The following is a 286119-nucleotide window of genomic DNA, read 5'->3' as shown; positions in this document are numbered from 1 at the left end:
GGCTGGATATTTGGGACTGGTGTGTTCTCTGCCCAGTTGGGTTCATTTTAAATTCTCAATAATAAGAAGTAACAATTAAACATTCCCTCGGATTATCATATTGAGGCTCCACACTCCCTCAGATGCGGCAGACCTAGCAGATCCTAAAGCGAGCCATGATATTTAACAACTAGTACCCAAATTCCAGAAACGTTGCTTCTCCTGCCTCTCGTTTTACCTCCCTTCCCCTACAGTTACTGCATTAGGACAGTATCGCCCCTTAGTTCCTGCACCAAATACAACAGGCACACAGCTGGGAACACAGCTGCTAGGCCCTATCCCACCCTGCAAGGGCCCATTTTCGAGAACTAGTGAAGAAATTCCTGACTTCAGAGCAGTAGCCTCAAAGGATATGGAAGGAACCCTCGATCCTCTGAACAATCCAAGAACACCAGATGTTCTCCACCACTGTGGTGAGAACCTCGGCCACCTGCCTGCTCCTCGCCTGCGCCTGTGCTGGCGTGACTTGCAGCGTGCTCTGGAGCCTGGGCTCTGGCAGGTGCTGTGGCTTTGGCTGAAGGTGCAGCACCGACTGTCCACTGATGGGCACAGCCAGTGAGACTGCCCTGAGGAGCACCGGCTCATCCTCCACTCCGGCGCCTGCCTACCTTCCCCCCTCTCATGCTGCTGTCCCCTCCTCACATCCACAGCCCCAGTCATGAAGCCTCTCTGCTCTCTCTGAACCTGGGACTTGGCACAAATATACTCCCTCTTCTTAGAAGCCCTTCCCTCCTTCCTGGACTGGCTGATTCCCTTTAACCCTCTAAGGTTCAGCTCAGTTATCAAATCTTCTGGGAAGATTGTCCTGAACTTCTCTTCACCTCTCACAGGTGGATGAAGTGCTCCCCTGTCCGTATTCCTGCAGTGTCCTGTACTTACCTGTACTATAGCCCACTGACCATCTGGTTACTAAGTGGATCCCCCACTGTTAACTACTCCAGGGTTTGACTGTGCGTTTCTTGGGAAAATAGAATAATTTAATCAGGCCCTCTCACCTTAGGTTCAGTTGGGGGTGGTGCTGTGCATTCTTTGTAAATAAGTTGTGCGTGGGTGGAGTTAGTGCACATGCAGGGCACCACCATTTTGGCTGGCGTCTGCTGCCTCAGGCGTCCACCTGCGTGCAGCCATTCCCTCCAACCTATGGCTACCAAGGACCTGTTTGCCAGTTACCTAGCTCATAGACCTGTGTGTAGGGGTCTGGTGACCCAGCCTGGCGTATGAGGGGTCTAGGGACCCAGCCTGGAATGTGAGGGGTCTGGGGACCCAGCCTGGCATGTGAAGCGTTTGTGACCCAGTCTGGAATGGGCTTGAGGGGGTCTGTGAGCTCCAAACCCAGCCCTAGCTCGACAACTGGCATAGTCGTGTAGCTTTACAATTGGCCCAGTCAACAGGATTCCGACATTAGCCCGAGCACTACAGCGTTTTATTTCTGCATTTCCAACTCCTAATCCAGTGAGGCAATCCATGAATATTTGTTGAATGAATGAATAATTGGGTTCCTTGGCCTAATGAGTAATCAGGTGTCCACCAGTGAGGTAAAATAAAGAATCTCAATTTTCCAGGCAACCTCCTGTCTTACTAAACACACCCACTTCCTGGAAAATTGACTTCTCTACCCACACTCTAACCCCCCCCTACCTCCCCCCCAGCCCCACCCAGTGCTCACCCCATCCCAGGCTCCCCTTGGGTACTTGTTTGGCTGAGAAAACACTAGTGTCTCTCTGGGTTACCAGAAAGAGAGCACATTGTGTCCTTGGGTACAGCCTTCCTTTTCCTCCTCTTCCTAAATCAGGACTGTTGGATCAGTGTCTGCCCCCACCCCCCCAGCCCCCACCTGAATTGAGGAGGAAATACAAACCTCTGAGAGGGTCTAGAGGTGAGAAGCAAATTCAGTTTGAAAAACAGGATTTGTGCAAAGAAAACAGAGAAGTTGAGAATATCAGTCTTTAGGTGGGAAAGCCAAAGGGAGACCTGACTGGACTCCACCGTCCTAGAGGTTCTTCCAGGCAGGTTGGGGAAATAAGGCTAGAAGAAAAATGAAGTTAGATATCAGCAGAAACCTCCTTGATTTACTCAGTGTTTTAATAGATTTCCACTACAGGGTTTCTGCTTGGAGTTAGAGTTGAGAGTGAGTGAGAGAGCCCTGGAAGCCCTTCCTGCCCTAGAATTCTGTGCTTGAGGCCAGCTGTGGCCTTCCTGAGACCCAAGTTCCACTGGAGCTATTTTGATCTGCAGTAAATTAGCTAGTCCGAGGAGAATGGGAAAGTACCACTGCTAAAGGAGGTGATTCACTAGGTCAGGATGCCCTGAGGCAATACTGTGAGCCCCTTTGCCTCCCAGAACAATGGTCTCCAGTGTTCAAGAAGCCTCAGATTAAGTGGGTAATCTCAGCAGAGCCTGACCCATCAGCGGAGAACTGCAGGCTGCCGAAATCCCTGGTGCTAACAGCTGCTTCCGCCATTTCTAATGCCAGCTGCTATTCACTGAAAGAGGACTATGGGCCAGGCTTAATCTTAACAACAATCCTCTTAGGTATTTATTACTACAGCCATTTGACTCAAGCTCAGAAAGGTTAAGAAATTTGCCTGAGGTTACCAGCCAGTAAATGGGCAGAGCCTCAATTTTAACCCAGAAATGCGACACCAATTCTGCTACACCATATTACTCCATTTCCCAGGGCCCTTCCCAGAGCAACTGATTCAATGAGTTAGCTGGAGGAGGCTGGGGGAATCTAGGCGAGGCTCCATTCTTCCCTCCCCAGAAGTGGAATATAAGGAAGGACTGATTTTCTCAGTGCCCATCAGACACATGTGCATGGCATACAGCACCGCCTCTGAGGTCCAACATGTGTGAGGCCTAAGCTGTCCTTTTTCCTTGCTGGGGCAGTTCCTCCTAGCAGGCAAGACTCAAAAGACTGTGCAGAAGAAGCAGGGTTGGAGGGGAGAGTCTGGACCTGAAGAGGTGTCCTGGAGTAGTGGAGAGGGCCCCAGGCAGGCCTGAGTCAGAACACCCAGGTTCTTTTCCTAATTAGTGCAGAACAAGTTACTTACCCCCCAATCATTCATCAGGGAAAAGGGGTGGGGGGAGGGGGTGTTGAACAGAGTTATTAGGATAAGTAAATGCTCACTCTACTGACCTCACAGGTTATAGAGATAAAATATAATCATTGATATGATCAAACACTGAATAATATAAAGTGCCATACATAGTAATATTTTATCAAAATCCTTAAGTATTTGTGTAGGTGAATCTCCAGCTCAAAATGTTTTATGTGTATTCTCAAGGTATACTTTTTGGTGCTTATATTAGTCCATTTCTGTTGCTTATAACAAAATACCTGAAACTGGGTGATTTATAAAGAAAATGAAATTTACTGCTTACAGTTTTGGAAGCTGGGAAATCCAAAGTCCAGGAAATATATTTGGTGAAGGCTTTGGTGGTGGCAACAGTGACCCAAGGGTCTCACATGGCAGAAAATGGTGGGGCAGAGAGAGACTAACCTCTCATGTGCTCTTCTGTTAAAGCCCTCAGAACCACACCCCTGACCACCATTATTAATCCATTCACTACTGCATGGTCCTACAATCCCCACGGCTCCACCTTTCCATTGCCATAATAGGATTTCCCACCCTCCCAACAGTCACAGTGGGAGCCAAGTTTCTAATACATGAAACTTGAGGAGCACAATTCAAGCTTCAGTGAGTTGGGTGGGGACGTTCTATCCACTACAGTGCTCCAATGGCTCAGCCTGAGCTTCAGGGCAGCCTAGGGTTCTTAGTGATTCTCATTGGCCAAAACACCCAACCTCCTCAAAATCTTGACAAGATCACTTCCAACCTCGCTGCTCACTCTAGAATGCTGGACTCCTAATATGAACAATGTCAGTTCCTCTTTTCTGAACAAGTCAAGTTCTTTCTTGTCACTGGACCTTTGAATTCTGGGTCTGGTCATTCCTACCCCACAACTTAGGTCAACGTTCAAAAATCAGAGATGGTGCTGATTTGCAATGCAGAGGCGATGCTCAGGAAATGTTTGATGAATATCTTTCCTTCTGATTTTCCTTCCTACTCTTGCTTATTTTCTCATTGCTATTGAGATGTTGATTATTCTGAGCTCATCCTGTGGGGATGCCACAGAGATTAGATAGTTAGTCATGGTGAAGTTCTCCTGACACTTGGTGTTAATGTTTAACAGAAATAGCTGGGGGGTGTTATGACCCAGCGAGACAATGGAGAAACCCTTTGGCCTTCTTAGGCCATCTCAATGACCAGTTGCCCCATTTCTCCCCCCATTGAACACTCAGTGGGAGGCCTGACCTTGATCTTCTTTGCTGGACCTGCTCTCTTCTCTTGGCAAGGCACCCTGATCCATCCTGGAAGCCAAACCCCATCCCACCCCACCCCACCATCTCCCTGGCATTGCTTCTCCCCTGAGGGATTCTTCCTGCAGCTGTGAGATGGCTGGAGCCACTGGAGGCTCTACAGGGTGGAGGCCACCATCACCTGCCGCTGAGGTGCCCATCTCCCTCCGCTTTCCCAGATGGGATTGCGGGAGCCTGGGACTAATGAGGAAGGGCAATTTACTCGCTCTTCCACGTGATAGGAAAATGGAGTGGAATGAACACTGGCAGTGAACAAATCAAAGCAAGAGACCATGCCAGCTGGAGACCCACTGGGAAAAATCAGCAAATCCGTGAATTAGCCTGTTTACATTAGAAATAAGCTGATAGTTTGGACCTTTACTTAATAGATCATGCTGAAAGTACAGGCCATTCATGAAAACAAATGCGCGGAGCTATGTTTCTGGCCCTTGTTGTTCACTGAAGACTTGTCTCCCCTCCACACCAAGTCTTGTTGTCATCCTGGTAACTTCAATGTCCAAACAGACAACTGTGTACAAAATAGGGATCATGCCCCCTCCCATTCATCCTCTAAATTGCATTAGGAGTGACATTTCTAAAACTTCAATCTGATCTTAACCCTCTCTATTTAAAACCCCTCAGAGGCTCTCTACTGTCCTCAAGATATTAAGCCTGAACTCCTCAACAGGACAGATGAGGACTGTGGCGCGGCTCTGGTCAGCATGCCCCTCCTCCCTGGCTCCTGTGCAGTCAGTGCGACCTTCACCTTCACTTGATTTCACTGGGCCTCTGAGCCTTCCTGCCCACAGCTCCTCTGGCCTAGAGTCCTCCCCATCTCATTCCTTCTTCACTTGGTGAACTCACACCACTCAAGACTGGCTGGCTATCATTTCCTCTAGGAAGTTTTCCTCTTCCCTCAGAAGGCTGGATTTGGAGTCCTCGAGCAAGGTCTATTGGCACCTTATGCCTGGTCAACATTGCTCACACTGCACTATAATTGCCTGTCTACTTCTCCACCTGCCCTGACTAGACTGTCACCTGCCATCTTGAAGCCAGACACTGCATCTGACTCATCGCTGCATCCCTGGGCCAATTACAATGCTTACCATGTAGTAGACACTCTGAGTGATGGGTGTGTGGGTGGACAAGAGGATGTTCAAATAGATGGATTTCAGGTTTTGAAATTCAAACCTGGGAATCATTTTCAGCTGGAAAAACCTTTGATCAAGGCCTAAAGGATGGTTTATCCAAATTAATAGTAGTTCTGGGGCTGTCCGGTTGGCTCACTTGGTTAGAGCCTGGTGCTGGTAACACCAAGGTCCAGGGTTCAGATCCTCACACTAGCCAGAAAAAAAAAAAAATTAATAGTAGTTCCTATATTTATATAGCACTCAACAGTTTATAGACCATTGTCATATTTGTTATTTTATTTGACACACTTAATGATCCATGAAGTAAGAAAGAAATCCATTGTCATCACTACATTATAAATGAGGAAACTCTGGTTCGTCCAAGGTCAGAAAGTTAGTCAGTGTGGAGCCCGGACAAGTGCTCACATCTTCCTTTCACTCACTCTTCCATGCTGCATTTAACCTGTAGAAATTAAAAGAATCAGAATCATTAATCTTAGAATCAGAACCTTTCAGAAAATAGGGAGTATATGTTTTCAGACTTCCACAGGGTCCTACCAAGGTGCTAGTTTATAGTATCAAAGGACAACATTACAACAAATTTAGTTAAAGATCCCGGTTGGCTTTATTGCCACTCTAGAATCAAGCAACATGTCATTCTACAAAATAGAATGTGTTCCAGTGAGCACAGCAGATGTTGGTTTAATAGAAAAGGCCGACGAAAGCAGAAACAAAGAACAGAAGGTAGATTGGTCATTTCAAAGTTACTTTCCTTGTAAGGTGGGGACAGGGAGACAGAAAAATAGAAAAATAACTGATTAGTTAACATCAGGCTACTTCAGGCCATCTCTTTTTGTGTAAATATTAAAGCAGAGGAAACTTCATTATCATGCCTATTAAAGACTTAAACTGTCCTGTTTAGGAAATTGGCTGTTATCTCTCTCTTCTGATTTCTTGGAAGGTCAGACAACAGCCCAAGTGATGTGGAGCTTAGCAGGAGTGACTCCATTTTGATTTTTAGTCTCATCTTTTGAGGTCTAGTGTTGTGAACTTAGTCCAAAACTAGAGCCTCCTATTATTTTAATTTAATAATTGGTACTTAGTAAATATTAATTAGCTCCAGTGCAGCAAAACCACCCTTGATGTGCCTTGCTTATTTACATTTTCTAGAAAAAGAAACAAAACCAAGTACCTCAAAGGACCAATGCTTAACGACATACTGGGATATCTCCTTTAATATTCACCCTACATCTCTAGGTCTATTTTTCAAGCATTCAGTCATTTTATTTGTATGAACCGTATCCCATTGTTCCCGGTCTCTCTTTTACCTTTGAAGCCAAAGCTAGATACAAGTCACCAGAAAGATTCTGGTTAAAACCAAGAACAGTGGGAGGATGGACCTCAAACCTTGCCCTTGATACTCACTCTCATGCATGTCATACACACGCAAGGCCACAGGCGTATCTCAGAGCAAGTCGTCACGGCTGCTGCTTTTGTACAAGCGAAAGTATGGAAAGAGCACCTGGACAGGAAAAAGCTTTCCCTCTTCTTGCACAGACGTACCCCTCAGTCACTTAGGTCTCTGTCTGGATCAGTTACGTATTGATGACTGCCTTTGGCAAAAGCGAAGCTGGCCAGAGCTTGAAGCTCTGATTTCAGGGGTATGAGAAGGCTCCCTGTCTATGGAATCACAAGTCCTGGATTTTCCAGAACTGTCCTAACTTCAAAAACTCTATTCTGGTTTGCCAAAACCCATCAAACTATCCTAGAAGTTTCAACATTTCCATTTCTAAATCACATCCAAGGGGAAGCCTCTTACATCTAAAATCGATTTTAAAAAGATCTTTTGGCAGACATGTGTCCATATCTTTTATGTAAAACGATACAGTCAATGAATTCAAGTTTTTCAAAAAGCAACATCCCCTTTTGCTTGCTCTAACCTACAATTCCACAGCTAGAACTTCATTCCTTTTTATCTCAAGGTATTGTCAGGCCTATTAGTGGGCAAATATCCCTATGAGAGATGTCAGACATTCATTACTTAGTGGGAATGTGTTTTAGATTCTTTGCTGAAAGCAAAGTTTTTGTCAGGAGAGAGAAAAACAAGAGAACGAGATGGCCATCTAAGGAAGGACGAGGAGGGTGTTTCTCAACCTTTTCGTTGTCATCACCCCCTTAAAGAGCACTTTTAAACATCTTTTTCCTGATTATTGCTCCCCCAGTGAGTGTTTTTTGTTCTGTTTTGTTTTGTTTCCGGCAGCTGGCTGGTACACGGATCTGAACCCATGACCTTGGGGTTATAAGGCTGTGTGCTAACCAACTGAGCTAACCAGCCAGCTCCCATGATATTTTAATACTACAGATACACTGTATATCTGTTTGTATACTATACGTACATAAGTGCTACACACATAAGAAGAGTATGATTTTTTCAGTCCGCCAAGAATGAATCCCCCTGCCTTGGGGCAATATCCCTCTTTGAGAATGCCTAGTTGAGAAGGCACGATCCAGAGGGAGAACACATCATAACTAGGAAGTTGAGGGGCACCAAAGACTCACTGCTGCCCTGCCTGGCTGGCCATGCCACCTCTTTCTGCACCTTGTCACCCCTTCTCAGAATGCAGGAGCAGGATTTAGTAACATGCAGCCTCCTCAGCTTGCTGGGTCCCATTCTCCTGGCCCAACCGTAGCTAGGATAATGGGCCCCAAGGAAGAGATAAGGTTGCTGGGCAAGCAGATTCCTAACCAAGCTATATACCAGGGCCCTTCAATAAGTTCATGGAAAAATACAGTTGAAAGATAATACAAATCTTTCCATAAACTTTTTGAAGTGCGCTTGAATTTTAGTCTCACTCGTGATTCACTGTGGGACAGTAGGCAGGGTCAGATGCCCCAGCTATTAGTCCAGAGGTTTGTGGGGATGGTCTGCTCTTCTCACCCTGAGAAGACTGAGGGAGGGCCTGGCATAAGGAGCATGTGACTGAAAGCAAAAAGGGGAAAGGGATGGCAAGCCCCATTCACCCCTGGGAGGCCCTGAGACACTGCTAAGAAAAATCACCACAAAGTGCTTGGCCGGGGCCAATGTTGTCTATCTTCTTATGATACTAGTTACTGCCTTGGTAACAGGAAATTACGAACTGCTTGATTTTAAAAGAGCCCCACAGATGAAAGCCAAGGGAAGAAAAACAGAGAAATTGGAAATCCAGCATGGCTAAGAGCAACAGATAAAAATCTGCCCCCCACAAATGTGAATCTAGATGAAGAGAAGGTAAACAAGATAATGCCAGTGAAGGTTGTTCAAGGAAACAAGAAAGAGTTCTATAAATATAACCAGAAAAAAATATTTGTCTTAGCTGATGAGATCATCACATGGCTTATGATAGGAATCTTTTGTAGCTCCCTTAATTGAAGCTTGGAAGAGAGCAGAAATGAGAGCAGCAATCAGAGCACCGGCCCTCAAGGTTTCAGTCAGCCACTCTGTGCTTAATTATATGTAGCTGAGGTCACGAAGCCATCGATCTGGACCGTGGCCTGTGCTTTCATTGGCATGCTGGCCCCTGCCCTCCCACCACCCCCACCCGAGCACCAAACTGCTGGCGGCTTACCCACAGCAACAAAGGAGGGTCAAAGCAGGAAGCGGCAGATGGCCGTGGGCTGGCACAGGCCGAGGGCAGGGGAAAGGCTCAGCACATCCCCAGCCCCAGCTTCCCAGGGGCTTCCTTTCTCTCTGAAGGAGGAGAGCTGGAGAACCCCACAAATACTCAGTGCTTGCCACGTGCCAGGACAGCTCCAGGTACTGGGAACATGGCCACGAACAAGGCAAGCCCCTGCCTCAGGAGCTTACATGTGGAGTGAGAGGTGGGAGGCTGGGGGAGACAGGCAACATGAGTAATGACCATACAAGATAATTTTGTGTAGTAAGTGCTACTCAGACCATGAGATGGAGATAGAGAGTGATTTGAGGGTCCTGTAGCTCAGAAGGTCAGGGCAGAACCGTCTGAGCAGATGTGGTTAAAGTCTCAACCTGAGAGGTGAAGAGGCAACCATGCAATAGGGAGAGTGTTCCAGAAGAGGGCACACTGAGGAGAGAGACGTTGAGTCAGAGAAGAGTTCGCCATGTCCAGGCCAGCAGGACAGCACCTCAGTGGACTGGAGGAGAAGGGAGAGGGGCTGCAGAAGCTGGTAGGACCAGTTATGTAGGGCCTTATAGGCCATGGGAAGAGTTCTGGATTCTGCTGGATTTTCTAAGGGGAATAGCACTGTGATGCAGTATCTACTTTAGAGAAATCACTCGGGCTGCTTTGCAGATGGTGGGCCAGGAACGGAGCTAGGAAGACTAGGGAGGGAGCCTTGGTCTGAGGAAGAGAGTTCAGTGCCTAGATCTGGTGGAGGGAGTAGAGGTGGTGAATAGAGGCCTGTTATGAAAGGCATTCTGAGGGTAAAATGAAGAGAACACACAAATTCGCTGTGAGATAGAAGAGAAAGCAAAGAGTTAAGGACGAGCTTTTTGTCCTGAACAACAGAGTGAGCAGTGGTTTCACTTAATAAGATGGAAAGGGCTAGGAAATAAATGGGCTTGGAGTGGGAAGGAACCAAGTGTTCTGCTTTAGACACGTTAGGCCTGAGATGCCTGCGGACAGCGAGAGAACATAGACTGGGACCAGGATGCGGGTCTGAAGCTCACCTGAGAGGTCAGCAGGATAGGAGATGCGAAGCCATTCGCGTATCTGTGACACACAAAGCCACCTGCAGGAGTGGGCAAGACCACTGAGGGGAATGCAGACAGTGGGGAAGGTGGGAAGACTGAGGACCAGCAGGGGACAGGACGAGGAGGAGTCCAGAGAGGAGGTGAGAGGGTGTAGCTGGGGCGGTAGGAGGAAGATGGGAGGGGCTGCGGCCCAGGAGCCTAGAGAAGAACGTGCTTCAAGAGAGAGGTATGATGGGCTGCATCAAGTCCTGCTGAAAGGCCAGGTGAGGTGGCATGGGACAATTAGCCACCAGCTTGGGTAGGATGTAGGTCCATGGTGACCTCACTGGGAGCCATTGGAGGGGACGTGAGAAAGGAGGGGACACAGCCAAGTGGAACCAGGTGAGGAGAGAATGTCAGGTGAAGAACTGGAGGCAGAGTGAACATAGATTTTGAGGAGCTTTGCTGTGAAAAGAAGTAAAAGGGGGTGGTGGCAGACTTGGGTGGCAAGGGGCTCTGACTGCCCCCACCCAGGTCTGCCACTTGTTAGCCATGTGACCCTGGGCAAGTTACTTAAACTCCACACCTCAGTTTCCTCATCTTTAAAATACAATAGCACCCAGTACCACATAGGGTTGATAGGAAGATTGAGTTAATATGTGTAAAGCAGTTAGAACTGTTCCTGGCACAGACTAAACAGCATGATGTAAGTGTTTGGTATTATTAATATTAAGGCAATTTTTTCTTTTTAATTGCAAATGATAACAGAGACAGAAAAGAAGCTAAAAATTTGGGAGAAAAAGGAGTGAAGCTAAGTGAAGACCTTGGAGAGAGAAGGGACGGTTCACACAGTCCAAGTGGAAGACTGACCTCTGATAGGAGTAGGGACACCTCTGCTGCTGCAACACGGAGGCCCATCCATGTGGCACAGATACAGTGGGACTGGGGGCAACGCATGGTGGGAAGAGGAGGTGGTGCTCTTCAGACCACACCAATTTTCTCTACAAAGTATAAAGCAAGGTCATTATCTGGTGTGAAGGGCAGGGAATGGGTGCTAGAGATGTAAAATGAGCATGTGGAGTATGAAATTGACTTCTCCAAAGGGGATGCTGAATTTCCTAGGGAGGTGGCGTCTGGCAGGGGGGGAAACATTGGTGTCTGCAACTGCCTCACTCAATACAAAGCTGGTTGTGCCGCTCACTCCAGTTCTTTAATTTCAGTTGAGCAAGTGCTCAGTGAGGAGCTGCGGTGTGTCTAGCCCTGGGCTGTGTGCTTAGTGTGTAAAGATGGGGAAAGGTGTACGCAGTCTGGTTGAAGAGAAACGTTTTATAGTAAATGAAATAATTTGAAGTAAATGAATAATTTAATTACAAATATAATTCAATTTGGAGCTGAAAGACCATACTGTAGAAAAACATGATTTCCTTGTATGCTGGAACCATGAAGGACGGTCTCCCAGTGGAGGTGAGTCTGAGCTGGGGCTGGATCCGCACTTTGAAAGGTAGTTTATAGGAATCCAGCCATACCCAAACCAGGGCCACTGTTACCAGACCTTCATACCCATCTTTCTCACAAATCTGCCCCAAGACTGCTCTAGCAGTAATGTAGAGCTGCTTCTCCTGCTTTATCTAATGAGGGGCCAGCCCGTGTCATCAGGAGAAACAGCAGCAGAAGCCTCCAATCCACTTCTGTTGTTCTGGGGGTACTGTCTTCTGAACCAAGAGAAGCCTTCCTTCCCTCTTAACTGGCTTCCTTCTTTCTAACATCACCATCTGCAGCGCACACAGGGAACAGCCGACTGCAAAAGACCCCGGCAGCAAGGTAAGCAGAATGGTCACACTGAAATCCATCCACATCTTTCTGTCTGACAATGGGGCCCATGTTCTTCTCGTTCCTTGCACAATATAATAGTCTATTTTGTTAATAATTATCAGCCCTATCCAACTCTGAGGCCAGACTTCTTCCTCTGAGGCCTTTGGGACCTACCCCAGCAAAAGGGTCCTAAGTGTCTCCACTGCCTTCCGTAAGTGGCAGGCGAAGGAGTGACCCAGGACTCAGGGTTGAACTCCAAAGATGTGCTCTTCATTGTGTCCCAGATAGAAGACAGCCAAGACTTGATCTGTGCTGGCAAAGTTATTTTTTAGACTGGAATTGCTGGTAAGGCTATTTCCCTAAAAGGCAACTCAAATCCTGTCTTCTGCCTGCCTTTCCCTGGAGCTGTGGCTCCCTGCCATCATGCTGCTACTGAGACTTCTCCAGACTCTGCAGGCACAGCGTTCTTCTTGTCCATTCTCCCCTATCTCCATCTCTTAATTCCCCACTCAACTACCCTTAGCCCGTTTAGGATAATATTTAACATTTGTAAAACTTCTCTAATAATGCTTTAGAAAAGTAAAATGCCCTTAGTTGTATATGGTGCAACCCAGGGCCCATACCTTTAGACTCTGGGATGTCACAAGGGTCTCGTGCAATCACTTCCCAAGAGGCGAAGTCCAGCCCAGAACACTTCGGAACCTACACTTCTGTGCATGATCTTGTCTTGGGTTGTCCTGGTTGTCCCTGGTCTATCAGGTCATTTGGAAGTCAGATGATTTGGTTATCTCTTCCCTGCCTCCTTCAGATGGTTGTGATCCACTCAGACTAGGGTGCTTATCACAGCCTAAAAGAAAGAGGGGTTCCTAGAGGACCGCGGGTCTTTTTTTTTTCTGCCCTCTGAAAAGTAGATTTATGAAACAGAAGGATAGGAAGGGAAATACTGCCATCCCCAAGGCCTCCAGAGGCCTCTTCGGGTTTGGTACACTAGGCATAAGGACTGTGATGCAGGCGTCGTGTGTGAAAACTGTGTCTTGCCATCTACCTCTGCTCTGGTGCTGCCCTTCTTGCCTCCTTTGCCTGAGTCCTTGAGGTGAATTCTTTCTACGGGTCTTTCTGACTTTCCTGGCCAAGGGGTGTGAGCAAGAAACAGGCAAGGTTTTATAAATCCCCATGAAAATGAAGCAACAAAGCACTTGGAACACGAGGCGGACAGGAAGGGAAATCTGTGACAGGCAACAGAAGACAGACACAAATTGGAGGGCTGAGGAAGGGGATAAGCAAGAGAGTCAGGGTGAGGTAATGGGGTGCAGAAGCCGAATGCAGCAGCAGCAGCAGTGGGCTGCACTTGGTGTTTGATGAACTCTGAAAGGGTTTCCGTCCGCCTTTGGATGGAAGGAACTGATCCCCTTGGAAAAAGAATGGGTTCTAAAGCTCAAAAGAACTGCTCCAGGCACCACATGATGCTGAAGAGCGGAGGGACCGTGGCCAGTGGTGAGAGCAGCCACCGCGGCTCTGTGCCAGCTCTGCTTCTGCTTTCCTGTGTGGTCTTGGGTCTAGCATTTGCTTCCTGGATTCTTATGTATTAACACATGGCAGAGATTTGAGAACTACACTTACTAAGTACTCTCAGGCCCTAGAGAAAAAGATTATTTTTGTTATTTGTTCTCATTAGCTTATTTACATTTCATAACACCCACAACTTCTCCTTAACAAATCGATGTGAGATGTGACTCTCTAGATAGAGCATGCACCGGGAACCAGCACTGAGGTTTCAGGAGCATGTAAGATTTTCTATTCGTGCTGTTGGTACCATTTTTAAGTCAATGTTCTTTGTTGGGAAGTATTGTAAGTTCTGATAAGGACATGTCATCCCCCTCAGAGGGTCCTAGGGTTTCCTGAGTGTCACTGTTGCTTGTGGGCAGCAGAAAAACTAACCTTCTGAAGAAAGTTTTCTGTTTTAACTCAGTCATCTGGCCCTTCGTGTTGGTCTGTCTGTTTCTTTTACTTCTACAAATGATTGTCTAATTTTGACCCAATCGTAAGTGCTCCCAAACGCCACCTAGAGACCTCTTAAGTTCCACATGTTCGAGTTACCACCGTGAAGCAGAATGGCAGTCAGTGCGGGTTTCCAATGGCATGAGTCTGTGTTCATCCTGAGAAAGACCAAATCACTCGTGTACAGATTCACACACCGTCAGTGCCATGAGGGTGCTAAACATCACGCAACAGATGAGGACACCATGTCACTCATTCAACGTCACACCACAAGGTGCAAGGCGACAGCAGGATTTTTATTTCCACTCAGTCCTGTAGCATTTCATGTTTATTTGTAAACTCCATGATAACATTTAAAAGAGTTGAGTGATTGTGACCAAATTTGACACAGAGAAAAAGCGCATAAAAATAATTGTAATGTTGGCTCAGTTTATCATCTTGAAAGATAATTTGACAGCCAAAAAGTTTGTCAATGAAAGCCAGACTTCTCATTGAGTGTCAGTGGTATTTGACTAGTAGACGCTAGAAAATGGGTGTCTTATAAGACAAAAGCTCAATCTGCCACCTCAGAAATAACCCACTGAATGTATTACTGCCAACATTTTAATAGTTAACAACTGTCCTCTTCACATACAGCAGCAGCTTGTAAAAATAGTACTTTTATAGTGTTTTTTGGTTTTGTTTTGCTTTTTTAGTATTTTTCATTACTTTTTAATCCCATTTTACTCTTAAGAAAAAGGGTAGGTAGAACAGAGTTTTGTTTTGTTTTGTTTTGTTTTGTTTTGTTTTTTAAAAAGATGACCAGTAAAGGGATCTTAACCCTTGACTTGGTGTTGTCAGCACCACGCTCTCCCAAGTGAGCTAACCGGCCGTCCCTATATAGGGATCTGAACCCGTAGCCTTGGTGTTATCAGCACCGCACTCTCCCAAGTGAGCCACGGGCCGACCCTAGAACAGTTTTTTGTTGTTTGGTTTTTGTTTCCCTTTGGCAGCTGGTCGGTACAGGGATCCGCACCCTTGACCTTGTTGTTATAACACCGAGCTCTGACCAACCGAGAGAAGTATTGAAACAATCAAGCCCCAGGGAAGTAAAATGCTGGTGTAAAATTGTACAGGAACTGCAGTGTGGGTCTGCTGATGGTCTAACCAGAGTGTGCAGGTCTAAGGCCTGTGGTAGAACTAAGACTTCAGAAAGAAGGAGGGACAGATGGGGTGCGATGAGTCTAGAGAAGTAAAGAAACAGAGACAAAGTTAATGAGGACAAGAGATTGGTTCTGCTTTCTCCTGAAGGCCTCCTAGCAGAAGCCATCAGCCAAGAGCAGAAGCATTGTGCAGAGAAACAGGACCACGACTGGGAGGAGATGTTTTAGGTCTGAGCACATCCTGAGTTCTAGAGTAGAACCAAGCTGGTCCCGGTGTTCGAGTCACTCAGGCCTCATGGAACTTTCAGAGTTCATCTTCAAGAGGGCCTCCTTCGCTCCTCTGTACCCCCAAATCCCGAGCTCTCCAGGAATTCCACCTGGCTTGCAGGGATACCCCTCACTCTCTCCAGAGAAAGAGAACCTCTTGATTCCTGCACTCTTGTGCCTAACTTCTAGAAGCAGGGAGGACAGAAGGGTGGGAGAGGCATGAAGAGAAGGGGGCTGGGTTTCATCTCCGAGTCAGGGTGTTGGCCCTAATGAGGAGAGTGATGGTCAGTGGAAGCCTGCTATTATTTTTCTGTATCAGTGCTGGGGATGGGGCTCCTGGCAGCTGGCGCAGGCCCTGGCTTTGGCCTTTGTTTCCCTACAATCTTGGCACAGTCAGAGGCTTTCAGTGTTATGCTTTCAGGGTCACATGGTTAAGTCTTTGCACAGCTGCCTGGGGAAAAAGAGAATGAGGGAGAGCCTGAGCCAGAGAGAGCACCCGCTCTGTTATCCCCATATATGAGGCTAAACAATTATTATTGGCATGATTAAAAGTTCCTCTCACCTACTTCTTGACTTTTCACACCCAAGTCATCCTCTGCCCTCCACACACAAGCTTCTGTTGATATCCCCATCCACCCTTCCCTGAGTACACACACATTCTCACATACACAACACAAAGGATGTGTGTATGTGCTGTCACACCTACTGGAAGAAAATTCAACATTTTAATCAACCCATTAACTTGTGCACATGATGTTGGATAAATAGTTTGATTTTTTTTCTGGAAAGTGTCAATGGCTCTGACAATTTACACACACACACACACACACACACACACGTGCGCACGTGCCACAGGCTTTTTTCATACTGCTTTAAAGTTTTGCAATCTGTGTCCTTAATCTCTCTCTCCAATATAAACTCTTGAGCTCCATCCATCTGTTTTTCCACCAACACTGCATCTTTCCCATCAGAAAATTTACCTGCTATGATCAGACTTCGCACAACCATGGTTTTTTTTAAACCAACTTGCACATCTCTCCAGCCCCCCAATAGTAAGTTTCCCCTCATCCTTTCCCACAACACCTTGAGCACTGCTCTGTTTCCACGTGTTTCTACCACAATTAACAGCCTCTGCCAGCCACTGCAAGGACAACAGCTCATGTGGGTGAGGTCCGTGGTCTGCACCACGCTGCTCCAGGCCACCTCTGACTGGCCTTCACTAGCTTAACATCATGAGTGGTCAACAATAATGTGGTCTTATAAAGTATGGTTACGAAGTAAAATGATTGATTCTTTCAAACAAACAGGCCAAGTCTTAAATATTCAAATAAAGTCTTGCGTAATATTATGATAGCACCACTGGGATTGGTCTCTTACATCCTAAGGTCATCCGTGGAAGGCAGCATTCAGATATGAGATTTTTGACATGTTGTTTAGAAACTAGTTTCATCATTTCATAGGCCCAGTTCTGCTACATCCAAGAAGGTTTGGAAACATACAGAAGCATAAAGATAATTAACAAATATGTAATAAAGGCTGCATTGCTTACACCTCAATTTACTTGTAGGAATTGTATCCTGTACAGTAGGGAGGTGGCAAGCTGTAGCCTGGGGCCAAATCCTGTTTTTGTGAGACCAGCAAGCTAAGGATGGCTTTATGTTTTTAGATGGTTGAAAAAAATCAAAAGCAGAAAAATATTTCATGATGCACAAAAATTATATGAAATTCAAATTTCAGTATCTATAAATAAAAGCTTATAGGAGCACAGTGATGCTTATTTGTTTACATATAACCTGTGGCTGCTTATGCACAACAACAGAACCAGGTACAACAGTTGCAACAGAGACCATATGGCTCACAAAGCCTAAAATATTTACTACCTGGTCTTTTAGCAGAAAGGTTTGCTGACCCCACTCTTGGATATTTTGTTTTTTGATCCTTAAACATCTTTGTGAGAGGATATGTATCATTCAGGAAAAAGTTTGATTTACTAGAAACAGAAGCCTCAAATAACAGTGCCTTAACCAAGGTAGGGTGTACTGTTCTCTTACATAAAAGAAGTCTGGAGTTAGGCAGACTGAACTGATAACAGTGTCCCTGTGGTCACCAGAAACTGAGACACCTTTTATCTTTCTCCTCTGCCAAGTGTATTGCATGGCTTCCATCTTTCAGAGTGCCTCATGATCACACATTGATTACTGGCACCTCAGCTGTCACATCTTGTTCTCAGTAGTAGGAAGTAGAAGGGGTCAGGATGAAAGAGTCGGCCTCCCAGCCGAGTCAGTGCCCATGAAACAGCTTCCCTCGAAGTTCTACCCAAATCTTTCTTCTTACATCTAATTTGACACCTCCATTTGCAAAGGAGGCTGAGAAATACAGTTTTATAGCTGAAAACATTGCCACCTAAATAAAACCAGGGTTCTGTCAGTGAGGCAGAAGGAGAGAATAGATAAGCGTTGAGCCCCAGGAACCAGTGGCCTCTCCATGTTCTTTTCAGTATATGCAGCATGATAGTTTCTCATGAGTTCTTTTTCAAGTACCTTTTGTCTTTTTAAGCATACATCCTCACTCAGCCTCCTCAGGTTTAGCTCTTTACAAAGTATATTTTACACATATTGAGTCATTTAGTCCTTACAACAACCCTATGAAGTCCAATCACTACTGGAAGAATGAGGAAATTAAAACTCAGAGAATTTAAGTAGCATGCCAATGATCACTCAGAGTAGAAGCAGCAGCAGTCAAACTCAAATCCAGGTCTCCTAACCCAAATTCAGCTGGTTTTTTTCTTCTTTTTGTTCCCTACCATACCAAAAACTTACCCATCTGGATGTCACAGACGCAGACTATTCCTACCAATAATACCCACTATCTTGCTCTCTCTTTAAGAGATTTCCTTCTTTACTGTCCTCTTCTCCTCCCTAAGTATTCCTTGCTTGGATAGTCCAGCAACCTATTTTCTGGCTGTCCTGTTTCTTTTTTCTTTTTTTTTTTTTTTATTGAATCATAATTGATTATATATATTTTGGGGGTTCAACATTGACATATGTTGATCAAATCAATATTACTAGCATATATATTGTTACAAATCGTACTTATTCTTTATGCCCCTTTTCCAAACTGACCCCACCTCCTCCCCCTCCCCCCTCTAATTACCCTAGATTTCTTCTCTTCCTCTGAAAGAAAAATGGTTACTCTGTTGATTTGTTGACTAGATGATCTGTCCAATGCTGAGAGGTGTGTTCAGGTCCCCAAATATTATCATAGAGCAGCTGCTTCTTCTGTCACTCTGGAATGGGCTTTGTGAGAGAGACATTATCTTCTCTTTGGTCTCTGCTGGTGACTCTCCTTATGTCAATGAACTCCAGTGGCTGGTGGACCATCTGCGTGGTGGTTGTGCCGTCTAGCAGCAGCAGACGCTGTTTCATGGCAGCCATGGTTATTGTGGTGGCTGTGGTGGGCCACCCATATGGAGGTGATGTTTTTGGCATGCTCCTTGGCGCTGATGGTGTGCCTGATTGTGGGAGGGCAGTTCAGTCCCAAGCTCCATACCTCAGGTCCCTGGGTGGGCCCCAAGGCACTGGCTGTGTGCCTAGGCTGGAACTAAGTTTTTGTCCTTTGCTTACTTCTAGAATGGAGGATCTTCCTGTGGGGACCAGTACTTGAGCTGTGTGGTTTAGCTAAATTGCTACTTTGCTGCTGATTCCCTAGGGAAGGCTTTTTGTGCAGCTCAGGTTTTAATGGTTGACTTTATAGGTACTTCTGGCTCTCCAGAGACGTACACCTAGCTTGTGTGGAAACTCTGATCTGGGCCTGAGTCTTTTCATCAAACAGCACCCCATGCAATTCTATATTCCTGACTAGTCTCCTCTGAGTGGTCCTTTGCTGATTGGGGTGCTGGTCAGCTTTCCTTGCTGTGCCTGTGTTCCCCCAGTGGGCCTGTCTCTTGCACCACCCATCCTGCAAATACTCCCCATGGGACAGGCCATGCACCGGTCCCTTGCGATGACTCACCAGCCTCTGAGTGGTTCCTTTTTTCAGTTGTTGTGGATCCTTGCTCCTATGTGGGTCCCTGGGAACCCTATTAGTGGTCTTGCTGGCCTGGGGGCCACCAAGACCCTATTCTCCCCTGCCGCCTCCAAGTAACTCCATCCGAAGGGCACAGCTGTGGCTTTTGCCAGCTCCTGCTCCGTGTGCTCAGCATCTCCAGCCTGGAAGCAGTCAGGATTTGAAACGGTCAGAGCAATTTTCTCTTTCTCTCATCGTGGCTTCTCCCATCTTCCTTCATGTACAGTGTAGTTCTCTCCTCCTCTTCCCCTGAGTTCTAGTGGCCTCAGCTTGGCTGTTGCTGCTTTTTATAGTTGTCAATTGGTTGATTTGTGGGAGAGAGTGACGTTGGGGACTGTCTATTCTGCCATCTTGACCAGAAGCCTCTGGTTGTCCTGTTTCTAATCTTGTGCTCTTTCTGTTTTATTGAGTTTTGTGCCCAGGCCATTTTTTTCTTCAGTATCTTTGTGCCAATCATTATATTTAATAACACGAACAGTGACATAACTCTATTCAATGGTATATATTAATGTTCCAGGGACAAGGTACCAAAAAAAACTAAAGTACTAAAAAAAACCCATCTGTTAACTAAGATGTCAGCTGAATATGAGGCATGGCCTTCACTCTGTGCCACTTTCCTTAACACTTGCTAAGTTGACATTTGCTTAAAAGAACCAAGCCTTTTATTAAAGATTCACCAAGCTTTTTATTTGACCATGGTAGTATAATTATAAATTCATCCTTAATAAGTAATAAAATGTGCAAAAGTATATTCGGTGAAAAAGGTCTCTTTTTCATTTCTGTCCCCAGCCATCCAGCTCTCCTACCCAAGACAACCACTGCTTGAATATCCTTACAGACACCAATATATATACATGCATATGTCTGTATGATGTTTTAGTAGCAGAAATAGTAGTTTATTATACACACTGTTCTGCATCTCACTTTTCTCACTTAACAGTGTATCTTAAGGATCATTCCACCTATAGTCAGATGTATCAAAAACTCAGATCTGACCATGTCACCATGTTGCTCAAATCTGACCATGCCACAGTGTTGCTTTAAATGTGGTTTTCCCTTCTCTGCAGAATGAAGTTCACGTTCCTTCACTTAACTGCCAGGTCCTCTCTAACCGGGCTCCCTCCAGTTCTCCCGTCTTCTCTGCCCCATTCACTGACTCCTCGTGTTCTAGCAGTAGCAACTGTAGCTTGCCCTCAACTCACTGTGCTTTTCACAACCCAGAGCCTCTGTCATGCCCTTCCCACCTTCCTCACCTTGACTGCATTAGCCTTCAAGATAGCTCAGGTGTTTCTCCCCCAGCAGACTTTTCCCTAAACCCTCAGCATACCTATACCATAGCCCTTATCAAATTGGCTTGAAATTATTTGTTCATGTGTGCAGAACTGCCTCAAAGCAAAGACTACCACATCTTCTTCATTTTTGTCCTGCCAGAGCCTAGCTCTGTGTCTAGCATATAGAAGCTAAATAAACATTTATTGACAAGGACTGATTTGAACTTCCTCTGGGCTAAGGTTAGAATCTGTTTTTACGGCTGAGAGAGAAATAAAACAGTACACCTTTCCAGAAATAATGAGTTATGACTCATAGTTTGGGATGGGTTATAAAGAAACTTTCTTGAAAGTTGATTTGAGGTGATAGCGTTGGAAACTGCTAGAGGGCAGCAACTAAAGAAACCTAAGGACCATCAGTGAAAGGAGAGGAGCAGGTGAGGAGGGGAGCAGCCAAAGGAGGAATTAGGCCCTAAATTGGACATGCTGGGGACAGGTAGCAAGATGAAATTCCATCATTGGCTGTAGTGCAGGAGCTTTGTTTGCTGATAGGCAGTCTAAGTATCCATTAAGAAGAACCCTGCACGCTGCAACCTCTAAGGTTCCAAACTGCCTTTTCTCCATCTTCACTCCTTGATGAGTGAGCAATAACTTTGTCAGTGGTCTGAAAAACATAAAAAGCTGAATTCTAACAATGGTAAAGTGGGATTGAACTAATTAACTACAACTGCAGTCAGAGCACTGCCTGACGGATGCAGACTGCAGACGCCCCAGCACCTACAGGAGGGGACGACATTTTCTAAGAGGTCAGGAAGGGCTTCCCTGAAGAGAAAAGTTGCAGCTGAGAGCCAAAGGCTGAGCAGGAGCTAACTAGGCAGAGGTGGGGTGGTTGGAGGGGAGGAAATGGTTTCCCGCAGAGGGAATGCAGCACGTGTGGGGGTCTGCAGCTGAGTGGAGGCCGGTGCTGGGGGCGGCAGGGGTCCCAGCAGGCAAGGCCACAAGGATGTACATTATCCCAAGAGCAGTGGGAAGCATCTTAAGGTACAGGGGAATGATGTGATCTGTGTTTAGAAAATACCGCTCTAGTCCATCAGGAAGTGAGTACACAAGATGAGGTGTACACAAACAATGGAATATTACTCAGCCTTCAAAAGGAAGGAAATTCTGACACAAGCTACAACATGGGTGAACCTTAAAAACACTATGCTGGGCCAAGAGGTGGCGGTGGCTGGGCCCCTGCCCTCTGGGGGAAGCCCCTGCCGGGACACACGAGCCGCCCGGTGCCTGCAGCCTCCGCGAGGTCCCGGACACGCCACTTCCTGCGCTGTCCACGTGAGGCTGGTGCCGCCGGGTCTTCGCGCCAACCGGCCCTTCCGCCCCGAGCGTCATCCGTGGTCCCCCTGGCTCCGGCCTTCTCTATCAGAGGTGGCCTTATGGGTGCTGGGGGCGGGGGGTGGGGAGGTGCTGTGGGGCTGGTGGTGGGAAGACCCTCTGGATAACAGCTGGGACAGCAGGTGAGACCGAGGCTGCCCACAGGCAGGATGTAGGGCCCCGGTGCTGGGGATAACAAGTAAGCCAACACTCACTTGATCCCAAACTGTTGTTCCCACACCCCAGGTCATGGATGGTGGCCCATGGCAGGCCAGTGGCCAGGGAGCTGTCATGACAGTTGTGTGCCACTGGGAGATAAACTTAGAAAAAGCCAGATCAGGTAGAGAAAGCAAAAAATACATGGCTGTAAACCACGCTCTTTAATTTGTAGCCGGCTTCTGTTCGAAGATCTTCTGGGCTGAGGCCAGTGGGGGATCCGAGAGGACGTCTGTCTGATTACCTGTCGGGCAGGTGAGGACCTTACCCAAGTGGACCCCACTTCACGGAAAATCTTTTGCACTAAATCATGCTGTTCGTCAAAGAAGCTTTGTTATATGTTAATTAACTCATGTTACTCAGAACCACTGAAGACTCCCTGGCAGAGGGTGCAGGTGGGTGCGTGTCCATGAGGGCGGGCTGGGGGTGCCGCCTTGAACGTAACCACGCAGCGCAGGGAGTGGACAGTCCCTTGCTACATGCTGAACACCTCCCTGCTGGGTGCCTTGAGTGCCTGTTAAATTCTTTATGAGATGAACCACCTGCATTAAACCTATTTTTTTTATGTGAAAAAAAATTTTCACCAAGTGAAATAAGCAAGACACAAAAAGACAAATATTGTACAATTCCACTTATATGGGTATGAGATATCTAGAGCAGGCAAATTCATAGAGACGGAAAGAGTAGTGGTTACCGGGGCTGAGGGTGGGGTAGGGATGGAGAGTTATTGTTTAATGGGTACAGAATTTCAGTTTGAGATGATGAAAAAGTTTTCAAAATGGACAGTGGTGATGTTTGCACAGCATGGTAAATGTACCACTGAATTGTACACTTAAAAATGGTTAAAATTATCTCAAAGGGCCCTAAATAGACAAAATAATCTTGAGAATAAAAAAATAAAGTTGGAGGCCTCCCTCTTCCTGATTTCAAAGCTTATTATAAAGATACAATAATCCAAATAGTATGGTACCCGCATAAAGACAGGTATGCAAAAAATGGAACAAGATAGACCAGAAATAAACCATTGAGTATATGGTCAAATGATCTTCAACAAGGGTGCCAAGACTACACATGGGGAAAGGGCAGTCTCTTCAACAAACGGTATAAGGAAAACTGGATATCCACATGGAAATGGATGAAGTTGACCCCTACCTTACACTGGATACAAAAGTTAACTCAAAATGGATTAAAATTTTGAACACAAGACCTGAAACTATAAAGCTCCTAGAAGAAAACATAGGAGAAAATTTTCGTGACATTGGATTTGGCAATGGTTTCTTGTATATAACTCTAAAAGCACAGGCATCAAAAGCAAAAACAGACAAAAGGCACTACATCAGACTTAATAACTTAAGCACAGCAAAAGAAACAATCAATGAGTGAAAAGGCACCTACATAACGGGAGAGAATATTTGCCGACCACAATATTTGAAAAGGGATTAATATCCAAAATATATAAAGATGCCTACAACCAACAACAAACAAACAAATAACCAGTTTTAAAAATGGGCAAAGGGGGCTGGCCGGTTAACTCAGTTGGTTAGATCACGGTATTATAAGACCAAGGTCAAGGATTTGGCTCCCCGTACTGGCCAGCTGCCAAAAAATAAATAAAATTTTAAATGGGCAAAGGACTTGCCCATTTTTCCAAAGAGTATATACAAATGGCCAACAGGCATATGAAAACTGTTCAATATCACTAATCATCAGAGAAATGCAAATCAAAACCACAATGAGAACCTTATAACTGTTGGGATGTCCACTATCCAAAAAACAGAAAATAACAAGTGTCCGTGAGGACGTGGAGAAATTGGAACCCCTGTGCACTGTTGGTGGGAATGAAAAATGGAGCAGCTCTTATGGAAAACAGTATGGAGATTCCTTGAAAAAATTAAAGTAGAATTACCATATGACCCACCAATCTCACTTCTTGATATATATACCAAAAAAATTGAAAACAGGCTCTCAAGGAGATATTTGCACACCCATGTTTATTGCAACATTATTAACAATAGCCAAGAGGTTGGAAGCAACCTAAATGTCCATTGACAGATGAATGAATAACGAAAATGTGGTATATACATATAATGGAATATTAGCCATAAAAAATAATGGAATTCTGTCACATGCTGCAACACAGATGAGCCTTGAGGACATAATGCTAAGTTAAATAGGCCAAGCACAAAAAGACATTGCATGATTCTACTTACATGAGGTATCTAAAGTGGTCAAACTCTTAGAGACAGAAAGTGTAATGCTGGTTGCCAGGTGCTGGAAGTAGGGGGCAAAAGGGAATTGTTTAATTGTTATGGAGTTGCAGTTTTTCAGGATGAAAAAGTTTTGAAGGTCTTTTGTACAATGATGTGTTACCACTACTGTACTGAACACTTAAAAATAGTTAAGATGGTAAGTTTTATGACTTTTTTTACCACAATTTTTAAAATGGTCAAAACAATAAGTTGTAAGTTATGTATATTTTACTACAATATATAAAAAAATCACTCTTCACACCCTTCCTGCAGGGTGAATTCAGGGAGTAAAAACATTGATTAGGTGTCTTGGTAGGTCCCAGCAAAGAGATGATGATGGCTTGTACCAAAACGGTGGTGGCAGAGTTAAAGAGAAGTGGGCAAATTAGAGATATATTTTGGAGGTAAAATAGACAGGTGATTGAATGGATGGAGGTTGTGGCATAATCCTGCCAACGACGCCAATTGTAGAGCTAGGGCTGGGTCTGGAGCTCACAGACCCCTTGAGCCCATTCACAAACCCTTCACAGGCACTTTATGAGCTAGGTAACCAGCAAAAAGGTCCTTGGAGCCTTGGTTCAAGTAGGAATAGTCTTTATTTGGCACACATACATCGAAGAGCTAAGCAGTCCACACAGAGAAACTCAGAAACTCAACTGCTAGGGCAAGGTCCAAAGTAAAACTGAAACTGAGCAGCTGCCAGCAGAGTAAACATGCTCTATTTTTAGAGGCAGCTCTGCCTGCCAGCCTGCTTCAAACTGCAGAACACACAATAGCAATTAACTAGAAAGATACATGGGTCCACATGCCACCAACTCCACTCCCACATAACTTGTTTACAAGAAATGTTGAGGGAGCCTGGCTAAGTTATCCTATTTTCCCCACAGAGGTTGACACAGAGATACAATGCTGTCCCACGTGTCCTGCATTTACAATCAGGTGGTTGTTCCCTGGAGGGAGGAAAAACTGGGTTCCTGGGACTTGGGAGTCAGGATCCTGGGGTTTAGTCCCAGCTCTGTCTCTGTTTCTGCGATGCCTGAAAAGACTCAGTTCCTTTCTATAGGTTACAGTCTTCTCATCTGTAAGATGAGGGGGTTGAACAAAATCATTTCTGAAGTCCTTTTCAATAAAAGGCTCTACAATCAAAGTACCAGACACTTAACATCTTAGTATAAATTCATATCTAAGATTAGTTTCTTCCATGGCAGTAGCCAAGATGTGATGTGGGCTTTGAAAGGGAAAGAGAGATGCAGAGGATACCTCTGATTTTCAGTATGCTGAAAAAAAAAAAAAAATCCAAGCAAATATACAAAGGATCTTCAAAAAGTTCATGGAAAGTACATCTGCATATGTACACGATGTGACTGATGCATGCACACGCACATGCACACAGGGAAACGTGCATCTGTGGAGGTTTAATGTATCTGTGTGTATCTGGGGCAGCGAGGCGAGCAGAGGGCAGGGCTTGGGCTGAGCTTTGTCCCAAGTGCTCCTTGCCTGTGTTTCTGGGCAAGGAGAGAGATGAGCAGAATGAACACACGCTTGCTGTCAGGCTTTGTTTGCCTCAGGACGTCAGCTACAGCCTGTCAGCCTGCTGGTGAAGGACCAGTGTCTAATGGACGAGGCTGAGAAGGTCTCTGCCTCCTGAGGAGGGCACAGGGGAGGGGCGGCGCTGCGTGTGGCTCAGCAGTAGAGGAGACCCAGGGCTTCCAGGGCAGCTAAGCCACGGGCAGCCTGGGTGCTGCTACCTGCTACTGGCATGTTTAACTCTGGCCCCCAAAGCCTCCTTTCAGCCAGGAAACGTTTGGTTCAATAGGTTTTAGACTCAGGGATGGGATTCCTGCTCATCTTCATTCAACTCCACATTCTTTGTTCACTCCCAATTCCCTCGAACTCAGAGCCTCTGTTTCAGCCCAGTTAGCCAACCCATCGTCTCCTGAACACAGCTAGAGAGGTCGCCCCAAGTCTTTGCTCTTTGCTGGCTCCTTCCCCTGCATTCCCCTAGAATGCACCTCTCCACCACCACCCCATTTCCAAGCACAGTGGTCCCTTTCTTCCAAGAAGCCATCCCTGAGCCCTGCTGAGTGCAAGCTCTCCCCCCTCAGAACCTTCCTGAATCCCACCTGCGCTGCGCAGCCCCTCTGGCCACCTCCCGCCCACACTGAGGGTCTGCACCTCACCCCCCAGAGGGACGGTGAACCACTGTCTCATCAGATCCTGCTCCAGCTTGTCTTCTCAGTGCTGTCAGGTGTCCACAGAGCCCACTTCAACCAGTCACCCCAGCTTCTGTGACATCACCTTACAACACTGCGCAGGCACAGCTAAACGAGCAAAGGAACACCTGGGCTGATCAGCATGGCTGTGGTCGGTTTGTACTCCTGACTTAAACCAAAAAGTGATCTTCAAGTTTACTTTCTTATTTCTCAGGAAGACCACAAGTCTTTATTTCTTGAGTTCTTTACTCAAAGCACTAAGCCCTCCTGATAATCCTCTCTGGAAAATCACTTACAGGGCTCATTTTCATTGTCTTGTTTGGTTTTTTTCCTTTTTTTTTTTTTTTTTTTGTCTACGAAATCACCTCTGGAAATGGGTCCTTTGTCAGCCGTTATGCTCAACTCCGAGGATGGAGTGGGAGTGATGTGTACTGTCTGCACTGTTCTTTGTTGAGCTTCCTGCTTGTTTGTTTCTTAAACATCTCTCAGAGGCCAGCTTGGGTAAGGACAGCATGCTTACTGCTAGAACTCTTGTCCCAGACATGGAAAGCTGCTAGCATTCACTAAAGATGAAGTTTGTGATACCAAAAATGTAGGTATTCCCCTCAGGGAGCCAAAACTGCCTGCCTGGGAATGTGAACCAGAAACTCTTGGGGGATGTGGAGATGCGAGCAGATTCCAAGTCTGCTATGGGGCTTGGTTTCCATTTGGACAGTGACACTGAAGGCTATTGGGTGGACAGGCAGGAGCCCTCCCTGTGGGAACTGCTGAAGGAAGTGCTTTTTACAAGGGTATAGGGAAAATACAGCCAAAAAGTCAAGTTAAGAAACAAGGGGAACAGAGTCAAACAGGATATCTGTGGTTATGCACCTGGGCCCCGGCCCGAGGCAAAGGGCGGATAGTTCCCAGAAATAGACAAGTCAGTTAAAGTTTCAAGAGTGCCCCTCAGCTGTTTCAAGGACTCCCACTTGACCGAAGTTCACCCCTGGCTTGATTTAAACTAACCAATTACCTTGCTTCTCGCTTCTGTACCCGCGCTTTTTGCTATAAAATGAGCCCAGAAATTCCACTCGGCGCGCCAGTCTTTCGAAAGACTGAGTCGCCCGGGTACCTGTGTGTTCAATAAACCTCTTGTTTTTGCATCCGAAGCCGTGGTCTCGCTGTTCCTTGGGAGGGTCTCCCTGAACTGACTGACTACCCACTGCGGGAGTCTTTCATTTGGGGGCTCGTCCGGGATCGGAGACCCCCACCCAGGGACCACCGACCCACCAACGGGAGGTAAGCTGGCCAGCAGTCGTTCTGTGTCTCGTTTCTGTGTCTCGTCTCTGTGTCTGACTCAGTGATTTCGACTGTCTTTTCTGAGCGCGCGCATTTTGGTTTCAGTTTGTTCCGGGTTAGTCGCTCTGGGAGCGAAGTGCGGGTAGCGAACAGACGTGTTCGGGGGCTCGCCACCCGGCAATCCTGGGAGACGTCCCAGGATCAGGGGAGGACCAGGGACGCCTGGTGGACCCCTTGGCAGAGGATTATTGTGTTTTGGTCTCACCGCGTCTCGGGAGGCGCGCTCTGCCATCGGACTCTTTCTTCTATTTCTACGGCACTCGGTCTCGTCGCCGTTTCTGGTTTCTTTTTGTCTTAGTTGTGATAGGTCTTTGCGTCGTCGTTCCCCTATTGGAAATTTTCGAGATGGGGCAAAGTGCCCTTACGCCCCTCTCCCTTACTCTAGATCATTGGAAAGATGTCAAAGCCAGGGCTCACAATCTGTCCATGGAGATCAAAAAAGGAAAATGGCAGACTTTCTGTTCGTCTGAGTGGCCCACATTCGGCGTAGGTTGGCCGCCAGAGGGAACCTTTGATCTTACTGTCATTTTTGCAGTTAAAAAGATTGTTTTTCAGGAGACCGGAGGACACCCGGACCAGGTTGCCTATGTCGTGGTATGGCAAGACCTCGCCCAGAATCCCCCTCCCTGGGTGCCACCCTCCAGCAAAGTCGCTGTTGTTTCGGGATCAGAAAATACTCAAAGGCCACCTACAAGGAAGCCTTCCGCCCCTCCCCAACCCCCCGTCCTCCCGACACCAGACGACTCGCTCCTTCTCTCTGAGCCCCCGCCCTACCCGGCGGCCCTGCCGCCTCCTCTGGCCCCTCAGGCGATCGGACCGGTGCCGGGCCAGGCGCCCGATAGTTCCGATCCTGAGGGACCAGCCGCTAGGACCAGGAGTCGCCGTGCCCGCAGTCCGGCAGACGACTCAGGTCCTGACTCCACTGTGATTTTACCCCTCCGAGCCATAGGACCCCCAGCCGAGCCCAACGGCCTAGTTCCTCTACAATATTGGCCTTTTTCCTCAGCAGATCTTTATAATTGGAAATCTAACCATCCTTCTTTTTCTGAAAAACCAGCAGGACTCACGGGACTTTTTGAGTCCCTTATGTTCTCTCACCAGCCCACTTGGGACGATTGCCAACAGCTACTCCAGATCCTCTTCACCACTGAAGAGCGAGAAAGGATTCTTCTGGAGGCCCGCAAGAACGTTCTCGGGGACAACGGGGCCCCTACACAACTCGAGAACCTCATTAATGAGGCCTTCCCCCTCAATCGACCTCAATGGGATTACAACACGGCCGAAGGTAGGGAGCGTCTTCTGGTCTACCGCCGGACTCTAGTGGCAGGTCTCAAAGGGGCAGCCCGGCGCCCCACCAATTTGGCTAAGGTAAGAGAGGTCTTGCAGGGACCGGTAGAACCCCCCTCGGTTTTCTTGGAACGCCTGATGGAGGCATATAGGAGATACACTCCGTTTGACCCCTCTTCTGAGGGACAGCAGGCGGCAGTTGCCATGGCCTTTATCGGCCAGTCAGCCCCAGATATCAAGAAAAAGTTACAAAGACTAGAGGGGCTCCAAGACTTTTCCTTACAAGACTTAGTAAAGGAGGCAGAAAAGGTGTACCACAAGAGAGAAACAGAAGAAGAAAGACAGGAAAGAGAAAAAAAAGAGACAGAAGAGAGAGAGAGACGGCGTGATAAACGCCAAGAAAAAAATTTAACTAGGATTTTGGCCACAGTAGTAAGTGATAAAGGGTTTACAGATAAGCAGAAAGGGACCCTGAGCAACCGGGCAAGACCGACACCTAGGGACAAAAGGCCTCCTCTCGACAGGGACCAGTGCGCCTACTGCAAAGAGAAAGGCCACTGGGCAAGGGAATGCCCCCGAAAAAAGAAAAACGACAAAAAAGCTAGGGTTCTATCCCTAGACGACTAGGGGAGTCAAGGTTCGGACCCCCTCCCCGAACCTAGGGTAACATTGACAGTGGAGGGGACCCCCATCGAGTTTCTGGTCGATACCGGGGCTGAACATTCGGTACTGACCCAACCCACGGGGAAGGTAGGGTCCAGGCGGACAGTCGTAGTAGGAGCGACCGGCAGCAAAGTCTACCCCTGGACCACACAGAGACTTTTAAGGGTCGGACATAAGCAAGTGACCCATTCCTTTTTGGTCATACCTGAGTGCCCTACTCCTCTGTTGGGCCGGGACATCCTGACCAAACTAAAAGCTCAAATCCAGTTTTCTACAGAGGGCCCACAAGTAACATGGGGAGATCACTCTACCATGTGCCTGGTCCTAAACCTAGAAGAAGAATACCGGCTGTATGAAAAGCCGGCCTCTCCCTCCATCGACCCATCCTGGCTCCAACTTTTTCCCACCGTATGGGCAGAAAAGACAGGTATGGGACTGGCCAATAACGTCCCACCAGTAGTAGTAGAGCTGAAATCGGGTGCCTCACCGGTGGCCGTCCGACAGTATCCAATGACTAAAGAAGCCCGGGAAGGCATCAGACCCCACATCCAAAGGTTCTTAGACCTAGGGGTCTTAGTGCCCTGCCAGTCGCCCTGGAACACCCCTCTGCTACCAGTAAAAAAGCCAGGGACCAATGACTATCGGCCAGTCCAAGACTTGAGAGAAATTAACAAAAGGGTGCAAGACATTCATCCCTCAGTCCCAAACCCATACAGCCTCCTGAGTTCCCTTCCGCCTAGTCACACTTGGTACTCAGTCTTGGATCTCAAGGATGCCTTTTTTTGCCTCAAACTACACCCCAACAGCCAGCCACTGTTCGCGTTCGAGTGGAGAGACCCAGAAAAAGGTAACGCTGGTCAGCTGACCTGGACACGGCTGCCACAGGGGTTCAAGAACTCACCCACTCTCTTCGACGAGGCCCTCCACCGGGATTTAACTCCTTTTAGGGCTCTCAACCCCCAGGTCATATTACTCCAATATGTGGACGACCTCCTAGTGGCAGCTCCCACATATGAAGGCTGCAAAAGAGGGACACAAAAGCTCTTGCAGGAACTGAGTAAGTTGGGGTACCGGGTATCAGCTAAAAAGGCCCAGTTATGCCAGAAAGAGGTCACCTATTTGGGGTACCTGCTCAAGGAGGGAAAAAGATGGCTGACCCCGGCCCGGAAAGCTACAGTTATGAAGATCCCTACTCCCACAACCCCCAGGCAGGTCCGCGAATTTCTGGGTACTGCCGGATTCTGCAGGCTCTGGATTCCTGGGTTTGCTTCCCTGGCTGCACCCTTGTACCCCCTGACAAGGGAAAACATTCCTTTTACCTGGACTGAGGAGCATCAAAAGGCTTTTGACCACATAAAAAAAGCCTTGCTGTCTGCCCCCGCCTTGGCTCTCCCAGACCTCACCAAACCATTTACTCTATACGTAGATGAAAGAGCCGGTGTAGCCCGAGGAGTGCTTACTCAGACCCTAGGACCATGGCGACGGCCAGTAGCTTATCTATCAAAAAAACTGGATCCAGTGGCCAGTGGGTGGCCAACCTGCCTAAAAGCGGTTGCTGCAGTGGCACTCCTCCTCAAAGACGCTGATAAGTTAACCTTGGGGCAAAATGTGACTGTGATTGCTTCCCACAGCCTCGAAAGTATTGTGCGGCAGCCCCCCAATCGGTGGATGACCAATGCCAGAATGACTCATTACCAGAGTTTGCTGCTAAACGAAAGGATATCTTTCGCGCCCCCTGCTGTCCTGAACCCAGCTACCCTACTACCAGTCGAGTCAGAATCCACCCCAGTACACCAATGCTCAGAAATCCTTGCTGAAGAAGCTGGGACTCGACGGGACCTGAAGGACCAGCCATTGCCCGGAGGGCCTGCCTGGTATACAGACGGTAGCAGCTTCATTGTGGAAGGTAAGCGGAGAGCAGGGGCCGCCATCGTAGATGGCAAACGGACGGTATGGGCAAGCAGCCTGCCAGAAGGGACATCAGCCCAGAAGGCCGAGCTAATCGCCTTGACGCAGGCATTACGCCTAGCCGAAGGAAAAAACATCAACATCTACACGGACAGCAGGTCGCCATTATCCACTGCCCGGGCCACCAGAGAGGAAATAACCCTGTGGCGGCCGGGAACCGGAGGGCCGACGAGGCTGCAAAACAAGCCGCCCTGTCGGTCAGGGTGCTAGCAGAAACTATAAAGCTTCAAGAGCCAATCGAGCCTGCTCAAGCTAGGACCAAGCCAAGAGAGCTCACTCCTGACCAGGGAAAAGAATTCATTCAGCGGTTACATCAGCTAACACACTTAGGACCAGAAAAGCTCCTTCAACTAACGAGCCGCACCAGCCTCTCCATCCCGAATCTCCGGTCCACCGTTCAAGAAGTCGCCAATCGGTGTCCGGCTTGTGCCATGACTAATGCGACTACCACCTACCGAGAGACCGGAAAAAGACAACGGGGAGATCGACCCGGCGTATACTGGGAAGTAGACTTTACAGAGGTAAAGCCTGGCCGGTATGGGAACAGGTATCTGCTAGTATTTGTAGATACTTTCTCTGGATGGGTAGAAGCTTTTCCTACCAAAACGGAAACGGCCCTGACTGTATGTAAAAAGATACTAGAAGAAATCCTGCCCCGTTTCGGGATCCCCAAGGTGATCGGGTCAGATAATGGCCCAGCCTTTGTTGCTCAGGTAAGCCAGGGACTGGCCACACAACTGGGGATAAATTGGAAGTTACATTGTGCGTATAGGCCCCAGAGCTCAGGTCAAGTAGAGAGAATGAATAGAACCATCAAAGAGACCTTAACTAAATTGGCCTTAGAGACCGGTGGAAAAGACTGGGTGGCCCTCCTTCCCTTAGCGCTGTTCAGAGCCAGGAATACCCCTGGCCAGTACGGTCTAACTCCCTATGAAATCCTCTACGGGGGACCCCCCCCCATACTTGAGTTGGGAGAAACACTGGGTCCCGATGATAATTTTCTCCCTGTCTTATTTACCCATTTAAAGGCTCTAGAAGTTGTGAAGACCCAGATTTGGGACCAGATCAAAGAGGCATATCAGCCCGGTACCATAGCTGTCCCCCACCCGTTCCAGGTCGGAGACCGAGTGCTGGTCAGACGCCATCGACCCAGCAACCTTGAGCCTCGGTGGAAAGGCCCGTATCTGGTATTGCTGACCACCCCGACCGCAGTAAAAGTTGATGGCATCGCTGCCTGGGTCCATGCTTCCCATCTCAAGCCTGCACCACCCCCGGCACCAAACGAGACCTGGGAGCTGGAGAGGACTGATAATCCTCTTAAGTTGCGCATTCGGCGGCGGCGGAGCAAGCCTACCAAGTAATAACCCTAACCAGCCCAACACCCTCACCTGGCAGGTACTGTCCCAAACTGGAAAGGTTGTCTGGTTCAAGACAGAAGTCCACCCCCTTTGGACTTGGTGGCCCTCCCTTACCCCTGATATATGTGCCCTGGCGGCGGGTCTCGAGGCTTGGGATATTCCAGAAATTGATGCACCGGCCTCTAAAAGAGTCAGGCCTCCTGACTCAAACTATGAAAATGCTTATAACCAGATCAAATAACTCCCCTTGGTTGACCACCCTACTGTCAACCATCGCCGGGCCCCTATTACTCCTCCTTCTGTTGTTCACCCTTGGGCCCTACGTCATCAATAGACTAGTCCAATTCATCAATGATAGGGTAAGTGCAGTTAAGATTCTGGTCCTTAGGCAAAAATACCAAACCTTAAATGGCGAAGATAACTTTTAATTCCGCTCTAAGATTAGAGCGATCCACAAGAGAAATGGGGGAATGAAGGAAGTGCTTTTTACAAGGGTATAGGGAAAATACAGCCAAAAAGTCAAGTTAAGAAACAAGGGGAACAGAGTCAAACAGGATATCTGTGGTTATGCACCTGGGCCCCGGCCCGAGGCAAAGGGCGGATAGTTCCCAGAAATAGACAAGTCAGTTAAAGTTTCAAGAGTGCCCCTCAGCTGTTTCAAGGACTCCCACTTGACCGAAGTTCACCCCTGGCTTGATTTAAACTAACCAATTACCTTGCTTCTCGCTTCTGTACCCGCGCTTTTTGCTATAAAATGAGCCCAGAAATTCCACTCGGCGCGCCAGTCTTTCGAAAGACTGAGTCGCCCGGGTACCTGTGTGTTCAATAAACCTCTTGTTTTTGCATCCGAAGCCGTGGTCTCGCTGTTCCTTGGGAGGGTCTCCCTGAACTGACTGACTACCCACTGCGGGAGTCTTTCACTGCCACTTACTGCAGCAAGTCACGGGCCAGGTGGGAGGTAACTGGGGGTTTCTGAGGTCCAGGCAGGAAACCCCACTCTGCAGGGAGACCTTGTCGAAAGGTCCACGTCTGTTGTATCTGTCTTGGCTTCAAACTTTGCCTGAGATCACCTTTTGCCTCACACTAACTCGGTCTCCTGATGGTCAGTTCTGCCTGGGGGGGGGTCCCACTATTGTGACCCAGATTGACCTCCTCCAGCCACCCCGAATCCTTCTGGTTCCATCCCCTTCCTGTGAGGAGTGCCTCTTCCACACCTCGTGTTACCTGCAAGTGTGCCCTGCACCTCCCAATCACAGCCCCTGCCTGCCAACCTGCCTGCCCAGGGCAGAACATGGCACAGACGGTGAGGAAAAAATCAAAAGTTCTCCATTGACCTATTTAAAACCATTCTGGTCAAAAATAGAGTAGAGGTGGGCCGAGCCCGTGGCGCACTTGGTAGAGTGCTGCGCTGGGAGCGCGGCGACGCTCCCGCCGCGGGTTCGGATCCTATATAGGACTGACCGGTGCACTCACGGGCTGAGTGCCGGTCACGAATAAACGACAAAAAAAAAAAAAAAAAAAAAACAGAGTAGAGGAACAAACTGATGAAAATGTTATATATAATTTAACTAAAATAGAAATTTCTAATAATCATTTACATACTCATGGCATTATTATAGTTTACAAAGTATTTTCGTATATGCATTGTCCTTTGACCCTCACATAGTCCTGTGAATGGGGAAACTGATATTTCTACTCGCATCTGACAGATAAAGAAATATGTGCTTTAGAGAAGTCCATTCATCTGCTCAAGGTCATGCAGTTAATAAATGATACTGCTGGAATGCAAACTCAAGCCTTCTTATTCTATGTCTAAGGACATTTTTGAAGTATCTTTGGTGTTGATTTATGCTTGCTTTTCCTGCCACCCTGCAACAAGGCTGAATCAGGAATAGAAGATCTGAATGCCCTCTGCATGACCCCTTAAGTTCATGCTCATCTGGCTTTTGTCTAGGCAAATTTCACTGAGTCCACGGCAAAGCACTGGCTGTTCCCAGGCATATGGCTCACTATGTCCTGCTGGAGAAGAGTATTGACTTGCTCATGTATTGCTTCAAGCTGAGGAGCCTCTCCCAACCCTTCAGCTCTGAGGGCCTCCTACAATAGGGAACATGCACTGCTATGGGGGTTTATACAACTTCAGACAGTGTGTTCAGTGCCAGTGACTGGGCTAATTAGCGTGAAGGAAAGGAGCTGACTCCTGGCTGTGTGGGAAACTGCATAAAGGAGGCTGACGTTCCCATGGCACACCCTCTGCTTCTTCCTAACCTTGGGCTTAGCTGTGTCTAACAGAAGCAAGAGATGCCAGGCACAGACCTGCCGCCTTTCCACCCTGGCCTGGACAACGCCATAGTCAGGGCTTGGTCCTAGCCCTGTCTCCACCTGACATGAGATGTCATCATCAGAAAGTTCCTATTAAGTGTCTACCCGTAGGTCACAGGCAAAGAGTAATTTCTGCAACACCATGCTCTCTAGCAGCAACCCAAGCCTCCTGGTTTTGCAATGCCACCTGGTAGTTTAATTATCCTGGAGGTGGGAAAGCGGTGGGTGGGGTGAAGGGATAGGAAAGTGCTGACACATTCTCAAAGCTAAATGTATTGAAATTCATATTGATTTAAAAATAAATATATACCATCTGGCATTTTTAGGAAAATGAAGACGGGGAGGGTTTGAGGCGGAAGAATTGCTAAATGGCACAAAAACAGCCTGTAACACTCCAAACAGACGTGAGTCACTCTAAGGAGCATAGTCTTGTGTCTTTCATTCCAAAGCCCTGAGCCAAGCAAACCTGGTAGTGGAGTTGGAGAGTAGCCAAGCCTAGGAAACTGGGCTGGGGAAGGGAGATATGCAGGATGATTTCTCAGCTGGCGTCCAGGGAACAGAAGGAGCAATGGAAAGAGGAAGGGCAAGGGAAACTTGTTACCACCTGACGTGTTGCTACTGAGAAGACAGAACTCACTTCAGACTTTGCTCCGTTGGTGACTTGATTAAATATGCATTAAAGGTAGACAACTGGCTGAGAGACAGAAGGGTATAGTGGTTAGGAGCACAAAATGTGGAGTTAGTAGGATGAAATGTGTAAATATACATAAATAACCCAGAACAGTGTTTGTGTTCTAAGTGGAATATAAATGTTGGTTATTGTCACTAGTGGGTACAGTGGGTAACTGCAGAGAAAAGAAAGCCAGTGTCCTAGAGCAGCAATAATCTGCAACACAAACACATTTAAGACAAAAACCTGTTCTGAAAATATGAACAGGTACAAGTAGATGCAGTTTATCGCAGTCTGGGGCTAAGTATACACAAAGTTTAGGCTACCTCATTGGAGCAATATAGTTTCAGAACTGTGACTTACAGCCTGACCAAGACACTCCTTTTAAAAGAGCCCAAGGAAAAAAAGGAAAAAAATTTCTTATTGCACGTTTAAGATAGTCAATTTGGACTTCCAGTCAAGATGGCATAACAGACAGTCCCCAACATCACTCTCTCCCACAATCAACTGATTTACAACTATTAAAAAGCAACGACAGCCAAGCTGGGACCACTAGAGCTCAGGGGAAGAGGAGGAGAGACCTACGGAGTGCATGAAGGTGGGAGAAGCCACGATGAGAGAAAGAAAGGACCACTCCCACCATTTCGAATCCTGGCTGCTTTAAGGCTCGAGCTGGTGAGAGCATGGAGCAAGAGCTGGCAAAAGCCACTGCTGTGCCCTTCATATGAAGTTACTTGGAGGATGCAGGGGAGAAGAGGGCCTTGGTGGCCTCTGGGTCGGGTAGAACACTGACAGGGTTCTCATGGACCCACATAGGAGAAGGGGCCACAACAACTGAAAAAAGGAGCCACTCAGAGGTGGGTGAGTCATCACAAGGGACTGGCAGATGGACCATCTTATGGGAAGTGTTTAGAGTGTGGGCAGTGGGGAGATGGGCCACTGGGGGAACACTGGGGCACAGCATGGACAGCTGATGTGCCCTCCAATCAGCACAGGACCACTCAGTGGAGACTGGTCAGGAATATAGAACTGTAGGGGGAGTAGTTTGCTGAAAAGATGCAGGCCGAGACCAGAGTTTCTATGCAACCCAGGTGTACTAGACCTCACAAGACCGGGAAGTGCTTACAAGGTCAACAGTTAAACCTGAGCTGCACAAAAAGCCTTCCCCAGGGAATCAGCGGCAATGAAGCAATTTAGCTCAACCACAGGGCTTGAGTACTCATCCCCCCAGGAAGTTCCTGCATTTTAGAAGTAAGCAAAGGACAACAAATTAGTTCCAGTGCAGAGTTTAAGTGCTGGGGGTAGCAAATAATCCAACATAGAACTGAAAAAAAAATCAAAAAACCCACAGATCAGAGACAAAATTTTGATATTAACCAGTAAAGGTCTAACTCCACCAAAGAACACCTGTAAAACCTAGAAGGACCAGATGTCCCCTGGGCTCCCCAGCAGGGGACGGGTGCAGGCCAAGGGCCTTAACCACACCCCTGACATCTGCATCCATCTCAGCAATGACCACTAGACCACCGCTGGAAGTGGCCCAAGTTCCCGAACTGGGGTTGTGGGTGCTCAAGGGCCTCAGCCACACCCTCCCAACGTCTGCATCCAGCCCAGCCAGGACTGAGCCACTGCTGGAAGCCCCCTGCACCCCTCTGCTGGAATAAGGGGGTGTCAAAGGCCTTGACCATCCCCCCATCCCCCTGCCTCAACCTCACACCCTATCCCCTCCACCATCCTCTGTCCCCCTCCAACTGCTCTGCAACAACATGTTAGAATATATATACATAAAAAAAGATAAATAAATTTTTGTAAAAAGTCAAATTGTTCAAAATGCGCTGAGCTCCTACTCTGTATAAAATAGTCTGATATTTGTTATTGGAGTTAAAATGAAGTAAAGAATTTGTTCCCTGTCATTAAGGATCTTATAATCCCATTGGGAAGCCAAGGTCAATACTAATACAGACAAAAGTGCAGTCTTCCTCTTCTTGAACAATAAGAATCTATAATATCACACATTTCTCTCTTTGCCTAGACTTTAACAAACTTGATTTAAATTTAGTGCCCAAACTCTGTAGCAAATGAAACTTTTCTAGGGGGTCCTTCTGGATTCAATTTTTCATTAAAAGTTTTGTTACTTAATAATATATATTCTAATATTACAAACCATTCTGAATTGTTTCTGGAATCAGAAGGTCAAAAGCAGTAAAATATCTACTGGAGTGACATAGTGGTACAAGAAGAATAACCTGTGAAGACTCACAGACTCTTTGAGGTAAAGGGAAACTTCGAAGTCATAGAGTCAACTTCTTACCCAGGGTGGGTGTCCTCCTCTAAGCTCTCTGATGTGTGGGCCCCAGCATTTCCCTGAACACATTTCCAGACCATTCTATTGTGAGTCAGCAATGCTGGAAAATCCTAGACTGAACAGAAATCCACCTCCCATTAACCTCATCCCTAATGATCCTACTTCTGCTGTATAGAGTGACGTACAACAAGCCACATATGTATTCATTCAACAGCCCTTCAGATATTTGAGTCAATAATCATGTCCTTTAGAAGTCTCCACACTAAACATAACCAGCAGCTATGGCCCTTCGTCCTGCTGTGCAGTCCTGCTGCATAGCAGCAGCTATGGCCCTCACCATTCTCGGGTGGATGGACTTTAGTTTACAAGGTCCTTCTTGGAACCTTGCGCCCTGTACCATGTATAGTGGTACAAGTGTAACCTGGCCAGCACCAAGTACCCTGGGCCAGTCACTCCCTGCAGCATCAGGTCACTCTCTATTAATGTAGCCTCTGAAGTCACATTAGCTGTTTTAGCAGCTGCCTCCCACACAGGTGGCTCTTACTAAACCTGTGGCTGACTTGACTCCCCTATCTTCTGTTTGACATGAATGTTAGCTAAGTCAGGACTATACTGTGCAATAGATTTTTCAACCAAAAGTGCAGGCCATTGTATTTATTCATGCTAAATCTCAACTTATTGGTTTTAGCCTATCATTCTAGTTAGACCATGTTTAATGTTTATACTGTCAACTATAGATTAGAAACAAATTTTAATCTATTTCTATTATCTGTCTTTCCTAGCTTTCTGTCATCTGCAAATTTAATCAGCCTGCCTTCAGACTTCAAAATTACTAATGACCTTGAACTAGTCATTTGACCTCTATTGGCCTCAGTTTCCTCATCTGTAAAACAAGGCGTCAGGGAATGACCTCCAAGGAATTTCAATATATCTTATACAAATTCAAATGGCCTGTTGGTGAAAGACTAGAAAAGGAAAAAAAAGAATGGACTGGTGATCCCTTTTGGTTATGGTCGAGTAAATGTTCTGGGTTCAAATACATGAATTTCAAATTTAAACCTCAGGCATTCTCTTAAGAAATTTAAACTCTGAAAACAACATGGTAGATACCTTCATTCATAACTAGACATTCAACTTTTGCATAGCTCGAGTCTGCGGAAGAAAAAAGCTACAGAAATTTATAGGTGCTTTGTCAATTTAATTGCAATAAATTCAGTGCCTAAATTCAGTATGTTTTCTAAAACTACTTGATAAAATAGTAGTTTTTGTAGTGGATTGAATTATGTCCCCCCCAAACTCACTGGAGCTCAAATTGTGTCCCCCAAGTTTTATGTATTAGAAGCTTAGCCCCCATTGTGACTGTTAAGAGGGTGGGAAATGCTATTATGCTAATTGAAAGGTGAAGGCTTGAAGAAGTGATTGGACCATGCTGTAGTGACTGGATTAAAAACAGTGGTCAGGGGCATGGTTCTGAGGGCTTTAAAAGAAGAGGAAAGTCTGTCTTTTTCTCTCTCTGCTCCAAGCATCTTGCAATGTTAGAGACTCTTGGGTCACTGTCACCACCACCTGATGGACTTTGGACTTCCCGGCCTCAGAAACTGTAAGCAATAAATTTCATTTTCTTTATAAATCACCCAGTTTCAGATATTCTGTTATAAGCAACACAAAACAGACTAATACAGTCTTATACTCCCTTTAATTAAATCGGTACAAAATATTATTTTTAATATTCAGAAATTCACTGAATAAGATAATTTAAGAAAAATCTATTACCACTTTTATTCGCTCCTATCAATTTTGCAACAGCCTTTTGTCCTTTAGTCAAGAGGAAAAACCTTTGGCCTGATCTGAAGCTACATTTTAAAATAGTCCAAGTGAATAGATCCCCTTTCCTCCTGTCATGCTTAACTTTTTCAGTAGGGGAATAACACATGATTAAAAGGCCTGGAGATGTTACAGGGTCAGTGCTGCTCCCACCTGCACGCTCCCCTGTGTGTCCCCTTTCACATCTCCTCCCAAGGCTTCACTCTACCTTGCCAGACTATCAGTGCCTTGTCTGTAAACTTTGAGGGGACCATTACTCCAGTTGCTTTTCCCAAGAATTCCCCCCACCACCCATCCAAGCCCAACCTCTATGACAACATTTTAAGTTTTACCTAATCATCTGATCAGTGGTAAACACTGAAACAGAAATGTGAGGATCAGAGGGAAATCAAGGGCAGCTTTTCTGTAACAGAGTCAATATCAAATAAGCTCCAAGTTCCAACATCCCTGGAACCTGGGATCATGGAATGCTTGCCACTTGTGTTTCAAATTTTTCCTGCCTAAAGCCTAGAGTTCTATTTCTTGACTATAGAGGATTTTAAAATAATAAAGGAGATACTGAGTTTTTCTGAATTAATAAAAAACTACAAAGAACTAACCCTAACCCTAATTTTCCAAAAGGTCTGTGAGATCAACAATTTAAATGCCAAATGCCAGGTGAGGGCACACCAGATGTGGAGGGAAGTGTGAGTGGAGTGAGACTGGGGGGGCAGTCAGTGCACTGGAAATCCCCACTGGAGGGAGGATAGAAGATCATAAAAATGTTTGTACCCGTTGACCCAATATTCCACTTCTAGGACTCAACTGCAAGGAAATATTCACGAACATGGGCAAGATTTATGGAGAAAAAATATTATTGCTGTTATTTTCAATCAATGAAAGTTGGAAATAGCTCAAATATTCAGTAAGAGAAATTATGATACATTCATATGATAACATATTATATAGCGTGGAAAATAGTGTTTTAAAAGAATCTTCAAAGGAGAGGAAATTTTCCACAAAGTTGTTTTAAACAAAAAGCAGGATGCAATTATATGTATATACACACACATATATATAGCCGTATCTCAACTTAGTTTAAAGATAGAAAGCTCGAAAAAAGACTGGAAGGAAAAATGAATATTAAGCGTGGCTTTCTTTGGATGGTAGGATTACAGATGATTTTTATGTTTCTATATTTTAATTTTTTTTCTAAAACATTTCTTCTAAAATATTAGTGGAAATAGATAAAATTAATAAATGAGAGGTGGGAGAAATTATCAGAGATTTCGGACCCCAGGACATTTTTCCCTAATGTCCACTTGGATGTTATCCACTGGATGGCCTCACACCCTCAGCTGTGGCATCAAACAAGACAGGGTGGGAATTCCAGCTTCACCAGTTGTCTAGCTGGATAACCTTTCACAAGCAAGTCACTTATTCTTTGTGATCTTAGGTTCTTAATTTGTAAAACAGTGATGCAAAATCCTACAGGTGGACAGGAGGATTAAATAAAATAACCCATGAAAAGCCCAGATGCATTGTCAGAGCTCAGTTAAAATGTGTTCCCTTGGGTCGGCCCCGTGGCTCACTCGGGAGAGTGCGGCGCTGGGAGCGGCCGAGGCCGCGGGTTTGGATCCTATATAGGGATGGCCGGTGCGCTCACTGGCTGAGCGTGGTGCAGACCACACCGTGCCGAGGGTTGCGATCCCCTTACGGGTCAGGAAAAAAAAAAAAAAAAAGTGTTCCCTTGCCTTATTCTAGGACTGGAGCGAAGCACCTGCAGATTTGTAGGTGGAACAGAGTGGTGTGACAATGGGGGCTCCAGAGGGTGAGCGGGGACCACCTCTGAGCCATACTAATTAATGAGGTAGATGATGACATGGTTAAGGAAACTCCGATTGTGGCAAGCAAGAGCCCCTTCTCACTGAGTCACCAGCCAAGGGTCAGCCCTCTTCTGATAGTGCATGCTGGAGTCCATCCGCTTTCAGCCACCAGCTTCAGATGGATACAGTACTGAAGCTAATGATCCTTGAAGAGAAGATAATCTCTAAGGCTTCTTTCCGCTCTGATTATAATGCCATGATTATAATAAGCAGATCCTGATAGGAATTTGTTCAAATCTACCCTGTCTTCCATCTAACTTATTTTAGTGCTTGCTGGATGTCTTTCAAGTTCCATGGGCGTGACAATGCAGGGGTGTTTGTCTGGAGTGTGAAAGAGGAGTGGGGCTCCAGCAGTGGGGTGTGTGTGTGTGTGTGTGTGTGTGTGTGTGTCTGTGTGTGTGTGTGTCTGTGTGTGTGTGTGTCTGTGTGTGTGTGTGTCTGTGTGTGTGTGTCTGTGTGTGTGTGTCTGTGTGTGTCTGTGCACTAACCTACAAGGTCATCGTCACCATCATAGGAATATTTTACTATTCGGAACTTAATTTTATAACGTTTTTCATTTTTCAAGACAACTTTGTATTCTTTATACGGTTGACAGTTCAGTGCAAGTCAGAGAGGTTAAGTGACTCGCTCGGCGTCCAAAGCTTGGTTCCTTCTCCAGCTCCCCAGAGATCTGCCCTACTGCTGCCACTGCTGGGAGCTGTGTTTTCAAGGAAGAGCCTAGCGAACACTGAGCTTTGTATGTAGCAGGATTCTCCGGGGCAAGGAGCCTCAGGATACTGCTGGAATTTCCAGCCCTTGAGGTGTGTGTTGAGGTTGGGATTGGGGAGGGGAGAAAGGGAACAGGACCGGGAGGAGGAGGGATGGTTTGGTTTGGGTTTGGGACTCTCCGGGTGGTACCATCCAGGAACTCCCCTTCTCTAGGTCCCTTGTGACCCAGCAGTGGCCCAGGAGAGAGCCCAGCACGTCATCGCTGACCTGCTACCTTTCCTTCGCTGCCGTCCCCAGCCGCCGCGGGAGTCGCCCGCTCCTGGTTACCACGGCAACCGCGCGGGTCCCGCAGCCCGCTCGGCGGCGCTGACTCCCGCAGCCAGAGAGGCGGGCGGCGGGATCTCAGTGCTGCGTCGACCGTGAGCCTCGGAGCCTGCGAGAGAACCGCGGGGAGAGGACGCGGGCAGGAGGACGCGCCTCGGGGCCTCCCGGTGCCGGGCCCCGGCGGGAGTCGGGCTGGAAGGCGGAGCGCGCGCCCAGGGTGGCACCTGCGGGCCGAGCGCAGACCGAGCCCGCGGCGGAGGTGCAGGGGTGGAGCCCTCCCGGTGAGTCCCTCGGCTCTTCCTTTGGGTGGGCAAATCCCCTGAATGACGAGGTCGCGTGTCTTGATGGAGGCCTTCAAAGAAAATCGCATCTTTAAATTGCGTATGGCTGGGAAGCATTTTCCTTTCTGACACCTTTGGGTTTCTGGGAATTGTTTCGTCTCCCTTTAAACGCGCTCTTTTTTTATTTGTTTTTATTTATTTATTTATTTCGGTTTCCATTTTTATTTTTTCTTTTCTATTCTTTTTCCTAAACGCACTACCCTCTTAACCAGTGGGAACTACAAAACAGTGTCGGTGTCTCGATGACCGCACACCCCGTTCCCCGCAGTGCGCGTGCCAGCGTCACAAACACACACCGCAGCCTGTCAGAGAAGCGGCAGACCTCAGTTTCCCGGCCACTGTCATCCAATTATCTTTATGTTCCTATCCCGCAACCAAAGAAATAACGTCCCCAGGCAAACCAGTGGAATGCCAGACATCAGAGGAACGCCAGGAGGTTCCTAGCGAAGCTGTGTCCTTTCTGGTGAGCTCAAGGAAGTGAATCCATGAGCTCATCCAGAAGAAACAATTGTCACACAGGGAGGGACATCTATTCCGCTCCAGCAGGGGGCGCCGGCGCCCGCCTCCACCGCGCAGGAAGCGGGCGCGCGCCTGTACTGCGGGCTGCTCCCGGACCTTGCACAAAGGCTGGTGGAGCTCACGCCCTCCTGGAAGCGGAGGGAGGGCCGGATGAATGCCGGAGGGCTGCGTTTGTCTTAGAACCAAATGATCCTGATTCCATGGCAGAATACTTTCTGTGTATCAAGTCTTCTTCTAGCCTGCCAACCCCCCCCCCCCACTCCTCACCACTCCCACAAAAAAAGGAAAAAAAAAAGCTTTCTTATTGGCCTGGCACTCTGACCAACTATTTAGAATTTTCGCTGTTGTAAAGATTGAAGGGAAGGGTGAAATCTTGTTAAAATGAAGAATAAACTGAAGGTTGAGCTGCTGGGCCTCTGCAGTACTGTTCACTGATTCCCAGCCCCGGCTGCATGTTGGAACACCTGGGGAGCTTTAAAAAATCCTGAGGCCTGAGTCCCATCCCCAGAGATTCTGACTTCATTGGTTTGGGATGCAGCTTAATGCTGGGAGTTTTTAAAAGTTCTCAGATGATTCTAATGAGCTAAGTTTTCAACCCACCATTCTAATCAATCGGGATGATATTTTTCCAGGTGAACTTGGTAATAGTTTAGCTTCTCAAATAGGCTGCTGTTGTAGGGCAGGGTACATAACTAACGTAAGTGTCTGGAAGCTGCAGGCAAAGAGAGCTGGCAGGGACTTGGGCTGGTCAAAGAAGCTCAGGATGGAGGTGATTTTCAGAGGAGAGAGGGAGCATCTCTATCAGAATAGGTCCCCTCAAAACATGAAGCGTTCTGACCTATATTCCAGAGCAAGGGAAAAGGAGACGCATACCTTTGCAAGTCTGTAGAGAGAAAGCTGTGGCCCCCTGTAGATTAATGGACTTCGTATCTATGTATTAACCACAGTCACATGTAAATCCCCTGCCCACTAGAAGGAGGAAGAGGAGGGGTTAGGAAGGAAGAAGCAACAATAAAATCACCTAGAAATTATAAAGTGTTATCCTCCTCAGGCCTCAAACCCTTCAAAAATGGCCTGAACCCCTCCTCAGCCTAAAGGAATTCCTGGAAATTTCCTTTTCCTGAAAATTGGAGCACCAAGGTTAGATCCTCTCCACAAGTACTGTTACAGAGTAGAGGGCAAGAATGTTCTTCTGACCCTTGTGTCGTGAAGCTATCTCATGAATATTCATAAACATAATCGCTGTGAAGCAAGTAGGAAGCAGAAACCACACAGCAATATTGCAGTGCTCACATGCTCAAGGAGGTTAGGTACGGCCTGAGAACTCAGGTCCTGAGAAGGTAGAGTTTTAAATACACTAGAAAGTGTGATCTGCATTAAAGTCTTTTGGGGTGATAGGTATAAATGATAAGACTATGTCTTCTGAAACTCTTGGCAAAGTTCAGTCATTCACTTAATAAACAGGCAAGAGAATTAAACTGCTATTTAAAGAGCATCCAGCCACCAAGGTGGGTCACAAAGCCTCATCAGCCAGGGCCACTGAGGTAGCAGCAGGAGGTGCCCCCTGGCCGGAGATGGGCCCCAGCACTCCCACGCTGCTGTGCGGGATCGCTGTCTCTGTGTTCCCAAGGACTGACCTAGACATGCCCTCTCCTTATGCCTACTTGCTCTCTCCAAGCAACCCGAAACAGTTATAACGACCTCCATCCTTCCCTTTATTCATTGTTTTTCCAGTCTGTGCACAGCCACACACGCAGCATTATCTTGTCCCCTGTTCCAGTCCACCTGACCTCCTGAGACAACACCTTCACTGACCCCCTGGGCCTCCTGCAGGCTTCCCACATTCACTTGGCAAGCTGGTAAGGGCATGCCTCACCTCGCCAGCTCTAGGCCTCTCTCAGCTGACCTGGAGCTGCTTCTGACTAGTTCCGCACAAGGGATGGTTCACTGTGGCTTCTGCTATCTGCCCAAATGCCCTTTCCTGACTGGTCACCACAGAGCTGGTCCACCTCCCAAGGTAGGCCAGGCACACCCTGCCTAGGCTGCCAGCTCCCTGGACTGCTAACCCAGGAACAGCAGCACCATGCTCACCTCTCATTACCCTCCCCACCACCTCCAATACCTGTTCTCTGAAAGGGAAACTTATTTCACAGGCCACTGGGAGGAAATGCCCAGTTGATCTAATCTATGTATATCAGTTTATCTTTAGGCACTACCTAAACTCGGGTATGCTGAATGGGAATGCTACAGAGATTGTGATGCCTTCATAAAACCCTGTTTTATACTTTTTCAAACTGTGGATTGTGAGTCATCAGTGGATTATAAAATCAGTTTGGTGGCTCATTAAATATATATAGAGAGAGAATAGAAAATATCAGAGTACATCATATGTAGTAAGGGGAAGTTTTTTTTCCTAAAATTTGTTTTTCAGTTTTATGTATATGTATGTATGTTTGTGTGTATTAAGTCTTCATGTAAAGTACATTTCTTATTGCAGATCACAGTCAAGAAACTTTTAAAGTTATTACCTTACAGCAAACACTAGCAGAAACCAGAGTTGAATAAAAGTGAAATATTAAAAGGTAAAATTCTAGAGGAGCTAGCAAAAAATAGAATTCAATAGATTTTAGATCTATGGATCATTTTGAAGCAATAGAAGAACCCATGAAAGGGAAGCTGTTAATTCAAATTTAAAATTTATGTCAAATGAAAAATGAACACTGTGAGAAATATTTGCATTTTATATTATAGATTAAAAGTTAATATCTGTTAAACGAAGAATCCCTTTCAGAAAAGAAGGGCGGCTGGCTGGTTAGCTCAGCTGGTTAGAGTGCAATGTTATAACACCAAGATTGAGGGTTTGTACTGCCAGCTGCCACCCTCCTGCAAAAAAAAAAAAAGAGAAGTGGGGTGGAAGAGGGAGAAGCAGAGAGATTTAAGTACTGACTTGGGCCTTTTGAAGGCCTAGTTCTATAAGGTTTTTTCCTGGTTATGGTGATTCAAGAAAGTTAGTTAGTTGCATGTTGGAGTTACAGCTTCTGTTTTCTCATAAACCTGTACTACTCTTTTGATACTGAACCAAACCTTTAATAAAGCATTTTGAATACGGCAGAAAGAAAAAAAAATTAATTTTTAAAAAAGCATTGCAATTTTACACACCACTACCTACTGTATGATTCCATTTACATCCCATTCTAGAAAAGACAAAACTGTAGGAAAAATAAACAGATTAGCGATTGCCAAGGCTGGAGGTGTAGGATTTGATTACACCTCCAGCCTTGGCAATCGCTAATCTGTTTACTTTTCCTACAGTTTTGAAACTTTAATCTGTGCACAGGTGGAAGACATCATGCACACGTGCAAGTAGCTACAGTGATGGTTCATAGATGAGATTTAAGTTTTCAAAATTCATTTCCCGTTTTTATAGTCTTTTCAATAACAAAGAACCCTCAAATAAAACCTGCAAGACTGGAAGAAATGAATGTAAAGGAGGAGAGGACAAATCCATAAAATTATCATATTACCATATAGAATGTTGTTTTCTTGGCCCTAGAAATCAAGAAAAATCCTGAGAGTCACAATTATGTTGAATCGATCCATGCTATGTGGATTTTCTCTCACTCTTGCTGAAAGCTAATGTTCACTTTGGTACGGTCCTTGCTGTGGCAGGTAGTCTGTGAATATCTACTGACTGACTGACTCCCAGGCCTATTGTTTATTCTTTTCACCATCACAGTCCTGGAAAAAGCTGAATTTATCTCTGAAGAACCATCAGAAATCTTAGTAGAAATAACGTTTTCTCTTTAACTGTATATTGTAAGGGGACTTTAATTTTTCCAGTGTAGGAAACACATCTTTGGGGCCTTTTCTCCCCCATTATAAGAACATTTTAAGTAGGTCACAACTCTTAGGGGAAAGACAAGGTATGTAATGAACAGAGCTCTAGGGAAACTTTCTTAGAAATCTGCTTAATATGTATTTTTAAATGATGGAGCTTTTTCCTTTGAAGTAGGAAAGAGAGGAGGGGAGGGGCAGGAACAAAACCAACAACTTGGAAAACCTGTTCTCTTTCTTCCAGGCTCTGGTATTTTCAGGTCAAATGGCCTAGTGTATAGTTCTCAACCTTTGGTCTGCTATATCCTTGAGATGAATATTTAGTGTCCCTGGGCCTCATTTTCATCATCCTTAAGAGGAATGAAAACTCTTATTCTGTTTCTTCTCTGAAGGCGTGTTGGTAGGAGACTTAGATTGTACACATATTTATGCACACCCTACGCTCTTTTTCCTAAGGGCATCTGAATTTTCTGGTAGGCCTACCACAGGCAGGACACAGGAAATGTCTGAGTTTTAAAAAACGAATGAGGGTGGGGGGACAGAGGTATGAAAGAAACCCCCATAAACAAAACTCTGTGTGTGAGAGAGAGAGCAAGCAAGAGCGAGTGAGATCGGGCTTGGATTAACTCAGAAGCTGTTCTCTTTGGACTAAACAAAGCATCAATTCGTTTAATTTACTATGCAGATATAATTTTCATTTTTAGGGCTGGACATTAATATTTACTAAGCACATGCTCTAGGCCAGGTGCTTTCATCTAAGTCGTCTCATCAACCCTCAATGGGTCTGTTAAAAGAGCATTATTATTCCCATTTTTCTGATTTAGAGAGAATCACTGCAACTCGGAGACATTAATGCCACCAGGGTTTTTATGTAGGAAGTGGGGAAGTGGGGGTTTGAACTCTTCTTGCTCCTACAACAAAACCCATGCTCTTGTCATGCCCAGACTTCGGTGCAAATTCTGACTATGGCACTTATCAGCTAAGCGACCTTGGACAAACTTTTTAACTTCTCTGAAGCTCAATTACCTTATATTGAAATGGGGATAATAAAGACATAAAACGAGGTTCTTAAGAGGATTAGAGGTTACACCTGTGGGGTTTTTTTTTTGTCACAAACAGAAATAGACTCTAGGGCTAACTCTGGGGAAGGGTGGAAGAAATTTAATGCAAAGATATGAATTAGCTCATATGACAATGAAAAGTAAACTCCAGTCTTGGGAGGAATGAGAACCAGGGCCCCTAAGGGGATCTAGGGAATAGAGAGAGCTGGTTTCCTTCTTCAGGGTGTTCTTGACTGGATGGATCAGCTCTGGTTATTTTCAGTTCTTGTGCCTCTCTGCCTAACACTCAAATTCCAGAAAGAGAGGTCAGACTGGTCTAGGCTGAGCCGTGTATGTGCTGCCCACCTATGGGTGGAGAGCAAGGTGCCTCGATCCTCATGCCCACCAGGCCTGCATGCAGTGGGGAAAGACAGTTCTCACAGAAGAAGGTGTAGGTACCATTACCAAGCAAGAGAGCCTGGATGCTGGGCAGGCGAAAGCCACAGGTGTCCATCATGGAGATAATGAAGTCAGACATCCCAGCCCAGGACCTGGCCTGAAGGAGCAACTCTATAAATGCTTGCTTTTTTTTTGGTGGTGTTCTCACTCCACCTCCTGCAAGGCAGCATTTTCAGACCAGTAAATTGCAGTGCAACCATGCATCTTGAGATCCTGTCTCGATGCTCTCAGCACGTGTCATTTTATAAACAGCACCTTGGGGTGAACTGACAAGGTGTTCAGGAGGAGGCCGTCTAGAAGGCTCTGGCCACCCTGGCCCTACCTGGTAGCCCTGGCAGCTGGGGGCATTATACATGGCCCCCATTAATGACACACCAGTGGGGGAGCTCAAGCTTATATGATGGAACTTCAGGCTACCTGCCATTGCCTAGTCTCAGCCCAACATGCCCCTACCAACCCCTCCAAGGTTTTTGATGGAGGCTTCCCAGCAGGCGGGGATGTAGTCAGCAGTGGTGTCCCTCCTTTGCTCTACCCCGATTGCCAGCTATCTTCTGTTCACTCTCTCCTCAGGGCTTTCATTGTCAGGAATTCAAGATTTTCAGGAAATAAAAGCAACTTCTTGGTAAGGTTGGGGACATCTGGCCCACGGGGCCTAGATTATCTTAGAGATTTTATCTCTGTTCCTGCTTTTCAATTATGGTATTGATGATTAAAGTCAATGACTCTGTTGCAATATACTTCCTGCGGGCACAGAGCAATTCTTGCTGATGCGTGTAGGATGGGTTTCAAGGCAGAGGCAAAGGCAACACTGAAGACCTGTGACCATGGAGCTGGCCAGAGGACCTCAACAGACACTAAATCTGGAAGAGATGGGATGTTCTCAATCCCTTTTCTTTTCTTTCTTTTGGGGGAGAAGTGGGGCTGCTGTTTTTAAACTGTATTTTTTTCTCACTACAAAAGTATGTTCCATACTCCATCCTCTCCCCAAATGAAAAAGCACAAACGAGCAAAAAGAAATTAATTTCACAACTTCCAAATACCCACCCATCCCTCTCTTCATCTAGATGTTAACATGTTAGTAGTTATCCTTTTTTTTTTTTTTTTTTAAATTTATTTTATTATTATTAGTGACCGGTAAGGGGATCGCAACCCTTGGCTTGGTGTTGCCTGCACTGCGCTCAGCCAGTGAGTGCACCAGCCATCCCTACATAGGATCCCGCGGCCTCGGCGCTCCTAGCACCGCTGTGCTCCCAGCGCCGCACTCTCCCGAGTGAGCCACAGGGCCCACCCAGTAGTTATCCTTTCAAGGTTTCTTTCTAACCCTACAATCCACCTCCCGTTGGAGCAGTATAATGCTTCTGAAAAGCCCTGGTTAACAGGAGGTAGGACCGTTGCTAGTTCTCTGCAAGTGCCAAGTAGGACAAGAAGAGAGGAGGCTCGCTTCTTGGAATACCTTTTTCCATCTCCCCATGATGAAATCCTACCTACCTTCTGAGGGACCACTGAAATACCCCCTCCTCCATAAAACGTGCCCTGATTTCTTAGATAATAAAAGCCGTCTAGGTCTCAGTAGATGGCACTTTCTGCCTCACAAAGGCCTTCTGTCCGCGTCTCACTTTCCCTGCACTCTTGTCAGCTCCTGGAGGTCAGATCCTACATCTGATTGTCCTTGGCATGGCTCCTAGCGCCCAGGCAAGTCCCTTGCCTGTCACAGACACCCAGGGATGAATGAGTGGAAAAGATTCAGAGGCTTAGATCAAATAGAAGTTCACGTGATCTCCAAAGAGAGCAAAGAGAAGGGATTGGGATCCTGCATATGCCCATTCTAGACACTGGACAAAGGAAGATTGACATCTTTTCCTTCCCTATGAAAGGCTGATCCACTTGGATGTGTCTTCTCTTAAATCTGAATATGCCGATTTGTATGCCAGCAGTTTCAAGTTTGTTAGTTCCACTCTGAGGCTCTATCAGGGCGTCTTCTAGCACTGTTCCACTCCCTAAGTGTGCAGTATCCCTCCCTCCCCTCCCTTCCCTCAATTCTTTTCCCTCTGTTCTTTTCTCTTTCACAGTGGAAAACAGAATGTGCAAAATAAGTCATTCAAATATAACCCAATTGGGCTGAATGTGACCTTTGCCACATGTAATTTTGAAGCTAATACTTTTATTTTTAAGAGCAATGTATTGAGCAATGGAGAAAGGTAAGATTGGAAAGGACTTCCCCTCCTCACTGCAAAAGCAAGTGATCACTAGGATGAATTTACTTCTTTAGTTCTGCAGGTATATAGGATTTAGTCCTGTCTGATACAGGGCCCAGAGACCCTAAGGCTGTGTTCAAAGAATCTAAGTCCTACAAAATATACATATATATATATTTCACATATATATTTATGTATGCTGTATATATATTGTAAAGTTTTTCTTAGATGTAGCTGCACGTGAAGGTATAAGTGTAGGAAAAAACCCAGTTGGCAAAACTTGCTGTGTTTTCTAGAGACTTTCAATAATTTGGTCTGAGTTGACTTAGGGTAGAGTCTTCCTGCAAGTTACAGCAGGACTCTAGGAATATCTGTTTTGATGATGATTATGATGTGGTGATTCTAGATTTTATTTTGCAGTGGCTTTGATGACTAGTGATTTCTTCCGCATCTTGGTTTGTCTGCTTTCACTATAATGGAGTTTGGATGTGTTGTCCCCTCCAAAACTCATGTGGAAATTTGATCTCCAATGTGACAGTGTTGGAAACTGATTGAGTCATGGGGGTGGATCCCTCATGAATGGATTAATGCTCTCCCTGGGGGAGGAGGGGTAGTGAGTGAGTTCTCACTCTATTAGTTCCCATGAAAGCTGATTGTTTAAAGGACCCTGGCACCTCCTCTCTCTCTCTCTCTTGCTTCCTCTCACCATATGATCTGCTTGTACCTGCCAGCTGCCTGCTGTTTTTCCGCCATGAGTAGAAGAAGCCTGAGGCCCATGCCAGATGCAGCTGTCCCAGAATCATAAGCCAAATAAACCTCTTTTGGGCCGACCCCGTGGCTCACAAGGGTGAGCGCAGTGCTGGGAGCACTGAGGCCATGGGTTCGGATCCTATATAGGGATGGCCGGTGCACTCACTGGCTGAGCATGGTGCAGACGACACCAAGCCAAGGGTTAGGATCCCCTTACCGGTCACAAAAAAAAAAAAAAAAAAAAAAAAAAAAAAATGAACCTCTTTTCCTTATAAATTACCCAGGCTCAGGTAGTTCTGTTATAGCAACACAAAACTGACTGATACACACTACATAGAATTTCTGGCTACTACAAAACATACCTATGCCAACAAGTGAGAGGAAACATTTCTCAGTTTTTTGCCATTGTATTATGAGAAATTGATACAGAAGTAGATTTGCAATTTTGTCAAGTTGCATTTTAATTTCCTTCCTCATGGTGCTGAGAAAACTTGCTAATCAGTCGGGAATTAGTTCATAAGTAAAAGATTTTTTTTTTTTTTTAAATCTCACTATGAGATGTTAGCCTAAGGTAAACCCCAGAACCTAAGATGATATCTTCCAACTCTGGGACATCCCAATCCATGGGTCCCCTTAGCTTTCCTCCAGAAGATTGGGATGGACTCAAACCAGTCCTTCAGTGCAGAAGAAGGGTGAGGACTTCAAGCCTTTCAGATCCCATTTCTTGAGTAGGTCCATATGACAATGGATGCAGCCCAGGAATCAAATTCGTTCCAAACCACCCTGTTTCTCCTTCTTGCCTCTCTTATCGTATAGATAGATGGGCTGAGTTTCTGTCCTGGTCCAAGGCATTTTGGGAGCCATTTGGCTACACATGGTTTTGGGTTTCCTTGGAGGTTACCTTAAAGCTGAACCCCCATGTGTTCACGAGGAAGCAACTTGATGGCAGTAATGGGTATGATATTTGGAATGCTTGGAAGGTACAAATTGAGTTCCTGTTGGACCATGGAATCCATTCACGGCAAGTGTCTCAGTCAGCATTCTCTGCTTTGCTAGTGACAGAAAGCTGACCCAAACTGGTTTAAATTCAAAAAAAGAGGGAATTTGTCTCAGTAACTGGCTTCCCATTTGGCTTGATCCAGGGCTCACAGATGTGACCAGACCCAGCTTTCTCTCTCTGTTTCTCAACTCCACTCCTTCGGGCCAGCTCCGCTCATGAAGGCTCTACCCTCACAGCCCAAGGTGGCTGCCAGCAGCTCCCAGACCTCCCTGCACCCAAACCAAACCACTCTGGGAACAGGGGAGGGGTAAATTCTTCAATACACAATAATAATTAAAATAATGAGATAATTTTTCACATCTGTGAAATTGGCAAGGATAACAAAAGAAGAGAGAGGCCCAGGGTTGGTGAGGGTTCAGACAAATAGCTCCACTGTACATTGCTGGAGGGAATGTAAACTGGTATAAACTTCCTGAAAGACAATTTGGCACTATATATGAGACATTTTTTAAAATGTGCATACTCTTTAACCAAGCAATCCTATGTCTAGGAATAAGAATTAAGATAATCCTTGAAGTTACATATAATAATGAAAAATTCAAAATAATATTAATGACTAGAAATCAAATCTTGGTTAAATAACTTAAGGTATAGCCATATGATGCTGTCATTTAAAATCATGTTTTAAAATAACGAACAGTGTCATGGGAAAATTTCTAGTCTATTAAATAGAAAAGTAGATTGCAAAGCAGTTTGATAAAATTTTGTTAAAAAGATACATACAAAAAAGAAGATACATAAGTACATGGGAAAAAAGTACAGGAAAACATATACATGAAAATAGTAACAATGATGTGCTGGTAAGCGTAATGGTATTTGTTTTTGTGCTTTTCTCTACTTAAAAAATGTTTTTTACAATGAACATATATTTTGAAATCAGAAAATATTTTTTTCCTTAAAAATGAGGCAGAATACACCACAAGTCTTCTAATGGCCAAACTGTGGATTGACATTAGATAATTCTCCCTACTGCTTTATCCCATACGTAGTTATTTCTGGGTACCCTCCACCTCTCCACCTTCTTTCCCAATACTTAGCCCCATCTCCCCCTCCCAGGCCCTTTTCAAGAACTCAACCCAGTGCTCCTCCTACTCCAGGGGATGAAGCATTCTAGCTTGAGCTTGTGCATACAGCAGAGGTTGGAACCTGTCACACACTCTGAGGAGCTCAGGTGGGTTCATTCCATACTCAAGTGGGCCTGATGTTTACCACCCTTTTCCACTCAGTGAGTACGCACTTCCTGGGTGATATACCGGGATATACCCACACAGTCTGACAGTTCTTTGCTTGATGTAGGTGTCCAATAAATGTTTGAATGCATAAGGAAAGCACTCAGATGAGCAGAGACAGTTTAGAGCTCTCTGGGGATGAGAAAAGATGGGAGAGCTATAGGAGTGAAAATTGACTGGATGGACTAGGGCTGGGCCAGGCAAAGAGCAACTCCGAAGTATTGGCTTCAGAATTACCTGGCTCAGACTTCTTGATGGATATTAAAAGTTTGCTGCTCCCACACAACTTGACTAGCGTGTCCAACCCTGTGAGGATTTCAACAGTTGAAAGAGTGAAATCATCATCAGCCCACCTGTGTTTTCGTGGCTGTGTTACAACTGCAGTGGAGCTGGATATGTTACTAAACAGCAGGGTGGGAGCTCCCCCGCCCCGGCTGGCAGCAGGCGTGCACACAAAGCGCCCTGCATGCGGACAAGCGCTGCTTCTACCTCCAACGCTCCAGGCAGCCGGGGGCAGTTTTGGTTGCCCTCTGCTATTGAATTTGCCAGATGTGTCAAAAACAGTCACATTGGCAGAATATAAACAATAAACCAGTGAAAAGAACAGTGCTGCTCGCTTTTCATAGAACTCATCCTTGACTTGTTTTCTGTGCACTTCAAGCGCTTCTTGTACCATACTCCCTGAACGCCACCCCCATAGGTTTTGCTATTTTGTATTTGTTTCCTTGTTGCTTGTAATTGTTCTCTGGTTGTTACATGTAAAAAGATTGTGTTTACTCAGGGAGTGAAGGTATAACTTGGAAACCCCCTCCACTATTTACCAGCCTTGTTACCTTAGCCAAATTGGTGATCCTCTCTCTGAGCAGTAGTTTCCTTCCTCGTGTGTAAACAAACTACCACTGACTCTCCCCACATGACTGTTTTGAGGCAGGAATGATATTATAGGAATAGAAATAAATGTAAAACATGATGTAAGTGAATGACATTGTCTTTTGTATGGAATGCAGTGGATTCTTAAGAAATAGGAGATAGTATTGCATTGCAGGGGTGATGAGGGCTGGCACTAGAGTCTCCTGTGCACTTGGGCAAATCAGCTTCTCTCAGCCTCCATTTTCTCTCATGAGGAATGGTAATTCATGGAGTTGATGTGAGGGTTATCTGAAATAATGCATGCAAAGCACTTCAGTGGTACCTAGCACATAGTAAGCACTGAACAAATGTAAAGTGCTGCTGGTGCAGGGTGCTAGTGAGACAGAAAAATATGTCAATAAGACACATATTGGGGCAGAGAGCATGAAAAATCAGGTTTATGGGGGGACACAGTAGAAACGGGAGATCTATCAGTTAGCAGCTTTTTAAAATTTTTATTTATTTATTTGGCAGCTGGCCAGTTCAGGGATCTGAGCCCATGACTTTGGTGTTGTAAGGCTACACTCTAACCAACTGAGCTAAGCGGCCAGCCCAGATAGCAGCTTCTAATAGTCAATCTGGGAAGGTTTCATGGAGGAACTGTACATTTTGGAACTATTTGGATTATATTTGGACGATGAGTTGTCTAGTTGTAGTGGAGTTGTTTAGAAAGGGTATGCCATACACCTGATATAATCTGGAAGCAGGTGAGTGGGGATGGGGTGAGCTGATGATGGGAGGTTGACAGTTCTGAAATAAAGAAGGTGGCTTACACCAAGATCCAGGGTTTGATCCCCTATACCCACCAGCTGCCAAAAAAAAAAAGTTGGTCTGAAGCTTGGTAGCCAAAATGTAAGCCTAGCTTCCCTGTGTAAAGCTCTAAAGTTGAGCAGACTAGGCCCCCAGGGAACGTTAGGAAAGTCTTAAATTTGACGTGTAGTGTGACTGAAAGCACGATGGGCCATGCACAGTTGAATGGCATGTTACAGACTTCAAAAAGCCACTCTGAAAAGATTATTAGTTGAAACTTTTGTTTTGAGGAGGAAGGGAGAAAGAAGAGGTGACTTCTGGAAGAGTAGAAATTATGAGATACTTGGAAGTGAGAGGTCTCCACATGTAAGGAGAGTGCTTGTCTTTGACAGATGAGGGACTCAGAATATTGAATTTGTGTTTACACGAGGTGGGGTCGATGCTGTCTCTGCAAAGGATTTGGTGTCAGAAAGGCTACCTACATTCAACCGAAGTTCTTCAACATGGTGGATCATGCCCCAAATTGAAGAAGAAAAAAAAATATATATATATATATATATATATAGAGAGAGAGAGAGAGAGAGAGAGAGATTGCTAATCCCACGCAAAGGATGACAGAATCATGAAATATGAGAAGGGCTATCAAAGATCAACTGTAGTCCAATATCCTAATTGGACCAGATGAAGAAACTGAGGCTGAGAGTTGGCGTTATCTCCTCATGGTCATACAAATATATCTAGTTCAATTCTCTCTAAATTTTCTTTTAGGTCCCTTCTCCACAATTTGAAGTTCTCCTAATCTTTTTGTTTCCCATCTGGATAGGATCGGGAAGAAAATTCTACTTTTGTTCTGTGGCGGCTGAGAGCAACAAACATGTCCCCTTTAAATGCATCCTCTCGGCTCCTTCTGGCAGGCTTTGATATGCCCACCGTGGTTCTCCATTGGCCATTTCGTGCGGCTTCTCGCCCCCTTCCAAGATTCCACCAATCAACTCTTCCCAATCTCCCTCCCGCCGGGCTGTAGGAATGTACCATATGGACGGCGAGGGGAGGGTGGAGAGGAAGAAGGGAGTGGCGACGGCTCATTTCTTTATCTTTTGCATATAACCCATGAGATTCTGGAGAAGTCTGAGCCTATAGGTGACAACGGGGTCCCTAAGGACGGAACCACGTGCCAGTTCCAGACGGCACTGAGATCGGTCGCCCTCAAAGCTGTGGTTCTGTGGTCAGCCCTGGAGGGCCGCAGCCCCCGCCCTCTCATGTGCCCGCCCAGCCACCGGCGTTGGCGCCGCTGCTCGCGCTGCCGCTGCCCGCGCCGGACGCTGCGAGCTGGGCTGCGGTCTGCGGATCCTGGCTGGGCTGAGCGGCCCGGCCCGGCCGCGGGCACGCCGGCGCCGAGGGGACACAGCAGCATGAGGCGGAGGTGAGGACAGGGCTGCGGGTCCTCGACCGGGCCACACCGCCCGGGGGAGCCGCGTCCCACCCGCGCCCCGAGCTCGGGGTTTCCGGGCCCCGGGCGGGCGGCGCTGGAGCCCGGGGTGCCGCCGCCGGTCGTGTGGCCGAAGATCTCCGGCCGGGCAGCGCTGCGCGCGCGGCGCCTCCCCCTGGCGGCCCGGCCTGCCCTCCCTTCGCGGACGCGGAGCTCTCCCGGCGCGGCCCGGCCCTGTCCTTGACCTCCGCGAGCGGGAGCCGGAGTGGGAGCGAGAGGGGCTCGCACCGGCCGCGTCGGGAGCGCCGGAGCCGGGCGTGCGCTGCGGGGGCGGGCTCCGAGGCGGGCGCAGGTGGGGAGCCAGGTGCGGACCAGGTGGGGGACGGGGCGAGCTGAGGGCCGCCGCCCCGGCTACCTCGCCAGGCGACGGCGCCGCGGAGGCTCCGGTGTCAGTCCCCTCGAGCAGCCTGCGCGGACCCGGGCTCGCCGGGCGCGGTGGCAGCCTCGGCTGCGCAGGTTTCGGCGGCGTCCAGCTCTTTCACAACCCTTGTCGGCAAGGGGCCGGGGCCCGGGCAAGCCTCTCTACCTCATCCCGTTAAGGGGCGTGGACCAGAGCCTAAATGCAGAGAAACTATTTCCCAGAACGCAAACCGCACTTATGTTTTTTTTAATGTTGGTGTTTAATGAGGACATTAGTTATGGTTTACGTGAAATGGGTTAATGCAGAGGCGTACAGGAGAATTGTGCACAGTATTTTTTTTTAAAGCTCATTATCCTTATTCTTAATTTTTAATGGGATGTGGAGGAGAGAATGGCACTTAAATATCGGGACGCTGATGTGTGTCTGGTCCCATCTAACAGTTTTCTACATAGACAGCCATTTAGGTTGATGGTTTGTACCCCAGGGGCGAAAATGAGTTAGGTTTTATAGTGAGAAAGACATCTTGCTACCAATCACTGCTGCTAGAGCTTCACCTTCTCGTTGCAGGGCCACACAGAGGCCAGCTCATTGTCCTGGTTGCCTTCTCTTGTGAGTACATCTCTAAAGGGCCTTTAAGAGGATATTGTAAATTCCATATTTGATTGTCAGTTGTACTCAGGTCAGAAATTTGGTCCAGATTGTTTTATCTCTGCAGTGAGTTATTCTTGCGCTCCAGGTTGTGAAAAGTTTTTAAATTTTTTTGATAGTGCATTAAATAGCACAAGTTGATTTCAGAATTATATGAGAGACATGATTTGAATGTTCTTGCAAAGAATTTTTCAGAACTTGGACCTAGTTCCTCAGCCAAGGCTCCTTTTTGTGTTTACCACACTAACATTTGAAATCTCTAAAACTTGACCACCAGATTGTGATCCCCCCCCAAACTGGGATGATCCCCATTTAGTGGTGGTTATTTCGTGGTGTTTCTAGGTGTAGGAGAGAAAATGGGCTGCAGAGATAATGTATGTAAAGTACTTAGCACAGTGTTTGGCACATAGTAGATGTTCAGTAAAAATAAGTAAAGTTTTCCTTTCCTCCTTGAGTTTGGGAGACCTGGGGATGATGAAATTGGACAGTTTTGATTGCATGCTCCCTTCTTAAATTAAGAAGTTTAGCTCCCCCTCCCACCTCCCGTCTAACCTCCATCTCTCCCAACATTTTAATGGTGTATTAAAAATGAGATACGGCTGGTCCTAGAAGTGAAAATCAAACAAGGAAAAATTGAGTTCTTCTTCCTGGCTCATGTGTTGCATTTTTAAAGAAAGGATGGTGTGTGCCTTAGTAGAGGCCTTACACTTAGCACAGGAGAGTAAATGGTCAGCATTGACCCTTTCTTAGGTCTGTTGAGTAGTCTTGCAGGTGAGGATTTGGGTTGTTGTTGGTTTGACATGTCTGAGTGGAACCAGAAGCATTACCTAATTTCTCCTGGCTCTGGCATCTAAGAAGTGATCCAGGACGGTTGGGCTTGGCTAGAAGACACGGGTAGAGACTTAACGTTCATGGGCTCTGCCTCTGTTTATCTCTTCCTCCTTGTAGCAGACTCCACGTGAATAGGTTCTTGAAAAAGTAAGAACCATCATTGGTTTATTTGTCCCATGATAAAATGCCATGGCATTTTAATAGTAATTATGCTCTGGATTTACTGTCTTTTCTTTGAAGAAGGGAAAGTTTTTTCAGCACGTGTTATCTCGTTGGTTCTTACTTGAGGTCATCAAAGTTGCGTACAGTATATACTTCCATTTTATAGATGAAGAAATAGAAGTGACATGGTCGGCTTTAAGTTGCAAGTGAGTTGGTCCCTGATATGGGACTTGAATTGGGTTTTCTTTCTTATATAACATTTCATTGATATCTTTGGAGGAACAACCACACGCGCCTTTTTTTTTTTGGAAGCTGAAGGACTTAAAAGATGCTATGTGCTTTTCTGATTACTAGGTAACTAAGAATAGTTAGTATTTATTGAGTGCTTATCTGCAGAAACTTGTGCTAGGTGCTTTTTGTACATGACCTCGTTTATTACTCACAGCAATATACAGTCGTCCCTTGGTTCGTGTCCATTGGGGGTTGGTGCCAGGACCTCCAGAATCCACAGATGTTCAAGTCCCTGATATAAAATGATGTAGTATTTGCATGTAACCAATGCACATCCTTCCATATAGTTTAAATCATCTCTAGATTAGTTACAATACCTAATACAATGTAAATGCTAAGGAAATAGTTGTTATACTGTATTGTTTAGGGAATAATAACAAGAAAAAGAAGTCTGTACATGTTCAGCAGAGATGCATTTTTTTTTCTGAATATTTTTGATCCGTGGTTGGTTGAATCCATGGATGCAGAGCCCACGGATATGGAGGGCCGACTGTACAAGGTAGGACTTGTTATTCCCAGTTTTACAGATGACATACCAGGGTTTGGTGAGATCCCAGGTCAAGAGAGTGATAGTAAGTGACAAAGCCTTGACTGAGAGCAGGGATGGGCTCACACCTGGGCTGCTGATTTTCAAGCGTGTGCTCTAACTCCTGTGCTTTATGGGGACTGATGTGCAGACCTCAGTGTCTGCAGCACCTGTGGCTGCTGCCCTCCCTGAGTCTGGCGGGCTGTGGTTGGACCGAGGCTTATTTTTTGTTGCAGTACAGTTTTCACATCCTGGCCTTTTCCTTTCCTTAGCCAGGTGGGTCATTACTTTAGAAAAAATAATCAGAGCTGAAAAAACATCTATATTTGGAGAGTGTGAAGTATTTAATGAGACCAGATGGGGAGATTAGGGACAGAGAGAATCGAGGTGGTTTATGGATAGAAGAAATTCATGGTATTCTAATCCAGAGGCTATCTTTAGTGCCTAGGCTTTTTTACTTAAGCTGTGGTTGAAATTATAAAACTGGAGGCATGGCACTTTTAAAAAAAAAATCTGTGCAGTAAATAAACCTCTCAGTTTCTACTTAGATGGTAAATTTGAAAATCTGATTTGGTTTTGGTATTAAGCTTCCACAAGTAATGCAGTACATTGTGGCAAGGGTTGGATATTGTCTGGAAATTTACCCAAACTCTTTGTGGACTTCCCCTCCCCTCCAGCCACTCCCTCTGTCACCTATGGGTTCCACTTTTCAGAATTTGACTATCATCATGTGGAATTGGGGGATGGCGGTGGGGGTGTCAGACACTCAGGTGCTTGGGGTACTCCAGTGGACAAAACAATATCCCTGCCCTTTTGGACTCACTCGCTGATTTCCTGGGGGTAGGCTTTAGCCATTTTTTGGTTTAAAGCCACTGTTCCCAAGAAGCTGGGAGGGAGGACAGGGAAACTATTCCCCTAATCCTGCAGTTCACTGATTTTTTTTGTCATCAGCAAGTTGGAGTTTCACAGAGGAGAGAAGTTGCCACAGCTTGAGAAAAACAGTGGTGATCATCACATTAAAGAAGGGAGAAGTAGGACTGTTAGCTTGTTCTTCAGTGAGAGGTGGAAGAGGGAGAGCAGGAGCTTCTGCTAAGCAGTAAGTTCCGTGATGAGAACAGCTGAGCCTTTTCTGTGTTCTGTCAAGCTCTGCGTCCCTCTCCGGTGCATAGCTCAGCATCTGTCACAGGCTGAACATGGGTTGTGTGCGAGTGAAATCCAGGAGAGGAGTCTTTCAGAATTTGGGAGGTCTGCACATGTCTATTTAATTGTATATGCAGCAAAGGATTCAGTCTGGCTAACCCTGTGAGGAGGACAGCACAGCCTCAGGGTTAACTAGTAGCTTTTAGTGATTTTTCCTTATTGTTTTAAAATAAATACTTAAAGGCAAAGGGAAACTTTGGGTGGTCCCAACCTTGTCCTCTCTCCTGCCCCTGCCTGTTTTCTGTTGCCTATTTAAGTATAGAGGAGGCTTGAGTCCCAGGAGCCCTCTTCCATGTCAGCGTTGGAAGCTTGGGAAGAGAGGAGAACGGAGGGTTCCGTAGAGGAGAACAAGTGTGTCACTCCTAGCATCGGTGGCCCCTGAGTTATGGCAGCAAACCTTTAGCACAGACTGTCCCCAGCCTACAAAAAGTTGACTTACAAAGATCCCAACTAATATTCCTCCTTGCCTCTCCACCCTACCCCTGCTTCCATCACAAAGCTGCCTTGTTGTGATTGAGGGTTTGTGAATGGGAGAGGAGGAGAAGTGGGGAAAGCAAGTCCCCAGTGCTCACGAGGGTGGTAGTGATAGTAGCAGCAGAGGCTGAGAGACCACTGGCCATGTGCCAGGCCCCATTGTGAGTCTTCACCTGTCTTACCTCATTGAATCCTCACAGCAGCCTGAGACAGTGGGTGCTGTTAAAACCCCTGTCCACACATGGGGCAGCTGAGGCACAGCGAGCTGAAGAAAGTGGTAGAGTCTGGATGCAGACTCGGGCATGTGGTTCCAGACTTGTGCTCTCGGCTACCAGGTCGGGGCAGCTGACCGGGGCACACCCCTGTGAGGGTTGTCTCCATCTGGATCGCGCCCTTTCCACTCTTCAGACCCCACTTCACATTTTCCCCTCTTCGCTCTTGAATTATCTATCTGAAATGCTCCAGGAGAGATGCATTGAGGCTAACGGGATCCTTTAAATAGTCTTGGTGTATTCTATTCCTCAGGGGATAGAGTTAGAGGAGGTAATTCTAAAGCGCTTGGAGGAGGCCCAGGTGGACTTCCCAAAAGGGGCACTTAGTCCAATGTAAAGGTTTTCAGGGACCTGGGGCTGTGCCATGGGATCCAGAAGGAGTGTTGGGTACAACGCTACTCCCAGAAAAAGCAAGGAAACCCTTTCCCTTGCTCCTCTAGCTTTTTGCCTGGTGTGGGTTTCTGATTTGCAAGACCTGGAACTTGAGCAAATCCGTCATTGCCCCAGCTCAGCTACTTTATGGATGACCCTTTTAGAAAAATGAGCTAGTCTATGGATCCTAGCCATTGTGTATAATTGGCACATGAACTTTTGGAATAGAACCTTCTACCCAGTTTGGCCATGACTAGTCAGTCATTTATTTCCCTGTGAAAAAGGAAAAAGGAAGTATTTTAGCTGGTGACATGGACTTGTGTCAATTTGTTTCCAAAACAGATGGTCTTTTCTCAAAACTAGCCTTGCAGAGGCATGGAAAAAACCTAACTTTCTGCCATTGGTATTTTAATTACCTTTAGATAGTGTTTTCTGTGGACGATTACGTAAGAATAGCCAATAGTAGTTATCACTTTCTGAGTGTTACCGAGAGCCAGATGCTGTGCCAGGACTTTGCATGCACACATCGTTTCCAGTCTGCAGGCAAGTACTGTTACCTCATTTAACAATAGGGAGGCTGCTCCAGAGAGGTGAAGGTCCATAAACTCAGTAAGTTGCATAGGCTGCATGACTCGAATCCTGTGCATTTCGTTACCTTACCATAAGATGAAATATTGAGGGAGAGAAAGTAAGAGGAATGGGGTACGAAAAAGACAGTATGAGGCAGGGGAAATTTCTGAAGTGGCAACTTGAATCAGCCCTGAGGATTTACTGAACACTGTGCCCAGCCCTGGTGGGGAGGGTGGGGCACAAAGAAGCCCTGGGCCTCAGCCACTCTTAGGGAGCCCGGCAACAAAGGGGATTTGGAATCTAAGTGCCTTAGGAAGTTGCACACTCAGACTTTCTTTTGGCATAAGGTTATTGAGCACCTAGTATATATAAGACAAGTGCCAGATAATAAGATGGCATCTGCCTGCAAGAGGTCCCCATATTTCCAGGGGAGGCAGACACAAATACGTTATGTTGTGATAAGTGACTTAACTGTCCAGGAGCCCTGAACATGGAGTGATAAGCAAATATATTAACTAGCAAACTATTGCTTCTTAATTTGATTTTGTTTATCTCTTGCACATAAGATTGAGAATTTTCTGAGAATTTACTTAACCCCCTATGGCTGTTGGTTCTGGGATGTCTGTTTTACAGCTCCTCCCTTAAGACTAGCCCTGCACCTTGGTTGTGGCAAGGGCTGGGACCACCTCCTCTTCCCACAGGCAGCCCTGAAGCCTGTCATTACTGTGGATCTTCTGAGCTTGTCGGGCTTGTCCTTGTCCAGAGGTGCTCCAGTGGACGGGCAGCCCTTACTAGAGCAGTGTGTTGCTGGGCTATGCCCTTTCCCAGGTGTTCTAACAGAGGTGGGAGCAATATGGGCACGGAGGTGCCTCATTGATGCTTTGGGCTTAGATCGACCATATTAACCTTGAGGGCTCCTTTCTAACTCTAGAACGACAACACTGTGCCTACCATGTCTCCTCTTCAGTTCTTCCATCTTCTTAAGTATTTGTCATGTGCTATATTTGGAAGCTGATGTATTGCGGAAAAAGGCCTAATAGGACTTCTCACTGCTGGATATGCTTGGCGATACACAGTTTTGCTTGTGTTTTAATCTTTTATTTTCTAAGACCTTTTATCAGTTTGATCAGGTCCATTCAAGTAGAAATTTCTTACATCTCCTGGAAATGAGTTAAACATCTTCTGACCTCCGCTCCCCTCTCTATTAGTTGAGTTGACCCAGTTCGTTAGCAACATTAGGATGTTTTCACATGCTGCTAGTGAAAAGTTCTCTCTGTCCATGGCCAGTGATCCCAGAGAAGTATTCACAGCTTAATGGTATCCCTTACTTTAAGCAAACTTGATGTATGGAAATGTGGATTTACCTCCAAAGTAAAATAGTGTGTATCTACCTCTTGGCTTTAAATTGAATTCTTCACAGTAAAGGAATTTTGCAGCAGAATTCATTCTCTAGGAACTTAAAATTTTACTTTTCTATGTACAACCTTTTCAGGCAGTCTGATCTCCCACCAGTGGTGGGAATGACTGTCACTTTTACCTGTTTTCCTCTTTGTCTCACACAGCACATGCAGCCTCAGAGGCACAGATGCTATTGGACTCTGCCTTGGCAGCCTGCAGGCCTGTCATCTGGGCTTATAGGTGTGGCAGACAGAAGCAGGTGCTGTCCTGGGCTGTCAGTCAGGGTGAGTCCTGGCAGGGCCTGCTGATCTGGGCTTTGCTTATACAGCACATGTGTGCACACTGGGTGTCTTCTGGACCAGCTCCGTCTACGCCACCTCACCCAGCTCCATGTGCAGTTGCCTTCCTTCATGCTTGTCTCCAGGCTGTTTTTGCAAGCATGGGCAATAGGCAGGAAAACCCAGACTGGTTCCCTGATAGTAAAGGAGGGCAAAGGATTTGGCTAAAAACCTTTCTTATATTGGGATATGGAAAAGGTGGGACGGGAACTAATTTATCAGGAGTCTGCTTTATAAATACACTTTATGATATGGTTTCCTTTAATCCTTACAACATTCTTATGAGGTTAAGTATATGATGCCCACTTAGGTTGGGAAGCATGAGGCTCAGTGAGGTTAAGATGCTTGCCTGAGATCTCTCAGCTGGTAAATGGTGGAGTTAAATCAGATCAAGAAAACCAGAATGTGTAGTGGTTAAGAGCATAGAGTCTGGAACCAGACTGTACTGTACTACACTGTTACTAGAGTGTGTGACCTTGGGTATGTTCTTAACCTCCCTGGGACTCAGTTTCCTCATCTGTGCAATGATTGGCATAACAATCCTACTTCCCTTGTACAGTCGTGAGCATTTAGAATTCTGCCGGGCACATAGTGAGCATGCCGTGAGTACGCAGAGTGTTAGTTCATATCCTCCTTGGCCAGTGCTGATGAAGCTGAGGATGGCATACTGAGGCCCTGCGTTTCCTCTCATCGAGGGCAAGCTCCAGGGGTGCACGTATGGATCCTGGCTGTACAAGGAGTTGAAAGTGGGCTGCTTTGTAGTAATTTTGTAGATAACTGGCTCAAAAGGGAGATCTCTCCTGTCTCATGGACCCCTCTCTCCTCAGCCAGTCACGTCCAAGGCTTACTCCTCTACCCCACTCCTTTGCGGGGGAGGGCTGCAGTTGGCCTGTAAAGGGGTCTGAACCTTGGTGTTTTAAGCCTGTGCTCTAACCAATTGAGTAACCAGCCAGCCCATCTACTCCTCCTAACTGCTTTTCTTACCAGTGTACTTCCTTACGTATACAGGTATCCTCAAATGCTCCCCACCCCTGGCTCCTGTTTTCTGTCGCATTACTTTCTGCCTCATCCTCTGGTACTGTGCCTTTTTTTTCTTATTAGCAATTCTTTAGACTTCCTGAAACAACTTGCTACTTTTTATCTATTGGTCCCCTTCTCCACATATTACACTGTTCTGGGTATTAGGGCAGGGGGCAGGTTCATAGAAGTATATAACCTTTCCTGCTCATGATGAATGTACCTGCTTCAGAAGATACACAATAGTTAGTGGAAGAAAAGTGATGAAATACTGAAACAGTGTGCACAGCGTGACTTTGGTGTTTGGGGGAAACAGGGACAGTAACTGCTACCTTTTGAGAGTCTGTTGTATGCAGGCACTGGTAGATGCTCCTATGCCTGCCAGTCTTGCTGGTTAGGTGATGCCTGTCATCCCTGATTTCCAGATGGGGACCCAGAGACAGAGGCATCTTGTCCAGAGGCACCCAGCATATGAGGAGCCTGGGGTTTGAACCCTAGTCTACACTGACTCCCGCGGTCCTGTGTAGGAGTTGAGGTTTGAACTGTGTCCCAGGTCGTGGGTAGGATTGTCCAGGTGAGATGGGGGGGTACTGGTGTCAGTAAAGGATTCAGGCTGCCAGCGAGACTGATGAGTACAGGGCAGTGAGAATGCAGCCTGGCTGGGTCGGAGATGAGTTCAGTGTTTATGAATCGCTGTGCCAGGTTCTGTCTGAGTCTTGGGAGATGTGTAAGGTGTATTCCTTTATCCTCTGGAATCTTCCTGTCACTGGGGAGGCAGACACACAAATAGATGACTTCAGCGCAGTGTGGTCGGAGCTGTGATGAGGGTAAGTATAGGGTGCTGCGGGGCAGAGAAGAGGAACCAGGAAATGTTCCCAGGGTCATGTAGTGGTAAGCTTAGCGGTTGAAAACAAGGAGCATTTTCTGAAAGGCAGAGTATAGCACAGGCAAAAGCATGGTCTTGTGGGCTTTTCTTTTTAAAAGTAAGTTTATTCACATGATCTGATGGATGCCAAGGTACAGCATGGAGTTTATAGGCAATCGGGAGTCCATCACATGTGTTTGAACACAAAGCAACAGCATGGAAGCAGTATTCTAGGTCACTTAATCTGGTGGAGCTGGGAGAGATGAGAATCAGGCAAGATCAGCTATGGAGGAGTGAACAAACTTTTATCTGTGGAGAGCCAGAAAGTAAATGTTTTAGGTTCCATGAGCTGATGCAGCTACTCAGCTCTGCTGTTGTAGTATGAAAGCAGCCACAGATAATATGAAAATAGATGGCTGTTCCAATAAAGCTTTTATTTATGGCCCCAGAATTTGAATTTCATATAATTTTCATGTCATGAAATAGTTTTTTAAATTTTTCCCCCCCAACCATTTAAGAATGTGAAAACCATTCTTTGCTTGCCGGTTGGATTTGGCCCATGGGTGGTGGTTTGCCCACCCCTGCATGAATGGTAGTAATTCAGATACGATGTGACAAGGAACTGGAACAGGATGTTGGCAGTGTAAGTAGAGAGGAAGGGACTGATTCCAGAGACATTTTGGAAAGAGGACACTGATGAGATAGAGGAGGTAGATGAGGGAAGAGCCCCAGGTAATGCTGAAGTTTCAGCTTAGGGGCCTTCCCAGCCCCCTTCTGGTAAAGCTGGCCTTGTTTTCCACATGTCTGGAATAGGACCTGATTCTGGAGAAAAACTCAGAGCAGATGCTCCTAGACTCCCATCAGCATTCGTTGTCCCAGTTGTCTCCCTGAGAGTGTCACTGCTTCAGTCCACTTGGCCTCTGGGTACGTTGGGTGGGAGGTGGCTTCTGCTGTTCTGGGGTAGCATGCCCACCTGTTTATCAGGGCACAGGTAAAGTTCACTTTCTGGGTAACTTTATTTTGATATAATTTCAAATTTGCAGAGAAGTTGCAAGAACAGTGCCAGGAGCCCCTGCCCCCCATACTTGTTACCTAGATGTATTAATTAGATTTTATGGTTTACATTTCACCCCATTTGCTTTATCATTCTCCTCTTTGTGCGTGTGTGTGCGTGCGCACACATGTGTATGTACGTATGTGTGCATTTTTTCTGACACATTTGAAAGTTAAAGACATTATGCCTCTTTACCCTAAATACTTCAGTGTGGATTTATCAAGCATAAGGATATCCGCTTCCACAACCATAGTACAGTGACCAACATCAGGAAACTTAACATTGGTACAATACTATCATCTAATTGTTTTTGAAGCTAGTACTCCTCCATAGCAATTACTCATAAATTACCTGCCTTGTGTAAATAATGATGTAACATGGTACATCCAGGTAAGTAGGTATCTGGTTGTCTCTGGGACCCACACTCCTGGCAGCAATTCTCCAGCACCCATCCTGGGGCTGCTGGGTTAGGTGAGCAGGACCAGCAGTTGCCTAAAAGGAGAACAGTCCCAGGGCTAAAGGATCTTGTTATCGTGAACTTCTGAGCTGCCAGAGGATAGGGACTGTGTTTTACTTCACATAGCTCCTGCATTCCCTGTCACCTGCATGAGGAAGTTAATCTCCGAAACGGAACAGTAGCCACAACACCCAAGATCTCAGTTATAGTCACAGATTTGTTCTCTGTTTCAGCTTTCCTTCCTCAATTGCATCTCAGCCTATGGAAAATGATTCTTGTAGGATGGATTTTTTTTTTTCCAGATTTGATCTGGAAAATAGATTGGAATTATATTGGAGTAATTTATTTTGGAAATAAAATGGGAGGAAAAAGGTAACCTACTGTTTCTGACTTAGGGTGAAAAGGGATTTTCTTTTTACTGCTTTAAAAGACTAAAACCGGAAATAGGGAAGTGTCTAATGCATATTTCTTTATTCCTTGTGATTAACTTGCTTATTAGTTCAGTGGGAATTTGGGAAATGAATCTGGACATTCTGCATGTGTTGAGAAAGGATTGAAGGGAAGGCTCTCTCTGTGGGGAGTGGGTGACTCCCCGTGTATATTTGAAATCTGTGACTTAACTAAGTGCATGGTCTTTGCCTTAAGCCTGGTAGATGTGATGGGGACCCTTCATGGTGTTCAGTCATTATTGACCTTTTAGGAGCCCATTCTTGTGATTCAGGACATTGGAAATCCAAGAATCCAGAGTCCTCAGTGTGTAAGGCCCTGTGCTAGGCAGGGGAGAGGGTGTGTGGTTGTGAAGGAGGAGAAACATGTGCATAGCCTCTGCATTTCCTGATCTCCCAGTCTAGAGGAGAAAACCTTGATTCACTTGCTACGCAGTGAGCTCTGGCGAGTCACTTAATGGATCTGCATCACAGTTTTGCCATTTGTCAAGTAGAGAGATATTGGCTGTCAGCCCATTTTAAAGGGTATACTGGGGATAAAAATCTGAGTATAAAATTGGGCAGATGTGCTTTGAAACAAAATACAAGTACCGCATACATAATAATGTTTCCTTAACACAGATAGAAGTTACTGCTCATTAGTGTAGGAGACTAGTGAGCAGAGATGTCAAAAGCTACCCTGACAGGGCCTGCCCTGTCCTCTTGGACCTTGCAGTTCATGGAATCCACAAGGCAAGGCAGATAGATTCAGCAAACATCAAGTTAAAAGTACCAGGGACATGGAAAGGGAGTAGAAGTCACAGGCTGTGTTCTTAGAGTTCACAGTTCCCTTTGGAAATCAAGATAAACAAAGAAAGGCTTTCGACCATCAGGAAGATACAGAGAATAGGTGCAGACCGTGCATGAACATTCTGCTGCACAAAAGACAGCGGCTACTGACCCCTTGCTTCCTCTGCCTGAGTTTTTCTGTCCGCTCCTCCAGCAGTCCCAGCATAGCTCTCCAGGGCCTTTGCATAGACTCTCCCCACTCCCTGAAGCATTCTTTCCTAAGATAACTGTGAGGTTGACTTCCTCAGCCGCTGCGTGTCTTTGCTAAGATGTCCCCTTCTCCGTGAACTCTCATGCTGCCCAGTCTAAAATTTCAACACGTCCCCTTCCCCCAGTACTCTGGATTCTCTTTACCCTGCTTTACTTTTTACATTTTTCCAGAGCACTTACCACCCTCTAGCATGCCATGTAATTTACTGATGCTTATTGAGAGGCACAAAGCCTGGGCTCTGCAGCCAGACTGCCTGAGTTTAAGTCTCACCTTCACTGCTTATTACTTCTGTGACCTTAGGTATGTTCTTTAACGCCTTTGGCCTTGGTTTCCTCGTTTGTAAGAATAATACCTAATTCATAGAGTTTTTATGAGGATTAAATAAATTAATATTTATAAAATGCTTAGCATAAAACCTGATGTGGAGTAAGCACTGTACAAGTGTTTGATAAATACAGCCTTCATTGTCTATTTCTCCCACTAAAATGAAATCTTCCTGAGGTCAGAAAGCTCCGTTTTGTTCTTTAACAAACCTGCAGCGTTTAGAAAAGGGCCTGGCGAGAAGCAGGCAGTGCATAACCTGAGTGGGCAAGTAGGCTTGGGGGAGTGGTCTGGAAAGGCGTCTGGGAGCAGTGGGCTGGGTCAGCGTGTGGACGGCTAGGCCCCGCCAGCCTGGGTTCCCATCCACCACTGCACTCAGTGGTTGTCTAATCTCAGGCCAGTGTCCCAGTCTCTCCAGTCTTGGGCAACACTGATAGAGTTGTTGGCAGAATTAGGTGAAATAGCGTGTAAGTGCTGAGCACAGTATTGGCCTGGCTGGTGGCAGATGGTCAGTTCATGTTTCTTTTCCTTCCTCAGCACCCCTGGAAGAAGTGAGTTGGGAACTGGCTGTCAGGGCATGAAGGAAGTGGGCTGGCAGGGAGGGGGGGATGTCCTGAGTCTGTAGACAGGGACAAAAACAAGATGCTACATGGAGGTGTGACTGTCACAGGCCAGCTCGGCTGAGGTGGTTAAGGAGAAGCAGCAGTGTACTGCTGTACTTTGAGGGTTTGGATTTTTTTGTAACTTATTGGTGGACTGTCAGAAAACAGTGAGACACTGCAAGGAGCTCTTTTCACTCTCCACTCAGAGTCATGGACGGTTGGCGTTTGCCCTGTGTGCTTTTTCACATTTTCTTCTTCTCTTGGAAACTTTTTCCAGAACCATTTATGAGTAAGCTAGAGACACTGTACCCCTTGACTCCTAAGTACTTCAGTGTTTATTTCCTAGGTACAGGAATCATCTCTGAGCTTTTGATAGCGAGCCTTAGTGTAGGGTTCTTAAATAGGGAGGTGCTGGGGGAGATAGGCCAGAGGCCGGAGGGCCGAGGCGGCATGCGGAATGGATTCCATGGGAGAGTAGGATGACAAGGTAGTGCCTAGAAGTGGGAGAGGACATGTAGTGGGGTCCTGGGCAGGTGCTGCTTGGGACAGGCTGAGGGAGAGGGAAGGAGGGCTCATGCTGCTAGAAGCAGCGCAGCCTTCTGGGGAGGAGAGCAGCGTGTATAATCTGAAAAAGCCAATTTCAGCTTTAGTTCTGTGCTTGGGACAATGAAACACTACCTCCCCCCTTTTATTAATATTGTAGTCTGCGGAAGATAAAGTCCCACCAAATCCTGGTTGCTGTGGATAAGTGTTGCTCCCTGAATCCTTCAGCAGCAGATGTGACATACTTGTATCTGTCAAAGGCTTAGCATTGTGGTAGTGTGAATCTGAAGGACACTGTAGTTGTGGGTAGTTGAGGCAGTGCTTTAGGTTATGTTATGCAAGTCAAAGGTAGAGATGATCATGTAGATAGTCTGATGTGGACTTAGCAGTCATTAGTGACAACAGCAGGCAGTATTAAAAACCTCGGTTGTGAAGGAGTGGGGTGGGTGGAGGGAAGCCAGGGACCAAAACCAGCTGGGGGGATACAGGAAGGATCTATAGCAAAACTGGAAAACGTGAAGACCAGGGAAAGAAGATTAAAGGGAGGGCAGCAATAGCAATGTAGAGAGAAACAGAATGAAAAAAAGAGGATCCAAGCTGAGCTAGAAGAGACTCAGGGAGCAGGTGAGCTCCAGACGTTCTCATTGCCAGCTCAGTGCCCTCTGGGGCCTGGAGGTACTTGTTGGTGGCTCTCTTCTTTCCAGATCTGGGCGCCAGAACTCAGAAGCTTTAAAGAACACCCTGTGAATAATGCCACCTAGGATGCTAAACCAAATCAGACTGTGGAAGGATTTAAAATTCACCTCCCGGCTGCCTGAGTGTTTTTGTGGAAGAAATAACTCAGGGAGAATTTACTGAAGAAGATAAATTTATATTTGAACTTATGCTAACTATTAATAAGACTTTTTCCCCCTTTAAAAAAAGATATAAAAGATTGTACTATTCTTCCTGGCTTTCAAAATTCCCAGCCGTAGGAAAGTCTTGATTCCCTCTGGAGCAGTAGGCTTTTAGGAGTGAAGTAACTGACTGGATTGTACTTTGTTCCCACAAATATGCATTAAGCACCTTTTGTGTACTAAAACACTGGAAATGTAGTAGTGAACCTGGCCTGCTGTAGCCAGCTTGTTACCCTGTCATTAAACTTTCAAGGAATTTTGTGAGTTGGTTATTTAATACAGACATTATTACAGTTAAATTATATTAAAGACGAGGGTAATAATACTCAGCCTCATCACATCCTCACTTTAGCATTTACCTGTGCTCTTTCATCTTTTGTGTCTGTGTGGTGGAAATACCGTATAGTACTGTACTGTGGCACATCTCTCTCCAGCTGCCTGTGTTCCGAGATATCAAGTTGTGGCTTGACATTAGCCGTGGTGGAAGTGTTTACACCACGGAAGCCAGCAAACACTACAGATCAGGGCTGTTCTCTTCATTGTGTGAGCAAGTGATAGAATGTTAGCATTGCAGCTCAGACTTGAAGTGTTCTGTGTCTGCGGGCATCACATTGTGGGTAGCACAAAAAATTGGCTAAATATTCTTCCAATATTTGAACAGTAGTGTCCAGTTCAGCAAAGAAATTGTTCATGTGTTTGATCTGTATCTTCCTTGTTTTGCATTTTTTACCACTTTCGGTAAATGAACATGTCAGCCAGCATCATTCGTTTGTGAATTGCGTCCACAGGTTGGCCACAGATACAAGAATTAGACCAAAAAACATAAAAAAGACAAAAATCTATGAAAGCGTTCTGTGAGAATCAATTGACTATATGGAATTTACAGTGGAGAGTATTTTATTACCATATACTTTATATTATACAGTATATTAGGTATATATTTATTATTGTATTTATATTTTACTAGTATTATTTGCTACCCATATTTTATATCAGTAAAATTGATAATAAATGTATGGACATATAAATACACGCACATGTTTTTGGAGTCCAGGTTGCACAGGTTGTTAAGCACTTGCCAGCACACCACCCTCATGAGTTAAACAAACACTGCCCTCATGAAGCTCACAGCGTCTTTGCGGGAGATTGATAAAGGGGTAATCAGAGAGACACCTGTGCGTGTGAAAGGCACTGAGGGAGGACCGGCACAGGGCCCTGTGAGAGTGTGTGACAAGGGTCTTCATCTGAGCTGGCTGGCTGGCGGCCAGTCGGGGAGCCCTCCGGGGGAAGAGGGTAGCTGAGGTGAGCTGGAACCGAGGTGACTGGTGAGTGGAGCTGTGTCTGGGTGAGGCACAGGCGGCTTGGAGGCGTCCGGGCTGGAGGGGCAGACAGGCGGGTCATGTGACCGCACAGAATAAGAGGGAAGGAGTGGGCCGGAGCAGATGGCTGCTTGTAGGTCAAGTGAAGGTCATGTTAACAATCTAAGGATTCTGCCTTCAGGCAGGTTGGCCACTCAGTTGCCACAGACACTTAAAGGCTTTAGGAAAGAGGTGTTCAAGTAATGTTTTGTGAAGTAAATAGCTAAATTGAACAAATGTGAATTATCCTCTCGCTGTGTGCAGGACTTAGCGAGTGGTTTTCAAGGAGCTGTAACTTGTTGCCACTGTCCTGGTTACTTGGAATGTATTATGTGGTGGGGGAGCCAGACATGCATACAGTCAACTTTAATAGAAGTTGGATTTGAACAGAATGCTAGTGAGGAAGCCATTAATTCTGATTGCAAGGTGGCGAAGGCCATATGGACAAGGCGGAACAGTAGTTTGCAATAATTTACTTGGGAGATCCAGAAGAGTATCCACCTTTGACCAAAGGTCCTTACTGTCTTTATTTCCTGATTTATCTCCATCATCTACTGCCCTGAAGTGTCTGATTTTTTCACGAATGTTAATTCTGCCTCTAACCAGACTGCTGGAATGGGAACACCTCCCATATTTCCCTCCTGTTCCTCAAGAGCTCATATTATGCACTTTCAGTAACATTTGTTTTTCTTGGTTTTTTGGATTTTTTAAATGTCCACCAGCACAGCCTCATAGCATTCAGGTTAAGAAGAGATGTTAGAGAAGATCAGCCTAATGTTAAGGGGGTGTGCTGGGCTGAGGGAAGGTGCTACAGTAGGGCTCTGTCTCCTCTAGGTTCGGACTGCCTTGCAGAAATCACTGAATTCAGTGAAGAATTCCTCTAAGGAAGTCTGGCAAAAAGACTCAACACCTCTATTTTCTATATTTTACTAACATTTATTAAGTACCTACTGTATGCCAGGCCCTGTGTTACTTAGGAGCATACAGTGACACATAATGCATGGTACTGCCCTCAGGTTTTTTTTTTTTTTAAACAGCTCTGTTATACAATTCACAAACTGTATAGTTTATCCATTTAAACTGTATAATTCAGTGATTTCTGGTACAGAGTCATGCAGACATCACCACAATCAATTTTAGAAGTTTTATCATCCCAAAAAGGAACCCTGTGTCACTCTGCACCTCTCTCCAGCCCTCTCCCCCAGCCCTAGGCAACTGCTCATCAACTTCCTGTCTATATAGATTTGCTGCTCTGCACATTTCATATAAATGGCATCATACAGTTTTTGTCCTTTTATAATTGGCTTCTTTTGCTTAACATAAAGTTTTCAAGGTTCATCCATGTTGTAGCATGTGACAGGAACTTCATTCCATTTTATGGCTGAATAATATTACATTCTATTGGATATACTACGTTTTCTTTATCCATTCAGCAGTTGATAGGCATTTAGATACTTTCCACTTTTTGACTATCTGGAGTAAATGTTGCTGTGAACATTCATGTGCAAGTTTTGTGTAGATGTATGTTTTTATTTATCTTGGGCATATTCCAAGGAGTGAAGTTGTTCATATGGTCATAAGGTAACTCTACGTTTAATATTTTGAGGAACTGCCAAACTTTTCCAGAGTGGTGGCACTATTTTATGTTCCCACCAGCAATGTAGAAGGGTTCCAATTTCTCCACATCCTCAGCAACACTTATTACTGTATGTCTTTTTGATTATAGCCATCCCAGTGGGTGTGAAGTGACATCTCATTGTGGTTAATGATGTTGAGCATTTTTCATGTGCTTATCGGCCATTTACATATCTCCTTTGGAGAAATGTCTATTCAAATCCTTTGACCGCTTAAAAAATTATTTAAAAAAAATTTTTTTTATTATTGAGTTGTAAGAGTTCTTTCTATATTCTGAATATAAGTTCCTTATCAGATATATGATTTGCAGACATTTCTTTCCATTCTTTAGGTTATCTTTTTTCTTTCTGGATGGTTTCCTTTATGCTTTGAAGCATACAAGTTTTTAATTTTGTTGAAATCAAATTTGCCCTCAGTTCTTGAGTAAACCCAGATTCACATGTCAGAGTTCTATGCTTTCAGGTGTTTCTGTTATATTTAACAAGTCTCTAGAGCTGAGTAGTCTATAACAAATCTCATAATCTTTTATATTCAGAACTTATGTTTGGTGACTTTGTTTTGGATACTTGAAATTCTATGAAAGCAGAGACTGGGTCACAAAAGCTCTTTAAAACATTTTGCTCATCATGCTGCTGATTTAAAAAAAAAAAAAAAAAAAGCCATAAACTGATGACTACTGAACACATTAATTGGGGTCCAGGCTTTTGGGAATAGCTGGAGGTTGGACACAAGTTTATTGAAGTTATGTTTAAACACAAGCAGGGAAATGGAGCAGTGTTGTTTCCCGTTGTAATCTTAATTCCCTTGTTTTATCTAATGAGATTTTCAGCTTTGTTTACTGTAATATGAGACATGTAATTTATTAACAAGAAGTGTATCTGGATTATGTGGACAAGTTACTAGAATGAAAAACCTAAACTATCTCCTGCCCTGATCCCTACAACATGTTTTAGCAATCCACCTTCTCCCTAAATTGTTCAGAAAAGATTGAAAAGAAATAAAACATTTAACTTACATAATAATGTTTTGCTGGCTGTCATATGTGCCTTTCCTTTGAGCCACGTGGCACTTCTATATCAGTAAATCCTGTGTCCTGTAGATGAGGGAATGAGCCCAGGAGGGTGTTAGGAGAGTCTGCTATTGGCTCGAGAACACATAACTCACTAGTGGGTGGCGATGCTAGGTTCCCTTTTTGGGGACACACTTGGGATGACTTGCAAATGTGTTGTTTCAGGTCCTCACTTTCTCTGTGTTCTTTTAGCTCTCTTTATCAGGTATTTCCATTTCTAAATTGGGGTAAATGTGTTGAACTTTCTTGTTTGCATGTAATCTGAACAAATGAGTATAAATCATGTTGCTGGAGGGTCGGGGAGTGGAGCAGGGGAATGGAGCATGGGAGCAGAAATAGGGAAGGAGCAGGACACTTGGGTAAGGAAAAGTGGAGGATATGAGAAATTGTCTTTTCAAATGCAAGAAAGTTATGGGAATTATTAAATAGGAAGTAAGTCAAGTAGGGTTTAAGACAATTTAAAAAATCCCCAGGCATGTTCATTAAGTGTTAGTAGCCATGAGGCATCAAAACACCTGGACGACTTTTTAGCAAGTGTGATTTTGAATGGAGCTGCCTCCGATCCAGTGGGTGGTAATGGGTGGCAATGGTGTCTCGGATTGCCCTGACTTCTCTCTCTGCAGAACTGAGAACCATTTTCGTGTGGTTTTGTGATTACAAGGTCTCGCTGAGACTCAGAGGAGTTGGAATCTGCCACTCTGGTCTCTGCCTGCTTTGCTGCTAGTGGGGACGCATTTTTGTACTTTGAAGATGGACGTGATGTGGATAAGGGTGGGGTCTCTAGAGCTGACTGCCCGGGTTCATTTTCATCTTACTAACTGTATGACCTTGAATAATTTACTAAATTTCTGTTTCTTCATCTGTAAAATCATGAGGTTATTGTGAGGATTCAATGAAATCTTGTGTGTGAAGCTCAAAAGAACTGTATTAAATAGTGCTTATCACAGAGAAAGCACACATAAATAAGTGTTAGCTACTACTACTGTTATGAAACAACCAGAACGTTAATTTGGATACAGTTCTTTCAAGTGAAGTGGATAGTCAGGTTGGGTAGCAATACCAGGCACTTCAGAAGTTCATGGAAAAATAGAATCGAAAGATAATTCAGTCTTTCCATGAACTTTTTGAAGACCCCTCATATTTTTGGTAAAATGGGGAGTGTGAAAATAACAGCAAACTGGTAAGTCCCATTTGTCGATCACCTTCCATGTGCAGGCCCTGTGGCATGGGCTCTTTCATGTGTTGCCTCATGTAATTCTCATGGCACTCATGCAAGGTGTGCTTTGTCAGCAGTGTGGGTTGTGCTGGGACCGGTGGTTGCAGGTAGAGTTGGTCCTGCTCACACATCCCTTGGGAGCTGGGCTTTCCTTTTGACTCCCGTGTTACTTTCCTCATCTGTGTTCACCGCGGGAGCCAAATGACAGTAAAGTCATTCTTTGCCCTGAACCTGTAATTTCCACTACTCAGATAGGCCATGGCTCAGCGCAGGGTAAGATTTCTAGGACATGAACCTTTTTCTGGGTGGATCTTCAGTCTTTTCTGTTGTGGTAATTAAACAGGAGGAGGACATCAGGCGGCTTGTCTTTTAAAAAAGGCCCATGATCACCTGTATCTAAGCCAGGCACCAGCTGGTCTCCTACCACACCCAGGCAGATGCCCACACTCAGCCTCACTCCCTGCCCCGCCTCCAGGGTCATTGTCTAGGCTGTGTCTCGCTCCATCTTGTTCCTCAAGGTGGGTGCAGGGTCTGGATGACCCTGCCGGTGTCCTAGGCTCTCTTAGGAAGGAACATGTGCTCAGTTTTACATTCTCTAGAAACTAGTCCCTCATCAAATAAATGATTTGCAGAAATCTCCCTTTTGGTGGGTTGTCTTTTCACTTTTTTGATGGTGTCCTTTGAAGCACAACATTCCCTCTGCCACCCTTCCCTCTCCCCCCTCCCGGGCCCTGTTTTCCCAGATGGTGAGACTTGGCAAGCATTGGGATGCCACAAGATGTGAGAGAAGAGAGTGGCAGCACTCCCCTGCCACTCCGCTTCTCCCTCTTACTCCCACCCAGTTGGTTAAGATGGGGTAACTCACCCCTCAGCAGGGTTATGATTAAAGACTCACAGTAGGTAGGCTTGGAGTCAGGGTGAAGCTCTGCCTGAAAGAGGTGAGACAGCAGAACATGGCTGAGGGCCCCGTGCAGCCTGACGTGGGCAGCCCAGGTGAGCTCTGGGCACAGCAGGGCGTGGAATGCCTGGCACGCATGGGGTCTGTGGTGGGTGGCCAAGTGGCAGCTCTAGTGCAGCGCACGGTGGGTTGCTTTGGATCTGGCATTGCCAAAGACTACATACTCTGATGGATCAGGTTACAGTTGCTGTGGGAACTGTGACCTTTGAATTTCCTGGCTTATGCATGGAATTTCAGTTGCATAATATACAACAACTTGGATTATTTCCCCCTTTTCTCCCTCCTCCTTGGCATTTAATCTTTTATCCCAGTGAATGAGATCCATAGCTCTCTTCCCCTCCTTCTTTTCTTGGGACAGACAGTCTCACTCATTTTCTTTCTCCTGCTCCCCTGAAGTGTGCCAGCCAGAACCCAGCCTACAGCCCTGGCCTGTGGGAATCTTCCTCTGTCTGCAAGCAAGGTCCAGAGGACGGGGCAAGCTGCCCTGGGGCTGTCTTGGGGCTGTGTGTTTTAGAGTGGGCCCACCTGTTCCATTGTGCTTATTTCTCCCAAATGCACTTTGCTGTTCCCACTTCTGCACTCTGTTTATGCTATTTTATGTGCCTGGAGCTTCCTCCCCAGGTGGCGTAGCTAAATTCTCCCCAGACTTCATTTTCTGCTTGGAGTCCCACCCTCTCTGGGAAACCTGTTGTCACCATCTTACCCTGAAATTATTTCCTGTTCCAGTGAACTGTATGACTTAAAAATTTTATTTGGCATTTAATCTGATATTACTTCAGGATATATATTTTCTTGTTCTAGTTCTTGTTTTGGGGGGAGGTTGGGCGTGCTGGGGAGGGAGGGAGAGAGTGGGGTGATCTGGTTTTTTCTTCTCTGCACAAAGCAGATTGCAGTATAAGATTTTTGAGGGCCAAGATTTTAAGTTACTGCCTTTGCTTGTTAAATAGTAATTGGTTTATATTTGATTTGAATAAAAAATACTGAAAATGCTGAATTAAGCATGTATTTTCTTAGTGTCTGCCTTGAGTCATGGGGCTTGGGAGCTATGAAAGACATAGAAAACAAAGTCCTTGAATCCCAATTCCTAAGATGCCCAGCCTGGCCTCGCATGGTGTGGCCTCGCCTGCCCTGCCATGCTCTTCCTCTCTCACGGAACTCTAAACCACTGGCCTTTGGTTCCTGTTCCCAGTGGTGGCCTGTATGTGTGTGCTTCCCTCTGTCCCTAGAGCAGGTGCCTACCTCCACTTGGCACTGTCCTTTAGGTGTCAGGCAAGACACCACTTCCTTACCAGGGCCCTTCGTCAACATCTAAGCCAAGGAGGTCGCTTCTGATATTTTACCTTGCCTTCTGCTGTTCTTTTGCTCACAGACTTTTTCACAGTACATAAATATGAACTTGTTTGTCTATTTATATACTGACAATTTTATACTAATGGCTGTGTCCACTGCTGTACTTCCATTTCTGGGTTGTAGGAGACTTAGGAGTTTCATTCTCATTCTGTACTCAGACCCAACACAATGCCTGCTACCAATAAGACTCACAGCAAATGCTAAATGAGTGAGTGCTCTTGTAGAAACATACCTACTTTTCTCTAAGGGACAAGAAAGAAATGTAAAATGACTAGCAATTTACCCTACAGATTATGCTCCCTCAGTTGGTCTGGCACAGACAAGCGTTATGGAGGAACCACCCATGTTCCTCCTAAGATAAAAAATTGAAACGTCTTCAATCTAGGCAAAACACCTGTGCTTTTTTCTCTCCTTTCTTCCTTCTTCCCTCCCTTCTTTATTCCTTTTTCGGCTTGTCTTAGAAGTGATTTAAGGCAGTCTAGGCTCTTGATCTGTGAGTAGAGTGAGGCAGGACTATTACTCTGTTCTTTGGAATTCTGGACAGCTATTTTGGGACCTTTGGGATACTCACTTTTTCCTAAACTCTCAGAATAATTTTTGAGAAGGAGCCTATGCTACTAGCCAGAGCAACTAGGAAAAGCAGAGCGGGATCGCTGTGGGCAGGGGTGCTTTTCCTGATCTTCTGTAGAGGCTCATGTCTCTGCTTTCCCTGTGCACTGGCGTACTGGCTATGACTTGCCTGTGAAAATCTTTAGATAAAGAACCTGAAGGACCTGGTGAAGTGAGTCTGCAAAAGCCCTTTGAGCCCATCAGAGAAGAAGGAGGTGTGCAGCCAGTGTGACCACCCGTTGCACTTGCTTTGGCCCATGTCTCTGCCCGGGGCCTGCCTGCTGCCGCTGCTCAGGCTGCCAGGATTAACGGAGAGCATCTGGGCCGTCGCTGCCCACTCCTCCTGCACGGGGCGCAGCCTGCAGGTAAACAGCACCTCTGTGCGCCCTCCCTAGTGTGAGGGACTTCGGGCGGCACTCGTCACGGGGGCTTTGGGCTCCCCCGGGGGTCTGGCATGGTATTTTCCGCTGGCTTTGACACCCACTTTTCTCTGCCCTGCAAGAAGAGGGCACGGGCCAGTTTCTCCGTCAGTGGCGCTGCTTGTGTTGTGCAGCACGAGTGAAGCACACAGTCCTGGATCTCTTCAGCCCATCTGAGGGGCGGCTGCCTAGCTGCAGAACTTACACCATGAGGGTCTTCCTTGTCCACCCAGCTCCACTCACAGTGTGTCCATCTTGTCACAGTGGCACCTCATCTCACTTTTTCTTTTTTGTATTTTTTCTCACTTGCTTTTAAGTTTCAGTTTTCACTTCTTAAAAAGCATCAGATTTTAACTCTAATATCACATACATGTTTTTAAAAATCCAAATTCAGAAGTAAAATTTGATAATTTTCCCCAGTGCCTCTTGTTGTCTGTGTCCCCTCTTCACTCCAAGAGTCCCATTCCCTGATGCCTGTAATATTCCTGGCACACAATAGCTGCTTTATTAGTTCTTAAATTGGGGGTTCTGGCAAGAGGTGCCAAGTCTGTCTTTCCAAGCTGTATAATTTAGCAGGATTTTTTATTATTTATTTTTTTAAAAAATTTTAAATTTTTATTATTTTTAAAAATTTTTTTATTTTTATAATAATAATAAAATTTTTATTATTATTTAAGGGTTGGTGCTGCTGACAACACCAACCCTTGACTTGGTGTTGTCAGCACCACCCTCTCCCAAGTCAGCTATCCGGCCATCCCTGTATAAGGAGCCGAACCCGTGGCCTTGGTGTTATCAGCACCACACTCTCCCAAGTGAGCCATGGGCAGGGCCGTAGCAGGATTTTTTAAAAGGTAGGAAAATGTTTTACTTGTTGTGTCTTTCTTGTTCCTGTTTATCTGGTCTTCTATTTCAGCACCCCACCCTGCTTTCAGGTAGTACTTCCTAAATTGTGTTCCATGGACTGTTAAAAAGTCTCTTGGAGAAAATTAAAGAAAGTTCTTCATAAAATAAATGATTGAATTTTACTGATTTTTGAATGTGTGTGTTGGGGGGAGGATTTTGTTTATAAAGCTTTTAAAAACTGATCATTTTCTGGGCCAGCCCCGGGGCGCACTCGGGAGAGTGCAGCACTTGGGAGCTGCGCTCCCGCCGCGGGTTCGGATCCTATATAGGACTGGACGGTGTGCTCACTGGCTGAGCGCGGTCCAGGTGACACCACACTGAGGGTTGCGATCCTCTTACCGGTCACAAAAAGACAAAAAATAAATAAATAAAAATAAAAAACTGATCATTTTCTGTAACAGTTAATTTACCCATATTATTTGTGATTAATAAAATAGAAATTTATTTATAATGTTGAATTCATAGTTGGTGATCACTGGGCTTTTTTTTTTTTAATTTTTTGGTCATCCCATGCTAATCTAAATGCACCTGAAATTCTCTTGAGCTCCTTTAGTATTCTTTTCATAAATTTTAATTTAAAAGTGTTTTGTTGTCAAATTATTTCAGGAATGCTTGATAAAGCATGGAGCCAGTCTCACCTTTAACACTGCTTTATGGATCATTTGTAGTTCCAGCGATCACATTCGGCACTTGCTGAGTGGCCTGCTCTGTGTTGGACACTGTCCTAGGCACTTTAGGATGGCTACTTGTTTGAGCCTCACCTCACAGCCTTTATACCCTGTGACGAAAATACTGTCATATCTCTGTTTTACAGTGGGCGAAATGTAGTCTGAGGAAGGATGGACTAACTGAGGGTCTACTGGTGCAAGATCCCAGATTCAAGTCCAGATCTGTAGAACTCTGGAGCCGGTGTTCTTTACAGAGCAGCTCCTGGCTTCTTGTCCACTCACCTTGTAAGAAGCTCTGTCCCTTCGGTATTGAGGGTCTAAACTTTGTGCCAAGGTTGCTATCATTTTCTCCCTTCTCCCCCAACCTTCCCACAGAGGCAGCCTTCAGTGCTGGGTTGCTACCACATTTCTCCTTTGCTCATGTTGGTTCTCCCTGTTCCTTCATTTACTCTTTCTGTCTGTGGAACTTGGTCTTACCTATTCTTCAGGATCTCCTTGAATGCACCTTTTCTTCTGAGAAACATTCTCGGATCTATTTACCTATTTTAACAAGCATCTTTCTTATATAAGATGTACTTGGTTAAATGTTTATTGAATTGGATCTACTAGAAGTTTGTCATCTCACCTCTACCTCTCTTGTGAACTGTTATCAGTAGAGATGTGTGCCAATGATCCCCATGCTGCCGGCCATTGGTCTTTGCACACTGTGAGTGTAATGCCCAGTGACCAGGCCTATGAATCTGTGGAGCAGATTCGTCAAACATCATAGCTTGAGTAAATGATGTCTTGAACATGTGTGTTTCTACTTTTTTTTACAATGTATATAGATGCTGTTGTGATTAACAAAATACAAATTCATGGGAAAATGTTGAATTCATTGTAGCTTTTTGATTGTTAGGCATTATTTTCAATCAACAGGTTGTAAGGAGTAGCTTCTCTTACACAAAGATTTTAAAAATTGCTGATGATAAAAAGTCACCATGCTGAAAAAGATTGGGAACCACTGGGTAAACTGTTCACTTGGCGTCTATGCACCATTTTGTTCTTTTTGTCATGTGCTGTCTGGACCACCTTGCTAGATTGTAAACCCTTGAGTTTGGGGCCTTTATCTTTCCTGCCCTCTGTGTCCCACACAGTGCTTGCACATACTAGTGCACAGGAAGTGTTCACAGATTTGATTTAGACCTTAGGCCCTATTTTCCCTGTTCCACTGCCTATTCTACTCAAATGTTTTACTTTCTTAAACTCCCTCTTGCTTTTCTTCCTTTGTGATTCTTTACAAATAATCCCTAACCTTCAATAATTTCCTATCATTTAATTGTGACTACTTACTGAGCTCCAGCTGTCCATTGAGCAAGCATTAGATTAGGCTTTGGGCAGATACATAGTAACTGAAATACTTATCTATTGAGCATTTCTACTGGCATTGTGGAAGGCACTTTAGAAATATGTTTTTTCATTTACTTAGAAATATCCTAGAAAGTGGGTACTGTTTTTATCCCCATTTGCAGGTGAATTAACTAGGAATTGGGCAGCTAAGTGAGTGGCAGTGGGTATTCCATCTCAGTCTGACTCCCACGCCTGTGCTCTGAAGCCCTGCCTCTCCTGAGGGTTGGGCATGGTTCTTCCCCTGAGAGGAAGAACCATGAGGAATTTTCCATTGGGGAAACAGAAACAATGGCAAACAATACTGTTTGGATATGAGTAGGTCTTGCATTGTTTGGAACAGTAAAGGAGCTCAGGAAAGACTAGAGGAGGACTTAATGAAGGAGACAGGTCTTGGCTGTTTTTTAAAACATGGCTAGATAGAGGAGGAGAGCATCCAGGTATGCAGATAGCACAAACCAAGGGCTGAGTGAGAAGAATGTACCTGGAGATTCCACCACAAAACTCTTAGAGCTGGTAAATTATTTCACTGAAGGTGCAGGATACAAAGTCAATATACAAAAATTGGTAGCATTTTTGTACTCCAACAACAGACTAGAAGAAAAAGAAATCAAGAAAGCAAGCCCATTTACAATAGCTACCAAAAAAAAAAAAATACCTAGTAGTTAATTTATAGAAAAAAATCACTGTTGAAAAAAATTAGAGGACACCAGAAGATAGAAAGACATACCATGTTCACGTATTAGAAGAATTAACATTGTGAAAATGTCCATACTACCCAAAGCAATCTACAGATTCAGTGCAATCCCCATTAAAATACCAGTGACATACTTTATAGAAACGGAAAAAACAATCCTAACAATGATACGAAACAACAAAAGACCCCAAATAGCCAAAGCAGTCCTGAACAAAGAAAGTAAAGTTGGAGGCATTACATTACCTGACTTCAAATTATACTACAAAGCTATAGTAACCAAAATAGCATGGTACTGGCATAAAAACAGACACTTGGACCAGTGGAACAGAATAGAGAACCCAGAAATCAATCTGCATACTTATAGCCAATTGATCTTCGACAGAGGCACCAAGGTCATACATTGGGGAGAAGACTGCCTCTTCAATAAATGGTGCTGGGAAAACTGGACATCCATATGTAGAAGACTGAAACTAAACCTGTACCTCTCACCATATACTAAAATCAACTCAAAATGGATTAAATTCTTAAATATAAGACCTGAAATTATAAAACTCCTAGAAGAAAACATAGGAGAAACACTTCAGGATGTAGGACCGGGCAAAGACTTTATGAATATGATCTCAAAAGCACAGACCACAAAAGGAAAAAAAACAGGATTATATGAAACTAAAAAGCTTCTGCACAGCAAAAGAAACAACTGATTGAAAAGACAACCTACAGGATGGGAGAGAATAACTGCAAACTATACATCTGACAAAGGATTAATGTACAGAATATATAAGGAACTCAAACAATTTAACAGTAAAAAACCAAATCTGATTAAAAAATGGGCAAATGAGTTGAATAGATGATTCTCAAAGGAAAACATACAAAAGGCCAACAGACATATAAAAAATGCTCTCTGTTGTTAAGCATCAGGGAAATAAAAATTGAAACCACATTGAGATATCATCTCACTCCAATTAGACTGGCCATTATCAAAAAGAGAATAACAAATTCTGTCGAGGATGTGGAGAAAGGGGAACTGTCCCACAGTTGGTGGGACTGTAAATGAGTACAGCCATATGGGAAACAGTATGAAGTTTTCTCAAACAACTACAGGTAGGACTGCCATACGATCCAGCAACCCCACTTCTGGGTATATACCCAAAGGAATGGAAATCATGTTGAAGGGATATCTTCATGTTTATTGCAGTTCTATTTACAGTAGCCAAGAGTTGGAACCAACCCAAATGTCCATCTGCAGATGACTGGGTAAGGAAAATGTGGCATATATACACAATTGAATACTACTCAGCCGTAAAAAAGAAGGAAATTGTGCCATTTGCAGCAACATGATGAGCTTGGAAAAAATTATGTTTAGTGAAATAAGCCAGGCACAGAAAGAGAAATACCACATGTCCTCACTCATAAGTGGAAGTGAAAGAAAGGAGGGAAGAAAGAAAGAAAGAAAGAACAAAGTTTCAAAAGGAGAGAACAAAAGTGCGGTTACTAGAGGTGGAAGGGGGGGGAGTTAGTGAGAAATTGGTTAAAGGTCACAAAGAATGATTATGTTTTGTAATGATGAATATGCTAATTACCCTGACTTGATCATCACATATTGTACACAGGTATTGATACTCAACTCTATACCCAACAGCTTTGTATAATCAATATGTTTCATAAAAAAATAAAACCTTTATCTTTAAAATAAATTAATTTAAAAAGTAAAAAGAACATGCCTGTGGGCAGCGGGGGCAGGGATAGGGGAGGGCCAGCAATTGGAGGTCAGGGTGTCTCAGGCAAAGTGGGATGAGTTTGGGTAACAAGAGTCAGAGGGACATGATACAGTGGATAATAAATAGTGTGTTTTTTAAGCAGGACATGACAGGATGAAGCTTGTGTTCAAGAGTGATAGGTTGGTTGCAGATAGCAGATTCCTCATGGCAGAATGGTTGCCTTCAGACTCTCCTGTCTAGTTCTTATTTCTTAATTCTTTCTTCCTTGTGTGCCCTCAGGACCTAGGGTCACTTCTTCTGGTCCTGGGAGCAGCCATCTGTACAGAAGACCCATGTTGGTTGATGAAACCACCCTGGAGTGTGAAAAAGTACAGAATGAGGAAGTCAGAGACCCGGACCTGACTCCTGGCCTTACAAGCTGGACAGATTATCTCACCATTCTTAATCCCCCCTTGTAATTTGTAGATAATTATTACTACTCATAGAGTTATTTCTACATTGACATGATAACAGATGTAAGTACCAAGGCTGTTCAGTCTAGTGGTTCCAGACTTCCTGGGATCAAGTGCTAGCTTATTGTGTGACTTTGGGCAAGTTACTTGTAGTGGATTGAATTATGTCTCCCCCAAATTCACTGAAGCTTGAATTGCATCCCCAAAGTTTTATGTATTAGAAACTTAGCTCCCACTGTGACTTAAGAGGGTGGGAAATCCTATTACGGTAATTGAAAGGTGGAGCCTTGAAGAGGTGATTGAATTGTAGGACTGTGCAGTAGTGGATGGATTAAAAATGGTGGTCGGGGCATGGTTCTAAGGGCTTTAAAAGAAGAGGAGAGTGTTTTGCTCTCTCTCTGCTTCCACCATCTTGCAACATGAGACCCCTAGGTCACTGTCACTACCACCAGATGGACTTTGGACTGCCCAGCCTCAGAAACTGTAAGCAATAAATTTTATTTTCTTTGTAAATTACCCAGTTCCAAGTATTTTGTTGTAAGCAACGGAAATGGACTAATACATTACTTAACATCTCTGTTTCCTTTTTCTTATCTATAAAATTAGGTTGATAATTATTCCTAACTCAGAGTGAGAGTTAAATGAGGGGGGGATATATCTATTTTAAACAGTGCCTGGCACATAGTGGTAAGTGACTGATAACATATAGCTGTTATTATTCTTAGTGTTATCACCATCATCACAGTTACTTGGTGTGGAGTAGATGCCGCCTTTAAGGTAGGAGAGCAAAGAGCAGAGCCTCTACATGTGTGGTGAGAAGCTGCCTCTGATCGTTGTGCGGAAGTCGTGTGCCCTCAGTGCTGCTCTCACGCAATGGAATCATAACCAGGTTGTCCCACTTCCAGGGTCTTTCAGAGATTTTAGGTATTACTTAAATCCTTTAAAAAGTCAGTCATTGTTTTCTGATATAAAAGGACTCTGGCAATCACACCTTTCCTCCAGGCAGAAGTAGTTCCTTTCTTTAGATAATGGGGGAGGGAGGGAAAGGACAGGGGAGAAAGCGGGGATTGCCTTTGCTGCACTTTTCTCCTGTGCAAGGACTCCCCACCGCAGAGAGTGGGAGACTCCTGCTCTGCTGGATGTGCCCTGGGACCATGTGGCACCGAGGCCCCCATGGTGAGCCCTGTACCTGCTGTGTGTCCCTTGTGGTGTTTCTGTTTTGGAGTGTTTACCTCCCCTTATCCCAGATCCAAACCAGCCATGTGGCTTGTGGCTGCTGCTTCTGAAAGCCCCCACCCCTGTTCTTGAACCAGCAGTCGTGTCTGAGTCTTGAATTTATCTGTGTAAAGCAATTCTTTTTTAAAAAAACAAAAATCATTGGACCTTGTCCTTTGTAGATGAAGTGAGAACTGCTTTCTGAGGACTGCGTTGTACCAGAAACCAGCTGGTTTCAAATTGCTGCAGATCTTTAAAGGGATAGCTTATTTGTGTTCCAAATGCTGTATCAAACAGGACCTTGTTGTCTATAGCATTCTAGTGTGGACTCTGACCGTGCGGAGGTGGGTGACAGCTGGCAGAGGTGCATGAGTTTGACTTTAAGTCTTTAATCTCACTTAGGGTCAAGTCCTGTGGAGCTAATCCATTTGACATACACCCCCCCACCCACCCACCCAGTTACGGTTGGTGATATGTGTGGACATGGGCCATGTGTACAAGACCCAAGTGCACACATTGGTCATATGGGCAGATGACCAAACAAAAGTAAAGACTCATCATTTTGGGGCCTCTGGTGTTGTCAGTCATGTCCTACATGGAGCGGTGTCGTCGGCTAACCAGTTATTTTGTAAATGGCCAAAAAGACTGGGCTTTGCATGTTTGACCTCAACTGTGCGGGATAAAAATGCAGTCACAAGGTGTAATGGAAGGGCTGGGTGCTGAAGAACACAGAGTGACAGAATGGTAGCAGCACGTTAGCCTTGCTCCAGCTCTACTTTTCTTGGATTTCCGTTTGTGCTGAGGAGGGGAGGCTGATTTTTTTGGTATTGACCAGCTCCATTCTTCATTCTTGTTAGAACACAGAATTCTGACTCCAATAGTAACACCGTTTTAAATAGTCTGTTTAGAATGTCTGGTTAGAAAGCAAACAGACCTCCATCTGCCTTGGAGAAGACTTAGAAGAAAGTCTCTTTAGTAGTACCTTGGTTGTAATTGTCATTGCATTAGCACATAGCTGAGGGTCTCAGATTTTGCTGTGTATTATAAATGCAATAAGGGTGGGGACCACATCCTTAAAATATGTAGGAACTTGTAGGTGTTTGACCCTGAGCTGGTTGCCCAGTGGGTAAAGAGGCTGCTTGTCTGAAGTCAGGAACATCTTCCCTTTAGTCTGTCGTATTTTATTTGGATGTGGATTAGGATGGGAGATGCCAAGTTTGTGGTGACTCCTGTGGCTTGTAGGGCACTCTGAGGCTGGGGGTTGGGACTTAGGTGAGTGAGGGTTTTCAGAGGTTCTCTTCTTGCCTCACTCTTGTCTTTGTCTCCTCCAGATCCTATGGAGGGAGGACGGTGCTTGCCCATGGCAGGGTAAGGAGTGGGCGAGGAAGGGCCATCACATGTTACCAATATCTTGTCTGACCAACTAGGAAATAGGTATTGTGAGATCTCTCCCCACACATTTATGTAAAACCTAGGGGTGCAAAATAATTGTCATTGAGGCATGGAGATGGCTGTCATTTCATTTCATGCATGGGTGTCCCTAACAGTCTTCCTTTAAACGTTCCACATCTAGGAGAGTTGTTGATAAAGTTGAGTCATTGATTAGTGTAGAGAAGCATTTGTCTGCCTTCCTGCCCCTGAACAGGATACAAGTGAATAAAATCAACAGTTGGTTTGTGTACCCTGCATATCTAATCTGCTTTGTTATTTCTTAATTCAAAAGATATTTGGAAATTGCGGATCCCCAGCACCTAAAACTACACCTGCTGTAACTGGTACTCAGAATTTGTTAAGTGACTTACCCTTTTTAGATTCTGATTTCCACTGGCACAGTTGTAATCTGGCTCCCTCACCTCATGCCTGAATGCTTGCTCAAGCTCTGGACACTGCCTGGCTGCAGACCCGTCTTCCTTGATGCCATCCTCCTAGCTGTGCTCCTCCCCATGTCCTCTGTCAGCTCTCCTGCCTGTCTTCGAAAGCCCCCAGGAAGCTGCCTGTCTGTCCAGCACACTTCTCAGTCTCTCCCAGTCCCCTGCAGATGCCACTCTGTGTCCAGTCTCTGGCTTTGCTGTGCATTTTCTGTCCCCGAAGGGCAGTCTCTTTGGTGCCTACCTAAATCCTAATCATCCCTACCCTGATAGCTGCAACATTTTAGGGAATGTCTGTCTGTTTCCTATAGCACTTAGATTAGTTTTTTCCTTAATTAGATTTTAAGCTTCTGGAGGGTGGGCATCATGTCTTACTTTTTGTGTGTTTCTTTTAGCCGTTGTCATATGTTGTGTGATGTAAGCAGTCAACAAACACTTGATTGACAAACTTGCCACTCTCTTGTAGTCATTGTCCTAGGAAATCACCAGTAAGAAGCACTTTCCTATCTTTGCCTCATTTTGAATTCTTTTTTCTGTAGGTTTTATAGTCTGTCTCAGTTCAAATGTTCAGGGAATAGGTTGTATGGATTTGACTAGGAAGAGAAACCCCAAACCATGTATTTTCAAAGCTGAGTCTCATGGTGATGCAGGCACCTTTTGCTCTTTGGAAGTTGAGGGAGTGGTGAAGAGGAGTAGCCATTGATGGGTAATGCAGTGGTGTTCGTGGTAACAGCAGCGTGGCATGGGACTGGGCCCTCCTTTGATGAGGAGATAACTCTAGAATGGCTGAGGGCAGGCACAGCCTGGGAGTGGGTTTGGGGTGCAGACCCTCCAGCCTTTCTTGCATTATTCCTCTTATTATCCCCTTCTCCCACCTCCACACCAAGTCTGGGCAACCTCCTGCCATGTTGGAGTTATTATTGTCTCTTTAGGTGGTACAGAGGCATCTGTGTGGGGAGAAAGCTGCAGGAGTTGGTGTCTGTGCTAAGAATGTGGGCTTTTGCTTTATCAGGAGCTCCACTGAACTGCTCTGGACTTGTTTTGGACTGATAAGAAGCTCTAGGAGCAGATTCTGTGAGTGTGAGACCATGTGCCCATCCACTTAGAGAAAGTTCATGGGGCTAAGAGTATAGGAAGCAAAGTGGGGGGTGAGAGGCTAGATCTGCAGATTGATGCCCTTGGGGTCAGATCTCAGTAGAAGAGGACCTTGCCTCTTCCCAGGGGCTGACACTCCTGCACAGTGACAATGGCTGTGAGTTAGGACCCAACAGGAAGGAGACTTAACGTGTTCGTGCTTTTGTTAGTTTTTCGCTCATCCTTTTTGTTCTTCAGACCAAAAATCCTTAGATCATCCTCTTACTCTCATGCCCATGTTTTATCCATTAGTAGATCCTGTCAACTCCATCTTCGTATTTTGATTCTGACTACAACCTATGTTGATACTTCTCTAGGCCAAGCCATCCATACCCTGCATTTTTGCAATAGCCTCCAAACTGCTTTCTCTGCCCCCACCCTTGCCATCTCTAGGCGGATTGTCAACTGGCAAGAATGGTCCTCCTAGCACTTGGGTCGGAGCTCCTTCTTGGTTCCCTGTCGCACCCTGATGAAAGCTAAAGCCCAGTGTCCTGAGAGACCCTGCACGGTCTCATTGACCTCATCTCCAGTAGAGCCCATGCTGCCACCTTTGCTCACAGGTGCCCCAGTCGCACCCTCCCTGGCACAGCAGAGCCTTCCTGCCCATTCCCCACTTCACATTTATTTCCTCCATAGTGTGTGTTTCCCTCTACCATGTGAGGGCCGGCTGGCATGGCCTCTCCCTCTCTGTGCTGGAATGGCGCTCCCTGAGCACAGGATGTTTTGTTTGTTTTGTTCATCGTTCTATCCCCAGTGCCTGGCATGTGCAGACGGACATCATCCATTAGGAGCCAGGCCTGGGGCACACACGTGTACATACGCACACATTCACACAGGGATGAGGTGTGCACTGCTGCCTGTCCTGCAGGGAGCGTGGTACCACTGGAGAGACTGGTGGGAGCCCAGGGAGCAGCCGTGCCTGTGGAGGTGGCCCCAAGGCGGGACGACTCCGCGACTCACTGAAGGTGCTCTGCTGAGCTTCTGCAGCGCTTCTCTTCATCTTTCCCATGAGCCAAGGGAGAACGATCACTTCCTTTGCTAATCAGTCAGTTGACAAATATTAAATGCTTTTTGCCTACAGAGTACACTTATAGGCACTGTAATACTACTGGATCTTGACACAGGGATGGTATCATGAATTTTTTCATCTTCATGTCAAATGAGTTCAATTCCTTCAAGCCTTTCCTTATAAGGTCTGTATCCATCCAGTTAATTTTTTTTCCTGGACCCTTTCCAGTTTTTTCTCCTCTTTTATCTTTATTCTTCTGTCCCACAAAGATTCTGTCCCTATGAGGGGGGTATTTATTTTCTTGAGTTACCTAATTCTTTACTAGCAAAAACAATCCTGCGCCTCCAACCTCCACCGCTTCTCCAGAATAGGCAGTCATTATTATAAACTGCCCTGGGGTGAGCTGCATTTAGAACCGTTCCTTCATGTGAGACAGACCCTAAGACCAGGGCCACCGCTGCTTAAACCCCCTCCTTGTAGTCAGTTCTGACCCTGCTAGCTGCTGTGTGGTTGTGGTGTGGTCCTCTCCACAAATGGACAGTTCAACCTGACCTATCAAGGGTTATCTCTGGCTTTTGGGATAAAGAAATGAATCTCTTCCAGCTTTAACAGAGGATGAGGATGAGGATGAGGATGAAGACTCACCAACGGAGGAGACACTGCAGGAAGGAAGGCAGAGCCAGCGTGGCTCCGCTTTCTTTTCTTTCTTCCATAACTGCCTCCAGCCATTTGTTGTCATCATCCCTACGTGGAATGGGCGTTCAGCTTAGTCTCTGACTGTTAGGGATTTACATTTTAGTGAACAGAACACAATTAGCAACATGGCCTGTGCACCTAAAGTAACCCTAGCAAAGGTGAGTCTTAGTTGGTGAGTTAATGAACAGAAGGTTTAGAGATTTGTTGAGTTTTGTATCAGTAGGGCTTTTCTGCAGAGGGTAGTAGTAGAAGGTAAGCCAACCTAAAAGCGCTATAGGTTCATTGTAAAGGGGCTTGCGTTATTTTAATTGGTGAGGCTTGTATCATCCAGGGTCCATGTAAGATCAAGTCATGCCACCTCACTGGGTCAGTTTGTCCTAAGATTTCAGTTATGGGTAATGTGGAATATTTAATTTCTTGGGGATGAATCTTCCTTGCCCTTAACTCCCTGAGAAAATCTCTGTTCTTTCTCTTAATCACATGGCTTGCCAGGTAACAAACTTCAGCCAAAGCTGTTTCCATAAGCAGGCGTCATTTGATGAGTGCTGTGGTGGGAGTCCATCTTGTCTGCATGTAAGACTGCATATCACTTTATCTCCTTCAGAACTTCCCTTGGTAAATAAAGCTTTCTGTTAAGGTTATTGCATCAGTTATTATGTTTCAGTTAGAAATTGCAAAATGTCACTTAAACATGAAAGTCTTTCTCTTTTATGTAAAAGAAGCCTAGAGATGGGAAGCCCAGAGCCAGTGTGGCCAGCTCCATGGTTGTCAGGAAGGACTTGGCTTGTCCCTTCTGTCTAGAGAGATGGGAGTTCCGGCCCTGTTAGCTACAGCTTGGTGGTGTGTGGTTCACTCTGGATAGACAGGGGAGAGTTTAACATGACCAGACTCCACTACCCTGGCACATTGTTTCCATCTTTAAGGTTACCTCGTGGTCAAGTATGGCTGCTGGAGCTCCAGCTGTCTTATTTCTGATTCCACACAAAAGGGAGGAAATGGAGAGGAAGGAAAAGGTTGCTCTCTCGTTAGAGACATCTTTAAAGGCATCTTACTGGAAGGCCCACCCACTTCTGCTTATATGTCATGAGCTAGAACTTAGAAAACATGGTCACAGCTAGATGCCAGGAGGGCTGGGAGACGTGGTTTTGTAACTGAGCACATGACTGGCTCTCATAAAATTGGGTTACTGTCACTAAAAAAGAAGTCTTTGCTGTAGTTGGTGTGTGTGACATAGACAGTTTGAGCTTCATGGGCGTCCACTTTCCTGCCCCGCCTCCTGTGGGCATTAAGAGGAGCTGAACATGTGCACATAGTGATTCTTTCTTCAGATGCAGGCTGGCTGTCCTCACATCTCTCCTTCGTTCTTTTCTCTGAGCTTATTAATACTTAAAGTGTAGGAGTCAGCTGGAAGACTTGTGAGTGCCATGTCAGTCAACAGCAGTGGCAGTGTAGGCCGGTCAGACCTGGGATGTCGCTTTTCCCGTGTCTCTGGGCTCTTCTTCCCCTACCCCTTCTGAATCCTTTTCTGTTTAGAAGTTGTGATCTTGATGCATGGCCTTCTTAGCTTTACTACTCAGTTCACCAGCACAGAGCCCTGGAGGAGCGGGGCTCGGGATGAGCACACAGCCTGGTACAGACTGGAGCGTGAGAAGCTGGCATGCGCTTATGCTCCTTCCTGTGGCTTCTCTTCTGCAGCGGCATCTCCTACAGAATCAGAAATTACAGAGGACACTCTCTCAAGAGCCCCTCTTCCTGCTCATGTTCGTCCCTTTTGCACATAAACATTCACATACACCATTGAATAGTCCAAGATTTTGGTTTATGACTAAAAATTTGAAATTCCTAAATTCTGCCTGGTCTCGAGTCCTTAGAAAACCTGGATCCTATTCTCAGCTTAGAGATCTCAGATCTTTTCCAATTCAAATCCTCAGTGACTCTGTGTTGTTAGCTAGGGGCCTTCCCAGGCATGAGGTCTGTTCTACCGCCCACCCGGGCTAGAAGTTGTCCAGGAAATTGTTGCTGACATATTGAGATGCATAGCAAATGAAGCTGTCAGGAGAAATGTGGGGTTCATCTTAGAAAACGTTGCTCCCAGGAGCAGCCGGAGAAAGTGTTAATTTGGAAGAATTAAATGAGTATATTATGGGGTGTTGGCAGGTGGGAGTAAGTGAGTGAGTGAGTGTAGGAGAAACTGTCTTGGCTCTCAGATTTTAGTTGGTTCTCAGCTTGAGGCCTCTCTGCTTCCCCTACCGCACACAGCTTCTCCCAGGGCTGGGTCTGCCTTGGGTGAGTGAGTGGCTGCCAGTTCCTCACATACTGATAGTCACATCCTCTCCTGAGCAGGAAGACAAAAGGAAGCTTTTCTGTAGAGGGGTGGATGGGTGGGCATGGATCTCACAGGAGCAAAGGGATAGAGTGGGTGTTGGTAGGGGTGTGGTGGAGGGTTAGGGCTGGATGGGGCTGCTCCCAGAGTGATGCTTTGATTCTTTACAGTGCATGCTTTTCTTTTCTACCCCCAAATAGGGAGATTTTGAAGGAGCGGGGCAGGGGGAAAGGAGAGAATCGTAGCTAATAGCCACCATTTACTGAGCGCTTACTGTGTACTAGGCATTCTCAGTGGCCACGTGTGTTGTCATTTAATCCTTAACAATATCCCTGTGATGTTGGTATTGAATGTCAGAGAGGTTGAGTGACTTGTTTCAAGTCACACAGGTAGTAAGTAGCTAAAAAGAGATCTGAATCCAATTCTGTTCTGTTGGAAGCCAATGCCGCCTTACTTGGACTTCTGCTTCTCCCTCTCTTTCATTCATTCAGCAAGTGTTTGAGTGCCTGCTATGTTTCATATACCATTTGACAAAGATCCTTTGCTTGACTAAACTTGAGTCAGGCTCCTGAACCTTCTCCCAGGCCCACACATGCACTTTCTTGTAAAGTCCAGTTTTAGCAAGAACCCCGATAAGTCAGTTCAGCAGGAACCCTTCATCCTGGCTGTCTGATCACCCTCGATATCTGATCAGGTCCCTCGTCCTGCACCACCCCCAGGTGAAGTCTGATCACCCTGGCCTGTCTTCAGCAAGAATCCTGTTAGGTCAGTTTAATCAGAATCCCCCTTACCCCTAATGTTTCCTCTTACTAATTTTCTATCCACTGACCCCACCCTGCTCCTTGGCTGTAGATTCCCACTTATCCATGCTATATTTGGAGGTGAGCCCAATCTCTCTCCTCCACTGCAAGACCCTGTTTTAGTGGTCCTATTCCTATTGTGATAGTCCTGGATAAAGTCTTCCTAACTGGGCTTTAACAAGTATCATTGAATAATTTTTTTCTTTGACAGCTTCTAGGAGTTAAAGATAATAGCAGTGACCAAACAGATAAGTCTTACTGTCATAGAGCTTATATGCTAGCAAGGGGGGATTTCCCACCTTATTTTACAGTCAGTTTCTTATATTACATCTTTTTTTTTTTTTTTTTTTGTCGTTTTTTCGTGACCGGCACTCAGCCAGTGAGTGCCCGGTCAGTCCTATATAGGATCCGAACCCGCGGCGGGAGCGTCGCCGCGCTCCCAGCGCAGCACTCTACCGAGTGCGCCACGGGCTCGGCCCTCTTATATTACATCTTTCTAACCCCATGTTTTATATAAATATCACTCCTTCCTCATGTTCCTTGAATGACTCTCTTCTTTTTCTTGTGCGCTAGAGCAAGGGGTTTCTTGTTTGTTGGCTATTGGGATGTTGGTGTCACCCAACCCCCACCCTCACGCCCCCATATCCCCTTGTACCAGAGAGTATTATATCCAGACACCAGGGCAGCAAAGATATATTCCTCCTGGGAGGCCAGGGGGCTCAGCAATTCACATATACCTGTCATCTGGTCTTTCCTGCCAGCTCATTTCCCATTTTTCCTGGGGAAGGGTGCTCCTGGCTCCCGTAGAGTTGCCTTGCCCACCCCACTCCCAGAAGGTGTTCTTGAGGTGGGAAGAATAAAAGTCAGGAAATCAGTGACGATGTCAATTCTTGCTGTAAGCCGTCCTTGGGGTTGGTTTCAGAGAGGTTTTTGTGTTCAGTTTATTTTACTAGTTAATTTATTATTTTTTTCCCCTGGAGTCTGGTTCAGGCCTTGTGGATATGAGAAAGTTAGCTGAATGTTTTTGTCTGTCTTCAGATCGGGTTCAGGTGCCTGGAGGTAGGTGTCTTCCTTTTGATTCAGAGGAAGGAGGGAAGACATCAGGAGAGAACTTTCCACCAAGGACACTGCAAGCCCTTCAGGGCTGAGAGTGAGTGCATTCACCTTGCATTGGTGAGACCTGTTGAACGAAAGATTTTGGACTTGGCATTGTCATCAGTTTCCTCAAGTTGAGGATGGAAGGCTGAGTCCCCGTCGTCATCGTCATCATTGTCATCTCTAGCCTTTATCGAGCATCTGCTGTGTGTCGGGCGCTGTGAGAGGCACTTCACATGGCACAGCTTTCCTCTGAGGTAGGTGTTGTCTTCTTTTGTTAGAAAAGGAAACGGAGAGGTTAAGAAACTCCTCCCAAATCACACGGATAGGAAAGGGACAGAGTTGGAATTCAGCTGAGGTCTCCCAGGCCCCCAGCCCCTGTGCTCTTTCTAGGACTTCCCACAGGGACAGTTTCCTTTTACTTGCCAGGTGAGTCCTGCAGCTTGTGATGCCCTCCCGGGACCGTGCTCCTCAGTGCTCTGTATGACACACCAGCTTACGCGTGGATGTCCCTCCCCATGGCTCCCTCACCTTAGCAGTAGGTCACAAAAGCTCGGACTCGTTCTGTGTGTGAGGCATGTGAGTGGTTGGTTGTTGAGCCTCTTCATGTTTGATTCTTTCCTCTTTCCTCTTTCTATTCCTACTCCTTTTCCTCTCTCTCCCCACAAAGTGTCCCCAGGTTGCCTTAGTTCTGCCTCCTCAACTCTAGAATTGCCGCACATTTCAAAAGTCTGGTGAGTGGGATATAGTGGGAAATTTGAGGGGGGGGCACCAGCTTACTTTGTTCATACACCTGCCGTGCTCCCTCGAGACACCACAGCTGCTCGCTGACTCCAGAGGTCTTCATCTGGATGCTGGGGATTTCCTTGGTGATTCCTCAAGGAAATGAAAAGATTATTGAAAGGGTCTGGAGAGAGGAGAATGGGGTATATATAGGGGAGGCTGGGGATCACTTACCCCTACTTAGAGCAGCTTTCACCTGTTCTAGATGTTAGGGATTGGCTGCTAACAAAAGGTTTTATTACTTAGCTAGTCTAGTCCTGTCTTTTTACAGAAGAGGAAACTGAATCCTTGCCCAAACAAGTTTCATATTCAAGAATGTGTGGTCTGATAAGCTGCTGGAATTTTGTTCCCATTCTTCCAATCAACTCAACTTGGGTTTTCCTGTGTCAGATAACAGGAGTTGAGTTCTAAGTGATCTGACTCTTGCAAGGAACCTATAGGAAATGTTAAAATACTGATTTTCTAGAGGCAAATTAATTACTCTCTTATTATTCCATAACAGAAAAACATTTGACTTCATGGCAGTCTTTAGCGGTCATTTCAACAGTCATGGATTTGGTGTTTGACATTGAACAAGTTCATGGTTTATTCTCTGTCCTTTGAGTTTTTCCTTTTGTGAAGTAGGGATGATAAATACTAGAAACACAGTGGAGTTTGACATGAAAAGAAGAGTGTCAGAGGGCCTTTCTTGTCTCTCAGAGCCTCCAGGAGTGAGGCACTGTGTTTACAGTGCTTCACAGCATGCAAAGCACTTTCCTGTGCTGAATTTTATCCACAGCAGTAAGGTAGATAGATCTTGGATTACAATTTTCATTTTATAAATGTGAAAACAGATTTAGAAAGGTTATATAGCTTATTAAACTACAGAGCCCTAATTCAGATCCCTGTCCCATGCTTCAAGCCCAGTGCTCCCCGGCCACCCCACCCTGCCTCTTCACAAACACAGTGTGAACCCTGTAGGGTCATTGGGGTGACCTTTCCTTACAGTCTGGGCATTCATTTCTTGTTGCTGAAGAACTTGTTGAGTAAGGGCAGTGCCACTTTGAGACCGTGGAGGAAGTGGCCCAGCCAGGAAGCTGGCCACATCACCAGACGGCCAGTGGGAGAGACCACTATTCTGGCCCTTCTCCTGGGAGACCCGTGTTAGGAGGCTGACATAGGGTGGAGCTGACAGTGGGATTTCCTTTCCTGTTCATTATGGGATGGTAAGTATTTAAAAATGTCTCATGAAACATTCTTTGACTAGTGGCTTGGTGTGTGCCAAAGTTCATGGCTTTAAACCTCTGAGCATCACCAAGTAGTGGAGTAGTTGGTGCTACCTTCTACAAGGTGTTTATTACGAGTACTACTCTTTTTTAGATCAGCAAACAAGTCATTTCCTACCTAGAAATGATTCTCAGGCTAGTCATAGGAGACTCTTCAGAGAGAATTAAGGATTCTTTAAAGAGAATTAAGTCTTGTAATTTCTGGCAATCGAGTGCGATATAGTCTAGGAATATATTTTTTTTTAAAGATACAACTACACCGTGAATGATTTGTGCATTTTTGCTTCTCCTTTGCCTGAGTTCTTTCCCCCTCCACCTAAAATACTATTTTCTCTGTTTCCGAAGACACTCCATCCCCTCACTTCTCCAAATTCTACTCAGTCCTCTAAAGGCTCTGTTTTTGATTCGTTTCTCTACCTTCGTAGACCAGGTAGTCTTTTAAAGTACTAAAGTGACCAGCAGCATGGGCATTGCCCAGGGGCCTGTTAGAAATGCTGCATCTCATCAGGCCTCACCCAGTCCGTACTTGCATTGTAACAGGATCTCCAGCTGATTTATGTGTGTACAGAGATACATTTGCCTATACGTCTCATGTTGTACTTATTTATCACTTTTTATTATTAGCTGACTGTTTCACTATTTCTTCCTCTGCTCCATAAATTCATCTTTTGTTTGGATCTCTTTGCAACATCTGATACAACCTTGGCACAGAGCAGACACTAATCAATATCTGTAGATTGACAGTCACCATTTATTTAAAAATTTATCAGGGAATAAAGGGAATTGAATGAGAGGTGTCGTGCACACTCATGAAAGTTTATTATAGAAAGGGCAAGAAAAAGTAAGAGAGGACAGAATGACTTGAGTCCACCAAGTGAGGCAGCATTTGAGGAAGGGGCACAGGCATTGGAACCAGCCAACCTTCGGTGGATCAGATCTTCCAGCTCTATCACTTACTGTCTGTGTGTGGCCTTGGGGGAGTTAGTTGTCTTCCCTGAAACTTAATTTGATTGCCTGATCTCTAAAATGGGGATAACATTACACTTACAATGTTATTCTGAAGCTAAAATGAGATAATGCAGGTAGTGCATGTGATGAAGTGTTTGGCAGGTCAGTGGCCTGTAAGTGGTTGCTGGATGTTACAAAAAGAATGCGTTTGTGCTTGGCCGTAGCTAGAACTTTTAGTTACTGTAATTAGATGCTTGTTGAATCTTTGGGATACCTTCTGTTTTATAAAAGGGACAAAATAGAGACAACTTTCTTAGAGTCATGTTTCATCTGCCCCTTGTATTGTTTCCTGATTTCCAGGATGGGCTGTAAGTGTCTCAGGGAGGAGCACCTGGTATTCATTGCCATTGGGCTGATGGGAGGGACTTGGGTGCTTTCATAATCTTTTTTTTTTTTTTTTTGGTGGCCGGCAGGTACAGGGATTGAACCCTCAACCTTGGTGTTATTAGCACCATGCTCTAACCAACTAAGCTAACTAGCCAGCCCCTATGGGCGGACTTGGGAGGAGCAGGAGCTTGACAGAGGGAGAGCATTGTTCACCCTCACCCCAGCCTCAGTGTTTAGGCTGCACAAAAACAAACTACCAAAAGGTGGAGTCTAACCTAAATACCCATGCTGGGAGCCCTCAGGAATACACCTAGAAAGTCAGCAGGGGGTGGCAACATCCTCCCAGCTCCCACCCTGCCACCAAGGGAGCTGCTTCCAGGGAACAGCTGCGGCATGGAGGGAGCAAGGCCACCTGCTGTCCATCCCCACGCCAGAGCAGGACTGGGGAGGGGGGCAGGGACTTTTCAAATTGCAAAATTATTTTTTCTCCAGCAGCAGTCAGTGGGAGGGGATATGGGGTCGCGCAGGCACCTGGCAGGTCAGCGTGTGGGCTCTTAGCTGTTGTGCATTTACTTTGTAGGAACAGAGGCTTGAAAACCTGGAGGCCTTAGAGTTGGTGTCCTAGATGTACACTGACAATTTATTTTTTACTTTTTGCTGTCGAATATATGATGTCCATCTGGAGACATGGAATATGAGGATGTATTTCAAGCTCTTTGAAGATGAAAATTACTGAGTTTACTAGCTGGACTATCATTTCTTTTACTCTTGATTTAAAAAAAATTAAAAATAAATGGTATCCCATGTTATATGTATTGCATCAATTTCACCTGCTCTCTCTGAACCTTATGTTAAAAAATTTTAACTCTTAAAGGGGATTGAGACTTTTTTCTGTATTTCTGATTTTACAACAACAGGTCAGTGAAAAATCAGAATGAACGGAATTCACTTTTCAGTTTATGTGGATGATTCTGTAACAGCTGCATGTATATCATGCTATGAGGGTTAGTGAAAGGGCCATATCTTGGAGTTTAGAATGAGGCGGGAACTCGAGTCTATTCATCTTTCCTTGGAGCATCTCTTTACTTTGAATACCTGCTTTGTAAAGGGAAAACGCTGTCCATCTCATTGCTCTCTTTGGGGTGAGAGGCACCTGTCTTGGCTGGTGCAGCCCGAACTTCAGGAGCTGGGCTGTAGCATCAGCTGTGAGTAGCCACAGGCTGACCTGGGAGAACAAAGCGGAGAAGGGGTGCCGATCCAGCCACGTGGCACTGCAGCTTTGACCTTTCCAATCTCAGAGGGACAACAAACATTTTATATACAGTATTTCTTTTCTGAAGAAATGCTCCTACTTTCTTTGTGATTTAAAAAATTTCCTTCTTCCCACTTTTAGTCCAAGCTCCTCATCCATACTCTTTGAAGTCTGAAGTGTGGCGAGGCGTTGGCAGGTCTCTCACAGCCCCCCTTCCTGCTTGGTGTCAGGATCCTGTGCTCCAGTGAGGAGTCTGCTGTGGAGCAGAGGGAGGGGCACTCCCCGGGGAAGCAGGCAGGAAAGACCAGAAGCTAAAAATAAGCAGCTGGCAAGAACCTGCGTCCTGCTCGCTCAGGTCAGTTGTGGTCCTCCTGTGATAAGTGGACACAGAGTAGAGTGCATTTTAGGAACAGAGAAAAGAAAAATAAATAACCCTCATTAAAATATCACCACTAAATATAGGCTTTTACTGTATGTTCCGGATAAGAGCAACTTGCCAAATCACTTGGTGGTTTTGGATGTGTGTCCCCTAGTGATTCTGGAGATGTATGTGTTTGTGAATGTGTATGTGCCTGTGTCCACACATGTGTGCAGAGCATCTGTCTGCATGTGTGTGGCAAACAGATGGTTCAGTGTTTCAGGTGCTGAGACATGTCTAGAACTGGGCGTAAGTATTCTTGCTCTGCCTGAGAGATCTTTTGCACGTATATAGAAAGATGTGTCCCGCTTACAAGATAACTCTCCTTGCACTAAATGAAAGAAACTCCCCTGAGTCACATTCATACTGTGCAGACGCAGCCTAGGCAGTGGTCTCACCCAGGAAGCACACTGGCTGCAGAGCAGAGGACAAACCGTGAGCTGGCTGGCTGCTCTGGGGTGGTCTGCAGCTGCCTCATTCCCCTTGCGTTTGCTCTTTTAAGAAGTAGGGGTTTGTCTCCCCTAAGCCAAGGAAAATGAAGTCTTCCCTGGCATTCCAGGCTGTTAGGCAGAGGCAGGGGGAGCTGTTTGGGTTGAAACTGGCAAGAGACCCTTCCATGAAGCTCCCTGGGATAGCCAGAGGGGGTGGGAGTGAACACTCAAAGTACTTGATGTGCTCCCTGCTTTAGGTAATTTACACCTGTTTGTCATATCTTGCTCCTAATATTTAGTACCTGTTTTTACTAGGGAGCATTTTCTGTCCTAACTTTCAGACCAGATTTTGAATAACTTAATATGGTTAATGCTTTTGTATTCCTCTGGGCTTGTTGCTGCCTTTTCCTTATGACCTAAGAAAGTAGTTATCTCTTCAGCAAACTGCTCCCAGCTCTGATTCTGCCCTGATGTGGCTTGTGGATGGACCTTCCGCTGGGCCAAGTAGTAGTTAGGGGCTCATGCAGCGGTTGCATGTGTGACTCATGTCATTCCTTTTATCTTGGTCTGCTAGCTAAATATAGCCTCTTTCTCTCATCCCTTCTTTCTCTGATCTCTGGGCAGAAGAGAAGCCTTGTCTGTGGTCTCTGATGTGGTGAGCTGGGCGGAAGGCCTTCTTGGGTGGGTGGGAGTGCATGGTGGAGCTGAGGTGCTGGTGCTGCTGTCAGGTCTGTGTGGAACAGGGCTCCTTTCTCTCCTTGGGAAGTGGGTCCACATTACTCCTTGATGTCCAAGTCTCAGGGAGAAGAAAGCAGTCCCTTGTGCAAACCTTCCTTTTGTTTTATTGTTGGTGACTTCATTCTGGCTCTTTTTCCTGTAGCAGGTGCCTATCCTACCCACACAGATCCAGTTTGTGGGAGAGGCACTTGGAAGATGGCTCCACATGCTTCAGGGGAGCTAGCCAAAGGACATTACCTTCAGCCTGGGCAAGGGGAACTTTGACATGGGCCCAGAGCTCAAGGTGTTTCCCTAATTTAGATTTTCACATATATTAGTGGATGCGAGCAAAGGGAACCCAGGCTCTCAGAGGGTTCCAGACTCAGGCTGTCAGCTGGCAGGCTGTCACTGCATTGCTGGGCAGGCTGGACCCGGAAGGAAGTGTGGAGGCAGGTGGACCTTTCCTGCACCAGGGAAACAACTCTGGGAAGAGGTAAAGTCTAAATGGCAGTGTGAGTGGATCTAAGTCTTTTCTCCTGGCAGTCATGGAGAATTACAGTTGACAGCAGCAAGCCCTAAAGGGTATAGATTGAGTCTAGCTTGAAGTAAATATTAGATCATGTATTTATTGACTTAATCTTAGCTTGATACCTAGTCATGCTGTTTAAAAAAATAACCGGGTCCCACTGTGTATGAGTGAGCCATTCATGTCTAATGGCATTTGGCAGTATGTTTATCATTTGTAGTAAGTTTTAAGATCTCAGGTGTGATGCGATATTACCAGAAGTAAACAGTACAGTGATTTCTCAGTAACTATTATTTGAACCTGCTCCTGCCTAGGCTTCCTCCACCTCCCACCACTGTGGCATGCCCCATCCTCGGATGTCCGTTTGAGGACCCAGTATCCTGTGCTTCTCTTAACATGCTCGGTTGCACCCTATTTTCGGTTCAAAATTCAGTTTCTCATATAGCTGTACATGGACTGGTACAGCACCCGTCTCTTGAAACCTAGTCTGTTTGGCCTTTAATCAGTTAAATGCTTGTGTTCCCTGCTGCCTGGCTGTGCCCAGCAGTCTCAGCTGGTAGATTCCCAAGAGGACTGGCACACACTGTTGCTGGGGCAAACTTTGCATGGAATGTTGCCCTCGTGCCATTAGCAAAGCGGAGGCTGGGTTGGCTTTACTGTCCCTGCCTCCGACTTTATTGTTCAGGACCTAATGTAATAATATGCTTGAACGGGTGGAGAGATCACATTAGCCTGGCTCTGCAGTTGTAAACAATATTTGCTCTGTAAGTTTTCTCCTTCTCTCCGTGCTCTCCTGGAGCCCTGTGGCTGCTGCTACCACCACCCCCTCTCTGCTTGCATATTCTAACCTTAGCTAAACTGCTTCATTCATAAGATGGCAAGTGTTTTCTGAGAGGAAAATTGATTGAAAATAACCAAGTCCTGAGACCCTCCAGCTGTGATGCACAAGTAAAAGTTGTTTAGTTTCTGGGTAGGGATTTTAACTAATGTCTTGATCGACCGAAGTCTTTTACTTTTATTTTCCACTTCCTTCAGTGCTTTGGAACCCTGTTTGAATGAACACACACACATACACTCTCTCTCTCTCTCTCTCTCTCTCTCCCTCCCTCCCTCTCCCTCAGGTAACAATAAACAACTTCTTAAAACTCTGACTCTTTCTTTGGCAGGGAGCACTGGTAAGATGCCATTGGCTACCTCGTGGCACAGAGGCTTCCACTGGCAGTCTTGGTCGGAGGTGGACAGGGGTGCGGGTATAGGTACATTCCTGGATGGTATTGCTTATGCCTAGGGGATTTTGGGTTTCTGAGTGTTTTTTTCTATAGAAAAGCTTTTGTCCCTCTTCACACCTGTGCTTCCCTTTGCAGTTGGACAATTGCAGTGGTTGATTTCACAGACAAAACCTGCCCCACCTTCTCTGTGTTGATTGGTAGCTGATGATGTCATGGCCTAAAACTCAAACTGATTGTTTTCTCTATGGGACAGGCCAAAGAAGAGCAGACAGCAGAACTCTTGCTCTTTTGTTTCCTGCAGTTCATGCTATCAAACAAGATGGGGAAAGGTGAGAGCAGAGCCATGGCTGCAAATTGCTTTGATTTATTCATAAAGCTCAGTCTCAGGCTCTTACAGTAGCGGGACTTCTCAGATATGGAAAGAGCCTTTGTTTTTCATGAGAGCACAAGTAATACTTGCACTGAAGAGATTTTGGTCTGTTTGCCTTAATCTTCTCTGCTAAGAAAAGTGTAGAGGCATTTTCAAATAAACTATATTCTACTGGCCCAAGAAAGGGTAGGAAGAGAAGCTGATTTCAGGAAAATAAATAATAATGAGAAAAATTTCACTCAGTTCGTCGCAGAGCCTAGGAAATTTTCCTGGTGTCAGCTTGCTTCCAGCATGGAGGTAAACTATGATGTGTGGATGAAGGGCATGGTACAGTCTCAGAGTGTTGCCTCTGATGTAAAGGGCCTAAAGTGCAAAAGCCACTTGAGAGTTTACTCTTGAGTGGCCTTGATGAGATCTGCTTTCACCTTGGACCTTACTGGGCCTGCTTTGGTGCAGAAAGAACATTTGGGCTGCTGGTGACCAGCAGAGCAGGTCTGGCCTGAATCTCATAGGGTAGTACCAGCCAGACTTGAACTCTCCAGGACTGCTTTGGGCTTGGTTCACCTTGCACTGCCCAGCAGAATTACTAGAATTACTAGATACTTGTCATCTATAGCTGCTTAGGTCACCTGGAAGCCTAGTGCAGAGGCCAGGCTCCTTCAGGGAGTTTCTGCAGCAGACAACACCAATAGCAGTACCCTTTTTAAAATTTTTTGTCAGGGATCCACTGGTGACTGCCTTCAGACTTGGTGAAATCTCTGAGCATCTAAGAGCCTTTCTTCTTAGATTTTGCATGTGATCATTGCCAGTTCATGATGTTGAATTAGCACTGACCTTAATAGTCATTTCCAAAAAGCCACACCACCGTGGATAAGTGGAGGAGGTGAAGTGTGTCTCACCGGAGGCGTCATTGGCGGGACAGAGGACTGGACAGGCATCTTTCCTAGCCCACACAGCTGTTGTTGGTGGGGCTGGGCTATATTTACCCTTCTTGGAGCCTCCAGCACTTTGATTTGTTGGACCAGAGGAAACAGTAAAGCCTGGCAGCAAGTCACTCAGTCCACGGTCTTTCTTTGCCCACTTGGATTGGGCTTAATTCTGTGCTTCCCTGCAAACATACAATCACTGGGCTATCTTTGGACATGTTTTGGGGTCACTTCACCCCAGGAGAGACAGAACTTTACAGCTGGTTTACATTTTCCTGAACAAAACATACACACTCAGAGATTAGCTACATCGTTCCCTTGAGTTCTGTGGAACATTACTAAATTCTTTGGTTGGGCAGCTCTCCATTTGTTGTTGTTTTAAGGGTTAGGGATAATAGAGATTTGCCAAATAGATGGTTGACACATATGTAGGCCCGTTTGAAGGTGGATGAACCTCTGATTATTCAGCTGACCATGTGCTGCATTCCCAGATTTGCCTTCTGTTTCCCTTCCTCTCAGCCGTAGGTTGCGTGATAGAATTAGCTGTGGGGATGGTGACACACACCTCCCCCATGCCATCACAGAGATTCTGATTTGATGAGTCTGGAGTGGGCCCTGGACATTGGTATATTTTTAAGTTCTTTGATGATTCTAATGAGATTCATGTATACCAAAAGCTGACCAAAGAGCTAATCTCAGAGTATTGTAAAATATATTTTCCTTTTTCTTACTTTCTTAGTTCATATACCCCAAACATGACATATATAAAGCACATGGTAGTTTTTTCTCAAATTAAGAATTGCCTAAATGTCTGAAGATGTACCGGGGCAGACTGTCCACCTCTAACTGGAAAGGTATCTCAAGGCTGAAAAATGAAATAGGCCATTCCATGCAATAAAGCATACAACTTTATTACAGGGTAACTTACTCATACGTAATTTGGTCAGACTAAAGGCAACCCAAAGGCACATGCCACGCTTGTCCGTGCTATCTCACAGCTGAACTCAGGTTTATATAGGCAGCTCATAAACAAGCTTAATGTAGCTAGCTCTAAATGTTGGTGCAGGTGGCCAGGCTGGCTTATTGCTACACTGATACTTAATCATTTCTTCTATACAGTCAGCAGTTTCTATCTATTGTTCTAACTACCTTTCCCTTAGTTACTATGTAACTTTATGGGCAGAGCTCTCACATAACAAGTGGTAAGAGCTCAAGATGGAGTCAGTTATGCTCACAGTCGCTCATCTTAATTTATGAACACTGACACCTATTGCTCTAGTGTGGCATTTGAAACTCAACTTGTCTCTGCTTTTCCTCTCTTAACTTCCATCTTTGCAGGGGAGCCCCTTGTCTCCTGGGAAGAACCCAATTGTGGGGTCAGCTGACAGCCTTTTCAGTCCATTGGGCCTCTCTCCAAGCCCCACGCACTTTTCTCCAGAAAAGCTGAGAATGGTGAAGCGCTCAAGATCATGGCCTGCCACACCATTACCCACTGGTTGACACGCTTCATCTCCACCCACCATGGGTGACTAGTTTTCAGCTTGGCTGATGCTGGTACTGTTGTTCACTTTTCTGATGATGGAACCTCTCTAGGCAGGAATCTTCTGAGTCTCTTAGGGCAAATGCATGCCAGAAAAAAATGGTGTGGAGCAGCTCTGAGCCTTGTTTTTCCCCCAGTAACCAAAATGAAGGCTTATTATACTCATAAGGCTAAGAGAACCAGGTGAATTGTGGAGTCTGTTCGGTGTTAATAAAGCACCTGCTGTGCCTGGTACAGTGGGTGGAAGAGATGCTCTGTGTGGTCCATTCTTCCTGTGGCCTCTGGACCTAGGTGAATGCCTTGTGCTTTTCTTAGTGGGCATGTGGGGAGCAATGGGTTGACCCTTCATTCTATCTAGCATTCTGATATGGGAGTTTACACGGCTTTGGCTTGTTTTGGGTAATTCACCCTACCCTAATTAAATAGCTCTTGATGAACATTTGACACTGGTCTGTCCTCTGAGGCTGGGCTTACAGCTTTTCCTTTGAGAAATTAGTACACAGATCTAGAAAATGTTCTTTAACTGTTTGAGTATTCTATAGCTAATTTCTACCCCCTTGTCAGCCTTGTTCCCCTTCTGATTCCCTGTCAGACTGCCATTGCTTTTTTATATATACGTCCTTGGGTTTATGCTACCTTTGCCTTTCCTTGTGATGAGTTTATTTTTATTCTTTTGCTCCCAACTGTGTTACAGTCTTCCATATATTCTGCCACTAGACTGGAAAAGTTTACGGAACTAGTCCTTCCCTGCTCATTGATCTTTGGGTTTGGTTTGGCTTTCCTAAAGTTGTGTTGTCTGGATTTAACAGCCTTCAACAAGATCAGTTCTCTGCTTGATAGGCTGGCTCACAAACACTTTTTCACCTGTAAGAAATCTTGTTTTTGAAGTTGTATCCAACTGCTCCAGAAAGGGCAGATACTAAATTGGCTGGTGATTGATATATTGAGAAAATCAGATGCTGGCACTTCCTTGCCAGGCTTTTGACCTTGGCCTCAGAGTCATGACGTCTAGGGCCTTCTCCAGTTACCTGAAGGCATGCTCAGGCCATGGACGGCATGAGACTGCCAGCTGTGGTCTGTGACTCCCAGGGCTGCGTGGAGGAACAGGAGTACCTTTGGTGCAGACAGTTCATGCTTCTGTGCCTGCTCAAAGGGGCTCACATTGTCAGTGTGTGCAGCAGTGCTGTTGGTCCCAGAGGTCTTTTGAATTGGGTGTCCAATGTTTCCACAGGTCCTTGAGTGGTGTAACTGTTTCTGGCAGTAGGCAGGCACTAGTGCATAGGACTATTTGCTGCCGAGGAGGGAAGTTGCTCTAATATAAAGATAGGAGCCAAGTTTCCGAACTCCCTCTTCAGTCAGGAAGATCTTTTCATTTCTAAGTGTAGAAAGAAGTATTTGGCTCCTTTGGAAATGATTGATGTCACCTTACACAGTTTTACAGAGAGCTTTTTTTTTAAATTGAAACATAATTGAATGAACATATCTATGGGGGTTTTTTGTAAGTGATTCGTTTGCTTCATTCATGTCTTGACTGCTTTAGTTCTGGAAGTCAGATAAGACATGGTCCTCGCTACCAGGAACTCACAAATCTGAGGAGGCAGTCATGTAATGGTTACTAGGGAATAATCAAACTTTGTAGGTGCCAGGTCAGCATGGGATGTGGTAAAGTTAGCTATCTGTCTTTGGTAGCAATCCATCTTTTTTTTTTAAACCAGTATGGGATTGAAGTAGATGGGGGGAAGCTAGACTTTGGCATTTTGCAATTAAAATAATGTCCCTGGAGGATTGACAGGAGGACTCTACAACAGAAGAGTTAGGGAGTATTTCTTTGGTCTACTTAATGGTCACTATGTAAGGAAGCAGAGGGCCATAAATGCAGAAGATTTACCCTTTAACCAGATGCCATTGGTGGCTTGCCACGTGACTTGGGACAAGTTATTTCACCTCTCCTGTCTCTTCTTCCTCATCTATCAAGAGGAGGCATTAGCATCTGCCTTCCATACTCAGAATTGTGTGAGGAGAAGAGGCATAGTCTATGTGAAAGTACTTTGAGAAGGGTGGGGTGCTACCTGCATACATGGTAGGGTTGGGGATACATGGACAGATGTCACTCCACCCTTCTAGAGGAAGGTGACATTAAGAATCTGCCTCAGAGGAAACCTACGAAAGGATTCAGGACTGAACATGTGCTGTTCCCTCAGACCTCTGCTTCAAATTACCTGCTCAGAAAAGCTTCCATGACCCACTCGTCTTTGGGCCTCTCTTATTATTCTGTCACTGTAACCTGTGCATTTCCTTCCTAGCAACCATATTTTGCAGTTAAATCCTTGTTCACCTGCTTGTTTATTTATATTCTCCACTAGACAGTAAGTTCCCTAAGGACAGCCACTATGTTTTCATTCGCCAGTGTAAATGTAATGCCAAGCACAGGGCCTGACATTTGCTGAGTGTGGTGAAAGATGGCAAGACAAGTTGGTCTTCTGCCTGGAAAACTGATGCTTTGGGGATGCTCAGGTGTACACCTCAGTGGTATGTTCTTGTGCAAGGGACGCCAAGGAGCATCTACATCTGAGAATGGCATAGCGCCATCAGAGTGCAGGTTCTGAGTGCCACCGGCTGGATTTGTGACTCCTCTTTGTCCTTCCCCCACATGGCCCTTTCTGCCCATTTAGAGACCCTAAACTCACCTTGCATTCAGGGTTCTTCAAAGGGGGAAATTCAGGCTGGACTACAGAACTTGGTTCCAGGGAGTTGGTAGCTTGCCAGGCAGGGAGCATGTATCCTATTTGCTATTTGTAAAGCACACAACCCTGGCTCTGGTCAGAAGCCACAGCCATGGGGCTCCCAGCTGTCTGCCAGATCTGTGCCAAGTAGTAAGTACTGTGTTGGGTTCTTCCTTAGTATGTGAGGCACAGTGTTGATTCTGTTCATGTATGCTGCTGGCCATCCCTCAGATTGCTGTTCTCTCAGAACACTTGTTTTTGTTTGCCTTTTTTTCTTAATGGGAGCATAACATGTTCCATAAAGTGCACAGATCTTGAGTGTACAACTCAAATTTTTGTATTTGTAAACATCTGTGTGTCCAACAGGATTCAGTCAGGGGAGCTGATCCACTGAAATTTTAGGGATAAGGGACTTATTAAAGGTATTAGACCTTAAACAATTGTGGGAGGAGTTAGGGAAGTAGACATCCAGATGGGGAGGTCAGGAGGTCAGAGAGCAGCTGTTAGCCGGTCCACCTGAAGCACTGGTGTGGGTGGACAAGTAAGAGCTTACAGGGAAAGCTTAGAAGCCACACATGTGTGTTGCTGGAGCGAGGCCACCAAAGGGCGCTCCTGGAGAGCTATGTGCACAGCCGTTGCTATGGGAGGCTACTGTACAGTGGGTCCACAGCCAAGGTCTGGTGGGGGCCTGGGCTGTTGTTGGTCACCAGGGTCAGCCACGAGGGAGAAGAGCTGGATGCAGTGTAGAGGAGAACGAGGACAAGCTGAAACCTGCCAAGCAGCGACATCTCTGTCCATCATGTTTGACTGTGAAGAACTTCAGAGAGTAATGCCACTGCTTTCAATTCTGCCTTCCATATTTTATGAAAGTTCTCCTTATGTCTCGTTCTAACTCAGAACTCTAACTGGGGATGCTCGGTTACCAGCTTAACCAAGGTGAAGCAGCACTACCATCCAGATCAGGATTCCAAAGCCCCCCCACCTCCACCCTGCCCTGCCCAGGTAACCCCTGTCCTGACTGACTTCTGTACCGTAGATCTGAGTTGTTTGTTCTTGATGCTCATATGATGGAGTCATGCAGTGTGTGCTTTTTGTGTGTCTGCCGCCTTTTGCTGTACACTAATCTTTGAGTTTCATCTGTGTTGCTGTATGTTGCAGTAGTTCATTCCTTCTTACTGCCGCAAAGGACTCTGTTGTGTGACTGTCGCTGCAACCTAGTTATCATGTTGTTGGTGGTCATTTGGATAGTTTCCTATTTTGGAGTATTATGAATAAGGCTCTTGTGAACATTCTTGTACTTGTCTTTTAACACAGACATTCATTTTTGTCGGACTTATCCTGAAGGATAGCATTGCTGAGTTTTAGTGTAGATGTATGTTTAGCTTCAAGAACCATCTCTGGTTTTCCAAAGTGGTTGTACCAGTTTACATGGTCAGTGTCTGAGCACTCCAGTTGTTCCTATCATTGCCCACTCCAGGTGTCATCAGTCTTTAATTTTAGTCATTCTGGAGGGTGTGTTATATTAGGTCACTGTGGTTTTAATCAACATTTTCTTGATGAGTAATATATCAAGCACCTGTTCATAGTTTTTGGCAATTGGAATGTCCTTTTTTATGACGTGCCTGGTCAAATCTTTTGCACGTTTTTCATTTGGTGTGTTTTTTCCTTATTGGTTTGTACACATTTTTTTATGTTTACTGAAAATGAGAATTTTCTCGGTGACATGTAGACATTAGGTTTTAAAGAGTGTGTTCCTTCTGAAGCAGAGAACAGACGGGGCTTTAGGCATGTTTGTAGAGGGAAGCATTTGAAAAAAATGTGGTTATTTATTGCTCCTTTCTCAGGTTTAATTCTGTGTAGGATTGGAAGTTAACAACCCAACTTACACTTGGTTTTAAAAACAAAATATTGGGCCCACAAGTATTTCTACTGCTTTTTAAAAACACAACTTATCAAAAGAAGTTCTAAGAGTGCTAGTCATTTGTTGCATCAGGGTGGTACTGTAGTATGGAAAGCTGCATGTATAAATACCTTTCTCAGAGTTCTAGTTATTCATTGCATCAGGACAGTATCATTTCAGTAAACAAATGTGTCCACCAAAGTATTGTGCGTGTACTACATTCTATTAAGTCTCATTTATAAAAGGTGTTTCTTAAATGCTACTTGCACATGTGAGTCAGAGAGTCTTATTTCAGTGAATGAATGTGTTCACCACACTGGGTGTATGTGACACTCTGTGACAACATATGTATAGCAGATGTTTCTGACAGTGCTAATTATTCCTTGCATTGGGGTAGCGTTATTGCAAGTGGATGAGTATGTTCACCGTACTATGTGGCATGTAATAAACTATGTAAAGACATGTTAAAAAAAAAAAACCCACAGTTTATCTTGAGTACTGAAAGTATGCACATATAAACCAGAACTTTAATTCATTCCATAAGGATCTGAACGTGTGTTGTGGGTCTGGTGTTCTGCTAAATTCTGGAATAGAAACCTGACTGAGAGAAACCTGGGCGCTCTAGGAGCCCAGAGTGTAGTAGGAGGTGCTTGGGCAGCAGAGGAGAGATCTGTCTGTACCCAGGAAGAAGGAAAGAGCAAAGTCGTTCGGGGAAGGGCTCAGAGAAGATGTGACACTAAGGCCCTCACCAGCAAGTGGGTTCCTATTCATCATCTACTTTAGTTCAGAGATTTAAGGAGGTTGAGGGATGAGCAGAGGTTCAGAGATGTGTGTGCACAGGTAGGGGAAGTGTGGCTGACACTAGGCTGGGAAAACAAGATGTGCAGGAAAGAGCATAGTGTGTTCCTGGAGCAGCAGGCAGACATGGGTGGCTGGAGCAAGCGGTGCATGCCGGGCATGGAGGCGAGGGGGTACAGGGGAGCAGGGTTTGCCCTCCTATCACAGGCTGGCGGCCAAGGAGTTCAGCCTGTCAGTGTAGTGCTGTCTTTCAAAGTGTATAGACAGGGCAGTGACTTACCTGCGTTTACTCAGAAAGGCTGCTTTGGAAGAAATACAGTACATGATCTGCAGCTTCAGACTTGAGGAGGGCTGCTTGTGCACACCTGTTCATGGCCTCAGCATTCACTAGGGCCAAAAGGCAGAAGCAGCCCAGCTGTCCGTGGAAGATGATGGATGCAGGGCAGTGTGTACTGCAGTGTGGTGTTACCCAGCCCTAAAAGGAGTGAAGTTGTGATACGTGTTACAGTGCAGGTGAACCTTGATAACACTGCACTAAGTGAAATAGGCCAGACCCAAAAGGACAAATGTTATGTGCTTCCATTTACATGAGGTATCTAGAATAGGCAAACTCATAGAGACAGAAAGTCAGATAGAGATGACCAGGGACTAGAGGGAAATGAGGAGTTATTGTTCAGTGGGTACGGAGTTTTTGTTGTACATGATGAAAAAATTCTGGAAATACGAGGATACTTTTAAAAGTTCATGGAAAAATCTAATTAAAAGATAATACGAATCATCCCATGAATGTTTGAAGTACCTTCATAGATAGCAGTGATGGTTATACAACATTGTGAACGGACTTATGCCATTGAATTAATTGTACACCTTTTTAGTAAAGTGGTTAAAATGGCAACTTTTATGTTATATATATCTTACCACAAGAAAAGAGACAAACAAACCACAAGTACCTAGAGGAAAAGTCTACATTTAGGACACTGTTGCAAGAGTCCAGGTAGAGATAAGGAAGTTCAAGAAAGGAGGGAATAAAAGGAGAGAAATTTAGGAAGAACAAATGGAAATGTATCCTGTGCTGTCCTGCTTCCCACAAAGCATGGCACAGTGCTGTCCCCGCTACACCCTGCCCCAGCAGTGGGAAGCAAGGGAGGTGTGGAGGCGACACCCGGAATTCTGCGTGGGTGGATGGCAGTTTCATGAGGATTGCATTCAGGAGAAGGGCTGCAGTTGGAAGAGAAGGTAAAGAGTTCAGTTTGTGGTAACCTCACTTGGTGTCTCCGTGTTCTGATGGAGATGTCCAGGAGAGAGTTACAAAGATGGTGCTAGAATGAAGTAAAAATAAAGAGGGTCAAGGACAGAACTCTGGGTGCCCTCATCATTTAAGAGTGTGGCATGAGAAGTCAGAGCAGTTGTATTACCCTTTGTCCTTTACCCAGTTGGCTTTTGGTTGCTCTTAATGGATTTGTGCTTTTCCTTTGGGGCATTCCTTTTCCAAGCCAGGCTCTCCACAGGAAGGTGCAGATGTCCCGGAGTGCTGAAGGTGAGTATGGTGCATGGGCTCAGGGAAGGGTATTCATTCCTAAGCAGTTTGGTTGTATATTGGGAAGTTGTAGACCTTTGGTCTTCCAAACATTTCTAAAGTTTTGGTTCCACTATCCCTTCATTGCTTCTTTCACTTACATTCTGCATAGAAAAATAGAGAGCTTTGGCCAAGATCAATCCCAAGACATGTTTAAAACACTGCAGTCCCATGGGTACTATCAAGTAAGATGTCCGTCTTTTATGTTTTAAAGGCCAAAGCACTTTTTCATAAATTTTATTTGATATCTTTGATCAGTGATTTAGAAAATTATTGGGTTTGGGATTCATAACCCTTTGCTTTACGCTGGGATTTTGAAAGCATACAGCTGTCAGGAGGAGGGGACGATGGCTATCTCGGGGTTTAACTGAAATATGTTTGATTCCCTGGCTCTCGTACTGAGAATCTATCACGGGAAAAAGAGGTTTGTGCAATAGTACTACTCAGACATTGCTGGAGGAGGGGTGCCGGGAAAACATAAGCAGAGTAAGGGATTCTTCATTTTAGTTTGGGAAGTACTATTCTTAGCAATAGTCACTTAAAAAAAATTGTTTAGTTTTCCAGGTCTCCAAGCCAAACCCAGTTGAGTTCCTGTCATACAGAAGCAGGACGCCTGTGACTCCCCTTTCTTTCACCTGCTCTGAGTTCCCTTCATGGTGCTGAATTGGCACCAAAAAAAAACAGATACTAACATCCTCCTTCACATCCATCAGCCTTGCAAACCAGACTAGACTGTATCATCTTCAGGTTTGGGGAGTTATTAAAAATCCCCTCTAAGATGATGGAAATGTTCTAAGGTTAGATTGTGGTGATGGTTACACAACTTGGCAGATTTACTAAAAATCACTGATTTGTACACTTAAAACAGGTGGCTCTCATTGTATGTAAGTTATACCTCAGTAATGTTGTTTAGACACACGTCCCCTCCAGTCCAAAGCACACACCATTTCTCCCACCCAGTGATGCTCTCTCTTGGCAGCCAGAAGCCCTGCTGTAAGTCTTTATGGCTTCTTGGCCAAGTCCTGCAGAGGTTCGGATGTCAGGAATTTGGCACAGCCTGTGGCTTTCACCTGGCTCCTCTCCCCCTGCTCTGCCCAGAGTGTCCAGCACCTAGCCTGGTTGGAACATTTACCAGGAATAAGCTGCCCATTTCTGTTTCTGGTGAGAGGGTGTAAAAGGAGAAGATTGGGTTCTCCAGGACCCAGAGGCCAGTGGTCCAGTTTGTGGTTTATGCGGATCCCGTGACTCTTATTTCCTCCTTGCTGTGTGGCCAATTTTATTGCTATGTTGACTCCCAGGTTATAGGGTGTTGGCAGGGAATTTTTGTGAAACTAAAATCTCAGTTTGGCCTTTCTCAACAGTTCTGTTTGAAGTAGGAGGGGAGGTTGCAACCTGTGGTTAAGTAATGACTTCAGTTGTCTGTATACTCTCTGCTTCTTTATCCTCTTTCTGCTGCTTTCTTCCCAAAGTAATTTAGGTGATTGGAAATGAGGCAACATATTTTTCCTGCCTTCATCCCAAATTCCTCTCTACCCAGCTGGACTGACTGCAGTGTTACAAAGCAAGTCTGCCTCGCCATTTGAGTGTTACTGACTTTCTCTTCAGGAGCCATGACCTTCCAGGAAGGCGCAGATCCTAATCAGGGACTACCCAGATACGCCTCAGGGAGCCCCGCTGTGGCCCCTTCCTTGTGCTTCTCTCACCCTAAATGGACAACAAGTTAATAAACTAATCACCACGCAAACACCTTTTCTCCTTTTTTATAATTCTGTGGCATTACACATTGTGGTCCAGATAAACCTTTCATTTATCTTTCTCCTTCTTTCCTGGCACCTGCTATGCTTAGTACCAGTTTTTCTACTAGCATCTGTACTAAATGCAAGTTAAACATGAATTCCTCTACCTCCTAACTAGAGCCAGACAGGTAATAGGTAGACAGACATGGGCATAATTCCAGAGCACATGATAAGTGTTGAAAAGGAGGAACACACCAAGGAGGGGGACACAGAGGTAAAAGTTATTAGCTTTGCCTGGGGTCGGGGTAACTGGGGTCGTTTCAGTGAAGTCTGGGATGATGAGTAGGCATCTCAAGTGGGCAAGGGAGGAGGGGCATACGAGTCCACAGGGAACCACATGAGCAAAAGCGAGGAGGCTCATGAGAGCCTGGTGTGTCCCAGAGACTGCAGGTGTGACCACCGAAAATGGTTTGTGTTGGGAAGTGTAGGAAATGAGGCTGGTGCTAGGTCTTGGGGGGCCTTTGAAACTTGCTGAGGATTGGGATTGTTTCCTGAAGTCAGTGGAGGGCTGAAATGAAGTTGATGACATCTGCTGTTAAAGAAGAACACGCTGGTACTGTGTGGAGAATGTATTGGAGGGGAGTTAAGATTAAAGGGCTATTGTGATAGTCCAAGCTAGAAATCTTGGGTTATTCCACCAAGATAATGGTGGGGAGATGAACTTTGTCAAGTAGAGTCCTAGAAGGTTAGAATCAACAGATTGGATTGCGAGGGAGGGACAAAGAAGGGTCTGAGATGACCCCAGGATTCCATTGAGGTCGATGGGTGGTGGTGGCACGTGACTGGGGGGGGGTGTGAATTGGGGGAGGGAAACAGGAGTGTTTAGTTAGGAACTTCCTTGGTTTGAGGTACCCGTGGGATGTCTAGATGGAGGTGTTTAGTAGCATTTGGATCTCAAGAGCGAGTTCGGAAACATAAAAACTTAGGGGTCATCCAATTTTATGAAAGAGCGGTAGGTGGAAGAATTGGAGCCACCTGCGAGAGCTGAAATGCGATGAGAGTTGCAGGAGGAGAAGCAGGAGACGGGGCCTCAGAGCTGGGGGAGCGCAGAGTCATAGGAAGAGCTGCAGAAGGGGCCGAGTGGGACGAGGATTGGAGCGTGTGAGCCTTTCTCAGTGGGAAGGTCATTATCAGCATCAGGGGGGCGATGGGACAGAAGCCAGCCTGGGGAGGGAGGAGGCGAAGGTGGACAAGGGCTGTCGGGTGACATGGCGGACGTAAGCAAGAGGGAGAGGCCAGCAGCGAGCAGGGCTCTGGGTCAGGGCTCTGCGCGTGTCTGCGCGTTGCTTTTCAGATGAGAGACGCTGGCGTGGTGGGAGGCTGAGGGAGAGGAAACCAGTAGTGAGGAAGATGTTTAATACGTAGGACAGACCGACAGTGGTGATGGTCGCACAAGACGTGAATGTACGTACTTATGGCTTTGAACGGTACACTTAGAAGTGGTTAAAAAGGGGAAAAGGACACGATGTCAGATGGGGCCAGATTCAGAGGAGAAGAGAGGGAGGAGAGGTTTGGTGTGGGGGCAGGAGGGCAGGAAGCTGGGTCCTCCGTGCCTCTCTCTCCTCCCCCATGTGAGAGGTGAGGTCATGTGAGAGGTGAGGTCATTTGAGAGTGGAATGAGGGGGACGGGGCACGGTATGTGAGATACAGAGCCAGCTTCGAAACAGCAAGAGGGGGTTCTGTAAAGGATTGCTGGGCAGAATTGAGGTCCCACCTGTTGGAGGTGATGGTGGAGGTGTAGCCGCATCAGTCCACACTGCTGTTAGTTTTTTTTCCTCCAGCACTGCAGAAAAGTTGTTGACGTCCCCTTCCCATTCCACTTCTGAAGCTGGTGTTTCAGGTGTCTAGCTTTCTGTGTCATTTGCCTCCCCCTCCACCTAGTCTCTGGACAACATTATCAGAAGCTGGTGAATAGTGAAACGCACGGTGACCCTCTAGGTTCTCTGTCATCCTGCCTTCGGTGAAGAAGCGCTGCCTGTTGAGACACCCTGGGCTCATGACAGCTTCGTGGTTTTCTGATGCAGATTTTAAAAACACACTACTTGGAATCAGAAATATCATGGGTCCTTCACTTAACTCTCTGAGAAAGTGGACTGGGGGCTGTCGTGTAGCATTTCATGACCCTGATACCACAACTCTTTTCTAGGAATCAGTTTCTCTTCATAGGAGACAGTTACTCTCAAACCATTTGGCTGTTGAGACAGAGTTGCCTGCAGGTCCCAGCTCCTGTCCCGCTCTCCTCTCCTGCTGGCAAGAACAGGTCCTAAGTGGGCTGTGGGGGTCTGCTGGGCAGGTCCTGTGCAGGTAATGGTCATGGAGAAAGGGAAGGTCTCCAGAGGACCAGAGGAGCATCTTTCCCCTTGGGCAGAAACCATCTGGGTTCCCCTTGTAGGATTCCTGGATCTCTGTGACTCCTCCCAACCTGCTGGCACGTGCCTGGAAGCACAAAACCCATTTTCTTTTAATATGACTTCTGTCTCATATGTAACAGAATTCTGCCTGGATCCCAGATGTCTGGGCAGGCTGGAGAACTTTGCTTACCTATGCATTCAGTCATTTGAGTGGTAGTTATTGTGCACCTGCTGTGGGCCTGAAACTGAGAAATAGTGATACATTAGTGAAGAAAATGGCAAGAATCCTTACCCCCCCCCCCCGTACAGCTTACATTTTAGAGGGGGAGACAGACAATAAATAACATTTGTAAGTATATCGACTTGTGGTAAGTACTTTGGAGAAACCAGGGAAGGAAGATAAGCAGTTTTAAACAGTGTGGCCAAGGAAGCCCACTCTTGAGAAGCTGGCATTAGAAGGCTCAGGCAGTGGGAGGCAGAGGTTTTTTCCTATGTTTGCTGCCATATTCTAGAGCCTGGAAAAGTGCTTGGCAAATAATAGATGCCAGTAATATATTTTGAAAGAGTGAGTGGATCTGGGGAAGAGTATTTTTAGGCAAAGGGAGCAGCAGTCACAAAGGTTGAGATGAGATGGTGTCTGGAGTGTGTGAGGAGCAGCGAGGTGGTGGGTGTGGCCGGGGTGGGGGCTGTAGGAGAAGAGTGGGAGGGGACGGTGTGTGGGGGTGCAGGTCTCGCGGGGGTTCTCTGAGACCTTTTTAGGGGTCTACGGGGTCAAAACTATTTTCATAATAATACTAGGATACAGTTATTTGCCTTTTGCACTCTTGTTTGTTCATGAGTGTAGTGGAGTTTTCTGGAGCCTGCATGACATATGATGTGTAGCTGGAATAAAGAAGCAGATAGGAGACTCCAGGTGTCTTCTTAAGCCAGACACTAAAGAGACTTCAAAAATGTAAAACAGTGTCACTCTTCTTGCCAAATTTCTGTTTTGGGAAATTTTTTTAAAAATAAAATATGTTAATTATGTTACTACATAATGGATTGTTATTTTAAAGTGATTTAACAAATATTGAAGATTTTTTTTCTCAGTTTTAATTTCACATATAGTAAATATTGACAGCTCTTTGGGTCCTCAATAATTTTTTTTTGACACATTATTTTATTTTTAAATTTATTTTTTATTAGCATATTCCTTGTTACAAATCATACTTATTCTTTATGCCCCTTATCCAATCTCTCCCCTTCTTCCTCCTCCTCCTTTCCCTTCCTCCCTCCCCTCCTCTAATAACCATAGATTTGTTCTCCCATCTGATAGATTAACTGTTCCTCTGTTGGTTTGTTGCCTAGGTGACCTGTCCAGTACAGAGACAGGTGTGATCAAGTCCTCCCCTATGATCATAACTCACATGCTTCTTCTTTTACTCTGGAGTGTGCTTTGTGGGAGAGAGGATCTCTTCTTTTTTTTTTTTCTTTTGGTCTCTGCTGGTGCCTCTCCTTGTGTCAATGCAGTTGAGAGTCTGGCATGCCGTCTGCACGGTGGCTGTGACTGCTGCTATCTTAGAGACTACCCACTTTTGCAGCAGCCATGGCAACTGCGGTGGCTATGGTGGGCTACCTATGTGAAAATGGTGTTTTTGGTGTGTTCTTTACCAGGTTGCAGCTGGATTTGGCTTCTATTGGCTCCGTGCCTCAGGATCTCAGCTGGGCTCTGGGGCAGTGGTGGCAGCTTGCCTAGTTGTGGCTGGTTTCAGCTTCCCCTGGCAGGGCTCCGGGGTCGTGGCATCAGCTTGCCTTGTTGCAGCCAGGTTTGGCTTCCCCTGGCTCCACACCTCAGGACCCCAGTGGGGCCCCAGGGTGGTGGCAGCAGCAGGCCTAGTTGTGGCTGGGTTCAGCTTCCTCCGGCTCCATGCCTCATTCTGAGATGTTGTTGCAGAGCAATTGAGCTGGAGAACGTAAGGAGAAGGGAAGTGGGAGGGAAACAAGGTGGGAAGAGGGTGAAGGAGGAGGGGCGTGATCAAGGACTGTGGGTGGCCCCCTCCTCATTCTGGCAGGGGAGACCAGGGGGCTTCCAGTGGTGGCTCGGTCATTGCTGGGCTGGATGCAGATGTCGGGGGTGTGGGTGAAGCCTTTGGCACCCCACTGCCCCAGCTCGGGAGCCCAGGGCACTTCCTGCTGCAGATTAGTGGTTGTTACCGGCTGGTGGCGGATGTCTGGGGTGCACAGCTGAGGCCATCAGTCCCCCACCACCCTGGCTTGGGAGCCTGGGGCACTTCCTGCAGGAGCTAGGTGGTTGTCACTGGGATGATTGTGGATATTGGGGGGCCATGGCCAAGGCCCTTAGCCCTCCCCCGCTCCAGCTTGGGAGCCCAGGGGGCTTCCAGTCATTCTAGGTTTTACAGGTGTTTGTTGGTGGTGTCAGACCTTTACTAGTTAATATCAAACTTTTTCTCTGGCCTGGGGGTATTTTGTTTTTTCTTTCAGTTCTGTGTTGGTTTATTTGCTACCCCCACAACTTAAACTCTGCACTGGAACTAATCTGATGTCCTTTGCTTACTTCTAAAATGAAGGAACTTCCTGTGTGGACCCAGCACTTGAGCCCTGTGGTTGAGCTAAATTGCTGCTTTGCTGCTGACTCCCTGGGGAAGGCTTTTTGTGCAGCTCAGATTTTAGCTGTTGACCTCATAAGCACTTCTGGGTCTCATGAGGTCTGAGACACCTGGGTTGTGTCGAAACTCTGGTCTGGGCCTGAGTCTTTTCAGCAAACTGAACCCCTGCAGTTCTGTACTCCTGACCAGTCTCCACTGAGTGGTCCTATGCTGACTGGAGGGTAGATCAGCTGTCCATGCTGTGCCCCAGTGTTTTCCCAGTGGGACCATCTCCCCTACCACCTGCACTCCAGACACTTCCCATGGGATGGGCCATGTACTGGTCCTTTGCAATGACTTGCTGGCCTCTGAGTGGCTCCTTTTTTCAGTTGTCTGTGGCCCCTCATTCCTATGTGGGTCCGTGGGAACCCTGTTAGTGGTCTTGCTGGCCTGGGGCCACCAAGGTCCTCTTCTCCCTTGCCACCTCCAAGCAACTTCATCCAAAGGGTACAGTTGTGGCTTTTGCCAGCTCTTGCTCCGTGTGCTCACCAGGGCCACCCTTGAAGTGTCCGGGGTTCAAAATGGTAGGAGCAAACCTTTCTTTCTCTCATCGTGGCTTCTCCTACCTTCATGCACTCTGTAGGTCTCTCCTCTTCTCCGAGCTCTAGTGGCCCCAGTTTGGCTATCGTTGCTTTTTAATAGTTGGCTAATTTTTAAATGTATAAAGAAGTCCTGAGACCAAGGTTTATGAAACACTGTTACAGGGTCTTGTAGGCTGTTATGGAAATGTTTGCTTTTGTGGTGATTGAGTTGGGAGAACATGGCTGAGTCAAACAAGAGGAAGCTTAGTGAATGAAGATAGTTAAAAAGACCTGATTAGTCTTGAACGCAAAGCACATAGAAGTAGGGTGTGGGGACATCCTTTAGAAGACTTTGGAGTTGCACTGTACCGTATGTGTCAGCAGCTCAGGGCACATTCTAGTTAAGATATTTTTCTTTTAGTTGGGGCTTACATTCTACTGGGGGATAGACAGTAAGCAAATAAATTATATATATTATGTCAGGTGGTAACAAATGCCAGAGAAAAACAAAGCAAGGTTAGGGGATAAAGAACAGAAGAGAGCAGGGCACTCTTTCGTGTGGTGGTCGGGAAAGGCTCTTCCAATGAGGTGGTGGTTGATCAGAGGCCTGGAGAACGTGAGCAAGTGGCCACATGGCTGTCTGGGGAAGAGCGCCAGCAGAAGGACCGGGCAGGAGGAGGTCCTGGGCTGGAGCTGCTGGGGGCGTGTGACAGACAGGAAGGCCAGCCCGGCTGGAGCCTAAGGAGACTGGCAGGACATGATGGGTGGAGTGTGGGCGGATGGCTCCTGTGACTCGCGTTTTATGTGATGCTCTGGCCGCTTGGTGGAAGATGCTCGGGTGCAGGGGCTGGGAATTGGTGACTGGGGGCAGGAAGAGGCTATTGCAGTAGTGCAGGTGAGAGCCGAGGCAGAGGAGAGATGGTGGGAACAGTTGGATTGGGGCTGTATTTGAAGACTGAACAGATAGAATTTCCTCACAAATTGTCTATGGGATGTGAGAGAAGTGAGGATAATTACAAATTTTTTGGGTTGAGCAGCTGGGTACATGGCAGTTCTGTGCTGAGATGCAGAATACATGGCAGTTCTGTGCTGAGATGCAGAATACTAAGAAAGAAGCAGGCTGGGGTGAGAGTGGGAATCAAGAGTCTGGTTTTGTATGTGTTAAGTTTGGGATGCCTGTTGAATGTCCAAGTAGAAATGTCAAAAAAGCAATTGGTTATACAAGTTCAGGAGAAAGGAAATACATATTTGGGTGCCATTGGCTGCCTGTACCATAGAGATAGTACTTGAAGCCATGGGACTGGAGGGAATCATCTAGGGCAGTTTTTCAAAGTGGGTTATGTCTCATTAGTGGGTCATGAAATCAACACAGTGAGATTAGCGATTTTAAAATGAAATATAATAGAAAACATTAAGAATATTTTAGTAGTAATGGCCATTGTAAAAATGTTTGCTTTAATGCTGAGATGGAGATTTTGTCCCGTGAAACTTTTTAAAAAGTGCACTTATATAAATACGTAGAGAGAACTGTATGCTAGGTCACAGTATAAAACATGTTTTAATTTAGGTCACAGTTAAAAAGTTTGAAAGCCATTGATGTAGGGAGAGAATGTAGATTGAGAAGAGACCTAAAGACTGAGTGATTCCAGGGCCGTTTCAACACACAAGGGTTGGAGACATGTACAGGACCAGCAAAGGACTGAGGGAAGTGCCTAGACAGGCAACAGGAGGACCAAGAGGGTTGTGTCCTGGAAACCAAGAAGAGGGGATCAGCTGTGACTGTGCTGCAGACAGGTTGAGGACAACTAGGACCAGGAGTTGGTTGTTGACAGCATGGAAATTATTCATGACCTTACTGAACATTTCCATGGAGTGGTAGGGAAGCCATGACCACAAGCACAGACAGTTCTTTCAGGGAATTTTACTGTTAAGGGGAGTCGTGTAAGTTAGTTAGAGGGGACAGGAACTGACTTTTATGCTGAGAGGTCTTACGCTGACAGTGGAAGTAGTTCAGGTTGGGGTGGGAGGATCGATGCAGAAGAAAGGGACCAGTGCAGGAAGCAGTGTGGTTGAGCAGGAGAGAAGATGGTGTGGGGACACAGGTGGTTGCTTCAGGCGGAAAAGTGGAGACTGCCGCTCATTGTTACAGAGGGAAGGAAGACGGGCAGACGCTGACTGATGACAGGAGCTTGTGGAGGAGTGTTGAGAAGGTGAAGAAACTGAGCACCGTGGCCAAGGAAAAATGGTTGAAGGAACGTGTAGATGGCAAATATCTGGAAGGCTGTCATGTGAAAGAGGAACTGATTTTGTTCTGGATACTTCCAAGATTAAATTTTGGAGCACTGGGAGAAAAACTGGGCAGAATGATTTTATTGTCCTATGTAGAAATTGAATTCTTGAGAAATTAACATTCAAGCTGCTCAAAGGTTGCAAAGAGTGCTTCATGAGGTAGAAGGTTGCCTGCACTGGAGCTGTTTGCATGTCATAGGCAATTGGAAGAGTCAGGTGGGATGGCCGGTGGGACTAGGTGATCTTTCAGATGTTGCATAGCCTTGACCCATGTGTGTTTTGTGGTTCTATGGCAATGATAGTAGGCAGACTAGGCAACTGAGAAACCCCAGGTTCTGTTCCAGGTTAATCTCTTATCAGTTGCATGTTGGGCAAGCATCATAAAGCTTTAGCTGCGGGTTCTGTCCCTGGGAGAGGGAGGTAATTAAGATGTTATAGAGTGCTTTTGTGGTACCTTGCATGTTTTCTGAAAGTTCTACAATCATGTTTGTTGGGTATTTATATCCCTTTGGACTGCTGGAGCCTCAGTGTTCTGCAGTTGCCCTGCACAGCCTGCCAGCCAGCCAGTGTCCTGAGTCTGCATAAGTGTGCAGGAAAACCTCATTGAGTGTCTGCCGTGTGCCTGGAACTGGGTACAAAGTACTGAGCAAAGTAGACTGGAGCCCAGCCCTTGTGGAGAACAGCTTTTGCTTGGAATTCGCCTTTGGTTGTGTTGTACCACATCCTCACTGAGGCTTTTTCCTCAGTCAGATGCCCTCTCATCACTCCGAGAGCCTGGATCATAGCTATGCTCTCAGACCAATGGGACAGGAGGGTGTTGGTCTTTTGGTCTCTTTGTATAACTCCACTCTGTGCTGTTGGTAGTGGTCAGGGTGAGGTTCACCTCCTGTCCTGCCCCGAGCTCCTATGATGTATGGAGTAGCATCAGGTGGTTAGAAAATGCTTTGTAACGGACTCCTGAAAGGTGTTGCTGACGGCTGGGGTGCTAGTCTGCTGAAGAATGCAGACAATAAGTGCTGCGTTACTACTATTTTAGTTGCTTAGCATTTCAAGCAGCCAGTAGGAAAAAATTCTGCGAAACCAGACTGCCCTTGCCTCCATTTATGAAAGGGCTCCATTTCAAAGGAGCAGTTGCAGTGATGAAGTGTGAGAAGAAAAAGAATCCTGTATTGTGTGTCTTTTCTAAATTGACTTGAAACTTCATCTCCAGTGATAGCTGGGCAGCCGCCTTCCTAGAGGTAGGGTCACTGTGCATACACACAGGTTTCTGCTCTCAGGCGAGCTTTTATCTCTCAGGCTATATTCTCAGGTGGTTTTCATAATGGCTAAGGACTTTTGGGGTTCTAAAGTAGACAGGTCTGGATCCAAAACATGGCTACACTGTTTTCTTTGTGTCCTTAAAACTTCTTTAAGCTGCAGTTTCCCCATCTGCAAAACAGAGGTAATAGACCCTACCTCATGGGGTCATGGTGAAGAAGCCATAAGGTGTGGATCTGGCACCTAGTAACTATTCAGTATCTGTATCATTATTGATGGAAGGCCTTGTATATCTTCCTTGTTTTAACATGAAAGTTTGGCAGGAACTTACTAAAACAGATCTTATTCCTTCAGCCTCCCACCCAGTGCTATTGTCCTACCGTCTAGAACAGATGGAATGCAGAGAAAAAGAGTGACGATAGAACAGAGGGAGCTTTGAAACATTTTTTTCAGAAAACAAAACTATCTGAGCTCTGTTGTTATATAGAGTAGCCATTTATTTAGACTGAGTATAACCTTTGTTGCTGGGATTTATTTATAAACTGCTAGATAATAACAGTACTGCCATTGCTTGGGCCTTGCTATGTGCCTGGCACTGCTGAACATTTTACATTTATTACCTTAATTCCTACAAAACCCTGTGATTCGGTGGGTATTATTTTCATTTCACAGATGAGGAAACTGTAAGATGCCAGGCCTTAAGCATTATTCTTTTTGATGTCTTGTTTTGTGGGTTATTTGGGGCAGGCACTGGCATCAGCATCAGCATCAGCGTAGGGAAAGTGAAGGAAAATGGTCAGGGCCCCTCAGATGTTCAGAATTTTGCTGAGCATTTGATGTAAATATGCACATGCACCCAGGATGGCCCGAGAGGCCACTGCCACTGCTGTTTCTGCTGCTACTGCTGCTGTAAGCTGCTACTGCTGAGGACTGAGCTCGTGTCATCTGCCAATGGCTCCCGGGATCTTTCCCAATTATCTAGAGGGTGATCCTGCGTGTGAGGGGTCTGTGACCCAGTCTGTACAATGGGTTTGAAGGGTATGTGGGCCCTAGCCCTGACAATCTTAGTGTAACTAAAATAATGAAGCATTTTGGTTTTAGTTATGAATTGCCTAGCCATACAATTGGCATAGTCACATAACCCCAACCAGACAATTAGCGTAGTTATTGCTGTAGCAGTACAATCAGTGATTGTGTTTATTGGGTACTTGATTCTCATCTGGACATTTTAATGTGTTTGGGGCGATGGGACTGCAAAGAAGAGTGTCAGTTCCTGACTCATCTCACTTCTCAGCTGTGTAGGTATTCTTGGTTTTCATGAAGTAAAAATTGTTAACAAAGAGTAGAAAGAAAAAGTTAGAGAAGATACAATGACGTTAGAGACTTGGAAGAGAACCCAAAAGTCATCTGGTCCAGGCTCTTCTCAGACAGCTCTAGAGAGGGCCGATCCAAGAATAAAGTGGTCTGAGGATTCATAATAAAAGTGCTAACAGAACTGTGGCTTTCAGAGGTGGGGGGGGGGGGTTAGCACAAAATTGGCAAAGGGCCACAAAAAGTGATTACATTGTGTAATGTCAAATATGCTAATTGTCCTGATTGGAGTGTCACATATTGCACACAAGTATTGATATTCAATGCTGTACCCCACACATTTGTATAACTATGATTCAATAAATAATAATAAAGCTCTGGCAAATTCTAGAGAAATTCACCTTTTCATGAACCAAAAAAAAAAAAGTGCTAAATTCTTGCTAGTTACTCTTCTTAGAATATTACTACCTGCCCAGGACAACTGTTGCATTCTTAGATGCCAATTTGGGGTAGCACATTAGAAATCTTCTCTATAACGTGTATCTCCTTCACCTGCTTCAACAAGCAGACCCAGGCTAATGCTTTTCCACAGAACCGGCCCTGTAGGTGTGGAGCTCCTGGGCTCATTTTCCCCTCACCCACTCCACAGAAACAGAGTACATTTCTACTGCAGGTCAGGCTACAGCTACAAAGACCTGGTCCCTGCCCTAAGGAAACTGGCAGTTAGTAGAAGAGAGAGACATTGAATGTCCTTGCAGAATGACAGGTGCAGATGAGAAGTACTACTGTGTGAATAAAGAGCAGATCTGTAGAAGGGGGCAGGGGGACAGAGGTGAGGATGGGAACTGGTTTCATGTTTCCTCGATGAAAACTATGAAACATTACTGAAAGAAATTAAAACGTAAATAAATGAGAACACATTCATGTTCATGGATTGAAAGACTTAAGATGTCAGTATTACCCAAAACAACCTACAGAGTCAATGCAATTTCTGTCAAAATCCTAATGACATTTTCTTAAAATTCATACAGAATTGCAAGGGACCCAAAATAGCCAAAACGATTTTAAAAAAGAACTAAGCTGGAGGACTCACACATCCTGATAACAAAACTTACTACAAAACTACAGTAATCAAAACAGTGTGGTACTGGCATAAAGACAGGCATATGGATCAGTGGACTAGAATGGAGAGCCAAGAAGTAAACCCTCTCATATGTGGTCAAATGATTTTTGACAAGGTGCCAAGACCACTCAATTAGGAAAGGACAGTCTGTTCAGCAAATGGTGCTGGAAAAACTGGATACCCACAAGCAAAAGAATGAAATTGGATACCCCTATCTAACACCATATACAAAAATTAACTCAAAGTGGATCAAAGTCCTAAATGTAAGACCTAAAACTGTGAAACTCTTAGAAGAAAACTTAGAGCAACAGCTTCACAGCATTGGATTTGGCAGAGATTTCTTGGATATGACACCAAAGGCACAGGCAACAAAAGAAAAAATAGATTGGACTTGATGAAAATTTTAAAGTTTTGTGCATCAAAAGACACTATCAACAGAGTAAAAAGGCGACCCACAGAGTGGGAGAAAGTATTTGCAAATCATATATCTGATAAGGGACAAATATCCAGAATGTATAGAGAACTCCTAACACTCAACACTGACAACAACAACAAAAAACCCAAATGGCCCAATTAAAGAATGGAGAAAAGGCTTGAATACACATTTCTCCAAAGAAAACGTATGAATGGTCAGTAAGTACATGAAAAGATGCTGAACATCACTAAGCATTAGGGAAATGCAAATCAAAGCTGCAGTGAGATACCACCACACACTCATTAGGATGGCTACCATCAAAAAGTGACAGCAGCAACAAAATACTGACAAAGTGTTGGTGAGGATGTGGAGAATTGGAACCCTCATGCACTCCTGGTGGGAATGTAAAATGAATGGAGCAGCCACTGTGCACAACAGTTTGGAGGTTACTCAAAAATAGAACTACCTTGTGGTTCAGCAGTCCTGTCTGAGCATATGCCCAAAAGAATTGAAAGCAGTGTGTCAAAGAGATATTTGTACACCCATATTCAGGGCAGCATTATTTACAATAGCTAAAATGTGGAACCAACTCAAGTATTCATTGATGGATGGATGAGCACACACTGTAGCATACGATGGAATACCATTCAGCCTTAAAGAAGTGGAAGGCCTGGCCAGTTGGCTCAGTTTGTTAGAGCACAGCTTTATAAGACCATGTTTATAGGTTCGGATCCCTGTACTGGCCAGCTGCCAGAAGAAAAAAAAAAAAAGTAAATTCTGCAGTCTGTTACAACTGGGACGAAACTTGAGGACATTATGCTAAGTGAGATAAGCCAGTCACAAAATGGCAAATACTGTATGATTCCACTTATATGAGGTACTTACAGTAGTGAAAATCATAGGGACAGATGTAGAATGGTGGTTGCCAGGGGCTGGGGGGGAGGGGAGAACGGGGATTTATTGTTTAATGGGTAGGAGTTTCAGTTTTACAGGACAAAGAATTGTAGAGATGGATGACGGTGATGGTTGCACAACATTACAACTGTATTTAATAACGCTGCACTTTACACTTAAAAATGGTTAAGATAGGAAATTTTGTGTGTATTTTACCACAGTTCTTTTTAAAAATTGGGGGAAAAAAGGAATGCATGAGGAAGACTGCTTTCTTTATTGTATTCTGAGCTTGCTTCGTAGAACCTTATCTAAGAGCGGAGAGAGATAAGGAGCTGAGAAGCAGTAAGAGGCAGAGAGGAATCTCGTTCTCAGGCAGTTGGATTCAGTCAGCCCCTGCCCTCTGCGAGGGCCTTGATGCCCCTGTCCACAGGTGATAGCCTAGTTGCTTGAGTTGTAGGAAGACAGATCAAGAACTCAAGGCATTTTGGCAATTTTAGTCCTTATTTCTGAGGCAAAGCACAAGGAAATCTCGGTAATCATAAGAGCATTTTTCATCAAAGTTTCCCCCTAACAACATTCCAAAAGAAACATTCCTATACACCTACTTCCAAGATGTGCTTAGACGAGTCATGCCTCTGACTGAATGCACTAGGGAAAGGAGCATTTCAAAGATTCCTTTTTAAGATTCAGAGGTTTGCACATCTGCTGGTACATTAATGGTGTAGGGGCTAGGGAGAAAATTAACTAAGCTTGTCTCTGGCCCCATACTCTTGAAGCGTAGTTCTTATTTTGTTGTTTGGTTTCTCTCCTTTCTCTATTTTTAAATGTAATTCTCCTCCCCACCCCCTTCCTCAGACAACCACCTACTTATTCTAAGAGCTAGAGATTGAGTGTTCTCTTAACCAGCCATGAGTCAGTGACAACCTTTTACTATTGTTGTAAATAGAAACATAAGCTCTGTTCCTGCATGTACTCCATGGGCTGTCTCCCCAGCTCTGTCCTCCACAGCCAAGGAATGTGCAGAGCTGCTGAGTCAGCTGTCAGCTGCTGGGACAAAACACGCAGGATGTTGTCTACTGGCAGAAATTGCACAGATGCCCTGGAAACCTGGCCTTGCTTCCCTTCTCTTCCCTCCTAAGGCTCCTCATTTCCTTTCCCCCTTTCTTCTGTACCTTGGCTTTTCAGTCCCCAGGATTTCTGAGATTTTCCGGCCAGGTTTCCTGGTCTCCAGGTTCCTGTGATTATGAATGTTGATTTTCCCAGGATCCTGGGATGAACAGTACCCAGGGGTGGTCCAGGAGAGACTAAGAGGAGCGTGATGTGGCTTTGACCTTCAGGAATGAGTGAAGTGGGGGCAGTAACAGGATTGTCCCTTCTCCTGTCATTCTTCCCAGCTGTTCTCAGAGTGAATCAGAATGCCAGAAAGTCTCCTTGCAAAACGAGGCAGTCCCAGTCCAGCAGAGCTACAGAATAGTCCCGCAGCTCCATAGAGTTGTCTTCCTGCCACAGTCATTTGGCTTGCAAAGCAGGAAAAGTGAGGCAGCCCAAGGGAATTAATATTGTGTAGTCTTACCTTGGGTGCCTGTTGCATTGTTCCGGGAACCAATCGACCTCTGTTTATCTGTCATCATTAGTGTTCTACAGGTCAAATCCCTTTGACAGGGCACTGACTACTTGCCTGTCGCTTGGAAGCAGGCGCTCTGCAGCTCTCTGGGCGCTGTGGCTGAAACTTGTTAATTTGAAAGTGTTTTACACTAACAGAAGGATTGGGGGGAGTTGCTCACAATGGTCTTCGTCTGTGGTGGGATTCCATTTGGAAATCTTCTGTGGTAGTTAGCAGCTCTTTGGAAGTGATTGTTTATTTCAGACGAAGTGGCCTACAACCAACCAAGGGGCTGTTACAAGCTCACACAGCAGAACTCTTCTTTGGAAATAAGTGCCCAAGGCTCTCTTTTAGGGGACGTGTGAGCACAATGCAGGTGTTATAACAGGAAAAGCTTTTAGAAATATGTGTTGCAGAATTGTTAATTTGTTGGTTTCAGCAAGAACATCATGGCTGTGAAGACTCTGAATCCTGGCAAGGAGTGGAAGGTGGCTGCTATTAAGGAACAAAAAAAAATCATTTTCTGCCTTGACTTGAGTAGACATGGTTCAGACCAGGCGTATTCAAAGCTTGCCAGACACTGTGACTCTGGTGGAGTTAAGACTGATTGTGAACTCAGAAGGGTGTGTGGGGCCAGGATTGCACAATGCTGTCTGCTTACCAGCAAGCCCAATGAGCTGCAGAAACCCCCACAAAGCAGCAGGAGGCCGTGAAGGCCCCTGAGGCAGCAGGTACTCTGGGATTTTGTTTCTAGGCATTGGCTGTTACCTGTCACCCTTTCTTCTGTCTCTAGATAAGCACATCTAGTTTTTTATACCCCTACAAGCCATCTTTGGACTATCTACCATTTCTAAGATAAGCCTTGGCTTGTAAGAAAAAGAATGGACTGTTCTTAGGAACTTTAAAATATTTAAAAATACTTTTCTTGCTTCTTGCTTCTAACAAGAATAAACCTTTATTTAGAGGAAATTGAGGGTTCTAGTTAATTTCTTTTCTTGCTGGACTCTTGGCCATGTGGATATTAGGAAAAGCCGTGTTTATTAGCAGTGTAGTTTTTCATATCCAGAGCCAGGAGGGGTTGTTGAGTATATGATATATTTGAGGTGAGAGGCCAAGTCAGTGTGTTTCAGGTAGAGAAAGATCATCTTCGACTTGTTTTCCATGGTACATGCAGTGTTGTGTCTGTTGACATGGAAAACATAAGGGCAGTTCCTTGTATTTAGTTGTTACTTTCGCTCGTGAAACTTAAGACACATCTCTAGTTGACTTGGTATAATCTTATAATATCATGGTGAGGTGTGGGGAGAAGCAGAATGTTATTTCTACTTCACAAAGGGGGATTCTGTTGCTCAGTGACTTACCCAAAGTAAGAGCTTCAAGATAGAACCCTGGATCTCTTCCGTGTGCTTCTGGAACTTGGTGTCTGTCTTCCAGATTTCATTAGCACCTGCAGCTTGGTGGCTACCACTATGCTTGGGTTGGTTCACTAATTTCTTGTTTCTACACCCTCCTGAATACTGTGCGGCAGTAATTCCCTTCCTCCATCTCCCCCCATCCCCAAGAGTAAGTCCTCTTTAAAGCAAAGTCTCAATCTGATCATGTTTGTCACTCTAGTGGTAAATTGGTGATATGCCATTATGCACCTTTCTGACCAGAGCATCAGGACTGTGACCCTAAGGATTTTCTCAGTACTAGACTCACAGAACTTCAGAACTGGAAGAGAGTTTGGGAGATCATCAATCAAATCTCCACATCTTACACAAGGGAAAACTAAGGCCTCATGCAGCAGGTGTCTGGAATGTGTGGACTTAGCCGTGACAGCTCTTGTCACGTTGCCCGATCCTCCTCCTCTGTTCCTCCTGTGGCTTAGTTGTGGTCTTTGGCCCTTCACCTCCTGTCTCCCAATAATAGTTCTAGTTTGTGATGATAAATAAAATGTGGTACAAAAATGATGAAAGACCCAGGGGGTGAGTGGATAAGGAAGCTCACGAGGTGCCGTCTCCCGTCTTTGTACCTCTGCTCAGCATACATGCAGGATGGTAGAGGTGTGGGTATTTTTGATAAGTGTATAGACATCATCATTATCATTGTCAAATATGATCACGGGTGAAATGGAATGGCTGTGAAATCTCCCACCCTGCCATGTGCCATGTGCAGTGGCGGGACTTTCTGAGTCCTTTAAATCCTACTGACTTTGTCACTTCTGAACTGTCTGCTGCTCAGACTTCTATGACACTACCCTTTGGTTCTCTTCAGACCTCTCTACTGTTCCTCATAATCTTTCTCTGCCAGCGCCTTACAGGTTGGTGCTTCCCAGATCTCATCCAGAGCCCACAGCTCTTCTCTCCCCATGGACTGTCCTTGCATGATCTTACCTGCTTTCAAAGGTTCAATCACCACCTGTATGCTAATGTCTTCTAAATCTGGTCTGCCTCCCCAGCTACTCCCCTGAACTTCAGATTCATACCCGACTGCCTAGTGAGCACCTCCTCTTAGGGAGCTCAAGCATAACAGGTCAAAAAGGGAGCTCACCACCCCACCCTCACAAATGAGTGCTTCTATTTTTAATCCATTGGCCTAAGCTAGAAACCATTCTTGACTCTGATCTGTACGAGTCACTCATACACATCTTACGCTTCTTCTCTCCCTGGCTAACACTCATTTATCCTGAAAGACTTGGCTGCCACATCTTGGAGGTTTGTCATCAGTGAGGACCCCACCTCCCTGTGACTTAGGTACTCTTCTTCTGGGGACCCAGATCTCTGTGCCTCTCTCTCTGATGGCACTTAGTATGCACATTGTAATATTCTGCCTCTGCATGTGTCTGTCTCGTGCATTAGACTGTAAAACCCCTGAGAGCAAGAACTGTCTCACTCATCTCCTATCCCCAGGTCTTGGGTAGCGCCTGGAGTGCTGCAGGTGTGCAGTGCATGTTTGGTGAATGAATGAGTGTTAACTCTTGGGAACTCTATTTTGAAAAACAATGTTATCTCCTGGAAAATGTTTATAGGTACAGAAATGCTAACCATTTTTTTTCTTTCTTTCCTTTTGTTAGATTAACGTGATAGTGTCAGGTGGATCAACAGCCATCTCACTGCCCCTCTGTGGGGGGTTGCTGAGAGTGCAGAGGCATGGAGGAGAGTAAGCATGAGGCAGTGAACCAAGCTCATTTCCTCTTTGACCGGTTTGTCCAGGCCACCACCTGCAAGGGAACCCTCAGGGCCTTCCAAGAGCTCTGTGACCACCTGGAACTGAAGCCAAAGGACTACCGTTCTTTCTATCACAAGCTGAAGTCCAAGCTCAACTACTGGAAAGCCAAAGCCCTCTGGGCAAAGTTAGACAAGCGTGGCAGTCACAAAGACTTCAAAAAGGGAAAAGCATGCACTAATACCAAGGTGAGGGTCTGGCTGCTCTTCTGCCCTGGGGTCACTGAAGTGAGGATTTAGCCACATGCCAAAGAGAAGGATTAAGTAGAGGTGGATTGGGTGAGAACCAGGCAGAGCCTAGCCACAACCCAGCCTATGAGTCAAGCTGACACCTTGTTAAAACTTTGTGGATCTATTACCTCTGTTGATTTGACTATTCCATGTGCCAGACCTTATTCTAAGCCTATTTCATGTATTTACAAATTGAACACTCAAAGTTTAACTATTTAAGAACAACCCTGAAGTCAAGGGCACAGGAACATTTAGTGGTGCTGAAGCTCCGTTCTGTGTGAGCAGGGAGCAGCCTGGCCCCGTTCACATACTGTCTGAATGTGGCTTTTTGTGGCTATTGGCTTGTCATCTTTACAAAGTTATCATTCCATACTCAGTTACCAGTAAGGTATAGTATTTGCCAACTTGGGGATTTGCCACAAGCTTTAGATCTTTTCCCATCCATATTCCAAAGATCCGTTTTGATTCATAAGCAAGGACCTTGTGAACTGAAGTATTTCCATTGCTTTCTTTACAATGTAGAGAAATAGGGTTTCCATGAAGCAGGTGGGGCTGGGCAAAATCTCGAGGTGTGCCCTCACCTGTGGAGAAGGAAGGACAGGTTTTCTGCTTCCCTCCTTATAAGAAAAGATAACAGGGACACAAATGTGCCGATGATTTCACTGCTAAATTACATCCTTTCACAAGCTTAAATTTGCCCTCTGTGGATACCTAGAAGCCCACACCCATTGGATTTGCATTTGGGTAGATATTCCTCAACATAATTCAAGTGATTTGGAGGAAAGACTTCTTTGAGTGAGTATTGGGGGTTTAAACTAAGACTAAAAGGGAAGCGAAAGAAAAAACATTTCGTGTCTTCCTCTGTACATACCATGCAACCTAGTTAAGTGTCCAGTCTCACCCTGAGTATTTCTCTACAGTGTGGATTTTCAAGATAATTTTCCTGATTTTCAGTCTAGAAATGGTGATCTTAGAACTACTTTTTTGCACATAAAACTTTGGCTTTTGAAAGTTGTCTCCTGAGAATAATTTGAGTGGTAGACCATTCCAGGACTCCTAAGATTGCCTGGACTATGAATTTAATAATCTGTGTCTCCTTGGACACATGTCTTCTCGACTTACAAACCTTCCAAAAGGTCCTCTTTGTTGATGAAAGATGAGATGTGGTTTTCACATGGTTTGTTGAAATTATGACCCATTTAAATATGTTGCAGTTCTGTGGGCCTTACAGACTGACCCAGGTGAACATGTGCTGGGTTTATGTCTGGCACTGACAATTCAGTGTCTTCTCTACAGCAGTCATTAGCTCTTCTCTCAAGCAATTGCAGGTCCTCTGCTATGACCCAGATGGGTGTAAAGGTTTCTTGGTAGTAGAGAGGATAGCCCTATTTGGAGGCTTTAGGGAGTGATGGTTATGAGATCATGAAACTTCTCTAGAAATGTTTCTTAAGAGTTGCTGCCTTTGACCTGAAAGCACCTATGTTTTTCAGTGTCTCATCATTGGAGCTGGCCCCTGTGGTCTCCGCACAGCCATTGACTTATCCTTGTTGGGAGCCAAGGTGGTCGTTATTGAAAAACGAGATGCCTTCTCCCGCAACAATGTCTTGCATCTCTGGCCATTCACCATACATGATCTGCGAGGTCTGGGTGCCAAGAAGTTCTATGGCAAGTTCTGTGCTGGAGCCATTGACCATATCAGTAAGTAAAACCAATTCTCCTGTAGGATTCCACCCCTACCCTCCACCCACTTGTTCAGTAGGAAGAGACAGGTAGGTTATCTGAGGAATTTGTACTCTACAGCCCCATTTGTTCTGATCTCATTGGTATCTACCTTGTAGCAAGCATACTCCACTCCGTGCAGTGGTTCTTTAATCTGGACTCTTAACTACAAGTGTATTTCCTGTGAAATGGTGAGTTTGGTGTAAGGATTTCTAAGTTAGTTCTTGGACTCTTACTAAGCACTTGCAGTGTGGGGGCTAGGCACTGGGGGCCAGGCATTGGGAAACAGATGACCAGTCTGGGCCTCCACCCTCTGGCGGGTCCTAGTCCAGTGGAAAAACAACATAGGCGTGTGGTTCTCTGTAACATGATCTGGTATATGCCCTACTAACGTAAAAGCGAAGTGCTGTGGGCACACAGTCCTGGGGAAACTATAATACAGAAGAGGCACAGTCCTAGCTTGGTCATGAATGGCAGGTGGATAATGGGATTCCTTTGGTTGGGTGATTCTGGTGAGGCCTACAGCCAGAACAGCTCTTGCTATACTCTTGTCAATTCCAAGTTCAAAAGCCTGTGCTTTTCTGAGATTTTGTAGGATAAACACAAGTCAGCACAGTGACTGTGTTTTTGTGACTGTAAGTGGCCTATCTAAAAAGCAATTCAGAACAGTGTCTGCATTATGAAGTTGAAGTCTTTTTTATTGATTACCACTAATGATTCCAGGGAAGCTTTATCAGGGAACCTTTGTTCTGGGCTTCTCCAGATGTGTCCTGTGAATACATTCAACCACTGAGCCTTTTGCTATTTTGAAGCAGTTGTGCCGATTTATCAAACACTAGCCAACAGCTGCCATGTTCCATTGGCAGAGGAAGCACTGTGCCCGTTGTCAGGCTGTAATTGCAGAGCATCTTGGAACCCATAGTTGTCTGCAAAAATAAAATGTGTGCTAGCACGGATTTAATGAGTCTTTGGGAGTGTGACTCAGAAGGGTGGTGGTTGTGGTAAGCTGGGAAAAATAACCAGGATGACTTAGAAGAGGACTTGCATGTGCTCCCAGCAAATTAGTCATGGGCTGCAGGTGAGTTTAGTTGTAAGCGAAGACCAAAGGTCATTAATTCAGGGGATTCATCTGCCTTCTGTGTGGCAGGATTTATCTTGGGCCTAAGAGGTTTTAGATCAGGGACTACATTTTTCTCTCTGTATACCTGGTGTTGCTGTCATATCTGGCACCTAATGGGTACTCGTCAAATAAACAGATAAATTTCACCTTGACAATAAGCAAGATTTTTACAATCATTGTAGACCTCAGTTTCTGCAACTCTAGAGCAGTGGTAGGAGGGGAAGGGTGAGAGGATAAGGTTGGATTGTGATTTCTCTTGCTCACCTTATGAGACTGTGTGAAGATCAGTGAGGTGATGGGGTGAGAGAGATGCTGTGGGCATCTCAGGAAGTGGTGCGGCAGCTTTGCATCAAACTGTGGACAGCACAACCCGTGGCTGCTCACGTTCTATCTCCTGTTGTAAGTACCGTGTCCTAGACTGTATCGGGGGCAGATGGAAAGGAGAGTCTCCTGTTGGCCACAATTCTCTTTTTCTCAGAGCTTTTGATTGTGTAGAACACCTAACCCAAGAGGTGGGAGTGGCCTTGCATGTCTCTCTAGAATATCTCCTCCACCAGATATTTGCCCTTACAAAAGGAAGAAAAAAGTTATGGGGCATGGCTTGGAAAATGTCTCCTGCTACAAAAGGCTTTGAGAATCTGAATAAACTATGCGTTAGGTGCATGCGTGGGAACATGAACAGCAGCTGCTGCGGGGTAATCTCTTCTCAGGATGCCCTCACCAGTGTGATCTTTGTATTGACCCAGGTATCCGTCAGCTCCAGCTAATACTTTTGAAAGTAGCCTTGATCCTAGGCATTGAAATCCATGTCAATGTGGAATTCCAAGGACTTGTACAGCCTCCAGAGGACCAAGAGAATGAACGTAAGTTGGATTGGACAAATGAAGGAGGCATAAAAGGGCATTGGATAGGTGAGAAAAAATGAGATCAAGGGAGGAAACTGGAGGAATCTGCGGGTTGCTTTCAGAGCTAGTTAAAGGGCTTCTCCAGCTTAGTGAGGAGGCCTCCGAAATAGTACTGGACATCACAGGCACTTACGTTACACAGTTGTGTGCTGGAGAAAGTCTTTGTGAACGTTCCTCAAGGCTTCTTTCTTCCTGTGGTTTGTAGCCACACTTTAACACGTAGTGTTTCTGGCTTGGGGTTTTCTGCAGTCTGTATGCCCGTGTAGCTAGAGGCAGTCTTGGATATGTGAGAAGGCCTCGGTGGTGACATCATTTTGACTTTGGTCCACAGGGATAGGTTGGCGGGCACTGGTGCGCCCTAAGACTCATCCTGTGTCAGAGTATGAGTTTGAAGTGATCATCGGTGGGGACGGCCGTAGGAACACCTTGGAAGGTACTGGTTCATGCTGCTTTGCTTGGTTCATAGCACATGGAGGCTGACTCTGTCCCACCCCTGGGTGAGAGTTTGTGTCATTAGAGTCTACACTCTAAAAATCCTCATGTGTGCTGCCTATTCTAATTGATTGGCAGGCCCTGCCTTCCTCTAGCCAGTTGGTACTTCTTATAGGGCACTCTTGTTAGGGTACTGGGAAACAAACTGTATACTTTGGTTGGCACTGCAGGATTTAATCTATTTCCTTTTTTAAAAAATAGAACCCTTAGTACTGAGAAATATTCTGGTCAGTCATATTTCAAATTGATTGTTAATAGTGTGGGAAATTTTAACTTCTTTCCTGAATTGTTATATTCTTTGGTAGGTAAATACCTTATTTTAAATGAGAAGAGCTGGCCTAAAATTTTTCCATTGATTCTCATCCCCCACTTTCCTTAATGTCTTCATCAACACCCCCTCTCATTTGAAGGGATCTTCCTTCTTCTCTAGCTAACTGTTGCCACCTCTGAAAATTTATTTGCCTCCAGGATTTCGTCGGAAAGAATTTCGTGGCAAACTGGCCATTGCCATTACAGCGAATTTTATTAACCGAAATACAACGGCAGAAGCCAAAGTGGAAGAAATAAGTGGTGTGGCTTTTATATTCAACCAAAAATTTTTCCAGGAACTGAGGGAAGCCACAGGTTGGTATAGTTGCCTCCAAAGCAGGAAGAATGACATTTGAATAAGCAGCTGTTACTTTCTTCCCCGGGGGCTGGCAGGGCAGGTGTCATTGGTGCTGTGGCTGTGCCATGTGCCACTTTACCCTGTCTTCACTCCTGCACTTTGTTCTTCTCTCCTGCTTTAGTATCCTTACTTCTTATCCCAGTGACTAGGCTGCATTGGGGTTTGTTTATTTATTTGTTTGAAAATGTTCATTCTGCCTTCTACCAACTCTTCCCCCACTCCTTACCCTATGCTAAGTTATGATGTTGATGTAGCAAGCTGTTGGTTGGTAGTTCTCTGGTTTTATTTAGAACCTGACTTTAAGTATTTAGTATGTAGTCTTCTAGGTTGGCCTTGAAAGCAAACCATGTGCTAGATAGGAACAAGATTGTTGCATGATAGCTTTTGAATAGATCAACTTAGATATTTTGCTGCAACAACAAAAAAAGTGCCCTTATTCTATATTTTCTAGAACTTAGTTTTTTTACATTACACCTATTTTTTAGATTAATTGAATTAAAAAGTCAATAGCTCACTTTACCTCCAGGCATCAAACTGTCTTTTCTGTTCTTAAGAACCTAAGAGAATCCTCAAACTTCCCTGATGACTGTCAGAGTTAACCTGATAACTTAACGCAAACCCTCTTTCAGGGGTTATCCTTTTTTTCCCCGTTTGTTTTGTTTCCTTTTTTTCCCCCATCCTTATATTTCTGCTTACTATCAATGATTGTTTTTAGGATTACTCAGGGTGTTGAGTGAATTATAGAGCAGTACAAAGAGAAATAAAGCTCCCTTTATTATTACTGAATATGCAGGGAGTGAAAATCTGGGCTTAGACACCTTTCCCTGCCTGGACTTTACAACCTCTGTCTCCGTAGACCTACATACAGTCTTTCTGGTGCCGTAATGTACTTTCATCTCAGCAAACTCTTATATGCAAACATTTGTTTTCTGGTCACAGGTATTGATTTGGAGAACATCGTCTACTACAAAGATGACACGCACTATTTTGTTATGACAGCCAAAAAGCAGAGTTTACTGGACAAAGGGGTGATACTGCATGTGAGCAATGGATTTTTTTCAAACCTGTTTTTGTTGAACTGGTTAATATGATCACCAAGAGAAAGAATTTTATTGTCTGATGGGTTTTTCCTGCAAGGGAATGAAAATGAGCATTGAATGCGGCTCCTGAGAACCCCTGATGTTTTTTAGTTTAACTTAAAAAATCTCTTATTATGGAAAGTTTCAAGTATAAACAAAAGGAGAGAGAATTGTATCATGAACCCTCATGTGCCCATCATCCAGCTTTAACAATGATCAGCACATGGCCAGTATTGTTCCAGCAATGTGCCCACTGCCCTCCTGCCATAGGATTGTTTCAGAGCAAGTTTCAGAAGCCATTTCATACATAGATATTCAGTTTAATTTTAGGTGATTTGGTTTGTGGTTATAGTGAATTCCATATATGACCAATTATTGGTTGGCTAATAGGTTATCTCTTGGGAAGGGGGAATAACTGAGGGAAGGGAGTTTGACCAAGAAGCAGTGATTGGTGTTTATGGGAGCCTAACAGTGATTCTAATTGTATGACATACACTGAGATGATGATCTGAAGCATGCAATCAGAGAATCACAGGGTGGGTGGTTCCTTGAAGAAGGTTTCTTAAGTTTTATTTAGTGTCATTGGCCTGAATGTGAGGATTACTGTCCCCATGAGTTGAGAAGGACAGAAGGAAAGAAGCACCAGATGTGCTGATTGAGGCCCGTGTAGTTCCCACCAGAGACTCAGCCAAAATTCAGGGGTCCTTTGTCATCAAGAATGACAATGAATCAAGTTATCTAGTCTGAATTACACTACTGCCTTGTCTGAGAGGAGAGTGGAGACAAGCTGGTGAGCACGTGCCTGCAGCACAGAGCCTCCTTTCCACCCGTGAACCTCGTGGCTGTTTCTTGGTACAGCAGTCCTGTGTGTATGCAGGAGAAGCGGGACAGAGCAGTCTGTGCAGCCCGTTCTGCCAAAAGCATCAGCAAGATGTGTTTGGCTAGATGCTTTACAGAACTGGTTTGTTGATTATCTGGTACTGTTACATTGTTGCTGTTAATAAGAAAGCCAGTGAAGTGGTTGTGTGTGTGCCTTGAGACTAAGACTACCATCTCAGCAGAGCTGTGGTTATCAGTCAGAATTAGATAAGAGCAACATGGAATGCCAAGACCTGATGTACTTTTCCTTTTTATCAGTTCTCAGAGGGCAGGGCCTGTGCCTTGTGCGCATGCTGCTGAGTACCAGACCCATGTGACCACTTACTCAGTGTTGAACAAATAGTATTTCTAGGACCACCCTGAGTGTTCGTGTTTTTGGCTTTTAACATCTTGTGGTGATAGCTGACAGTGCCATCCAGGGCACTTGGAAACCTTAGGTCCCACTTTAGGAGAAGACAGACTTGGCTCAGTATGCCAGAAACCTCTGAAACAGAATAGGGTCCTTTATGTGGAAAGCCCTTTTTTCTCTCACCATTGTTTTTCTTCGTTGGTGGGTTTCCATAGGGCCTTTCAGAATCTTAGCACTGCTCTGCAAACCTCTGTCCCGTTTCCAGTGTGTCCCTTCCCTCCTCCTGGACTGCTGTTGCTCCACTCCCACATCTCTTTGGCACTAAGTCTTCAGGTTCTTCCTTTGGGTTGATGACTCTTGCAAGGCTGCACGTTTCATGTGGTCCTATTTGCCAAAAGCTGTTTACTCCCAGAAGATGACGACTGCTGATGATAACAGACTATAAATGCTTTTTCAGAGTACCATCACATGAATTATTTTATGTGATATTCAGAACAACTCTGTGAGGTAGATTGGACAGGATCAAAGGAGTAGTGACTTGCTCCATGTAAATGGAAAAGCCAGAGCTATGTTTTTGCCGGCAAAGCTGCTGCTCTCTCAGGAACAGCTCTCTCCCCCACTTTTCTTGTGAATTTGTTTTGAAATGTGAGGTCACTCTGCGGGGGGAAGGTCACTATACAACATACATAGTGTGGTTCTGGCTGGCTAAGCTTGTTCGTCCCTGCCTGGGCTTTCCATCTTGAGTCTCTTCTCTCTCTGGAGACAGGACTACGCTGACACAGAGCTCTTGCTCTCCCGAGAGAATGTGGACCAAGAGGCTCTGCTGAACTACGCCAGGGAGGCGGCGGACTTCTCTACCCAGCAGCAGCTGCCGTCTCTGGATTTTGCCATCAATCACTATGGACAGCCCGATGTGGCCATGTTTGACTTCACTTGCATGTATGCCTCCGAGAACGCTGCCTTGGTGCGGGAGCAGAACGGACACCAGTTACTAGTGGCTCTGGTTGGGGACAGCCTCCTAGAGGTGAGTACTAGGGATGGCAGCACTTTACGGTGCCAGCAGTAGTAGTGAGGCAGAAATAAATATGAGTGAATCTGGGTTTCCCAGGTGCACTGTGAGTGTCTACAGCGTTGCACAGCACAGGCAGACTCTCCACAGGAGTTAGGGGCGTAGGGGAGGATTCCAGGCCACTGGGAACTGAGATTTGTCAGGCATGGGTGGAAACTCTGCACTTTTTGTGACTTGCCTCTCTACCAATTTGTGAAGTAGAGAAGTTCATTATCTGAACAGTTGCCAAATATTACTGTCAACAGCAAACTCTTTCTTTGTTCCTTACTCTAGTTTCCCTCTTTTAAACAGTAATTTATTTTGATTCTGTTTTATATCTCCCTCACAGCCTTTCTGGCCAATGGGAACAGGAATAGCCCGGGGCTTTCTAGCTGCTATGGACTCTGCCTGGATGGTACGAAGTTGGTCTCTAGGAACAAGCCCCTTGGAAGTCCTGGCAGAGAGGTAATGGGAAGTAAGCATGGGCCTCTTCCATGAGGAAACCGGGAAGGAGGAGTGGTTTATTCTTCAGCGTAGTATGAGTTCTTCCTTCTTCTCCCTTCTTTTCTTAATTAAAGATGTTTTTGTATTTAAGAAAGGCAAGGCAAGATAATGCTCATAAGATCAGAAACCTGACTGCTCTTCTCCTATCCCTTTCCAAATTAAATTTGTTACTGACATAGAAGAAATTACAAGTGACTTTGAATTCAAAGGAAAATACCAAACTGTTTATAAACATTTGTCATACCCCTAAATGTCATATTTTGAAGCAAATTTTTGCAAATGAGGTAAAAATTGTAGGATTTGTTTGCTGATAAAGAACTAATGCCTCAACCAGAAGAACTAGAGAAACACGATTTTGTGGATGAAATTGATAGTTGATATTTTATCGTTTTAAGTCTGTTACTTAACGCATTCTGGCTAAATGTGGTAGCAAGATCTTTTTCATCTGTGATTTTCTTAAAAATTAAATATTTGCATACTTGAAGAAACAAAGTGGTAAGTTTTCAGTTCGAGGCCGGCATCTACCGCTGTCCACAGCACTGCCCTGCTCCTCTCCTCAGCCCTTCCCCGTACTCTGCCTGAGGGGCCACTGAGGTGGTGGGTGTGGGAAGCAGGGGCTGGCGTAGGGTGGAGGAAACTGGTCAAGGATGAGGATTTGTTACCCACGTCAGACTGTCAAAAAATGGAAGTATTGTAAAAGGAGAGCGAGATGTTTATGGTGCTGTCACTGCTCTGAGTATATTGTTCTTATTGTAGGGAAAGTATTTATAGGTTGCTGCCGCAGACAACCCCTGAGAATGTGAGTAAAAACTTCAGCCAGTACAGCATCGACCCGGTCACTAGGTATCCCAATATTAACATCAACTTCCTCCGGCCAAGCCAGGTAAGGTCACTCATCAGTTATCTACATCTGGGTCCATTCTCAGGACTGATCAGAACTCTGATATGTTGAAATGTATAGAATTATTAATACCACCCATATACATGACACTTTTTTAGTAACCCACAGAGATGTCTCTCTGAATTGGTGGAAGTAGATATTTTTTTCTATCAGCAGATTAAGTGTCTAGGCATAGAGTAATTGAATGATTTGCAGAAGATCAGACATCACAAAAGTGGTGTAACCAGGGTTTTATCCCACACCTCCTAATTCATATTTCTTTTTATTTTAAATTTACATTTTAACAATTTTACTTTTATTTATGTTTATTTTTGGCAGCTGGCCAGTATGGGGATCTGAACCCGTTGCATTGATGTCAGATTGCATTTTTTTTTTTTTTTTTTTTTTAAGATGACCAGTAAAGGGATCTTGACCTTTGACTTGGTGTTGTCAGCACCACACTCTCCCAAGTGAGCCACAGGCCGGCCCTCGGTAATGGGATCTTAACCCTTGACTTGGTATTGTCAGCACCACGCTCTCCAGAGTGAGCTTAACCAGCCATCCCTATATAGGGATCTGAATCTGTGGTCTTGGTGTTGTTATCAGCACTACATTCTCCCAAATGAGCCACGGGCTGGCCCTCAGATTGCATTTTGTAGAGAAAGAGCACTTGCTCAGTAGTCAGGAGATGCGACTTCCACTTGAATTATTGCCGGCAATCACTGTGACTCAGACAGAACATTTTACTTTCTCTAACCTCAGTTTCTTTACCTGAAAAATGGAGGTAATAATCCCTGCCTACTCACAGGGTCAAAGTGAGGGCAAATGAGATTGTACACTAGAAAGAACTCTGAAAGATAAAACACTCTGTGCAGGTAAAGATATGCTTATTTATTAGTCAGTTTTTTTTGTGCTACTGATAACTCTAAAGTCTCATCACTGCATTGAGAATGATGTCTCATGAAGCATAATCATCCCAAAGAGTGGGACAGTTTTTAGAGAGCAGCCCATTTGATGTATTTGCCTGTGTTCTAGTGTAGTTTTTTGTTCACCCTCTATCTAAAGTTTACGCCTTTAGACCTTCTGTATGTATGTGTGGTGAGTTCTTAAGGTCTCCAAAAAATCTGCTGTTTAATGGGCAGCATCAGTGGCCCAACAGAGACTCAGAGAGACCTCCATGTCCGAGTAGCTAATTTGAGCACAGCTTCTTATAGTTAATATGTACAGGGATATTTCAAAAAGTTTGTGGAAAAATGGAATTAAAAGATAAGAATCTTTCCTTCCATGAACTTTTTGAAGACCCTTCATATTTGTTTCTATATAAAGGATTTCAAGGTCATCATTATCACTTCTGTCTAAATCTTGTCCAACATGCTGTCCCGGTTTTTCATCTTAGTCATTCTACTTTTAGATTATCACGTGTTTGATTTTCTTTTCGACTCTGTAACTTTCTGCCAGGTGCGCCATTTATATGATACTGGAGAAACGAAAGATATTCATCTGGAAATGGAGAACCTGGTAAACTCCCGAACTACCCCAAAGTTGACTCGCAATGGTGAGTTCTGGTACTGGCCTTTTGAAATGCAGGTAAGCTATTCAGAGAAGTCTGTACTCATTCACTGAGTGTGCACAGTACTGTCTATTGCAGTGGTTCTCTAGTGGTGATTTTTGCCCTCCAGGGGACATTCGGTAGTGTCTAGGAACATTTTTGATTGTCATGATTGGGGGCTGGTGCTACTAGCATCTAGTGTTTGGAGGCCAGAGATTGTGCTAAATCTCCTACAGTGCACAAGATGGGCCCCCACAAGAAAGAATTACCTTGGTCTAAGGTGTTATGACAGTGCAGAGATAAATCAGATACAGATGCTGGAGAGAGGGAGAGATGGAGGAAGGGAGAGAAGAAGGGAGAGAGTTAAGGTTTTTGGGGAAGACCTTATGGAAGACGTGGTGGCATTCTAGCCTGGGTCCTGCAACACTGACAGATACGGTGATAAAGGTAAAGGCCCTTCCACGTTTTGTGTGTATTGAAGGGCCCCTGAAGACTTTTTAAAGAGGAATGACATGAGTACAGCTGGTCAGCTAAAGGTAAGGTAGCATGAAGTGAAAAACCAGAGGCAGGAGACTATTAGAAATTCATTGCGGTAGTCAAGCTGAAGGTGGCAAAGGCCCACATCTGGTGCTGATGCTCGGATGGAGACGGGAGGAGGGAGTGAAGCAGAGTTAGAAGAACTCAGACTCTGGGGCCAGGTGCAACTGGGTCCCAACCCAAATTCTGCCGTTGGTGAAATGTGTAGCCTTGAACAGGTTATTGGACATCTCCAAACTTCTGTTTCCTTGACTGTGGAACGGAAGTGAGAATGCCTCCCCCGCACTGCGGTCATGGGGAGTCCGGGACACGTGTAGAGTGCTCGTTGCAACGCTCGCCTTATAGAGAGGCTGCAAGTGGCAGCCGTCTTGTCACCGCCGTTGTGGATCGTGTGAGAGAGGATATGAAAGAGCCCAGTCAACAGGCACCGGCATATGGTTGCCCCTGGGGCAAGAGATGGGTGTTTGTGGAAGGTGTTGCATCAGCGTAAACAAGGAAGTGGGAGGATGGGGACACTTGAGCTCTCTTTGGGACATCTTGAATTTGACGTGCTATTGAGATATCAAGGTGGATATGAGGAGCAATGGGCAGTTGGAAACATTGTAGTCTTTCTCCTTTGGGCATGTCATCTTGAAAGCAGAGAATGTGTCTCTCTCCACTGTTCCTGTTTTAGAGCCCGGAATTCATATGAGATGGATGGGTGTGCAGACTTGGGAGGCATCTGATAGACTTCCGAGCCTGGTGATGGCACCAGCAGTGGCTAGTTTCAGAATACATTTTCACTGTGAAAGACTTCATGAAGCAGTGTTTTTACGATACATGGTTTTCATCTTATGTTCACAAATCACTGGATGACTTAGTACAAAGCTTAATATTTTCAGCTGCCTCAGACAAGGTAACAGACAGACTTTCTTAGATACAAACAGGAGTTCACAGGTTCCCTTAAATGCTCCATTTCAGAGTTCTGATGCAGTTAAGAAAAATGGATTTTTGTAAAGGTGTTTGGATTTTAGAAAACAAGTCTGTGAACTGGAAAACGTCCAGGTATATGTGGTTGCTTATTTAATTTTTCAATATGTGATAATTTATAATACAAGGTACCTACTTGGTCTGGAGGATTGTCCTGGTCTAGGTTCCTCTGCTTTTCAGCGTAACCCTACAAAGTTTCTTCACTTAGCAATTTGCTTGGTACCTTGGAAAGTGTAAGAACAAGGCTTTGTTTGCTTTTGGTTTAATGTGCTGCTAGAAAGAATGGAATCTTTTCTAATCTAATCTTCCCCGTGTTATTTGGAGGGAAAAGGCGCCCTCAGCCACTTGCCATGCAACTCTCCAGGGAAATCCTAGAACCATTGCGAGTGAGGGCGATAGTACAGCAGGTGGCGCTCTTCCACCTAGGCCAGCATCCAGCAGTGCCTCAGGGACGCGGCTTCAGCATGCAGAGATGCAGAGTGCCCAGTGGTCATTTATCATTGACCTTAGAGTCTGGATAAATTGGTAGTTTCTTGTCCACCTAAAATTCCACTATCATCATACCAGTTTCACAACCTTCTTTTTCACTGTTTTCTTTTGAAAACTAGTTGGGACTATTTTGTCCCTATCCTCAGTAAATTTTTATACTGGGTATGTCCGTTGCAAAGAGGATTCTGTATCGACGTTATTAGTTGACCACACTTACAATCATAATTTTTTCATTGTTGTTTTAGAGTCTGTAGCTCGTTCAAGCAAACTGCTGAGCTGGTGCCAAAGGCAGACAGATGGCTACACAGGCGTAAATGTGACAGATCTCACCATGTCTTGGAAGAGTGGCTTGGCCCTGTGTGCGATTATCCATAGATACCGCCCAGATCTGCTGTAAGTTGTGGCTATACTTTGTATTTATTTCGTTTTCCCCAAGGGTCTCAGAGCATCACGCTATCAGGTGCAAAATTATGTACTTTTTCCTGGAATGAGGTACATAGATACCTTCTCTAGAAGGTACTGTGTTCCTTTGATTTTGATTTAGTTATATTTTAAACTCTATAGCTAACCCAGGAATGATTAGCTGAGATTTTAAAATCACAGCACTCACAAGGTCAAAACTGGTTTTGACGCCCACCTGGGCCTATTAACTTCCCACAAAGGAAAACACTGTTCATTGGCCCCTGACTGAACTCTTCGTTTTGGCCAGCTATCTCTCAGATGCTATTGGTCATAAGGGAAACCTGGCTAGAACATTTGGCTAGCTTAAGGCAAGTGTGTCACTACCAACAAAACAAGAAACAATGAATCTTACTTGATTTATGAGGGTTCATTGGTATCTTCTCTTCGTTAAAGACTGCACTTTTTACAAACATACACTGTCAAGCCCATGAAACTCACATTGTCTTTCCACCTATACCAGTAACGTCCCTTCTGACCATTCTTCACACACCCGTTTACAGCATGGGTACATGAGAATGACCCCAGGTCAACTTTGGTGGCCAGTGCGCTCACATTTCACCCATAGGCATTTGTTACCATGGAAACCAAACAAAAAGATTCAGAAACAGAAGCAGAACATGTAGAGTTATTTTGGCTGCCTGTCTACTTTAGCATTAGGTACACTTAAGGGCCCAATTTTTGTTTGTTTTATTTTAATGATTCAGTGATCCTAAAAGACATAGTCCCTGTTTATATGATGGTTATGAGCTAATGAGTTGAGAGCGGGTACATCCTTGTACAGTATGTATTAAAAATGGGGATTTCTGGTTTGCTGGGATAAAATGACCTCTAATGTTCCCTATTAGAGCAATGAAGGCCACCCAGGGAGGGTCTAGGGGGATTACCTCAGCAGGACACAAAGCAGCGAGATGGTAATGTGGCACTGTTGATACTCAAGGACCTGGTTCAGGATGAGTTTCCACAGTGTAGCAGGTTTAATCTGTAGTGAAGAAGGATTTTAAAAACGAAACATGCCGTGGCTGTAGGTGCACACTAAGTCGGGCCGCAGGGCTGGCCCGCAGCCGCCCGAGGACGAGTGCCGTTGCCCTCCGCTCTGGACAGCAAGAGCCTGAAGCTCCAGGGGTGTGTGCGAGTCCAGACACTCGGAGAAACTCAGGAGATTTAGCAGTGGAAAAATCTTGTGAGGAAGGTTTTGGAATTTGCCCTCATGAAGACTGAGTAAGATTTACCAGAGCTCATCTGGTACATTAACAGCTTGTCAGGTCCAAGGGCCACAGTGGGTGATGGCAGCAGGCCTTCAGGAGCAGTCTGGTCCAAACAGGACCTTTATCATTATTCTACATGGGTTTAATATGTACAGACCACACACAAGGCACAGGAGATACGTGTTAAAGAGTTCCTATGCTTGAGCGTACAATTTAGTAAGAAAATTTTTACTGGGAAAATGAGTTTTTCAACTCTTTCCTTTTTTTCCCCATTTATTGGGTATATCCTTAATCATTTCTTCTTGAGGGTGCCTTGTGTGTCATTAGTAAAAGGAAAGGGAACAAGACATGAGGTAAACCAGTCTGCCCTCGGGTTTCAGTGATGCACTGCACCCTGGACTTCAGCCAAAAGACCAAAACGTAACTCCGTAATTGTGTTTCCTAGTTTGGGGACAGTCAGCCCTTCTTGATACATCTTCCTCCTGTTTCTCAGAGATTTTGATTCTTTGGATGAGCAAAATGTGGAGAAGAATAACCAGCTGGCCTTTGATATTGCTGAGAAGGAACTGGGCATTTCTCCCATCATGACAGGCAAAGAGATGGCCTCTGTCGGGGAGCCCGATGCGCTGTCCATGGTGATGTACCTGACCCAGTTCTACGAGATGTTTAAGGACTCGCTGCCCTCCAGGGGTAAGGGCCCAGCGCTGGTGCGGAGCCTCCAGTCCCTGCCATCTCGTTGCCTGGCCTTCCTCACTTCCCTTCCGACCGTGTCCCACAACAGCACCACCAAACGCATACTTGCGCTTACTCTGTGTTCTTATTGGCTGGTAATCGGGAGAAGTCTCTGGAACTTTTCATACCACCTTCTCATACCCTTTCTCTCAGAACCAGCCTCTGTGAGCAAGTGGCTCTTGCTGTGGCCTCTACTGCTCCACTGCCCAGCACTTTGTAACACTTTGGAATCTGGCTTCTCTTTGTACTGCTTTTCCAAAACTCTTCTCCACAGTCAGGCACAGCCACCAAATTCACATCCTTTTCTCATTTCTCATCTCCTGTACCCTTGGCTTTTCTGTGTCATTCAACACTGTGGAATGAGACCCTTTTTCTTGTAATTCTCTCTTGTCAGCTCTGGGATCCTGCACCACCCAGGGTTCATTCTCCTCCTTTCTTCTGTGACTGCTCCCTCTCTGGCTTCTTTCTCCTCCAACCTCTTAGTATTTACCGGAAATCTTTCCTTGGCCCTCACCATGCTGCCATAGAACATCATAGTGCTACAAAAAATGTTCCTGTTGTCATTTAGTGTCCCTTGTAGTATGCATAATGCTTAAGAGTGTTGACTGTGGTACCTGACCTGGGTTTTCGTCCCAGTACTTCCATTCATCCATCCCTAGATGAGCTACTACATTTCCCTGTGCCTCAGTTTCCCCATATGTAACATAGATATATATAATTACATTGTGATACATATGCTAAGATGAATATTTGGTAAATGAAGCACTTACCAATTTTATTTATGTATTTGTTTGTTTATCTTTGGCAGCTGGCTGATATGAGGAACCAAACCCTTGACCTTGGTGTTACAAGGCTATATGCTAACCAGCCAGCCTTGTTAGCAATTTATTAATTAGTTTCAATGACTACTTTTAAAATTAGTATCAGTACTAATAAAAGACTGGAATCCACAAAGTTTATAGTACCATGCTCCAGTGTCTTCTAGCCCATGTACTCTTGTGGGCATCTGTGGCTTTTCCTGATTAGACAGACATGAGTTCTTACAGCAGAAATCCACAACTCTAACATCAGTATACCCATTCAGAGAGACCGCCCCCTCCCCACCTCATGTGCAGCTAAGAGTGTGGCGTCTGTATACACCAGTACCAGTGACTCTGAGTCACACACCTCTCTCTCTGCTTTTCTCTTTCCCTTCCTCCCTCTCTGTCCTGAAATTATTATCACAAAGGTGAGCCTTCAGAACTCTGCCACAAGTAACAATCACAGGCAGATTCCAACTTTTGAAAAGCAAAAGTGTAGGTTTTTGTAACTAAAAGTGGATTGGGGAAAATAGTTGTGTTTGTTTATGTGGGCGGAAAAGAGAAAGTTTACTAACCAGACCCAAGTGTGAATTTTCTCTGTGGAGTTTCCTATTGAGATCTGCATGTTTTTGTCATGGTTGATGAGCCCTTAGAGCTTTCAGAGGTTCCATGAGCCACTGCAGGAGAGAATAGTTTCAGTCAGGACTTTGCAGTACCCTCCAGGGCTGTCCTTGAACACTGCTGCTGCTTGTTCACAGACATCTTGGACCTGAATGCCGAGGAGAAAGCAGTCCTGATAGCCAGCACCAAATCACCCATCTCCTTCCTCAGCAAACTTGGGCAGACCATCTCTCGGAAGCGTTCTCCCAAGGTACATGGAGGAGTCTTTTTACCAGCTGCAAAGGTAATGGCAAGGTGTGGTGACTAGATTAATGAGTCCCCCTCCTCTCACGGTACAGGATAAAAAGGAAAAGGACTTGGATGGTGCTGGAAAGAGGAGAAAGACCAGTCAGTCAGAGGAGGTGAGATTCATCAGGGGTTTGCTGGAATGATTATACTGATTATTTTTGGTTTAAATCCTTAATTTCCAAATTTGTATTGCTAGATCTATCTCTAGTCATCTTTTACGAGGATTTCTGTGGGCAGTTGTGTTTTCTGAGGGCTTTTGCCTTTGATTTTCTGGAGAGCACACATGTGTGCTCGGGCCTCCTTGTCTCTTTGAACTCACACATTTGGCAGAGGGCAAGGGCTTTCCTGGGATATGGCAATACAGCGCAAGTTTGAGTACCTCTTTATACTGCCCCATGTTCCAAAGCATTGCTGACTCCATTTGGAGATTAGAACCTTGAAGAAAATTGTTAAGCTCAACCTACAGCAAGCTCCCAGCCACTGTGCCCGCTGCTGGCTGCTCCTCTCGTTTGAGGAGACAGTGTGTGGAATGGCCTCCTGTACAGTCCAGTTCTGGGTGGTTGGTTCATCAGGAGGAAGCTCCCCATGGCTGCAGAGTGGAAAGGCCAGCACTGGTGAGCACTCTGACGGACAGGAGGATGGATGCTGCTGCTGGGAACCAGAACAAAGTGAAGTATATGGCGACGCAGCTGCTGGCCAAGTTTGAAGAGAGCGCGCCCCCACTGTCCACCGGCATAAGGAGACAGGTGAGCCCCTTACCCCTCGTCTGTCCACGCTTGTTCAGTCTATCAGGGAGGAGGGGCCTCTCCCACCAAACGAGACAGGCTGTGTCCCAGGCCCTGGGGTGCGTGACTGAGGACTGGGATCTGGGTTTCCACCATTTGTCTGCCTGTGGCCTAGGGGAGGGTTTCAGAAGCCTGGCATACACCTTCAGGGCTGCTGTATCCTCAGCATTCAGGTGAGGTGTCTGTGTCAAAAACCAGCAGAAGGATCTAAAAAGTATGTATCCGTGTGTCCACACGAACATATATATTCACGTGCATGCATATTTAAGTTATAAGAGAAGTACATGCTTATTTAGGAAAATGTTGAAGAGTATATTTAAAGGTAATTAAGGCATCTGTAGTCTGTTAATATTCTGCTACATTTCTTTCTGTTCTTTTTTTTTTTAGTGCATTCTTATTTCCATAGTTGAGGTCCTTCTTCACAAAAACTTTTCTATTCTGCTTTTTCCATTTAACTTTAGGTGTATTCTCATGCTCTGCACTCTTCGCAAGCATCTTCCGAAATGCGTGGATGCCATGCTTTTCTTAACCATTGCCCTCGTGCTGGATGTGCTAGCTGTTTCTCACCTTTCATGAAAATCACAGAGGCAAACGTTCTTGCCATAAAGCTTCTTTTCAGTATTGCGATTATTCTCCTAGAACGTTACTGGGAATGTGAACATTCTTGGAGTTGATTGCACTCCCATAGGTCCTGTGCGAGAGTGCTAGGCAAGAGCATTTGACTCGAGCTGTCTTCATTAGGTCTCGTCTCTCCCCTCTGTCTAGAAGTCACTAAGACTTCGTGCAGGAGGAGGGGCTGAAATTTTGGGAACACACCGGAAGTGTCTTGTAAACCTCCCCAAGGACCTGCGAGGGCATCCAGAGGACGGTGTCTCTTGTCTTCACTCTCTCCTCTCCATCTTCTCCACACTCACCAGCCATTGTTCCCATGGACCAGCATGGTGGGACTGGCTATTTGGAGTCTGGCCATAATGAATTTGCCACATTTAGTCTTTGGGTGTTAGTCTTTGCATGCCAGTCTTTTCATGTGTGTCTCACAGAAAAGATGATATTTGTTGGTAAACATTGGAGGTTGCCTGGAGGCTGTGGCGGCCCTGGCTTCCACCTACTTCAGGAAGGCTCAAATGCTCTCTATTAGGGTAAGGTTTCTTCTATGAGGATGGAAAGATTAGTTTTCCAATATCAGAATCAGTAGTTTAGACTCAGAAAACTTTCAGCTTGGGAAAAGGATAATGAGAATCCTTTTTTTTTTTTTTTTTTTTTTTTTTGCATTTGCTTTTGGTTTGGGAGGCTGTTTTCTTTCCTTTATAAGTGTAACTCTCTAAGGATTAGTTCCGCCTCCCTCCCCCAAAGTTCACAGATGTGTGTCTGTCCTCCATGAGCACCTTATTTGTGTCTTCTGCTACCTTAATGTATTTTATTTTGTTTTGTCTCCATGTCCTGTCCCCACCGTACTTGGCCTGTGTGTCACAGCCGACACAAGAGCGTGGGGTCAGCCGGCCATCCCGCTGCCTGCCTGAGCAGGGTCGCTCTGCTCCCACCCCCCAGTGGAAACAGGTAAAGGAACTTCCTCGGGGCCAGGATGGGCACTGCCACCCCAGGCCTCCCCACCCCCTCCTGAGCACTCCAGGGCAGGACATCTCTGTGCTCTTTTGAGTGGTGACTCTGGGAAAACATTTAACAGACAGTGCTGGTTTGATTCCATGATTTGTTTAACTCTTTGGCATTTGAGAAACCAGTTAAAAGCGTGGACTGTTAATTTGGTGTTGAAGCTGTGTGATAAGTTGTTTGGTACCTTAGCCTTTGGGGTTTTGCTATTATAAAACATGCCCCGAGTTGACTGTTTGCTAACGTGTCTCCTCGTGACCATTGGAGAGAGAGTCCTGTCTTCCTCAAGGCTGTGAATTGGGACAGTAGAGCCCTTCACATTAAATAGGAAAATGCTATCCAAGATAACACAGTCTTGAACTGTGATTTTTGTTCCAAACTCTGGACAGAGATGTTCATGGGTACTTCCTTGGTGTTTTGTCCACATTTAAAATACTCTTTTTGGAAATTTTCACTAAAACCTTTGCAGGATATCCTGGAAGACTGCTTATCCTGAGCAGTGCAGAACAGGGTAGGTAATAGCCCCTGGTTTATAGTACAAAAGCTGTCAGAGGGGTTGGAGGCCTCTGCTGTATTCTCTCCCATGTCATAGCTGAGCAAGTTTCTGCTCTAAGGAGTAGAGCCTGGATTTCCTGCCTCAGAGTTTGGTATTGTCCAGGACTGACAAGATGCTGAGAAGTCAGATGAGCTGACCTCAGGGGAGGTCTTCTGAAAAACATCATAGGAAATTTACTTGCATTTTATTTTCTTACCCTTTGCGTGGAAGCCTAGGTGGAAGGTGTGATTTGAAAAGTAATTTTTAGTTGAGGATCTGGTGAAGGGGAAAGTGAACTCTAAAGCAGAGTCCACAGACTCTGGACTTTTACAGTGTTCACAGAGGTTGCCTGACATGGGAGGCAAAGAGGGGCAGGAATGGCAGGGGCAGTGCCTGGCGGTGGGTGAGCAGGTGGCTTCTTGTGGCACGTGCTGGAGCACATTTGGGTGGGCTCGCTGGGAAGTCTTGGGTCAGCAAGGATAACCTGAGGAGCCTGGCTGGGCCATGGTGGTCTCTGTTCTTGTGCAGACCAACACGTCTAATGGAGCTGCACAGGAGGGATGTCAGGAGCTGGGTTTTGTGGGACTGCTCATTTTCCTTCTGTCTGCGAGGTATCCAGTAGCCACTGGCCTTGTGCCCGTTTCTACATGGACAATGTTGTTGGTCCCAGCCTGAACAGTGTGTCATCTGAGCAGTTTATATGATCACAGTCAGTGTGGTAGAATGCACATGGTTATATGGACAGGAGAATCGAGCCATTGAAGTCCAATGCAGGTTCTACAAAATGGGCACCAGAGATTACAGCTAGACAGTGGCGCGTAGATGGACAAGTGAGAAATGGTGAGCAGTGAAAATTCTGTGAGATTCTTGTGTGCTATAGGTTGTATAGAGTTGGATATTGTGAATTTACCTGGCTGCAAGGAGGTAGCACTGTGAAGAAGTATAACTCACAATACTTTTATCTGTGTGAGATCTGTGATATTTACATATAATTTTTTTCTCAAAACTAAACCAGGAATAGTATCATGAGTCTCGGCCTTCTAAATGTGCCTCCTGAAAGATAAGTGCCCTGCAGCGCCAGGTGCTCTGGAAACCTGGGGGCAGAGGAGCTCCACAGCGCTTGGGCCTCTGCTTCTGACTCGCCTGGGGCTGGGGGTGGGCAACCTGCTTTGTGTTTCTCTTGAGGCAGCTCAGACCGAGCAGAAAGGTGTGGCAGGCCCAGCAGTGCTGGCTGGGTTGGCACAAGGACCAGCTGCAACTTAGGCCACCTGTGGCGGAAGGGGAGGAGCACCGCTATGCTGGCCAGGGCTTCTCGTGCCACCGTCCTGTGGAAACCCTGGCTCTTCCCTTCTCCACCCTGTGCCTTCCGCCTCAGGAGTGCCTCCTGCAGGCCACCTGTGCATGCGGAGCAGCCTGGGGTGCAAGTGGATCATCCAGGAGCTTGCGGCAGGCGGGGCTGTCTCCTGGGCCTTAGCACACCCACAGCCTCTCCCTCCCCGCAGTGTTGCAGCCTTCTGGGCATGGGCGTCAGTACATTTCTGTTGCTTGTAACAAAATACCTGGAACTGGATGATTTATAAGAAAATAAAACTTATTACTTATGGTTTTGGAGGCTGGGAAGTCCAAAGTCCAGGAATGCAGCTGGTGAGGGTTTTCTTTGGTGGTGACCTCAGCGACGGCAGGGTATCACATTGCCAGATGGTGGAAGCAGAGAGAGAGACTCTCTCATGCTCTCATTTGAAACCCTCAAAACCATACCCCTGACCACCATTATTAATCCATTCACTACTGCACGGTCCTACAGTCCAATCACCTCTTCAGGGCCCCACCTTTCAATCACCATAATAGGATTTCCAACCCTCAACAGTTACAGTGGGGATTAAGTTTGGTGGGGGGGGACTTTCAACCCAAAGCAGTGGGGAAACAGGATTCCTCCAGGAGGTATCAGAAAGGCTTAGGATTGTGTGAGTTTCTCAAATGCCCAGGGACTTTCTGAATCATAGACAGCATCACAAGGAAGCGGATACAGTGGAGAGGGGCAGAATGAGGAGAAGAGCCACAGACATGTATATGGCATTCCACTAATGAAATATGTCTAACTTCTAACTTCTGTATCCCATTTCCCGTACGTTCTTGTGTTTCCTCAGTAATTTTCCAGAACCTTTTGAGTGTGAGTGAGGGACTTAGAGGAGGGAAGCAATGGCGGGGTGTCGTCACAGATATGCTCTGAGGGAGGGTGCACATGTGGCTATGCCACGAGAGGTGGTCTCCACAGCCACCTCCTGGTGGTTGGCAAGTTTGCCCTTTTTCTCTACTTGCAATCAAGGCCATTTCTTCTCCCCCTCAACTTGCCTGATAAAACCCTGATCCCCGGCACTTGGCAAGGGCTGCACTGCCAGTCCTAACCAGCTGCACAGGTGACCCACTCCATCCATGCTGAGCAGAAAGTGCAAATCAACCCAAGGCCAGCGCGATACTGTGACAAGCCTTCTTCTCTGATCGTGTGGGGATTTGCTGTTGAGGGTGGAGGGGCGAGGACAGGGTCCTCTTGGGATGCTTTTGGCAAATGCCCTTCAGTTCTTCCAGAGCCAGCCTTTATGTCGCCACTGTATCAACAACATTCTCTCTGTTTGTGTCTGTTGGTGTAAAAGCGACGGGAAAAGGAGTGTTCTCGGACCTGCCCCAAAAAAGTGATCACACTCTCTCCTCCCCCTACTCCACCTCCTTGCCGGGCGCGTGGTGGTCAACAGGTGATCTTCTCTGCATGCTCCATTGTCCTCCTCTTTGTCTTCCTGCCTGCCTGTGTAGGTGGCTAGAATAGAGCAAATCGCTGTTCCCTCTTTTTGTTGATAGCTATAAAAAAATAGAATGACCATTTGTAGAAACCATTTGTAGTAGAAGCAACATTTATTGCTGTGAATGAGCAGTTCCTGACCAGACCTCAGGTTAGGGCGCATAATACATTCAAATCCTGAATAGTTTAATCTAGCTCCATATCATGGGAATACAACTATGCAATCCCAAACTTAAATTCAAACTATATTTGTCACAGGTCTGAGGCCCAAAGGCCCAAAGCGGTAGGTACATTTTTATACAACCCCGTTTACAGCAGCCATTTTCTCTTGCTGCCCCGTGAGATGTGGTTAAGGTGGGCATTTGGAAGCTTTTGCAGGGCTTCACTTGTGAGTTTGGTTTCTTCTCGTTCCAAGAGCCCTGCCTCTTGCTTATTTAGCTTCTTCTGATACTCGCCCTTCCCCACCCACCCCGCTCACACTCCAAGCAGATCATTCAAGCGCTGCTTTATATACGTGGTCAGTGAGGGTGACAAGCATGCACATGTGGCCAGCACACATCAATGTCTATATATAGAGTGGCCTTGTTGGCCCTTGTGGTGCATCTCTAAAAAATAAAATGTGGGTTTCAAGGGCAGGATCTTTGCAAAGCCATTTTTTCAACTAAGATGGCCTATTTAAAAGGTGACCATTAGTAATGTGTCTGATTTTAAAGGCCAAATCTGTGTCCATGGGTCTACGAACTGAGCCATTACAGGTTTGGTAACTGCCCTATGCCTTGTCTCTAAATAAGAGCTAACAATTTTGAACATTTAGTATGATCTAGGCGGTATTCTAAGGGTGTTTTTTCATGCATTATCTCAATCAGTTCCTACAATAACACTTTGAAGTAGGTACTATTATTATTCTCCATTTTACAGATGAGGAGACTGAGGCATAGGGTAGAGGCCAGATACAAGGGAACTTCAAAAAGTTTGTAGAAAAATTGAATGAAAAGATAATACAGATGCTTCCATGCACTTTTTGAAGACCCCTCGTAATTTGTACAAGACCACACAGTAAGTAATAGAGCCAGAACTGAGTCCACATTGTGCCATACTGGGGTCTCAGCTCTGGCCTCATCCTAGCTGTAGAGACAGTATGCTCATGGGTACAGGAGAAGAGCAGCCACGCCAGAAGCTGTAGATCAGTTTTTACACCAGTTTGTGGCCATGAGGTGAATCCCTAGTTATCCAAAGCATGATGAGACTGTTCTTCTCTGTTCCCATGATTGCTGTGTTGGATTCCTCAGATCAGCAAGGCAGCCACGTGCCTGTCTTAATGGAGTTCCATCCCCCTGACATGCATGTTCCTGTCTGCTGATGGAAAATCCTCCCAGTCTTTGGCCCTTTTGGAACCCTTTCATAAATCACGCTTCGGTCACACGTTCCTATTCAGGACCATGCCCTGCCCCAGAGTTTCCTCTGGACTGCTGTAATGGTCATTTATTCTAGCCAATTTCCATCTCCCCACCTTTCCTTTCTAACGTCTTGTGGAAAGCTTTACTGTTTTAACCTGCCTCTCCTTTTAAACCTTTGTTTAACACCTCTGACACTATGCCACTGTGCGAAAGAGATGCGTGTCCCACCTCTGTACTGACCGTAACTCTTTATCTGTGGGGCTGCCTCACTGGAGGACAGGTGGGCAGAGCGGCTGCGCAAAAGGTTGTCCATGGGTCACCGCATTGGATATAGGTGGGATTATGGTTACTTGCGGTAGGGATTGGTAGGGGCAGGGGGATATGTATTGAAGTGAACTCTGCGTTTCTGGCACTGCTTCCCACTGTCACTTAGTAAGACCATATAATGCATTTGGATGGAGCTTAAGTTTCTACTTTGTTGTCAACAGACATACAGGGATCTTGATGCTGACAACCGTGGCAAGCAGAGTCCCCACCATGAGAGGGTAAAAGAGCATGAAGCCGTGGCACGGGATGCTGAGAGCCACACAGATGGGCACGCTGGGTGGGGGCAGAGGGAATGGGCACGGGGTTTGGTCCCTTCTCCCTTGCTTTTTGCACACTCTTGTTACCCAGCCAAGAGCCAGAATTATTTTTGCAAATAATATTGACCCACGCACATAGCATTTACTGTAGAGCATTCGTCCCCCCAGCATTCAGAGCAGATGCTAATCCTAAGCGTTTGTGTTGCTGTAAAGGGCCGTAATGACTTCCCATTTTTGTCCACCTTTCCCATTCCAAGACCATGCTACCCCTAACCCCGGAATTTCGCAGTCATGGATCTTGAAGTGGAAATACTGGAAAGAAGCCAAAGCTCTTAGCAGCTTTCAGTGTGAAGAGGGTGAGGGGAGGCAGGTGATGGCAGGATGGGGTGCATGATGAGCAGCTCCAGCTCGTCTTTCCTGAAACCTAAGGGGAAATTACTGATCGCAGCTGGTAATTTGATGGACAGCAGAGATGCCCAATGAAGGAAACCTGCTTATTTTATGAAACTTTTTTTGTTGTTATTCCTACGCTTAAAGATGAATCAGGAGTGAGGTAGCTTTGCAGCCACAGTGAGGAATCACCTATGGTGTCAGTCTCACATAAGCCTTTTCTCTTATTCTTTACCTCCACTTCTGCCTTTGGTTTCTGAGAGATGCAGTTATGGCCAAGCAGCACATTAGATTACTTCTCAGTCCATCAGGAAGCTAGTCGTAGCGCTCTCTTCCTGTGCCCTGTTGCCACACTGGCAGCAGCTGTCTGTGTGCTGCCAAGGTCAGGGGTTGGGTTAGGGAGGAGAGGCTGGAGGCTGGGGATGGTGTCCTTCCCATCTCCCTGCCATGGCTGAGCCCTGCTTTCTCCCACGTGTAGTGTGTGCCCAGCCTCTCCCTTCTTCTCAGGCTGTCCTTTCAAAATGAAAATAGCTGTTTCTACTGAGCAGAATAGTGTCCTGCATTTTCGGGAATGCATATTTAATGAGGTGGTGATGATTTTTAATGAAACAATGCCTAAAAGAAGGGAGGGAAGTATATTGAACAAGAAGAGAAATTGGCAGGGAGGAACAATTTGAAGTCTAGGGCTGCAGAGCAGAGGGGAGAAGGTAGGGTTTTGAGCTTAGGAGGCAGTAAGGTTTGCAGAGATTTTTCTTTCTTTTTCCCTCCCTGTGAGCTGGTTTCTGGATTCCTCAATGCAGGACTCCTGGCTAGGTGCTTTTGGGGGACACTATTTATGTTCTTTTCCAGGACTTTCCCTCCACTACCCCATGATCTTGCATGTGCACTCCCCTGCTCTCTCTGCCCCACCCTCCACTCAGCTCCCAACTCCTCTCACTAGCTTTGACTGCTCTGCCATCCCAGGGGGACGGCACAGTCTTCTCTCTTGTTTCCTTTTGGTGGGTGGCACTCTTCTGCAGAGCTCCCTGGGGCTTGTGTTGCTGACTCCACCCCAAGTGCTGAGCTCAGGGCCAGTGAGCTGGCTGAGCATCTGGAGCAGAGGCTGGTGAGGCACTCCATTTTGTCACCCCCAAGAAGCAATGAAGTGGGTGCCGGCTGAAGTAGGGGCAAGATGGATCTGCCCAGAGCTTCAGGAGCACTGGGCTTCTCATTACCAGGACAGTACCCTCTGTTCCTTCCACCCTGTAAATGTTTCATCCTGAACCTGGTAGAAAACTAAGCAGTTACTGCTAGTCAAAGCTTTTGCTGCCTTCTCACTGGGGACTGGAGAGAGCCTGGCTGCGTGGGCCAACCTTTGAAGAAGACCCTGGCACACTTTTGCTACCCATGCTGTGCGCAGTCTGCGGAGGACTTTGGGGGTTCAAGTCTTTTCTCCACATCATTGCTCAGGACTTGGCAGGCTCCTTGGCAAGCAGAGCTTCTGTGAGCACTGGCAGTGAGAGGAGGAGGTGCTGCACTCCTGTCTGTGTGTAGAGCGAGCTTCACTCTAGCTTGCTGTCTCTGTTGCTTGCTATTTGTAAGGCAGGTGGAGTGATGGGGTGGTGGTGGTAGAATCTTTTTGCCCACAAGAAATCCCGACTCAGGACAGTGAGGGTGTTCTAGCAGGATACCACTTCTGTCTCCACTGCCTCCGGGCTGGTGGTGGTGTCCACTTAGAGGGTGGGCAGAGTGGGAACACCGAGCAAGAGAGGACGAGACTGTAGCGAGTGGCTCACAGCCGTGGGACTGCGTTCCCGAGCGCGCCTTGCTGTCAGCATTAGGAAAGGGCAAGTTCAAAGCAGAATGGAAGTCTTGAACCCTCGTTCATGCTTCTGGGAAGTGTTTCCTTTACTATATGTATTATTTAGATAATGGTCTAGGGTAAAAGGATCTAAAACTGTCAGGTTTTAATTTAACATTTCCTTTGGTTTTTTTTTTTTCTCCATCTTGTATTTTATAGCCAGAGCCTGAACCTTCTCGTCGATCTTTTGTAGACCAGTGGGAGCTGTCTCTTAGTCTGCGCTCCTCCCACTGCACTGCCTCTCCCTCCTCTGACTCCCTCCGACAGGTAGCATGGCATGGGCTTGGCGAGTGTGTGTCCCTGCAGCTCTCCTCACCCCACTCTTGCAAACGTCACCTGCCCTGAGGGAGGCTGCGGTGCCTTCATGTCAGCCTGTCACCTGTAGCGAGCCGGTGGTGTGTGTGTCTGCTTTGCGTGCGAGGCCTGCGGGCAGACCCTGCTCGGTTTCACTGAATTGTGTTTAACACGTCAAATTCTGTCAAAGTAAACCCACTTTGATTACATTTTAACTGTTTCAGTAATTATAAACATTTTCCAGCTGTTGGCTTTTCTAACTTCCAATGTCTTTGTCATAATATGTGTCACAGAATATGAACCACACTGGAATTAAACCTCTCAAATAGAGTAGCAAATATGCAGGGTTCTGGGAGTGAACTCTGCTGTTTCCTGTGGTGCTGCTGATCTAGCTGTGCAGGGTTCACAGTGGGCCGGGGGGTCTTCTTGCCCTGTTTATGCTTCCTGTTCTTGAGCCAGCGCCAGACTCTGCAGCATGCGTGTGTGGAGGCAGATGCATGAGTGGTGTGCAGTAGTGTGTGTGCAGCGATTGCTACATTCCGGCTGTTTTTTAGGAGTGGGGAGAAGGAAACCATCTGCTTTTCATTCCAGGAACAGATAGAGCTTGAGTCTTCCCCTCTCTTGGGAGGATGCTTGTTGGTGTCCCCGTGTCGCTAAGGACTGAATGTGACAGACACTCTGCGTGCGGGAAGCCCCAGGCTGCAGCCACTGAGGGTGGTGGTTTGTGGCTGGAGGAGAAGGCCCTTGGAGAGCCACGAGGGCCTGTGGCTTACTCAGCATCCTGGGCTCATGTTTGACGTCTGGCCCACACCCTCACATGTCTGCTGTAGAATGAAAGAAATGCAGTTTTCTGCTCCCTCAGCGTCAGCTGTCAAGTTGCTCAGCTCTGCCTGGTGTCGGTCGGCCCCAGGCCTAGGCTTCTGTAATGTCCCTAAGCTAAAGAGGGTTTAGGTCTAAGAGCCACTTGTTTTTTTTGACTACTGATGGGTATAATCTTTGAAGCTAATGGGCAGGTGGCACCAATCCTTGGAAATCTCCTTATTTTTGAATTGAAAAATACAGTTGATTCTGCAGTTCCAGTTGAGCTGTGAGTGAGCCAGAGGAGAACTGTTCTCTCGTCTGTGCTTCCGCTGTGCCCTTGTTATGTAGCAGTAGTTCCCCATAGCTCTCTCCTATCTTCCCCGCATAGCCCAGGGCGTGCCGTGTGCTCTTGTGGAAGCCGGTGATCCTTTTACACGTGACCATATCTCTGTTCGTTTAAACCACTTCCCAACAGGGTTGTTTATATCTCCAAGGTAATTGCTCCTGGTGGGTTTCTGAGTCAGAATTAGAGTTAGGGTCCCTCAGACTTGGCAGGGAGCCCCCTTGTTCCATGTAGTTCATGAGAGGAGCGTCATACACACCAGGTGTCACATCCATCTCCACGTGGAAGGGTGACCAGGACACAGAGTCTCTAAAGGACTCCTGCCAGCAGGACTTTGACTCTGTCCCCAGGGACAGGCTCAGAGCTGTGCTGCCTCAGTGCCAAGCCTAGGTGTAAGCAGGATGGCTTACACTGAAAACTTGGTACTCTTCTCCTGTTATTTCCTCAGCATTACCAGAAAAAGGATTGAGTTGGTTGGGCTTTTTTTTTTTTTCTTTTCAACCTATAAAAATCCCTCTTGGACTAGAAACACATTCTCACTTTCCAGGACTAGTTGAGGCAGCCTGTCTGCATGGCAGCAGGTTGCGGTTGAGATGCCCTGCCTAGTCCAGAAGGCTTTGGCCTGAGTGCCTGGTGGACCACTCAGACCCCATTACGTATCAGCAGGGAGAACAGGCTGACAGGCTCCTCCCAGTGAAGCTGGGAAGTGTGTGCTGCATACAGCCAGCACTGTCGGTCACTGTTAATAAGGAGGAGGAAGATGCCATAAGTAGTACTGGAGCTCCGGACATTTGTTACCCAAGTGGAGAGTCAGCCTTTACAGGAAAGAGCTTGGTTTTTTTATAAAGGGGGATTAAGTTCCCAAGCCCTCTCTCACACCTTGAAACATGGTCAGCCTGGCCACCCCGGTCCACATGGGAGTTGTTCCTCTTGAATTCTTTATGCATAACAGAGTCCCTTTCTTACTTTGTCCTGTGAGTGTATCCATCCTGTCTTCCTACTTCCCTGTTCCCCTTGAACTGCATATTCCAGAAAGATGTGAAAAAGTTCTCCCCTGCAGAGGATAATGTTCCCTGCTGTCCCCGTTCCTGCCGGTGCTGGCAGCTCTGCGTGGGCTTTTCCACCGCCCAGTCTCCTGCTTGTGGCACTTTGTTGGCATGGTTTGCTGCTGCACCTTGTGCTCATTCGACATCTTTCAGAGATTTTTTTTTCTTGTTTTCTTAATTTATTTATTTTTCCTTCTCATTTCCCTTTATTCTGGTCATTTTATAATCTCCAACCAATAGAAGTATATAAAGATGTACACGGGCGGAGTGAGCTCATTGGCTGAGCAGATAGCCAATCAGCTTCAAAGGAAAGAGCAGCCCAAAACCCTTCTAGACAAGAAGGAGCTGGTAAGAGATGCCTCCAGGGTGCTGTCCTGTTAGACCTAGCACAGTTGTGCTGGGCAGACCTACCTGGTCCTAAGCAGCTTGGTAATCCGTATAGTCAGTGTATGCCATGTGATAATTTTTTTTTAGGTTGTGTGAATTTTCATAATTGAATTTCTAGGACTGCAGTAGTTAAGAATTTTGTATGGGAAAGCATACTTAATATCTCTGAAAGCAATCACTCTGAAGTCCAGAAATAAAATATGTGTGTGTGTGTATTTTTTTTTTTCCAGTGTTCATGTGGTTCTACTCTATATATGAGTCCCCTGGACTTCAGAGTGATCACTTTTAGAGATATGCTACGCCACAACAGCATTCTGTCAAAATAGTTCGGTTTGATTATTATGAAATCTTATGAAATTGGATCCTTCAGAGGCAGACTAGCTCAGTTTGTTCATGGCTGTTGATTAACAGTGGTTCAGAATCCATCATGTGCCGAGTACTGTCCAGAGGCACATACAATGCACCTGCTGCAAAGGTGCCATTGCTCTCAGGAGAGCCAAAAGCAGAGTGAACCGCAGCCACCTAATACTTGTGTCTGTCTCAAGACAAGTCCCTTAGTGAGGGTCGGGTCCCCTTACGCAGAGGGTTGTGCGCCACCAGGCAGGCGCCTGAGAGGAGTGGCCCTGAGGTGCTCCTCTTCCCTGCCTCCGTCCTACAGGGCTCCATGAAGAAGGAATTCCCACAGAACTTAGGAGGCAGCGACACATGCTATTTCTGCCAGAAGCGGGTCTACGTGATGGAGAGGCTGAGTGCCGAGGGCAAGTTCTTCCACCGGAGCTGTTTCAAGTGCGAGTACTGCGCCACCACCCTGCGCCTCTCGGCCTATGCCTACGACACGGAGGACGGTGAGCCTGTCTGCTCTGCAGGCCATGCACCCTTTCCCACATAGCTGGGACCTTAGGGCCCCGGGCTGGGTTCTTCTACGTGTGTTTTTTTCACTGTACGTCTCCTAACCCTTCCCATCTACCTCCCTTCATTCTTTGTTTTTTCTCTGAGACTCTTTCTTATAAATATTTCCCAAAGCCAAGTTTGTGCCATAGCATTACTTGGTAAAGATGGTAACAAGACTGGCATGCATTTATCTAAACCACTTCCCTGGCTTCCCACGTACTCACTCACTCTCTTACCTCATGATGGGATCTTGAGATAAAAGGGACACAAAAAGGATGTCTTTTTTGTCTTTTCTTTATACAAGGGGAATCACAAGTCTATAGATGTCAAATTTCTTGCCTAAGGTTGGTGACAGCAAATTGAAACTAGATCACAGGCCCCTGGGTTCTCAGACTTACCTCTCAAAGCTGACTGAAATGTGCACGGTATCACCACCTCTCTCTGGCATCAGTGTTTTATCACCCCGTGTCTGATGAACTGAGAGCTCGTTGCACAGGGCCTAAGTCTAATTTACATATGGTTATGGCCTAGCCTTTTGTGACATTTGCTGTTTTTACGGTGGAAAGGCCTTGAATAGAGTGAAAGGTAGAGAGTTATGCAAACAGGTAGCAGAGCTGGTCGACAGAAGCAGGCTGGCATGCTGCCATCTGAAGGCCCTTTAAGGTTAGTTGGAAAAAGTGACCAAAGGCATCGATGCCTCCTGTGCCCATTGCTGCAGGATGCCAGAGGAGCCTCAGGGAGGCAGTCTCGCTGACTCAAAGGCAGTGAAGAGACCTCGGTTACTAGGAGAGGAAAGTAAATCCTCACAGGGTGTTGTTAAGTTTTTGCATTAGTAGGTGATTTCTTGGAGTGAGGAGATTGTAAGGCGATAAGGTGATGTCACAGAGAAGAGGGACCCCATGCGACTAGGATGCGATCAGTGCCATCACCCAGACCCTGCTAACAGGCAGCTCTGTCAGAGGGAGTGAGAAAGGGGCTCAGAATGGTGAGCTGAGAAAGGCTGACTGGAACCATTGTGGCTCTTGGTCCTCTTGTCACATTAGTAAAAAGCACTGCCCAGTGGGGAGAGAATTAAAATGCCTGTTTAAATTGGAAGGTAAATCGTTTGGTATCAGATTTTCTGTTCTGCTTTTCCACACACCTGCTCTCTGGATAACACCTTTGATCTCCAAGGGTGGGGTTGGCAGATGGAGCCCATCCAAGTTCTTTTAATAGTCATTTATGCTTAGGTTATTTTAGTTAGCCTCTCTTCGTGGGATCTGCCTGGAAAGAAGATCCCTCAAGGTCCAGCCAGTGGATCTACAGGTATTTTTGCCTGTGTGTTCATCTTTGCTACATTCTCTTGAGGATACACATGAAGTATAAAGTGTGCATCTTGGAGCTTACATTCTGATGGATGTGATAAGACCAGTGCACATAAAGCAACAGGAGACACCATGAGAATATAGTAGCTCCTTGTCCACAGTTTTGGTTTCCATACAGTATAAGATATTGTGAGAGAGACCATAGTCATATAACTATTATTTATATTTTTATAATTGTTCTGTTTTATTATTAGTGTTGTTAATCTTACTGTGCCTAATTTATAATTTATGTCATAGGTGTGTCTGTATAGGAGAAAACATAGTAAATGTAGGATTTGGTACTAGCCATGGTTTCAGGTATCCACTGGGGGTTTTGGAATGTATCCCCTGCAGATAAGGGGGGACGACTGTATATGATTAAGGGCTACGTTACATAGTATAGATTGTAATTTTGTAGAAGTTCAGAGGAGGAAGAAATCAGTGAAGTTGAAGAGCAGTTTGGAGTAACTTAACTGACCTTCAGCTAGACTTTGAAAGAGAAGTAAGAAATGGCTAAGTAGAGGGAAGGGATGGCCTGCCAAGCCAGGGAACGACGGGAGCTGAGGGGGAATGATATGAGGTCGGGGCAGGCTGCAGCCAGCCGCGTCGAGTGCATTATTCTTGACACTAGGGCAAGGAGAACATAGGGTGTAACCAGCTCCCCAAATTTTAACCCAGATAAAAGTTTCATCAGCTTAGTCCCTACACAGAACTACCCCTCATTTGTCAGAGGACAGGTGGAATGATTCAGAAATCTAACTGAAGAGTCTCAGGAAAAGAAAAAGCCAGGGAAACGGTAACTCGGGAGAAAGGAAATAACCCAGGCATTGTGCTGGGCCCTTGAACACATACCATGTCATTTTGTCCTCACAACCCCATAAAGTAGCTGCTTTTATTACTATAATTTCATAAATCAGGAAACTGAGTTGAGAGAAGTTGCTTGTCCAAGTTTACACAGCTAGTCAGTGCTGGTTTGCACTAAATGACCTCTGAGATCCATTCCAGGTCAGAGATTCAGGGATTAGTGACTCCAGGCCCATTGTCAACTCTGTGCTAGTAAATTGAGGATCTGAGACTTCAAGCTGTGTCTGTGCGTCCCTTGTCGCTGCTTATTCCCTCTCTTCTTCTTATAGGGTGCAGTCTGTCCAAAAGAAAGCTCCTCTTTCTCTTGCCAAGCACTAGCTCATTTTTGATTGCTGCCAACTCTTAATACAGGACTCTAAATCATACAGTATGTCCAGTCTTTGCTTGTCATCTTGAGGAGAGAAAACACACAGTCCCTGGTGAGGTGGCTTGTCGGGGGCAGTCCTCAGGAGCTGTTCCCCAGCTCTGCTGGTCTCCCTACCGCCAGGTTGCTGCTGCAGACTACTCCGCAAAGCGACCCGGGCATCTTAAAAGGGTGTGAATCAGATCTCGCCCATCTCCTGCTTTCTGCCTCACAGCCCACTGCAGCGTAGTCAGAACCCGCAGCCCTTGCCTGGTGGGCGAGCTTCACACAGCCGCTGCAGCCTCCCTGCCATACTGACAGCTTTCAGAAGCCTGCAAGGCCCCTGCTGCCTTAGGGCTGCGCACTAGCCGTCTGCACAGCCTTCTTGGGTGGGCTTCTTCTCGTTTACATCTGCACATAGCCCCTCCGCAGAGGAGCACTCCCAGACTTCTTGATGTGAGGTAGCCACCCAGGTTCTGTTGCACACCCTGCTGTTCTTCTCCACGCAGTAGCCACTGCTGTGTGGCAATGACTCATCCATTGTCTACTCTTTCCAAACTGGGAACTTGTCTGTCTTCTTGAGTGGCAGACTCTTAGTGTTTAGATTAGTACCTGTCATGTGATGGCACTCTATAAGTTGCTGAATAAATGGCCTAGTTTACCTTCAGCTTACTCTGTGGCCACCTGCTTTTTCCAATTCCCTTTTCTAGTCACTCCCATATTTAATTATCAAAATTCCTTAATCTAGACCATCAAAAATGAGTTACTTGACTGAATCATCCATAATTTGTAATTAATTTATAATATTAGCATGGCTGGATTTACTAATTGATAAAGGTATCGTAGTATATTGGCTAAAAGTGTAGGCTCTGGAGCCAGCTTCTTAGGTTCAAATCCTGCCTCTGACATTTACTAGCTTTGGGCAGGTTGCTTGGCCTGTCTGTGCCTCAGCTGGCAAGAGGTGGGTATATTAGTCCGTTTCTGTTGCTTATAACAAAAATACCTGGAACTGGGTGATTTATAAAGAAAACGAAATTTATTACTTATAGTTTCAGAGGCTGGGAAGTCCAGTGTCCAGGGAACACATCTGGTGAGAGCTTTCTTTGGTGGTGACTTCATTGTTGCAGGTATCACATTATGAAATGGTAGAGCAGAGAGAGCCTAACCTCCTCGTGCTCTCTCCTTTTAAAGCCCTCCAAACCATGCTTGTGACCACCGTTATTAATCCATTCACTATGGCACAGTCCTACAATCTAATCACCTCTTGAAGACCCCACCTTTCAGTTACCATAATAGGATTTTCCAGCCTCTTAACACTGTCACAGTGGGAGTCAAGTATTGGGGGAACACTCAATCCAAGATGGTGGATAATAATGGTACCGGCCTGGTTGGATCATTTGAAGAGTAGATGAGTTGATAGATGTAAAGCAGTTAAAAGTGTCTGGCACATGATAAATGTTATATAAAAATTAGCTCTTTTTATTCATCTAAAAAGCAAAAAGTGCCCTCAAGTTGAGTTTGGGAAGGAGTATAAGGGGATACGTTAACTGAGCACCCGCAGCATGTGATACACGGTATCTTATTTAGTGACTCCAACCTGTGACACAGGTGTTGTGCTCATTTTCTATATGAGGAAACATGTCCGCGGAGGCCAGCAGTCCGCCTGGCCGTGAGCCTAAGGAGGCAGCATTTGACTGAGGTCTGATTTGGGTGCTCACATTTCCTGCATCGTGTTGTACCACCTTACTAGAGAAAACAGTTCTCTGGAATTTTTTCAGAAATTACCTTTTGGTTTGGCTTTATGGGACTTGTTTCTGAAATTTAAACCTCTTTTCTTTATTAATTTAGGATACCAGAGCAGGGTCTAATGAGGAATCACTTGAGTTAAATTGAACTGTATTTTAATATTTAAGATTCCGCTTTAGTAGAAAAATGCGAACTAATGCAAGAAAAAAATAGAAGAATGAAACTAGTGGTAACCGTAGTTTTCTACAAGACCTTCATTGCAAGTAAGAGAAACCCAAGTCAGATTAACGTTTAAGCATCAGGTTTATACCGTTCTTCCAGATAGCAGTCTTAGAGAACGGCTGTCCGCTCTCACCGTCCGAAACACCCTCAGCATGGCTCTGGTTAGCCTGACTTTAGTCACAGGCTGGTTCTGGAGCACTGTCTCCTTGGGTGGGGTGGAGGGAAGGGGGGTTTTCTGATCTACCAGCCTGGGTCATATTTTCACTTCTGTGGTGGGTAATGTCAGGCCACATGGTCGATAGCCCCCATCGGAGCCACATGGAAAGGGGGGAGAGTATTTCTTCAAAAATGAGATGCAAAACAGACCCAAAAAAAGTAGTGTATGCTCTGAGTACTAATACATTTTATCTTGTCTTATTGTTTATTGGTGGCCAAAATTCACAAAAGCAGAGTAGCTTATCACAGATTGTAAAAAGAAATTGTGGCCAAGCTGAAAAACATAACCCGTGACTCAACTCCTCTTGTAGAGAGACGAGCAGTGAGGTCGGTGGTCGTCAAGTGTTCCTGACAACAAATGTAGCATCTCTGAATCCTGGTTAAGTGCCAATAGCTAGTGGAAAATTCTGTTTAGGAAAACATACCGTGTATTATGAATAGTATTTGAAATCTATGAAATTTCGTAAACTTTGTCTTACTAGTAGATGTATTCAGCATGGAGTGGGAAGTGCAGGTAGAAAGAAAAATGAAAGCAAAAAGGAAGGAAAAGAGGAAAGATAATCAGATCCCTCAGGTCCTCTTATTTTAACTTTGAGATCAGGAAAGCTCATTGTCCAAGGAGCACTCTCTGCAGGTGGGAAGGACGAGGCAGGATCACTTCTGCTCCAGCAGTTTCTATCATTTGATGTTCAAAAGCCATAGCTCTTTAAGTGAGAGTAAAGGGACTCAGAAAAAAGTTACTCTTTTGGAGTTGATTTTGCTACCAGTGTCATGAGAAAAGCCAAGATCAATGTTCTCAAACTTTTTTGAAGCTTGGATCAAACTTTTTTGACCACACCCCCAGTAGGAAGCACATGTTACATTAGGACCCAGTAAACACAAGTAGACATAGCCAAAAGTTTTAAGAAATAATATTTAACTCTAATCGTGCCACAGTACACTGTTTTTTATTCCATTTTATTCTGTTCCATTCTCCTCTTAGTCCATTGCAGGATTTTCTGTTTCTGTTTTATCTTGGTTTTTGGTGCAGATCCTGACTTCCTAAGGGTCCTGCCTGCAGCAGCACCAGCACTGGCTGGTGGATGGGGGAGAGGGAAGGAGTCTAGCTGCGGGAGAGGCGGGCCTGTCCAGTGCCCTGCCCAGCTCTCTGTGCCGCGTGTGGCGCCCCGCGGCCTTCACGCCTCCACCCGCACTTGTGCCTGTCCTTGCTTTCCCCGGAAATACTTCTCCCAGCTTCTCATGTGACCACGTCTTTGTTCCGCACACACTGACACTTTTGTTTGCTGGCCTGCCACGCAAGCCTCGTGTCCTCACTCTGGGCCCTGATTGGGTGACAGCTCCATGGACTTCATGTTCCCAAAGGAAAGACCCCTCCCTTCAGTAGAGGAGAGAGGGAGTCAAAGTTTGCAGGGAGGGCCCGGCCCCTGGACAGGAAGGCGGCTGGGGAAGGCTGGGGTAGTTGCAAAGGCGACAGGGACCACAGTCAGCACTGAAGAGCCGTGCTCACTGCCTTTCCTTGCTTCTGGCTATCTGCAGGTAAATTCTACTGTAAACCACACTACTGTCACAGACTCTCTGGCTACGCACAGAGGAAGAGACCGGCAGTGGCCCCCCTGTCTGGAAAGGTAATGGCAACCCACTCTGTAAGTGGGAGAGCAGGTGTGGCCGAGCGCAACCTGCTGAATGGCCAGCGCAGCACCACTCTTCCGGGAGGGGAAGGGCCTGGGATGTGGGTACAGTCCATTTTCGGGAAGGAACCAGCTTTTGAAGCATAAGCTAGTGCTGCTCTTTGCTAAGGTAATGTTTCATCCATCACCTGAGTCGGATCTGGGAGATTATACAGACCCCCTTCTGCTCGCTCACTCTACTCGTATAGAAAAGATTTTTGCCTTTGTAAATAAGCATCTTTCTGAGAGAAGAACACCTTGCTGCTGAGGAACTTTGTATCCACTTTTCAAGCAATTAGAAAGGCGGTAGGGGAGGAAAGGCACCGCAGGGGGCGTCCCTTCCTCTGCCTTGTGTGAGGGCAAAAGCTCATTTGCTGTCCACACTGGAAAGGAACTTACTGCAAATAATCTGCTCTGCCTGCCGATTCCTTTCATTACTTTATTCTGTGAGTTAAGGTAAGTACCTAAGAACTTTTTTCTTTATTTTTAAATGAGTGGTTCTTCCACCCATTTTTGTCAGGGTGAACAGGGTGCATGCCCCTTGTCAGCATGCAGCCTGACCGACCAGTGCTTCCTCGGGAGGCTTCTGTTAACTGCACAGGAACTCGTGGGGAAAAGTATACTTGTGTAGATCTAGCCTTTGACTCTTGGCGACTTCAGTGTGAAATATGTCCCCATTTTTAAAAGAAAAACTTACTGTATGGAGAGTGATTGACTGGTATGATCAGCAGGGACAAACCAGTCAGAGTCACCTCCTTCTCTTGTGGACTTTCCTAGGAAGCTGGAGGACCCCTGCAGGACGGCACTGCTGCAGATGCGCACGGACGGGCCAGCATCGCTGCCAGCTCGGCTGGGAGAGCTCCAGGTAGCCTCACTTCCTTGTTTGGCTGGGTGGTGCATCACTCTCTCGGCCTCTGTGACAAGGCCAAGGGGGTGAGCCAGCACCTCCAAAGCAACATTTCTTCAATTGGGCATCAAGTGGCCCAAAACCCTTTGGACTCCTTTTTCATGTGCCAGCTGCTTGCATTCGGAGTCCCCTTTCTCTATGGCCTGTCAGAGGTGCTGGTCCAGATCAGAAGGGAGTTTCACTGGCAGCCTGTGAACCAGTGATGGCGCCCTCTGGCCAGAGACACCACCCACGCCTCTGGGCGGGTTTGCTCAGTCTGCCGCGCTGCCACTGCAGCCCATCTCACACCCGGCAGACACGCGGGCAGGCCAGCCCAGCTCCCATTAGGGAGACAGGATTCCAAACAGGCTGCTCTTGTCACTAACCCAAGTGAGAGTCCCATTCAGAGTCTTTTGACAAGAGGTGGGGTTATACCAATTAGGGCCCACACTCTGGACTGTGCCCCTGAACTTGAGATTCTGGCATCCCATTCTTTTAGCTGTCTGGATAAGCCATCACTGCTCTTCTTTTTGACCTGTTCCCTTAAAGGACATCATGACCTCTTGGGGCATTTGGACTTCTAACGAGAGTCAAGCTCTAATTTGTTTCACTTCCACTATCACTTCCTGTGCCAGGAGGTGAATCACACCATGTCTGTCTCTAAAAACATACATACTCTGGTCATAGCAGGGCAGGACTTGGAGGGCTCATGGGCACAAGACCTGTTGAGAAGAAATGTGTTGCTTTTTCCTTAAAATTGTCTCTCTCTGCTCCATGTAAATTAGCCTGTAAGATATGTCCACAGTTCTGCAAAGTGCTGAGTGGTCCTGGTGCCCCCGCCATAGCCCCAGATTGTTCACAGCCTGGTGTCACTATGTAGGTGGGAGAGGAAATAACAGAGCTGTGTTTCTGTTTGTCACACATTTTCTTTCGTTCAAAGCAAATATATTTCAAGCAGCCGTTACAAACTCATATAAAAATGAAAGATTATCAGCCAATGCCAGAAACCATGGAGAAGGAGTTGGTAGTGGAGTCTCCATGATGAGAAGAGGGACAATTATCCGTGTGGACTTCAGTACCAGGTTCCCAGAGTTGCTTCCTGTGCTTAAGAACTAGTTAACGAAAGCCACGAGGTGCTCATTCTGGGAGAGGGAGGGTGGCGTGCCCTGGGTGCTCTGATTTGGTGGCCGACACAGCAACCCCAGCCAAGACAGGTGAACTTTGCTTCTTCTACTACATGCGCCCTTACCAGAAAAGTGGTCTTCACCACAAATGGCTTTTAAACCTGCTACATGGGCTGGCCAGTTAGTTCAGTTGGTTAGAGCACAGCCACGTAACACCAAGATCAAGGATTCAGATCCCTGTACTGGCCAGCCACCAAAAATAAACCTGCTGCAGTCTTGAAGCCCTTTATATAATCTGTCTTTCTCATGAAGTGCAATAGCCCTTTGCAGCTGACAGTCAGAGCATGGCGACTGGCTGGCAGAGAAAGATGACCAGAGGGATGTAACAGAGACTATGGCTTTACGCTGTAGAGTGTGCATTGGATCAGGAGAGACCACCATCCGAATTGTTTAGGCCTTATTCTAGCAGAGATCGATTTTTCAAGGAATCTGACTATTCAGTAAAGCAATCAAAGAAATTAGACTTTCCTTTCAGGTATGGATTATAGAACATTCTTAAAAAAGAATTAAACAGTGGAGTTAAGGTCATTCCTGAGCAAGCTGAGTTTGTCCCCTTTCCCATGTGGGTCAGGTTGCCGTTCTTACTGTCCAGTTGAAGGCATAATGGATTTCAGGTTTTTAGGTGTTCTGAAGAATTAAGCATTCTGTAGAGAAGAAGAATGTTCTATAAAGCAGGGAGAGAAGATGAGCATTGGTTAAAGAATTAAAACAACCAAGTAAGAATCAAAGCCCCGGGGACATCTCAGTCACACAGGTCTTGATTCTGAGCTGGAGGGTGGCCTGCCTGTTGTGGCACGAGGGGCTCAAGATGTGGCATCCCGGAGCTGTCGTGGGGGGGGGGGCCTCTGAGGCAAAGGAGGCAGGCCTATTCCCAGCCACAGGGACCTCTAGGCATGGCGGAGGCAGAGAGCTCAGAGCTGATGGAGTTCCGTTGGTATTCGCCTCTGGAGACACAGGCTTTGGGAAATTACAGCTCTGAGTCCTGCACGTGCTCCGCCAAAGCACTGCACTTTCCCTGGGAACTGACTCACTTTATGAGTGACACCTTATGCCGGCAGAAACTAGATTTCACTTTCTCCTTTGATAGAGGTTTCCTTCTTTAAATTCCAAACTTAAAGCTTTGATTACTTAACTAGAATTTCCTTTGGAAAAGCTCAGGTGTTTCAGGGTTCCATTCTGTGTGTCACAGCATAGTCATTGCCCAGATCCACCGCGCATCTCCTCCACTCCCTGTAGACCAGGAAAGGCTGCGAGTGAATGAACTTGGTTCTCTCCTGTGTGACCAGGCCATCCTCCTGGGCCCACACCCCAGGGCGTGAAGCCGGGAAGGCGGTGACTTGGTCCACACCTGGCTCTCTGCACTTTCACTCTGTGTCTCTTCTTTATTTTGTGACACTTCTCTTCCCCTTATACAAAATGTTTGCTGTTTCCCCCAAAAACACAAAAAAAGAGTATAACCCACAAGTTAAAAGAACCTACGCTATGTCTGCTTTGAAGTGTTGTCTCTCTCAGGTATCCTGATCTGGAATTGCTGCCTAATTTAGTGTTTGGGGGTCATTGTTTTCAGTATTTTTGTTTGTAATGTACTTTTAATATAGAAGTTCTCTTTTCTGCTCACAAATGTGTAAATGCTTTGTTTCCAAACCTCTCATACACATTAGTGGACCTGGCACAGTTTCTTACCCTGACCTCATAGGACAAAGTTTGAACAACAGGCAGAGAAAGAAAAATGCCAAATGGGATTATTTTCCCCTTGGATGTGAGACCCTCAGTTGCAGGTTTTTTGGGTTCTTTTTTGTCCAGAGGAATCATTCCTCTTTTTATCTCATGTAGTGCATGACCAGAAATGAGGCTTAGAGGCTGTGGGTATAATAGGAAGGGAGGAGCAAGGCTTTTCCTAAGGAGTTCACTATCCAGGAACACTTGAAATGCAGGCTGCAGAGAGATGGGGAGGGAGAAACACGTTAGTGGTTTGTCCTCTTACGGCAAAGGTCACCTTCACATAAAATGCTGCAGAGCTACAAGTGGCAGGCCTCTGCTCCCTGTCTCCAGGCACCCCTTGCATGATGATCATGAAGTTTCATAGTTTGGACCCTGAGTAGGCCCTTAAATGTGCAGGCATTTCCCACACTAGCTAGATTATTAGCCAAGTGGTACAGGAATTTCATTCGACCTTGGAATTTCTGCCTGACAGAGAGAAGTTAGGAAATTTTACTGCTTCCCAAGTCATCTTCCCTTCTGGGCATGGCTGGAAAACCTTTTAGTGAGCAAAGAGAATTCTGCAGTACAGCTTACCTCCCCAGCCCTGCCCCAAGAGCTGCAGCTGTTGGTGATGTGTGGATGTTGATATATATGTATACGTTTATATGTATATAGGTTTAATTTCATGTAAATGGGTAGATATTTATTTATACATCATACCCTAAATAATGATAAAAATGGAGCTGTTTCTAAAGCTTCTTGTTCCTTGGCTCTGGAGGCCCAGAAAGATTTTACACTGGGGCACATGCTCCGGCCTAGCCGAGTGCTCTGGGCGGGGTGTCAGAGGAACACAGCAGCAGGAGCTCAGCGTACCTGTACAGGTGGGGACGTCTGGGGGTGGGTGTCTCAGAAATGAGCAGTGGACACACACCTCAGTCTCAGAAAACTGACTCGAGAGCAAACTAGGAGAGAGGGGTCTTTTCCTAATGGGCACTGCAGAGGACCAAGCCCCCTACCTTCCTGTTGGCTTCCAGGCTGTGTGCTGAGTCCTCTCAGCTAGTTATTGCAGCTTTCTGCTGTCTTTTGGAGTTTAGTGTGTCTTTAGCTGTTTTCTGCAGGACAGTGGACATTCTTAGGCCCTCCTAAAAGGGGCCCCACCTTGAAGGTCTGACCTGTGAGTTAAGGGGTCCACTTTTTCCCTGAGCCATTCAGCTGGGGGGGAGGGGGAGGCAGCAAACTGTCTCCTGTGGCAGAAGCCAGAGCAGAGTCAGCTGTGCCAGGGAACACACACCTATCTACTGTGACCTCTCCTAAAGCCTTTATTTTTGCCCTCATTTTGAACCTGTGCTGTTGTGACTTTTTGGTGTGTTTCTTTGTGAGTTTTTAATTTAATTGTGTAACCGTGTTTTTCCTGTTACTGTGAAACCAAGGTGTGCTTTTAATTTTTTTTTTTTTTTTAACAAATGTTACCTTCTTACTTAAGAATAAATTCCAAACAATCTTCAGGTTTCTGAGTTTTTCTTTTTCTTCCCTTTTTCATGATTGGAGGGTGGGAAGGGGGGGAAGCTCAGTCAGGTCTTGAGAGTGGGCTTGAAAGCCACTGTGCCTCAGGTGGGGTCAGAGAGACTGCATACATGCAAAATGGGCACATTGGTTGTTTATCCCCAACACACAGATTCCCATTAATAGAGGGCCTCAGTCCAGGGGGCTGCGTGATGCAAGGCATTTTGCTTTGCAACAGCTGCAAGTAGAGAAGCATGAGAAAGAGCACCTGTGCCCAGGTGGCCCATGATCAGGCATCCAGTGGGAGGGACCTGTAGGCTAGGTGGATGGAAAGGTGGGAATTCCACATGTAGCTCAGGTCTGCCATGGGACATAGAGCCAGGCTCTTGCCTCCTCTGTTTTTGGCTGTAGCAGGCCACTGAGGGGACCTGAGGCCAGGGATGTCTCTCCTCTGCCTCAAGGCCCTTGTGAGGGGCGCCCTCAGGCATGGTGGCTCTGCTCCTTCCTGGTGATGGTGAAGGTTCTCGGTCTTTCCTCCCCAGCCAGCATCTCTCTCATGCTGTCTTTGTGTGACCTGGATGTTGACCTAGGATACCCAGTTCTGTTTGCTACTCTCAAGCCTGGAGGGATGAGCCTGTGTGAAGAATCAGGCTGTCCCCTTTTCACACATGCTACTGCTAACGTGGCATCAGTGGCTGCTTCTGCCGTGCGGGCGCCTCGGTGGGTGAGGCACTGAGAACTGAGTGTTCCTGCTGGGCTCTGGGAAATGGGTTCTGATATTTAAAAGGCCTTGCTGGCCTCCGTCCACTCTGAAGAGCCTTCTCGGAACCTGAAGAGGTCTTGCACTTTCCACAGAGTAGAGCAGCAGAGTCCCAGGTTCTTTTTGGTATTCTAGGGAAGGTCTACGGCCCTCGTCACTTACAGCTCTGCCATAGCTCTGTTTTGTGTTTCACTGTAATCCTCAGAGCGTTGCTGGCTTGAGATTTATCCCAGCACAGAGGCTGAGCGGCCTCTCTGCCTGCTCCCTTCCTTCTCTCGCCACCTGAGTCTGTCGCCTGTGGCTTCCCTTTCTCTGAACTAGTTCGGTCCATATCCTGGTGCCTGCAAAAGGCAGAGGAAGAATGGGGATGTGGGGGGTGCCATAAATGACAGTCAATTGACTAAGAGTCAGAAATGAGGATGGACAGACACATACGTGTGTGCAATGTGCATATTTTAAACTTTCGCTGCTGTTGCTTTCTCCTCCCAGGAATAAAGGGGAGGAGAGCCATCATCATTTAGAACAATGTACTGCAGCATCCAGCAGGAAGGTGGTGACAGCTGGTATGATTCTGTGCCACCCATTGTGCAGGCCCTTAGAAAATTCCCTGGCAATTTCCCTCATCAAGACACTCCCTAAGAGGGATGCTGTGGCACAGACACGGAAGGGAACAGGCCATGAAAATGGGTCACTCTCTGTTTTCACACTGAAAAAAATAGGGCAGGATGTTGCTCTGTAGGGCCCAGGTCCTGCAAGTGTCCCTCTTTCCCCCAAGATATCAATAGAAGAAAAATACCCACGTGGGGCTCTCTTAAACAGCCAGGCAGAGATTTCAGGAAGAACCCTCCCTGAATTCCAGTCCCTTTCACAAAGCTCTAAAACCACATCGAGACTCCAAAATCCAGGCCTTACCTTGCAATTCATATTCAGCCAAGCTTCCAGCAAGTGCCAACAAATAGATTAGTCATCGTGAGCGGAGGGGAGGGAAGCCACGCTGGCACTCCTGCCCAGGTCAGGTCATGGCACTGCTGTACTCTTTCATCACTGCCCAGAATTCTCATCTGTGTGTTTGCTGTGGACGCCTCCCTCTTTATGATCACTCCTAGTCTCCTCACCACTTGTGTTCTGGAGAGGGCAGGCTTGTGCACAGAAACACCTTCCATACGCCTGGGAAGAGAGGCCGCCCTCCAGCCATATGGGACTCCTTCAATTACTTCCGGGTTGTGCGGGCCACGTGAACAGTGTCTCCCTTTTACTTCCTGTGGGCCGACTGCCACATAGCTTTGCACAAGCAGTTAATATGAACGCTTTCTGAGTATTTCTGAGGCACTTTAATGGGTCTCCAAGAAGGACAAGGGCAAGAGGTTGTCACTACCGACATCCAAACCCTAACTCCAGCTGACTACACGTAGCCTTTTCCCTCCAGCAATGGGATGTGTGCACAGGGGAGTCAGAACGTCCCCAAAGTGCGCAGAAGACTCACCCCTCGCAGGGGCTCCTTGTTGGTGTAAAGGGGGACATTTGGGGATACTCTTTGGCAGAAAGGGAGTCTAGGGCCCCAGCTCTGCCTTGCCGTGAATTCTTGAGACCATGCTAAGGTATTTACTAGAAAGATCCTCACAGATCGAGTCAGAATTTCTGTGGCTTCTTATCTTCTCTTTACCTGTTTCGTTCTGTACTTACATAGCTCATTGTGATTGTATATTAATGGTGTGAAGTGTCCCAAGTATGACTAGTAAGTGACTGATTTCCTTATTATGGGATTCTGTAAAATACCAGGGTTATTCTCACTTTATCACTATTATTTTGTAGTTAGTATAGCCTGATTTTAAGGTCCTTGCCTGGAATTGCTGGTCTTGAGTGGTTTTTATATTAATTAGTCCTTGTCATCAGAAGAACCCAGGGCCCTTGTGCCTAGTGCTGCCTGCTTCTCTGACACTCCAAAGCCTTGTGCTAACTTTGGGCAGTCCCCACACCTCATGCCCAATGTCACTGTGCCTCTGCCTGTGCCAGTTCCCTGGGAAGGTGAACCCCACTGGACAGGTGGTAGGTAACAGGTGCTGCTTCATATAAAAGTAATTACTAAAGGCCAGCACTAGCAGACAGGAACCTAAGGGCACCAGAAGAACTCAGGGCCTCAGTGGTTCTTAGTTTTCCTCAACAAACACATGGCAGAACCAGGGCTGTTTTACTGGCAAAAGCCTAAATAAGTGTGATTTCATGTAGTTCTCATGTTCTTTCAAAGTCAATAAAGCCAGGAATGCTGTGGAAGTAAATTCCAGAGAGGGAAATTCTCTTGGTGTATGGTAGCTGCTCATAGTTCAACCTGAAAACTAGAAAGGGTGATTAGGTAGACTCTAACTGGAACCTTAGGGGAGAGAGTTTGTCTCTTAAAAGCTATACCATAATGGGTCGAACGGACTGAACTCAACGTGGTAACCAGGGAATACCTAGTATCGATTATAACAGCTTATTTATTCTTGTTTCCCTGTTTCCTAGAGCTAAGTCAGAATCTAGAAAGACCAGGTTGGAGAGAGACCAGCTGTAAAATTTACCTCCCACTTGAGACTCGGCCTGTAGGTTCTTCTTTTAAAAGTATTTTCTTCTAGAGTCTAACGTGAATTGCACTATACAGTCCCTGGCCTTCCTTCACCTTTCTTGGGGAGTGGGTGCTGGTGCAGGCATAGTCGTGCTGGGGCACAGGGAGTGGAGAAGGTGGCTGGGCAGCACAAGCCTGCTTGGGGCTTTGGAATCTCAGAGAAGCAGGTGGCCCTGGGTGTTCGGGTGAGGGGTGAGAGCCAGTCTTAATGGCTTGGCTGTATTGCCAAAAGCCAGCCACCATCTTCCTTGCTGCAGAAATGCCATGCCAAGGGGTTGTCTGTGTTTGGAACCAAGAAAGCCCGCTTCTCTGAAATATTTTCTTCAAATAAAAATAGAGAATAAAACTTGAACAATGCCTGCTGTTTTCCCCACATGGTTAATGCTGGTTAATCCACAGAAGCCCTTGTCATCCTAACTCATGGAAAACCATGTAGGAAGACAAATAGCAGCAGCAGCAGCAACAGTAACTGACACACTACAGGGTACATCAAAAAGTTCATGGAAAAACAGAACTGGAAGGTAATGTGAATCTTTCCATGAACTTTTTTTTTGTTCTTTGGCAGCTGGTCGGTGCAAGGATCCAAACCCTTGACCTTGGTGTTAGAAAGCCAAGCTCTATCCATGAACTTTTTGAAGTACCCTTCTATACTTTATACCAGGCACTATCTAGATGCTCTACATGTGTCATCCAGTCCTGACAGTCTCCATGAGGGACGCGCCATCCAGCAGATGGGGAATCAGGCACTCAGAAGTTAAGCACACTTGATCAAGGGTAGGGAACTAATCGATCGATCGGGACAGAGGCTGACAGAAGACGGGAGTATTGTGTACCTGCTGTGCCGCACAGCTGCCCTTCATCTGCTCTCTCCAGCCTTGGCTTGCCAGCACTATGCACGTCGATGTCCTGTGTAAGTCAGCAAGTTTGCATTTAACTATTCTCAGGGAATATCTGTCTCCCAGTTTCTTTAGCAGTGATCTCAGGGCTGGGAATGGGCTTATGGAAAGACAGGAGATTAAAGAGCACATGATTTCATCACTGGCAGGTAAAGAGGGGAAAATCGTCAAAAGGAATTGAAGAAGAGAACAGCCATCTTGAGTGATGGTGCATGATATGAAATGGACTCTCTTCATTTTCTCCAAATCAGGCTTCTCTTTGGTGATCTCAGATAAATTCAAGCCTAGAGTTGTGTTATTAAGCGCAAGCCTCGGGCTGCCCGGTTAGCTCAGTTGGTTAGAGCACAGTGTTGATAACACCAAGGTCAGAGGTTCTGATTGTATGCCGGCCAGCCACCAAAAAAATAAGAAGAATCAGCCCCAAACAGTCCCTTCTTCTGTTTCTCCAAATGGAAACATACCCTGCCAACGATCTGGAGGATCAGGAGATGTGTTTGGGGGATATTTATCGTTCTCTGGGCCCTGTTGGAACTGCTTCTAACTTATAAATCTGTTGGCTTTTTCTCAGCCATCTCATTTTATTACACTTTTTTAAAAGACCCCAGTGATGGGCAAGCTGGCATTTTCATTCTCTTACTGCTTTTCCAACTGTTATTCACTGCCCTTGTAAGAAATTACGTGCCCTGGCCCTGTGTGGAGTTTGGGTATAGGGGAAGAGATGGCTTTATATCTCATTTTGTACTGACAGTTTGAGCCAAATCGCCGGGAACAGCAGAAAAATATGGAAATTCTTACCTGTTCAAGTTTGGGCTGCTTTAGACTCAACTCAGTTAAAATGACTGACTTTTAAATCTTTGGGCCAAATGTACGTATCATTCCAGATGACTAGTTTTGGTTTTGCCTGTTGGGTAAAATTTGCTTCAGGCACAGAAATGCTTTAAGGAAGTCTCCTGAGCAAGTGCAGACACATCCTCCCCCTAACCTGGGAAAGCCGTGCTGTGACAGGGTGCCCTGAGAGCTCAGAGGGAGGGTGTTTTTGGAAAATGGAAAAAGGAAATTGAGAATGCAGAGAGAAAGATGTGTTTTTCCACATTGTATTCTGAAGTCTAGTTTTCTTTCTGGGTTTAGTGAGAGAACCTGCTATAATGTCGCAGAGCTGTTCTATCTGCAAGCAGGCTTCCAGCACCCAGCTAGGAGAACGTAAACGAATCAACGAAAGGACAGTTGATCAGATTCACCTTTTGGTCTCCTTTAATTCTTACTTCAGCAAGACAAACATAGATGGGGGGCTCGGGGGCATGTGTGGTTGCCCTTGAGTGGCATTGTGGGGGACGAGCAGAGTCATTTTTGTGAGTGGAGTTGGATAGTGAAAAGTCCAAGTGTCATGTGCTTATGGTGCATATCTACATGTGCTTATTGTGCATGTTTAAGGTGCATATATATATATATGCTTATGGTGCCTGTGCTTAGGGAGTGGCAGTAGGACTAGCTCATCACTCAGTGTCTGAACACCTCCCCGGGCTTCCTCTCTGTGGACAAGCCAAGAGCTCTCCCTTCAGTGTGGTAGTTCTTGGTGGGGCCTTCCCATGTGGCACTTCCATAGGTCAGGGTGTGGCACCCTGGCCACAGAGAGGAACATCCACTCACTCACTCACCGTCCTGTGTTCCTAATGCACCTGTTCAGATCAAGCCACAGTGAGAGTATTTGCTGGATAGGTTGGCTTATTGTTAAGAGGGTTTCTCAAGCTGAGCACTTCTGACATTTTGGGCTGGATAATTAGTTGTGTACCGCTGTCTTGTACACTGTAGGATATTTGGCAGTATTCGTGGCCTATCCCCATTGGATGTCAGTGGCACCCCCCACCCCAAGTGCGGCAACAAAAAATGCCTTCAGACTTTGTTAAATGACCTCTCAGGGAAAAGATCACCCTGGTTGAGAACCACCTTCCTAAAGTCGGAAGAAGAAAGGACATGATGTTGGCACGTGGTTAGCCTCAACCGCATTGTTCCCAGTAGGAGGTCAGGAAAGAGGAAGTGAGAGGAACACGGTGACACAGAGAGGCGTGCAGTCTCGCAATGTGCGTGGTCTCCCAACGTTGTTGCCCGCCACTGTGAGGAGTGTGAGCGCGTACTTCCCAGTGTGTGTGCCTGCTTACGTGGAGGCTCCCCTGCGTTAATATTGTGTGTGCTGTAGGGTGTACACACAACATCTTAAAAGGCTAAAAAATAAGAACAGAAGCTCTAGTGTTCTTTTTCTGTACCCCAGCGGATTGTCCCTGCACCTCCAAAATGTGCTTATACTTCTTTGGCAACCACAGCCTCCAGGAGTTGAGGTGGGTCTAAAAGGAACAAGCGCAGATCTGAAAACAGAGGACGCTGATGTGAGTTTCAGGGCAGCCGCCTGTTGACCTTGCCATCTTCAGTTGTAACCTCTCCGAGCCCCATTTTCCCCATCTATAGAGTTATAAACTGGGGGGAAATGCTACCTGCTCCTCTCTTCCTGGTAAGGTTGCTGCAAAGAGCAGGTGAGCTAAAATGTATGAAACATTTCTTTAAAAGCATTATAGGAATATCAAAATGATTGTCTTGGTAGCAGTTCTGGAAGTGCTGTAATAACTGGAGTGGAGCAAATTAGGATCGAGTCTGCCGCTGGCTGACGGTCCTCACTCTGGCCTGTGCGTCCTGTGGGATTAGACAGGATGGCCTGTAGGGAAGTGTTCCTAACCAGTAGAGCAGGCCAGAGTGACCTGCTCTGCACGCCAGAGCTTTGCTAACTCTGCATGTGCTTGGCTGAATGGGACATTGCTTTTCCTTCCTGGGTGGGGGTGTGTGACATCACCCACTAATTCTGTGATACCTTGGGGCCTCTTCACGACAGTAACAAAAGCATAAATAATCCTAGGTAGGGTTTACATTGATCTAAATCTAAATCTACATCTAAAACACCTGACCTGAGAGAGGTCTAAGTAGGAGCCAGATGCTTCTCTGGGCAAAGCCAGCGTTTACACGGTCCTGGGCCTGTCTGAGCTGTGCTGGTTGGACCCATCTCCCCACCCCCAGGAGCCTAGTGTTACCTCACGGACCATTAGCAGGAGAGCAGAACTGATTTCCTTTCTTGTAGTCTGTGCACAAATGGGTGCTTTATGGATGACTGGAGAAACATAGCTACCTCCAACAGCATTATTCATTAAAAAGGTTTATCCTAAGCCTTTGTTCTTAGTGTCTGTCTTCTCGTCTAGGGCCTCTCTGTCCCTAGACACTAATGATTCTTTACCAGGCCAGTCTGTGATCTTCTAACAGATGAAAACAGAAGTGTTACTCTGACAGGCATGATATCAGGTGGTAGTTGTGGGCATTGCTGGAGGTGATTTTAGTTCTTTTCCAAAAATATATCCTAAGCTAGCCAAGGGAATGCTGTATATGAGATTTTGTGTCTTTCAAAGGGAAAAGAAGGGCATCCGAACCTATTTCAAAGGGCCTTTTGTTGGGATGGGGGTTTGTCCCCATCGATCCCGAGATGTTGAAACTCACTCTCATAGCTCAGAGACTGAGCCTGCTCCAGGCTGTGCAGCTGAGCTCCCTGCAGGGCACCTTGGAGCCAGCTGTGGACACACACTGGCCTGGGGGTGCCAGGGGCACTCTGCTCTAGAGGACAGGAGGGGTTGGGATTTAAACCCAGCATCTTGGGAGAAGCACGTGAGCTTGGACTGACTGACTTGCGTGCTGATCATGGTCCTCTCCTGCCCTCCCCTCCCCCTCTGTTTGCTATTCCTGGGTCTGCTCTTCTGGGAACTAAACTGCTCTCTACCATGAAGTGAATTAATAATTTTAGGGTATCGGGTCATTTGAAGTACTCTCTTTTCAGGGTCTTAATGCTGAGGCTCTTCTAAGAAGCCACTGGCATCTTCGCCAGAATTTCTCTTTCTCGGATGTGAAGGGAATACTGTCACTGTCTTGGTAGACTGGCTCTTTTCTCGTGGGTGGTATTTCCCATTCATCCTTGGTGCCCTGCTGTATGGCATCGAGCCACTTGATGACATAGCGGTCTTAAAGTTTCTGTGTTAAGATGAGGAAACTGAGACCAGAATGTGCTCAACTAGTTTCTCAAAATTATAGTGAAGTATGTCCTAGCTTAGAAACAGGATCAGAACTTTTATCCTGATCATTTATTCGGAACATCTTATCGAATACCTACCTGAATACTCTTAATAGGCACCAAGTGCTGCAGTCACAGGGTGCCTTTTGAGAGTGCAGAGGAAGCGGCGGCGGCAGCAGCCCTGCGTGGGGGGAAGAAGTGGAGAGAAGAGGGGGGCAGTTTGCCTGCAGAGCCTTCCTTCCTCACCCGCCCCCATGAGCTCAAAGATCAGCTCTATAACCAGATTCGATGGATTACTTATATTTAACTGTGTAGAACCTCCTGGTTTGTGAGGGACATATGAGCTGATGAGTTACAGTAGGTCAAACCCCATTGCACAACAGTCACTGTTTCTGAGATCTCACCCTCAGCTGCATGAAGGCGGGTAGCCAGATAAGGGGAGGCAGAAGATTAGCTAGAACACAGCTCTCCTGAGACCAAAAACACAACCAAATCCTGTGCTTTAGACATGCCCGCTGCTTCGCAACACTAAAGAAGTAACCCAGCTGATTGATAAGCATCAATTCGGGTTTTATGTGCATGATATTGCAACACATGAAAAATATTTTTTCAAGAGAGCTACACAATACACTGGCAAGACTTTTTTTTTTTTTTTTTTTTTTAATGGAGAGTAAGGTATATACCTTAAAAGAAACCTCTTTGCTTTGGCCAGATATAGTGATATGTGCCAGGATTTCCATCTGCCAAAAAGACAGCTTGGGAAGATACTGTAATAACAGCAAAAGTAACCTAATATTAAAAAACTAACTTGAAAGCATAAGTTCCATGGGGTCCTACAGGTTGAGAGCAGCATTCCATGGGGGTGGTGGGATTCCCTCGGCATTCTTGAGAAACAGCATTCCAGTCTTCGTGGCATCCCCACTCCCATTTGGGCAGTTTTTCCTGGTACAGTAGTGATTTGTTCCCTGTTGGGTTTTCTACTCCTTGGCCTCTCTATGGTGTAATATTTAACTCAAAATTTCTCAACTCTTCTGGTAATTAAATATCTTCAAAGCAATTGAGCTTCCTCTTGAACCTACATGCCCTACTTTTCCAAGTGCATCCTCGTAAAAACACAGTTACCCCAAATGAAGAATATTTCACATGTAAAGGGCAATTAAAAATCCCATCCTGCATGGTTGCTGGAAGGAGTACTAGTTTGGAAGTGGCAGAGAGGGGGTTTAGTCTGGGCTCAGCTTCCTGTGAGCCTGCAGACATGTTGCTTAGCACCACTGAGACTCGGAGCCTTCAGTGATGGTTCGGTGGCCAGCCTATGTGACAGGCATGTCATAGAGACTGACACATGGAGGTGTTCCACCAGCGTCACTGCCCACTCTTCTGTCACCTATGCCACCAGCATGGAAACACCTCACACTGTATGGTCTGGGAAAAATTCTGTGAACATACACACCCTGCCAGCAGGAAGCTATGGAAGAAACCTGCTGGAGGGCAGGGGTGGAAGTCACCTGCCATGGCTTGAACACGTCTCTACACACACAGCTGCAGTGCTTGCAGAGTGTTTAGTGCCCTCTTAGAATGAGGACATAGCTGTAAATGGCATAGAAATGTGAGCCTAGTCAAGTAGAAGCCTGCTAAAGCAAACGAACCCAGAGCAAAAGAGGAGAAAATCCCAAGCTGGTGGTACCAGGTGCCTTGTAATAAGCAAAGGGCTTTTGAAGACTGCAGGGCCTTTTCACCAGCCCTCAGTAAATCTCTCCTCCCTGGTTGGGTTCTAAGCTAGGAGTGACCTCCTTTTCCTCTTAAAAATAGGCTGAAGCCCTGGTCTCACATGTACCAGAAAACACCATCCGGTTTGGCTGGAGTAGTGATGAAGTCCCAAAGCAGGTAGTGACCTGTTCCATTATTTTAGGTCTGTAAGTCAAGAGGGCACCGAGTTGGATAGTGTTTGTCCCTCCTTTCCAGATAGCTAAGCAACGGTTCCTATGGGGACTTGAGCTCAAAGCGAGGTAGAAGGAATGGAGCTAGATTCTTTACTCCATTGTGACTGGACAGATCAAGGCGCTGGGGCCCAGCTGCAGCTCCATACATTCCAAAGGGAAGCGGAGACCGGGACTAGACTAGGCCTTGTCCTAAACTGGAAAGTGTCTCAGGGCCCGGCGTTATTCTGTTCTAGAGCGGCCACACTTCAGATGGTTTCATCTGTTGTTTCCCAGTACATGAGGAAGCGTCGGAGGTCCCGCCTTACAGCCGTAGAACAGCGGGGGCTCCGTACGAGGAGGGGCACCTCACTGCCCAGGGTGATCTTGTGAATGTCTCTGAGGACAGTGAATCAGGCAGTGTAGAAGTCACTTTGACAGATTTTGCTGTGGATCTGGGAAGTTAGATTTAGCTGACACCTGTCAGGATGCACGCTCCCCCGGGGCAGAGGTCTTGTCTGTCTTGTCACTGGTATGCCTGTGCACCTGGCGCAGTGCCTGGCTGGAAGTAGTTGTTTGATAAATATTTGTTGAGTTGATGGTTGAGTGAGTGAATCCCTGCAGCCCTCCTACTTATAGATACAGGAAATAGGATGAAAATCAGTGTCAGCTCACTACACCTTTCCTGAGTCCTTGTCAGACTCAGATTTCGTTCAGGCTTTTCTAAGCTCATGAAGAAGGAACAGGAAATAAGGCCAGAAACGAACGTGAGGCAGAGGCAGGTGTGTCACAGCACCTTCATGAGAGCCAAGAGATGGAGGACTGGATGAGATCTGCGGCATATACACGCAGTGCGGTGCTGCTCAGCTGCAGAAGGAAATGAAATCCTGTCATCTGCAGCAACGTGGATGGAACTGGAGACCATCGTGTTGAAGTGAGTCAGGCACGTGAAGACAAATACCGAAGGGTCTCTTATGTGGAGTCATAAAAATAGTGGTCTTGGGCCGGCCCCGTGGCTCACTCGGGAGAGCGCGGCACTGGGAGCACAGAGGCCGCGGGTTCAGATCCTATATAGGGATGGTCGGTGCGCTCACTGGCTGAGCGTGGTGCAGACTGCACCGTGCCAAGGGGTGCGATCACCTTACCGGTCAAAAGAAAAAGAAAAAAAGTGGTCTCATGGGGGGTAGAATAATGGTTGCCAGAGGTGGCGGGGGACAGGACGGACTAAGGGAGTTGTGCAGTGTGTGCACGTGTTGAAACAACACGCTGTCTCCAGCAAGTTGTAAATGTAAAAATAGTTTGAATTTAAAAAGAAGAACAATAGGAGATACCAACAAAATTTAAAAAGAGAGAGAGAATATAGAGCAGGGGGGAAAGCCCTTGGGTATCCTAATCTCTTATGTGACCCCCTTCACAGTTGCCCAAAGCCCTAATGTGCCCTCGGGGGCTCGTCCACCCAACAGTGGAGCTTCGTTACCACCACAGAGAGGAAAGGGGGAGAAGAGCTGCCTGCCGAGGACCTGGGATCTACCTCTCCAGGAACCAGACGGATACAAATAAAGGCTTCTGGCAGCTCTTGCACATCAGCTGAGAGCAGGTTGTCCTGTTAGGAAAAATAACGTCTTTCAGAATGATGTATGGAGCTCACTCAGGCAGACACTATTCCAAAACAGAACCTCAGGACAGGCCCAGAGCCTTTTTCCTATTTAGGATGCAGCCCAGGTCCTGGGAGCTGCTTCCTTTTGGTATGTGTGAAGCTGTACTTGTCCTCACGGTGACCTGGTCTGCCTGCCCTGACTTAGTGAAAAATCGGCCTTGGAAGTTATTCCAGACATTTGGTTGCACTTTCAGCTGGAAAGTCCCTGCACTAAAGCACGTGCAGCGCCTGGGCAGTGGCCCTGGCCAGGGCTGCGCTTTGACCTTCCCAGCCAGCGCTGCAGTAGCATTGCGCCTGCTCTCCTGGCGCTTCCAATAGCTGATGCGAGCGGGGCCTGGGGAGCTTCTGTGCTTGTCAGTGCCACAGCCACTGCCCAGGCCTCGGCACGGCCACATCTGCAATGCTCTAATTCATCATCCCCATCTCATCAATCTGAGGAATAGCCCTTGCTCAGGATAGAGAATCAAGGATGCTGATGTCATTGATTTATTTCTTCAGAATTTCCCAGGCATTTTGAGGTTATCCTCTGAGTGCCACCTTCCCTTTGGAAAAACTGAGCCTACATGGGGAGCTAGCCCTCGGGGTACACCCATCCTGCCAGCGCACTGCCTCCTCGCTGACAGCCCCAGGGTGAGTTCTAGCTCTGTGTAGAATGAGACTGGTGGGCCCAGTAGGACTGGAGCAGTAGAAACATCTCTACTTCTGTCCCCTCCATTTTTACAGAATCTCTAGTGAGACATGCACAGCCCAAAGTATCCTTTCTCTCGGGAACTGATGTGTGAATCATCTGAATAGTTCTGAGTGCTTCTGGTTTCTTTTTTGTTGGTTGAGGCTAAGCCTGGAATTAAATCAACATTTTCCCTCCCTGAAGCCCCAGGCTCTGCCAAGTTCTGGTCCTTGATGACCCTAAATCTGCAAAGCTTGTGGAATCTCCAGAGAAATAACACTGGGAGGAGGGCAGAATGTCGTTCCAGACGCCAGATTCTCTGCTCTAAGACACTTTGTCAAGTTCTGTGTCTTTCATCCCAAAAATTGAAAATTATAGTGGGGGGCTGACCCCGTGGCTCTCTCAGGAGAGTGCGGCGCTCATAGCACCGAGGCCGCAGGTTCAGATCCTGTATACAGATGGCCGGTGCGCTCACTGGCTGAGCGTGGTGCAGAAAACACCGTGCCGAGGGTTGCGATCCCCTTACCAGTCAAAAGAAGAAGAAAATTATAAGCGGGGAGAAGACTCCCAAAGGGGAAAACAGAGTAGGACTCTGGAACGTACCTTCTTTTTCTTCTGTTCATGTTGTGGTCTAGAGACAGCACAGTAGTGATCGGAGTTACTGCTTTCCTCCTTAGATTCAAGCCTTGGCCCTGCTGCTCACTAGCTGTATGACTGGGCAGCTTATTTACTGTCCCTGAACTTCAGTTACCTCCATTGCAACATGACAGCTCCTACCTCACATACTTCTGTTTTAAGCCGGCTAACCTCATATTCCTCTAGAACGTCTCCTGGTTGGGCTAAACTTCCCGTAGTACCACACACACACGTCCGTCGTAGTAGTTGATACATTCTCCTGAAATGACCCACGTCCATCTCTGTCATGACTAGCCCACAGCCCTTCAAGAGGAGAGACTGGTTTTTTGGGGGGGGGGGGGGGCTCCTTTTTTTTTTTTTTTTTTTTTCTTTTTTTGACCAGTAAGGGGATCACAACCCTTGGCACGGTGTTGTCTGTATCACGCTCAGCCAGTGAGCGCACCGGCCATCCCTATATAGGATCCGAACCCGCATCCTCGGCGCTACCAGCGCCGCACTGTCCCGAGTGAGCCACGGGGCTGGCCCAGGAGAGACTGTTTTAATCGGCTTTGTTTCCTGAGGATCCGGTAGAGTTCCTGGCAAACAGCATGCATTATCCACTAAAACAGATTTCACTTCTCGAGTGTTTTTCTGCAGGAGTCTTTTTGTTCAATGTACCGTGAAATCGCTTGGATCTGAACTGAGGATGTTAGCTGTTTGATTTCCCGGAAGTGATAGTTCTTACTCTGATTTTCTTCTCTCATCTAAAAGAAATACGGTTTTAATGAGCAGGGTTCCCAGAAAGCTTGTGCGTGAGTGGCTGCTTCACCATTACGTGCTTTTCTCATCTGCTTTCTGTTTAAGGGCAGTTGTGAAAAGTCCATGATGGGAAGGAAAGAATTGGATGGTGGCAGCTGGGGAGCCCTCAGCCTCTCGTGTGTATCACGTTGGGACTGTGGGCTTTGATGAGGAGAAGGGCAGGAAGGCTGGTGTTTGGAAGTGATGAGCTGGCACAGTCAAAGGCTGTGCTCTCCCGTGCCTGGGTGGGCAGGTTTGGAGAGCGCTGGGACCGGGCCTGCCAGCTTTGCTGCCTGCCTTTTTTCTTCCGTTACCTATAGTTCACGTATTTCCTGATCTTCCACATGCCCTAGTCCAGCATCCCAGCTTACACTTTTTGGGTCCTGAGCTTAGTGTTGAAGAATGGAGCATGGGTATTTAAAATGACACTCCCATGGGTGTGATGACTAGGACAGGGCACAGGTGAGCCTGAGGATCTGCGTTCAGATCCTGTGTTAGTCTATTTCTGTTGCTTATAACAAAATATCTGGAACTGGATAATTTAGAAAGAAAATGAAATTTACTGCTTACCGTTTCAGAGGCTGGCAAGTCCAAAGTCCAGGGAACACATTTGGTGAAGGCCTTGGTGGTGGCAGTGGTGACCAAGGGGTGTCACGTGGTAGAAACGGTGGAGCAGAGAGAGACTCTCACATGCTTTCCCTTTAAAGTCCTCAGAACTACACCCCTCACCACCCTGAAACCATCAACCTAATCGCCTCTTCAAGGCCCCACCTTTCAGCTACCGCAATAGGATTTCTCACCCTTTTAACACTGTCACAGTGGGGACCAAGCCTCCAACACATTATAGTTTTTTGTGGGGGGACACAAGGCAGTCCATAATAGATCCCATCATTATACATCTACCTGAATTTGTGAATGAACATGCCACCAGATCTTGCTTTTTTAGTAAAGATTCACTAGAAAATTTGAAAGATGCCCTTTGGTGAAAGATCCTGGTAATTCCAGCAGATGCACTAAGACTTTATTCAGTGCCTACCTGGATTCATAAAAAGCTCTAATGCCATTACAAAGATGCCCAAAATACTGTTCACAGCCTCCAGAACACTTCTGCACCCCTTTATGCCACAAACATCACTAAGTCAGAATTCCCTCTGCTTCCCTTCAGTGGGGCTTCACCTGATAGATCAGCTGTCACCCAGAACTGGGTTGGTGGGATGTTGTGTGCCAAAACCCAGTGTCGTCTCTTAGAGCTTTGAATATCACAGAAACCAGAGCCCTGCCGCAGCCGGGATGCGAGGTGCTTGTGAGCTGCTCCCACCTATGCTTCTGGCTTCTCTGTGCCACATCAGGTCTGCTCCTCGAAGGTCTAGGAATACCAAACTGCCACTGTGTGTCACTGTGCCTTGGCTCAGGCCGCCCCCCTCCCATCTTTCTTTGTCAAATAACTTGTTTACAATTCAAAGCGAATGGACACAACTTGCCCGTGCAGGAATGCACACAAATTGGTGGTGCAACTGTTACTGGATGTCTGCTGAATACTGCAAATGTGTGCGAGGCTTCTGTGAAAGGGGAAGGCGGGTGGCAGATGTGGGACAAAGCACACGCCCCTCCACTCGTGTGCGTGTCACTCAGCACTTATCATGATCCCGGGAGATGGATATAGGCCTCATGTATAGATCAGGAAACGTGCTCTGTGTAGCTACATCATTTTCCTGAGATTCTCTAGCGAGCCACTGTTGAGTCGGGCGTCTGATCTGGATTTGTCTGACTCTGCACATGTGTGTTCCATCATATGACAGCGGACACACTGAAGAACAATGGGAGGCCACCTCTGACCAACACAGGGCACTAAGGAACATCAAAAAGGTGATGATGACAGCGACAGAGACAGGGAACTCTTCCAGATAAAGGGAGAATAAAGAGACATAATAGTCAAGTACAGTATTTAATTTTTAAACATCCATGAGTCCATAGTGATACTTGAAAATATAAAGAAAAATGGGAAATGTGCTTTTTTTTTTAACAAAAGAATCATAGTGGAGTAAATGGCAGGATTTTTAAAATCGCCACTTTGTGACCCGCAGTATAGTCACTGACAGGCAGAGCTGCTCAGTGATGCCGAGGCCACTGGATAAAAGGATGCTGGGAACAGGTACCCCCGTGTTTCTAAGTGTCACCCCACAGACGGCTGGTCATTCACCAAGGGGGAAGTGTGCTTTTCCGTCACAAGATGTAGGGCCCCACCTCAACCCCGCACTCAGGCCTGGCCCAGAGCCTCCGCTGAGCAGCGAGGCAGTGACACAGCCAGCCCGCATGCCTCACGGGGTCCTGGATTGGCGGGTGGGGGTGCTGCAAGATTTGCTCCGCAGTGGCTTCTCCATTAGAGGCGCTTTCTTCCTAGGCAGTGAGAAGAGCTACCTCAGGGCGCGTGAGCTCACCCAACTGTAGGAGCAGACGTGGCAGGAGTCTGCTTCTCCCGCTTAGGGAACTGCCACTCACACCAGGCTCCTTTCCCGGCCTTCACAAAGCCATGGCCTCTTTGACTTTCAATATGCCCTTGGTCTGCCTCCGTGGAGGCCGCCCTGACCTCACTGCAGTGAACGGCGGCTGCTTGGATGAATGGAGGCTTCCTCGGGCGCCGCCTCTGTCCTCGTGGCCTGTGTACAGTTTCTGTCCTTTGTCATCAGGACGTTGCTTCTTGCTTGTCTTGCAGGTTCAGGTGTGAATGGCCTGGAGGAGCCCAGCACTGCCAAGAGGCCAAGGGGCACTCCTGAGAGGATCGAGCTGGAGAACTACCGCCTGTCGCTGAAGCAGGCAGAGGAGCTGGAGGAGGTGCCCGAGGAGACGCAGGCAGAGCACAACCTGAGCAGTGTGCTGGACAAGGGCGCAGAAGAGGACGTAGCCAGCAGGTCAGCCGTGCCCGTGGCCTGCCCTGCCCCTCCTCCCTAGGGCAATGGCCACACGAGCTCCTCCAGATGAATGTCCTGCCTCACCTCAGGACAGCACAGCAGCTTGTCAGCAGCATGGAATCTGAGCCAGACTCAGATTTGGCTGGCTTTGAATCTTGACTCTTGCATTTACCAGCTGTGTGACCCTAGGCAGGTTATGTAACCTCCGTATGCCTCAGTTTTCTTATCTGTGAAATAGAGGTAATATTAGTATCTCCTGCACAGAATTGGTGTGAGGGTTAAATGAGCTGATGTGTATAAAGTGTTTAAAACAGCACTTGGCACAGGTAAGCGCCTATGGGTTACTTTGCATGTGCTGGACCATGCACAAAGGACTACGTATCCACCACCTCTCAGGAACCCTGTAAAGTAGACAGAACATGCATTTTGTCACCTTGTAGGTCAGGAAACAGATGGTGACTCAGACAAGAGCTAAGATTGAGATTCAAGCTTTTGGGTCCAAGCCTGGGATTCTTTCTTGTTTCCCTGCTGCCCTGTGATCCATTCTCCCTCATCTCTCCATCTCATTAGCAGTAACGATCCCACCCAGTGACTTAATTCAGATGTTCAATAAGTGTGTGTTGAACACCTGCCATGCCTGTAGCACAGGGTTAATCATTGAAAAGGTAGCGAAAAAATAACAAGTCACAGGTTCTGCCCTCAGTTGCTGTTCACAGATTCACTGTAGGGAAAAGACTTCCATGTGGGGAGAAAGCGGCCCCACAGCAGTGCACTGCTGGGGGTCAGGGTCTGGTGGAGGAGCACTGGGGCTGCAGCCAGGGGTGACCCAGCTGCCAGCTCACTACGCCAGCTTGGGGAAGCCACCTTACTCTCCGGGTTTCTTTTTCCTCCTGTGGGTAAAGAGAGGGGCAGAGGATGTTTGTCCCGGGGGTCACATACAGCAGCAAGTGGTTTCATGCTTAGCCAGTCCCAGTATGCTCATCTTGTGTACCTGAGCGATGCCTGTGCGGGACCCGCCGGCCCTGCAGGCCTCTTGTGCCTGCTGCCCTGTACTCGCATGCATACATCGTCAGCAGGGAAGGCTCCCAGTGCTCAGCAGAAATTTATGAAGATAAAAAGGAGGGGCAAAGCCAGCATAGGATGGGCCCTCCTGCAGGCTTCAGGGCAGGAGCACTTGCTGCAACCCCGGATGGGCGGAGGCTTTGGGTTGACATTCGAGAGCATATGAAGTACACGCTAAGCACTTTTATCTAGCCATGATTAAGGGAATGTATGCGGATAAAGAAAACAGAGCATTTGTTTAAGGTCAGGAGTGTCTTTCAGAGGGCGTTTGCAGAGCAGAGCTACTTCCCACCACCTCAGCCCTGGTATCAGGCATGTTCTGGCTGTCCACTTCTGGGGCTGTCCCCACACACAGCTCTTCCAGGCATTCCAGGGCAGCCTACCCCTTGGAACCTGCAGTTCTGAAGCCGTCACTAGTCACATAACTGCATCTCTAGCCAGAGCACCCATGCAGACGCCATGCTCCCTGCTGCACTCGGGTGAGGAGAGCCCGCCATGGGGGTGAGAGATCCTCTGTGTCTCACAGAGCTGATGACTTGAACTCGGGGTGAATGTTGTCAGTGCCACTTGCCTGCAGTGTAGTTTTTTCTCCTCTGTAATTCATAACCTGGGCAGCAAGGTCACATAAGGTAGCAAAGGCAGCCCGGGAAGGATGCACCATGGCTTTACAGCAGCATGTCTAGGAAGGTCAGCACAGAAGAGCATGGAATCAGTCACCCTCGATCCAGTGCCGCAAATGCCCCCACCGTACTTAGATTCAAGTTAAAAAAACAAAAAACCTAGCATTAGATGCTATGCAGAGTGAAAAATGGTCTCTTAAAAATGAAGAGCCCAGAGAAAGGAGATACAGATTTTATCTTATTTCCCCAAGAAATAAGGTGCATAAAATGGACGTGTGTTTTTTCCATCTTTACAGCACCAAGGAGAGAGTGAGGGGGGCTGTCAGCGCTCACTCCTTCTTTGATAAGATGTTAGACCTGAAGATGAGGAATGACATAGTTTTAAGGAGTTTACCAGTCCAACCCAGAGAACTCTTAACATATCACCTGCTGCAGGAAGCAGTATAGTGTGATGTTTCAGAACATGACTTTGGAGTCCAGCAGATCTGGACATGAAACCCAGCTCAGCCATCTACCAGCTGTTAGCCAGTTACTTAACCTCTCTGTGCCTCACTCATCTGCAAAGGACACTGTACCTTTTGTTATGAGGATTAAATCAAATAAAACAACTGGCACAGGGCCTGACACCTAGTGAGCGCTGAGTCAGTGCCAGCAATGCTGTCGTTATCACCATATTACCCCGCAGCTCTAAGCACGCACAGGGACCCCACACTGGGAGGGATTCTGATACAGGCTGAGCATCCCTAATGCAAAAATCTGAAATCCTGAATGTTCAATGAGCATTTCCTTTGACTGTCATGTCAGAGCTCAAAAAGTTTCAGATTTTGGAGCATTTTGGATTTCATATTTTTGGATTAAGGATGCTCAACCAGTAAGTATGATATAAATATTCCAGAATCTGAAATCCAAAACACTCCTGTTCCCAAGCATTTGGATAAGGGATACTCAGCCTTTATTGGTTTCCTTAAACAGGTGGGTTAAGTGCCAGAAATTGGGTTTAGCATTGTCCCAGGGCATTGGTATCCCAGTGTTCCATGCCTCAGGGTCATGCGGTGGGCTTGTGAAAACCCAATTGCTGTGCTGTTTCAGATTCAGCTGGTCTGGGGTAAAGCTCAAGAATTTTTATCTCTGATAAGTTCCCAGGTGATGCTGTGGTCCAGAGACCGCACTTTGATTATCTCCGCTCTGTTTTCCAAATTTCCCTGATGATAAATACCACCTGGAACACTTGGTAAAATGTAAGTACTGGACCCCTCCCTTGAGTATCTAATTCTGTGGGTTTGAGCTGGAGGCCAGGAATGTCTGTTTTTAACAGACAACCTAGGTGATTCTCATCACCTGATTCATAGTTTAGTTGACATAAGCCCTGTAAGTCCTAAACCTTTTCATAGGTTCCTGACCTAGGCTTAGTCAGCTCCAGGACCCTTCCTTGCAAGCGAGGTAGGGCCCGTCTTCTGGAGGGGACTATGGAAATAGCACTTTTTCTATGGAAAGACTGAGTGGCCAAAGACAAGGCAGAATTGGCTTTGTGATTTTAGTATTGTTTTTCCATGAACCGAAGAATTTGTCCCAGGCAATGAAGAGGCCTCATACAGTGCTGTCTGCTGGAGCTCTTCAGTGTTGTAAAATTGGTAAGATTCATGGCTCTGAGGAGCACATCGGAGAGGCCGGAGCAGACAGGTGCTTTTTCTAGGTGGGCAGCCAAGGTTACAGGGGCTCCCCAGAGTCGATGGCAGGCTAGCCCAAATGGCCCTTGCCCTCTGTCAGAATAACACCACAAGGAAAAGCCCCTCCCTCAAGGCCAACCATGAATAAATGGGTTTGCCCACCTGTTTCTCTCTGTCCTGCTTTTCAGCACAGGCAGCAACGTGAGCCATTGCTGAGCAGGATGCAGATTTTAGCATGGATTAAATGTCTGCTTTGTAAAGATTGCTGGACAATGTACATCTTCTCTAGCAGTCTGCTTAGCAGTAGCCTGTTTGCGTGGATGTCAGGGTGGATGGGATATAGGGGCATGGCTGAGCTGGACGGACAGTTGCACCAACTCTGTCTGAGATTAGGAGAGGGTCAATTTAAAAGTGAAAGCTGTGATTCCACATTTCCCTTTGAAAATCGCCCAGGCTGCCTCCTGGGTGGCAGGGCCTGAATTCTGGCCTCCACTTTTTAAGGTTTCTGAGCTTGATCTCTACCTTCCTCCTGGGCTTGCCACCCTGGCAGCTGCTAGTGGGTTTTTGGAGACCCAGCCAGGCGGGTGCAGCCTGGCATGGCATGGACATTGCTGGGAGTCCTGACTTCTCCTCACACAAGCAATTGGGCTTCTTAGCCTTCAGTTTCCTAGTTTCTAAAAAATGGGAAAAATACCAGCTGTGCCCTGGAGTGGTTGTATGTGAGGTGAGCTCTGCAGATGTGCCTTGTGCAGCACAGCAATTACTGCTGATCATTGTCATCCTTGGGACTGCCGTTCCTGACGCAGTGGAACCTCTGCTTGGCTTATTTAAGCCGAGCATACCTTGTCTTTCTAGATTCTAATTCATATGCCTATTGGCTTTGTTTCCTCCTGCCAGGCCCTAGCAGTGCTCCAGTAAGAAGACACCCAAGGGAAAATCCAGGGAGGGGTTTTGGGATGAGTCATGGGGTGTAAATTGTTGCAGGGAGGACTTCTGCTAGATGTTCTTCTAACTAGAAGCATCAGCTCCTTCTGATGGAGGCTTCACCAGGGGGGAAGTGTCATCTCTGACACCTTTGACGTTAGGGGCAGCCTGCCCTGGTCTGTTTGTGGTCCCTGGTACATTCCTGCACGTCTTGGCCATGCTGGATCCTGTGGTAGGACCCCAGCAAGCAGAGCAGACCCAGGCCAGGGAGGCAAGCAGATCACACAGCCTGATGGGACAGCGTGCTATTACCATTGCACACATGGACACCTGCCATGAGGGGAGGGCGACTGTGGTGACCAGCTTTCTGGCCCCCTCTTTCCTGAGAGGCTGTGTTCTGAGAAGTCACCCTCCTCTCCCAGAGGGAAGGAGACGTTGGTTGTCTGTGTTGCATTTTTTTTGGTGTATATAAGGATTCTCTCCACTTAAAAAGTTCCCACTGGGTTAGTGCAAGGGGGTCTCCGCCTTGTGCACCTTCCCCTAGCCTCACAGAAGGCCAGACCCAGAGGTGCAGGTGTGGGAGCAACCAGGAAAGGTCGAATGAGCCTTGCGAATTCACACCACGAATCTTGCATGAGGTAAGGCCCTGGCCAGACCCAGAGACCCAAGGTCCTGTGAAAATGATAGCCTGGAAGGGAACAGTTCACAACACCTGCCAGGTTTCTCTGTGCTTCAGAAAAACAGGGAGGCTATTTGTGTGTCTTAGGTCTGCAGAAGCAAGTAGCAAGGCCTCAGGGATGGGCTGAGCTTGTAGCTCATGGAGAGAGGCACGGGTTGACCTTTCTGCTCTCCTTTCTGTGCTCCGTGCCTCACGTGCTATGCTCCCACAGCCTTGAGCTGTCCTAAAACTAGCCCAGGAGGCACTATAGCTGTATGTGGGGCCTCGTTGTTCTTGTCACAAGGTATTTATCCGTTGCCCACATTAGGCCCATGCAGCCATCCTTATGATGTGGCACGGAGCAAGGACAGGGCCACACTGAGGCCCCTCTCTGCCTCAGAGCAGCTTCATCCTGCTCGCCGGTGCCGGGACAGCCTTGAACAAGCCACCGGGCACCCTCCACCATGAAGGAGGGATGAGGTGGCCTTCCCTCTGCCCACCAAAGCATCAAGGCGGCCTAGAAGTGTCCCCGTCCTTGTTTCATGTTTGAATGGTATTAAATAACATGCACTGGGGTGCACATTGTTGTTCATTAGTGGGAAAGTAACCAATGAAAATGTGAAGGCAAAAATAGCGCCAGTAAAGGGGAATGAAAACTGTCAAAGTCCAGAGGCCACACTTTACACGGCCAGATTCTTCCACGTGCCACTTGAACCACCTCCGCCCAGCCCACCGTGCCCTGCAGGTACAGTCTCCCTCACCTCCTCAGGACACGTTTGCATCTTAGCTCCCCTTGAAAGTGAGGGGCTTTTCTGTGTCACCTTTGCTGTGGGTAATGCTGCTGCTTGTCCAGAGGGACGGATGCCAAGGCTGGGCTTATCTCCACCTCCCCAGTTTCTACAGAGTCTGCCGTAACTTTGCAGTGAGCGGGTGCTTGCTGCCCACTGTACTTGCTGCCCGCATGCTCCCCCCAGTGGCCGGCCAGGGCTTGGCACATCAGGGCTCTTGGGGAACACCGTGAAACTGAGCCTGTGGCCTTACCGCAGTCCCACCGGGTATGCGCCTTGACTGCCAGCCTCCTCCTCTGTGCGGGCCACACTGTGGCGTGCAACAGGAGGGAAGAGGACTCTCTCCACTCTCCATTCCCAGGTCCTGTGCTTGGATCAGAACGAGTCCACTGCCCCCATTCGTGCCCTTGAGGCCTCCGTGAGACCACTCAGTGACCCTGGCATTTGCTGAGTCAAAGCACCACACCCCACGGGGCGTTGGCTCACGTGGGCATGCGTTTCGTCCTGCCCTGGTGGCCACTCTTTCCGTCCCTTCTGTTGCGTCCCTCTCTCCCCTCCTGCTCAGCAGGTGCCTTGCCTGGGACTTACGGTCTCTGGCTGTGGCTCTCAACCTTCCCCTTCTCGGGCTTTGTCGTTCCTCACTGTGGGTGTGTGTTCCTCTCCTCAGCAGTTCCGAGTCTGAGATGGAGGAGGAGGAGGAGGAGCAGGATGAGCCTCGGCTGCCCACCTCTGACCTGGGTGGTGTTCCTTGGAAGGAGGCCGTGAGGATCCACGCTCTTCTGCAGGGGAAGAGTGGGGAGGAGCTAGAGGCCTTGACAAGCTTCGAGCCCGGGGATGAGGAGGAGGAAGAGGACGACTACGAGGACGACTACGAGGATGAGGACGAGGAGGAGGAGTCCAGCGAAGGTCAGGGAAACATCTCTGCTCCTAAGCCTGACCTGTCCCCCATGAGGCCAGGGTCCCGTGCGTGAGGGTGACAGACTCACCTCCCACAGACCCAGGACGATCCTTCCTGCCTCTCCCTGACCTCAGGTACGAGGCAGAGGCGAGGACACCTGACATCATGTCCCTCGTACACATTCTTATTAAAAATGGGAAGGGGAGGCAGAGGGCGGTCCAAGGACTTCATCCATGTCAGGTGCACGTTCTCTTCGCCTGCCCATTTTCTCTCTTTTTTTCCTTTAGGTTCAGTTAAAGAAACATTTTAATAAGAAAACGGAATTTAGTTTCTAGAGGATTCCCTGATTCCTAGTCTGGGGTGTTGGAGGCTGCTGTGAGCTGAGGCACCCACTGGATGGGGTTCAGTTGGCGACCTGCAGGCTGATGTACTTGGGCCGGTGTCCAGAGAAGGAGCAGCTTAGCTTCGGTTTCAGTCACTCTGGGTGGCTCTTAAATACTCTCTCTCCTTGGACTTGAGATTTTTCAGCTCAGTTCCTGTCCCTAGCTCTATCTGAGGAAGAACTTGCTGGTGGCTTCTTGCCTATGGAGAAAGAGGGTCATTCTTTCCCTCTCCTGGTTGCTCAGAAGTCTGGTGGGTGGTGAGGAAGGAACCAGGGCCGATGGGGTCCTGATTCCCCTGCAGATGGGCTGTGCTCTCTCTCCCGCGGCATGAAATGAATGGGAAGGACAAGGGCCTTTTAATTTCCAAGCACCAGTTCCTCCTGCCGTTGGTCAGAGGAGCAGATTAAATTCTGGGCAGCCCCGGGCCCGGGGGAGTTGGCACTCTGCCCTACTGCTCATGGTGCTCATCTCCGCTTTTCCTGGAATCCGGTGTGCTTGCTGCCCAGCCCAGTCCAGGGTCTGTTTTCTCTGGCACAGCAAGGCCAGAGTGCTGGCCAAATGAGGAGCCCCTCTCTGATGCGGCTGAAGTTCCTGAGCAGCCAAGAGCTGCACGGCTCGCAGCACTGTCCCAATGAGGTGGGCACAGGGATGGGGTACACAGGGCCAAGGCCTCCTCTCCCCGTCCCCTGTAGGCAGGCAGCACCCATGGGCAGCGCTGAATGGCCTGCCACTCTGTGCTCAGTCCGCTTTGGGAGAGATGAGTAAGGTCTGTGCAGGAAGGAGGCTGTGCCTGCAGAGCCGTGCTGTCCAGAGCTGCCCACGCCCCTGCTAGCTGGGGTGATCACGGCCACGGCTCACCAGGGGAGAGATGTTTAGTTTTTGTCCCTCCAGATATCATGACCTCCATCTGATGGTTAACGCTTAGTGGCTTCTAACCCTGACACAGCTCAGGGTCAACTTGTTCCCTGCTTAGGAGGTTTTAGCCCAGCTTTCCCTCAGGCAGACTTAATTTCCTTGATTTGGACCTAAGGTCCAGACCAAACCTGTAAGGAGCAGGCTTTAACTAAGAAACACATACCCACAAGTTCGGCCTAACTCTGGGTGCTCCCACATGGGGCCTGTGTTGGCATTCCTGTCTGGAGAGTGTGTGTCTTGTGGGCAGCAGATCTCGAAGCCTGTGGGGCGGTGGCAGCATGCTGCTGCCTTGCAGCTGGAGGTAGCTCTTCCCTCCGTCCATACCCCTTTCTCTCTGTCCCCCTGCGGGATTCTTGATGCTGCATAGGCATCTGGCTCCCCCTGTTGTAGATGGGGGGTACTGTCCCAGGACAGGTACCTGCCCTGCCAGGGGCTCTGGCCTTTCTCAAAAGAACAAGACCCGGGTACATGGAAGGTCACATGCTCTGCCCTTCGCCCACTGTACCCTGGCTCCCTAGCATCCAGGGTAGAATTTGCCTTCAGGAGCTGGTCCCATGTGAAAGGATCTGTGTTTTCTGGAGCTGTGCTGAGAGCCTTTGCATGTGTCTAGCTGGGCACCCACCCCTAGACAGACAGCTGTATGCAGAGCAGCAGGTGAGCCTTGGGAGACTCCAGAGGCAGTCTTTTGGAGTGTGGCCCTATCTGTGCCCTGGACATTGTGCGGCAAGTCCCCCTCATCCAGTTAAGACTCAGCTTCTCTAAGGCAGACATCCCCGGATCACTGCTACAGGAGCCTTTAACATTTCTGAGGAAGGGTGAAATGCTGGCTTCACGCTGTTGTATTAACAGGAGCAGAACTTTGCTCAGGGAGAACAAGCACTCTCTTCCCTTTGTTGCTTGGGAGGTAGAGCAAGGCTTTCTCTCTGACTTACGTTCCTCAGTCTTCAGACATGCAGGGTTGGTGTCTTGCTGTGGTTCAGCCCTGTCCAGCACCATAAAGGCTAATTGATCTTGGAAAAAGTCTGTGAATCTGTAGAGACCAGCAGGCCTAGTAAGGCATGTGTGAGAGGCTGATGACCCACATGCAGCGGAGTGTGGTGGTCTTATTGGTACTTTTTGCCCGTGTCACATTCCTCAACATTTGGAGTGAAGATGTTGTCATTATAGTGACTGAAGCAAAACCAGATTGTCCAGTTGGGTTGTTGAGGGAAAGGTGACATACACTCCCAGATGGAAGCTGGCTCCATCAGGAACCCAGAGTCCTTTAGGTCAGGTGGCACCTTGATGTCTGCACAGTCATCTTTCCTCCCATAATGTCCCCTTCCCCAAGTTGCTGCCTGTCCCTTTATCTTAACCCAACTGTATGGCATGGTCCAGGCACTAATTTGAGGGAACCCACAGGGCAGGGGCTGCATGCAGAGTTCTTGGGCTCTGACAGCAAGAATAATCTGAAAGGGCCACTGGTACGTTTTCATTAAGCTGAGAAACAAGGTCTTGTGTCCAGAGGGGATCAGCAGGACACAAGGTAGAATTTTAAGGAAAAGGCTTTGACCTCAGGAAAAGCAGGGTGATCTTGGTCCCATCCTACCTCAAACTACCAGAGCCTTGGGCATTTACAGGATAGAGCTGTGCTTCCTCTCCCAGCCCCTGCCTCCCCGACTCCATCTCCTCCCCATATCTGTGTCCCTGCCACAGAGCCAGCACACAGCACAAGGCCCATCACAGAGGGGAACGTTTATCTCTAGCAGCAGCTCTAGCTGCAGAAGATATAAACTAAAGCACCAACAAAGTGCATTCTGTCCCATGTTTGCTAGCTGGTTCATGACAGAATGACACCGTCCCATCCCCCTCTCCCTTATCACTTGGCTTGTCTCCAAGAAGCCATCAGCTTGGCAGGCCATGCGACACACAGAAGGGGCAGGAATGGTGCATACCCGGGGGTCTCACACTGTGCCAGGTGACAGCTGACTCCTCATGACTCCTGGAGGGATGGCCCCTCAGAGGCCAGTTTTAATCTGCTCTTTTTTTCCAACTTGACATGGGGGTCCCTCAAATGCAGGTTAGGATGAAAAGAGCATCAGAAGGGAAAGTTCTTTCTGCATTTGGGATTGGAATGTGTGGTTCTTCTCTTCATTGAGGTCAAGAGCACATGTGAAGCTTGAAATGACGAAATCTAATCAAATGAATAGAAGTCGTGTGTGTGCATGCATGTGCATGTGTGTGCATGTTCTCCATTGTCACCTCTTTATCGGACTGATGCTGTAAATACTGTAACTTTTCTTTCTGTTTTCTTTCCTGTGGTGTTTCATCCCCTCCTTTCCTTGGCTGTTTATTTTCTCCTTCCTTCCTCCCCATCATCTCCTCCACCCCTTGAACCTGGTACAGTAGCTGGGAGCCAGCGGCTGGAGCAGGTCTTAAACCCAGCTGGTCCCTTGGAGATCCAGGCTGACGTGCACTGGACACACATTCGTGAGACAGAGCAGCAGGAGAGGATGGCGTCAACCCCCGAGTCCTCTGCCTCCAGAGGTAACCGCTTCCAGACCAGGGCCCAGCGTGCCTCCTGCTGCTACAGAGGCCCTTCCATTAGGGCAGCCCCATCAGTTTTCTCAAAAGTATGAGCCAGCAGAACGTTTTGTTTTCCTGACATTAATCGTGACGATTGCCCTTGACCTTCGTTTGAGGATATGAAAAGTTCTCTGTGGATTAAGAGGTTTTGGGCTCTTTCTCCATTGATGCAAAATAGAAAAATGAACCTGACCTTGGGAACACCAAGAATTTGCTTTCCTTCCCCCTTATTTCTAAGCAAGGTTTCTCTTTCCCCACTTTATGAAGTATTCTGGTGCTTTCCTCATGGGGCGTGTCTGGGTGTGAATGTGTATTGGCAGGATGGTGGGGAGCCTATTTTGAAGTGAAATAAAGTTTTAAGAAGAGATTTATATCAAGGAGGCTCCAAAGTAGCTACCATAATTTCCAACTCCAGGCTTTAGGTGAGATGATCTGTGTTTCACAGTAGAATGGAGATGTGTCTTTTCCTGGCTTCTTTTAAGGAATAACAATTTAAAAAAAAAAAAAAAAAAAAAGGCTGTTGAGGGATGCGGTGGCTGCCGTGTCGTACTCCTGAGCACATGGATCTTCCACACATGGATCCTCGGTGTCAGCAGCCCTGCCTCCAGCGCTCTGTCTTCATGACTTCATTCAGCACTTGTTACAAGCTCTGAGTGACAAAGAGGGCAGCTCCTGCCTGCATGGAGCATAGCATTTCATGGGACATCTGATCCTCCCCAGCCCCAAGTCTTCACCTATAGGCAAGCTCTGGTAACGGCTTTTGCGTTACTGTAAATGCCCAGCAGCTCTGCAGAACTTGGTGAGAGAGGCCTTGGTCTGGCCTGCAAGTCAGGACGGCCCTGCAGCCCTGAGCCAATGCTGGTGCTTCCTTGGATTTCCTCTTCTCTCATCCTGAACACCCACCGTGTAGGCTGACAGTGGGACTGTTGCTCCTCGGTGGTGCCGGACGGGCGTCTGTCTTGCGATACCATCTCAGTTTCTCTTCTATGTGGGACTTCAGGAATGACCTCAGCTCTCCTCGTTGGGAATGCTCATTGCTGTGTAACTTTGTGTTTATCATCTGTTTTAAATTCAGTGCCTGATCTTCCCTCCATACGCCGCGCAGCAGTGCAGGCCTGGCTGGAGACGGTCTCCGGAGGTAGTCTGGTGATGTTTGGTCTCTCACCCTTCACTGTAACCTCTCTTTCTCTCTCTCTGTCTCTCAGCTGCTCACTGGTACCTTAACACTAGACCTCTGGCCCTGTTGCTGGTGCATGCAAGGGCGCAGAGGAGCGGGTGGGGCCACGTGCATGCCTCCCTTAGGCGGCCGTCCTTGCATGGGCCATCCTGCACCCTCCAGGCACGTCAGGAAGGCAGCAGTCAGCAGTGTAGACAGACAGAGACAAACTTGTTTTTTAGTAATTGAGGCTTACTTTGCTGATAAAGGGCAGGGCTGAAGGAACATTTTTTAGCACTGAGGTTTAAAGATATTGAAATTAAGTTGGGTAGAAATTCAGTGGGAAAGTAGAGGAATCAGATAGTATTCCACAAACCTACCAAAGTGTCAGGAAGGAAAGTCAGAAGTTTGGGGGAGGGGGTTATGGAAAACTTATCAGTGAAGAGGAGAGAACAGAGGATGGATGTACACTATTCAGCTGAAGGTAGGACAGGCTGGGTACAAACTGATGTGTCATCAGCTGGATCTCCAGACTAAAGTGTGCATGTCTGTTTAAGTACTTAGCCCAAGAGATAGTTGAAAAACCTTAGTTATCCTTCCTAAGTGTTTTTGGAAACGTGTTTCTCAACCAGGGGGTCACTGGCATTTTGGGCAGGACACTTTGCAGGATGTTTAACATCCTTGGCCTTCATGGGGCTGAATGTCAGTAACAGCCCCATCCCCAGCCCAGCCATTGAGACAGCCAGAGCCCCTCACGTATCCTCAGTCACCACTTGAAGAAAGGCAGCATTGCTCCCAACTGAGGACCGCTGTCCTAGCGGTCCCTTCTGGGTTGGGCAGGACTGGAGCTCATAGATCTTCAGCAGACCATCCTGTTGTCCTCGCCAGCAGCAGAAAAAGTAGGTGCACACTTGCTGGAACCTCCCCAGGGCCATGAGGAGAGAGAATGTCATCCGATGCCCAGTGCAGCCGACCCCAAGCCATTAGCTCTGTGAACAGAAGCTGCTGCTTATGATTGTAGTTAGTGTGTGTCCCCAGGATGGCGGGACAAGGCTGAGGTGTCAGGACTTCCCAGCTGGCAGCTGGAGTAGCCCAAGAGCTAAGTCTGTCAGCGACTCTTGGCTTTCATCACAGTGTGGCAGCTGCTCGCACGCCGTGCCTCGTTTTAACCTGGATCTAATCCCCAGTTCCATCCCTCGAGCTGTGTCTCTGTCAACATTTGCTGCTGCTGCGCTGACATTTCTCACTTGTTTTTTGTTTTGTTTTGTTTTTTTAAAGATGACCGGTAAGGGGATCTTAACCCTTGGCTTGGTGTTGTCAGCACCACACTCAGCCAGTGAACATACTGGCCATCCCTATATAGGATCTGAACCTGTGGCCTTGGTGTTATCAGCACCACACTGTCCTGAGTGAGCCATGGGCCGGCCCTCACTTGTTTGTTTTTGATATGTTGTGACATTTATTCCTTTGAAGGTATTCCCGAGGAGTGTAAATGTCTTACCCTTCTGGCTCTACAGCTGGTGTTTCTTAGTAGAAAGTCTGAGTAAGAGAATCACATGAAGAACCGTGGACCAGGACTGGGTCAGGCTAGTGCGGTGCACCTGAGCCAGGCCTCACCGGGGAGTCCTGTGTGGTGGCTCCTCTGCACTCGCTCCAGTTCACTTGCCGAGAGTGTAGAGTTACCATCTCTGTGCCCAGGCACGGACAGAATCTCTCAAGCCGACCTGTCAGGCACAATGGACCCTGTCCACTGGGTCGTTCTGGTTCCACCAGCCTTGTCAGAAATGATGTAGCGCAGTGATGAACTCGAAGTCCAAATGTAGAGCTCAACAGAGGAGGGCAGTGCTCTGGCGAGTTTTGTTTGTGCCTCAGAATTCCCCACTCCCTGGTGCTGGCAAACCCTCTGCTGTCAGTGGCAGAAGTAGCGCTCTCACACAAAGGTTTAACCCGGGGAAATAATTAAGTAATTCTTCCCCAGTATTTTTCCCAGCAAATGCCATCATCACAGGGGGCATCCCGGCATTGGGCTGCTCTGGTGTCTCAGGAGGAATGGGGCATTGCCTGTTCGCCAGCCAGTCTAGGAACTCTCACCTTTGCCTGTGACCCGGATGTCTGTCTTTTCTATTCCAAACCTGTCTCATAGAGTTCTCCAAAAACCGTATTTGAAACATCATCTTACAAGCTGTGCATAAACAATAAGCTATGTACACAGCTAAAGGAATTATTAAAGGAACAAGAACTCATGTAACTACCACCCAGGTCAAGAGGTAAAGCATCGCAGCATCTTCCACGTGTCCCTTCCTAGTCACAGTTCCTTTCTCCCCCCAGGGTGGTCACTTCCATGATTTTCGTGACAATCAACCTTGGTGGTGGCTACTCTGTTGGAGCCATTGTCTTTGTGCACATCCTGAAGGCATCAGGGGTGCAGATCATGATTTCACCTATGGAAAGGACACATGCACCGTGGGGGTCCAGCTGCCCAATGGCCTGCCCTCCCATTGTCACACAGCTGCGCTACAGCTAGTGCCTCTGCTGCCCACCTGCCTTGGGCTTTGGTCCTCAGGCTCTGGTGTATGCAGATCAAAGCATGACCCCTTTTCCTGAAATGAAAACTTGTAGGAACGATTGAGGGTGGCTGGGCTTAGAACCCTGGAAGAAGCCCTCAGGACACCTGACCAAGGCTGCCTGGGTCTCAGGTGACACAAGTTTCTCCACGTCCCCTCAGCGGTGTTTGCTGCTTTCTTAACTGTGGTGCTTGCTCTGAGCTGTTGGGCGAGTCCTGAGTGTGCAGAGGCTGGTCAGGGGCTGTGTTCAGGAGCTGGTTGCTCCTCAGGAGGAGTGAAATTGATCGGTGCTCGTATGTTTTGAGGCTACTCTTGAGGCCAGAAAGTGAGCTCTACGTATCCCCTCAGGCCCTCCCCCTGTGCTTAAAAAGGGTATTTCTCTAAATTATCCCCAAAGAAGCTGCAGCCTCTTCCAGTTGCAAGGGGAGGGGCCATCAGAGTCCTGTTGCTCAGTGGTCCTGTGTCACTTCACACAACACTGCTGGGCTGAGCAGTGTGACCATGAGCAGATTACCCAGACCGTCTGGACCTCAGTTTTCTCACTGAAAGATAGGGGTTAGAAGTGGTCCTTCTGGTCATGTTATCATGAGGATGTGTGGAACGTGGTTAGTCCTCTCAGGCCTGGCACGAGCCCCTGCTGAACTCTCAGCTGGGTGCCTGCTGGGCCTGAAGAAGCAGCTTTCCCCTCCATCCTTCCAAACGACTCTCTTCCAGCAGCCTCTGGAGGAAAAGGCAAAGCCTGGGCCTTCAGCTGCTCTGCCCCTTCTGTTGGGCCTATCAGAGTCGAGAAGCGCTGCCCCGCTGTGCTGGGGGCTAGGGCCTCCCCGGCCGCGCTGCTCTAGAGAACTCCCAGGCGGCCCAGTCCCCCCTTCTCCGCATGGCCTCTGCACTGCAGCCCAAGACAAGCAGCACTGTTTCCCACCCGTCCACCTGTCTTTCCTTTTCTTTCTTTCTTGGAATATTTCTACTTTGCAGTCCCATCAGACGAGGACGACCTGAAAGAAGACGTCGACTCGGAGCTGGCAGAGATAGAAGGCGAGGCAGTGGAAGAGGGGGACCCAGGGGACACTGGCGCTGAGCTGGATGATGGTACGAGCCCGACCTCCTCACTACCTGGTGAATGCCCGTTCCCCAGTGGGGACAGGGCTAGAGTGACTGGAAATCAGGAATGATACAGACAACGTACTTTAAAGCCAAAGCAAGGAGCTCAGAGGACACCCTTACGTCTCTTGGTTCATTCCTTGTTCCACCAGTAACTTGATGGTGTCTCGTTTCACTCACCCCTGAGAGCCACCGTTAGAGGTGGCCTGTGTTCACCCAGCTGTGGTTGAGAGGCTGAGCAAATCTGGGTTTTTATACAGGCCTGTAAGCCAGTAGGTGCCCTCTGAAAGCTAGACACAGGACACAGAAGATGGCATTTTAGAAACTGAGTATGGTTGATTGGGGAACGGGGGTGGAGGTGAGGCTAGAGAGAAATGAGAAGTCCAGTCAGGACTGTTGAGGTGCAGACCTCAGCCTTGGGGTTGGGGTGTTGTGTCAGGGCCAGTGATAGGTCCACGGAGCAAGGCTGCCTCCACAGGTACACACAGTTTCTTTCTGTTGTGGCCTGTCCTGCATCATTGTTGCTGTGTTTAAAAAGAATGCACAGCACCACAGGCTCTGGTGATACCACCACACTGCAGAGGACAGTGTGCTCTGAAGCTGGGTGGACCAGCAGGCAGGGTCTGTCCCCAGGCAGGGGTGGGGCTTCCAACACCGGAGCTGGTCTAGCCCTCGAGCACTGCACTGCGCTTGACCAGCCGGCTGGGCCATTCTCCAAGGGCGGCAGGAGACAGAAGGGGGCATGGCCTCATGCAGGGTGCATGCCAGCTCTGTGTCCTCCCTTCCCTGCACCAGATCAGCAGTGGTCTGACGACACTCCATCAGATGCTGAAGCAGAGCCTCACTCACGGCACCAGGCTGAGGCGGGAGTGGAGCTAGAGCCGAGGCTATCGGGAAATGAGGAGGAAAAGCCACTCGCCTTGCCAAAGCGACAAGAGAGAGGTGAGTCTCGGCAGAAGAAACAGCTTCCAGAATTGCTGTGGAGAGCCATGTGAGCACCAGCGTGGCAGAGGACGTGGGTCTGGAGGCACCTCCAATGCTTTGCCTCCCCAGCCTGCCTGTGCCACAGCCTCTGCAACCAGCTCTGCCAGCAGCCCCTTTCCTTGTGTTATTTAGGGATATAAGAGGGTAGAGGGACATCTCAGAGCTTTGGACACAGATCACACACATGAAGACTGTTGGCTCTGACTCATGCTGATGAGGGTGCCAGCCAAGGGTGCTGCAAGGAGACATGAGATAGGAATCCCTGGTGTCTGAGAGGACTGCTGTCTCCACAAGAGCTGAGGAGTGACTATAGGATTGTTGCACGAGCTATTTGGTCCACCTTGTGCCCTCCTTCCCACCACTGCAGATGCTAGCCAATGGTACAATGTCCTCCTAGCGTGAATAGGGTGGTTTCCTCTTGTTAAGTCCCTGTCTCCATTCTTTTCAGATCCTGCCCAAGTCTCCAGTCCTCTCTGGTCCCCTCAGGAACCAGCTGTTCTGTCTACTCCAGTCCACAGCCCCACGGCAGAGGTAAGGTTTTGAGGCTCACCGTGGGAAATGGAGTCAGTGGGACCCAGAGGGGTGATGTAACTCCTCTGTGTGAGGGCCTGTGGTGTGAACCCCACAAAGACTGGAGGTTAAGGACCCTACTACCCTCCTCTGAGGAACATTAAAAAATGTTTTCTCCTTGTGCTAAGTGTAGCCATTAGTAGCAGGTGCAGCCTGGGGACCCTAGATCCCCCCTCATGGGGTTGGGGCAGTCGGGTAGCACTGCCCTAACCTTGCTGCACACTGATCTCAGGCCTAAGGCCCGTCCAGGTCACTCTGCCATGCCCACATACCACCCCATCTTAAAGGCCGATTTGTTTTTAAATTAAAGCAATAATATTTATGGGATCATTGGTTTGATAGGACAGAAACATTCTTTTCTCAGTATTATGTTAAAATAAACATCTAATTATTAAAATTAAAAATACGCATCCAGATTGCCAGTGATGTATGAGCCATACATTGGAGAATGCTACATAAATAGATCGCAGCAATATGTCCTGTGGAACGTGGCTTGGGAAATACTGGCCAGAGCACAGGTCCGGGAGGTAGGCCCTAGCACAAGACCTGGGTCTGCTTGGTTTGGTCTTTGGTATTCTAGGAAGCCACCACCTTTGGGGTGGTTGTGGAGGGTCCTTTATTTTACTGAGACACCTGGATGGGGTGATAGAAGGGTTAGTGATCTTTGAGCTTCCAGGGAAGGACAACTTGGTTGTAATACAGACTGTAATAAGTCACTATTTCAGATCTTACAGTGCCAGCTCTGTGTTCAAACATCAGGGATCTTGGAGCCCTGGGGGTTGCTGGTGGGAGGTGAGAGCTAAATTCATGAGTGTTCTTTTGTGCCAGTGTTCATTTCAGACAACCAAGAATATAGGACGTTTCAAATGAACCAAACTCTGAAAGCAAAGTTGAGTGGTTCTAAAAACTGAACAAACAGAGCAGAAAGTGGGAAAGGTTCTCCCAGAGCTATCTGAATGAGAGCTAAAAGGATGGAGCAAATTTATGTCAACAAGTGTAGGCCCTTTGAGAGAGAAAGCTCCCTGAGGAATTTTTGCTGACCATTAAAACCCTCGTCTTCTGAGCAGCTTGTCTCTCTTCCCCTTCTGTAGGGGGCCCGAGTCCCTCCTGCCTCTGCTGGCACCGAGGTGAGATCACCTGAGAAGCACCTTTTCCCGGAGGCTTCGCTCCCCAGAGAGCAGCTCAGAGCTGAAGCCCTTGGTGATCAGAAGGCAGTTCCCGCTCCCATCCGATCTCAGCCAGGGGCTCTGCCGGAAGCCAAGACTCCTACCTCACCACTTAGTTCGCAGCCCCTGTCACCGCTGGCCCCCTCCATCTCCACCCCGCTCCCCATCTGCTCCCAGCCACAGCCTGCCTCCGAGGTCACCGTGCCATCCCCCACCAAGTCCCCCATATGCTTCCAACCTGTTGCTGCCAAAACCTCCACCCCACTGACCCCCCTCCCCATGAAGAACCAAGGTGACACCAAGGACAGACTGAGCAGCCCTCTTGCTGTGGATGAGGCCCTCAAACGCAGTGACCTGGTGGAGGAGTTCTGGATGAAGAGCGCCGAGATCCGCCGCAGCCTCGGGCTCATGCCTGTGGATCGCAGCAAGGGGCTCGAGCCCCGCTTCCCCTCGCCCCTCTTCAAACCTGTGTCCCTAAAATCCTGTTCAGTTGAGAAGTCCCCCCAGGATGAGGGGCTCCATCTTCTCAAGCCTCTGCCTGCTCCTAAAAGGCTGGGCCTGCCCCTGTCAGATGGTGACAAGCCCTCGCCACTGACACTTAAGTCGCCGTCTGACAGAGAACCGAAGAGCTCCCGCGAGGACCGGAGGGACCTGTCCAGCAGCTCCGGCCTGGGCCTGCAAGGGAGCTCCTCCAACATGAAGACCCTGGGCAGCCAAAGCTTCAACACCTCAGACTCCACCATGCTCACGCCCCCCTCCAGCCCACCCCCACCCCCACCCCCAGGCGAGGAGCCTGCCACCCTCCAGAGGAAGCCACCTCCACCAAGCAGGCAGAAGGAGGCCGAGCCCAAGGCCTCAGCTGTCCCGCCAGCCCCACCTGCCATGGTCATGCGGCCCCCCCGAGAGCCTGCCCAACCTCCCAGAGAGGAGGTGCGGAAGTCCTTTGTGGAGAGCGTGGATGAGATCCCCTTTGCTGATGACGTGGAGGACACCTACGAGGACAGGACTGAGGACTCAAGTCTGCAGGAGAGATTCTTCACACCCCCGTCCTGCTGGCTCCGGTCTGAGACGCCCCTCCAGCCACCTCCGGCCAAGGAGAACGGTCGGCTGCCTGCTCTGGAGGGTGGGGTCCCACTGCAGAAGAGGGGGCTGCCCTTGGTCTCCCCAGAAGCCAAGGAGCTGGCTGAGGAGCGCATGCGGGCCAGGGAGAAGTCTGTGAAGAGCCAGGTGCTGAGGGACGCCATGGCCAAGCAGCTGAGCAGGATGCAGGGCATGCAGATGGCTGTGGGGACCCCCAGGCCCCGCAAGGCATCCTCGGTGCCCTCTCAGGGCAAGGAACTTGGGTCTGAGTCCCCCAAACGCCCATTTCTCAAAGGCTCTAAGGAGCCTGCCCTGAAGCATGAAGCCACCAGCAAGGAGGTCATCTCCCCTCCATCAGACTCAGGGGGCCCAGACGGTTCTGTCACCTCCTCTGAGGGTTCCAGTGGAAAGAGCAAGAAGAGGTCATCCCTCTTCTCCCCACGCAGAAATAAGAAGGAGAAGAAGTCTAAAGGTGAGGGCCGGACCCCAGAGAAGCCCAGCCCACACCTCCTGGAGGAGGCAGCTGCCAAGCCCAGGTCCTTGTGGAAGTCGGTCTTCTCCGGGTACAAGAGGGACAAGAAGACGAAGGGCGATGACAAATCCTGCTCCAGTACCCCTTCCAGTGGTGCCACGGATGGCTCCGGCAAGGCCAGGACATCTCCCATCATGAGAGCAGGTGTGGCAGCAGCAGGGGGCCCTTGTGGGACAGGATGTAGGCTGCACTTTCTAGCCACTTGGCTGTTCTCTAAAGGCCCCTTCCACATGCTGCTCCCTGGGGGTTCTCAGGCGCTGTGCAGGCAGGGCAGAGGGAAGGGACTGAACCAGGGGTTCACAGAGCGTAGTCCTACTCAATAAAATAATTCTAAAAGCCCACCTGCAACTGGGCAAGGGAGACTTTCGAGGTTTGTACCCTTCCTATAGCCATATTACCCCAAATTGCCTCTGGTTTTGAGTGCGGCAGAGGACAGTCCTGCCTGGAGGCCCTGAGCAGCTGTTCTGCATGTATGTCATCTGCTTAGTGCTGGCCCCGCCCCTGCCTAGACAAGGGCCAGCACTCAAGCTTCTGGCTCTCCAGTGTGGGAGGAGAATCACTTAAACTGAAAAGAGGTCAGGCCTCTTTCCCTGATCTCCCCGGCTGCTCACATGAACGTGGATGTGGGAGCAACTATGGTGCCATGGGCTGCTCACCGTCCTTGCGTTGCCTCTTCTCTCTGTCCCTGTAGAGCTGCAGCTCCGGCGCCAGCTGAGCTTCTCAGAGGACTCCGACCTCTCCAGTGATGATATCCTCGAGCGGTCCTCCCAGAAGTCCAAGCGAGAGGTGGGTAGGTCCAGTCAGCATGGGGCTTCGGGAGGGCTGAGGACCTCATCCTCGGGCTCCATTGGTCTTTGACAAGGTGGAGGGAAAGCCAGTCTAAAGCCAGGGTGGAAAGTGAATGCCCTCCTTCCAGCACGAGCCCAGCCCAGTGGCCCGAGAAGAGAGATGTGAACGGGGTCTCCTCTTGGGCTTTTTTAGTGAGTAGCTAGTTGTGTTCAGGCGTTGTGAAGAAGACCAGAGGCATTTCATGGTTAAAGCTTCATTTTACCCCTAGAAAGCTGCCTGGCATTCTCCATTCATTCCTTTTTTCTTGGAAATCCCACATGGAGTAGGAGGCACAGGTGCCCAGAGTGACAGGAGAAGGGTTACTGGTGCTCCAGTGTCGTGGAGGCTGGGATCGGATGAAGGGTGTGGGTGGTAGAGCAGACCGAGTCCCTCACTGAGGGATGTGACTGCTTGGTAGATTACCAGTGCGAGAGGACTCTTTGCTGCTAAAGCACTGGTGCAGGACACTGACCTGGGTGTGTGCCAAGTCTGACTTGGCTTCTCTCTGCCCTGGGCTCAGGGGAAGACGTGGCTTCTCAGCTCTCCTGAGAAGTAAAGGTCTCAGTGGGAGGTCCTTTGACACCAGCCTGCCTTGGACACTTGTTCAGTCTTTTCATTCTCAAGGGCTCTTATAGATTTGTTTCAATCTCTAGTGAAGTTGGAAGAGGGAGAAGAACTAGAGAAAGTTCTAATGGGGCATCTGTGTCACAGAGACAGTGACAGAATGGGAACAGAAATCCAGAAAGGCCTCGGCAGTAGGGCAGAAGCACCATCCGCCGTCCCTTCCCCAGGCGTGGCTCACCCTCCTGCCCAGGGAGATAGCCCAGCTGCCTTCTACCTTTTTGAACAGGAATTTTCCCAGAATATCATGTACCTTCTTTGCAGGGTTTCTCAGGGCTTGGACTTGAGTCTGCCCTCTCCACTGACCTCCAGGGAGCTGGGCACTGTTGGCCATTAGAGCAGCCAGGGAGGGCCATGGTGGATCTGAGCCGTGCATGTGCTCGCTTGGTGAAGGTGACTCCTGCAGCCCGTTCCCAGTTCCCTCCCAGCCTGATCCAGTTCCTCTGCTAATGACTTTGCAAACCTTTCTAGCTGGTCATTTTATTTCTCATCTCATTACTGGTGTGTTGGCCTTTCTTGACCAGTCCAGCTCTTTATCTGTCCACTCTCATAGAAAGATGTCTGGAAAGCCAGGCCTCTCCTCCTGCTCCCCCCATCTGCGGAGCCAGCTTCTGTGTATCACAACCAGGCCAGCACCAAGCTGAGGTTTGGGAATCTGTGTTTTCTCCCTGAGGGACAGGGTGTGATGTGCCTCCTGTCATGTACTGCTTGTTGAGCTGTCCCAGGCAGTGGCATTGGTACTGAACTGAGAATTGCTTCTGGATTTGCATGTGGGTCCCTAAACACATCCCAACATTGGGGACAGGTGCTGCCTTAGAGGTTCCTGAGGGGGTCTGTGAAGAAAGGAGAATATGGATCAGGGTTCACTTTGCCTCATTGGTGACACATGGTCAGCCAGTTTGTGTCTTGTTGGTCAAAATCTTCCACCTGTGGTTGCCACTGTGGTCAGATCTCCCCACTGCTTCTGCATTAATTAAGGAGACACCCTGCCAAGGTACTGGGTGGCAGGTGCCCAAACTGGTGATGCTAAGGCCAACATCTTGGTAGAACCACCCACTGACCACAGCCCCTCCCGGGGCTGAGCAGGCTGAGGAGTGAAGGAGCTCGCTTCTCCCCGTCCACCTTGGAGATTTCGTGCTCCAGCTGCTCCATACACAGGCAGAACTGGCTGCTGAGGTCGTGTGGGAAATCCCAAAGACAAAGCTGTACTGGGAACTAACCTGACTCCTGGCGTGGCATGGCGTGGCCAGGCCGAGAGAGAGCAGGGCACCATGTGTCTGTAAGAAGCTAAAGCAGGAAGACAAACCAAAGCAAAAAGAGCCATAAAGAGTGTTTTTTAACAATAAGGAAATTTGATCATGGACTGTATAATATGTATAAATACATAATATCAAGTCAGTGTTAAATTCCTTACAAGTGATAAAAGTACTGTACTCATTTAGGAAAATGTCTCTGTGCTGAGGAAGTACATGCCAAAATTTGAGGGAATGAAGGATCATGATGTCTACGGTGATTCAGAGAAGAAAAAAATTATATATAAAGATTACATATGGATACATAACATTTTGATGGATGTTTGGCATAAAAATATAGGTGAAAGGTATACAGGTGTTCATTGTCTTCCTCTTTCAACTGTCCCGTAAGTTTGGAATTTTTCAGAATAAGTTTGGGGACCAACGGGCCCTAAAGTGAGAAAGACTTGACTCAAAAGGGCAACCTCCAGCTGCCCAGGCCAGACCCTCCATGGGGCCACGGTGGCGGCACAGGTGGAGGAGACAGCTGCTCTCGTCGGCCAGGCTCTGCAGTACACGTGCCTGGGTTTTGTCTTGTTATAGGGGAAAACCACTAAAAATAACTTACTTTTATTAAAAGTTTTACTATAAGTAATTAAAAATTAAGGTAATACGGGTTTTTTTGAATCATCTGTAGCCCTACCAACAAGAAAGAGATAACCTGCCTGTACCTCTTTTCCTTGCTTCCTGGTGACTTTACATACAGCAGTCACCTCCTGGCCACTGCGGCCCTCTGCGGCCACCTTTGCTAACACCCGTGCTCAGGCACGCCAGAGATGCATCGTGACCTCCCTTCTCTGGCGCTGCTTCTCCCAAGTTGGTACCAGCTCCAGGAAATCAGTGCATTTGGAGAAGGAGGCTGCTGCCCCGCTGCCTTTAATTTTTACTTTAGACACAGGTAAAGACGTTCCTTAGGTTGTGGTCATGTAGTCCCTGTGGAGTTTTTACATGCTGCTTGGGGAAATCGTCTGCCCTTTCCTTTTGTTAATCGGCTTCTTCTAACAATGCAGTTCTTCCTCCGGCTGTGATGCGTAGCCGGGTGAGGCAGGCCGAGGCAGGCTGTGCGTGCATGCGGTGGGACGAGGCATCTTGCTGTCCTCCAGGCCGACCCACTTGTGAGACGTTGGTCCCCACTGATGGGCAGAGCAGCAGCAGGGCCTGCTGTCCATCCCGAGGCCCTTAGAACCCCCTGTCCTGTGGACCAGCCCACCTTGCGTCCCCTCCCCTCTCTTGTTGAATATGGCTGGCTGGAGACCAGACGAGCAAGCCTGCCACTCCCTGGACACTCTGAGCAGCTGTGCTCCAGGCTTGGTAGAGTGGGGAGAGGTCAGCACCACATCCAAGACACGTTGGTGGAGAGCAGTTGTTGATGCTGTTTTGGTTTCCCGTCACCGTGTATAGAAAGAAAGGCCCGCATCCCCTGTCCCAGGGCAGCTGGGTGGCACACTGAACCCATGTGGCCCTGTCCAGGACCACGGTCAGGAGAGAGCCTTTAGGAGAGAATGTTAGATACGATGCTCAGTTTTGCTCTGTGCCTGTGTCTGTCTCTGACAACAGAAACCTCCCCCCCACCAGCCTTCCATCAGTCACCCCTGAGCATCCAGCGGGAAGAGGTGTCTAAATTTCCATAGCAAACGGGTGACTAAGGAGAGATAGCATCTATACTCGTATATTCAACGGTTTTAACTTAAACACAGGTAGAGCAAGTGATGAGAAGATTTGGGGGATGGTGAGGAAGAAGCTGTGTCTCCTCAGTCAGTAGAAAAGTGAACCCCGGCCTTATTCAAAACGGGTTCCCTAAGGTGCCGTTGCTGGGATCCTTACACCCAGGTTCCTCCGTGTGCAGTCCTGTGTAACACTGTGAAAAATAATTGTGTGTTTTAAGTCTTATGTGTTTATTTTAAACTCTGACTGATTTTGCTACATTTCTCTGTTCTATTTTTAGTTTTTTAATCATTATTATTATTATTACTATTCTGTTTTGTTTTCCATTGCCATCCCCTTAAAAGTCGATTTCTGTACCACACGCCTTGGCATTCGGGAGATCATGTGCATCCAAGGTAGTGTCTCGTCCCACTGGCTGGTCACTGCTGCATGCCTGTCTGTGATTAACCCCAGCAGCCCGCCTGGCCCTCCAGCCGCATCCTCTCTAACTGCAGATGTGCATGAGCTGTAGCAGACACAGCAGCAGGACTTTCTTTAGCTGTGTCATGAGACAAGGAGGATGAGACACCTGCTCTTCACTGGCTGGAGCGCATGTGGTCATTTTGCCCCCAGGTGCCTGGAGGGGTAACAGAGCAGCCCCTGCAAGACTGGCACCACAGATGGGGAGCCCACCAGCCCTCCACTCTGTGATCTGCACAGTGCAACGGCCAAGACACTGAAATGCCACTGGCCAGCCTTCATGACTGCCCTGGCCTCATCACTTGACCCTCTGCTGGCATTTGAGCTCTAAGAGATTTTGAGTACATTCCCCTCAGTTGAATTTGGAAGTCTCCTGTCACGTCTGTAAAAGCCTCCTTGTTCTGCATTCTTAGAGGCAAGAGAGGGTCTTATGAATAAAGGCAGACCCCCCAACCTCTGCCTCTCTGGGATTGCACGGTGTTCATTCAAAGCATACAACACTCCCCAAGCCCTGCACGCCTACATCTGCAGGGGGCTCGGGCACTCCCCTCAGCGGCTGGTGGTGGCCTCCGCAGCCCACAGCGTCGGTCCCGGCTCGCCTCCGTAGCTCCTTCTTCAGACTGTAGTAGTTAGTTTGACTTGAAACAGAAGCAGCTCCATTTGCTGTATTTCAGATGTCACTTTTTAAAGATCACCACTCATCTGAAGAAAGTGGCTTTTGATACCAAACAAGAAAATAAAAAGATCGTGATTGTTTTCCTTTTCCTTTCCCTGTAGGCCTCCTAGAAGCAGGAGGCCTGGAGAAACATTTTACCAATATTTTTACCCCCACGAAGTCTTAGGAAGAATGGACATCCTTACATAGGAAACAAGTGATGTCAGTGAGAAAGGAGCATATGTCCCCACTCAGCCTTCTCTTGTCACTGAGGGGAAACATCTTACCCTGTGGATCTTTAGGTGTGCCCTGTGGCATTTAAGGCTCTAGTAGGAATGAGTGCCTGGGAGGTCCTTGGCTGAGCTGCACATCCCGGGCCCGTCTGTGCTGCCAGTGCTCAGCAGGGGGTGGCTTGTCTGTCTGCCGGGCACCAGCTCCACCTTAGGGGACAGTCCTCTCTGTGCCCCTGCTAGCTCGCTGCCCAAACCCATTGCAGGCCTGCGTGCACCTGCCTGAGAAATCTCTCTTGTTCTCTCCAGCCAAGAACCTACACAGAGGAGGAACTGAATGCCAAGCTGACCCGGCGCGTGCAGAAGGCAGCTCGGAGGCAGGCCAAGCAAGAGGAGCTCAAGCGGCTGCACCGAGCCCAGGTGACACCACAGAGGGTGGGGCCACCGCACACACAGAGGGAACCCAGCAGCAGCACATCCGGGGAAGGGGAAGGAGGAGCAGAGCTAGGCAGGCACCTGCTGTCCATGATGACAGCCCCACGGTGCCCCTGCTTGAGGCTGCTGCAAGGGACCCGCCTTTGTGGAGCTGTTGGTAGAAAAGGGGGAGCCAAGTTTCATGTTCCCTAAATTCCTTGGTTTCGAGTGATCTTTGTGAAGTCAACTGGTTTGGTTGTGAGAACTGTGGTCAGGAGTCTGGCAGTTGGCCTCCAAAGGGCCTGGGCTTTTGTGGGAAGAGGTCGGAGCTGCCTTCCAGTCATCCTCTGCCTTCAGGCCTCAGATCCTAGACCATTCTAGATTTCTCTATAATTTTTAATTTGTGGAGACAAGACTTCCATTGTACTCTCCAAGAACCCCTTCTAGTGGTTTAGCAGTCTTGCCCTAGGAGAGGTTTGAGGTTATAGTGCTTAAATCCTTCCTGTGGGAGTTCACATCTGCTCACTGTCCAGAGCTGCTCTGGGCAGGGGCTGGTCATGACATGAACTGCACCGCGCTCTGAGTATAGTGCCCACGGACTGGAGCCTTTCCCAGCATTTTTACATTTATTTTTCTACCATTTTGTGTTTGTGCAGTTTAGTTTTCCTCTTGAAAGCTGGCGATAGGAGAGAGAGCTGGGTGTTTACACTGTGTATTTTTGGGTAGATTATCCAGCGGCAGCTGGAGCAGGTGGAGGAGAAGCAGCGGCAGCTGGAGGAGCGAGGTGTGGCCGTGGAGAAGGCGCTCCGTGGAGAAGCAGGTACTGTCTTGGCTCCTGTGTGAGGAGCTTGGCTCCTGAAGAAAAGCCCTTCCTCCCCACCATGGTAGGTTAGTTTTGCACCACCTCAGGTGGAATTCAGCTCCTTTTCCAGCAGGATTTTCTGGGTCCCTTCATCTCTGAGATTTGGGGCTTCCTGTTAAGCAAAAGGAAAGAAAAGCACTTGTATTTGGGGCAGCCTTGTGGTCCGCACCTGCTCCTCAGCCCCATCATATGGCGTGCCATTTCCCTGTAGAATGAAGCCTCAGTCCACGCCACCTGTTGAGGGCAAGCACTGGGCTTCTCCTCCTCCTCCTCTCCCACCCCGTCGTTTTCTCTAGGAGAAAATGCCTGGGAACAAGGGAGACTGCACAAGGAACCATCACAGAACTGCACTGAGCAGGTCCCAGCCTGCTCCACACAGGCCACCCCCTGCCCAAGCCATAGTGAGCACCTGAGGTCTCGGGCCCGGCACCCTCCATCCCCTTAGGGGAGCTCCTGGGGCAGGCCTAGGTGCTGTGTCCACTGAAGGCCCTCACTCAGGGCAGGGCTGGAGAGCGTGGGGGCTGTGAGGAGCCAGCACGAGCAGACACTGGGAAGTGGCAGCACAGGCCATGTGGCTGACGACGCTGCCCCGTCACGGAAGAGCTTAGGGCGCAGTACGGTCACACCCACTGTCCCATCTGAGGAACCTGTGGGTTTGAGTGCAGCAAGGTTGGGTGCAGAGAAGCCAAGGAGCCACTAAGTCAGCTCTGGCCCAAAGACCCAGGAAGTCCTATTGGTTCAGGGCCATGAATGCACCTGGCCAGCCCCAGGCTGAGGCCTGGAGGGAATGATCTCTGCTTTCTCAAGTGCCCACGAGTCTCGGTCCAGTGTCTGGATGGCGAAACCTCCACCTCTTAAAGAGAGCATGAGGCCTACAGGGTCAGCATTCAAATTGAGAGGCTAAGGATGAGGAAAGGTGGTGGCCTCTTTTTTGCTGCCTGACTGGTGGGGCAGAGAGGAGTGGGGTGGGGCATCTCCTGGCCACAGGCTGTGACACTGAAGGAGAACCAGTAAGGGGCAGCCAGGAGCACAGTCGGCTGCTGCCATCCGATCTTGCTGGAAAACCGACTGAAAGCTGACCTTATGGTGTGTGCGGGACGGGTCCCTGTGGTTCTGTAAGACTGAAGTTCATGTGGTGGGGAGTAGGGGGTCAGGCATAGAAGTAGCTCTCCTTTTCCAGGCCCTTTAAGGCCTAGAAATCAGGTGACTCAGTGCTGACCTTCAGTAAAAAGATGGGATGAGGGAGGAAGATGATGTGGACCTCTTGGTGTGTGCCTCATCTGATGTCGGATTTAATGCTCAAAGCCCAAGCCACCCAAGGAAATGCAAACATTGAACCGCTTAGCAACTAGTAAGCCAAGAGGATGTCTTACTTCAAGGCAAACGCTGACTCCCGTGTCAATCAATGGAAATTTGGGTTCACCTAAAAGGGTCCAAGACTTCCCAGTGAACCTGTGACATCCCCACCATGCAGTGGGCCCTGCTTTCCCTGCCCGGCAGGCTCTAACATGGCCTTCTCTGTTACGCCTGACCCCCAACCCACCGGAGACGCCCTGGGCCCGACTCCATCTGGACCCCGGGCCCTGCCCTTTTGGCTTTTCTCTTCCTGCAGAAGATATCGGGAGGGAGTCTGGGCCCGTTCTCCTCCTCCTCATCTTTCTTATCCTCCTGCTTACTTCTGCCAAGAAGGAAACGATGGACAGGCCTCTCAGCACATCATCAGCATAACCCAGCAGGCATATACATCTGTGTTTCATGGTTAAGGAGGAGGAAGGGTTCTGCCCTCCTCGTCACAGGGTTCTCAGGTTCAGGGGGTGGCCACTGGAGTGATGTTTTCTGTAAAGCACTCGAGCCCTGTGGGCTGACGTGTGGCTGGAGTCTAAGACAGTGCTTCAGCACCTCTAGAACAGGGCGTGTCATTCAAGCTGCCGCCAAGAGGCTAGAAAGTAACTACCATGGAAGATTGGCATAGGATTTTGCCAAAATTCTTCTTTCTAGTTGTTTAGATAATTAAGTTTTTATAAGCATAACCCAAATTCATCTGTCAGTGTTTTTTTTTTTTTTTTTTTTTTTTTTTGTCTTTTTCGTGACCGGTACTCAGCCAGTGAGTGCACCGGCCATTCCTATATAGGATCCGAACCCGTGGCGGGAGCGTCGCCGTACTCCCAGCGCCGCACTCTCCCGAGTGCGCCACGGGCTCGGCCCCTGTCAGTGGTTTTTAATTTGCTTTTTAGCAGCAGAACCCTTTTTACAAAATTACAAGTTCAAGTTTAAAATAAAAAAGAATTACTGTAAAAAGTTAACACAAATTTGAAAGTATCGATTATAGTAGACAGCTGCAGATGTTAATAAGCCTCAGCATCCAGTTCGTTCCTGGGGCACAGTGTTGAATGCATCCCAATACACAGAGGTAGTTGCTATAAATGGTAACAGTTTTTTTTAACAGCTTATGTAGAAATCTCAGGATGTCTGCAGTTTAAGCGACACAGATGTTGGAAGTGTAGCGCTGGAGCAATAGCATTTTTTTCACAATTGAATAACTAACAAATGAAGCAGCAGTTTATAATCCTTATAAAGAACAAACCTCAGACAAGAAACTCCCAAATGCAGAGTAAACAAAAAAGCAACCTGTGCTATGATATGGTGATATGACGTATTACCCATCTAAAGGACCATGCTGACAGGAGCTCGCCATGAGCGGCGGGCACCTCACCATCTGTGGCTCTTGGACGTTCCCTCAACAACAGTGCATGTACACTCTGCTTGCAGGCCAGAATTTAAGTGGATATGCTAATGAATTAATTTAATTTCCTCTTCATTAACACATTTACAGGGAGTTTGGAACTTGATACTGAGGGCCCCACAAAAGCAAGTTTTCCTGACAGCACAAATTAATGTGTTGATGTCCTTCGGTGCGTTAAAACTTGGCATATAAAATACTTGAATGTGGCATGTCTTATATAACTTTTTTAAAAGAGTTAACAGTATCTGTAGATCAGGTATTTGGGAGACCCCTGGAGGGCCTTCTGAAGAACCCTGGGTTCCCACAGTTTGAAAGCCACTGTCCTAGTCCAGACTCCTTCCTTCAGGCAAGGCTTCACCAGAATATCTCTGTCTGAAGATGTGTCTGCTCTGTTTTTAAGGGTGAGCTGCGGTAGCTATGGGGCGATATTTCCCCATGATGCATTTGAGAAATTCTCAGGACATAGTGGCTCCCACCATGAGAATATATTTCCAAATACATTATTTTCCTTTTCCTATTTTAATACATCACTTCCAAGGCTGGTCTGATGTCAGAATTCCCAATGGCCCTGCTCCTACCTGGCAGGTACCGTCACTGAAGCTAACATGTGCATTCTGAATGCTCATTCTCTCCACCTCTGCACTCCACGTCTTTTTCGTCTCATTGCACTGGCTGAGCCCTGAAAGGGGGAGCCTCAGCTGAGCATGGTGATCTGGAGTCATCCAACAGTGCTGGTCAGCCCCTCCCTGGGGGCTGTTCTGAACTGGCTGGAACATGCCATTCTGTCTCGCTTGCTGGTCTCAAGCTTCCATCGCTGTCCGAGGGGGTCAGACTTTGTCAGCCAAGCTGCCCTTCCGAAGGAGAGGTCTGATATGAGCCTGCCGTTCTGTTCATCTCAGTGTACCTAACAGACCACAAGCATTAATTGTGGAGCCTTAGAGCCCAGGGCAAGACCAAGACTTAGGTGATTTCTGGTCCAGGGATATCTGGGAAGCCTTTTGTGTTGCTGGAACCCTGATTCAAACTTAAAACCATGGGATCAGCCTTGAGCATGGGTCAGAAGCCATAGCAGGATTGCTTTCTACTTTCTGAGTGTTTGTTCTTGAAGGGGGAAGCCTCCTGTGAACAAAAGCCTGCCAGAATCAGCATTCAGATTGTGAGGTTTGAAAGAAGAATAACACAGTAGCAGCCAATTTTGTTGTGCTCTGCCCATTTTTGTTTCTGGGGAGATAAGGCCTGCCCACCCGAGCTCAGCCCCTCAGCAGGGCCCAATCTTTGCATCTCAGACGTGAAGGACTAAGGTCTTGGCTGGGCAGCCACGTGGAGCTGAAAGTCAAGGAGTGCCAGTGGCCAGCAGACCTCCAAGAGCCTTTGGGCAAATAGTCACAGGGTAAGAACTTCGCATAGGTCACAGCTCATTTCCTGTCACAAGGAGAAGGCTGGCTGAAGTTGGAGACCTAAAGCTCAGAAGAAATAGGATCTCCGTCATCTCAAACCCATCCAGCATAAGGGGTTCTGCAAGGAGTTTGGCATATTCTCCGGCAGGGTCACTGGTATGAATTCTTGCAGCAGCTTTGACTGCATTTAAACCTGAGGCTGGTTGTCCTTGCAGAGCTTTTTCAGGATGTTTACATCTTGCCTCCATCCCTCAACCTGTGGCTTCTGATAATTTAGTGACTGAAGGAGTAAGTAGCCCCTGATGTGCCCTAGAACTTTCTTAAGACTTCTTAGTAAGAAAAGGCTCCCTCCCAGCAGGATCAGAGCTCCCAACAAAGCCAAAGCCTTCTGTGCTAACAGATCCGAGGTAGAAAGAGGAATCGATGCTGGCTATCAACTCCGTCATCAGGGGTTTTTACTTGGTCCCCCGCTACAGCACAAGGTGAACAGATCCAGCACATGCGTGGACACATGATGCACGCTCCCCAGCTGCTCCTTTTTGCCCTCTTGCTGTATCTCTGTGGGTTTCTTAGGCTGCATGTCACTGATTGCTTTGGGTATGGGGGGACAGGAGGGTTATCTGATTAAATAACTCTCTCTTCACCAATTCCTTATTGTAGACTATTGGGGAGAGTCTTATTACAGTGACCTCATCGACTTGCATCTGGGTGGTATGTATGGCAGCATCTGTTGCTGACACTAACCCCGCTGACACTCTCCCTACCCACTGTCCCCAGTCCCTGCTCACAAACAACACAGAGAAATCAACCCAATAACCACATGGCAAAAGCACAGACCCTTTTCCAGCTCAAATGGAGTAGCATGCTTGATCCTCTCCTCTCCGCGGACGCTCCAGAGAAAGATTTGAGATAGCTTTTGCTGCACGGGGTTATTTTAATTTTTTATAGTAGAACTCCACCTATTGCACCCCATGAGCCTTGCATCTGCATCCTGGTCCCCCTAACACTATTTGGCAGCAGTACAGCAACACACACACACACACACACACACACACACTCACACACACTCTCTCACACACACACACACACACACACACACACACACTCACACACTCACTCACTCACTCACTCACTCACTGCAGTGCGACCATTGCCCCAAGTCTCATTCCTCACATCCACAGGAAGCTCACTGCCAACCACATGCAAGAAGCAAACATGTGAAGAACTCGGCCCCAGCCATTCTCATTAGGGTGAGCTCACATTCCCCTCACAGATCCACGGCATGGGGGCAGCTTCACTGTTACCAAACTTGAAGCCACGTTGGCAGATGCCATGAGGCTGCCCATCTCTCCTCACTTGGTCCCAGGCCTTGCTCTGCACTCTTCCGTGAAGATGGGAGGGATGCCTAAGGTGGTGGCTCTCAAGTGTGGGCAGTGCCCGGCAGCACTGCCCAGGAACTCGTTAGAATGAAAGTTCCCAGGCCTCCCCCACACCTTCTGAATCAGACACTCTAGAGGTGAGGCCTGGTTATCTGTGTTTTAACAGCTGATTCCGATGCCCTCTAAAGTAGGAGAACCACTAGCTTAAAGGAATTCTGTATGGTTGACGTCATGCTATGTGAAGCTCATTTGTATTAGCTTAGAGAAGTGCCCGATCCATGAGTCTCGTTTCTAGACTTCAGGACGTTTTTCTCCTGGACAGCTGCCACTGTGTCAAGAGAAGTGCCAAGCAGTTGATACTTAGGTTAACCAGGGTTCTCTGGCCCTTTCTTGGTGTTCCTGTGTTCTTGGTTGGTCAGGGTCTCTTTGTATCCCTTGGGAGTCTCCATGCATAGAAGTAGTCTTAATACAGAAGCAGTAGCAAAGATATCTCCTGTGTTTTTTACCCTAACTCGGCCCTTTTACAAGAGTCACTTTTGGCCCATTCATTTAAAAACCAAAGCCATGACTCTGCTTCCTACTGCAAGCCAGCGCCGTGTCCTTGGAGTTCCTCCACTGGTGAGAGGTGGGTTCTTGGCCGAGGTGGCTGAGTTGGATTGGTGCTGGCCTCTACTCTGCATGTTCTCCAGTCCCACACTCCCACGGGTCCCAGCCCTCTGGAGACTCCTTCAGTGCCCCAGAGCTTGTGTGTTCAGAGACTTCCACACTCATGGCCATCGGTGCTGTAAAAGGGCCGGTGCTTGTGTTCTAATTAACAAATCCCATCCCCTGTCTAATGCCCTTCACTCCTTTCCCGCCTCCCCCTAACACTCCTAGGGAATGCTTATGGCAACTCTAAATGAATCTCAATGTTTGAAAAGGTTTTTTAAATTCAAAACCTCCTGGGAGGAGCTGTCCATGCCTTACAGTTATACCTGCCCTCCCCTGCCTGCTCAGGACACGGCTGCCAACTGACCACCTAAGACATGCCCTCAGTGCCCTCACCGGGCCCAAGTGAGAGCGTATCATGGGCTGTTCCACTTGGTTGTCCCTGGGCTCCAGCTCCTGGCTTTTTGGATTTAGAATTCCAACAAAGTCCAGGCGGACATGAAATACGTAGAAAAGGAAACTCGGCATGCCTTCTGAATTGTGAAATGCCTCCCCTCGGACACTTATGACTCCGCTACCCAATTCCCATCAGCTGCTCGCTTCTCTTTGCTGACCGGTCATGATTTTCATGTGAGGGTGAGACTTCTCTCATGGGCGCTGCTGGCCACGTGGAGCTGCTCCTGCCGTGACTCAGAGCATGAACACACACTCCTTTCTGAGCAAGGGTCCCCAGGAGGAAGACATAGGTGCCAGAGTTAGGTCCCTGTTCAGTTCGTGCTGAGGTTTCACTCATTATTTTGGGGCAAAAGTCTGAAAAGTAGGACCTGGTTGCTCTTCTACTCTTCATCCCAGGAGGGCCGTGCAGAAGCCCCATTTCTGAGCCACCGCCTGATTTTCTCACGTGGGCAAAACAGAGCCCCAGAGCACTCATCTTTTGGGGGTTCCACGTCTCACCAGAGCAGCACAGCCTTCTCAGCCTGCCTGGAGCCCTGCCCCTGATGCTGGATTGCCACGGTGGGGCCTTGCGATGGCCTCAGCTCACTATTTAAAGGCTCCAAACCTTTATTAAAAGTCTTTTTTTGAGCCATGGAGTATAGATAAAGATTTCCCTTCCTCACGTTGCTGGACCTTGTGATTTTAAAAGAAGTCATTTAAAGGACCCATAATGACCCTTGGGCCAGAGAGGAAGGATCCCCAAGTGGTCACTCCCCTGCCATCTTCCTCCGCAGGGCCAGTCCGTTTGTGTCACTGCAATAGCTAGATGATGGGAATCTGGAGAAAAACCATGTCTCTTCAGAAAAACTTCAGATGAAAAATGGTTACACACCTAATTTCTGGTTTCCAGGCACTTCACTCCTTGCTGTGTGTGTCAAGGGAAACAGAGCACATGAAAGGTTTTGAAATGTAGCGTGAAGGACTAGAAAGTGAGCTTTTGTTGTCGCAGGGGCAGGGAGGCACAGGGACGTCTGCATAGCCTGCCGCGCCCCGCCCTGCTGATGGCTGTCCTCTGGTTCTGTTTGCTTCCCTCGACTCAGTGTTGGTACATTTCCAGCTTGTCTGCTCAGACTGAGCATTAGTGCAGCTCTAGTTTTGCTCAGGAACTTTGAAATCTTCGAGGTTTCCCAGCATTCCTCTGTGTGTGCGGGTGCACATGTGCGCGTATACGTGTTGGATCTCAATTTTACATGCATTTTTTTATTTTTTGCCTTTGTTTATTACCCCAATCTAGCTAGATATTTATTCTGCACTAAGCTTTTATAGAACAAGGCGTCTCTCCAGCCCTGTCATGTGTGTAGCCTGGGGCCTGCTCACCACCCCACAGCATCACAAACCAGCTGACTTGATTCCCTGTTAGGACAGCAGTGCTTGCACGTGGGTTTTAGACTGGACCTCAGCCTTGCAGTGCGAAGGCCTGCCTCATGCTAGGGCCACAGCATTGGTACTAACCTGGGCTGGGGGTCAGAAGAGTTGAGGGTAATCTTAGTCAACAAAATGTCTGGTCAGCCTTCCCTTGCTTCAGACTACATAACCTGAAGAAGACAGAAGGGAAAATCAATGAAAACCCCATTCTTACACCTGAACCACCAAGAAATGCTCCCCACCCTGGCACATTGCTTTCTACAAATTCAATCTGGTAGATTGAGCAGGGGCATCAGAGGTAATGCCCCTAGTGTTCTTAGGAAAAGGTTGACAAAAACTCTGTGGTGTCTGCATCAGGAATTGGATAAAAGGTATTGCTCCGACGCTGGGTGACTTACCAGTAAATACAGAGATATTACTGCGAAAACAAGTGTGAGAGGCGAGTCCACTCCAGGCAAGGCGAGCTGCACAGAGTGGCAGGAAGTAGAACCTCAAAATGCAGCAGAAAGATAAGCACACCTCTTTCCTGTCCCCAGCACCTTGGAGTGTGGTGTTCAGAGGACAAGAAGAAGTCAAAACCAAAAAAGAATCTCTGAACATGCAGGATTTTCTGGAAGTATAGCTGAGAGGGATGTGGTCTCACCTGCATACGTCACAGAGCCGCAGCACAACAAAGAACAGATGTGCAGGGCCAATTTCTAGCCTGCGAAATGGTGATTTCTGTAATGTTTGCCGGCTCATTGTTTGGAATGCTGTATTGTCACATGGAAATGCAGTTATAAACGGAGGCTCAGCTCATTAAAAGCCCATTTTTCTCATGATGTCTCTATAGCACTAAGCTGGTGACACTCCAGGACCTAACCCATGCATGTTTCCTGGGGCAGTGCGACATGCCAGGCTGGGACTTCTGGGATCTAGATGTCCCCCAAGCAGGCCATTCCCTGTGGTCTACCAGGCATTAGCTGTAGAGCTGACCCCTCCAGCTGGAAGTCTCTGGTGATGGCACCTTTGCCTACCCAGGGGGAGCTGGGAACCTACATACAAGCAGAAGCAGATACCAAAATGAGGCACACGCCAGGGCTGGTGTCAGCTCCAGACCAGCTCCCTGGTCACCTCTTTCTTTGTGTTCAGGAATCCTGGTGACTGGCCACCACCTTGCCTCCTGCCACAGCTGCCCTCATTTTTTGTTTCCAACCAGAAACTGTTTCCTGCTTTGGCTATTAAAACGGGCTGATACGTAGCTAGCATGTGCCTGGCACATTGGAAATACTTAGTAAACATTTCCCATATAAATTATTTGTCTCTCACATTGTCCATAAAGTAAGCCCATAATCCTTTCGGTATTTCTAATTGTTCTTTATATCAGCATCAGTGTAGAAGCCAGTGGGCAGAACTGAATGATTGATTTAGAAATACTGAGCCTCAAGCCAACTCCCATCACCGCAGTGTTGTCCCTGGTGGCCAACGGGCTATGAATAGGCCTGGGCCTTTGTCTTGGTCCCTCCGGGCTTTATAACCACATCCCCTCTTCCTGTGGGAAAGGCACCAATCCTTCTCTGCTTCTCAGTCGCAGGGCTAGGGCTCCCGGAACTAAGAGCACCAAAAGGACTCTTAGTTTTCGTCTGCATTTCGGTTGAACTTCCAAGCTCAGAGTCTTGAGGGCTGGTTTGTTTGCTTGTTTATTTTTTACGGCTATCCAGCCATTTCATTCAGTTAGCTGATAGGGTAGGAGGGGAGGATGTGGTGTTGTGGGGTGTGTGTCATGGACAAAGCCTTTATGAGGAGGTAGGGAAAGATAGAAATATAGAAAGAATAAGCACAAAGAGTGGGGACGTGCTGTAGGCTTGTCCATTTTTTCTACCCCCAACCCACCCCCCACCAACCATTCCATCGCTGACTGGGCCCTGGCCAGGCCTGGAGGCAGGGCCTGTAGTGAAGTGTCCGAGCAGGTCAAGGGCAAGGCGCTGGTGTGGAGAGGACTCCTGGCATGAGAGGACAAGGCCTGGACCAGGTCCTGCCTCCAGGGTGTCCCAGCCAAGTTAGGAATCCTCTCTGGGCTCTTCGAAGCCTGGGGAGGAAGGGGCAGGTGCCTGCCTTCCAGGTCTGGCATTATGCTTAGGGTCTGCATGTGGCTCCTCCTCCCTGAGCTGCTTCTGTAGCCAGCCTTTGTTAGATTTGCCTAGAGCCTGTGTTGGCCCTTTCAAGAGCGCTAGCTCTTAGTTCAGAATAGGAAAGGCTGATCTGAGGGTTAGTCTAGGTTCTGCCGCATTTAACTTCTTTGAGCCTCAGATCTCATTTGGAAATGGGGCTGCTGATGCCCATCCAGGCAGCTACCCCAGACCAGTGGAAGGATGAAGTGAAATAACACACGCATGTATTTGGAACCAGAAAGCACCATCTGTGCTTACTTCATGCATGACACTGGCGGACACCGAAACGTGCATCATCTGCCCCAGATGCCGGGGTGAGGGGTGCCCAAGAACTGATGGTGGTCACATTTCAAAAGAAAGTGCTGCTTCAGAGAAATAGAGGCGTATACTGACGAGACAAAAATGGACTGGGTGAGCCTACAGAGTGTCGAGGCAGCAGAGTGGCCAGGCAGAGCACCTGGCCCTCTGGTAATTCTGGGCTGCTCAGAAATGATGTCCAGAGGATGCAGAAATGATCTGAAGTAATAAATGTGGTGCCCACTGAAAGAGACAGAAACCTGTTACCCTAGTACATAAAAAACCAGAAGCTTCTATTTGCCATAATCTTGATGACTCTTCGCCCTTAGAACCAGTGAACCAAATCCCATCTGTTTCTCACATCTCCATAGAAGGCAAAGAGATTACTTAAAGCCTGTGCTCCGTGCCTCCTGCACAGGCTCACATCAGATTCTAGCCTGGGGTGGCACTCCCCTTGTTTGATTGGGTTTGCCCTTCATTTTCTCTTTTTAAAATAATATTTATTGGGTGTTGTTCCTGATTATAAAAGTAGATATGTTCATTATGGAAATCTTGGAGCACAGAGGACGTTCTGAAAAAGAGTCATAACCACGCATGGTGCGGCCTGCCCAGCCCCTTTCAGAGCACGGCCCCGCCAGCCCCGCAGCCTGCCTCTGCCTGTCCTGTGAGAATGCCTTTTTCCTTATGTCATTTCCTAATTTCTGTTCTCAGTGTTCTGCTATCTCTTATTGTCTTCTGTATTAGAAAGGGTAAATGAGGATGTTTCTACATAGAAGGAGCTAAAAGCTGTATTTTACGATGTCAGAAAGTAGAAACACATCTCCTATAAACACGTAGGCACCTGCTTTCTCATCTTGGATGTGTGCTGGTTGTGCCCCGAGGCACTGTCCCTGCTATGGCATGGTGCTGTCAGCACCGTGGCCTGCTCGCGTGCAGTGTGGCTCCCTTCCAGGGCTCCCTTCCCTCACTGTGTTCTATCTAGTGGGGTTTATCCAGGCATCCAGAGCCCCGACCCCGACTGCGTACTGTCAAACCAAGGAGCTACACACACGTTCTCCGTCTCTGGCTTTAGTTTTGAAGTTGTATCAGGTTCTCTGTGCAGAACACTGGCAAGTCTTGAAAGAGAAAATGTGCCACCTGCATTTATTCAATTGCAAAATAGAATGGCCTCAGTCAGTGAGTGGTTCATCTGCTTGGTCCTTGTGATGACTAAACCAAAGTTATTTGTAAACCCTGTTCTCATCCTAAGCTGCCCTCTGTACCACACTGCAGTTGGAGGCCCTATGTCTCCCAGGCTTTGCCGCCCTGTGTGTGCTCCTGTGGTTCTGTGATGGTCCCTTGCTAAACTCGTCTCTCGGTCTCCACACAGTCCTAGAGGCATCTCTCTGCACTGTCTTCTCTCAGCCACCCCATCCCCCAGTCTCGCCAGAATCACTACTGAGTTTGGGCATGTCTTGTCAACTCACCTCTCTCTGGTCCCACAGTCTGAAGTGTGACCTTGCTGGAAGGGTCAGAGGGAAAGTGGGGGTCAGTTCTCCCTGGCACATGGGGCTTAGCGATACTGACTGGAGAAGTTGCTTCTGTGTGTATATGTTTTCCCCAAATTGTTCTGGCTTGTAATTCAAAGCATTGCAGAGGTCAGAGCCCTGAAGCCCATCACAAGATTGGGGTGCTGCCTCCACAGACGCAGGGTTGCTTTCTGTGGGCACGGCCACCTGATAGTGTCAGACTCCTCTGCACCCCTTTACACATGTATCTATGATGGCATCTCAGAATATCCACAGGGTTTGGTTGGTGAGTCCAGGTGGTTACCTTCAAGCCTAGAAGTAATGTTGGCCACATATTGACAAGCGTGTTCCACAGAGGTAGGCAAATCTATCCAGGGACTTTGGGCATTTATAAGGAGGGAGCCCAGCACCCAAGACCCTAAAGGTGACCATATGGTCATGACCAAATGTCACCAGCCTCCCAGTAAGGAACAGAGGAAGGAGGAGCAGCCACTTAGCCAGCGAACCCCTGCGAGGCGTGGAGGGTGCGCGTGTCTGCTGGAGGGCCCCACCGCCGCTCATCGAGCCCGCGCCCACACCAGGGACTGCTGCCCCATGCCTGGGTCTGCTCTTGTTCACTTGCCGTGCTGAAAAGAGGATAATTCATTTGTAGACTTTGTTCCCCTTGTTTCTGCTTCTCCATTTCTTGTATTTTTTTCTTTTCCTCCTGTTGTTCTTTTCTCACTTTTTATGCTTTTTGTCCTCTGCTTGTTTTTTATTTCACCTTCTCCCTGTGCCTCTCCACCGCCAAACTCCTCCTCTTCCCCTCTTCCTTTTTTGTCTTTCTCCATTTCCTCCTCCTCTTCCTTGTTTGGTCCTTTTTGAAGTTGAGCCCAGTGGCGGGACTCCACGGCGTAGACCTCTCTCCTTCTGCCCTTGCTGTGTCCAGGAAGGTAACGTAATAACCTCACCAACCTCATCCCCGCTGCCTTGGAGGGGCTGTAGCAACATTAGTCAAACAGGGAACCAAAACCAAACTATTTTTATTTCTCTGACACTTGAAAGCCCTGTTACAAAATGTCCTGAGTATGTGGCAGTTTCTTACGAGGTACAGTATCCCTTCGACTAAGGGGAGGACGGGGGCACAGAGTGGAGACAGAGAGCGTCCAGGCTGCAGCAGAGCTTCTGCAGTGCTGCTCCGCCAGTCGTGGATGGGGACTGTAAGTCTCAAATCCATCAGATAGAGGGGCCAGGAACACGGGTGAGGACCCTCCTGCCTGTGCAGCAGCTGTTTGTATTGATGGAGTCAAGGAATACTGTCCTTACAAAGACTGGTCTACACAGATGCCCTTGCGTTCTTTTCCAAAACAACCACTGAAAGCAGACTTCTCTCCCTGTGTCTTGCTGAGTGTGTGTGTGGTTTTTGTTTGTCTGACTTGAAGTCTGTGGTGGTAATAAGATTGTCATTGAAAGGCATGTGGGCAGGGGAGGAGAGTGTGGTCGTGACTAACCCTTGCTAACCTCTGACTCCCCCTGTGGCTCTCACACTTGACTTTCAAACCCTCCACCCCACCCCCAACAAGTCCCCTGGCTCGTTGGCTGTGAATAAGCTCTGCCAGTAGGTGGTGTTCACATGCCTCCCCGCAGAACTCTGTCCTGACACATGGGGAGGTGTGAGGGAGGGGAGATTCCACAGTGCCAGCGCCTGCCACACTGGACAGCTGCATGCTCAGGGCTCCATCTCCATGGCCACGCGGGCACACTGTGCAGAGACGCTCAGGGAGAATGCCTGGAACTCAGCTGTGGTCTGGTTTAAAAGCCAGAGAACCGATACCATTGGGTTGGGTGATGACTTGGCTCCCCAGACACTCTGACCTGCACTCCGAGTAGCAGGCGCGACAGGCCAGGAGGGGGCTTCATGCTCCAGAATAGGGCCCAGGGGCAGGACTCCGCCTAGGGAGCGCAGCCACATGGCATGGCACAGACACTGACCTCAGCTGCGCAAACGTGATATGTTTCTGCTGCTCCACGGTGTGGCCACTGGGTAAAGACTAGCTGGTTTAGGCCCCACGTGTCAAGCAGACACCACCGCAGGAAGAGATTTGTCTTGAATAGTTGCAGGACAGTCCAGGCAAAGCATGCAGGGAGCAGGGAGTGCAGGGTGGGGTGTCCTCCACTGGGGTCTGTCTTCATGGGGCTAGAACATCCAGCAAGTGACTCAGAACATGGAAGGGATTTTGAGAGATTCCTCAGTCCAGTGCCTCTTAACCTGAGGGCCGTGGGTGGACTTCAGGAAGCCCATGAGCACCTGAAATTCTGTATAAAATTGCTTGCTGTATGTACATAAGCATTTTTCTAGGAAGAGAGTCCCTAGCATTCGTGAGATTTTGATACAGTTTGAATCCAAAAAATATTGAAGAGCCACTGACATAGTCCATCTTTTAGGTAGGGCCACACTCTTGCCATTCTTTGTGTTCCAAGGAAAAAGTTTGTTTCCTCCTTGGGTTCTTCTGTCCCAAGATTCCTTGGAAAATTCTTCCATCCTTCTGCTGAAGTTGACCCAGCAGGTCAGAGGTGTGTGGTTCAGGGCAGCCTGGTTAGCAGGCCGGTGCCAGCTGAGACAGTGCTGCCAGGATTGGATCAGAGCAGGGAACGGGCACCTTCTTCAGTCTTGGGGTTTGCCACTGGTGGAAAGCCTGACAGTCATCCTGGGATGGCTGCGTGACCACTCAGGGCTCGTCGGGAGGGTGTCAGGGAGCCTGATGTGCCCCTGTGGAGAAGAGGTGCCTTCCTGGTCAGGACGTGGAGAGATGCTGAAGCAGGCGGCAGCCAAGGGAGAGCCGGACGAGACAAGTGTGGTTCCTAGACGTACATTCGCCTCATTTATTAGACTGGACTCCTCAGAGGAGACCTAGCACACAGCAAGTGCCAAATGAATATTAAATAGCAGGAAGAAGGGAGAGGGCAAGGCAATTTACGATGCACTAAAAGAAAACCACAGAGCAGGAGAGGTCTGAGCCTGTCCTTGAGGAGGGAGGTCACCCTGGCTGGGGCTCCCAACAGGCAAGGCAGGGCTGGGGGGATGGGTGGACCACACAGGCTCCCTTAGACCTGGGCAAGCCTAAACCAAGGGCCCGTTGTCCGCCCCGCCCCCACGGCTGCAGGCAGACTTGAGGCCTGGCTTGGGAGTGTTCCGGCAGCGTCTTGCTCGGCTCTCTTTGCACATTTGCCCCAGCGTGGTGATTCCTACGGGCCGGGCCGGGCAGACGAGACCTTCCTGGGCCTGATGCACACTCTCTTGGCAGGCATGGGCAAGAAGGATGATCCCAGGCTGATGCAGGAGTGGTTCCGGCTGGTGCAAGAGAAGAACGCCATGGTGCGCTATGAGTCGGAGCTGATGATTTTGTGAGTGGCCTGAGGTTGGGGCCCCGCCAGGGGGACACAACTCCCCGGGGACACAACTCAAAGCCTGTCACAGCAGGCCCACAGACCCTTCCCAGCTGGGTGGGGTGGAGGGGATGGTCTTCAAGTCACTGTTGCCTGTTTCCCTCCCCTCCCCACAACCTCAGCGCCCGGGAACTGGAGCTGGAGGACCGGCAGAGCCGCCTGCAGCAGGAGCTCCGGGAGCGCATGGCCGTGGAGGGTAGGCGGGAAGGGCAGGGACCGGCTGTGGGACGGGAGGGCTGCACCTCCTGCACCTTCACACCCATGTTCTCGCTGCTTCCCAGATCACCTGAAGACCAAGGAGGAGTTGTCAGAGGAGAAGAAGATCCTGAACGAGATGCTGGAGGTGGTAGAGCAGAGAGACTCCCTGGTGGCCCTGCTGGAGGAGCAGCGGCTCCGGGAGAAGGAGGAAGACAAGGACCTGGAGGCCGCCATGCTGTCGAAGGGCTTCAGCCTGAACTGGTCCTGAGCTCCGGCCCATGCTCTCTGGTTGGTCTGTCAGCATCTGCCTGCCCAGGCTGCAGCTCCCACACTCCCCAGATCCTAGATCTGAGAAGGCCTGGCACCTCCTGGGGGTTCACACCCAGATGCCCACGTGCCTCTTGAAAAGTGGAGCCAAGTCCCCATGTGCTGCAGGAAACCCCAGGTGACAATGATTATCTGAGGTCGCTCTACCTGCTGGGAGGAGGCCCACCTGGACTTCCCGCACAGGAGAGAAGCACGGAGCATCTGAGGCATGACGTGGAGATCCCACACGCTCCCCGAGGACACGCTGCTGGCGCCCTTTCTCCGCTGGCACGTTTGGTAAGAGAAGGAAGCTGTGCCCTCTCTGTCGCCCACAGCCCCACAGAGCACACCTCCACGCAGCCGTCTTCACGCTCCTTGAAGCACCACCAAAGAAATGAAAAAGACCCCCACACAAGCAAGACGGGAATCGAGGCCCAGGAGAAGGGCAGTGGCCATCAGGTCAGTGCCCACCCTGGCATCGCAGGGCAAGCGGAGGGGCGGCGGGCCCTGGATTCATTATGCAAGTGAGGGGCGCAGAGGGGTCTGCTCTCCAGCCCCCACCTCACCGGACCCGTGTGGCCAAACACCCCAAGTCTCTCTGGCTGTGGCCTGAGGCCTGTGGATTGCTGCATTTTGCTTTTAGGTCACAAATGTTTTGACACTGGAAAATACTGACTTTGGGGGACCTGGGGGAGACCCTGCATTTCAAGCCCCCAGTTGACAGGCGTTGTCACTTCAGCGCTTTACATTGGGGCAGGAAATGGTGTTTTTCCTGTGTTTGCACATTGAAATGAAGCTGACGACCTGCAGGACGCTCAGCCGCTTCAGACCCTTTTTGTCAATTAACTTATTTTTTTAATACTTGAAAAGAATCGACTTCATTTTTATATCATTACTAGAGACACTGATCAGCTGCACCTGGGAATAGGAGAGACAGAGAGGTCTCTGGTACATCTTGCGCAGTGTGATCCCAAACTGAACGACCACTTGTTACATGCGTCTATTTATCAGCCTTCTTCATAGTGCTGTGACCTGGTTGGCGACGGGGGGCAGCTCAAGGCCCTCGGCAGCCCTTGCTCACAGCTTTCCTGCCCCCTGCACTTGTGTCCTGCCCTCCCCCCACCCGGCCCCTGCTCTCGCTGTAGCACTGGCCCTTCTCACTTGTTCAGGACACAGCCGAGTGCCGCTTGAGCCAGGCCAAAAGGAAGGATGCCGCTCTTTTCTCTTCCTGTTGGAATCATGGCTCTGCCAAACCCATTTTTTCTCAGTTTTGATGCCAGAGCTTCACCCTCTTTGGCACATACATAAAAGCAAGTTTAGGGGTAAGCCCTCTTCCCTAGCTGAAATAAGGTAGGGTGGGATGGGTAGTCAGTCTGGTGATGAGAATTCCCTCAGCCCAGCCTGAGATCCAGCCAGATAGAAATGCACGTGTGACCGCAGCTGTTGGGTTGAGGCTGGTCTCACAAACAGTGGCTCCATGCCTCGCCTCCGGAGCACTGTGGGAACCTCCCCATGCTAGGACGTTGGGGCAGCAGGGATGGTTGGTGCTGGTTAACCTGCTCTTAAGCCAAACCATCCGTCTCTTAATGGTTCATCCAGGGACCGGCTATGCGCAGCTCCTGAGGCCTCTGGCTGAGAAAATCCAGTGAGGGGTAGTACCTATCTGATGAGAATTTGCAAACAGCCAGCCTGGGGAGGGTTCTATCTGCTGGCTGCGGGGGGTTGCCCATGCAGAGAGAAGAGACGGAAGGCGCTTCAAGACGTGCTGAGGGAAGGACAGGGCGCGGGTCTGTGCTGACCTTGGAATTTCTGCAGGGAACCACACCGTGCCTCAACTGCAACATTTGTCCTGAGTGCAAAGGAGCAAGGAACCTGTCTTATTCTTCGCTTTGTCCAAAGCTGCCACCTCTCTTTTGTGGAAATATCAGATGTGCTGCTAGCAACCTTCACAGCTCTGACTTCTTCACCTCCTGTTTTCTGATGAGGCAAAGCCTCCATTTTTACTCTTTTCTTAGAAAGGGGGAGAGGAGAGTGTTCCAGATTCCATCTTCAAACCCCATCTTCCAGTAAAATTGGACTTGGGACAGGACCTTTATTGCCCATGTGGCCTTTTCCCTGGCCCTCTCCCCCTCGAGTGCCAGCATAGCCAGGCAAGCTCAGCAGAGCGGTCTCCAGAAGGGGGAAGCCGTCTAGGAAGTGGCTCCCGAGGAGGCAGCAGTAGTGACGTGCTGCTTCGCTGTATCCTTCCAAAGCACACTGCTGCCTGCAGCTACTAGAAAGGGACTAAAGACCTTGCAGAGAGGCTTTTGGAATCGGCTAGCCTGCAACATGCTCCCCAGCTCTCCACTCCCACCAGTGTTAAGACTTCAGGTTCTAGTTGAGCACTTTTTTTTAAAGCTCCCGTTTTTAACCACTTGTTTGCAGTTGGTGTTAGTACGCTGGTGACCTGCTGTGTGAAGTGTTTTCCAGCTCTGGAAATGCATGCAGCTCCAGGCGGGTTTTCTTCCCTCAAAGGCAGGGAAGCAGGATGTATATACATATATATGCACATGTAAAATGCCAGAGCTCGCTGGAGTGAGCCCAGTGCAAGGCTAAGTACGGTAGGGGTCCAGAGGCAGCACCCGGGGGCAGGCGAAGGCAGCCCCGCTCCCATGTTCAAGGCTGGCGGCCACTCCGGGTGGGCCTGTGCCCTAGCAGCTATGTCCCAGCCGATCTGACCAGCAATGATAGACTTAACTCTTTGAAAAGAGAAGACATGTTTCAGTGGGGCAGGAAGGAGAGTGAGTTTTAAAAAAATGTGATAACATCTGACCTACACAGGGTAACGGTCCATTTTATGCGCAATAAAAATTTTTAAAAGAAATGCAGTGTATTTCTCCAGCCAGCCATCGGTGCTTGGCAGTGGGCCAGGATGCGCTTCACATCCCACCACCTGCCAGCTCAGGTGGGGCTGGTGCAGGTCATTATGTGCCGTGCGTGCGTGCGTGTGGTGTGTGCAGGGTGATTTGAAGAACATGTCTGTTTTTAGTTTGTGCTGTTTTAGTCCTCCATATTATCCTGGCTCAGCCATCAATTCTCACTTGAGAAAATGTCTAAGGCGACCCAGTTTGGTACAGATCTGCTCTCCAGAACCACGCCCCAGTAACCTCTTGCAGAGGAGTATGTTCTTTGAAACAGAGATTCGCCAAGTAAGATCCTGGGGGCCTGTCCACCTTCCTTCCTGGCCTGCCCGGGTTCTTCCTCTGACAAGGGCACCCAGTGGCATGTGGTCTACAGCCTCTGTGCCTGGATCATTCCAATGTTTCAATGTTCCCAAGTACACTCGATGCGTAGGGTCCTGGAGGCAGGTGATGTCGCCCTCCTTTAATACGGAGTCATCCCAAGAGATCATGGGGCAGTCCTGACCAGCCCTTCTCCCTTTGCTACAGGAGGCTCCCCAAGCACGTTCCAGCTCTCTTTTCCTTCCCTTGGAGTGTTAACCAATCAGGAGTACTGGTGACTTGGTGGTCACCCACAGAGCTAAGCCCAAAGGCATGACCGCTTCTCTCTGAAGAGGTGACGCAGCTGTGGGGAAGGAAGGGCCAGCAATAGAGCTGTGGCGGTGAGCCTCACCCAGCCTGAAGCCAGCTGGAAGTCATTGGGTCCCCAAGCCGTCCAGCTGTGTTGCCAGCTACTCCAGAAAGAAAGAAGGCCTGGCCAAGATACGTGGACCTTTTTGGTAAAAAAGAAGAGGACAAAGATGTATATAACCAGTTCAAGAGTGAATATACTGTGGCCCTGGGCTTCTGAAAGAAAACATGGGTTGTGGCCCTTTCCTGGTGGGAAAGGAAGTGGAGTTTAGCGGTCACCCGCCCTCGTCACCTTGTGTTCCGCAGAGGGGCTCACGAGCAGAGCAGGCAGGATTTGGCCACAGTTCACAGCAACCCCCAGTGGCAGGAAATGATTGTTGTTTTAGGCAGGTGGCCAGAAAGGAAGGTTGGTGGGGCCATGTGTGCCTCAGAGGCACAGACCTCTCTTCTAAGGAACTGCTGTGCCTGATGGCTCCAAATCCCTCCTACCCTAATCCTCTCCTAGTCTCTTCCTAGGAATCAGTCAAAAATGGCAAGGGAGAGAATGTGCCATTTGATTTCACGTTATAAGCTGGCCAGACTGGCCACTTAGGGAGCCGCACTCCTTTGTGTGTTACCTGCCCAGATGGCCCCCCAAGGAGGGAGGATTGTGCACCCCGAGTGGGGGGGTCTGCTAGACCAGGCCCCGCGTGGTGCCACCCTGCAGTAACTGAGCCTCACCAGGAAACGTTTTCTGGCACGTCTTGTAGCTGGAGCTCAGGTGGGGAAACTGGAGTCCCAGCTTCTGTGGGTAGGCCACATGGGCCAGCTCTCTCTGCCTGAGAAGCCATCTGTCACCAGGACCTGGGAAGGGAGACAGTGTCCCCATGACACACATCTGTGTGTGCCCACACACATTCACACTCACACACACCCCTTCCTCTTCATGGCTGCATGGCCTGTCTGAACCAGAGTGGACACCTACCTCTACGGCCAACCAGAGATGGCACAGGCCCCAGGACTAGGCAGGGTCTGAGTTGATGTCTCTGCAACAGTGAACAGCCTGGACCCAGGCGAGACTCCCAGCTGTGCTGACAGTCTCCACAGTAGGCCAGTGCAGCATCCTCCAGAGCCGGGGGAGGGGCCCTGTATGTGCCCGTGCAGTGTGGAGCTCCTTGTACTGCTGCTGTGAAATGAGAACAAGGTTGCTGGTGTATGTGCCTACCACGAGGGAGAGCAGGAGGGGTGTGAGTCAGGTGAGCACAAGGTTAGTGTTCAGATGTGGCCTCTGTTCCTGCCCTTCCTCCGACTTCCGCCTTAGGCACCTTGCTTACGGGGTCAGTGCCCCACTTTCCCTGCATCTAACCTAGGCTGGAAACCAGCCTGCAAGGCCCGTGGGAGGGTGGTGCATCAGAGGGTTTGAGATCTTGAGTCGGCCGGTGTGGACGCACAGACCTTGTGCGTCAGATCGCGGTTAGCGGTGTTCACCTGGAGAAGGGTAGACTCTCAGGGCTGGCTCCCTCCAGCCAGGATCATTTCACATCCATCTGGTGCACCAACAGCGTCATGCATTGATTTTTAATTATCTTAAGTGCTGGGCCGAATCCTGTTTTCTCTCATAAACTTGCTAGATACAGGTCGCTGTAGGTAGGCAGTGTTTCAGAACACTCAGACTGGCCCCCACTGAAACTAGCCACTGCCCCCTCCCACCTGTGGCCAGCTCTGCAGACCTGCACACCCCCAGAGGCTCCAGCGTACATGCCACAGTCCCTGGTCCTCCAAGTCCTTGTAAGTGACAAGGGATTTGTGCAGGTGAATGTTGGGTGTGTTAGTGTCAGGGTACCAAGCAGGAGCCAGAGGACAAGCACCTGGTGACTGGCACAGCGTGTGGCAAGAGGAAAGAGTGTCGCTGGAGGGCTGGCCTGCAGTCTCTTGGCAGTCGGCAGGCGGCAGGCGAGTCTTTCTCCTTGAAAAAAGAAGGAAACCTTGACCGCCAGCAGCTCCCTTTCCCCAGCCACAGTTTAACTTTTTTAAAAAATGTTTTTCAAAAATTAAATACCTTTTAAAAAGTTAACAGGGCGACTCCCACTATGCACCAGCCTCACGCTGAGCCTGAATCACACTTCTGGCCCCAGTAATGAATGTTTTAAGCCTTCATCAAATTGTTCTTATCAGGACCTATAAAAGCTAGGCGGGAGGTGGAGGCTGGCTGGGGGCGTGTGCCGCGGTCGCCATCCCTGCCCCGGCCTCAGGCGCCAGTGGAGCCTGTCTCCCTCCTGTTCCCCGAGTGCCTGGCCCCTGCCCCTGGTGGAGGTGGAAGGGGTGGGCCCTGCAGTTCTCACGACAAGGCCCTGGGAAGGAGCACGGGGGAAAGAGGTATCCTGAGGGGCGTGGCGAGGCCGTGCTGTGAGTGTGGACACAGCCGCATGCGAAGTCCAGTGTGGGAAGCAGCCGCTGGCCCTGGGACTAGAGCGGCATCCTGGGCGGGAGGTGGCAGGCGGAGCAGGGCTTTGCTCACGCTCCTGCGGCCTTCACTGAAGTAAAGCCCGTGGTTCCTTTTTCCTCCTGTGTGTGAGAGCGTCATTTCTCCCCTCAACAGGGAAGTTCATGGCCTCCGGGGCTGGGATGTGCCCACCAGGCTGAGGGCCAAACCCCCCCTGCACTCCCTCTGCCCCTGCATCTGTTTGGGTGCGGGACCATCCTGTCTTCCCTGTCATCACCACATGTCTTGAGAGAAGGGGGGCGCACTTCTGCTGTTGGAGAGGGTGTGATGAGAGGGTCTGAGGGCACTAAAAAGGCGTAAGAGCTCAGACCCCAGCTGCCTGATCGGGATGAGAAATGAGGAGCCTTGCTATCCTGGGCCAGGCTGTGAGCAGGGGAAGGATGCTGCTGGATTGGCCACCACAGCACTCGGGTCCCAGTGATGGGAGAGGGCCCACCGGCCTCTCCAGGTGTGAGGGCACCCAAAGCCCGCCTTGCCCTCCCAGCCCCAGGGAGGGTGCACGCCTGTGCTCCCACCAGGTGGGTGAAGAACTTGTGCATGAAACAAGTGGAAGCAACAGGAAGCTGCCCACCACAGGCCTGCCCTTCCCAGCCCTCGCACTTGCCTCCTTTCTAAAGAGGAGTTCTTCAAGCACCCAAGAGAGACTGAAGCACATGCACTGTGGAGTGGGCCAAGAAAAGGTGCCACCTTCGCTCAGGGGCTGTGCTCCTGCACCTGACGGCTGAGGTGTGCTTAGGTATGAGCGTGCGTGGGTGGATCTTCAGGCACCAGAGAGCTGACCTTGGCTTTGAGCACTGACCTGTGAGTTCACCCAGGGAATGGAGCACGTGGCCGCTGTGCAGTGCTGCAGCTGGTCGTCACCACACAGGCAACAGGGTCTGCAGCCCTTGTGGTCAGTTCTGTGGTGTCCTTGGTCCCACAGGATCTGCTGGGTCCACAATTCGAAACTCTCTCATCCTCTTTTTCCTCCAAGCCAATGGAGATACCGCCCCACCCACCCCTTCCTCCTGTTTCTCTAAAGATGATCTGACAGTCTTCTCCCCTCCTACCCAGGAGGGAAACTCCTTACTGGTGGCCACTTAGCCATGTAGCGCTGGACCAGGGACCTGATCTGGCATCTGGCCCTGGTGTGGCCACTATCTGGCTGGCTGGGCTTGGACGTGGCTCTCCAAACCGGCTTTTTTGAATGTACAGGTAACATTCACTTCTCCTCCAAGTGGTTGTGGGGCTGAAAGATCACAGCTGCTGTGTGCTCTGAGTTTTGTGGGCCACTGTGCCTGTACCTCAATGGCTGCTGAGTCTCAGCCACACGCCAGCCACCAGAGCCACCCACAGGCATCCCCTCCCCACAGAACATGTACCGGGAGCAGCTCCCTTCCCAGCAGCCTGTACCAGGAAGCAGCCACAGCTGTCCACATCTGGTTTCCAGAAAATGAGTGATGACAGCTGGGGCTCAGTGCAGAGTTTACAGGAAAGGAAGGAAGCCACAGGGTTGGATCCCATGTGGGGGAAATCCAATACAGTAACTTCATGTAAGGGAGGTATGTGTCTCCTGGCCCTTACATCAAACCCAGATTATTTAGTCTGTGCATGAAGCTACAACCATGAGAGACACACGGGCCTCCCCCCAGGAACACAAAGTCCTAACTCTGCACCCACTCGCTCTGCCCCACAGCGTTCTGGATCCCTGCATGTCTGAGCAGAACTCTGCACCCTGCTGTTTGCCTTCTCAACACCCCTCCCCCTACAAATCACTGTGTGGAACATTTCAAGTCCATCATAGCCACCCCATGTCAGGACCCCACTCCCTTCCCCTGGGTGGGTATGACTTGGCCACGTCCACAGTGCCGACCTCAGGAAGAGCAGCGTGGGGAGCCTGTGACCTGGACCAGCTCTGAGGCAAGTGCTGGCTGGCGGGCATAGCCCTTCAGCAGAGTCCCCACCTTGCCCTGGGCAAGTCCTGTCAGGCTGGTCCCTTCCCATAAAGCCCATTCTGAACCATAGCCAGGCTCTGGGAAGGGACATTGCTGAAGTTTTCTAGCCCCTTGGGCCTTAGGAATTCACCCTCTAGAAGTCACTCTGCTTTGATTGTGTGGGTGGGGGCTGTCGGGGTATCATGTGCAGGGGGAAAGGCTGCTTTAGGTAACATGGGGAATCCCAGATTGGCCTCCTGGCTGAGTGCAAGTGCTGAGTCACAGCTGGGTCAGAGCCAGCCCCACAGCTTCTCCAGGGCCACACCCACCTTGCCTGCCACCCACCACCCGCACAGCCGCAGGCTCCAGACTCAGTCTTGGGTGTGAACCTCACGTTTGCCCTACGGGCCCTGGGGCTGGGCCTCCCCGCCTTTCCCCTCTCCTCCTGCCGGACTTGTCTTTCTTTCCTCTTTCTGGACTCCTGCCTTCCAAAACCCACCTGTCCTTCAAGGCCAGAGCCTAGGCTCTGCTTGGTGGGGAAGCCCTGCAGGTGGGGAGCTTTCTGCCCGCCCAGCCTCTGTGCATATTCCCCGCGACAGGAGAATCGTCCCTGTTCCCCTTGCAGCCCTGGCCTTCCAGACTGACCTTCTCTGGCAGTAGGTGCCTTAACCTCCTGCTTGGTTCCTGTCAGCCAAGTGTCCCCTGCAGATGGCGAGCCCCTGGCCTGAGTCCAGGGCACAGAGGAGGAGCTCTGGGCTCCTGCTTAGCTTAGGTCCTGGAGGGTCCTGTGGTCTTGAGAAATGAGCCACCACCCCGTGTCCTCTGCTGGTTTGGCGTTGGCTGAGAGGGTGACGACCTGGGGACGGTGATGGGGATGACTGTAGGTGGGACTCCACCCAGTGCCAGGACCACCTCCTTTCCCTGCTGATGTTGCACTTTCACCTCCTTTTGTTATCGGTTCCTGTCCCAGAGCTGAGGGGAGTGGATGTGGCCAGGTCCTTGGAGACCTCAGCCCCAGAGACTAGGGGCCAGCAGGAGGCCACAAAAAGAAGGAAGTGGCCTTTGGGGCTGTGGCCACGCTGACTGGGGGCGGCGGGCGGGTGCTGGCGGAGGTGGGCCCTGGAAGGCGAGGGAGCACATCGGTTTGTCCCCCGGGGATGCCACAGATCTCATGGCCTCACCTCCTGCAGTTTGAAGGGATGAGACGTCTACAAGAATGGCGGGGAGAGATGGCCAGCAGTCACAGGTGAGCCACGACATGCTGGGCTCCCGGCCTCTGCAAGTGTCACTGGTGCACTTGCCCTTCAGAGCCCAGTCCACAGGCCCAGGGGATGCCAGCCCAGCTGCCCCCATTCTTTCTGTTTCCACCAGCACTGAGCTCTCGTGGGAGCCAAGCCGCCCTGCTAGGGAGCCAGGGACACCTGGAGAAAAAGCTAGTCCCTGAGACAAGGTGTGTGGATGGAAGCAACTGTGGGCAGAGCTCGGGAGGGGAAGGGACGCGCCTGCAGAGGGGCTGGATGTGAGGAGAAGGCCGTGAGTGGGCAGCCCCCTCCTCTCCCGTCCCCTCTTCGTGCCCCTTCCGCAGCCCCCACTGGTGAGCTCCTGCCCTCTGAAGCACCTCCCGCAGCCCGAGCCCCGATGGTCAGCCACACTCACAGTGCATGGAGAGAGCTGCCAGCAGCCCCTGAGCAGGCCGCCCACAATGCCACCACGACTGAGGCTTCTGCGTGCCAGACACCGGGCCTAGGACTTTGCATATTTCCTTCATAATATGACTTCAAGGCATGTATTATCATCTCCTTCTGTGGATGGGAAATAGGGGCTCCAGAAGCTGGCTCTGGGCCTCAGGATGGGGTGAGCCAGTGGCCAGTTTTCCCAGGGGTAGCCACTGGCCGACTCCTCGGTTGCAAACCCAGGAACGCTGAGGACCTTATGCAGGTGTGTCCGCCAGGACTCCGCGCGCTCCCGAGAACCTGCCCTGCTCTACGCCTCAGCGCACGCTGCTCTCACCGCCTTTCCATTCACAGGCGGTCACCAGAGCCCAAACCCTACCAGACGCCAACTTCAGAAGTATTATCGTTATTCCACCATTATTATCTCCATTTTATTGATGAGAAAACTGAGCCTCAGGCAGATTAGGTAGGGTGCCCAGGGCCACACAGCTTATAGGGACAAAGCTGGAAAAACAAACTCCAAAGGCTGAGCTGTTACCTCCTAAGCTGGAGGCCTCCCACCATCCTCCTGACTTCCCCGGGAGGCCTGTCCACATGCCTCTCGGCCACACACTCCCTCTGCCTTCTACATGCCTCAGTGGTTCTGGTCTGGACACGTGCTGGCTCTCCAGTGCACCGGGCCTCGGGCCTCATGCAGGTCACTGTCACTCTGTGTGTCTGTGCCGTCCCTGCCCAGCAAGGCTGGTTCCCGCACCTTCCCGCTTGCCTCCTCCCGGGCACTCCTTCCTGGCCATCAGCCAAAACCCTCCTCTGGGATGGATCAGAAGCTCTTTCGTGTTTGTGTAAAAGAATACAAACCCCTGGACAGCTAGGACAACCTTGGAAAGGGAGAGTAGAGGGGCCGCCTTAACTGTGCAAAGATCCCGCACAAAGCCATAGTAATGAAAACCTCGCGGTCCAGGCACGAGAGCCAGAGGACCAGTGGGGCAGAACAGGTCACCCGAGGGACACAGCGAGTCTGCGAGAAAGGGGGCACCTCAAGTCTGTTAATGCTGCTGGGAAAATGAGCTCACCATGTGGAGAAAGTGAAAATTGGTTTTCTATACATCACTACATATAAGGGTAAACTTAGGATGAATTGAAAACAAATGTAAAAAAGAAAACTAAATTCCAAAATAGAAAAAACACAAGCAATAGCTTTGTGACCTATGGAGGAAAAAATTTTTTAAACCATCCTTTGAAAGCACAGACTATAGGACTGGTGGGTTAGCTCAGTTGGTTAGAACATAGTGTTGTAACGCCAAGGTCAAGGGTTCTAATCCCCGTCCCAGCCGGCTGCCAAAAAAACAAAACAACATACAGACTATAAAAGGAGAAATGGGGGAATCTGAGAAATCTGTTCAATGCAGGGTTTACAGGCCAAGAACAGACTGGAGGAAGACACTTGCAATGTCGAAAACCATCAAGGGGCCTGGTATCTAGAGTATTTGAGGAACTCCTGCGAAGTAACAAGAGCCCCAGTGGATAAAAGGGCAAAAGGAGCTGAACAGGTAAGTTACAGATGAGTGTGGCAGAGACAATGATGTGTCGTCGTCTCCTCTTCCCGGGCACACGGGAAAGCCACGCCCCGCATCTTCCCTTGTGGCTCTGTCGGGAGCATGCGGCAGGCTCCCCCGTGGGGACGTGAATGGCGAGGCCCTGCAGCTTCTACTCCGGTCCAGTCCAGAGTGAGCACCTCAAGTGCAGAGCTCATGACAGCAGAGATGTTCGATGGAAACAGCACCTTGGACTGAGCTCAAAATCCACCGTGCAGGCCTTAAGCCCCTGAGACCTCAGCTACTGGGCAGCATCCCAAGGTGTCACATCTCCCACGGAGGAGCGGGGTAGCTGCCGCAGAGGCCTGAGCTTCCCAGGCAGTGAACAGCGTGGTGGCGGGTAGCAGGGCTGTCCCTCTCTCTCTCCGAGGCTCTATGCTCTGGAGCTCCCATTGTGGGTTGTGGCCGTGGGTCCTTATCAAATCTGCTTCCCGGTCTGCTTGCTCCCACAGGGGTCACATCTGCACTGTGATCTGAAGCCTTTCCCTGGCCAATCCTGCTTATTCCTCTTTTGTCTGTCACAGACATCACTCATCCCTTCTCAAAAACTTCACGCTCTCCTGGCTCTGTCTCAGCATGTGCTCACAGGAAGATGCAAACTGTACTCCTGAATGACAGCAAGAGGAAACCCAAAGGGCTTCTGAGCAAAGATGCTCAAACTCATTGCTTACCATGGAAATGCAAAAATAAAATAACATGGAGATACCATTTTATACCTATTAGGACGGCAAAAATCACACAGCTAGACTATGCCACGTGCTGGTGAGTGTGGAGGGAGCAAGCCCTGCTAGTGGGGGTGCAGAGTGGCGACACACAGGCCCACCCCGAGGCCAGTAATTCTGTCCCTAGAATTCTGTTTCTAGATGTCTCTCTAAAGTGATTCTCATTCAGGCTCGTGGGGCCATGTTTGAGGATGTTTATCTGAGAGTTATTTGTCGTGGCAGCAAGTTGGAGGTAATCAGGGGTTCCATATTTTGGGGATCAGATGAACAAAATGTAGGGATGCCCACAATGGAGCTCTCTGTGGCACTTAGAAGTAATGCACACGGCAGCTTGGAGCGCTCACACAAACAGTGATGAGTGGAGAAAAGAGTGTATTAATTAAAAAGCACACAAACAAAGCAGCAGCATATTTTGTACAAACCATCCACACACAACGATGTGTGACATGGATAGTAGATTTTCTTCCTCTCTGACTCTACAGGAGGTGGAGCCAGGTGTCATCCTCACACAGGCACTGCACATCAGGTGTCAGTGGCCTCAACTCTCCACGCTCAGCCTGGACATGCAAGGGCATAAACAGGCTGTCACCACGCCCCTCCCCCTCGCCCTGTGGGGGGCACTCTCCACCTGTGTCTGTGTGCAGGCGTCTGAGGCTGGGGGCGGGCCTGGGCTCTGTTCTCCTGTGAGCCTGGCCCAGGCTGGGTCTCAGCTGGAAGCCCAAGGCCAGAGCCTGGAAGGGCTGAGACACTGCAGGAGTTCACAGAGGCCCAACACTGTTCCCCTGAAGTCGCCTGGGACCTGGGCCTGTCAGAAGCCACATATGAGGAGGGTCATAAGGAACCCAGAATTGGGAAGAAGGAGGGAAAGATTCGAGTTTTGCTAAAAAAGGATAATTTTTGCCTTTGACCACAGGGCAGGACAAGATAGGTGTGAGACCTCCCCAGGGCCAGGAGAGGAGATCACCTAGTGAGGACACAGGCAGTGAAAGGAAAGAAACCCAGCTGATTTTCTCACGATTCTGGAGCCAGAAGTCCGAGATCAATGTGTCCGCAGGGCCGGTTTCTTCCAAGCCTCTCTCCTTGGCTAGCAGACAGCCGTCTTCTGGGCCTCCACGTGTTCCTTATGAGCATGCCTGTGTCCAAATTTCCTCTTCTCCTATGAACTCAAGTCATATTGGATTAGGACCCACCCTCATAACCTCATTTAACCTTAACTGCCTCTAAAAGGCCCTATGTCCAAATTCTGCTGGGCGTCACTGGGCGTTAGGGCTTCAACATATGAATTTGGGGAGGGCACAATTCAGCCCAGAACAGTGGCCTTTGAAACAATGTTTCAGAAACAGGGCTCCTTAAAGATGGTTTTGAAAATGCCAGCCTCTGCTATGGGTTAAATGTGTCCCTCAAAAGTTCATGCTAGAAACTTGATATCCACTGTGACAGTACTGAGGGTGGGAAATCCAGTTATGGTAATTGAAAGGTGGGGCCTTTGAGAGGTGATTGGGTTGTGAGGACTATGCCCTTGTGAATGGATTGACCCGTTCATGGAGGACAGTGATGGGCATAATTGTGATGGCTTTATTACGAGAGTGAGCAGTCAGCTCTCTCTTGCTCAGCCTGTTCTCACCATGTGACATCCTGAGTTGCTGTGGGGGGTCATTCCACCAGGAAGAAGGCAGATGTGTCACCTGGACCTTGGACTTCTCAGCCTCCAAACTGTGAGAAAGAAAATTTCATTTCTTTATAAGTCACCCAGTTTCAGGTATTCTGTTTTATTTGTTTGTTTTTTGGCAGCTGGCCCCTATGTGGATCTGAACCCTTGACCTTAGCATTACATTACAAAGTGTTGCGGAAATGGACTGATACAGCTTCTTTCTGCTACCAGAGGGGAACTAGGAAGAGGCTTGGGGTTTCACAGGAGGCGCAGCATGGCAGCAGGAAGCAAGAAGAGGCCTCAGTGGGAAGTGAAATTGGGGGCAGACTTGGACTGTGAGCCCCACCTCTCCACTGAAACCCTCTCTGTTGAAACCTCACTGGGTTTGGGGTTTTGTTTTCATTACTAAGAGCATCTTTCTCTCTTACGTATGCATATATTGTTTCATTCTTAAATTAGGGTATAATTTTACATACAATTTTGACAAAAGTATACAGTCAGGTAACAACCACCACAAATTTTAGAGGAACTTCATCACGCCCCCCCAGGTTTCCCCTGTGCCCTTTCACAGCCAACCAGCCCCTTCCCCTCCTAGTCTCTGACAACCACTGATCTGTTTTCTGACTTGATAGTTTTGCCTTTGTGCCGAAGTCCAGCTTCAGCAAGGGGTGGGTACCCGAAAAGGGAGAGAGAGTCAGCGAAAATAACAAACACAGACGAACACCTCAATGCATCAGTATGCACATTCTCTCTCTGTGGGCTGTCAGCGTGTTGCAGTGGAGTGCAGTAGAGCATGAGACAATGCCTTTTATTTAATTTTACAGCTCTGTAGGGGGACTTTGGGTACTATTTTTATTACATCAGCAAGCTTGAGTCAATAATGCAAAAAGCATGGGGGAAACTTTTTTGGTGGTCAGCCAGTTTTTTCCCTTCGTCAGCTCCTCTCAGGTGATTAGCTCGTGCTTCCTCCTTTTGGTATCAGGTTATCAGATCAGGACCATCTTCTCATTGTCCTGAAGTTAACCTGTGACATTTTCCTGTTGGCAAGCTGTGGTTAATATATACCCTATTAACAGGGTGGGGCTATTGCAGTTACAAAGTGATAGACAGTACTACCATATGACCTATGTCTATTGCTAACTGTAAGTACAAATTTGCTAAAAGGAAAAATGCTAACATTTATTTATTTATTTATTTATTTATTTATTTATTTTTTCTTCTTAATTTTATTTTGTCGATATACAATGTGGTTGATTATTGTGGCCCATTACCGATACCTCCCTCCCTCCTCCCTCTCCCTGCTCCCTCCCCGTAATGTCCTTTCTCTTTGCTTGTCCTATCAACTTCAAAGAATTGTAGTTGTTATGTCTTCTCCCCTCCCCTGGTTTGTGTGTGTGTGTGTGTGTGTGTGTCGGTGTGTGTGAATTTATTTATTTATTTTTAGCTCCCACCAATAAGTGAGAACATGTGGGATTTCTCTTTCTGTGCCTGACTTGTTTCACTTAATATAATTCTCTCAAGGTCCATGTTGTTGCAAATGGCAGTATTTCATTCATTTTTATAGCTGAGTAGTATTCCATTGTGTAGATATACCACATTTTCCATATCCACTCATCCAATGATGGACATTTGAGCTGGTTCCAACTCTTGGCTATTGTAAACAGTGCTGCAATGAACATTGGGGAACAGGTATACCTTCGACTTGATGATTTCCATTCCTCTGGGTATATTCCCAGCAGTGGGATAGCTGGGACATATGGCAGATCTATCTGCAATTGTTTGAGGAACCTCCATACCATTTTCCATAGAGGCTGCACCATTTTGCAGTCCCACCAACAATGTATGAAAGTTCCTTTTTCTCCGCAACCTCACCAGCATTTATCGTTCAGAGTCTTTTGGATTTTAGCCATCCTAACTGGGGTGAGATGTTATCTCAGTGTGGTTTTGATTTGCATTTCCCGGATGCTGAGTGATGTTGAGCATTTTTTCATATGTCTGTTGGCCATTTGTATATCTTCCTTAGAGAAATGCCTGCTTAGCTCTTTTGCCCATTTTTTAATTGGGTTGCTTGTTTTTTTCTTGTAAAGTTGTTTGAGTTCCTTGTATATTCTGGATATTAATCCTTTGTCAGATGTATATTTTGCAAATATTTTCTCCCACTCTGTTGGTTGTCTTTTAACTCTGTTAATTGTTTCTTTTGCTGTGCAGAAGCTCTTTAGTTTGGTATAATCCCATTTGTTTATTTTTCCTTTGGTTGCCCGTGCTTTTGGGGTCGTATTCATGAAGTCTGTGTCCAGTCCTATTTCCTGAAGTGTCTCTCCTATGTTTTCTTTAAGAAGTTTTATTGTTTCAGGGTGTATATTTAATTCTTTAATCCATTTTGAGTTGACTTTAGTGTATGGTGAAAGGTATGGGTCTAGTTTCATTCTCCTGCATATGGATATCCAGTTCTCCCAGCACCATTTGCTAAAGAGGCAGTCTCTTCCCCAGTGTATAGGCTTGGTGCCTTTGTCAAAGATCAGATGGCTGTAGGTGTGTGGGTTGATTTCTGGATTCTCTATTCTAGTCCATTGATCAGTGTGTCTGTTTTTATGCCAGCACCATACTGTTTTGGTTATTATAGCTTTGTAGTATAGTTTAAAGTCAGGTAGTGTTATGCCTCCAGCTTTATTTTTTTTGCTCAGCGTTGCTTTGGCTATGTGTGGTCTTTTGTTATTCCATATAAATGTCTAGATAGTTCTTTCCATTTCTGAGAAAAATGACATTGGAATTTTGATGGGGATTGCATTGAATTTGTATATCACTTTGGGTAGTATGGACATTTTCACTATGTTGATTCTTCCAATCCAAGAGCATGGGATATCTTTCCATCTTCTTGTATCCTCTCTTATTTCTCTCAGCAGTGGTTTGTAGTTCTCATTATAGAGATTTTTCACATCCTTGGTTAACTCAATTCCTAAGTATTTTATTTTTTTGGTGGCTATTGTAAATGGGCAGGCTTTCTTGATTTCTCTTTCTGCATGTTCACTATTGGAGAATAGAAATGCTACTGATTTTTGTGTGTTGATTTTGTATCCTGCTACTGTGCTGAAATCATTTATCAACTCCAAGAGTTTTTTTGTAGAGGCTTTAGGCTGTTCGATTATATAGGATCATGTCATCTGCACACAGGGACAGTTTGACTTCATCTTTTCCAATCTGGATGCCCTTTATTTCTTCTCTTCTCTGATTGCTCTGGCTAGTATTTCCAACACTATGTTTTTTTTTTTTTTTTTTTTTTTTTTTTTTTTTTTTTTAAAGATTATATATTCTTTATTGCAATCATGTTTTCTCTTAATTTTTTAATCTCCCTAATTTTTTTTATCTCATGTGTTTCTTTCTTTTTTGGGGATGGGTGGCTGAAGTGATTTTTTTTTTTTTTTTTTTTTTTTTTTTTTTTTTAAACATATATTTTCTTTTTTTTTTTTTTTTTTGTCGTTTTTTCGTGACCGGCACTCAGCCAATGAGTGCACTGGTCAGTCCTATATAGGATCCGAACCCGCGGCGGGAGCGTTGCCGCGCTCCCAGCGCAGCACTCTACCAAGTGCGCCACAGGCTCGGCCCTCCAACACTATGTTGAATAAGAGTGGTGAGAGTGGGCATCCTTGTCTAGTTCCTGTTCTTAAAGGAAAAGCTTTCAGCTTTTCCCCATTCAGGATGATATTGGCAGTGGGTTTGGCATATATGGCTTTAATTATGTTGAGATACTTTCCCTCTATACCTAACTTATAGAGGGTCTTTATCATGAATGAGTGCTGAATTTTATCAAATGCTTTTTCAGCATCTATAGAGATGATCATATGGTCCTTTGTTTGACTTTATTAATATGGTGTATCACATTTATTGATTTGCGTATGTTGAACCAACCTTGCATCCCTGGGATGAATCCCACTTGATCGTGGTGAATAATTTTATGTATGTGTTGCTGTGGCGTGTGGTCTCTGCGGAGCTTCTGCCTCTCCCACTGGACGTCCCCCTGTCTCAGCTGCCAGTTGATTCGCTTCCAGCTCCAGGGACAGCGGGTGGGGGCGGGGGTCAGAAGCCACGGTCACCGTTGCAGCCCCGGGGTGACACACGCCAGCTCAGGCCTCCATGTTTCCATGTCTGCAGCTGCAGCAGGGACGCGGGCCGTGGTGCACTGGCAGGTCGTGAGCGCAGGTTGGGGGAAGATTCCCGGTTCTCGGCAGGGTAAAGACGTCCTTTGTGCCGATTCTGCTACAGCTGCATCCGGTGCAGGCCTCAGGCTGCTTCTACTCATGGCGGAAAAGCGGTAGGCTGCTCTCCTCTTCCGCCATCTTAACCTCCACTCCGCGGTGTGGTGGAGAAGGGGAAGTGTCAGGAGTGAGGGCCCAGGCCGTCCGCCACCCGCCACTCTCACCGATCAGTGCACGGCCGCCTTGAAACAGTCGTTGCTGCCGCCGCCACCACCACCTCCACCGACAGCCGCCGTGGGCACAAAGATGGTGGGAGAAAAGTGCTGGTACAGGTTGGGGGTGGTGCTGGAAACTTCTCTGCTCCTCCAGGTTTCACTGAAAAATGCTAACATTTAAATTCTAATGGGGGTCTAATGATCTTATGTTCTAATGGAATGAAAAGGAACAATGGATATTTGAGCAGCATTATCATGCACATTTTGAGGTTATGCATTGGCTGTGGCCCTGTAATCTTGATCTAAATGTTAAAGTGTCCTTGTGCACAGCACCATCCCTCACAAAACTTGGTATACTCTCTTATTCTTTTAAGATCTTATTTTGCAGGTTTAATAATTTTACAGAATATATTTTTATCCCAATACCTGATTTTTAATGATTTATTAAAACTGGACACCACCAAGTAATGAGGGTTCTACAGTTTCGTTCCCATATACTTAATTTGTCCCAATCATATAATTTCTCATTAATGCCAACCATTCTCTTGCCATTAATATAATCTCTAGTAAATGATTTTTGCCAACTTACATCATATTTTGGACGTCCCCTAGGGGGATACCAAATTTTTCCCTTTCTCATGTTATATCCCATGTAACCATTTACCAAGACAGTGGGAAGAGGATGGGGACTTCTTTTATTTATTAATTTCTCTAGTAAAGGCAATTGCTCATGATTAATTGTAACCGATGTTTTTGAAACATCCATTGGCATAATTAATTGACTCAAAAGGGACAATTTGGAATTGTTCAATCTTCCCGGATCTTTGGTGGGACTATCTAATTTTATGACAACAACTGTTTGTGTGTCATTTTCTGCATCTTTTGGAAACTCAGGAAACTGCCACACTGACCAAAACATCAAAAGAGAAAGTAAAAGCAGTACCACTATGCCAAGGCAGAGATCCTTACAGCAAAAGCAAGTGCTCGTAGCCATGGCACTGCCAGCAGCTCTCCCTCCAGCGGCCTTGCCAACTCGGAGAGGGCAGCCCAAGCTATTCTTTTCAGGACTCCACCATGGTGTGGACCGCGCCACCTTTGCAAGAAACACCGTCCTCTTGTTTTGCAAATTCTGCTGACAGATTTTGAAGCCCAAAATGTAATAGAAGCAGCAAATTGAGACTGGGGGGATTGGGGTGGGGAGAAGCTACCTGAGCGCAGGGAGCACTTGAGAGGGCTGCAAAAAGCTAAGAGGAGGTGCAAAGGATTGGAGGGTTGATTGGTACATGTCTTGCCCAGCATAATAGGGTCAGCAGCCCCCAAAGTGCATAGGATAAAATCCCAGAGCTCCCCCAGGCTCCCCGAGCCTCCCTGCCTACACTCCCCAACACCCTCCCCTGCACCCAGCTCCTTCCCTCCTTGGGACCCCGTAGCAGACGTTTCCTGTGTCCAGATGCCCTTCTCTTTTCACGTCTGGGCACTTTTTGACTTTCAGCCATGGGTTTAAGTATCTCCTCCACAGATGACCCAGTCTCAGCTCCAGCCACTGGTCCTCCAGCACCCTGTGGGTCTTCTGTGCGGCACTAGCCACCACCTGCTTGTCTTCTTGTCCACACATCCCTCTACTCGCCAGCACCCATGGGTGCCATGCACCAAGGAGGCAAGAGCACTAAGCAACAAGCCCTGTCCTCATGGAAAGGACTCTCCAGTGCCGGGCGGCAGTCAGAACACAGACAATTCCATGATATTCCGGGCTGGGCTGTGTGCTGTAGAGGAAGATGAAGCCAGGCCGGGAAAGCACAGAGAGCGACAGAGGCAGGTGACAGGACTGGAGCTGAGCGAGGGTGCAGTCACGTGGGACTCTGCAGGCCGCTGAAAAGACCTTGGCTTTTATTCTGCACAAGATAGAGCACCAACGAGGATTTTAGAGTAGAGTGACATCAACTGGCCTTTTATAAAAGGAGAAAAGACACAGGGAGCCCAGGTGGAAGTGAGGGGCCTGCCTGGAGGCTACTGCCACCGTCCAGCAGGGAAGACGGGGGCTGGACCGAGCCCCAGAGGACGTGCAGCACGGGGGGCTGCGAACACGCTGCTGGGGAGGCGAAGGGCACAAGGGCTGTGGAAGTGGCGGTTGCCAGCAAGATTAAACGTCCCTCAGCCCCGTGACCCAGCAGCGCCACCCCTGAGGGTTAGACTCCAGGGATGCGAAGCCTGCTCGGCGGAGACCGTCGCGCGCAGCGTTGGCGGCGGCACCACCCGGACAGCCGCAGGGCTCCAGGCCCAGGAGCCGCTGTTTGTAGCGACGGCCCTGAACCGTCGGAGAAAAGAGGACGCAGCATCCGGAGTCCCGTTCAAGGGGGCGGAGGGGCTCGGCAGCGGGCGGGCGGCTCCTGGGGCCTGGCGTGGTTTGGGTCGTGCACTTAGGGGTTAGACGTGCCCTGTGGTCCCAGAAACGTCCTTGTGGAAGGGACGTTGGTGCAGAAGCGAGTTCTGGCTTGTGCTGGCCACAGGAGTCGCGCTGCACGGCCGCACGGCCTCTCCCCTCCCCCAGGCTGGCCCGCACCTCCTTCCCGCGCAGGCCCAGGGCCGAGCGGGCCCAACCCTGCCGTCATGTGTTCTGTGATCTCAGACACCCAAGTGAGTACTGTCCCCTTCCCACCAGTCACCGTCCGAAGAAGTACGATTATTTGACTGAACCTGCTTTTGTTCAAAATTTCTAGATTGTCCCTTTTGATTTTCTTCAAAATTTTGTTCAACATTTCTTGATTGTCCCTTAAGAGTCAATTTAAGCTGCACATAAACACCAGAAGTTTCATTGAAGTTTAAGTGGGAGATAAAGTTGGACTCCCTTTAAGTGGAAATTGACATGCCCCATCCTTTCTTTGTGGAATGGTGAAATTAATCTTTCTCTTTCTCTTTTTGCTTTGGCTGCCAGGAACCTCAGAGACAACCCAATTAAAAAATACTAACTGCGGACTGACTTGTGGCCACGTCACAGGAGGCACGTGGCAGGGATGGCGCTGGTGTGGGCCTGGACACAAATGTCCTGGTTCTACTACCAGTACCTGCTCGTCCTGGTGCTCGACATGCTGGAGCCCTGGGAGCGGACGTGTTCAATTCCGTGCTGGTTTCCACTGTGGAGATGGCACTGTACACAGGACATCTTCATGCCCCAGCACGTCGTGGCAACATTGCACTACTTTGAAATTGTACAGTGAATGACCAAGATGTGACCAGAATCGAGAGGTTCCTTGGATTGAGAGGTACCCTAGGAAGTTGGAATGAGACCTCATCAGATGTCATTAGAAACTCCTAGATGTCAACGTAACCAGCCTTATAAATATAAAGACTAAAATTCATGCGTAGAACAGGAAAATCATCCTGACTCATGTGGTATGTTCTTTATTTTTAATTTTAAAAGAGGCTCTTGTATAGCAGTTTTTCTCTATTTTAACACTGTAGTCATTTGTACTTTGATATCAGTATTTTCTAGACCTTTGTGACTGTTTCAATATTACCCTGTGAAAGCTTTTCTTAATGTAACTTGGAGTACATTTTAATTGCCTTCTAGTTTTAAAACCCAAAGTCATCAGTTGAGCTTTACTGTTCTTGCTATTATATGGCCTATACATCTGCCTGGATATATTTCTACTCTTGACCTAAGTTTTGTAAGAAACAACACAAGATTGGGGCAGAGAGCTGGGGAGGGAGGATATTATGTTGAGAACTATTTACAAAAGACTAATCTGTATGCTTGAACTCAGGAGTACAGTCTTAGCCTTCCATATTCTAATAGCTTGTGCTTAAAACTATTTATTAACAATGAAAAAGATCTTGCTAAAGTTAAAATAAGGAGGATTTCACCCTTCAAATATTTAATTCTTATGTGAACTTATTTCCAGAAAATTTTGGTGAAGATTCTTACGAAAAAAGGTGAAGTAGCATTATTACGTAATGCTTCTATGCCATAGAGTTTTTAATAGAAGGTAAGTCAGTTTCCTCTGAGGGCCACTATTAACAAAGTGTACTTCTCTACAGTTAGTTTCATGATTGTAATGGGTGCTGCAAATGTATTTGCACATTGCAATCAGATATGATGAGAGGAACTGTTGTTAAAACCTACAGCAAAAAGTGTAAGCTTGGTTAAAATCCTTTCTTTTTTTTTTTAAGATTTTTATTCCTTAAATGTAAAATGACTACCTAATTTTGGGTTGTAAACTCATTAAATTCAAAGAGAAAAAAATACTACTTGTTATTTATTCTTTAATTACTTGGCTATGGAACTCTGATAAAGTAATCAATTTGAAATGTGGATAATGTTGCCAAATTTTAACGAACTCTTCCATTATGTGATTGTGAAGGTATATTGCTGTCCTTGCCAGCTGAAAGCAACCTGCTTCTGGTGGGCCTTGTGGACAGGGATGGAGAAAAAGGCATTTGCCAGATCAACAGCTGCATACCAGGTACCCAGAGATGTGTTAATTTGTTCAAGCAATGAAACCACATCTGGTACAGCCGCTGCGATTGGAGTCACCATTTGGTAAAGCTTACAATAATCCACTGTCATCCTCCAAGATCCATCTGTCTTCTGCACAGGCCAAACAGGAGAGCTGACTGGGGACGTGGTGGGACTCACCACCCCTGCCTTTTTCAAGTCCTTGATAGTAGCACTAGTATCTGCAGTCCCTCCAGGGGTGTGGTATTGTTTTTCATTTACTATTTTCCTAGGTAGAGGCAGCTTTAATGGCTTCCATTTGGCCTTTCCCACCACCATAATTGTCCTCACTCCACTGGTCATGGAACCAATGTGGGGATTCTGCCAGCTGCTAAGTATGTCTCTTCCAGTTACACATTCTAGAACTGGGGAAATAACCACAGGATGGGTTCGGGGACCCACTAGACCCACAGTGAGTCAGACCTGGGCTAAAACTTCATTTATCACCTGACCCAGTAAGCCGTAAGGTTGGGCATGCGCAGCAGCGCTCAGTCATCAAGTGGAAGTGGTATATACGTGACTGGGCCTGAGCAGGTCCTGAAGGCACAAGTAAGTTACGTGAAGAAGTGGCCCAAATGCCCATGGTCCCCACTCCTGCTACACTGCCTTCTCCTCCCCAGCCTGCACCTGTGGCTTAATGGGGTGTACCCTGTGATCAGTTGACAGAGGAAGAGAAAGCTAGAGCCTGGTTAACAGATGGTTCTGCACGATATGCAGGCACCATGAAAGTGGACAGCTGTGGCACCGCAACCCCTTTCTGGGACATCTGTGAAGAACAGTGGTGAGGGGAAATCTTCTCAATGGGCAGAACTTCGGGCAGTGCACTTGGTTGTGCACTTTGCCTGGAAGGAGAAATGGCCAGATGTGTGATTATATACTGACTCATGGGACATGATTGGAAAATTGGTGAGAAAGAAGTTTGGGGAAGAGGTATGTGGATGGACCTCTCAGAGTGGGCAAAGGATGTGAAGATATTTGTTTCCCATGTGAATGCCCATCAAAAGGTGACCTCAGGGCCGACCCCATGGCGCACTCGGGAGAGTGCAGCGCTGGGAGCGCAGCGACGCTCCCGCCGCGGGTTCGGATCCTATATAGGAATGGCCGGTGCACTCACTGGCTGAGTGCCGGTCACGAAAAAGACAAAAAAAAAAAAAAAAAAAAAAAGGTGACCTCAGCAGAGGAGGACTTTAATAATCAGGTGGACAGGATGACCCGTTCTGTGGACACCAGTCAGCCTCTTTCTCCAGTCACCCCTGTCATTGCTCAGTGGGCTCATAAGCAAAGTGGCCATGGTGGCAGGGATGGAGGTTACGCATGGGCTCAGCAACATGGACTTCTGCTCACCAAGGCCGATCTGGCTACAGTGACCGCTGAGTGCCCAATCTGCCAGCATCAGAGACCAACACTGAGCCCCCAATATGGCACCATTCCCTGGGGTGATCCGCCAGCCACCTGGTGGCAGGTTGATTACACTGGACGGCTTCCATCATGGAAGGGGCAGCATTTGCCTTACTGGAATAGACATTCTGGATATGAATTCGCCTTCCCAGCATGAGTTACTTCTGCCAAAGCTACCATCCGTGGACTCACGGAATGCCTTATTCACTGTCATAGCGTTCCACACAGTATTGCTCCTGACCAAGGAACTCACTTCACAGCTAAAGACGTGTGGCAATGGGCTCATGCTCATGGGATTCACTGGTCTTACCGTGTTCCCCATCATCCTGAAGCAGCCGGTCTGATAGAATGGTGGAACGGCCTTTTGAAGTCACAGTTACCTGCCAGCTAGGTGACAATATCCTGTGGGGCTGGGGCAAAGTTCTCCAGAAGGCTGTATATGCTCTAAATCAGCGCCCAATATATGGTGCTGTCTCTCCCAGAGCCAGGATTCACGGGTCCAGGAATCAAGGGGTGGAAACGGAAGTGGCACCACCACCATTACCCCTAGGGACCACTAGCAAAATTTTTGCTTCCTGTCTCTGCAACTTTATGCTTTGCTGGTCTAGAGGTCTTGGTTCCAGCGACAGAAATGCTCCCACCAGGAGACATAACAATGATCCCATGGAACTGGAAGATAAGGCTGCCACCCTACCACTTTGGGCTCCTCATAGCTCGGCATCAACTGGCTAAGGAGTGACTGTGTTGGCTGGGGTGACTGACCCAGACTACCAAGGGGAAGTTGGACCACTACTTCACAATGGAGGTGAGGAAGATTCTGTCTGGAATACATGAGTTCCCTTAGGACGTCTCTTAGTACTGCCATGCCCTGTGATTAAGGTCAATGGAAAATTACAACAACCTAATCCAGGCAAGATTATGAATGGCCCAGACTCTTCAGGGATGAAGGTTTGGGTCACCCTGCTGGGTAAAGAACCACAAGCAGCTGAGGTGCTCGCTGAAGGCAAAGGGAACACAGAATGGGTAGTAGAAGAAGGAAGTTATAAATGCCAGCCTCGGCCACGTGACCAGTTACAGAAACGAGGATTATTATGATTGTTCTCCCTACAGCGTTAAGAATATGTCTCTGTGTATTTACACTGTATATATATTAAGCAATTAACTTTGTTTTTGTTCCTCTTTATTCTTACCATGTACCATGAGACTTACTAACTTTATATCAGTATTTAAATATTGTAAACTTTACCTCACAGTATTTGCAATTAAGTCATCAGATGTTAGGAGAAGGGTAAATATCACCTAAGGACTTTACCTCTTCTGGGAAATGGATTAAAACATTTTCATTTGTACGGAAGATAGTTCTATCACGTTAGGTGGAACTATTACATTATTGTCCTATTTGAAGACTGAGTATGATTTAAGGAGATAAGTATGGATACCAAGTTGACAAGGGATGGACTTGTGATGGTTAATTCTGTGCCAACTCGATTAGATGAAGGAATAGCAAGAACCTGGTAAAGCTATCTTTTTAGGTGTGTCCATGAGGGTATTTCTAGAAGAGATTAACATGGGCCTGAGTGGGTTGGGTGGAAAAGATCTGCCCTCAATATGGGCAGGAACCATCCAATCTGCTGGGGGCCCTAAGAGAAGGCCACTTGCTCTCACTACCCGCTGCAGCTGGGATAACACTCCAGCTTTCAGTGCCAGGACTTCCACCAAGGACATCATCAGCTTCTCTGATTCTGAGGCTTGGGACTTGGACTGAGCCACGCTGCCAGCATCCAGTTTGCAGACGGCCTGTGGTGGGACTTCTCAGCCTCCACAGTTCATATTTACGTACATATCCTATTGATTCTGTCTCTTTGGAGAACCCTGACTAATACAGTGATTTTTAGTTTAATAGTATTTATTCATTGTAAAATTCATGCCACAGTCATTTAAGAAAAATTGGAAAATTCAAAAAGGTGGAAAGAAGAAAATCACTGTGACTTTACTATTTTAATGTAACCATGTGATGATTTTGGGTTATATTTCTTTCCAGTCTTTTTTTAAAACTTAGCTTGTATTCCTGTGCTCAGGTGCAGCAACTTTCTTGGTCCTATTTGCTTCCTCATCCTTTCTAGAAACGTGCTTCCCTGTTTCTGTTTCTCTTTGCGGGCCTTACGTGTATTTCTACTCTGGGAACAGTGATTCGCAGGTGCTGCCGCGGGCCTATCTGGGCACGGGGGCTGGGGAGTGGCTTAATCAGATTGTTTATGAACCACACGGCTTTACCCACATTTTCCATCTCCCTCGGTTCGTGGGCAGGAGAGGTACTACCCCAGAAGCTGTTCCACACACAGCTGGGGAGAGCAGGTCCTCAGGAGCAACGTCGGGAGTGATCCCAGCGTCTCTGGGTAAGTAGCCAACCTTCCCGGACGACTGCTTTGACGGGGACAAGCGATGGTCGGAGGGTGTAAACCGTGGAACGCCGTGCATCAGGCCCACGTCATTTTTACAGTATTATTGGCCCCTACGCCAAGCCGGAATCAGTCCCTCCCCCAGCCCCCTTCGCGGAAGTGTGGCCCAGCTTTGGGGACCAGCGCAGGCGTCCGCTGAAGCGCCAGCCGGTCTGGGCCCGGGGGCGGGGCGGGGTCAAGCGGGGGCGGGGGCAGCCGGCGGGGGAGGGGCGGGGCGGGGGCGAGGGGCGGGGCGGGGGAGCCGGCGGGGGGCGGGGCCAGCTCGCTGCGCCGCGGCTGGAGCGAGGAAGTGAGTATCTTCGTTCGTTCGCGGCCCGGTCCCTGCGCCGCAGCCCGCCGTGTCCGGGGTGCGCTGGCTCAAGTCCGGGACGCCTGCCTGCCGGGGCGCGGGGCTCAGGGCGGTCCCGACCCGTATGCCTGGGTGAGCCCGGGGGCGCGGGCCGCGGGGTGGCATCCGGCAGAGCCCGCGGCGCTGGTTCCCGCTTGGGGGCGGGCGAGCAGGCGCAGTCCGCGCGCCGCAGCGTCGGTCCCCTTGGGGCGGAGCGGCCTGCCGGGGAGGTGGGAGCGGCTTTGCGGCGTCCTCTCCACGTGGCCGGCGGGCGCAGGGGCAGCCGTGCACGGCCGCCTTCGGCCGCTTGGCCCGCCTACCCCAGAGGGGAGGAAACCGACCGGATGGGCCCCAGGCACACACGCGGGAGACCCGACCATGGCCTGGGCGCCTTCCCCACGCCTGCAGACATCCGCCGGCTCCTCGGAGCCCGGTTTGTGGCTGCCCGTCAAGCTCTCATTGCTAACCAAGTGTAGACAGAGTGGCCACCTACCGGGCGGCCTCTCTAGTGCTTTAGAACGGGCTGGAATTATGTGCAGATTCTCGGTGCTGGTAGAAAACAGTTTGTAGAGTGGCCGAATGAGCCACCAAGTGGCTGGGCTGGCCTGGGTTCATTCTTTTATTTATTCAACAGGTAGAAGTGTGCACCTGGTGCTGTGGTCCTGACGGTACAGGGTGGTGGCATGAGGGGTGGGTTTTAGGAGCACAGTTAAGGCCTCTGTGGAGTGGGGTGTGGGAGGGCAGTGAGGAGCCTGAGGGGGCCCCAGCATAGATCTCCTTCCCAGGCAGCCACGACGTGCCCTGCAGGCCTGCCTGCCCTTCCTGGAATTTTTATCTGCTCCCTCAAACCTAGCGTCTCAAGGGAGTTGTGGAAGCTGCAGAAGGATGTGGTCTTTCCGCATTCTAGCTCCACCCGTGGGGTGTACTGGGCCTAGGTCTGTGCCACCTTGGGGCAGACCCTGAGTCAGGGCCTGAGGAGTCCCCTGGGATTCAGCTGTGACTGTGTTGAAGATAATCTGGTCTGGGACCTGGAAGGAAGGTGGGAGGGGGACCCTGTGGCTTCAGAAGTTTGGGTGGGCAGAGCTGTAGTGAGGCAGGCTCTGCTTGCAGCCTGGAGTGGGTGTACTCTCCTCCCCACCCCTCCAGCAGGGGAGGGGTGCAGGGCCAGCACCTGGTATCTCACGGCTGGGCACGGGTCCAGGAGCAGGTTGCTGTGCCTTGGGTCTTGTGAGACCTGAGTCTGGTGTCTGTGTACATTGGGTTGCGGGCTTTGGTGGTGTTTGGTGCAAAGAGCTGCGGGCCCATGGGATGGGTTGCTGTTTGCTTGCCTGAGGAGGTTGGGAAGGACTGGCAGAGGGCTAGGCTGTATAGGGCCCTGGAGGGTGAGCAGGGGCTCGCCAGATAGAGAGGTGGGGAGTGCACCAGCGGAGCACGGGGGATGGTGCCTCGAGTGGCCCTGCAAGCCGGGATAGGCTCGCAGCCTGAGCTGGGCAGGGGGGCTCACTGGAGGAGCTGAGGGTCCCACTCATCTGCACATGAGAACGGCCTGCCCAGGAGCCCCAGCAGTGCGAGGCCCCTATGCAGAAGGAAGGATGAGGAGATGGAGGAGGATGGAGTTTGGATGGTGGAGCCTTCCAGGCCAGGAGTATTGTCCTTGCAGAAGGGTGGCACGTGGTGTTCCAGCTGTTCCTGCTGTTTTCCTCTCTGGTGCGAGTGGAGGGCTGGGCACTGGACAGGAGGCTATACCTTGGTTTTCAGGGCCAAGCAGCTGTCCTGACGGAGGACTGTGTGCATCTTTTTGGAGGTAACCAGAATGCTGGCTTTGGCCTGTCAGCCCACAAGAAGCCTCACTGTAGAGCTGTGGTCACCGGAAGTGTTTTCTGTGGTTGCACTTCTGGTCACCACTGGCCAGGCTGGGGTTAGGGAGGGCAGTACAGGCCTGCAGTGCCCTGAGGCCAGCTAGTGTGTTCACCTCTGGCCACTGCTAGCCCCATGTGCAGCTCTAATGAGCAGCTCCTTGGCAGCCACACGTAGCTGGCCAGCCCCAGGGGCCACATGTGTCCTTGCCCAAAGCCACTGACAGATCTGAAGACCGCTAATCGAGACTGAAGAGGAGGAGGGTGGGGAAGGTCCACCAATCCATACAGAGCCTGTTGTATGCTAGATGCACACACAGAGGACTTTACATGTATTAACTAGCTTGTGTGGACGTCACAGTATTCAGAGACTAGGTTAGTGTCTCCATTCTTCAGATGGAGAAACTGAGGCAAGGAGAGGTTAAGTAATTTGCCCAGGGTCACAATGGACTCCAGGGCCTCAGCTCTCACCATTGTACTACACTGCCTGGATTCCCAAGCCTCTTGAACCTGAGCCAAACAGATCTACTTGAGTTGGGCTGCTCATCATGCCAAGAGCCAATCAGGGAGACAAAAACAGTGCCAGGAAGAAGGGTTTTGTTTATGGCTGAGAGAACAGGTGAGCAGAGCAGCAGTGTCAGCCACCTCCCCAACTGACTGAAGTTTAGAGTTCTTAAAAGAAAAAAGGAAATGCTTACATGCAGGGAGGTGGGGGGTGGGGGAGTGTTGCTTTGCCTCCCACGGGTTTGTCACCCCTCTTCCCTGGGGTGACGGAACCACAAAAGATTACTCAAAGCCCATCTCTTTTGAGCAGTGAGAACCCCCAAAGAGGTTAATTTCCCAGAACCCGCAAGAGAGAGGCATTCCTTCCATTTGGGAAATTAATCACAAATTGGGGTTTTCTTCCTGCATTTATTCTCCAGACCAGGAAGTTACAGGAAGAGAACATAGGTGGGGTTATAGTTTAACAATATAGGCTGGTAACATTCAATAAAACAAGCAAAGTGACATTCTCTAAGGCAATTTAAGTGATCCACCAACAAAAGCTTGATCTCAGCAAACATTCCTTCTCCCTACATAGCTCCCAGTATCTTTACATATCAATCAGTAACTTGTCTGTCTTTGAACCAGCAGCCTTGCCGTGTTACAATTCTTTATCTTACAACAGGGACTATAGCCTGGGGAAAATTTCCTGTTTTTTGCAAGGTCAACATTTTATATGTACTTTTACGAAGTTAGACTAAACCTGAAAGTACAAGAAACTAGGCTCTGTGAAATGCATTTGCTTTATAGTATACGTCACAGGGCAGTGTCACAGAGTCTGCATGTGGCTCGAGTTTGTGGTCAGGATTCCGTGATGAACAGGGTTCCTTGATGTCATGGGGTCTGTGATCTGTGAGCCTCAAGTCCCTCCCTGGTGTTATCTCAAGGCTGGAAAACTCACAATGACCTTAGCCAAGCATCACTAGAGCTATAAGGTGCGTGACTCATACTCTTAACTAATGTGCATGTCTAACACAGTCTTCTCTGAGCAAGAGCACAGATTAATAATCAACTGAGCCTCTCTTTGGAATGCTTTTGTTAGAAAAGTTTGGCCAGGAAAGCAGGAGGACAGGAGGAGGGAGACTCAGCTTTTGCTCTTAACCCATAAGTTTACAGAGGCTGTGGACAGGAACAAGGAGAAACTTTTCAGAGCCACACTTATGGGGCCCAGTTTCACTCTCGCAGCTCCGCTCCCCAGATTTGGCCCCCCCAGCTGCACACCTGTGCACCTGTGAGACCCCCAGGGTGAGGAGCAGAGAGTGACCGTGGCCCTTCTGTGGACCCCTCCACATCCCCTGGGGGCCCCTGGGAGTGGTGCAGGTGGCCAGTTGCAAGGCAGCTGGTGGTGTGCATGGGTGGGCGAGGAGGCTTCGGGGGGGCAGTGCCCAGGCCTCAAGAACCACCCTGCAGGCCTTGCAGCCCCTCCCCCAACACAGGCTTTCCTTCCCTCCTCCTCCTCCTCCTCTTTTTCTGCCTGCGTTGGTTTAAATAGGGAACTTTCAAGTAAAGGCAAACATGATCATCTGAATGAATCACAAAGCAGCTTTTCTGGAGGTGCTGTTGCCTTGCAGATTGAATTCTTGGTTGGCTTTTTGGGTGTTTGTATCCAGGGTCCTTTTCTTTCTGTAAAGGAAATCACCAACTAAGAAAACAAGGAAGTGGTTTGTTTTAAATGACCCTCTCCTCAGTAAAGCAAAATTATCATCTTGGTGAGGGTGGAGGTAGGAGAGGGGAGGTGGAGTTTTAAAGGGGAAAAGACCCCCATCTGGATCAGAGACCAGACTTAACAGGGGGCTGGTTGCTTTCAGGCATGTAGAGTAACTGGAAAGACAATCTGCTTTAGTGGAAGGGTGCAGGCGACCGTGCTGGCAGCTGGGGCTCAGAGTGGGCTGCACAGAGGTGGGGCTGCCGCCTGTTAGGGGGGGATGTGATGCCTGTCTTCTGGGTCTAAAGGCCAGTGTGACTCATGGAGCTTTCTGCAAAGCTTCCTGGCTGGGCTTCTGCCTGCTGTGAATGGGATCGCCAGCCTGATGGCTATGCTGAGACCAGTGGGCAGGTCAGCGTGCCCCTCAGTCTGGGGTTCCCTTCTCATTTGCTTAGCAAACCTGCCTTCCTCAGAGGAAGAGAAGTGAGTGCTATGGCTGGGGGCAGGCTGGTCTTTGGAGTTCCAAATGCAGTGTGTGCACATGCGTGTGTGCATGTGCAGAGTCCCACTTGCCAAATCCTCCATGCTTGTCTGATACAAGCCCGTGGTCATGAGCTTTTATCTGAGGCCAGCAATAACGTTGCTGTATTTCTGTCATCGGGCCTCTCTGCATCCCTATTTGGTTTAATTTGCACAACTACACATCTCAGTTAAATTCGTACCTAATTCTGTGAAGTTCTGGAGATGTGAAACGTTGATGGTGGTAGGTGTTGCTCGTGTCTGGATGGGTGTTTGGGTGACCACAGCCCTGGGTCTGGGCCTCAGCCATGTCCTGGAGTTTCTGCTTTGATCTCCACCGCCCTCTCCCCCAAAGCCAAGGAGAAGGGAAAGACTTTCTCTGAGTGGCCATTACATGTTGGCCAATTTGCCTGTTATCTCGTTTGGGTCCCACAAGGCAGGGAGTGTCCCCTTTCACAGAAGCGAAAGTGAGGTCACATGGCAGGCTCAAAGCCAGACGTGACCATCAACTTTTAGTGATTCCTTCTCTGGACCAGGGATGCATGGGCCTCTTACGATATAGAACTGTTTCTCTAGGGAGAGCTGGCTGAGATCAGAGCTGGGGGGCCAGAGGTCAGTTACGGCTGGCACAGCAGGGGAACAGGACAGGAGAAGAGAGGGGGGCAGGTGGCAGATGGGATGGAAAGGGTCTGTGTTGTGGAGGCTCCTGGGAGGCAGTAGACTGTGTCCCTTCCGGAGTAAGTCCTGGAGAGTGAGGAAATCCGGTCCTGTGATAGTAGAACCAGGCATTTGTGTGCCTCAGTTCAGGAGCGGGCCAGCGGGCCAAGGAGTCACCCCACCCACAGTCTTGCTCAGCAGTGGTGAGCGTGGTCGTAATGCCGGAGTCTGCATCTGAAGCCAGCTCTGGCTTCGGGGCTAGGAGTGGCTCCTGCACCAGGCAGGCATCTTCCTGGAGACAAGAGAGACAAGGCTGTCTCTGGGGGCACTCTGAGCTGTGGGTGCTGGAGGTCACTGCTGTAGAACTGCCGCTTTCTTCTGGGCCCAGCTGTCTTTATGGATGTGTTTGGTAGAGGGACCACAGCACCATCCTGGGACCCTGGAATCGAGGCAGGCCTTGCTGTGGTTGAGAAGATAAAGTAACCTTGGCTGGAACTTCAGGAACTGTCCAGCAGGCATTTGCTCTCTCCCACAAAGAGTGGGGTGTGGGGCTCTGAGCTTGGCTGGCCCCAGGGGACTGGGTGACGATGGTACAGCCTCTAGACGAAGCCTCTCTGAGCCCACCACACCTCCCCAGCCTGGGGATGTCCCCATTCCTCTGTGATTCCCTAAACCACCTGGGTTCTAGACAAGGTGAGACTGGCTCCTGGCTGTGAGACCACCTGGCCCCGAGGTGTCCACCTCCTCTCCCAAAGCCTTGTTTTCTCCCTGGGTGTCTCCTAGGAATCTTGGAGACATCTAACTTTTAAAGCCCTCACCTGGCTGAGCAGGGAGCTGAGTTCAGGACTGTGTTGGTGACAGTGCCTTGGTGGGGTGAGGCCGTGCCATGGGTGAAATGATGGCCCAGGGCGTCTCTCTCCACGCCGTCACACCCTGCCCTGTTCATCCCCTTTCATAGATGAGGAGAGAAACTTCCTGCCAGAACTGTGAGGCTGGGCTGTTCACCTATTGCAGGCTCTGCTGGCCCCTCAGCTGCTTGCCTGCCAGCCCCAGCCTGAGGGCCATGTGGGAGCAGTCCCAGGTCAGCTTTGGTAACAACCCCTTCCCTCTCAATGACTAAGCTTTAAAGAGAGTGTCAGACGAGAGTGCAGGGGATAAGCAGTGGGGGGACGAAGACTGACCCAGGCCTTCTGGAGCAGCCTCTGGGACACCAGAGGCCCAAGGCCTGGGGCAGGTGAGCAGCAGGAGACTGTAGGTCTTGGAGGCTGAGGCCCTGGGGAGGGGCCACAGACTGTGTAACGGCATACCCCAAGTTATCTGGTGAGGAGGCTCCCTACCTCTTCATGCCACCCTCCCGCAGTCTGCCTTTTTATCAGCACCACGCTCTCCCATGTGAGCTAACTGGCCAGCACTTGGCTGGCTTTTTTTTTTTTTAACTATTCTATTGAGATATATTTCACATGCCATAAAATTCACCCATTAAAATATACAGTTCAGTGGTTTTAGGTATATTCACAGAGTTGTGCAACCATCACCACAATCTAACTTTAGAACGTTTCAACACCCCAAAAAGAAACTCCATGTACATCACTAGTCACTTCCCATTCCTCCCATCCCCCCAGTCCTAGGCAACTCTAATCTACTTTTTGTCTTTATGGATTTACATGTTCTGGACATTTCATATAAATGGAATTACACAGTATGTGGTCTTTTGCGACTGGCTTCTTTCACTTAGCATAATGTCTTCATGAGTCATTCACGTTGTAGTGTGTATCAATGTTTCATTCCTTTTTATGGCCAAATAATATTTCATTGATTTAGTTATGCCACATTTTGTTTGTTTATTTGTTGAGACTTGATTTGTGACCTAACATGTGGTCCATCCTGGAGAGTGTTCCATGTGCTGATAAGAAGAATGAATATTCTGTAGTTGTTGGATGAAAAGTTCTGTAGAATCTGCTAAGTCTGGTTGGTCTAACATGTAGTTTAAATCCTGTGTTTCTCTGTTGATTTGTTGCCTAGATGAACTGTCCAATGATGAGAGAGGGGTGTTCAGGTCCCCAACTATTATTGTGCTGAGGTCTCTTTCCTTAGGTGTAACAGTTTTTCCTTTATATATCTGGGTGCTCTGGTATTGGATATATATATATATTATATATATATATATATATATATATAATATATATATATATGTTATGTCTTTTTGCTGGATAGATCCCTTTATCATTATATAATGGCCTTCTTTGTATCTATTTGTGGTTTGTGGTTTAAAATCTATTTTATCTGGTATAAGGATAGCTGTTCCTTCTTGTTTCTGGCTTTCCTTTGTGTGCTATATCTTTTTCCATCCTTTCATTATTAGTGTGTGGGTGTCTTAACAGGTGAGGTGAGACTCTTGTAGACAGCATAAAGTTAGGTCTAGCTTTTTAATCCAGTCAGTTTGTGTCCTTTGAGTGGAGAATTTAATCCATTTACATTTAGGTGATTATTGAAAGGTATTGCCTTACTCCTGGTATTTTGTTGATTGATGTTTAGATGTTTTAAATATCTTTTGTTCCTTTCTTCCCCTTTTGTTTGTCTTTGGTGTTTGTTATTTTTTTGTGATGGTAAGATTTAGTTTCTTTCTCTTTCTACTTTGCATTTTTGCTCTACCAGTGGGTTTTGTTCTTTCTTGTGTATTCTTGGTAGTGATTATTGGTTTTTGGATTCCAGATGCAGGACTTCCTTGAGGATTTCTTGCAGGACTGGTCATGTGGTGGCAAACTCCCACAGTTTTTGTTTGTATGGGAAATAGACTATTTCTCTCTCATTTCTGAAGGATAGCCTTGATGGGTATAGTATTCCTGGCTGGTGGTATTTTTCTTTTTAGTATCTTTAATATAACATCTCATTCTCTTCTGGCCTGTAGTTTCTGTTGAGAAGTCTGTTGTTACGCTGATGGGGACCTCCTTATGGATGACTTGATGCTTTTCTCCAGCTGTTTTTAGGATTCTCTCTTTGCCTTCGAGTTTTGCCAGTTTGACTATAATGCATCTTGGGGAGGACTCTTTTGAATTGAATCTGGACATCTTTGAGCCTCCTGGATGTGAAGGTCTGTGTCTCTCCCTATACCTGGTAACTTTTCTGCTATCATTCCGTTGAATAGGTTTTCCATGTCTTATCCGTTCTCTTCCCCTTCTGGAACAACCATGATTTGAGTGTTTACATGCTTAAGGTTGTCTGCTAGCTTAGATTTTCTTCATTTTAAAAAATTCTTTTATTTATTTATTTATTTATTTTTGTCTGCCTGGATTATTTCAAAAAGATTGTCTTCAAGATCAGAGATTCTTTCTTCTGCTTGCTCTAACCTGCTGCTTAAGCTCTTGGTTGTTTTTTATTTTATTGAATGAATCCTTCAGTTCCACAGGATCTGCTAAATTCTTTATAAGGTATTGATTTCTGTAAATTTCCTCCTTCATAACCTAGTTTTTCTCATTTCATTGTGTTGTTTAACTGAGTCTTCTCGTATCTCATTGAATTTCCTTATGATTGTTGCTTAAAATTCCTTTTCAGCCATTTCAAGGGTTTCCTGTTCTATGGGGTCTGGTGCTTGATAATTATTGTATTCCTTTGGTGGTGTCATATTTTCTAGTTTTTTCATATTTCTAGTATCTCTACATTGATGTCTGATCCTCTGGTACAGTGGTCGCTTCTTCTATTATTCTGGAATGGGCTTTGAGGAGACAGACTTCCTCCTGTAGATGTGCTTTATATCGGCCTCTGAGTAGGGTGTTTTAGTATTGGTTCCAGGTGGACACAGTAGTGTAGTCTCTGTGTGGGTACTTCGGAGTTGCATTGTGAGTGACTCTGGCCTAGGCCCTGGGACACTTATTGATTCCTTGCTGAGATTAGTGACACTGTGTTGGGTCATTGAGGATGTGGGTGAGCTCTCAAATTCTTGGGAGAAGTGCCTGGGTGCCCTGTTGCTCTTTGGCTGGGGTGGGTGACCTTGAGTGGGCTTGTTGGCAGCACAACTAGTATCCCGTGGCCCTAATCGGTGCACTGGCGTATACTGGAGCTCCTTAGTGTGAATGGGTAACCCTGGGCAGGGTTTGTCTTTACTCTTTCCTACAGGCAGAGGCTCATCCTGGGACCTTGCTTCTCCCACTTAGCAGATGGGTTGGTTGTAACTGGGAATTTTCCTCCTTAGTTTGTTTGGGGATCCTGGGTTTTTGCACCCTCGGGGGGTTCTGCATTTGTCTCTCCGCAGATCAAGGAAGTCACATGGGCTGCACATGTACCTCCCACCCCCATTTGTGCTACCATGTGTAGCAGCATAGTTCCCCCTGTGGGTTGGGCTACTGGGTCTCAGGTTTGCACTTGCTCACCTGCTTCTCTGGGCTCCACTGGTGACCCTCCTTGTGTCAATGCAGTCAAGTTGTCAGTGAACCACCTGCATGGTGGCAGTGGCCGCTGTGGTGATGATGGCTGCTGCCATGGTGGCAGACTGCCCTTGTGGCGGTGGTGGCTGTGGCAGCAGCAGACCAACTGCAACGGTACCCCATGTTCCTGCCACCTGTCAACAGGGGATGCCCTTGGCTCCTGAGGTCCCCATCACAATCCTATTTTTAATGTGAAAAATTTTTAAGTATTTAAATATGCAACAATAGGGGTTAGTTGTATTTTGGAACATATATATACACAGTAGAACAGGGTTTTCAACTTCGGGCACTACTGACATTTCACGCTGTATATGTTGTGGCGGGCTGCCCTGTTCAGCAGCATCCCTGACCCATACCCACTGACACCAGTAGTACCCCCTGCCCCAAGATGTGACAACCAAAAACATCTCCAGACATCACCAGATAGTTCTTGAGAGTCAGACTCCCTGGTTGAGACCTCCACTGTAAGGTACAGGCATTAGAATGTTTTGAAGACTGTTGAAGTGAGAAAATGATCACCACGTTAAGTGATAGTAGCAGAGCAGAAAGTCAGCGTGCAGAGGGGGGGTATGTAAGAGGCTGGAGGGAGGTTAACTGAACTGTTCCTGTGGATGCCGTCTTGAGCGCTGGGATGACAGGTGGATGCTTTCCCCCATATGGATTTTGGAGTTATTTCTTCAAAGTGGTGGGGAAGGGTGGGTGCTCTGGACCCTGAGGTGGAGGCCAGGGCTGTGGTCCGCTGGGCTGTTATCAGCAGTGGCTCTGCGGGGAGGGGTGTCTCCTGTGGCCTGTTTCCTGAGCGGCGACTTCTGCTTTGGTCTGTGCTCTGACTCTGGCCATGGTTTGGCTCTCCCCTCCTGCCTTGTGCAGGGCCCGAGGGCACCCGCACCAGCATCCTAGAAGTTCCCTGTCTGCCCACATACCCTTGAGTCGTTTGCCCTTGGCCCCTATGTCCCACGTGCACAGCCATCCCTAGCGGGGTCCCCTAAGACAGGGAGACAGGTGTCAAGAACACGGTGGGCACAGGCGATGGGTGCCACGGCCAGGTGGACGAGCTGCCGCCTCTGCACGTGGGGCTGGAGCCGCCACCTTCCAGCGGATGAGCTGGTCACTCTTTCTTCTGCTTGTTTTTTATTAACTGTGCATTCAGGAACCATTGAAACTGCCAGCATTTGTTTTTGCCTCTCCAAATGGTGGTTTCATTTGGTTCAACCTAATATTGTGTGTACAGCATGTGGACACAGGCAAATACTCTTCGAGACAGGCTTGTTCTGACCGTTCTACACGAGCTTTTGTCCAGCCTCTTCCAACATCTCTCCATGCGCTGCGCACAGACTCTCAGTCTCCTTGGTGGCTGTGTATACTCCATTGGATGGGCTTTTCCTTTTTAACTCAATCCCCAGATTGTGTCTGTCTGGTCAGTTGTTGATGATGAGTTATTTAGTTTGGTACATGTGTCATATGGATGATTGAATATTTTATGTCATTGTCAAATGTGTTCTCCTTCCTTGCGCACATCTTACAGGAGGGCTTTGTGTATGAAAGATTTCTCTTATCCACTCTTCGAAGTCGTGTGGCCCCGTGGAAAGAGCTGACCTGCCCCTGAGAAATGACCTGCTGTCATTACTAGTTCTGTGACCTCAGAATACTACCCCAAATCTCTTTTCTCACCCGTTAAGCCAGGACCAGCACTGCCCGCTGCTCAGCACAGCGTGAGGCATGAGAGGTGTGGCGACAGGAGCTCTGAGAACTGCGGCGGAGTGAGCACACAGCGCGGTGTTTTTGTTGTTTTTATAAGGAATAGTGGTGACAGTGGTCATAGTAATAACAAAACAGATTCCCTGAAAAGTTCTGGGTTTTCTTTACTAGCTAAGTTTATTCTTGTGGGAAACTTACTAATACAGGAATTTATTTTAAAAAGGCACATAAGCCACTGCCTGGTCCACAAGCCTTACTGGGTACAGGGTAGGGGAGCTGGACTCTGAGGGTGGAGGGCTGACCTGGGGAGCACATTGGGCCTTGGCAAGTCTCTGGAATGAGGAAAACTTCAGCATTCACCCACTGGTGCCCTCACATGTTCTGTGCCAAGGAGAAAGGAAGGACCCCAGGTGGGTGCCATTGGGTGGTGACAGTGAGCCCAGCTTTGGTGGCCAGAGAGGCTCTGAGCCAGAGCCCAGGACGCTTCCTTTGTTCTTTCCTGTGGGGTTCTGAGGGGCGGCCCTGCAGGACAGCTGCCTACCCTGTGTGTGTGTATGTCCCCTCCAGGTGCTGACCCGGACGCCTGTGAGCCAGAAGGGAGTAGGAGCTGCTGGACGCTGCTGTGCCATGGACTCTGAGGTTGGACTCTGATGTCCCTTTGGTGGAATGCCTGGGGAGGGGCCATAGGGGTGGGGGCTATTCTCCATGAATGTCCCTGTTAGTGTTGGTGCAGCCCAGAGCCTCATTTTACAGCTCTGCAAAGAGGAAGCTCAAATTGACAGCTTACTAGAGCGCAGTAAAAAAAAAAACCTGGCTTCTATGCCCTCCTGTCCCCTGTCCTTTCCCTCCCTCTCTGCTTTGGTCACAGTCCCCCTCCTACACTTAGTGCCTGGAGGCTCACTGGAGGGGTGCAGAGGCCTTTGATTGAAGAGCATTTAAAAGCTCTAGAGTTCTTGGGGGGGTCACCCAGAGGTTATGTCGACCATGCCCTGCTGTCAGCAGGATGGTGCCTCAACGATTCCTTCTCTGCACTTCACATTGAGTGGTCTTGGAAGAGAAACACACAGCATGTCCAATCAAAACCTTCCACTGCGTGGCCCTCTATTCCCTCCTCCGCCAGGTTCTCCAGCCTCCCTGAGGCATCCAGCTCGGGGGGCATTTCCATGTCCGCCCCGTGTCCGCCAACCTTCTGCTCTTCCCCTGCTGCTGTGGGGGCACCTACAAAAGTCTGATGATTTTGGCTTTTAGTGGATTCGGTGGCCTCAGTTTGTGAGCATAAGCAGCCCCTGTGCCTGGGAGGTTGTCACTCGGTGCTTGTCAGGCACCCTTCCAAAGGGATGGGAGCTGTGGTGTCCAGTTTGGCAGCTGGAGGGCCTGAGACAGAACAGGCTCAGGACAGATGTTAGATGACTGAACAGAAGGGATCTTGGGAGCTCTCTCTTGTCCTGAGAAAGGCCTGTTGTCATTGTCCAAAGTGGTGTTCCGTTTGCTGCCATCTACATCTGCCCGTGGTTGTCCCTCCCCCACATCCTCGCACTGTGGCACCCGCCTTCCAGACAGTCCCTGCCTCGCACCATCCCACCCCTCACGTGGTTACTCTCAGTGTTTTCCTCTCTCTTTTTTTTTTTTTTCCTGACTGGTAAGGGGATCGCAACCCCCGGCACGGTGTGGTCTGCACCACGCTCAGCCAGTGAGCGCACCGGCCATCCCTATATAGGATCCGAACCCGCGGTCTCGGCGCTACCAGCGCTGCACTCTCCCGAGTGAGCCACGGGGCCGGCCCTCTTTTTTTACTTTCAAGGTGAGAAAGCTGAGACACAGAAGTGAGGGAGCTGGCCCTGTGTCCACAGTGTTGGGGTTTACAGTGAGACACTGGCAATTTTCTCTTACATTTTGGGGAGTGACCTTTTTTTCCCGTCAGAACTTTCATCCAGTTGTTGACATTTCTTTCTTTGATTTTTTTTTTCCACTTTTTAAAAAAATGTAAAATAAGGGCTGGCCCATGGCTCACTCGGGAGAATGCGGTGCTGATAAAAAAAATGTAAAATACATATAACATAAAGTTTACCATTTTAACTGTGTTCAAGTGTAGTCAGTGGGATTAAGTCCGCTCAGATGACCGCGCAGCCCTCAGCACCACCCAGCTTCAGAGCTTTCTCATCTTCCCAAACAGATTCCTTCTGTCCCCATCAAACACTCACTCCTCATCCCCCACCTTCACCCCTGGCACCCTCCCTTCTACTTTCTGTCTCTGTGAATCCAACTGCTCCAAGTGTCTCATGTAAGTGGAATCGTGCAGTGTTTGTCCTTTCATGATGGCTTATTTCACTTAGCTAATGTCTTCAAGGTTCATCCACATTGTGACATCCTTATTTGATTTTCTTTGATATCTGCAAAAACAAAGACAATAAGTGAGACTGATGTTATTTTTGTTTTTGCTGTTTGTTTGATGCTGTTTTGGCCAGGCTTGGGCACCGGGACTATTCCAATTTATCAAACACATTGGGTAGTTTCCATTTTTTTCTTTGCACTGGAATTGATTTTTTATCATGCAAATTATTTTTGCCTCCTTTAGATCAGTTTTATATTATGTCCAGCAGTATTTCCTGAATCTCAATCATTTCTCTTCATGTATTTTTTCCTGTGATCTAAAAAGATAAACCATGGGCAGGCAGGTAAGCTCACTTGGTTAGAGTGAGGCGCTGATAACACCAAGGTCCAGGGTTTGGATCCCTGTGCCCGTCAGCCACCAAATAAGTATAAAAACAAAAAGATAAACAGCTATCAAATTTTTCATCTTCTGAGACATTCATTTCAACTCTTATAAAAAGTTGATATAGAAGATCAAAAAGAGTCTTAGTTCCATATTTGGCATGTCATGAGCTCTATCTGTTCTTGGAATTAAACCCTGTTGGTCTTGCAGCCCACGTCCTAGTTTGAGGTACAGTCCAGCATGTTCTTTTTTGTCGTTTGTCGTTTTTTCGTGACCGGCACTCAGCCAGTGAGTGCACTGGTCAGTCCTATATAGGATCCGAACCCGCGGCGGGAGCGTCGCCGCGCTGCCAGCGCAGCACTCTACCAAGTGCGCCACGGGCTCGGCCCAGTCCAGCATGTTCTTGACCTTCCCCTCCAAACAGGCATCTGTCCTGCTGCGTCCACCTGCCTGGCCCCGGTGTCTGACTTCATAGCTTTCAGATGCATGACTCCTGCTCCTGTCCTTCTCCAACATGGGAAATGCTTTCCTTTCCCTCCCCACCATCTCTGTTGTTTTTATTTTATGTGGGAAAGACAAAGATCCCTGCATTTGTATTTGATAACCTGATCTGGAATAGTTGGTGCCATCTGCTGCTCTGCCTCCAGACTTTGGATGCCTGTCTATGAAGAGGAAATACTTAGGCAAAGACTGCCTATGGGAGTTTCCTGGGGCTGCTGTAACAACTCTCACAAACTAGGTGGCTTTCAACAATAGGAGTTTTCCCCTCACGGTTTTAGAGGCCAGAAGTCTGAAGTCAGGGTGTTGTCAGGGCTGCTTCCTTCTTGGGGCTCTGAGGGAGGGTCTGCTCCAGGCCTCTCTCCAGCTGCCGGCCGTCCTTGGGTTTCTTGGCTTGTGGATGTGTGGCTCCAGTTTTGGCCTCTGTCTTCACGTGGTGTTTTCCCTGTGTCTCTGTAAATTTCCCTCTCCTTTCTCTTACAAAGATGCCAGTCACCGGATTTAGGGCCAACCCTAATCAGGCGTGACCTTGTCTTAACTTGGTTCCATCTGCAAAGATTCTGTTTCCAAATAAGATCGCATTCGTAGGTGCTGGGGTCAGGACTTGAACATTTCTTTTGGGGGGGTCCACTTCAACCCACCACACTGCCCTAGTCCTCCTGTCTTCGCTCCTAACCAGGACATCTCCTCGAGGTAGAGTGAAGCCTGCTCTGAGTTTTGCAGCTGTCTTATACCACGTGGCCTCACTGTAAGGATTTGATACAGAACTTTTACATAAAAAGTTCCTTTTGTAGAAGTAATTTTGGAGATGTGAAGGCTGAAGAGCAATACACTGTATTTAAAGTAACTTGCCCTTTACAAACTGTCCTCTAAAAATTTTCTACTTTTTCTCAGGAAAAATATTGAGGACTTAGAGGATGGAAGTAGGTTTTTCCTGCACTTTCTCCTTCTGCTCCTGGCCTCCCTTCAGCCCTGTGTGTCTGCTTTCACTTATCTGGGCAGATCGCAATATCCTGGCCTTCCAGGTTATTATTCTCTTTTCATCCTTGGTCTGCAATTGCCCTGGGCACACCTAGCTGCTGCTGCCGCAAGCACTTGCCTTTGTTTGCCAAGAATGCAGCCCCACACACAGTCAGTACACCCGAAATGTACCTCTGGGCTTCCACAGCTCCCATGCTGAGCTGAGCCACTGCTGTGTGCTGCCCGTGGAGACCGGGAACTGAAAGGCCTGACAGCCCCCTCCCCCGACCCCAGGCCAGAGCACGGCCATCTGTGTGGCTCAGGGGAGTCGTGATGGAGGGGCTCACCCACCTGAGGTAAACCAAGCCTGGCCAAAGGCAGGTTTTATCTGTGGTCACTACTCCCCAGTATTTATTGAAAGATCTTCTGTTTGCCTAGTACTATCTTGGGCCCTCAAAGGAGATTATGGAAAAGAGCTTCTAACTGCTAGAAATTTAGCCAGTAAAGGTGGATCCAAGTTGGTAAAAAAAAAAAAAAAAGCATGGGGCTTGGAGAAAAGCATGTAACTACATGAACGGCTCTAAATGATATCTGCTTGACTTCCCAGCCACAAGTTTTCAGAAGGTCAAGCAGATGGCTGATGATGTACCTTCTGCAGAATCGGACCCTTCTCTGGCATCTACAGGTGGCTTTGCTTAAAGCAGGAGCTGCAGATTGGCCTCTGCCCACTGAGACCTCTTGCAGGAGCTCTTGTACCTACAGGGCTTTTCAGCTCTCTTGGGCCCGTGAGGCCCTTTCAAGCCAGCTGCACCCCTGAGCCCCTCTGCCAGCTCAGCCCCTGCCCTGGACCAGGCCCCACAGTCCCCCTGCATCCCCATTCACCCAGACTTTCATCTTAGGTCACCAACGGCCCAGGCCTCAGGGATGAGCGCATCACAAACTTGCTTGTGTTTGGCTTCCTCCAAAACTGCTCCAACTGTAATTTCCACGAAGAGCTGGAGGCGTTGGGCCAGGACATGCCCATGCAAGCGTACCTGCAAGAGGACTGTGACGACGAGCTGCAGACAGACGGCAACCGGGCCAGCCTCTCCTGCATGGGAAGGATAGAGGCAGGTAGGCATCTGGCCCCTCTCCTTGGTCCCAAATCAGGGCTTTGCTGTCACCAGTAACATTTAGGGAGCCTAAGGGCCGGAGGGGACTTTTGGCTCAGTTTCTGCCTCTGGTTTGTGGCCACCGTGTATGTTTGTGTCATATGTTGCTGGCCTATGCTTGCTTGCCTGCAGTGGTGCCAAACTCATGGATGACTATATTAAAAAGTTCTTTCCTGCCGATGAGCCAGAAATCTCCCTTCATGTGCTGGTCTTGATTCTTCTGTTTGGACCAATATAAAAAAGTACTTTTACCAAATTTCCCAAGTGATTCTGATACAACCCAATATTGGGAATCACTGATCTGGATTATATAACCCACGGGGTTCTCAAACTTGGATTTTGTAATTTCAAGAACCTGAGGAGCTTTAAAAAGTACTGATGCCTAGGTCCCACCTGCAGGACTCTGAGTTGGTTGGTCTGGGGCATTGCTGGGCTTGGGCAGACATGCATGGGTGGCTGTGGTAGCACAGCGCCGTCACACCGTGAGCAGGCCTGCACTCTGCACGGGAACTTACACTTCTACTTTCGTGTTATGTGATGACTTTGGTGGCCTGTAAGATAACCAGAACATTGAAGTGTTCTGAACCTTATTTCCAGATAAGGAAACTGAGGCCCAGAAGAGAGTAAATGATTAGCCCTAAATCAAACTAGTGGGCACGTCAGAGCTGGATGTGGGGCCAGGCCTGTCCTGAGCGGGGCTCGGTGGCCCTCCACTGAGAGCCTCCAGCTGCGTCGCAGTCTCAGCTTGATCTGCTTTTCTAACCCTGACCACGGTGCTCTCCCACCAACCCGTTTTTACCCACCTCTGCCATCCCTGATCTGAGGGCTGAGAGGCAAGGCTGGGGAGTGCACTAAGGGTCAGCCACTCCCAGATGCAGGACACGGTTCTCAGCAGTGTGCTCATTGGAATTAGGTGAGGAACTTTTCCAAAATGAACAGGCCCTGGGCCCTACTCCAGCTTCCAGAGTCAGCAGATTTTCGAGTCACCCCAGGTGATTCTGACCCTAGTTAGGATCACCGCCCCCAAAAACCTTCAGTGACTCCTGCTGTCCACCCCATCTCCTGGTGTAGAAAGTAGCACTGCCCTCTTGTGGCCTTGGGGGAGACCAACAGCTGATCCAACCTTTTGATCTCCAATCCTATCTTTTTTTTTGGCAGCTGGCTGGTAAGGGGATCCGAACCCTTATCTTGGTGTTGTAACAATCTCTATCTCAAATCAGGTGCATGGGGATGTGGCAGGAGTTCTGTAACAAGAGTCTGCCACAGACTTTCTCTGTCTTTGAATCCAACCAGCCTATCTTCTGGCTGTCCCTAAACTGAGCAAAAGCTCCTGGTCCTCTTTTGAGAAGGTTTAGGAAGGGCTGGGGGTCAGGAATGGGCAGGAATGGCTTTGCTGTCAGAAGTTGCTGCAGGAGTGACTGCAACCAGAGTCTGCCCATGTTTTCCTCTTGTTCTTTACATCATCACTTGCCTTCGGACTGCAGAACCTGGCTTGACTCAAATGGCATTTGCAAGTGATTATGGGGCTGTGCACTTAGTATATCACCAGTGCTCTGGTGTGAAATTGGCGTGTAGATTAAGCATCTGACAAGACTTGGAAGGAAGGGTTGCCATGATTTCACTGGTGAATTTGTTCCCTCAGCTGGACAGAGATGAATCATACATGATCCCTGGTGTTGCCGAGCTGGTGGCCAGAGGGAAGAGAGGACATGTACATAAGTAACTGACCAGGTAGAAGGCTTTGGGAAATCAGCGAGGCACAGATTCAGTACTGCAGGAGCTATAAGGAGCAGGCGTGTTCTCTGCTCTGCAGGGAATTAGGAGAAACTTCATGGCTGCAGCTGCAATTGAGCTGGGCCTTGAAGGACGGGTAGTTTGGTTCTTTGGAAACTGAGGAGAGAGAATGGTGATAACATAAGCAAAAGCCTGAAGGTCAGGCTTATAAAAGGTGCAGCTGAGTTTGGCTGCAATATTTGAGGGGAACAGTGGAAGTGAGGTCAAAGGTAATTTGAGGCTAAGTCGTGACTTGTCACTCAAGCAGAAAGGTGTTGGGTAGAGAAGTGGCGTAGCACCCGTGCTGCATGGGCCATGGTCAGCTACAGCAGGGTGGTGCAACAGCTGGCGTGCAGAGCTGAGGGTGGCCCCCCTGCATGGTGGAGCTAGCACCCTTGACCTAATGCCACCTAGGGCTTGCCCCCTAAGCGCCCAGCTTTGCCTTCCCCTCCTCCTGTTCTGAGATGTATATCATGGAGAGTGGACTGGAGGGCAGTGAGCAGGGTTAGGTTATTGTAATTACCCAGATGAGAGCCAATAGAGGACCCCCACCAAGGTGGTGGCAGTGGCATTGGGTGGGAGAGACAGTGTGTCTGCGCTAGGACACTAAGGTAAGGCTCAACGGCTGACAGGGGTGGGTGCAGCAGCAACAGCACAGGCCAGGCAAGCATGAGGCTTCTGTCCGAGGGAGTGAGAAGCCAGAGGGAAGTGCAGGCACAGAAGAAACACAAGGCCGGTGGGAGGCGCACCACTGCCAGCGCTTACTGAGCTCCTCCTGGGAGCTAGGGTAGGGTCCCTTCATTTACTCATTCGCTCATGCACTTGTTTATTGAGCACCTATTGTGTGCCATGCATTGTTTTAAGTGCTGCATATTTGACAGTGAACAACTTAAAAGACCATAGCCCTTAGGAAGCTTACATTCTGGCAGGGGTCTCAGACACAAATAGGTAAAATACACACCAAGTGTGAAGGAAGAAAAAGAAAGGGAGAATAGGGACTACGGCAGTGAGAGGGGGGCGTTCATTTTGGACAGAGTGGCGCCTGAGTAGAACTAAAGGAGGTGCGAGAAGGAGCAGCAGAGGCCAGTGTGGCTGCAGAAGGACCACTTGGGGCAGTAGGGAGAGTTCCAGTGGGGGGACAGATTATATAGTCTTCTAGGTGTCAGTGAGGATTTGGGTTTCACTGACACAGGACTGGGGAGAGGAGCCCTGTAAGGAGGGCAGGAGAGGACGCTTCAGTCTCATGACGAGGCACCGAGGAGGCGAGACTGCAGTGCCCTGTCCTCACAGCTGCTGAGGCTGACACCTGTCAGTTGTCAGGGTATAAACCTAGCAGCCATGAAGGCTGCAGCCAGGTTCGTACCTCCGGTGCCCATTGTCATCATAGTGATGAATGCCCCAGCTCTGCTGGCCCCTCTTGTGGGCAGATGCTGAGTCTGTGACTGGGGAGAGTCGTGCTTCTCCAGCCAGCCTTCTGCCCAGCAGGGACCGCCATGGTGTGCTGGGAGGCAGGAGCTGGCTTTGCTGCAAAGCACAAAGCTTTCCTCTTTCTGGGGTGGGGTGGGGTGGGGTGGGGTGGGGTGGGGAGGGACAAGGGGTCTATCAGGGCCACTGTCTGAATCTGCTTTGTATCTGCCGCCCTGCCTGAACATTCAGATTCTGAAAGTCAAGAAGTCATCCAGAACATAGCCAGGTGCCTCGCCCAGTTAGGGGACCAGATGGAGCAAAGCATCCACCCGAGACTGGTGAACCACCTGGCACTGCAGTTTATGAACGTGAACCTGTCGGAGGAGGTGAGTGAGAGAATGAACCTCGCTAGTGCCTTTCCTGGGTGAGCTGAGAAGTGTGAGGACTTTTTCAGTTGAGCCAACAAGGTCTGTTGTCTCTCTTTTTTTGGCAGCTGGCCGGTGCGGGGATTTGAACTCTTGGCCTTGGTGTTATAAGTCTTCTCTCTCTTATCAGACAGACCAAGGTCCAGTGAGGTGACTCAGTTCATGCCTGTAAGATCTGGAGCTTTGAGAAAAGAATTGGTTGTCTTTCAGAAGAATTAAGTTAGTTAACGTTTAGGAAACCTGAACCTTAAAGGAGAGTCAAGAGTTTAGAGATAAAAGCCTCCAGAAAGATTAACAAAGTATATATGACTTTTTTAGAAACAACATATTCTTTCTTCAGTTTTAGGGAGTTGAAGATGCCAACAGAGAAGTTTAAGTCACTTACCCAGATGTGACAGAAAAGTGACATTTTAGCCTGCTGCTCTTCTTGGCCTTGTGGTTATAATTAATAGACCTCACAGTTTCTACCATGTACTTGGCACTGCGGGGGTTTCACAGATCAGTCCAAGGCACTGTATCCTTCCTGAAGAAACTTAGTGGGAGAGAACTCCATGCCCCAAGGCTGTCAGATAAATGCCTGTGGCTATGGGAGTTCAGAGGAAAGGCTCTATTCTTTTGACTTTTGCCAACTGAAGATGTAGGTGCCTTCAAAACCTGCAGATTTATTCATGCCTCAGGAGCCACAGGTCCAGCCTCCCGTCTTCCCAGAAGGCCCATCTTCATTCTCGTGCTTTCCCCCCATCCACAGAACATAAGCATCTGATAATGCTGTGCCTGGGGACCTCTCCACAGTGTTAGCCTGATTTTGCATGTGAGTGGGTGAGCTTGAGGGCCTTTCCAGTGTAGTGGTCTATGGGCTCCTGCTCTCACGTGGGTGGGAATGTTGTGTGTAGCTCCCCTCTGTTCAGCTAGGTCTGCACCAGTAAGATGGGCTTAAGACATCTTAGACAGCTAAGTAATTCTTGATTTTAAGTGCCTTACAGGCAGGGGTGACTTAGGCTTCTCGCATTCCGTTAGTGTCTAACAGTGAGCACACGGTGCTCAGTAAACGAGTATTGTCAGGTACCCCACTCCAGGGAGTGAGCTCAGTCTCTCCTTTCCTTTGCCTCTCAAAACTAAATTGTCTCTTAAGTCAAGGCACAGAGGGTGGGGGGAAAGAAACCCAAAAACAACAAAAACCACCTAAATTGTCTCATTCTTTCCATTTAACCTCTTTAGCTATTTAACAAATACTTCCTTCTCAAATGCTTCATCATACTTATCAATTGGGACTGTTTTTCCTTTAAGAGGAGGAATTAGCAAGTGAGGCTGTGTGTGACCCTGTCTCTACCCCTGGACAGGACAGAAGGCAGTGCCTGGCTGCGGCCCTACAGCAGGTGATGCAGACTTTCCCTAAGGACATGGAGAAGGAGAAGACCACGCTGATGTTGACCATGCTGTTGGCCAAAAAGGTGGCCGATCACACGCCATCCTTGCTCCGTGACGTCTTTCGCACGACCGTGAACTTTATTAAACAGGACCTATTCACCTATGTGACGAACTTAGCCAGAGAAGTAAGAACCAGTGCTGTCAGCCGCTTGGCGTTTCGCTGAGTCCTCCTGGTCTGACTGCTGCCCACACCCATCTCCCTCTGACGTTGGGACACCAGCAGGGCCTGCGCCACAGGGCTCCTTCCATCCCTCCTGCCCCTGCTCCAATGGCCAGGCCGCAAGGAAGGCTATTGCAGACCTTCCGACTCAGGTAGGGAGGCTTGGTTTTGCCTTCACAAGCAATAAAGTTATTTGGTAGAAGGTGGTAATGAACACCTACTGTCCCTACAAGATTTATCGCCTTTATTTTTAAGACATATTGCTATCAGAGGGGAGGTGAGGGCTTCTCTTTCACAAATGGTAGAATCAGGAGTACACTGCAGACGTGGAGAGTGTGTGGGCTGGGGCTGGAGGGCCCCGTGCTGCGCTTCCTCCAGCTGTTCCCAGCTTCCCCTTGTTACAAAAATTAGTGTGGTTTAAATTCTTAAACACATGCTTACCAAGGATGATGGGGAGAGAGACCAAAGGGGGGGAGGGGTATTTAAAATCTTCCCCAGAACACATCTATCTATCCCATAACCACAGCATTAAAAGTTACAGCTCTTCATGATGCTACCCAAGAAGGGCCAGTTAAGTCTGGTGCTTAGTTTCATAGACCCAAGTGGAAGTTTAGTGGGTGTATCTTATCTGTAAACCTAAAAATATTAGTGACTGTTTGGGATTTTATGACATATCAGAAACATTACTCAGGCTTCCTTAGTTTTTAAATG

General features: G+C 47.7%; 2 protein-coding genes and 1 pseudogene across 30 annotated transcripts; all 3 read left to right on the top strand.

The window, feature by feature from the left end:
* The first annotated feature begins 57839 nt into the window (after positions 1 to 57839).
* On the top strand, positions 57840 to 239727 carry MICAL3 (microtubule associated monooxygenase, calponin and LIM domain containing 3). Of its 26 annotated transcripts, none has more exons than XM_063075109.1 (42): positions 57840 to 57958; positions 58953 to 58994; positions 134335 to 134674; positions 136207 to 136414; positions 138302 to 138418; positions 138792 to 138893; positions 139421 to 139576; positions 140559 to 140659; positions 142693 to 142950; positions 143324 to 143439; positions 144235 to 144361; positions 145817 to 145913; positions 148148 to 148295; positions 150063 to 150259; positions 151860 to 151972; positions 152061 to 152123; positions 152583 to 152756; positions 154269 to 154352; positions 157590 to 157688; positions 159618 to 159674; positions 162103 to 162210; positions 164668 to 164775; positions 165473 to 165659; positions 171976 to 172064; positions 172884 to 172971; positions 194098 to 194293; positions 200680 to 200918; positions 204594 to 204734; positions 205849 to 205914; positions 209469 to 209582; positions 210390 to 210536; positions 211027 to 211109; positions 212240 to 214070; positions 214618 to 214712; positions 218677 to 218727; positions 219986 to 220096; positions 220817 to 220910; positions 225753 to 225803; positions 233801 to 233866; positions 236219 to 236318; positions 236483 to 236556; positions 236642 to 239727. In XM_063075109.1, exons 3-42 carry the CDS (start codon positions 134411 to 134413, stop codon positions 236824 to 236826), a joined length of 6705 nt encoding a protein of 2234 aa, XP_062931179.1. In that variant the 5' UTR covers positions 57840 to 57958; positions 58953 to 58994; positions 134335 to 134410; the 3' UTR covers positions 236827 to 239727. The 26 variants fall into 26 exon arrangements, 25 of the variants coding, with proteins under 25 accessions (XP_062931179.1, XP_062931783.1, XP_062931700.1 ...); XM_063075017.1 differs by lacking the exons at positions 57840 to 57958; positions 58953 to 58994 and adding exons at positions 97269 to 97542; positions 102062 to 102275; XM_063075713.1 differs by lacking the exon at positions 58953 to 58994 and having other exon boundaries at positions 200683 to 200918.
* Positions 239728 to 257885: 18158 nt separating this feature from the next.
* On the top strand, positions 257886 to 258092 carry LOC134370649 (serine palmitoyltransferase small subunit A-like; annotated as a pseudogene).
* A 4989-nt stretch (positions 258093 to 263081) lies between these two features.
* Positions 263082 to 285559, top strand: BID (BH3 interacting domain death agonist). 4 transcript variants are annotated; one of them, XM_063074991.1, is made up of 5 exons: positions 263082 to 263163; positions 275461 to 275532; positions 279964 to 280177; positions 283645 to 283781; positions 285161 to 285559. In XM_063074991.1, exons 2-5 carry the CDS (start codon positions 275521 to 275523, stop codon positions 285410 to 285412), a joined length of 615 nt encoding a protein of 204 aa, XP_062931061.1. In that variant the 5' UTR covers positions 263082 to 263163; positions 275461 to 275520; the 3' UTR covers positions 285413 to 285559. The 4 variants fall into 4 exon arrangements, with proteins under 4 accessions (XP_062931061.1, XP_062931071.1, XP_062931088.1 ...); XM_063075001.1 differs by lacking the exon at positions 263082 to 263163 and adding an exon at positions 263480 to 263515; XM_063075018.1 differs by lacking the exon at positions 263082 to 263163 and adding an exon at positions 263599 to 263647.
* The last annotated feature ends 560 nt before the right edge of the window (positions 285560 to 286119 follow it).

Source organism: Cynocephalus volans, chromosome 1 (genome assembly GCF_027409185.1).
Source record: "Cynocephalus volans isolate mCynVol1 chromosome 1, mCynVol1.pri, whole genome shotgun sequence".
NCBI classification, from domain to species: Eukaryota; Metazoa; Chordata; class Mammalia; order Dermoptera; family Cynocephalidae; genus Cynocephalus; species Cynocephalus volans.
The sequence above is the reverse complement of the archived record's forward strand: the minus strand, read 5'-3'. Positions and strand labels throughout refer to the sequence as shown.

Coding starts and splice junctions, on each gene's coding strand:
- MICAL3 (XM_063074926.1), top strand. CDS start 134,411: ATGGAGGAGAGTAAGCATGAGGCAGTGAACCAAGCTCATTTCCTCTTT. Junction 194,294..200,679: donor GAAGAGGACGTAGCCAGCAG/GTCAGCCGTGCC, acceptor TCCTCTCCTCAG/CAGTTCCGAGTCTGAGATGG. Junction 204,735..205,848: donor CGAGTCCTCTGCCTCCAGAG/GTAACCGCTTCC, acceptor TTTTAAATTCAG/TGCCTGATCTTCCCTCCATA.
- BID (XM_063074991.1), top strand. Junction 280,178..283,644: donor CATGGGAAGGATAGAGGCAG/GTAGGCATCTGG, acceptor CTGAACATTCAG/ATTCTGAAAGTCAAGAAGTC. Junction 283,782..285,160: donor ACGTGAACCTGTCGGAGGAG/GTGAGTGAGAGA, acceptor ACCCCTGGACAG/GACAGAAGGCAGTGCCTGGC.